General features: G+C 54.1%; 3 protein-coding genes and 1 pseudogene across 8 annotated transcripts; 2 read left to right on the forward strand and 2 right to left on the reverse strand.

Moving 5' to 3' along the window:
- Positions 1–32,927: 32,927 nt before the first annotated feature.
- Positions 32,928–43,619, reverse strand: CLRN3 (clarin 3). The gene is made up of 3 exons (XM_004579741.2): positions 43,123–43,619; positions 38,165–38,344; positions 32,928–33,238 (listed from the first exon to the last, which is right to left on the reverse strand). Exons 1-3 carry the CDS (start codon positions 43,349–43,351, stop codon positions 32,967–32,969), a joined length of 681 nt encoding a protein of 226 aa, XP_004579798.2. The 5' UTR covers positions 43,352–43,619; the 3' UTR covers positions 32,928–32,966.
- Positions 43,620–53,200: 9,581 nt separating this feature from the next.
- Positions 53,201–177,255, forward strand: PTPRE (protein tyrosine phosphatase receptor type E). Of its 6 annotated transcripts, XM_058671024.1 has the most exons (21): positions 53,201–53,335; positions 104,647–104,669; positions 147,854–147,972; positions 151,813–151,912; positions 152,164–152,237; positions 153,625–153,761; positions 158,370–158,460; positions 161,344–161,420; positions 162,450–162,486; positions 163,647–163,744; positions 165,558–165,677; positions 166,842–167,005; positions 167,842–167,977; positions 168,327–168,476; positions 168,744–168,837; positions 169,330–169,406; positions 170,354–170,488; positions 171,323–171,448; positions 172,025–172,191; positions 173,844–173,997; positions 176,908–177,255. In XM_058671024.1, exons 3-21 carry the CDS (start codon positions 147,861–147,863, stop codon positions 176,980–176,982), a joined length of 2,124 nt encoding a protein of 707 aa, XP_058527007.1. In that variant the 5' UTR covers positions 53,201–53,335; positions 104,647–104,669; positions 147,854–147,860; the 3' UTR covers positions 176,983–177,255. The 6 variants fall into 6 exon arrangements, with proteins under 6 accessions (XP_058527007.1, XP_058527004.1, XP_058527003.1 ...); XM_058671021.1 differs by lacking the exons at positions 53,201–53,335; positions 173,844–173,997; positions 176,908–177,255 and adding an exon at positions 53,462–53,701 and having other exon boundaries at positions 172,025–172,221; XM_058671020.1 differs by lacking the exons at positions 53,201–53,335; positions 173,844–173,997; positions 176,908–177,255 and adding an exon at positions 64,798–64,908 and having other exon boundaries at positions 172,025–172,221.
- Positions 177,256–185,021: 7,766 nt separating this feature from the next.
- On the reverse strand, positions 185,022–209,514 carry MKI67 (marker of proliferation Ki-67). The gene is made up of 15 exons (XM_058671101.1): positions 209,376–209,514; positions 209,077–209,209; positions 207,330–207,408; positions 207,121–207,236; positions 204,072–204,138; positions 201,920–201,962; positions 200,485–201,489; positions 199,265–199,434; positions 197,307–197,616; positions 197,102–197,220; positions 196,843–197,017; positions 195,157–195,237; positions 188,829–194,047; positions 187,498–187,869; positions 185,022–185,081 (listed from the first exon to the last, which is right to left on the reverse strand). The coding sequence occupies exons 2-15, from the start codon at positions 209,166–209,168 to the stop codon at positions 185,022–185,024; spliced, it is 7,908 nt and encodes a 2,635-aa protein (XP_058527084.1). The 5' UTR covers positions 209,169–209,209; positions 209,376–209,514.
- Positions 203,544–203,911, forward strand: LOC131481722 (small ribosomal subunit protein uS17-like; annotated as a pseudogene).
- Positions 209,515–281,791: the final 72,277 nt, after the last annotated feature.

Genomic DNA, 281,791 nt, shown 5'->3' on the forward strand with positions numbered 1-281,791 from the left:
GGAACATATTCCAGGTCTCCCACGTAGGTGCAGTGTCCCAAGGCTTTGGGCCGTCCTCAACTGATTTCCCAGGCTACAAGCAGGGAGCTAGATAGGAAGCGGGGCGGCCAGGATTAGAACCATTGCCCATATGGGATCCCAGAGCTTCAAGGAGAGGATTTAAGCCGCTAGGCCACGCTGCCGGGTCCAGCACTATTAACTCTTGTGCTGTTCATCTCAAAATAAAATAAGCTCTTAGAATTGGTTAATTTACTTTCTAACTATTTGCAACTTAAATTTTGCATATCAGTCATTTGTCTCTGACACACTCGGGTCCATGGGAACAATTCTCAAGGTGCATCATCCATGGAAATATTCCCTGGAAACAGAGGGTCCTGCAGGGCCGCCTCTCCCCACCATGGGTATTGTGTGAATCCATGTAGCTCAAGCATCGAGGGACACATACGTGGAAAGTCTCACCTCTGGATTATGAAATTCCCGTCTGAACTTCCTCGCCCACTCTCCACCCTCACACCACCTTGGCTCCAGGCTGCCCAGGCCCAGAATTAAAATTTACAGGTGAATTTTGTGTCATTAGTATAATCGCATCCAGCTAATCTAAAAGTGGCAGTGTACATCTTTGGTCATTTTACCAAAACATCTGGCACTCTGGCTGTGAGGTTCTTGATGTAGTGTTCTCACAAAACTATCATCAAGACATCTTTACCAGTTAGGATGACACGGTAAATGGACAGCAGGGAGGGCACAGACCCCAGAGCTAGTCCCTTCTGTGTTCAAGCCCATCAGAGTTCCACAAAGCACTCCAAGGACTGTGTGTTCTCAGACCACCTAGCTCAATTTTACTGAGCCTGAGGACTCTCATCTGCCTTTTGAAAGGTGTGTTTACCTATTTTTATTTGAAAGGTAGAAAAAGAAAAAGAGCGAGAGAGAGAGAGCGAGCAGGGCTGGAGTGGAGCGATCTCCAGGCTGCTGCTTCTTTCTTCCGTGTCTGCGACAGCCAGGACTGAGTCAGGGCCAAGCCAGGAACTTGGAACTTTGGGTCTCCCATGAGGATACAGGGACACCATCCCCTGAGCCACCACCTGCTGCCTTCCAAGGTGACATTAGCAGGAAATTGGATGGGAAGGGGGCATACCCTAATCAGGCACTCCAATATGGCATTCAGGAATCCCAAGGTATACCTTAACCCACTGCTCCACCCTGTGCTAAGAATTTTCCTCTACTCTTTGCACAGACAGTGCAGTGCCTGGTACAAAGGACACACTTGACCCGTAAATCAGAACTGCTCATGAGAATGCAGAACACAAAATGGTAGGGGCTGGTGTGTCATAAAACTGCCTGCAATGCCAGCATTCCATATGGACGCCTGTTCCTGTCCCAGCTACTTCCTGTCCGATCCAGCTCCCTGCTAATGGCCTTGGAAAAGCAGCAGAGGATGGCCCAAGTGTTAGGGCCCCTGCACCCGAGAGGGAGAGCCAGATGAAGCTCCTGGCATCTCCCTATCCCAGTGTGGACCACTGCTGCCATCTGGGGAGCAAACCAGTGAACAGAAGATCTCTCTGTCTCCCTCTCACTCTCTGCCTTTCAAATAAATAAGTAATATTTTCTAAAGAGAAAAAAATAGCTTTCCTCAAATTATTAAAAATGTCACATGACCCAGCAACCCCATACTAGAAATATACTCAAAGAAACAAAACATGCCTACATTAAAACGTACTCATTAATGCTTGCATAAGGTCTTTCCCAAAGTTTCTGGAAAACAAAATTTAAAATAACTTAATTTTTGGTGCAAAATGCTTTAAAATGTATAGCTTTTGTCATAATATGCATTCCCAGTGAATTTTTGAAAACTCTCATTAATCAAAACAGCCAATAAGTATAAATCATTCTAACATTCACCAAGTGACTGATTGACAAACACAATGTGCTTGTCCACACACTGGGTTACTACTGGACCCTTGAAGATGCTGCACCATGGATGAAGCTGCCGAACGCTGTGCCATGTGAGAGGAGTCAGTCCCGAAAGACGACATGGTGCCAGCTCCCTTCAGACAAGATGCCCACAACCAGAGGGTCTGCAGAGAGAGAGAGTAGATCGGGGGCAGCCCACGGTTGGGAAGGATGGAGAAGGGGGTGCGCGGGGGGTGGGGAGGAAGGGGGAGGGGTGCGCGGGGGTGGGGAGGAAGGGGGAGGGGTGCACGGGGGTGGGGAGGAAAGGAAGGGGGAGGGGTGCACGGGGGTGGGGAGGAAGGGGGAGGGGTGCACGGGGGTGGGGAGGAAGGGGGAGGGGTGCGCGGGGGTGGGGAGGAAGGGGGAGGGGTGCGCGGGGGTGGGGAGGAAGGGGGAGGGGTGCACGGGGGTGGGGAGGAAGGGGGAGGGGAGCACGGGGGTGGGGAGGAAGGGGGAGGGGTGCGCTGGGGTCATACTGAGCTGATGGGAAGCTGAAACTGCCCAGCTCTCAAGTGTGCTGCTCGCTATAGAATCATACACATTAGATGGGTGACGTGTGCATTATGTGAATTACACTTCAATGAAACTGTGTTTTTAAACAATAAGCAAGAGTTCTGTGTTGAACGTTTAAGAAGAGCTGAACTCCTTTTAAACCCCTTCGGCTCCCACACACCCTGGCCAGGGAGCTGTCCGGGAGCCACCAGTGCTGAAGGGTGTTGTGCAACAACAGGGGATTCCATGGCGTGTGGAAGTGAGTGCCTTCCCCAGTCACGCGAAGCTTTGTCTGGCACTAGGAATCCTCACTCTTGCCTTGGTGCCGCTCTAACCAGGAATGCCCATGCAGCTGCGTCTCCACCTGCTAAATCCTGGAGCTGCTTATAAGGCACAGTGGAGCCAACTGCTCCAGAGCCTAGCCCAGCTCTTCCTGCAGAGTGAGCCACCTTCCACACTTGTCTGCTCTCAAGGTGGTCTCAGGTCACATCACAGAACACCTGCTCCTGCCCACGAGACTTTCATGTTCTCAGAAACAGGAATTCAGACCTGCTCGTCTGCGTGCCCACCCCACCCACCAGCGACGAGGAAGGCAGAGGATGCCACTGAGCTCGTAGTGTATCGCACACAGTAGGTGGGTGCTCACAGATAGTCTTTTTGATCTTCACACAAAACCACAAGAGTTAAAATTATGGACCGTGTTGTTGCAATAAGGAAAGTGAGCTCAAGCCTCAGAATGAGCACTTAGAAGCAGCCCTACGTGGCCCCGAGACAGCTTGGAAAAAGCAGTCACTTACCAGAATTAAACCACCTTTCAAGACAGCTGCTCCGCTATTTGAGTAAACCTCCCCGCTTTCCCCCTGAGCTGGCTTCTTCCCCGCTTTCCCTGCAGTTTCCGGTCCTCTGGCAGAGGCCTGGGCTCTATGTCAGGTCCTGCTGTTCTGTGAAGATTGACCACAGCTAGGACGCACAACTCCTTGTTTTTCCCACGAGGATGTCCTGGCGCTGTGATCCTGCGAGACTGCCAACCCAGCCTTTGCCTGCACACGGACCGTTCCCCCACTGACAATGTCAGTCCGAATATTCCTGAGCGTACGAGGCATGCTTTGCATGCGGTTCCTGGGCTGATCGTCAGGTCTCAATGTCCACAGGGAACTAATTCTCCAGAGACTTGGAGAGTGCGTTGCAGGGAGGTGCTGAGTATCCTGTTGCCATGGTAACAGCGGCTGAGCCGACTGACACAACCTGCAGCCCTGGAAAATGCTGCTATCTCCTCCCTCTTTCAATAACAAAAAACCGAGCTCCCCAATCTGTCAACTCGCGTTCATTTCTTTATCAGAGAGCTCCTCTGATGCCCTGAGCCGTAAGCTGTGCAACAGCTGGTCTCCCCTTAAAGGATATTGGAACTGAGGTTTCCAGCAAGGGGCAATGCTTGTGATGCTAAGAGCTCCTGGGCAGACATGAGCTTGGCCCTCCCGTTGCCTCTCTGAAGTACAATTCTTGCAATCAGGCAGAGAGCCCAATTTCCTCTTTGGACGTGGATGGAAGGGTTTACAGTAAATGTTATTTTTACACAGGTAAGAACACTGAGACACCTGCCTCCTCTGACATTCTGCACAGCTGCGACAACGCTCATCCCTGTTGACTGTCAACAGAGTGAGACAAGCAGGACGCCACCCAAGGTGACCTCAGCTGGCAGAGCTCGCACCAAGAGCCCTGGGCCAGTCAGGAGAACATCAGAGAGAAACCACCCACCACTCTTTCTGAGATGTGGTGGACTGAAGTGGTAGAAGCGGGAGGGGCTAAGGGGTGTGGGGCTGCCCCAGGATGCATTGTGCCGCTGTGACCTGAGACAGGTGGGTTCACGTCTGGTAAGAACTTTAATGCTGCATTAGCCATGGCAGGAGGTGGAAGGCCAAGAAGGGGTGCAGGGGGAGGGCTGAGGTGCTCTTCTTAAAAGGAACCCACTCTCGAGGTCACAGTGCACCCCAGGCATCAGCACATTTCGCCTCCTAGGCGTGCCACCCCACAGCACAGTTGTGCTGGCTCATAGTTTCCCACACAGCAAGCCTGGAAGGACACAGTCACAGCACAGTCAAGTCGGGTGATGAGCAGAGCTAACGCAAGGTTAACGGAGATCGCTGCCTGTGACTGAATGCTCACGGCCTTCCTGAGAAAGGGAGCGCTGGGGAATCCGACTTTTCCAGATGCAAGCCACGAGCCAACCATCCAGAGTGAGGCTGGCAGAGACCCGGGTGGGCTCCCTGTGCCCGCTTGTGCTCAGACACTGGCTAGTTAGCTTCCAGATTTCACCTTCCCATCCACAAACTCCTGGGCAGAGCATCAGTATTTGCCGTTTAGGCCCCATGCCATCTCTGCCTGTGCCCTCCTAGTGTAGACACTGAGCAGCCACAGCTGCCCCGGGAGGGGACACGCTCAGAGTCACCCGGATACCCCTTCCTCTGTCGCCCCACACCACACAGCGTTGATGTGAAGCAGTTTTTTTGTGAAACTTCTGGAAACTGCCTCCCTTTCAAAGCTTATTCTCCTACCAGGCAGAGATGCCATCTTCCCTTTTCATTTTAATCCTGACCAATGACTCCGTGTTCCACCCACGATGCGTTCTCTGGAATTGACTGACCGACTGAGGTCATTTCTGGCAGCGCCACCTTTTGGTTCTTTGTGTGCAGCCGTCCCTTGTCGAGCCAGTGTGATTGGCTTTGCTCATGCTGAGCATGCGTCTTCAGTCAAACCCTGACTTTAATACAACCTTTATTTTTCATTTGCAGCCTTAAAATCAATGCTGCAGAAACAATGAACACAGGCACTTTAAAAATCCAGGTTTGAAGGGCGGGTGTTGTGGCGCAGTGAGTTAAGCTGCTGCTGAGAAGGCCGGCAGCCCAGTTCAGTGTCTGCATTTGATGCCTGGCTGCTCCCCTTCCAGTGCAGCTTCCTGCTAATGTTCCTGTCAAGGCAGTAGGTAGGGCCCAGGTGCTTGGTTGCCTGGGAGACCTGGAAGGAATTCCTGGTTCCTGGCTTTTGGCCTGACCCAGCTCTGACTGTTGAGGTCATGTGGAGAGTGAGCCAGCAGATGGAAGTCTGTCTCTCCCTCTCTTGGTTGCTCTGCCTAACAAATAAATAAATGTTCAAAAAAATAACAACAGAGCGTGGTGCTTGCAGTAGGTCAACAAGAAGAGATCTTGGTGTTTGAGCTTTTGATGCTTTTCACAAGGGACTGGATGTGAGAGCTCCACCACAGCCAAACTGCTCTGCACATTATACAAAAAGGTGCAACTCCAAAGGCAGGTGGCGGGAGAGAGAAGGGGATGTTGCTCTTGGATTGCTGACTGTTGCCTGGCCCCTTGAAGGGTCCAAGCCAGGATTCCAGCTGTGACTGGTGACTGGGACCCGCCACAAACATCCTGTTCCTACCTTTGGACAACCTCAAACAGCTTTGTTGTTTCTCAGAAATGAAAACCACCAAACAGCCCTCTTGCACCCACGGGAACCTGCTCTAGCCACCCGGGACAGTCTCAGGTCAGCCAAATGCGGCGGCTGCCAGCTCCCACTCAGCTTTGTCTGCCAACCACACATCTGACAGGGACACGGTGCCCCGGCACTTAGCAGAGCAGGCTTCTTCAGCCACGTAACTGCGTTGCCTGTTCACATGGGGCCCATCCCCATTATTATAATATAGCAACTGGAGCAATTAACAATTAGCAAAATAGACTTCAACTCAACACACTCCAGAACAGCTGGGAGAATCTGACTCAGATGAGGGGTTCTGTCTGCATCCGGCCTCTACTCGGCCAGAAGGCTATGTCCTTATGCTTGACTTCCACACTGCCTGGGATGCTTTCCTGCTTTCTGTACTGATGCGTTCTCAGCCATCCCTCAGGACCCAGCACCGTGTCCACCCAGCAGCCTTACCTAACCCCAAGCCCAAGGCAGGCTTGAATTTCCTTCCCTGAAGCCCAACAGGAGTTTATGTCACCTGACACACTCACCACACAAGGAAGGGGGTCTTATTTGGTCTTGGACCCCTGAGATCTCTGATGCAGAGAGAGACCACGTAACTGTTTCAGAGCCAGCCCAGGCCCACAGGATTGCTTCTGTAACACTGATGACTCTTCACTCGCTGGAACATAAGGTTTGCAACAGAAGGGTGCAACAGTTACTTACACACGTCTTATTCAACACCTGCTCTTTTCAAAGCAGGTGGGAAGAAGGCAGGAAGATTTGATATGCCTCATATAACACAGAAAAGCCAGCCCACTTAATGTCGCAACATGTGTTGGTTGCTGACACTTCTGCTGGCTGGTTGAGACAGCAGAAGTGTGCACCTCCTGTTTTTGCCCCACAGCTCTAAGGGTTCATGAACAGATGGGAGATGACATGGTGTCCTCATGCAGGATTCCAGACACGGCCGAGGCTGGTGCAGTGGGCGCAGTTTTGCCAGCTCGCTTGCCATTCAGCGACTAACAGTTACTAGAGATTTCTCCAGAAGCAACCTGCTTAGTTACAACTCTTTGGGTTCCTAGGTAGCTATCGTAAGATACAGCTGCTCACGGGAGAGGCATGATGTCCTGGTCCTGTGGCCAAGCTGAGGTTCAACTTCTATGCAAGTAAAACAGGCAGGGTTGGACTACAGTGGGTCATTTGCAAGGTTGTTTTCAGTCCTGAGCTTTTACTGGCTTTGCAACCACTAAAATATGTATGTCCCAGGTGCTACCTATAGGAAGTTTGGCCTGTGGATGGAGACACCCGTCACCATAGCCTCATGGCACCTTCTAAGGGAAGCGCCCAGCTTCCCCGATGCTAGTCTTGGGCCAACAGTGCAAGGATTTATTCTGTTTCTGGGTGAATTTCTGGCACCTGGCAGATGACTAGGTTTTTATTGGATGAATGTTCCTCGGCGTTGAACTAACTACCTGTGTGTGATCACAGGAGTAAATGTTGAGGAAAAAACTGCTTAAGCTTGCGTGGTGCCTGCTGCTGAAAGCCAGGCTCTGAAGTTCAGTTACAGACTGAATGGTGCTGCGTGACGTCTATTCACGAGCCAGCCTGGAAAAGTTCATGCAGACGAGAGAGCAAATCAAGATGGAGGAAGTTGGTGCGCGATGGGACTATCAGCAACGTTAGCAAGGTGAATCCTCTGCTCTGACCCATTTCTGGAAGAGTCCACAGCAGGTGGATTCAGGCCCTTCGCAGCTCCTGACTCCGGTTTCCATTCTGCTGGACCTCACCTGGCCTGCACAGTGACCTCAGATTTGACCAGTGAGAGCAGGTAAGACAGCAGACTCACAGTATGCCCGCAGTTCTCCAGAGAGCCACAGGGTGGTTTTGTAAGTCTGTTACATTAGTGTCTTTTAGCCTGATAGGCACCCTGCTGTGGGACCTCCTGCTAACATCAACATCAGAGGGTTTAAACCCAGCTGTTGCCTTCCAGGGCCTGTCTCAAATGTCAAATGGGGAGCAGGAACCCCAGAGCCTTGGGATCTGAGCCTCGGGATCTGAGCCCTCAGAGCAATGCTCATTCAACAGGTGACGGGTTTCTGCTTTTAAAGCAATAGTCCCAGGCCCAGTGCAAAAGCTGCAGCTCCTGAACATTCTGCCTTCTTTATTCCCACGGACCTCAGGACAATGGGCTCGTACATGACCCCAGCAGTGACCCTGGCTTTGAGAACAGCCACAGCACAGCCACTCTGTCTCTCTCACCCTGGGCCTTCCGTTTTCACGCATGTAATAGCAAGTCTTTATTAGCTAAGTATCCAAGAACTGAACAATAGGAAAGTTGTGTCAACCTCACTTTATTTCATTCTTAAAAAATATTTATTTATTGGAAAATCTGAGTGATAGAGAATCTTCCATCTGCTGGTTTACTCCCCAGATGGCTGCAGCGGCAAGGCTTGGATCAGAAGGGTGCCAGGATCCTGGAACTCCATCCAGATATCTCACATGGGTGAAGACCCAAGCACTTGGGCCACCTTGCACTGCTTTTCCAAGGACATTAGCAGGGAGGTGGATCAGAACGGCAGCAGTAGGCGCATGAACCGGCATCCATATGAGACTCTGGCACTGCAGGCAGTCACTTAACGCACTATGCCACAACTCCAGCCCCTGTTCCTCAATTCCAATTATAACCCTCAGTCATTGTTCTGGGGTTATGTTGGGGAGCACAGGGTTGACAGTTTAAAGGAGTTGGAAGAAATTGGTTAGTAATGGGCAGTTGGTCATGTCCTGAGATTGTTGCGATTTAAACATTTGAGACAGCAGCGCAAGGGAAGGACGCGGCTAGGCTGTGCTGAGGTTTGCCACGGGAGGCAGCTGAGAGCGGCGAGCGCTTCGGCTGGCTGCTCCAGGCTCAGCAGCTGCCCTGTCCTCAGGCAGACCACTCACCACTGGCTTCCCACAGTAGATCCCAGGGAGCCAGCACATGGCAGACACTTAGAGAGGCGGATTTAGGAGATGCTCAGGAAATCTCAGCCCTTCCCGACATATTTGAAGCCAAAAGCACTTCCTCGGAGCGAGGCCACACAGCTGCAAGCGGCTCAGGAAGGTGTTGGATTGGGATGTCTTCTCACCCCACTGCCAGTGGAGCTTCACACAGCTCCTAGAGCCTCCCTCAGTTCCCACACCTTCTCCAGGAAGCCCTCACTAGCCTATGTCAAGCCAGCTGTAACTCTGAGCAGCTGTGGAAAACTCCAGGCCTCCTCAGAATCCCAGCCCCAGGAAGCAACATTGCTGCATTTCTAAGCAAACCTTGCGGGACTGGTGTTGTGACGGCTGCGGGCTAAGTCTCCCCCTGTGACGCCAGCATCCCATGTGTGCCAGTTTGAGTCCAAGCGGAGATCTGGGTTCCTGCTGATATGCCTGCAAGTGCTCAAGAGCTTCAGCCCCCCCCCCCCCATGTGGGAGACCCAGATGGGGCTGTGGCATTTGGCTTTGGCCTGGCCCAGTCCGGCCACTGTGGCCATTCGGGGAGTGAACCAGCGAGTGGAGGATTCAAGCTCTCTCGTGCACACACACACTTGCACTCACTCTTGCTCTCTTTCTTTCTGCCTTTCAACTAAAAAATCAGTACAGCATCCTTGTAGTCTGTTGGTAGGTGAGTTTTGTTAAAGAAGACAGGACGTGTAAACCCCTAAGGGAGAAGTTACTGTTCAAAGTGCCCCATCCTTGCTTAAGCAACCTTTTGCGGAACACACTCTACAATGCGGCAGCCTGGGCCTGTGGATGCCAGGGCAGTGTGGCTGTTATCTCCACTGTGGCACGGGAGACACAGCTGACTGCCAGCGTCACAGCCCAGAGAGCCCCCACCACCTGCCCCGTGGTCTCCTGTGGGTGTGAGTTCACGCCAAAGCGGTGCTCTCTCAGATACAACAGGCCTGGCATCATCTCCAAGGAAACTGTGACCTCTGCTGGAGGATTCCGGGGACTGAGGAACAGCAGGAAGGCTGGAAGGAAGCACGCTGGATAGAAAAGGTGGCAGAGCTGCTGGGATTGGCATCCTGGCCTGTAGCCTGTGTGGCTCCTTTCCTAGTACCCCGGGATGCATCACAAGAAGAAAGCTGACCTGCGCATCCTGAAGAGGCAGAGCTTCTAGAAGCCACCATAGCCACCCCAGTTTGCCATTGTAAAATCTTTTCATGTCAGTGGGTCACCCCAGGAGAGGTTTCTTGAGGGCTTCCCCAACTGGACCACTGGACTCTAAACTCCGGCCACAGGAAGAATCACAGGATTGTAGTCTGACCTTGGAATACGTGTATCAGGACCGAGCCTCAACTGCTGATACCTGTGTAATCCTCGGTGCGTAAGTGGGACATGATGGCTAGCTCATCTAGGCCTGCAGAGGATGGCGAGTGCCATGTCAGAAGATGGAGAGCGGGACAGAGTGGACAACTCTCCTGGCCAAGCTTTGGCAGCGAGTGTCTGGGTGAGTGGATGCACTGGGGTAGACTCTACCAGCCAATGGACTTTGGAATGATTTTCTCAGTCTTGGAGCAGTGAAACAACAGCATCTCAGAACTGTCCAAGCCACTCAAGCAATACCCTTGGGGCATTCTTCTCCAAGATGGCATCATGTGGACACACTCACCCCGAGTACTGACAGAGCTTGGCAGCTGGGAGCTGCCCCCTCTCCTCTCGCTGTCTCCCCACGCCCGTTACAGGAGAAAAAGGAAGAAAAGGAAAATTGGAAGCATTTGTCCCACCCACCTTTCCCCACACCTTGACTCTCCCCCACCCTATTCAGTGATCTTCATGGGCCTACATTCTTCTCAACTATGTAAACAGCACAAAAAATAAAATAAACAGATTTGAAAGAAATTGTTCTAATATGCATTTTGAAAGATGGGCATGCAGTAGGAAGACAGGCTAACTTCATGCCACTCCTCGTCCCCCCTCCCCATCTCCCAGGCCAATGGCAGGAGGCTGCTGCTTGGAGAAATACCATCCACTAACACCCACACCCCATTTCCCTTGTGTTCCCGTGAGAGGAATCACTGGCTGGCATAAAGGCTGGAGTGTTACAGAAACCAAAAGTTCTTAAACACCTTTGGGAAATGCATGCCCACACCTGGAGGAGGGAGAGGCCGGAGTTGTGGGGGTGTGCGTTTGTCAGGGCCTTGAGTACAAACAGAATGGCACCCACAAGCATCTTCTCTTTTCTACATGTTTTATTTATTTGTTTGAGAAGGAGGGCAAGATTGAGAGATAAGCAGAAGGGGACCCCACCCTCTGGCTCACTCCCCAGTTGTCTGTAATGGCCAGGATTGGACCCAGAGCAAAGGTGGGGCTGGGAGCTCAAGCCACATCTCCCACATGGTGGCAAAAACCCAGTTCTTTGAGCTGTAACCATTTCCCTCAGGCTCTGCATTAGCAAAGCGCAAGAGTCAAGCACTAGAGCCAGATACCAAACCCAGGCACTCCAACATGGAGCCCAGGGGTCTCAGCCCACCAGGGCCAGATACCAAACCCGGGCACTCCAACATGGAGCCCAGGGGTCTCAGCCCACCAGGGCCAGATACCAAACCCGGGCACTCCAACATGGAGCCCAGGGGTCTCAGCCCACCAGGGCCAGATACCAAACCCGGGCACTCCAACATGGAGCCCAGAGGTCTCAGCCCACAAGGCTCAGTGCCAACTCACCCAAGTATCATTTAAGAAGAAAACTCTCAGTGTGAAGACCTGCAGATCTCAGCTACCTCTTGGGTCTCTGATGCCTGCACAATTGTCTGCTATGTTTCCTAAACCACAAATACCAGCTTTGGGCTTTTTTTTTTTTTACCCCAATTTTGACAGACAGTGAGCAAAAAAGAAAGAAGAAAATTGTGCCTGGGGACTATTAAAACATCACAATTCAAATAGAGACAGGCATTTAATTTTGGATGCTATTTTATCTTAAATATGTGTACAAGTGAGACTGTACTGGAAATTATGTGCTATTCGCAGATTTTTAATTACCAAGTTGAAGAAAGGAAGGGAGGAGAGAGAGGGAGAAAAAGAAGAAAAGAACAGCCAGAAGATTCCATGCTTCCCACAAGTTCAGAGCATAAACTAGGAAGTTGTAAACTTGAGCTCTGCCCACAGAAGGACTTCCTGGCCTGGGGAGAGGTTGGACAGTGAGAAGCTGGGGCCCTGCAAACTGGTCCCTGGGCCTCCTCACGCCAGAGCCTCATGTTTGCTCATCATGTCTCTGATACTCAGCTGCCAGAAGTGGTGGCCATGTCCTCCTCTGTCCTGCACTGGTCCCCCTGTCCTAGAGGAAAAAAACTTCCCCTACTGTCCTGGGGCTCAGTTGGCATTAATGACCAGACCTCTTATCCCCATAAGCCACGCTGACTCCCAACAAATGCAGTTTGGACGGAGCCAGCCTGCTCTGTTGGCCCTGGAAACCTTGAAGGCACCCATTCTCAGTCCTCGCAAAGCCCTTAACTAGGAGGTCTCATTTTTCACCACTTGAGATGAAAGAATGAACCCCCAGCAAGAGGCAGAGACGGGAGACCACGTGCCTCCAGAGAAAACAACCCCATGTGCTGACTTCCCGAGTCCCAGGCCAAGTGCCTTAACAAACTTGACCTCCTCTGTCTGCCACCACCACCTCCATCAACAGTGTCTCCATTTCCCCCATCTCTTTCACCATCACAACCAGTATCATCTTCACCACTACCACCATCAATAGCACCACCACTATCGCCATGGTTAACACAACCTCAACCACCAACCTCCTTATCATCTCCAACAACAACCACTCCCCCATCACCACCGTCAATATCGCCACCAAAGCCATAACCATGACACAATAATCAAGTTCATAACATCATTCCCTTCAGCAACACCATCTTCAGTTCCACTGGCAAAGTCATCAACACAACCACCAGACATCACAGTCATGATCCCCATTCCATTCAACCACTCCACATCAACCACTTTCATCCCCGCCACCAGTCATTCCCAACACCATCCACGCCTTCCCTTGCCCTGAGTTTCCATGCCATGGAACCAGCACCTCCCCAACTAAAGCCATAAACAGAGAAGGACTCATAGCCAGATTTCTATGACATTAAACTACGGAAACTACTCAATCTAATCCCAAAATCACATGACAAATAAATCATACAAGGACATTGGTTCCGTGGATATTTATAAGCAATTTTGTTATAGCAGAGGCATCACAAACAGAAACAAAGACATTTTTAAAATTTTTACGCACTTTGATGTGCTATGAGGTAGTAAAAACTTTACCTGGAACAAGGTCACTAGAGTTACATAGCTCTGAGTAAGTTTCCTAGCCTACTGTAGCTCAATGTTCCCTTCTGTGAAATGGGGACAAACCTAATATCTGTGAGGTTGTGGAGTTAATGAGACATCACTAATTGTCCACTATTCACACCAATTACTATTATCTACTATCAAATACTTTTCATGTGGCTAGTCCAGTAGACAGCACTAAATAAACAGAAAGCATTTGAATTTTTATTTTGAATACTCCAATAGATAATTGTTCATTTGATATTAAAGACACTAATTAATTGGCACTTGAGGTTGGCCAAGGATAAAATTTGAGAGAGAATGAGAAGTTGATCTTGCACTACGATACTGGTCATACACTATCCCCCATGTAGAGAGGGGAGCCAAACCCAGCACTGTAACATACGTTTGTTAACTTTTTCAAAAGTGCCTTGTAACTTTGTCAGGTGTGTTGTTCCAGGCTTTAGGGGAAATTCCTCTTAAAAGTATACATAGGATTCCTAATTTTCTAGATGATTCTGAATTGCCAAACTTCTGATATACCTGTAAAAATACAGTATAATTCTCTCACATAACAAATACCAAATGTATTATTAATGAAAAAATTTTTAAAAAATATATTTATCTTTATTGGAAAGTCAGATATACAGAGAGGAGGAGAGACAGAGAGGAAGATCTTCCATCCACTGATTCACTCCCCAAATGGCCTCAATGGCCAGAGTTGAGCCAATCTGAAACCAGGAGCCCAGAGCTTCTTCCGGGTCTCCCATGCAATTGCAGTGTCCCAAGACTTTGGGCCATCCTCAACCGCTTTCCCAGGCCACAGAAAGCTGGATGGGAAGCGGGGCTGCCAGGATTAGAACTGGCAGCCATATAGGATCCTGGCACATGCAAGGCAAGGACTTTAGTCACTAGGCTACTGCACCAGGTCCTATTAATGAACAATTTAAGACCATTAGTTTTCTTAAGATGCACAGATCAGAAGGGCAGAGTTGTGGCATAGTGGATAAAGTTGCTAGCCACAATGCCAGCATCCCATAAGGGTGCCAATTCATGTCCCAGCTGCTCCACTTCCAATCCAGCTCCCAGCTAACGGCCCAGGAAAGCAGCATATGGCAAGCCCTGCCACCCATGTGGGAGACCCAGTGGCTTCAGCCTGGCTGGCCCTGCTTGTTGCCACGGTGTAGTGAACCAGCAGATGGAAGATCTCCATCTCCCCTTCTGTAACTCTTTCAGAATAAATAAGCCATTTTAAGATTAAACAAGGAAAACACAAGTTGTTTCTCCATTACTGTATCCATTGACAAAATTATTCCAGGCAAGTTTAGCCTCATGGTAAAAGTAGTTGTCAGGACAAAGGCAGGAAGCACAAGCGTGAGCCCCTTGCTAACAGTGAGACAAGCTCTGAACTCTGATTGGTCTCATTGTCTCAGGACTTCTGAGACAACAGCAATGGGAGAAAGCGAGACCCAGGGTAAGCTGATAAGCTGGGAGCTGCTTCCTGTTCTCAGGACCCAGGGCTGCAGGGTCTTCGCCTCACTCCGAGCACTCTCATAGCCTCATGAAACAGAACGCTGATCCCAGAGGAAACGGTGGGCAGCTCTGGGACCCGGCTGTGGCTGACCTGGCCCCTTGGGCCTCCATGGAGGAATCCGCAGGCCAAGCTGACATGCATTTGAAGTGACCACACTATGCCAGGTTCGTTATATTGGTCTTGTTCTTGTCACTCAGAAGGGACAGATTCTGGAAGCATCATGTTACCAGAAATGCCCGTGGGTTCTTTCCTCAGCTTAGTATAGAAGTAAAAAGCCGGGAATCTGTTGCAAACAGAAGTTTATTTGCGAAGGGACCAGGTGAGCAGGAAAGGCAGAGGAAGGGGAAAGCACCTCCGAAAAGCTGGAAGGTGGGGTGCCTCTCGAAAGGGGAGGGAGAGACACCAAGGGTTTGGGGAAGGGTCTTGGGATTTTAAGCCTTCCTTGACCCCTCCTTGTTGGGCGGGGAACCTAGAGGTAAGATGTTCCCCATTGGTGGTCTCTTAATTAATTAGAAAATGGATGGGCAATGCTGGTACCACCCACCTGAAGGTGTGGCCAAGACCTCAGCAGGCCTGGATGGGCTCAATTGGGTGATCCAGCTAAGAAATGGCCCCTCCGTCATTAACTGTCCAAGCCACAGTGATGCCTCGCATGGTGTGTGTTGGTGTCACTGCAGAGTTCGCTCAGACTGGGAATGCATGAAGGAAGGTCCTGGCCCACAACCCAGGAGAGGGGTCAACAGGAGCTGGAAAGCCGAGTAAGAAGCCCTGTGATGCATGGACCCTGTGCCTGAAGGCCGTGTTGTCCAATCCTCCTGTTCACCAGTCCCCATAGGCCAGCCACAAGACCAGACAGAGTCACCAAATACAGCCACGTAACCAAGTGCTGACCCATGCTCCTGGATGGGACCCCAGCCATTTCTGCATTTTGCAGGCTCTCATTCCTGCTGCCTGGAACGCCTGTGCGACCTTCAGAACTTTGACAGCCATCTTGGATCACAAAACAACTTTGGGAGTGGACAGCCCATGAGAAGTGCAGTGGCGCCCAGCAGCAGAGGCCCTCTGAGACCTTAGCTCTGTCTTAGCAGACGCGTTCAGCTAGCTCAGCTGATGCATTGGAACAAGAAGCCTGAAGCGTTGATGCTCCTGTGGTGCCGTTGCTAAACCCAGGCTGAACTCTCTCCTGCCCTTTGGTGTAAGCTGCCTAGAGCTGAGCCCATCTTGCTCTGGTGGTCGCAGGTGGCTGAGTGCAGTCACACCGTGAAGATGCAGTGGGGGTCCTCAGCTGCTCCCAGCTCACACTCCTCTGCATGAGGGCTCACCCCTTCTGGCTTTCTGTGTCCACCCCCGGGCTCGACTTGCTGCTGGCCGGCGCTGCGCAGACCCACATCTGTGAGACCCTTGATGGTCTCATTGGCTAGATTTGCTGCCCAGTGCCCTGGGGAGTCAGACACAGTCCCCAGTGAACCCACCACAGGACAGGCACGGAGGAGAAGGCAGAACTCAAGGAGGTTTGCCCACAGCTAGTTTGAGACTGTTCTGGGTCTCTTTGACACACTTTGGAAACAAATAAAATGATCTTACACGCAAACAAGTGGAATTGGGCAATTGATTCTGAAAAGGCAATGGCAGATGGAGACGCCGACAGAGAGAGCAGCCAGCCCACAGGTTGGCTCTCACGCACACAGGCCCAGGAAGTCAGGCAGGTCATGAAATTCTGCTCTCTGGGAATGCAAAACTCACCACCAAAATAGCTTCTCCCTTCCTGGCGTGCAGCAAGAGGTTTGTTTACAGATAAGCCCCAGGCTCTTAATTACCCCCTGCCCCCTGCAGTGACACTCGTTCATTTCCCACCCTGGCCCTGACAGCCATGGAGTGTGTACCTGTCACCCCCGCTGGGCGGGTGGCAATTTCCCTGGGTGGGAGCCACCACTCCCACTCCTCTCTGAGTGACAGGGAGCCTGACCCTGGCCAGGGATAATCCGGTTTGCAGTAATCCCTTCAGCTAACAAAGACTGGGTTATAGGTTCCCAATGATGGCAGTGTGATTGGGTATCAGAGCTCCTGGTAGTTCATCATGGTGGCAGAAACCCGTGGAGCTGAGCGAGTCCCATGCCAGGCAGCTCAGAATTGTTTTAATTGGCATAATGAGGGCTGCTGGTCTGCACCCTCTAGTTTTCCGCTCAGCCCATCGGGAGGGAATCTTACCCCTATTAGTGTCCTGCAGCCCCACCCACCGTGCCCTAAGCAGGGGTTGCCTGCTGGGGTCAAGGACTCCACTGTCACTCACATTGTGCTGTGTGTCACAGAACCGGAGCTGCACCAGCACTTGGAGGATTTTAAAGTCCTGGTGTCCTCTTAGGTCACTTCTTCTGCCAAGGTGCATTCGTTCATGTAGCTGACACACACTGAATGCCCAGCACGGGGCAGACCCATCTCAGTCCTGGGGCTGCAACAGCAGTAAGGTCCTACCCTCGGGGGGCTCACAGGCTGGGCCTGAAGGCAGCCAGCAGTCAGGTGGACCCTGCAAAGTTAGGAGGAGACCCCCACCAGGGGGAAGGAGCAGTTGCTTGGAGGATCCACTCAGAAGGGGCACTGTTAGAACCAGGGGCTGGAAGAGCAGGCAGACACACCTCACGGAACATCACTGCACCAAAGCACGGACGCCTGTGGGCGTGTGAACAGTGTCAAGGACCCCAGAGGATGCCAGGGTCTCCAGCAATCTGCCCCAGAGAAAAGCCACTCATTTGTGCCCAGGGACAGCGTGGAATGGACAGGGCCAGAGGGGACCCCACTCAGCAGAAGAGACACGGAGGCCGAGGACAGGATACAGATGAATGCCACAGCCCCAAGGCTGCGCGTTCTCCCACAGTGAGCCAAGCTGGCAAACCGCTGCAAGGAATGTGCTCTGTCCTTCTACCTCAGACACGTGTCTTTAAGATTTTTTAAAATAATTTTTTGTAAATTGGAAGAGAGAGAATGGAGACAGACACAGAGAGATCCTCCATCTTGGTCACTACCCAAATGGCTCCAGGAGCCAGAGCTGAGCAAGGACAAAGCTGGGAGCCCAGAGCGTCTTCCAGGTCGCCCACATGGGTGTGAGGGCCCCAGGACTCGGGCCATGCTCTGCTGCTTTCCAGGCACATTAGCAGGGCCGCATGGGAAACGGAGCAGCCAGATCTTGAATCGGTGCCCGTATGGGATTCTGACACCAAAGGCAGAGGCTTAACTTGCTATACCACGGTGCCAACTCAGAGAAGCACATCTTCATGATAACAATATCAGCATTCACACAAAGTTACACCTGTATACATCTGGTGAAAGTTGTGAGAACCAAACTAGAGTCACGTTTGCCAAACTCTAATCAAAAAGCTAATCAACGAGCCCAGTGGAAGCAACTGAGCCATCATCATCCCACATCAGGATTGTTGGTATGGTTCACGGCTGACACACACAGAGCTTCTGCAAGGACCACAGTCCCTCTGGGGCCTCCTGGGTCACACGGAGCTCGTCACTCATGCCTCCGACCAAGATTTGCTGCCTCAGAGTAACTTACGCAATCGGCCTCATTTTGCCATTTTGCTTCTAAAACACCCCGACCCAACCTGTGAATGCACAATGGTTCCAGAGCAGGGGTCTCCCCATTGCAGTGCTCCCCAAAACTCGTTCATCTTCGCAGAACCTCTGCCTGAAACGTAGAGCACAGTGAAGGCCTAGGATTGCTCTCGGAATCATGTCAACAGGCCAGCAGTGTCTGCATCAGTAACGGAGACACCCGCACAACCCGTGGATTTAACCCACAAAATACATTTTAGCTTAAATTTTAGCAAAAGCACAAATTATTTTCTAAATCCAGCCTTTTCACATAATTTGTATTCTATTGGTGTTGATGTCAAATTACATGTTTCTGGAGTTACTTATTTCTTCAGTTCCTAAGTTAAATTATGGTTCTTAGATTCTTCCATTAAATTCAATTCTGAGTAATTTTACCCTGCTGAAGGAGTAAATAAAATAGATGAAGCAATACTTTAATCCACAAATGAGTCATAAATTTGATATATCATGGTCAAAAAGTAAAATGGATTCACTCATGATAACTTACTGTCCTTTAAGTATTCACAGTATTTTAGTTTTAGTTTTAGCATATAAATTGTTCATACTTGTAAACAGCTCTACCCTCTTAAAGCAATATCTTTATATTTATACTATTAGGGCGGCTTTTTTTTTCCCTCTTTCAATTTTTTTCCAAGGAAGCCGGAAGGAATAGATGGTGTCTGATTCTGTCTCGAACTAGTTTCAGGATTGCTTTAAGGAATCTTCTCTGTGGTCATGAAAAGTTTTAAATTTTTGTTCCACCAGGGTAGATGTGGGACTGACTAGGTTGGGTCTCACTCCCCTACTGAACCATGTGTGAGCTGTATGCGGGTATGGACGAGCCATGGCCGGGCTGAAACATCCAACAACAAGAACCAGAATGGGGTGAAAGCCAGCCAGGAAAAGCCACTGTCCCTGCTAGGACAGGACGTGAACTGAGTTGGGTTGGCTCAAGGACCCCCTGGCATGCGCAAAATCTGGCATTGGGAGGGGTTCTGATGGAGGAGCCTGGGCAACTCCTCTGGCAGGACACAGTCCCTTCAGGTAAGCGCAAGAAGCATGATAGGAAACAGTCCAGAATAGACCATGGAAAGTTTCCCACTGGCACACATTCAGCATGGGTCAGGGGCAGACCAGGCTGAATCAGTTCATGTCATCCTCTGGCAAATCCGATCACCAAAACAGAGTGTGGGATGAGCCGGGTTTGGTCGCGACAAAACAAGTACACATTATGGAATGCCAGGGCGTGGTTGCCTGTACTGGATATGAATGCAGCACCCAACCAGCACACGTGAGATCCAGGAAGGGAGGGGCAGAACCGGCAGGGGGATTAAGGGGCTGGTCCCCTCGCCAGACAGCTACTCCCACTGGAGAGCATGGGCTGGGATAAAGACAGACCAGACTAAGCAAGGCTACAACACCTGTGCGCTGCATGTGGACTAGATCAGGCAAAAGCCAGGCTGGGCTGATTATTCCTGCGGGTGCAAGCATAAATTAGAGTGGGTGAGGGATGTTTGGGCATAGCCGCAGCATCAGCTGGCAGAAGCTGGCACTGGGGACTAATTCTGTCAAGTCAAATCACAGAACCACCTAAAGAGTGCATAAACCGGGACAGAGAGACCTGGGAGGGAAAAAGTGGGTTCCCCCTTCTTGGGTCACTATTCCCGTGGGAGGGCATGAAAACTAGGACGGGGGCTGGGGTGGCTAGATAGAGAGGCACTCAACAAGACCTGTGAGGGCTGGATGGTTGAGTTGGTTAGATAGAACTAAGCTTTAATACCCATTGACAAGTACAAGAGCCAAATGGGATGGGGGACAGACTGGTCTTCTGCTACACATACTGGCAAACCAGGGTAGGGGGCGGGCCTGGTGGGGGTTATTGTGGGTCGCCCCGACTAGGCTGCAGCTCCCATTGGTTGATGTAAGGGCCGAACCAGACTGGACTGCAACACCCATTGGTTCCAGTGCAACTCGGGACCAAAAACAGAACCAAACCAGCAATTGAAACCACCAGCTGATCGGGGTGATGGACTATGCCGGGCCCTGTGCTTGCTAGAACATACAAGAAACTAGTCTGGGAATACCTCAAAGTTTCTTTGAAGATCTCCCCAATCAAACTGCTGGACTCAGAACTCTAATCAAGAAAAGACAGAAGACAGAACAGATCAATCATTCATCTCAGCTATATGTTGGCAGCGAAATATGGGGCAAACGGAGACTTTATGATGGACCGTATCAATCAGTGGACGACCTCATCGAGTGAAACTGGCAGCGATTCATAACTGGAGAACTATTAACACCACTTGAGCACATATCTCAGAGCATGCCCCACATCCGGGACTTGGGGTGGGCGGGAAACCGAGTGGGGCTTCTCCCTCAATATCCCCCTTTACCTCAGATACATGATGGAAACAATATGGACATAATAGTATTACCTACTTCCCTCACCCCCTGAACCTTTTTTTTCTTTAACTGTAATTAACTGTGCAAAGATTCTCAACAACAATACAATAAAATAGATTAAAAAAATTTTGTTCCAGTTTTCTGACACGATTCCTGGGGTGCAGCTTTCGTTATATATTTTATTTACAGTTCATTTCAAAGTAGACCTTTTTTTTTCCTCTAGAAAATGTGGAAATAGTCTTACCCCCTTTAAAAACAAAAAACAGCCAAGCTGTGATGTTCTTAAAAGTTTTGGCTGGATTTGTGTTTACATTACTTGTTAACAACAAGTGACAATTTATAACAATTAGGAGTGGGTCTCCCACATTCAACATTGATTGGAGTTCCCACAAAAGGCCAAGACTGATTATTTGTGCCTAGACCTCCTGTTGCCATGCTTAAACTCTTGCTGCGTCTTATTTTGTCCCCCTGAAGTCTATTTTTCCCGTGAGCCTAGAGAAGCTGCAAAGCTAAGTCTGCTCGGGGTTTCCTCGGAATGTTTCACGCTCTGGCGACGTGATTCTGAGGTTCCTGTGAATGACACGTCCACATCCAATTGGCAACCCCAGGAACCCTCAGGGGGAGCCCCAGGATTCGGGTACACGGATGACTGGGTCCCATTCTGTGAGCATGCTGCTGGGAAGGCTCTGGTCAGAGAGCAAACAGCCTTTCACCTCCCAAAGGCCTTGGCCACTCCGCCTACACGTGCAGCTCCGCCTTCGAAGCCCAGACAGCGCTGGCTGTAGAAACACAAGGGAGAGATTGGAGCTGTGTGCCCAGGGGCTTGCACTGGGCCTGTGTGCTCAGGTGAGGATGCTGAATGTCCCACAGCACCTGCGCATTGCACGCTTGGTCCTCAGGATGGTGCCACTGGTGGTCATGGAACCCTGGGAGCTGGGACCTGGAGGGTCGTCTCACTGAAGATCCTCGGGAGGACAGTTTTCATGAGCAATTGTCAGTCCAACTGTTACGAGATCCTTCCTCCCCGGGAACTCTGCCACCGGAGTGTTTACCATGCGTGTTTACCGCAAGTGTTAGACATTCCTACAACACTGCGAGCTATGCTAACAGCTCCTTTCTCTGTAAGCAGCTTGTCTCAGGCAGCTCGTTGGAACAGAAGATGCCTAATGCAGCCCGCAAGGGCAGAGAATGAAAATTCTCCTTCCCTCTACGCTACTAGGTTCAGTGGCTGGGACCTGAAAATCAAGGTGACAAAAGCCAGAGGAACAAGAGAGAACAACTTCAAGTTACGGATCTGCTACCTGTGGGCGTTCACAATGAAAGCAAATGAGTGAAGTCTGTCCGCAGCTTAGGCCCAACCAAGGCACAGGCCCTCGGCATAGGGCGCTCCTGGGGCAGGAGAGGCAAGTTCTGGGCAGGTGGCCGGGGCCCAAGCACTGCTGCCTTCCCAGGCTCATCAGCAGGGAAGTGGGGCAGCCGGGACTCACACTGGCACTCATATGGGATGCCAGTCTCGTAGGAAGAGGCTTCACATGCTGTGCCACAGGAAGGGATCTTAGCCAGCAGAAATGACCCTTATACACACAAATCTCCTCTACAAGACAAGGTGGATTTACACCCAATTTTCAGGCAGTGGGAGGAACGTAACGGCCTTGTCCCCTATTTGCTGACTTTTACTTGCCTTGAGCTCAAAATACTCGCTATGTCAGAGACCTTGGGGTGGCGAATTCCAGGACCCTGTGTGACCGAAGTGCCACGTGCTCCTTACACATTTCATTTGCAAGTGTTGGCGACACACGGGGTCTTGCCCAGGCAGGGGTCTGGCAGGGTCTGTGCTGACCAAGGGGCCGTTTCCAAGGAATGGTGCTCACAGAGGGGAGCAGGCAGCCCCACGCAGCCCGGGCCTGGGAAGGGGCTTCTCCTCCCTGCAGGGCCTAGAAGGCAGGGGAGGCGCAGACAGGGAGAGCAGGTGGAGGCAGAGGTGGGGTGCGGCCGTCGGAAGCTGGGTCACACTGCATCCAGCCCTGATCCTTGCAGAATGCCAGCCCGTGCTCTCTGGGGTTTGGAGCCTGAATTCAGGAGAATGGATTCTTATTCAGAGCAGACTGACGACTGAAAATTAAAATCTGTCTACCATCTTGGGCTAAATTTCCCCCATACTTGAGTTTGACTTCAGCTGGGAAAAGCAAGGACCTTACTCTTAAGGACACCTGGGCGGGTCCTGAACCGTAGGAGTCGGTGACCTGGAAGTTTGTTTCTGGGTGATCCCGCGGGCAGCCTGGGGGAAGCAGCTCAGCGTTCCAGCAAGTCCCACCGCAAATGTGGGAGCAGCAGGCTTTAAATTTTCTCCCAGAAGGTACCTTGATAGGAGAGACAGAGAGGTTTTCTATTTTTGTGTGATGTTTCAAATTAGGCACACTTTGCCAATTTAGCTCATTATTGATCTTCTACCCACTCTGATTCCTAATTCATTTGGAAATAACGGCCCTTGACAAGACACTCGGGATTTCCCAGATGGCTTAGGAAGCAGGTGTGGCCCCACGGGCGGAATCTCACTTGCTGCAGATTCTGGCAGCGTGCACTCCGTGGGCCCTGCTCACGAGCTGGTGGAAAGAAGCAGCCCAGCCTCACGGCCCGCGGGGCTTTCCAATGCACTTGCTTTGGACAGGGAACCTCTCCACTCTGCTCCGTCATTCCTGGTGTCCAGGTGAGCTTGCTCAGACAGGCCCACAGTCAGAGGGCAGTGGGTCCCCGTGGCAGGCCATGTGGTGGAGAGGGGACTCCACATGCTACCCCCGTGGCTGCTGACACCCCTCGTGTGCAGCTCTGCCCTTGGCGGCAGGTGTCAGCACACCTCATGCTCACAGGCTCCCAGGAGACCCCAAGGGAGCCACTTCCTCTTACTGCGTCTGGGCTCTTGTGGAGGCAATGTCCTCAGGAGGCTGACCTTGCCCCCGGGGTCAGGCTTGGGGTCTGCTCAGCAGGCAGGTAGCCGTAACTGCGGTAGTGTTCATGGCCCGAAGACTGAAGGATTGCTGGCTGGTTCTCTGCTCAGCTGTGAGGTCGAGTGCACCCCTGCAGAAACGCAGCAGTGCAAACGGTGGAAGCCTGTTTTTTGGGGCTTGTCTCGGGGAGGAACAAGGGTGGCAGGCCCTCGCTTTGGGCTGTTGTGTTCCTAGCCCCTGGACACAAGGGCGCAGGATGCCCTACACAGTAGCAGGCTCCAGTCCACTGTGACTGGCTGCATCACAGATGAAGAACCTGAACCGGCCGGAGAAAGACTGTGTGAGCACACGGGTCGAGTTCCCAGCTACTCCCACTAGCCAAGAAGACAGGCTTCAGAGGAAACCAAACCTGCCGACTTTGTGAGCTGGACTCCCTGCCTCTGGACCACAGAGAAAGATCAGCTCATGCTTTGCCATGGGAGTCCTGCCACATGAATGTGCCCAGTGGCTAAGGCAGGGATGAGCACCCTGGCCAAGGGTCAGCTTGTGCCAAGGCCCTGTGGCAGAGGAGGTTGGAGGCTGCAGAGAGGAGGGAGGAAGAGTGGGCAGAACTCCCAGGAAGAAGGCGGAAGGAAGGTATCAGGCACTCAGTGTTGGGGGAAGAGCCTGGCTCGGTCCCTGTGGCTGTTGTGCACAGAGCAGGGGGCTTGGGAGCCTGTTCTGATTCCATCTCCAGTCCAGCTCCCTGCTGGAAAGCAGTGGCAGATGCTCATCTGTGCTCTGGCTGTGTGGTGGGTGGGTCGTGGACAGAGCCTGGGTTGCTGCGCCTGCCAGCCGGCTGCCACTCCCACTCCACTCACCAGCTGTGCATGTGTGACTTCTCTGAGACCCTGCACAGCTCCACATCCCAGGCAGGCACAGGCCAAGTGCAGCCGCTGGTACGGCCTGTCTTTACCTGTAGATGGCGCCAGTGTCCGGCATTCCAGCAGCCAAGGGTCCAGCGGGAGGCTGCCAGTTGCTGGCTATGGCTATGAGCCCTGGGTCCCCACATCCCCAAGGGGAGTCCAGGCAGGTGGGCGTCCCAGGAACATTCTGCAGCTCTGTGATTCACGTTAACCACCCGGAGACAGACCTTCACATATCCTCCATCCTGTGCAATGGCCACGAGAAGCCACCCACCTTGGGTCTCCATAGGACCACCTCCCACTTCCCTGGGGAATGGAAGGGAACCCCGTCAGCCCTTCCAACAATGTGAAGACTGAAGCCCACGTCCCCAGGAGACCCTCACTCAAGGCTCAGGGCCAGTGGCCATCAAGGGAGCTGCTGCTCGCCCACCGCAGGGCTCCCAGGGGCCAGGCACCTGGTTACTGAAAGCTGCAGAGCCTGCCCACTGTGGGGCACAAGGTGTTTGGGGTTCAGGGTCAGGTGACACCCATTGTTTGGCTGGATTTGGGCTCAGTGTCCTGGGAATGGAGAGAAAAAGGATGAAATTTGCTTGTGTGTGGAGGAGAGAGGAGGCGAGGGGAGGAAGCACAAAGGGAAGAGAAGTAAATAAAAAGGGGGTACACCAGGGGGAGCTGAGCCACCACCTGCAGCTCCCATTCAAGCCTGGCTGCTCCACTTGGGGTCCAGCTCCCTGGGTGTCTGAGAAAGCAGCAGAAGTCAGCCCGAGTGCCTGACACCTGCTGCTCGCTTTGGAGACCCAGACGGAGCTCCTGGCTCCTGGCTCTGGCCTGGCTCAGCCCCCGTCTCTGAAACCCCTGGTGCTGTGGCTTGGCTTGGCTGACCCTAGAGGCGGGGTGTCCCCCAGAGCACCCTAATGCTGGACCTGGGGAGGGCACTGTGGGGCTTGCTTGTGGAAGCCACTGTCTGGGTGGCCCAATGCTACTCACCCCCAGCCAGGCCCACGGGCACCTTCACTCAGCTTGTGTGAATTCAAGCTCCCAGCACAGCTTCTGGGCCTGTCCTCTTCTCTCAGGGCTTGTGGCATAAAACCACCTGTCACGGAGATCTACAATGTTCTGTCCCAGGGGAATGGCATCCATGCAGGCTGAAGTCACCTCAGCCAGTTGTGGACACACTAGTGGACCGTCCTAAGCTTGGGGATAAAGCCACAGTCACGGGGGTCGGGTGTGCGCCCTCCACACCTGAGGCAAAACACCCACCCCCTCTGACCGCTGCGGACAGGTGCAAAGGCCTCTCTGGAAAAGAAGTGAAGTGGAACCCGCGAGAAATCATCGCGGAAGAAAGGGGAACTTTGTCCCCAGGAACTGCAGAGGCCATGGGTCAGCATCAGCTGGGTGACGTGGAGCCAACCCCAATGCTGGCTTCAGGGGGCAGCGGTGGGGCAGAGCAGAGCACCGACCAGAAAGGAAGTTTTTGCTGTGAAGGTGCAGGGCTGCACAGGCGTGTCCCTGTTCTCCGCCTGCGTGTCCTTTGTGTGCGTGGTGATTGGCAGTACAAGCATTTCTCCCTGTCGCTGGTGGGCATCTGTGTGTAGGTGCCTGAGCTCAAGACCCGGCAGCACAGCAGGCTCTGCTTGGGCAGGTGTGGGGGTCAAGCCGCGCATGTGTAGGCCTATGCTCCCCTCTAGCGGCTGTTGTTGGAAACAGCCACAGAGCTGTGCTGCAGAGCCCCTGAGTCAGGGCCCTCAGCTGGGTCAGAATCCAGGCCCCGCTGCTGCGATACATACTCTCAAATGCCCCCAGATGGAAGCCCATAGCCACATTCCTTATCTGCATTCCAAATGGCACAAAGCAGAGGCACAGGGCAGATAGAAAGGCTCGCACAACAACCAGCTTCCCAAAGTGCCCACCATGAGGCAACACAGCCCCTGCTGGGGTCCCAGCCAGAGACTGCCTGTGTGTGGCTCCCTGATGATGGGGTCTGTCCCCACCCTTGTAAAGGGAAAGCAGGCAGGGGTGTGAACGAGTGAGTGGGTGCTGCTGGGTTCCTGCAGGCTGTGGAGAGCAGGCATGGGCCTCTGCACGCATTCAGCTTTGCCCTCCCCACCCCCTGGGGCAGCCCAGCCAAGAACGCTGCGTCTACCACACCGTCCTCAGCCACGGCTGGGGAGGGGCCGGGCCAAGCTCTCCCCCAGGTCCACAGGGCTTGGCTTCTGGCGTCAGGTGGCCTGAAACCAGTTGCTGTGTGGCCTAGGGTGGATCCCACAGCCTCTTTCAGCCTCTCGGGCAATGTGTGAGTGCTTGGTGTGCGAGCCCACTGAGGCGAAAAGCAGGTGCATGGGCCACACTGCCTGCAGATGGCCCTGTTTTAACGGCAGGGGCTGGAGCCCCAGGGTCCCGGCGCAGAGCCCAGTGGGGGCAGCCCTCATAGTCACAACACCAGCGTCCCCAGAACTCTGTGCCTGGATGCCACACCAGCCTCTCTCAGGTGCTCTGTGGCCAGAGGCCAATGGGGTTCCATTTCCAGTTTTGGGGTGCAGGAGCAGGGGCTGCAGGGCCCCTGGCCCAGGAAGTCCCTGATGATACATCACACAGCAAGGAATGAGGAGGCAGATGGAGGCGGGTTCACGTCCCATTTCCCACTCGCTTTCATGTGACTCAGAGTTCCTGTTTAGAAGGAAAGACTCGCACACTCTCTTCTCCGCGGCGTTTACTGCCCAGGGCCAGCTGTCGGCATGGGAGACATGGCAGCTCGCCGCTGGAACACAGCCCGGCACCAGCTTCCCTCGGCCTGACTCCCAGGAGGCGCGGCACAAGCAGTGCCTGCCGTGAGCGCTGCAGACCTGGTGGGTGGCTACATGGTTCCTGGTTGCAAGGAGCCACTCCTTTGTCCTTGCAGCTACATCAGGCCCCGAGTTACCAACCTGTTCAACAAAAAGGGAAAGTTCCCCAGCCAGCAGGGCCCCCAGCCAGCAGGGTCAACCTGCTCACTGCCTTGGCAGGCACCCACTTGGTGCAGTGGGCAGCAATGAGCACCCAGCAGGGGGCATCAGCATCCTCCCTGCAGAGGGGGCCTCCGGGCATGGAGACGGTCGGTCAAGGTGCTTTGTTGGCCAGCTCCTTGAAGCTTCGGCAGATCCTCTTGGTCTCCCCACCACCTCGGCCTTCACAGATGTCAAACCCTGGGCTGGCCAGCAGAGGCACTGCAGAGCACGGTGGGGGCTCCTGAAGGAGTTACCTGTTTTCATTCTTTTTTTTTTTTTTTTTAGTGATTTGTACCTGGGCCAGTGCGATGGGCCTCAGTAAGCCACTCCTTTAGGGCAGCCTTTCCTCGCGTCCCAACGGAGCCACGAGAGGCCTGGGCCAGCCCCAACCTGAGCCCGGCTCTCTTGCTGTGGTGTCCCCTGAGCGGGATATCCGCCCAGTGAGGAGTGAGGACAGCTGAGGCCAGGCACAGGCACGCCAGCTTCAGGCTCTGGGAAGCAGAGGCAGGTGCCCCTGTTGCATGCAAGTGGACACGCTCATTTCCCGGTAGATTGTGCGTTAGTAGCATCTGGATGGGAAAGTGTCTTCACACAAGAAAGGTACCTGGGGTCTGCCCTCCAGGCACCCTCCTGCAGGTGGGTGGGCCAGACACCGGGCTGCCATAGTGCTCGACTGCAGTGCCAAATCCTGCCCCCACCCCATCTGAATGCCCACTCCCCATCTGCGTCAGCTGAAGGGCATCAAGGCGGCATTGTGTGGGTGAACCCACACTGAACATGGCTCTGTGGCAGGGCTGGCTGCTTTCCACCTAATGCAAGGCCCTGGTGAGAAGGCAGGCTTGTTCCTGGGAGCAGGTGTCCCGGGCCATGAGCAGCGTGTTTATCCCTCTCTGGCCAGTGCACCCCCAAAGATCTGCAGGAGCCACATGAATGCTCACATTGAACCCCAGGGGGCCTGAACAGCTCTCCCTCTGCACGGTCACACTTGGCACTGTGGGCCCTTCCAAACCCACAGCTGCCTCCCTGGGCCCATGCAGTCAGAGGCAGCCACTGGAGCTCCCATGGGTGCAGAGTTCTGGCTGGGAATAAGGTTTGCGTTTGCAAAGCCGATCACACTAACAAATGGCTGGGCTGCAGTGAAGTGACACCTTCTGAGCCCAGCACAGCAGGCCATGCTCTCTTGGGGCTCGGTGGCCTGTGAGGCTCACAGAGCCAAGGGCACAGGTGTGGCCGCCCATCTGCAGGGGTCGGTCCTCCTCCTGCACAACCAGAGACTGGCCTCATGAACGGTATGCCCCACCCCCAATGCCGTCCATTGGCTTTCAGCCTGAACAAGTGAACCGCAACAGGAGCCACTCTCCAGGAGCCACTCTCCAGGAGCGCCGCCTCCCCCTTGCACCGCAGCCCAGGGGGAGCCTCCTGCTAACTTTTCACCCTTGCTTTGCCATGGGGCCCTCGCCCCCTCTGATCCAGTTCTGCAAGTTCTGCACTCCTTCTGCAGGTTGCCCTCCACCCAGCCCTCCCAAAGAAACACATTCTACATCCTGGGTCACCTGGAGGATGGACTTGACTCTGCAGGGTACAATAACTCTATAGGGAAGACCCAGCCATTCTCGCAGCGGTAGCAACCCGTGTCTGCCTGACCATCATTGCTTTGATGTCACCCTCTGATGTCACCCTCTGAGGCCCCGTGTCACAGGAGCCGGGCTGCGTCTCATGATCTTCTCAGTTCTGCTGCAGGCATCAGGCTCAGCTGTTGCCCTCTATCTGTGATGCCAGCTGCCACCCCAAGACCCTGCAGCAAGTGGACTAAGTCTCCCCGGTTTATGTTCTCTTCCTTCTTAATGTTGTCGCTAAGTATGTAAAAACCATGCATGTGAAATGCAGGAAACAGTGGCATAATACAAAATAAGCTTTCATTTTCTGCCCTGGGTGCTTTAGAAATCTGGCACGTAGCAAGTCGGGAGCATTGGCGGTGGGAACCCACTGCTTGCCATCGGGCCCTGCAATGGGGCAGTCTCAAAGCGTGTGCAGTCAGCTGCAGGCAGGAAGTGCCAGTACCGAGTTCACCGGCAGGACTCCCAGCACGTCCACACAGAACCAGAGAGCTGTGTGATGTGGAAATCCCACTGTCCCGTGGCTCAGCTATTGTGTCAGGACAGCAGATCTTTTATTTTTTTTTTCTTGGTGGTTGTTGTTTTTGGTTTTTAACTAGAAGCATTGAGAGCTTATAAGAGACAAATAAAATTGCGGGCTGGCTCCCATCCTGGGGACTGCTGGGTTCACGCTCCAACCCTGCCTTCTCTACACAGTGCCATCTTACTATTATCATTATTGAGTAATTAATTAATTACTTTTTATTTTTGGAAAGGCAGATTTACAGAGAGGAGGAGAGACGGAGAGAAAGATCTTCCATCTGCGGGATGGAAGTGGCCACAATGGTTGGTGCTGAGCCAATCTAAAGCCAGGAGCCAGGGGCTTGTTCTAAGCCTCTCACACAGGTGCAGGGTCCCAAGGCTTTGGGCTGTCCTCGACTGCTTTCCCAGGCCACAAGCAGGGAACTAGATGGGAAGTGGGACATCTGGGACATGAATCATCAGACATTCAGCCTCGTCTTAGGACAGGCTGGCTGCCCGATCGCGATCTGCCAGTGTGGTGGACGGTGGACAAGCGTAGCTACTTTGCCCCTCTGCTGCTCTGTGGCTGCCAATCTCCATAGAAACCAACTCAGACGTGGTAGTCCGTGCCAGGCGCTTTCTTAAGACCCAGATAATCAGGTGCAAACTGGAGATTGCCACAGGACCCCAGGTTTCCACTGATGTCGTTGGTCAAATAGGGCTGCATGTCTTGGCATGAGCAAATGAATTTTGAAACCTACCTACAGTTGGAGACAGCCCGGAAACCCTGAGATCTTCCGGCCTACAACTGCGCAGAATCACAGATGGAATCGAGCTCTCTCAGACCCTCTGAGGAAACGGCAACTCAGCCCACAGTGGCCCGCAGCTGGAGCGGGGAGGTGTGAGTGCAGCTTCACCAGCCGCCACAGGTACGCATTCTGGCAGAGGGCTTCTGGGCAGGGCCTCCTGGACTGTGTCACGTCACGGAAGTCGCCATCCCAGAGCTGAACACCCTTGAGAGTAAGAGGTCACGTGTGCCACAGCAGGAAGCTGCAGAGCAAGGAGGACCTGGCCAGCTGCCCAATAGCCACGTGCCTGGGCAGCTCCCGCACCAGCCACCCTAACGCTTTCTGAGAGCAGCACCTGACCTACCCACTCCTACCCTAGCGCCCCGTCCCCCACAAAGCACTGCATGTTGAAGATCACCGCACTGGAGACGGGATGCTTCGGGAGACGAACCCTAGCACTTGCTGTCAGAATGTTCCACAAGTGCTGATTGCCACGAGTGAGTTCCCAGCTGAAGAGTTTTCATACAGGCCTGAAGTCACACGGTCACACCAGGGACCCGAGGTGGGCATTCATCTCACAGCTTGGCGTGAGCGACTGGGAGCTGAAACTTTTCGAAAGGCACCATGTGTGTGGGCTGATCCACCAGTGTGGGGACCTGAGACTCAGAGCTGCGGAGCCCCCGCACTGCCTGGAGTCGCCGCCTGGTGCCCTCGGGCCCTCTGCACCTGGATGCCTGTATGTTGGTCTACTAGGACAAAGTTTCTTGGCTCCCAGTGCATAGCCTGCTACATGCAAATCAAATCCCCGGTATAGCTGAATGAATGCTGACCTAAAACCACTGCAGTCCTGCTTGGCCACTGCCAGCGTTGGGTGCCTGGGACGCTCTCGGGTAAAGTTTTGTGCTGGCTGCTTATCTGTTACAGGGCAAATAGCAGCTAGGTGTGGTAGCATCTCATGGGCACAGTGCCTGGCACAGCATCGAGACCAACAGCTCTCTGAAGAGCAGAGTGGCCACCAGCCGGCCAGGGCACAAGCCTCATACTTACCATGGCTGGAGGGCTAAGTCTGTCATTGCTGTCCCATTTCACAGATGGTTCGAATGGGGCTGGTCAAGGGTATGGAGCTTCATGGCAGCAAAGCCCAGCACTTCCTGCCAAATCCCACACCAACAGTCCCTGCTATTGTTAATGCTTTACTTCACTGTGAGGAGAGAAGCCCGGCATGGGCAACAGCCCCCTAAAAGACACAGGATTAGGCAACTTGCACCTGGCTTCAGGTCACAGGAAGCAGGTGCCTGGGCAGACAAAGCTAGAACATTCCTTTGTGTCTGCTTGCCCTTGCAGAACTGGCACGTGTCTGAGGCCTCCGAGTGGCAGAGCAGGCAGGAGGCTGCTGCACCTGTGGGGCCTAGGGAGGCTCCAGGGCGCTCGGCTCTCGGGTCGTCAAGATGTGTCCCGGTGATCACTCACTCCTGCCAGGCTCGGCATGCGAACCCGCAGGGCAGCCAGGTTAGAAGATTCTCAGAGTGAGTTCCTGCACACACGCCGCTGGCCAGGGAGGTCAGACCTCCCTTGGGGCTTGGCCTCCAGTGTTTGCCCTGAGCCTGCACTGGGGAGAAGAACCCATCTCAACCTCAGCCTCCGGCCTGGGGGACAGGGCCAGGTGTCTGCTGTTGGGAAAACTACTTCCCCCTGGCAAAGTACACCCACAGCCACAGCACAGCAGGGTTTGCTGGAAGTGGCTGTGATGTTTCATTTTCCTTTTGACTGAGTTCTATTTTGACACAGTTCTATTAAACCAAACACAAAGTAGTCAGCCTCTTTAGTGCTTGGCCCCAGAGGCTACCGCTTCTATCCTTTTCTGATCTTTCCACTTCTCATCTCTTCCCTCGGAAAAACACACCCAGGAACCTCAGAAATGGGTTTGAGACTCCCGTGTTAACTTTGCTCTAAGATCAAAGCTTACCCCACACACACTGGACTTGAATTAGGTGAGCAACTCAGGGCACAATACAAGGTCATGTCCTGCTGGGTCTCTCCCTTTGCCTCCAACTGTGGCACCTGCAAAGCCAAGCTCTGAGTCGCTCTGCAGCTGGAGGTCGCCTGTCACAGAGCGGCTCACAGTGCCCAGGCTCTGCAGCTGGAGGTCGCCTGTCACAGAGCGGCTCACAGTGCCCAGACCTGCCTGCAGAGTGAGAAGTCACAGGTGCAGAGGTGCTGGGAGTCACACGGCAGAGGCGTGCACAACACAAACCTTTATTATTTCCCATGGTGCAGCACCCCCGGCTCAGGATTCAGCTGCTGGCCCTGCAGTGTCCGCTGCTCTTACCCACCTTTGCGGGAAGGTCCTTTGCCACAGACAGCACCTCTGAAGACGCCTGTGCCACGGAACACAAAGTGTTCAGGAAGGGCAGTCGCTTTCCGCGCTGAAGGCCCAGGAAAGTGTCCCGTCACTGTCCCCAAGGGGAGAGCTAGAGATGCCAAGAGGACATGAGGCAGTCTTCAGAATAAAATCCCATCTCGAGGCGCATATTCCATCGGCTTTTTCTGTTCCTGCTTCTGCTGGTATCTGGCCCTCTGGTAGAAAACAATGATGACCACGGTGACGGCATTGAGAAGAATGACCAGTAGTATGAGCCAGAACGAGTAGCCGTAGCTGTGCGTGGCTCCTGTCGAGGGGAAGGCTGGGTAAAGTACCCGCGACAGCTCTTGCGAGAGATGGTGGGACTGCGTGTTCCCCACAAACAGCATCATGGCCACGAAAATGAAGCATGCTGAAAAAGAGGTTCCATCTCATGAATGACAAGGCCAAAAAGGCCTTCATTGTCACTCACCTTCCTTTTAGAAATAAGTCTCTTTCTCGGACATTTACTGACCATCTACACTGAGGTTTAAGCATTAGGGAGAGCATAAGATGCAGCAAACCCACTCAATCCCAGACATAACATGCTGAAGACCGAGCAGGGCAATGTAACACAAGAGCCAATGTCCAAACCTTTCAGAAGGAGCCACGGGTGATCCATAGCCGTTCTAGAGCTGATCTAGAGCTAGCCTACACTTGAGCCATAGCTGGCCTGCAGCAGGCCCACAGTTGGCCCGCAGCTGGCCCACAGCTGGCATATAGCTGGCCTGCAGCTGGCATACAGCTGGGCTGTAGCTAGCCTGCAGCTGGTTCACAGCTGGTCCACAGCTGGCCCACAGCTGGCCTGCAGCTGGTCCATTTTCCAGGGCGTGCGATAGGTGTATGACAGGAGTGTTGATCAACAAGTGGGTTTGTGATTTGGAGTCAGGACAGAAGACAGGACATGGGAAGTGGAGAAGCAGCAGCCATGTGGCAGACGGGAATGGCTGACCCATCAAAGACCCAGTGGGCACAGAAGGCAGCGCACCAGGGACAGTGAGGAATGGGGGCACAGTGCCTGATGAGAACCAAGACAGCCCCGGAGAACTGTGGTGCTCACTCAATGAGCTTGCACGTCCCACTCCATGGCCCATGGCCATCCTCGTGGGATGGCGCTCCCCACCTGCCTTGTTAGTAGAAAATAGGGGTGTTTGGTGTCCCTGTTCTGCTCTTCCCCAAAGGACATTTCTCAGACTTGAGAACGTCAGCTGGACCCTTCCAGGGAGTTTTGCAGTTGGAGGGAGCAAGGCTGAGGGCCCCCGATCACACAGCCTTGTGTGGGCAGAGTCCTTCACTCAGCCTCCTTCAGCTGTCCACAGGGCTCAGGCAGACAATCAGGTCGTGGGTTCTTAGTGCTGGGGTCAGACAGGGACCGAGGAAAGCACAGGCCTGGGGCTGCTGTCTGAGAGGACAGGAGTATTCCAAAACTGACTCTTAAGGGCCAGCCTTGTGGCAAAGCCAGCAAAGACACCGCCTTCAACACAGGCATCCCAAAGGAGTGCGGGTTCAAGTCCCAGCTGCTCTAGTCCCCATGCTGCTGATGCACCTGGGAAAGCAGCGGGAGATGGCCCAAGTGCTTGAGACCGCTCACCCATGTGGGAGCGCCACGTGGAGTTTCAGGATCCTGGCTTTGGCCAGGCCCAGCCCTGGCCACTGTGGCCATTTGGAGAGTAAACCAGCAGATTAAAAAAAAATATATACACACACACACACACACACACACACATATTTCAAATAAATAAATAAATTTTTTCATTAAGTGAAACTGATTATGGTGACACCTGCTGGTCTCAGGGACCACGGCGCCACGCTCTTGTTATAAGAGAAGCATATGACACATGGCTCACATTTCAGGGAAGCTGCTCCAACAGTGAGGGGCTACCTCAGGACTCCTGCTGGCCCTGTGACCATGGCCCCCCTAGGATCCCAAGGGCAGAAGTCCCTCTCTGCCCTGCCATGAGCCCTTCCGTTTGCAGACAGATAGAAGGATGTGCAGAACCGTCAGTGTAGGGCAGACGTGCCAGGCTAACCCCATCTCGTGAGCAAGAGGTTTCCTCTCAGCCCCCACAGCCTTGATCAGTGGGGAGACTCATTAATACTCCCTGACGCCAGCCCTTGGTCCACGGCCTCCTGGCTTTGCGTCTGTAATATGTCCCCTGACGCTCTCCGGGCGCCTTGCACCTGTTAATTATGCCTCTTTTTCCTCTTGGGACGCTCTGTGAAGAGCTGACTCATCGAACAGCAGGATGAGCGCAGGGAGAGATGCTTGCTGTATGATGGGCACCAGCTTGACTTCGGATTGCAAGAGACCTTCACACAGGTTGAAGGGCGCCCCATACTCTCTAAGTGTCTGGGGTCCTGAACTCCATGCTGTCCCCAGCAGCCTGGCTCCTACAGCTGGCTTGGGGTAGAGGCTTGACCCAGGCTTGAACAGTAGGGTGCTCAGTGCACCTGCTGGCACCTGGGATGGTCCCCGTGTGACCCAGCACTAAGAACCTGGGATGCTCCCTGGGTTCCTCAGCTCAGGGACGAAGGCATCAACAGCAGAAATTCTAGGGTGTTTTCTCTGGCTCCTGCCTTCCCTCAGCTCTGGGACATGCCCTATGCCCATGTGCAGCCCAGGGCCAGGGTTGGGGCTGCGGGAGGGCTGCGGGAGGGCAGGGCTCAGGCAGGGACGGAGGGCCCGTGGCCTGCTTTGTCCTTCCAGCCAGGCCATCTCTCAGGAAGAGGCGAGGAACTTGCTCCACGCCCTGGCCTGCTGCCTGCTCCTGCCTCTGCCAGGAAACTTTGCCCAAATCAGCATCCAGGCAGTCTACGGGGCTCACCCCGGCCCTCCTGCTGCCAGACCCTGCTGGGAAATTCTTAGCCCTCCCTCACTGTGGTGGGCAGTGAGGAAAGGGGGTGGCAGAGGATAAAGGGAGGACAGAGATCAGCAGGGAGTGAGTAGGGTCTGTGAGGCCACCTGGCTGCCCTAGGGCTCCCTCTGGGCACTACTGGCAGGTCTGCCCCTGCCGTGGCAGCCTCCCTGGCTTCCCACACACCTCACTGCCTCTCCCAGGTGAGGACTGGCCCTGAGCAGCGAAGAGAGGACAGAACGCTCCCTGTCCATCTCACAGCTCCAACCACAGCAGGATGGACTCGTGAGAACCACAGCCCACGGGACACGACATCCTTCACACGAGCTCCACGGCTCTTAGGCTGCACAGGCCACACTGCCAGCTCCACCCTGGCCTCACGCCACGTTAACATCTATGTGGCCTCCAGGGAACAGCTTGTCCTTCCTCTGTGCCCCTCCCAGCCATCCTCCCTCCCCTGCCTCTTGCAGCCAAGGAGAGGCAGACCCCAGTTCTGGCTCTAGGTTGGGCTGGTGTGGTTGCGCACTGATGTTGAACTCAAAGAGCCTGACAGGCGAAGGGGGCCATTTCAGGATCAGGCCCCAGCACTTTCTCTCGCCTGCTCGGAAATAAGGAGCGTTCTCTCCAAGGCCACTGCCGTGGGTCGAGCCTGGGGACTGCCTCTAGACCTTCAAGAGCAGGAAGCAGCTGATTTGGGGCTCTGAAAGTCAAAAGAAGGAGTGAGGGACAGAGGGAGGTAGCACTGACGACCTGGGCTGAGATCCTCAATCCAGCCATGCCTGAAGCGGTGACTTCCCTCAATTACACTAAAAAACAAATAAGAAAGGAATGATTCCTTTATCCCGGCAAGGCATGCCAGCTGATTTGTCTTGGTTTTATGAACTTGAGGCAGGCTATGCTCAGGGCAGGGGATCTGGTATCTGCTGAGAAGTTCTGAGTGCGGGCTGGGAAGAGGGGCCCTCACTCCAAGGGCCTCACACGATGGGGGCTCCTAAGCCGGGGGCTTGTTGACTTGTGCTACCAGCACACAACAGCACAGAAGGGCAGGAGCCAGTCAGCCAAGGGGATCTCAGAAAGTGTAAGATGAAATCAAGAGATTGACACCCATGTAAAGTGTTTCCATAACAACACATCTTACATGAAGCTTTGGGAGACCCCTCCAACACACACACGAATGTGGCTAAGGTCACACCCTTGCAGTCAAAGTGCGTCACCTGTGTGACCACAGGACCAGGCTTGCTGGACACAGTCCCTACTTCTACCTGCAGGCCTGGCTCATGGCTCACACTCCTTCCTTGACTTCTGAGGCCTCTCCCTCCAGCAAGTGCTAGGCTAGGGCTGCTCGCACATGCCTGCTGCACACTCAGGACCCTCGTCCTGGAAACTGGACCGTGGCTGCATGGGGTGTGTCTGCATGTAGCTCAGCTGAGAGCTGCTTGTTCACCCACTCCAGCACACTGTGGCCGATTGCCGTGGCATGGAAGCACAGGCCTCCTCCTGTCACCTGCACCAGGCTGGTGGGTGGACAGCATCCCACATGAGACAGCAGGAGGCTGCCCTGCCTTCCTCCCTGGAGGCCTCCCATGCCCTTGCTAGCTGGAGCATCTTTCTTGAGCTGGACCATTTGGTCCTGCATCAAAATGGGTGGTGGCCACCTACAGGAAGCTGCCTCTGGAATCCTCCATGTAACAGATGAGGCAGGCTTCCTTCCCAAGGACAAGGTTCAGTGGTGACAAGCGGGGAGTGAGCAGAAGACAGCTGGTTGCCTGGAAGGTACAAGGGTCACACACAGCCCAGAGGGCAGGAGGGACGGGGCTGAGATGCTGTGACCCTGCCTCTGGGTGCAGGAGCTGCTGCACACATGGACAGCATGAGTAACACAGGAATTCCCGGCGCCCCACCCCATAGAACAGACAGAGCAGCCTACTACCAAACAAGCTCACAGGGACCCCACAAGTAGGGTGCAGAACCCAGAGCCTCCTGAACAGCACTGCATGTAGCGCGTGGCACAGCCATCATGGTCTGTCCTATTGGGAGCCCAAGATGACCGCTGCTACAGGTGCATGTATGTGCCCGTGTGCACTGCAGTTCGTCCTAGCGAGCCACATGCACAGCTCGGCAGGAGGCCTGAGACCCTTCTGGTGGTGTACAAGCATTTGGCTCCTTATCCTGCGCTTTGGGGAAGAGACGTTATCTGATGTCATCTGGGCTAATGTTTCTACATCCCCCATCCTGTGCCTTTGAAATAGTGCCGAATTTCCAAAGATACTTAGGAAATGCTGTAGGCAGAATAAACCCCCTTCCCCAGCCTGAGACCAGCGTACCACAAACCCCGTAACTTGCCCACAGGAACGTGCCAGTGCAGGCTCAAGCCGGGGACAGCACCCGAGGTGGAGTTTGGAGGCTATGTGTCTTAGGAGCTGGAGCCCCGCTGGGACACTCACCGCTAAGTCCATTCCAAGTGTATACCCCCACAGGCCCCAGGAAGGTTTGGTAGGGGTTGCTGACGCTGTTGTAGAAGGTGAAGCCACAGCTCAGCAACGAGGCGCACAAGCTGAACACCAGGAGCAGGATGGTCACCACCTGCAGGCTTTTCTGAGAAGAGGCGTTCAAGGTCCCTAAAACTGAAACAGCACTGAGTGAGTGCAGACCCTCAGCCCGAGTCCCAGCCTCAGTCCGGTGGTTTTCCTCATCCACTTTGCATGGGCGCTGAGTTCAGCAAGGTTAAATCTTTAAACCGAGGTGTGACCAGGGGCAGGGAGAAGCCGGCAGCTCTGAATGGCCCAAGAACGTGACCTGCACAGCCACCTGTGGGTCAGTGGGTGAGACCAGCCCAAACTGAACACTCCCGAGAGGGCAAGGCCCTCTCACCACCTGCACCATGTTCCCCGTGCCAACCACCCACCACCACCACCCCAGCCCCACCCCGTCTTCTGCTACATAACCAGTGTCTCTTTCATCCTGGGCACAAACTCAGCTTCCTGTCAGATACCCTTATGGGGTGGGCCACCTCAAGAACCTGTTTACAGGGAGGCGGTCACAGCCCCACTGCTTCCAGCTTGCAGGCTAACCAGGGAGCTAGGAACAGCGGTCAGCACAACAAGGCAGGAGGGAGAGGGCTGCGATGGGCCCAGGGAGGAGAGAGAGAATGGCTCCTGGTGATACAGCCCCTGCTGCCAGCATGTTCCAGGACATTCTATTACCCTGGACAAGCGTGCCCAGCCACTATTGGTAAAGTATCTCCAAGGGTTGCCAGTGTACAGGAAGTGGCCCTGATTAGAGATTTCAGGTGGATAGTGAGTTACCACTACCAGCATCGGGCATTGTAAGGCCGAACCAGCTCAGCTCTGCAGGCTGGTTGGACATACACAGAGAGAGGCTGTTGCTCTCTCTGCTTCTCAGATCTCCAGGGAGAGCGCCATGGAGCCTCACTCACCCTCACCCAGAGCAGCTCTTGAGAACAGAATGAGATAAGCCAGGGGAGGCAGGCCAGGGGAGGTTGCTCACTGGGGGCAGGTCAGGGAGTGCCCTGTTTCAGGGCAAGGCATGGTGGTCCTAGGAAGATGTTCTGGGGCCCAGGCTTTTCCTGGGGACCATGGGGTTCTCACCGCACAGAGCAGGCAGCTCCGAGGCCCTGGGTGGGCGGGCAGCAGCAGTGAGTGGTGGGAGGCCGGACACCACCCTCCTCCTAACCCAGTTCCCAGCAAGCAGATCCCCCCCCCAGGACCCAGTGCAGCTTCCTCCCCACTCCTCCTGTGCTGGGGAGGCATGGTTCAGCCTGCCCCGGGACCCTGGACCTCCCTTTGGAGCCACCCCAGAGCCAACTGCCCTCTCCTGCTGGACACATCCCAGCCACACATCTGACCTGAAGGCCCACAGGCCCCGACGGGACCTGACCACCCCAAGCCTCAGCATGGTCACGCTGTCCACCTCTGCTCTCATGTCAGCAGTCCCCTGGGGAGAGGCCCAGGGACAGGGTCCAGGCACCAGCTTAGAGGGGGTGTGATGGTGAGCACAGACAGGGAGAGAGAGCAGGAAGGGAAGAAGAAGGAAATGTCGTTCCATGGTCATGGACCCTGGACCTTCCAAGGAGACTGGAGGGCCGCGGGGGTTCGGCATCTGTTCTGTGACGTGCAGGCATTGACCTCAGCAGCCCGGGCTGGAGAACACTTAGGTCCTCAGGCAAGGCCAGGAGCAAAGTCCAGCTCCAGGGATGCCCTCCCTGAGCCTGCAGGTGACTGGGCTGCTGTGCAACCCGGTGAGCAACTCACTGAGCCAGGCTGAGGCCCTGCTGTCTCCTCTGTGATGCCTGTAACCCGTCGTCTCATGGGCTGTGCATGACAAGGGTAGTTATCAGCCCGTGCTGCCATCAGGGGAGCACGGGGTCAGGTGAGCCTGGCCCTCTGCAGTGGGCTGGAGGTCCATGCCTGGTTCTGCTCCTGCCTTGACCCCCGGCCAGACCTCCCCTCTTCCTCCTGATCTGAGTTCGTGCACCTATTTGGCGAAAGCCTAGACGAGTAGCAGAAAGCCACAGCAACCTGGGGACACACCTGGTCAGAGGTAAGGCCAGCACCATGCAGTGTTCCTTGCTGAATCACCTGAGGTGGGGTCGCACCCTGGCCCACGTCCTCAGCCTCTCCTGAGCACAGAGCTGGCCGCTAAACAAACTGCTTGGTAGGTGTGGACAGCTGGATACCTAACTAAAGCACAGACCTCCTGGCCCGGGTGGACGGCTGCCAGGACAGTGCCTGAGGTGAGTTCCAGCTCTCCTCAGTGACCCATCAAGGGGGTTGGGTCCCCACCACATAAGGGCAAAGACCCCTGTCGAGTTGCTGACTCCTGGCTTCAGGCAGCCCAGGTTATTACAGGTATTGGGGGAAGTAAGCCAGTGGACAGATCTCCCTCTCCCCCCCGCCTTCCTCCCTTTCAAATAAATCAAATAAGCTAATAGACATTTTTAAATGGTCAACACTCTGACTTGCTCACAATAAACTAGAAAGTGTCCGTGGAGTTCTCTTTGTTCTTAATCTTTGTAAGCCTCTAGCAGACGTCAGGATTTTGCTAGGGAGTTTGTTGCAGCCTGTCTGCTCCTCCTTGGCTATGTCCCACGATTTCTCTGAACTTCACCTGCGGCCTTGTAAGACCACAGTTCCCAGCAATCTTAATTCCCTGCCTCTAGGTGTGACAGCTGAGGCAGACCGTGAGAGCTGAGCATTCGGGGAAAGTCAGTGGGAGTGAAAGACAATAGACCCTCCGGCATCTGACAGCTGCTTCAGCCTACAAAATCAGCACCCACACACAACGCTTGTTCTCTCTGGGGTGCCAGCGTCTGCACCGGGAAGCACTTCCAATGGGGGCTGATTGCCCTGATTCTGCAACCCGCCCCAGCAAGAGGACCAGCAGTGCGGCCACAGAGGTGTGCACGGGGGCCAGCTGACCTGCGGCTGCAGGGCAGAGCTGGGCTGCCAGGTGGTGCAGGATGGCTACAGAGGAGCCCCAAGCAGCCAGGCTCCCCCCACAGGAAAACTCAACCTTACCCACGGCCCTTTCCATTGCCTTTCAGCTTCAGGGTTCCAGCGGATATCCCAGGGCTCTCTGTAAGGGCCCTTACTCCCTCATCAGCACCTGGTCACCAGATAACCTGCCCAGGTGCAGCTCTGGGGTTGCAGGCCACAGTGGAGGAGGGCAGACTCTCAGGGCCTGGCACCTCTCTCGGGCAGGCCCCCAGTGCAGTCACATCTCTGGGTGAAACCTGGGGATCTTTCCAGGCAAAGCATCTCCTCGTGTGTGAGGGGGTGGGGGTACGCATCGAAGTGTGTGGTGGGGGTTCTTAGCACATTTGGAGAAATTAACTTCATTTGTGCTTTACAATCAATTCAGGTTTAGCAGCAAGTGGATCCTCCTAGTTATCAGTTTGGACCTGTGGTGCTACGTCACGTGCTCTGGGAACAAGTGGGATGGATGGAAAGAAGGCAGACAGGGCAAAGGGGAGAAGCCAGACAGGCTGGGTCCCCTACCTGCTGTAGTTGGTCATTGGCCTCCCCTGGCCCTTCCTGGGCTCCCCTGGCCTCCCCTGGCCTTTCCTGGGCTCCCCTGGCCTCCCCTGGCCTTTCCTGGGCTCCCCTGGCCTCCCCTGGCCTTTCCTGGCCTTTCTTGGCCTCCCCTGGCCTTTCCTGGGCTCCCCTGGCCTCCCCTGGCCTTCCGTGGCCTCCCCTGGCCATAGATCTTCAGGGTCTCCATGGAAGCCATTCATCTCAAAGTCAACGGTTTCCAAAGAGAAATATGAAAATCTAAACATTTGTAGGTTTTGTTTCTTACACTTAAGTTTTAAAGCATGCCTGGGGATTCAGGAACTAACACACTTTTTGGTTGTAAAATTCAATGCACATAATCGAAAATGGGACTGACTCTCAGCACCCAGCCCCGCCGGCCATGGGAAGCTGAGACTAGGCCAGAGGAAGTGCGTCAGGCCGCTGGTCCCAGGAGAGGGGCCGATTGGCTAATAATTAAATGGCCAATTTTTAAGCTGGAAACCGAATCATGTAGCTTTTGATGTAAGGAAATCATTTTAGAAGCAAACTAGAGCTGATGCCTCAAGCTTGAAGTCTTACCATTAGGCCTTATCCAAGTATCAAATGCTACATTTTGATGGGTAAGAAGGAAGTCCCATCTGTCAGGGATGCTGACTACATAGAGCCCGAGAAGGCATAAGCATTCAAAGTTTCTTTAAATTCCAAAACTGTAATTGTGGAAGTTCCAAAAGTCAAATAAATAGCTTGATGAGCTGTTTGTTCTTAGTAGATTTTCTTACTTTCCACTCAGCTGAGGACATTTTTATATGGAAAATCTGAAAAATACTTAGGAATTCTTGTAAGGTAGACATTAATAGAGTTGCTGGAAATCTGATTTCTAAAATGGCCTCCTTAAATCCAAATCAACATGGTTATGTTTTCAAAACTTCGAGATGCTTGGATGAGGATACATGGTCTCACAATGAACACAGAGCAGGAGAAGAAAGTGTTCATGGTTTTTTGTTGGTTTTTTTTTTGTTTTGTTTTGTTTTGTTTTTGGTATTTTTCCTGGGTGAAGGTTCCTTAGCAAACTGTAAACAAGGATTGTTGTTACAACTCAAAGGCCACAGTCAGTGAGCAGTACGGTCTTCGGTCTTCATTATTTCCTTGTCAATAACCTTATCAGTTGCCATTTCTACTTAGTCACTGCCAGATGATTTAGAACTAAGGAAGCTAAAACAGCAACGTGGTGAATTTAACTTACATCAGCATTATGGCTTTATCGACTCTAAGACTAGGAAGAAACTGCTTCTGAATGGCTGCTTGCCCCAGGGAATAGAGCGTTTCATCTTGAGCCAAGCTTATTTCCCTCATTTAAATTTGTCACTTACCTTCAAAATACTTCATGGGCTCCTCAAGGCCGTGACTCAGCTGTGGAAAACTCTGGCCACGCAGCAGCCCGTAGGTGATGATAACCGTGCCTTGGGAGATGGTGTCCTGGATGCTGATGGTGCTGGTGATCCACTCTGATGTCCCCAGAATGGAGCATATGACGACGGAAGCCCCGAGGCTGGTGAGGAAACCAGCAAAGAACATCCAGGTTTTGGTCCGTGTGGGCATTTTTAGGAAAACAAGTTCCCTGAAGGAGGGAAACAAAGATGGTCTGGCTGTTCTCGGACCTTGTCACCTGCAGAGTCGAGCTGAGAAGTGGAGTCAAACACCTGCTGGAAGGGTTAGACTAACGAACGCTGAACCAGGGTCATAAAGATTTTTCAGTGCTGAACTTTGTCCTGGAATAGGGGTTGCTATGGTTACAGCCAACCAGCCTGAGCAAGGGGCGGACATGGTCTTCCTCAGGACTTCCTCAATCCCACAATTAATGTGTAATTCTTCGTCAGGTGCTGTGGGAGCAGGTTCAGTCTACCATGTCGGGAAGGGGCTAGAATCCTTCAAGGAAGACAGGGCGAGTGGCTGCGCTTGCACAGCCTTGTGGATTCCAGCAGCCAGCAGTTAAGAGTAGAGGCCTTGGCCTTCTCCTGACTGGCAATTTGCCTTGACCATTCTTCCAAAGAGAAACCCTCAGGATGTGTTGCCGAGGGGACTATGGCTGGGAAGAGAAAGGTTCCCAGCCCCTGTGTTCCAGCCCCTCTGTCTCTTCTGTCCTGGAGAGATGTGCCCTTTCAATTTCCTCTTTCACACCAGAGGACATTTACACATGGTTTGCATCGAGACTGCTGGGGAAGCCCCACTTGGCCCTTCCACTGTCTGACAGCCAAGGTGCTTAACTTGACCAGAAGGCCTCATGTCTTCTCTGTAAAGTGGTAAATAGCTTATAAATGATTATTTCTTTTTTGACAAAAGGATTTATTTTTATTTCTTTGAAAGGCAGCATGACACACAGAGAGAGGTCCTCCATAGGCTGGCTCACTCCCCGGATGACCGCCATGGCCACAGCTTTCTAAGCCATGGTTAGGAGCCTGGTGCTCCATCTCTCGCATGGGTAGCAGGGGCTCAGGCACTTGGGCTGCCTTCCTCTGCCTCCCAGGTGCATTAGCAGGGAGCTGGGCTGGAAGGGGAGCTGCCAGGTCTGCAACTGGCACTCCGATATTGCTGCCAGTGATACAGGCGGCAATGCAACAGGATGTGTTGCAACACCGACCTCAGATGGTCATTTCTAACTCTCAGAAAAACTGCCCCCGCCTAACAGGTCACTGTCAAGGTGATAGTAGACTTTCACAACAGGCCTTGTGGTGTTCCTTTCCCACACCCTGTGACTCTAGGGTGACGCTGAATGCACACTGATATCCACCACTGTGGTTTGACATGTTAGTCCCAGTAGACTAACTGAAGGGTGGACCCCAGGAGGCGGCTGGTGTTTGCAGAGCCTGTGTCTGTCCCAGGAGTTGCCAGAGGTAAGTGCACGCCTTTCTTGATCACCGGTGTTGGTGAGGTCTCTGTCTTTATGTTATGATCGAAAAAGAACCAGCTTATGATGGAAGCTTTACCCACATCTCTGTTCCTCTGCTTAGATTTTCAGAGACACATCAACGTCTGTATGTGAACTTTGACACAGCTTCTCCGCCTTGCTCAGTTGCTCATCAAGAGAAGCCCTGAGGGCCCAGTGGCATGGCCTAGCGGCTAAAGTCCTCGCCTTGAAAGCCCCGGGATCCCATATGGGCGCCGGTTCTAATCCCGGCAGCTCCACTTCCCATCCAGCTCCCTGCTTGTGGCCTGGGAAAGCAGTTGAGGACGGCCCAATGCATTGGGACATTGCACCCGCGTGGGAGACCCGGAAGAGGTTCCTGGTTCCCGGCTTCGGATTGGCGCAGCATCGGCCCGTTGCGGCTCACTTGGGGAGTGAATCATCGGACGAAGATCTTCCTCTCTGTCTCTCCTCCTCTGTGTATATCTGGCTGTAATAAAATGAATTAATCTTTAAAAAAAAAAAAAAAAAAAAAGAGAAGCCCTGAGATGCCCAGCCCGCCCTGACACTGGGCGTGTGTTGGCCTTGCCCACGAATGGGAAAGCTAGCTGATTTCTTTTCCATTGAAGCTTGGTTTTGAAGGCATGGGACAACAATTCAGAATTTATCTTCCTTTAAGCCCCTTTCCAGTGTGAAGACAAGTTTGTATGGGAGGAGGCAGATGTTCAGCCTCGCCGTTCTGAAGGGTGCAGCCTGCCGTGTCTGACAGCAGAGAGCCCGGCTCTAGCCCGACCTCGAGCTCCTGCTAACCCAGAGCCTGGAGGGTGTGGGTGACAGTTCAGGCGGCTGGGCTCTGCTGCTCACACAGCAGACCTGGGCCCACTTCCACGCTCTCGGCACCAGCCATGGTGGCCTACCCCGTGGGCATCTGGGGAGTGCACTGCCTGTGAGAGTACTCCTTCTCTCTCCCTCTCCCTGCATCTGGCTGGCAGATGTTGCACAGCTGAGTGCCGGGTTTGCCTCCACACTTGGGCTTTTCCAAGCTCGCTTCCTGCTAATGCATCTGAGAGGCAGTGTGTAAAGGCTCAGGGACCTGGGTTCCTCTCACCCACATGGGAGATGCAGCTGAGACTGCTGGCTCCTGGCGTATGCCCCACCCAGCTCTGGCTGTTGCAGGTACGTGGAGATGAACCAGTGGGTGAAAGATCTCTAAATAGCTCTTCCTCTGCATGTCACTCTACCTGTCCAACAAATCATCTGAAAAAATTCTATCATGACACAAACACTATTTAATGCTCATTATAAAAAGTATTCCAATGGAACTGACAAGAAGAAAGTAAACATAAATAATTTGCCAAAGAAGTAATTCTGTCGAAACATATATATATGTACTATCGACATTATTATATTAAAATCCAATCTTATTTTATGTATTTTTAAAAAGATGTACTTATTTTATTTGAAAATTAGAACTACAGAGACAAAAAAGTAGAGACCTTCCACCTGCTGGCTCACTCCCCAAATGGCTGCAATGGCTGGAGCTAGGCCAGTTTCAAATTGGGAGCTTCTTCCGAGCATCCCATGTGAGTGCAGGACTCAGTGCCTGGGCCATTCTGCTGCCGGGTCAGCAGTGCAGCAGTGCAGGATGTGATCCAGTGCCCGTAGGGGACATCAGTGCCACAGGTGGAGAACTAGCACGCCACGCCACCGTGGTGCCCGTACCACACCACACACTCTGTGTTCTAACGTATGATTCTTTTTAAAAATCTCAACAATTCGCAGTGGCGTCTTTTCCTCTGTACAATGCGCCCAGTTTGTTTTAGAGGACAATGATGCCTTCGCGTGTTTTCCCTGTCACACCGTGGTAGGGAGATGCTCTTGCAGTGTTTAGCTTGCTTACCTTTGCGTTCATCTTCTTTGTTTATTTTATTTTTGATGATGCTTACATAGTTGATCAGGGTGGGAAGGATCAATGAGGGTCAGGGAAAGTGGGTGAGACCTTTGTTTCCAAATTTTCTTTTTCTTCTTCCTGTGTCTGGGGGTAGGGGAGAGAAGCCACACACAGCCTCCCAACTGCCCCAGAACCCAGGGTTGGGGAATGGTCGCCTGATATCAACCCAGGGACCCTGGGGATTTAAACTCTGGGAGGACAAACATTCTTTTTAGGTATTTTCTCAGGATAAAGCTTCCTTCTCCAAAGGACAACTTCTGAGTCAGAAATACTTGCCCACGAGTGGGACATTTGTCCCAGCAGATCCCCGCCAATGGCACTTTGTGTCTGGCCCTGGTTCTCTGAAGGTGCAACACCACATGGCTTTATTAGCATCTTCGGTCTCGCACAGGACCAGAGGTGACGGCCAGCAGGGTAGCCTGACTTTTTCCTTGGAGGGGAAAACATTTCCATATGACTGCCCACCCCTAGATGGTCATTACTTCCAGTGCTGGCTCGTTTGTGACGTGGAGGTAGTTCTTATCATGCTGTAAGGTTATCACATCTTAGGCAGCTCTGAACATCGCACACATACACACCCCTGTGTATGTGTTGGTACTTTATGACATACTCCTGAGATTTTTATTTTAGATACTTTAAGACATGTTTTAGAGGCATGGCTAGAGTGAGCAGATGTACATATATCCACTGTTCTGCTCGCTGGAAGCCCCCTGTGGCTGATGTTGGTCCAGGCGGAAGTCAGATGTCAGCCCATGTGGACGGCAGAGACCCAACGACTTGAGCCCAATCTACCGCCTCCTAGGGTCTGTGCCAACAAGAAGTTTGTTTTTAATTATAACATTTTAGAAAATGAAACATTTGAAAAGTAAGTTCCTATCATGCTTCAAAACTAGTAAGAGTTTCCTCGGCCTCCAGGTGAAGTATTATATATCTCATTGTTAACTTCGCCTCAATGCCTACAGGAAGCTGGAACTTCATACAGGGTGAAAACTGGATAAGCCCTAAAAGCGGTTCTGTGATCACTTGGTGATCATTGGAGGCGACTCTGCTTTTGCCAAAATGTCCATCTTTTTGATGGACTCTGTCATTTCTGAGTGAGCAAGAGGAGGTCACCCAGAGAAGCTCACGGACCTTGCCAGATGGTTTCATTTTCATGGCGCTTCCAAGATACGAACTCTAATGTCTAAGAAGGAAAGTCATGAATGACATTTGCCATTGAGACTGGGATGGTGACTTGCCTTCCTGCTTCCACTGTGATGACATGATAATGTCTCCTGAGGAACTGTATGCACACATACACACACAGGTGCACATATACGCATGCACTGTACACATACCTCACACATGTACCTGCACAGATGTGCACACACACGGGCACATAGAAACACATCCACATACATAAGCACACACACTTACATACAACACACACGCACATGCACCCCTATGTGCGTACATACACGCAGTGCAGACATACACATGATGCACTATGGACCTGAATCCAATGATTAAGAATTCTATATTTAACCCCATGGTGTGACACTGTGCAAGAACAATGCTATACCTCATAGCATCTCATATTAGAAAGTAGGTGGGAATGTTCTATGTGGACACCAACCGCAACACAGCAAATAAGTTTTGGTGCATTCATAGAGACTTCAGTGGCTAACAAATACAGTACTGTCATAAATATCAGTATAAAAAATTATCCATATGTTGCATTTTACGCAACAGGAAATTCATGTGCACCTATGTTTGTAAATGCCTAAGAATCTTCTGGAAAGATGGAGCGGAAAGGGATACTAACTTTGTCTCAGGAGAGATCAAATTAGTTGTTTGCAGAAAAAGGAAGAAATCTTTACCTGAATTGAACTGCTTTATTTTTTTTTTTTTTTTTTTTTTTTTTTTTAAAGATTTTATTATTAATGGAAGGCCGGATATACAGAGAGAAGGAGAGACAGAGCAAGATCTTCCATCTGATGTTTCACTCCCCAAGTGAGCCACAACGGGCCGGTGCTGCGCCAATCCGATGCTGGGAACCAGAAACCTCTTCCAGGTCTCCCACGCGGGTGCAGGGTCTCAATGCATTGGGCCGTCCTCGACTGCTTTCCCAGGCCACAAGCAGGGAGCTGGATGGAAAGTGGAGCTGCCGGGATTAGAACCGGCGCCCATATGGGATCCCGGGGCGTTCAAGGCGAGGACTTTAGCTGCTAGGCCATGCCGCCGGGCCCAAACTGCTTTATTTTTTGACACTTTGGTATTTTGAATTGTATGTGTGTCCTACTTAAGGGAAAAAAAAGTATAAGCTGACTGGCATTAAATAGCACAGCCACATGACTTTATAACACACACCAGTTAACATATAACCTGAACTGCTACTTACATATGTAATGTATGCTATTAATTAATTCATTCACAAACCAATCTACCAAGCCCCTGTTTAGTGCTTGCTTGGTGCTAAAGAGGCAAAAAATGAGCACTTTCCTGGGGAAAGGGCTGACTGCAGGCAGTCACAAAACAATGAAAATTAATCTTCTGAGCAAGTAGGCCATCCATTACTGCCTTAACCAGTCTCTGGTCACAAAACAATACAGAGAAGTGGAAGTGACATCATAGGAAGTGACGGTTTCATTTCCATTTTTGCTTATCAGTTTTTACCAGTTGTTTATTTGTTCATTGGTTTTGTTTTTCCCTTTGTCAGCAGAAAGCTGTGATCTAGGACAGAAAGGAAATGCCGAAGGTGACGAGGACACCAAGACCCCTTTCTGCCTGTGGAAGCTTCCGGAAGCACAGAGCAGTAAGGCCCAGACAAGGCAGCTTTGTGTCCAAGAGGAGGAGATGTCCAGGCTTGCAGCTGCGGGGGGTGGGGACAGCATGGGTCAGGCAGACATCACAGCAGAATAAGGCTGGAGTGTGGAAATCTGGCCCAGTCCCAGCCACTACCAACCATGCATTCAAGGCTCTCAGAGGCACTGTCCGTGCTGGGACCAGCCATGAGGGACCTTGGCGAAGTCCTTGGGCATTCACTGAGTCCTGACCTTAGATGAACCAAAGCTCTGGTGTGAGGCTTCCGGTGACACCTAGCACAGCTTGCACTGGTCTAGAGGCCCAAGGATATTCATAGTAAGAACAGATGACAAGCGGCTTCTAAGAACCCAGGGAAATAATCAGACCGAAAATCACACAAGATGTACAAGTCGGAGCAGAGTTAGCCTTGTGGCTAAAGTACCCAAGTTCAAGTCCCAGCCCGGTGCCAGACTTGCCCTGGCGCAGCCCCTGGGAGGCGGCGGTGACGGCTCAAGCAGAGGGCTTGTGCTACTTGTGTGGGAGACCCGGAAGCAGGGGCCAGCTCCCGGCTTCCGCCCTGGCTCAACCCAAGCCATTGAATACATCTAGAAAGTGAAGCAGCTGATGGAAGGGCGCACTTTCTCCCTGCCCCCTCTGCTTAGTGGGCAAAGAACCTGAGCGTGCTATTATAGATACCTCCAAGCATTTAAGGGCAAAGACTAGTACAATGAATAAACATGTGAGAAATTTAAATTGCTTTTAAAATAATAATCAAGTGAAACTTCTGTGGCACATAAAATAGTATCTAACATGAAAAATTCATTACAAACTTAACATACGATCAAGCCTTGCAGAAAAAAAAAAAAGATTAGTAAATTTAAATGCAGAGAAGTAGAAACTAGCCAAATTGAAACACAGACAAGAAAAAAGATTTTTAAAATTGGAAAGCCAAAGTGAACTGTGGAACAATATTAGAAGATATATTATACATATGGTTGGAGTCCCACAAGTAAAGCGGAGGTAAGTAGTTTCGAAGCAATTATGGCCATTTCCCAGGTGGAAATTTAAAGTTTAAACCAAGAAGCTACAATAATCATATGTAGAAAAGACAGAAAATCAGATCTAGACACACTTTAATCAAATTTATTTTAAAAAATGATAGGGGGAATATTTTAAAGCGACAAGAGGAGAAAACATCCAAATTACTGAAGGAGGCTATAAAGGCTGCGTCTCAAATCGACCTTATTGTAAAGGAACCAGCAGTAGCACACTGCACGGCTCCGCAACGTAATAACGGCTAATATTCAGGCATAATTTAAAGAGGGCGAGAGTGAGCCAAAGTTGGCTAACATAAATATAGAAAGTTCTAGATCTCTCAGAGCTGCTCTTTGTCCTGCTGTGTCACAGTCACCGCCATGACTTATTTCTCTAACACTAGGAGGAACCCTGGTGCTGCTCTTGGGTAGACCCCAACGCCTTGATCAATCGCCAAGACCTCTGTTTGTCTCCCAAAGCCAAGTGGTTTTATATCACGGGGTCTCTTTTTAAAGCAAGTTTCCATGTGCTTATCACACACTGGCTCTGCCTTTCTTGCCCCTGCTGGAGAGTGTTTCCGGCCTCAGCATTTGGATTTTAGCGGACATCTCTCTTGGGCTCCTCAGACGTCATGTGCAATGACTGAGTTACCTCAAAGGCAATGGAAGACAAGACTCTAGCACCACTCTCACGGCAACCACAGGACACAGCATCAAGAGTGTGTTAAAGAAAGGCGCTGTGCTCAGTGGCCTGCTGCAAGGCAGGAGTCACGAGCAGCAGGCCAGCCAGCCCTTAGGCAAGATCCCAGTGAGCTCAGACGGGCACGGAGGAAGCTGAGAGACTCACACAGGCTTTGTTCTGGGTGTCTGGGAGTCGGGAGTGGCAACAGGTGAGACGCCTAGGATGACGGCAGCAGGACTGGGCTGGTGTAAAGGACGCCAGCCCGGCCCTGGCACACTTCAGCATGACGACGACGTGTGCCTGTGGGTTTGGATAGAAGGTGAGGGATGTTGCTGCAAAGCTGAGTCGCAGGGTCCCACAGAGGGGCCATTCGTGGGAGAGGAACCATCCGCCTCTATCTGCTGCCCCCAGGCTGCTCGCTTTCCAGGAGCAGGTGTCTGACACGGCTTGCTCTTCTCCACGCCCACGGTGCCCACATCTTGCTCACAAGCAGCAGACTGAACGCTGCTGCCCAATTCTGGCTCTGCAGAAAAAAATAAATAATCCAAAGCTAGGGCACAGCCCCGGGCCACCTGACCTCACCCCAGCCCCGGCACGCTCAGGAGGGAGGCACTGCTCTGCTGCCCTGGGCAGTGCCCTGGGAATGGCAGAAGAGGGGACGTCAGAGTAAATAAATAAGAAGTAAATAAACCCACCTGGGCTGGGGCAGAGGCAGGGGCTTCAGGGTATGGGGGCCCATCTTCCGGTGGCAAACAGACAAAGCCTGGCAGAGCCCAGGGCAGAGGGGTGTTCTGCTACAGCACTGAGAGGGGCGGGGCCTGAAGCAGGTGTCTGTGGGACCGGGGGACAGTTGGACGGGTCAGCCCAGCCTCCCAGCAGGTACAGCTTATTCTGAATGAAGACCTAAAAGGGGGGCTGAAGTGACCCAGCTTTCAGCAGGCCCTCTCAGCGTGCCTGGATCCCTCATATGATGTGTGGAGAGTGGCAGCATGCAGTCATCAGAGAGGGAGGAGGCATGCTCTGAACACACGCTGAGAGCCAGCTGGGGGCCAGACCTGGAAGACCCAGGACCAGGCAGGGACCACACTGGAGCAGAGCAGGAGCCCAAGCCCGGTCCAAGGTTGTGGCGGGACCTGGAGGCCTGCAGAGAGGCAGCCATACCGAGCTGAGCCTGGAGAAGCTCAAAGAGTTGTTTATCCCTGAAGCCAGGCCCCATCCTGGAAGGGGTGGCAGGGGATAGGTGTGAGTGGGACAGAGAAGGCAGTATGGCTGGGGGCCCATTGCTCCGTCTCTGGGATCTACAGGACAGGCACCTCGTGCCCAAGGCTTGTTGGATTGGGTAGCCGCCCTGCCTGTGTGCCACTTTCCTTTTAGCCACTCGGTCACAGCCCCTACAAGTGTCTCCTGCAGAGGGTCAAGGCTCCACTCAGCCCAGGGGAAGGACTGATCTGAGCCCCGAGGTCCCCGCAACTTGCCTGTAGTCCCTCCCAAGTTGTCTCCGTAGTCTCCTGGGCCTGGGTCTGCAGGAGCAGCAGACCCGGCCTTTTCCCCTGGCTCCCTGTGAGTTTAACTTCGCCAGATTTGCTTTCATGGTGATGAACGAAGCGTCTCGCACAGCCACCGGCCCGCAGCCTCATTCCTCCTTTGGAGGGCGCCGTGGCCGGAGTATGGTCCTCTGCCAACTTCTCCAACCCTAGGTGGAGCTGGGAGCGCTGCGTGGACCTGGGCTCCGCGAGACCCTCAAGACAGTTCCAGGAGGTCGCTCTCTCCTGATGTCCAGGGCTGGCCACGCACCTGACACGCTCCAAACACACCTGGGCGCAGGTGGAGGGGCCGGACCGGGGTCTCCCCGGAAGGGGCGCACCCAGGCCTCACGGCCCCGCCCCGCCCCGCTCTGCAGGGTGGCAGCCCGGGAGGGGCGGGCACCCGAGTGTGCTCCCCGCTCCGGGCACCAGGCGTCGCCCGGGCTCCTCGCAGCGCCGGGGCCCCCGCCCCCGCCGTGCAGCCCGAGCCCCGCGCGAGCCCCGGAGGCGCAGGACCCGGCCCGACAAATTTCCTGCTCGGCTGCGGGCGGCGGGCGAGCGGCGCCGGGCCCCGGCTGCCTCCGCGCGTCCGCACGGCCCTCGTCCGCGCCAGGAGGGGACAGTCAGGCCCCGGCGGGCGGCCGGCCGGGGGGCGCCCGGGAGATGTGGAACCGCCGCGCCGGCGCGACAGGACCCGCGCCCCCTAGGTGAGCGGCGCGCGCGCGCGGGGACGGGCGCGGGGCCGTGCGCCTCCGCGGGTGGCCCTGGGCCCCGGGCGGCCACGACAGGCCCCGGCAGGCTCCTGGGCCGCCCCGGCAGGAGGGAGGAGCCGCCAGGGCGCTGGGTCCCGAGCCGGGTCTCTCCGCCCCCGCGGAGCGCCGGGTGCCAGCCGCGGGGGACCGCGCGACCTTTCCTCCCGAGGTCCCTGGCCCAACTTGGTGACTGTAGGAACCTTAGGGCTCCTTCTCGGTAAACGGGAGCAGCGCGTGAGTGTCTGCGGGCGGCGACCGTGCGAGGAGGACGGTGACCAGGCGACGGATGTGGACGCCACTGTGCGAGAGGGGCTGCGGAGGGTGCGTTGCGGGCTGCGCGCTCGCGGGGTCGGGAAAGTGACTCGAGTTGCGCCAACCCTGCCTTCCCAGAAGAGGGTGCCCCAGGGGCCCCTGGGTGAGCTGGGGGCCCCAGCAGGTTGCTGGGGGGCGGGGGTGGGAGGCGTTCTTGATCTGCAGCATTGATAGTCCGGTCACCGGACCCAGTTCTTGGAGCTGAGCCCAGCGCTTTGCTGAGTCTCTGCTCCTTGAAGCCTTGTGCGGAATGCCGGTGAGCCCCCATGATGGGGAGGAAGAGCCAAGCCTGGCAGAGAAGGTGCTAGAACTGGCCTAACTTCCTTCCAGGCATGGCAGACCTTTCTGGAAAGATTAGACAATGCCACTTGCAGAATGGTGACATTGATGAGTTTCGAGTGATTCTATCTGAGCCTTGTCCAGGTCACAGGTCCGGGCCCTGTGGCCAAGTTGAAGGACAGCCAAGAAGGATGGGACTGCATTCTAGAAATCGCTGTCCAGGCAGCTCTGCTGATGACCCCATGTGCCCCTTGACGCAGAGTGCCTGGAGGGGATGGCACAGGAAGGACCTGCAGCCGTTTACACTGTGTGCGTGTGTGGGTGTATGTGGGGTGTGTGGGGGCACTAAGCGAAAGGAGGGTGTGAAATGGAGGTGCAGGAGGCTGAGGTGACCTTACGGTGTGGGGTGTGGCCAGAGCTGTGAGTGGTTAGGGTTGGGGTGGGTTGGAGTTTCCCAGCACAGGCTTTTAGCCCTCGCGGAGTGCAAAGCCAAATTGTGTGTTGAAGACGCCCAAGAGGCCAAGGCTTTGAGTCAGTCAGCAGGATCTGAAGCAGCTCTCAGCCCTGCCCCTGAACCTGACCTCTGTACCACTGGCTGCTCCCACTCAACAGGCTGTCTGGTGTCAAGCTGAGCCAAGGGCTTGATTTGTCACTGGAGAGAGCCAGTTGGTGCCAGGTTTAATAACATCTTCCCTTGCCACCCTCAGCCTGATGGGTTGAGGGAAGTTAGCGGGGGAGACCTTGCTTGTGTGTGATGCTTCCTGGACCCCGTGGAGGTACAGAGTGAGCTCAAAGGCAAGCAGTCAAGTGCATGGACGAGCCCTAAGTGAAGGACATCTCCTTGGGTCAGCAGCTCCATTTCCCTCACCCCCACTGGAGCCTGAAGGCTCCTGACGGCCCCCACCCCTGCTCCAGAGAAGCACCCCTGCAGGTGGCTGCAGCTGCTGACACAAAGGTGGGGGTGGTACAACCCTTTCATCTTCTGTTCCCCTGGGCACGCTGCAGCCTCCACCTGCCTGTCCCACTGCCATTCCCCAGCCTAGAGCGTCAGCATTTGTCCCTGTGCAGGGCAGAGGTGTGGCCTCTGTGGTCATCCAGGCCACTCTGCTGCAGTTCTCACACCCAGCTGGCTGCTTCCCTTGGACCTTCAAAGGATCTCATTCCTCATGTCCAAAATCAAACTCGTGCCCCCCTTCCCTCCCCTGCACTTCCTCCCACGTTCCTGATCACTTGGTTAGACCCGGCTCTGCCCTCGGTAATTCCCAATAGGGCAGTGCAGGGTCTGCAGCGTCTAGCCAGGCCCCTGCCAGCCAGTCTTGCTCCTGTTGATGGATGGATGGACAGTGATGCAGTGAAATCTTGCAGGGGCGAATGTGTGCTGCTCCTGGTGCCTTGGTGTGTTTGGTGTGGCTCTCAGTGTGGGTGGGAGACAACCACGCCTTAATGTTCATGTAGAGTGCTTGATGCAGGGAGAGAAGACAGCGGTCGGTGCGTCTGTGGATGTTGCACAGGCTTGCTGTGCACGCATCAGCTGAATGTACCTGATAACGTATCTGTCCAGCTGGCCCCGGGAGGCCCTGGGGGACGTGCCAGGAAGGCAGGTGTGGAGGTGGAGCAGCCAGGGTACATGTTCTTGCCACTTGTGGGGCTTGAGCCACCCTTTCAGAAGTTCCACTGCAGCAGCAGGGATGAATGTATCCACTTAGATACAGAGCAACCTGCTTATCACCAGAAAGGAAACTCCATGTTCTAACTCCAGCCCTTGGCCTGTGGGCTCCTGGGGAACGTGGTACTTGGACGGGCCTCCCTGAAGGACACCTGTGCTCAGATCTTAGGATGCGGAGCCTGCTCCTTCTCCACTGCCAGCGTCCTTGCCTTAATCACCATCTTCAGCAGCCCTGCCCAGAGCTCCAGCCCTCCTTACACGCCCAAGTGCAATGCCTCTTCCACTGGACTCACAGAGCTTGTTTGTGCCGTCCTAGGGTGCTCAGGGGGCTGCATTTGGATATCCAGCAGGTGGTCAGGGCTTGTCTCCTCCACTGAGTGATTTTAGGTTGCATCTCCAAGAGCTTGAACTTTGCATCCAAGAATGGATTCAAATCCTGGATCTGATGTGACCTTGGCTAAATGATTCCACTTTTCTCTAGAGTGGGAGCAGTCATCAGGGCTGCGGGGAGGGATGCAGTAACACACAGGAATGATAGGGCGCTTAGCAACAAGCTCCTCGTGCTGTGCACGTGGTGTTAGGAACCAGTGAAATTTGGACCAATAAGTGAATCAAGTCCAGACGTATAATGAGTGGACAGGTGGACATCTCCCATGCACCCTCCAGATGGCGGTCAGGGCCTAGGGGTGTGACCTTGACCTTCTAAGCAGTCTTATGAATGATCATGGGACTTGTGTGTTTAAATAGTTTAATCTCAGTGGTATCTCTTATCTGTGCCCCATGGACAAGTACTTAAACTCGCACTGTCGAATCCCGTATCAGTGGCCGATGATGAGGTATGCAACACCGCACCAGTGAGCCCAGGTCAGCTCCAACCAAGAAGTAGCGAGGTCTGGAATAATGTGTGTGGAGCAGCATCTAGAACAGAAGATACGGCCAGGAAGCTGCAGGCTGCCCCCAGATCTCTCTGAACTTCACACTGCTTTTGCCTTCAAAGAGAGAGACCACAAACACCCTCATCACTTTCCCCAGTCCACCTCGGACCAGCTCGCACCCTCCTCTGGCTGTGTTCATGGCGACGTCTGGGGTCACTTGTTGCTTTTCCTTGTTGCTTGGCTGTGTGTCTGCCCTGAGTTGTGGTTCTAGATTAGTCAAGATGCTGACCCCTGACATATCAGAAGTTGATTTTGGAGTGTTAATTTCCTGTTGCTTTTTGCACCTCCCATCACAGACGGCTGGATCCTATTCTTGATGTTTGGGATTTAATCTGCTTCCCCTGAAGCAAAGGGAGTTTCATTATTTGTTGCTCAGCCCCTAGCTGGTGTGGGAGGTAGGGGAAGTTGTCCCCTAGTTTGGGGATTACCGGGCCAGCCACCTGTCTTCTCTCACTTCTGGCTGCTGTTCCCCAATCTCTCCCGCCAAGGTCTGCTGGGCCAGGTGTTCCCCTGGGGAGTTCTGATGTGGTTTGCAGCCACTGAGCTGTCGCAGGGCCCGGCTCACCGCCAGACACCAAGTCCACCTCTTTCTTTCAACTCCGCAGATTCTTCAAAGGAGTTGGCGACGCTTATGAAATCAAAATTCTTCACAGTGCATCTCAGGAAAGCAAATAAACGCAGCCTTTGGTATGGCTTCCCCATGAAATAGGCATCTACTCTTAAATATTTCAAATACATTCAAGAATGTTTAATCCAATTGGATTCTGTGTATAGTGTTCAGAAGGCTTCTTTCTCCCAGAATATAAATGCCACTCTGAGCATGACAACCTTTGAATTAAAAAAAAAAAAAAAAAAAAAAAAAAAACTCCCTAAAAACCTTAAGTGTTCTAGGCATGTGGTTTGAACGTGGGTGTCTGTTGAGTGAAACATGAGTGGCAGGCTTTGTGGACACCACCCCTTGTTCCCACCAGGCTGTGTGTGGGCAGTGTTGAACTCCAGCCTGTGGAAGGGCCAGCACAGGAGTGACTGCTGTGCTGAGCTCCCCAGCAGGTGTGAGTCTGCTGTGGGGTGCCCAGGGTAGAAGCCAGGATGCCCGGGGCGCAGAGGTTCAGTGCTTTTGGGTGAGGTGGAGGAGCGAGGGCTTGTTGGAGCTGCAGACCGCTGGATCAGCCGCCAGACCAGGTTGTGGAGCTCTGATTCCCACAGCAGGCACCGTGCCTGGGGGCTATGCACGTTTTTGCACGGAGGGTCCTGGATTAGGTGGGGGCTGGGACCCTGGAGCTCCGGTCCGGGCAGGAGCCTGGCTTCTCTTTATAATGGGGGCTGACTTGGTTGTGAAGCAAGTAGAGTGGTGGGCTCTTGATGGTGGTGCAGGTGCCTCCTCTGGGGGTCCAGCGACCCCAGAACTTGAACCCTAGTCTTGGGATGATTGAGGCTCTGGCGTCTTTCCCTGCTAGGGTGACCTTGGCCTCAAGGCAAGCTGCTTCATTTCCACTCTGTCAACCCAGGCCTAAGTTTTGGCTGTGAATGTCTCCAAGTCTATTTAGACGTTTCCAGCTGGACATTACTCACCAGCTTTTGCACCAGGGAGAAAATTAGTCCCGTTTCTCTTCTCAGCTGAGATTTCTGAAACGCCTGTCGCACAGTCGCTGGATGCCAGTGTCATATTTTAAGTGACCTTTGTTTTCTCTCTCATGCCAAAGGGACATGGTATCTTCAGGTTGTGTCCCACGTTGGGCTGCTCAACAGAGCTCCTTGCTGTCAGCAGCGGTGGCTCTCGCTCCCCAGCCAGCAGGTACCCGTGTGCACCCAGCAGCAAGGGCGCCAGGCCCCTGGCAGGTGCCGTTCAGTCCCTGCAGGTTGCTTGTTAAATGCTGGGAGTGCTGCCCTTCCTTCTCTAATTCAAAGAGGCGGGCCTCAAAGGTGGACGCCTACTTATAGGATTTGATGTCCAGCCCTTGGGCCTCCCTCCGCTTCCCGCTGCCACCCCATGCAGCTGCAGTTTGTCTGAACTGGTCAGGAACAGAGCTCTTGATTCTGCTGTTGGAAATGAGCCTGTTGACCCTCCTCCTGGTGTGCCAAGTGCAGGGAAGGGCAAGGGACGGGACTCTGAGGCCACTGCTGTCAGCTTTCCCCGCACAGGGCTGCTCTCGACCTTCCTTGTGCTGGTCACCAATCCCAAGGTCAGGACTGAGGACAGGGTTGGAGCAGTGGGGGGCTGGAGATGCGGAGGCCCCCAAGCTACCCTCGTGAGGATGCATTTACGGAACCCTGCGGCCTCTTCCCCAGATTCCAGGGAGCCCTGCAAGTGAATTTCAGGAAGAGCTGCTTTTGGCACAGACTTCCGGCAGATGCTGTGTTTGTTTTCTGGTCGCTCCTTTCCCCAGTGCATTTTCTCACTGTTCCACAAACAGGAGGGCAGAGTGAGAGAGGGAGAAGAGAGAGAGGGGTGCTTGTAGCTGCTGAGTTTTGCTGGATGATTCCATTAGCACAGGTGCTCCTGCTCACGTGAGCGTGTGGGATTCAGACAGCGGGCTCACAGCGCAGCAGCAGAAGCTGCCAGCCTCAGGGATGGGGGTCGGCGGGAACAACTGAAAAGCCAGAGGTCCTTTCATCACATTCAGGAATTCGCAGAAACTCAGTCCAGCCAGCCAAGTGTGGTCTCCAGCAGTTACTTTGGAGTAGAAAGTACGCACATGTTCTTCCAAGGAGGCTGGGTATTTTAGTTTGTGAAAATGAAACTTACTCGCCTGATGACTCTTGCTACTCAAAAGGAAACTTGTGTTTCCAGCCACATTGTTTCAAGTCATGTCAAAACCTGCTTTCTTGGCGGCAGAATTCCTCAGTCAAGGGACGCTTTTTTGCTTTTTCTGCATCCGGCTTTCCTGGCTCTGACCCTGGCGCTTGCCTCACGGGCAGCTGAACGGTGAGGACCCGGAGCTGGAACAGGAACCCACCGGCCCTGGGCGGCTCGGGCTGTGGTGACTCAGCCTTCTCCCCCTGGAAGCAGCACTTTATTAAGCGCATCAGTAATTCAATAAATTACTTTTTGCCAACTCTGCAAGCCTCAGCTGAAGCTCGGTCACCCATCGGAGATGTTATCTGTCTGTCCACTTGAATGTGCCTTTAAGCAAAGTCTTGATTTTAGCCCAGTAGAATATAAAAATGCCGAGAGCCAGAAGTTTAATAATTGTGCCCCATGTTGTGCCAAGCTTGGCCTAGTCCTTGCTTGCCAACAATTTGCTTTCCAAGGATCTTTTCTGGTGCTCCAGGGTGAGATGTATTTGAGTCCATAAGACTGCCCAGAAGGAAGAAAGCATTCGGGCTCTGTTGAGTGCCTACAGTATACACACACCGTGCTCAACATCAGAACAGCAAAGCCATGATTCCTGCCGTGTGGACACCCTCTGTCTGGGGACACACAGAGCTGTCGCTTCCAGGGAGAGGGCCTCTTAAGAAGCAGCAGGTCCTGCCTGGGGTCAGCAGGGACCTTAAAGCCCAGGGTGGAGCAGAGTTAGATGGGAAAGCTTTGGGGTTTGTGGAGGAGTCTGAACTGGGTCCAGGGCGCCATGACCCTTGGCTGGTTTACAGGCAGGCCCTCCCCTGCTCTGAACTCCTGAGAAAGACCCGCACTCACTCTACAGAAAAATGCATGTGTGCACGCGGTTCTGGGGCCCCAGTCACGCAGCCAGTGGACTGGTCTGTGACACCGACAACCGGGGAGTTGCTGTCCCTCCCTGATAGCCGCCAAAACCTCAGGTCAGCTTAGCGCATCGCGTGATAAATGTGTTTAAAAAGGAGAAGATCTGGGTGAAGCAATGAGACCTATTGAAGAGGTAGACATGGCACTGTGGGGAGGGCCTGCACGCGTGAGCCGTGCCAGCAGCCTGGAACCAGCCCCTTCACCATTCTGGCTGTGGCCACTGGGCAGAGTCCAGGGAAGGTGGAGGAGACACAGTGAGTAACAGCCGGGAGGGCCCCTGGGGAGGGGCCTTGGACTGCGCAGAGCCCGGGCAGGACTCTGTCCAGGTGGGAGGAACGGCATACTGGCCTCTCCGGCATCCTCCAAAGCAGGAAGTCAGAGGCCATGGCAACCACCCGCTGCATTCCAAGTTCATTTCCTAGGCTTCCCCAGTGCCTGGGACCTAGCACACGGTTCGGCCTCTGCCTGCTGAGACTTGATGGTGTTATGGTCAGACTAAAAACCCAGACAGGAGAGCCATCCTTTGTATCTGTTTCAGGTCACTTCCGGGGCAGGCCTGTTATGAAAAGGTCCTGTGAAACTTTGGACACTAAAATCAACTTATCTTTTGACTTCCTCACCAACTTCCTCAAGCGCCCCCGTGTTTTCATCAGGGCCTGCCGTTTCCCCCGAGGTGCTCTGGGCCTGGTGGACAGCGCCTCCCTTCTTCCCAGGTGTCCTCTCCATGGACTGTGGACAGGAAAGCCGGGACTGCGCTCTCAGCTTCCCCTGATCCCCCACTGCTCCGGCTGCAGTCGGCCCTCCAGCCCTCTGCCCTCCCTCCCAGCCTCAGGAAACAGAGCCCCTCCCCCAGCCTGCTTGCTGAAGATGGAAGCTCCCCTGCTGTTTCTTTAGGCGGAAATGCATTCCGGCCCCACCCGGTCTGTAGGTGCGAAGCTGCTGGGCCACCGCTGCTTCCCGCTGTGGTGTGCTGGGCCCAGCCGGTCCCACAGACTGCTTGTAGGAGGCCTTGGAGAAGGCTGCAGCAAGGGTGCCTGTCTTGGGCCCTGCGTGCTTCTGTTTACCAGGTGACTTATTGTGTGTTGGGTTCAAATGCACAACCCAAATGGATGGACAGAAGTTGGTGATGTCAGTCCTTCATAAAAACGCTCAGCCGTAGAGTTCTGTTTGTTCCAGTTTACTTGTGAGCGGCAGGGTAGATGCTGCAGCCACTGGCTGTGCTTCCGCTGATGGCACTTGAGAAACCAAAGTGTGCCAGTCTGCCAGGTGGAGAGTGTGGTGTGTTCCCCAGGTCCCTGCCCCAGGTGCGGCTGGAGGGAGAGGGGTGGCAGTGAGGTGCCGTTTTTGAGCGGGCTTAGTTGATGATGAGAAAGTGTGCTGGGCCAGGGCAGGGTGGGGGGTGCTGCCTGGTTCCCCTGGGCTCAGGACCCTCACTAAAGGACCCAAGACGTTTTGAGGCCGGAGCTGGGGAGCCTCGGGCAGCCTGGGAAGGGGCCCGCCTCCCAGCTCTGGCTCCCTGTTCCTTGGGGCCAGTGGGACCCTCACCTTGCTCCCCACGCCAAGCCAGGGTGCGGCTTCCCAGAGAGCTGTGGGTGTGACTGGCTGTTAGTGGCTGTCCCTGTGTCGGCTCCTCCGGCCCTGGCTGCTGCTGCTGGGGCTGGTGAGGCAGAGGAAGGCTGCCAGCCCAGGACTTAGCTGTAGTCCTCCAAAGTCCCAATTGCAGGAAGGCTGGCACCCACACCAAGAGCTAACCTTCTCTCTCCAGGGCACCTCACCTCGGGTGTGTGTGGTCTCCTCAAGCGTGGGGCTCCTGGGCCTCGTTGTTACTCAGGGATCTGAGGGATGTAGGAGACGAAGCCATGACTCAGGTTCACTCAAGTGCATCAGAAGCCTTGCCAGCTTGTGGGCGTGAAGGTGCAGGAGTAGCTGGAACCAGAGGCCAGATGTTGCTCCCAAGGCTCTGCCCTCCTGTCACCATTGCTGGCGTACTCTGTCGCACGATGCCCCCAGTAGCTTCATGTCCGGTCCGCCCTACATAGTCACCCGTAGGTGGATCCAGGCTGACCCAGCAGTGAGTCTGCGTAGCTCTGATGGCCAGGCTTGGGCCACCCCCCATGCACACAGATCGCTGGCCGGTGGCCCAGGCCGTTGCCCTGTCCTTGCCCCTTGAAGCCCTGGAAGCCATTTACAGAGCTGCCCTGAGCTTGCCGAGGGCATGTGCCCTGGTGCCCTGCTCCCGGCTCCCACCGCTCTGAGGGAGCTGGGGCTTCTGGCCCAGGTGGGCAGTGGCCTGCTAGGCTTGTGGCGTGTCTCCCGGCTGCTCTCTCCACCCCTGCTGCCCTCACCGTCAACTCGAACACCAGGCCCAACTGAGCTCCCTCTCCTGCAAGCCGGACCCAGAGGGTGACGAGGTGGCACTGTGGCCACCCAGGGGCAGCAGTGACTGTCGGCCTTGCGCCTCTGACAGCTTTCCCAGGCTCTATACTCTTCTTGCCCTGGGCAGAGGCTCCAGAGCTGGCACTTGACTTGGCTCCAAGGCTGGCGTGCCATGCTTTGGCAATGAGTAACAGGTGGGCTCGACCGAAGAATGCAGCCGGTCTCAGAGACTCTCTGGTGGTTCCATGACGCGAGGAGGACTGGGCACAGCCTCCTCGGAACAGGGTACTGCCCCTCTGGGCAGAGCACCCGGGCGTGGTCTGGGACTCCTTGAATCGGGCCCCAGGGATTGGGGCCGAGCGCTGAGACGCTAGACACGCAGGAGCAGTTGAGTGAGGGGCCTGCCGGTTTGGAAATTGTGGGGACCTGGTGCTGGGAGTCCCCCAGAAGCTTTGCTTTCAGAAGCACTGTGTCAGTGTACCCCAGTGTTGAAGACACAGTCTTTCTCCCTTGCCAGGCCTGAATCTTATACATTGGACTCCTGGGGGTCTCTTTGCAAGGGTCTCAGAAGGCTCTGGAAGCTGGGGCTAGCATCGCCCTTACCCTTCCCTTCACCAGTCCATCTCTGCTGGCGGAGCTGAGCCCCTGCGCAGTCTGAGTGGATGTGTGAGGTTGAGCTTGGTATCAGGGTCTGGACTGGCTCCAGGGGCCGTGTCCTCGCCCTGGGCTTCAGCCGCCAGATATCCGTGACAAGTGCATGGCGAATGCCGTGTGGAGAGGCCTGTAAATGAAATTAACCACGGTGGGAGGTGTCTGTGGGAAACCCAGGGTCTGAGCAAATTAAAGGGGCAGCCATGGGATCACGGACTCCCAGGCGTTCCTTTTTTTTTTTTTTTAATTGGAAAGTCAGATTTACAGAGAGAAGGAAAGACCGGGAGAAAGATCTGCTGTCCACTGGTACACTCCCAAATGGCCACAGTGGCCAGAGCTGAGCTGATCCGAAGGAAACGGATCCCCTTCCCAAGTTGGCTTGCTGAAGACTTTAGCCACTAGGCTATCACACCAGGCTCCCAGGTGTTCTTGTAAAGAGAGAGTTGGTGCTGCAAATGGGCACAGGTGATGGGCTCATGGCTTGTTGCGTTCATCCAGGGGCACGGGTGGAGGTGGGCCAGGTGTTTCTAAGACCCCTAGCCAGGCAGATGGGATTTTTTGGTAGCTGTGTTTCCCTACACCCACCATTCCTAGCTATACTTATGGGGGTTTTGGTGTGCTAGGTAATAGAGGTCTCCATGGTTGAGCAGCACAGCGTGTTTGAGAAAGTTCCACTGGGATACAGAACGTGGGAAAATGGACACAGGCCACATGACTTGGCACTCTGGTGTATCCTTCTGAGCGCTCCTGTCCAGCCGCAGAAGGGACAGGCAGGGCAAGCTGGGCCAGGGCAGCTCCAGAATGAGGCTGGCCCTTCCCACCCTCCTCACCTGTTTGAAGGCAGCACACTGGGAGAATTGGGGCTGATGGCTCTGCTCCAAGGTGCTGTGGCCAAGAGGACTCACACATGGCACTTTCAAATGTCCTGAGGACCTCACAGAGCGCTCCCCCCTCCCCGAGAGTGATCTCCGAGAAAGCGGGGTCCTGGCCGTAGAGGTCCCTCTTGTGATCTAATTACACAAGTTGGCCCTGTTCCTGCAGGGAGATGCAGCCGACCTTTTCCTAGGAGCGCCTATCAGGAGGGATCTCCATTCCTGGATTATCGCAGGCGTATCAGCTATAGCTCCACCCACCACCAACAACAACCTGCCCCATGAACCTACCTCCGGTGGTTAATCTAGCTAGGAAAGGAGCTTGGCAGGTACGGGGCTGTCGGGTAGTCCGCAGATCCAGCCTGCGGCTGCACAGCAGGCTCAGAATATAGGGAGTAGAAGTCGAAGCAGCCTGAGCCCACAGTTAGGGCTGGGCCGTGGGGGCTTTCACTGAGGATGTGGTCTGTCTCCCTTGGCTATGGAGCTGCTGGGCCCTGCTGCCCATGAACCTCTGCCGCTGTGCCTTTGCAGATGGTCCCAGTGTGTCCCTGGATCCATGTGGCACTGTAAAGGGGGTGCTGCCTGGCTGCTGGCGGACCTCCTCCATGGCGCCTCTGCAATGGATCCGGGTGGCACTCTCACGGGTCCAAGTCTCGGGTAGGACTGAGGCCAAACCTGAGAGCAGGGCACAGGTGTGTCCTGCGTGGGGAGATGGTGCTCCTCCCACGGCACAGGTGAGGGGTGTGCAGAGGTGGCTGCAGGGAGTGTGCGAGTATTACTCCTGTGACACGCTCGTCTCGACAATACATTCCTGAAAAGTTATGTTCCTCTGAATGAAGCTGTGGAAGCATGGGCTAAGCTTTATATCTTAGAAATCCCTAGCTAATCCTTTCCACCAGTTGCTAAAGATTCTGCTTATTGCAGAATGGCGAACACCCAGGTTTCCTCTTTCTCTCCTAGGGAGAAAGTGTGATCACTTTGCAGATAACATTGCCTCCTGCCGGTGAAGAAAACAGTGAATTGCTCTCCCTTTCCTGTCTCGGCTGGAGCTGGCTGTCTTCAGCAAGGAAGCCCGCGGTGTGAGAGTTTTTGAAAAGCTCCTGTCTACGTTTTCTCACCTTGCCAGGCTGTCTTTGTGCAAGTGTATTTAGGAGCTAAAAACTTGAACCTGTGAAGGAGCAGGGAGGCATTGCAGGTTGGCACCTGTGGCAAGTCGCAGCTGGAGAATGTGGGGGTTTTCTTCTGTAAGGTGCCTCACCTGCTGTTTCCTAACATTGCTTTCACTTTTCCTGGAGCGCAGGGACAAGAGATGGGACTGGGCCTGGTAAGCTAAGCTTGGAGAGGGACCGACTGCTTTGCTGCATCTAGCGACTGGTTCTGTGTGTCCCAGAGAGTCCTGGGGTCCCCGGAGACAGGAGGGCCAGCAGGTGAAAAGGCCGACTGGGAGCCGGTGCCAAGCTGGAAGGCCGCTGAGAGCAAACAGAGGGAGGAGGGGAAGTGCTCTGTTCTTCAGTGGAGAGACCAGGAGGACAGCAGGTGCACTGCCAACTCCGCCCTGGGCTCAGCCTTTCACACACCTTCCTGGAGACAGACAGACCTGTAGGGTAGTTCTCGCTTTAATAGTGAGTCTATTCCAACTGCTTCTTCCTCCAGCACCTGCACACACAGGTGCCGTGCTGCTGGCTCACCCCGGAAGAGGGAGTGACTTGTATTTTCAGAGATTCTCTGTATTTTCAGAGAAACAAAGTTGTTAAATCCTGGAGTCTGAGGCCAGAGGCACTGCAGAAGGTCCCCCCTGCCAAGAGTACAGGAGGGCAAAACGGGTTTCCTGAGTGTGGCCGAGCTTTCTGAATTTTGATGTGCGTAAAATGCCAGCCCATGGGGAGAAATAAAATTAGCTGTCCCTGGCAGCGTGGGAAGAGGGCGACAGAGCTGGGGGAGTAAGGCTGGGCTCCCTGCTCACCCGCTGGGGCACCTTGCACATGCCGGTGCAGGGGAGCAGCTGCAGGGAGCCCGTCTGGGGTCTTGGCTGCTCTCTGTGTACCGCCCTCCGTGAGGTCAGGCTCTGACTTCCAGTCCTTGACATCACAACACTCAGGACCCGGGTTTCAGGGAGGGTGGGGCGTGAAGTGCATTGTTTTACCGAGTGGATTGCACTTGTTATTTATGTATTTATTTGAAAGGCATACAGGGAGGGAGGGAGATCTGGGCTGGTCCAGCTGTAACCAGGAACCCATAACTCCAGTTGGATTTCCCATACGGGTAACAGGGGCCCAAGGACTTGGGCCATCTTCTGTTGCTTTTCCCAGGTCATTAGCAGAGAACTGGATCAGCACCAGGGTGGCCAGGACCGAAGTGGCACAAATATGGAATGCCACACTGCAGGCAGCAGCTTAACTTGCTGAATGGGTTGCATTTTTATTTACATGGTGCCTCTTGAAGGATTGTTCATTGTTATGCGTTATCACAATGTTATGGATTTATTCCTCTTCAGTGTCTCTCTTCATGTTTTATGCTGTGTTTAGATGTAAAGCCCAGAAAGCGCCCCCTTTTTTTGAGAAAACTGATGCATACTTTGAAACTGTCAGAGAAAATACGGATTTCCTTGGTATGATGGCTCACTTTGCTTAGGATTCGTCCACGGCGTCGTGGATGTATTTAGATTTCTAATCAGCAAAACTTCCAGGACGCTCGACTGGGGGCAGTTTGCAAGCTTCCAGCGTCCTTGCCCACTGCTTCTCACATGCTTGTCCAGCCCGTCCCGCGCCGCACCTGAACGCACCTTCTCCACGACTCCCTCACTTCAGCGACAACAGCCGCCTCCCAGGGGTTGCCGCCTTGTATATGCTGTCATCTCGGTACCCTGCTCCTCGCCTGGCCCAGCTCCCAGTAAATCGACTGGCATGTGTCTGTTTCCTTTGAGCTTGGAATTCCTGAACAGGAAGGGACTAGAACACTCCCCAGACACAGCAGTTCTTGAGCAGCCTCTAACCGTCTGCGTGGTCCTTGCTCAGTGTTGACCCCTGCCCCGGGTTTTCCAGTCTTCTGGCGCTCACCTTCTGGCGGTGAAATGACAGATCTGGTGTTCTGCATGGACCACACACCTGTCTATGACCCTGAACCCCTCTCCGCTGGGGCCGGAGTTCCGAACAGACCCCCGCCAGGGTCCACAGGCAGATGGGCGCACTTGGAGTGCCCACCTGCCTTCAAAGTGCTGCATGCTGTTTGGTTGATGATGGCTGTCTTGATGATTTACATTTTGGGGGAAAAAATCTTGTGTTCTGTTTCATGTCTTCTTTCTCTCATCCTAAATTTTATAGCTGAACAAAGTGCTGAAGCTGTGTCAGAAGTTAATGCTGGAGCAAGTCAGCTTGCTTGGTGGGAGATCAGCTCTGCTGAATGGCAGGTCTGCTCAGGGTGGAGCTTGCCGGGAGAGACTTGTGTGTCTGGGTCGCTTTGCGTCACTCCTGCTTTGTGACTCCTACTCCCTGGAGCCATTCCTCTTCAGAGCACAATTAAACCCTGGGCCGGTCTACATTTCAAGAACAGTGGGAAGACATTGTGCGCGGGAAAGGGAGTTTAACATGCATTATGAAATAAAATTAGGAGGCATTCATGGTTGCGTGTATAATTAGATTCTGTCAACTGTAATTTTTCAGGCTAATTTCTTCCGTGATATGTGTGTGTAAATAATAAGCATATAAATCCTTTTACACATCAAAATATCACATGCATCCTTAATTTTAGTGCAATAAGGAATTTTAAGTAAATTACCTAGAAGTGGGAGTTGCACGACAAGTAGGTTAACTAGATTAGTATCATTATTTTTAAGATTAGTGAAGATAGATACATCCCTTAAAATAAAAAATTCGTGACCAGATGCTGGGGACGCAAAGATCTGACCATGACTTCAAGATTAATGGAGTATGCCTTTTCCAGAAGATTCTGTGGAACATATGTCCCAATGCACTCCAGGCAAGCAAATGAGCTAGGAGCTGTGGGCTGTGGCAGGCTCGCCTTGAGCAGGTGCAGGGAACCACAGAACACAGGAAGTCTCTCTAGCGCGCGCTCGTACCCTGGGGTCTTGCGAGAGGCTGCGGGCAGCGTCCAGAGTGCCCATAACGCAGACGCAGGGAAGCGGGCGGCACACCGTCCCTAGGACTGCCCTCTGCAGCTCTGCAGCTCCCTCAGTGCCTTCAGTGTGTGTTAACCTCTACCTTTCCATCTGTAAGTCTCTCCTTTGGTCTAAGTCTGTGACATCCCCTCCACGGTGGCTTTACCCGCCTCCCCCCAGCCCAGGCAGCCAGCCTCCTACGGCACCCTCGCAATCTGAGCCTCTATCCGCAGTCTCGCTTCTGTCCCTGAGCTCATGGCTTAGCCTGTTTCCTGTGGATCAGTCATTTGTTCCGTTTCATTGCTGAGTACCGTGGATGGCTGTGCCATCATGTGCTTATCCACTCCTCAGATTGGAGACATTTGTGTTTGAAAGTTGGGGTGTTCAGTGAACAGGATGGCCGTGACATCAATGGTTATGTCAATGTAGGCTTTCATTTGCTCTGAGTAAGTACGTCGGATGGCATTGCTATAGCACACATTAAGCCAGGTGAACTGTGAGAAACTTCTAGGGAATGGTGTTGTGGCTTGCGGAGTAAGCCTCCACCTGCAGTGCTGGCATCCCATACGGTTGCCAGTGCAAGTCCCAGCCATTTCACTTCTTATTTGGCTCCCTGCTAATGCACCTGGGAAAGCAGGGGAAGACGGCCCAAGTGCTCGGGACCCTGTACCCACATGGGAGACCTGGAGAAGCTCTGGGCTCCAGCCTTTGGCCTGGTCCAGCCCCATTGGAGGAATGAACCAGAGGATGGAGGATTCTATCTCTTCTTCTCTCTTTGAACTCTGCCTTTCAAGTAAATTTAAAAAAATAAACAGGGCCTGGCGTGGTGGCCTAACGGCTAAAGTCCTCGCCTTAAATGCACCGGGATCCCATATGGGCGCCGGTTCTAATCCCGGCAGTTCCACTTCGCATCCTGCTCCCTGCTTGTGGCCTGGGAAAGTAGTTGGAGATGGCCCAGGGCCTTGGGACCCTGCACCCATGTGGGAGACCTGGAGGAGGTTCCTGGCTCCTGGCTTCGGATCAGCTCGGCACCAGCTGTTGCGGTCACTTGGGGAGTGATTCATTGCATGTAAGATCTTCCTCTCTGTCTCTCTTCCGCTCTATATATCTGACTTTGCAATAAAAGTAAATAAATCTTTAAAATAAATAAATAAAAAGTAAATCCTTTATAAAAAAGAAGCTTCTGGACTCTTGTACAGCAGACAGCTGTCTGCTTTCTGCTTGTTGCTGTCTCTGCACACTTAGCACCTGCTGTCTCGTTTCCCTTTCTTCACTCCGGCCATTCCTGCAGGTGACCAGAAGTGCCCTTTGCAGTTTGCATTTGCAATTTCCTAGTGTGCTTATTTGCTGGTGGCTTGTCCCCAGCGGCAAGTCGGCTTCGATCTCTTGCGTTTTCAAAACCACTGGGTTTTTCATTCTGCATAACAGTACTCTGACAGCAGCCTCCCCGGGTGGCCAGGGGGACCCATGTCCCCGGAAGGATTACAACGCTGGACAATCATGCCTGCTGTAACTTTTCTGTGCCCCTCGTGCTACTGCGTCTTCCTGAACCGAGTCTGCCTTAAGCTGCCGCACAGTAGCCTGCGCGTGGTCAGGGACACCAGCCTGGGTCGTGCTTCCGTTCTGCTGGGTGTGTACAGAAGGGGCTGTTGGAGTGCCCCTCAGGTGCGGCACCCCTCAGGTGCGGCACCCCTCAGGTGCGGCACCCCTCTGCTTCCTGTGCCGTGTGTGAGAAGGCGTCTCATCTGAACCCATTTGGGGAACTGCAGCTTCTTTACCTAAGGGCACGGGATCCCAGCATTATGGTGGGAAAAATGCAAACTCACGTGTCGCAGAGAAGCGGCCATGGGCACCTCGTAGCGAGGCGCTCGTCCTCCCTGCAGAGAGCAGAGCAGTTGTCATCGCTGGTGCTGGCTCACCGGGCTGTGGAGTTGGCGTGTTTTGGCTTTGATCTCTTGCTTCTCGTCGCAGCCTCCGAGTGTGCACTCACCTGCTGGCAATGATGCTTTTGATCAGTCTGCTGTGGTTTCTTTTGTTCAGCCTTTCAAGCGGGCAGCTAAGTTATAACCGAGTCTTTGAGTCAAATTTCAGTGTCATCTTCAGTGGAGGCAAGGTGATGATCTGTAATGGACATGCTGATTCTGTACACAGCTCTCTGAGGGGGTAGAAAGCACACAGGTTGGCTATCTTATTTTACCGTAACCAAAATCCTATTTGTCCTCTTCAAAAACAAATGAAGCTGAAAATGAAATGCCATATATAAATCATAGATGAGTGGCCCCTGGGGAAGCACAGTGCCATTAGAGTGGGCGTTAGAGAAGTACTTCCCTCAGTATTGTGCCTGGTAGATTGTGCCCAAACATGTACAGATGTGTGTCAGGTGGGAAGTCAGAGGTGAAGAGAGAGACTGTTACTCTGGAGCTGTGTGTGGCCTCCCAGTAAGTGAAGACGCATCAGGCAAAATGGGTGACGGGAGAGACCATGAGGAAGTGCTGGCTGGCTCATTTCATATCTTGGAAAAGCCTTGTGGAAAATGGAATTAAGAGACGTGAACTTTTCAAAATGCGAAGATGAGAGATGTTTGGAAAGTTCCTGCAAAATGAATATTACAGAGACAGAAATTCTCCATGGGTTTCAAAATATATTTTGCACCAAAATAAAAGTTTTAGAAACTTATTTGAGAGGCAGAGACACAGAGAAAGCTCCCTTCTGTAGCGCCACTCCCCAGACACCTGCAGTGGCCGGCACGGAGCTGAGGCAGAGCCGGGAGCCTCAGGGGTGTCAGGAGCCCAGTCCCTCTGGCTGTCACTGCTGCCTGCCAGGTCTGTCTGCAGGAAAGTTGGGATTCCACCCAAGCACTGTGATGCGCGATGTGGCCCTCTTGGCCGCTGGGCGTGCCCCTCTAGGCTTCCTTGAGTTCCATCCGTCTCCTGTAGGCCTATGGTCCCAGCTTCGGTGTTAGGGCATCTGCTTATCTGTTCTCCCATGGGAAAATGGGAGAACAGGGCTGGGATGGGGGTGCTGGCTCATCTGTGCATGTGTGTGCTCACCCTGCTCTGATTCCAGCAGCTGCTGTGGCAAATGTCCACCATGGTGGCTGGGGACAGTGCTGTGTCCCACCGAATGCATGGATCAGAGCCCAGGTAGGTGTGGCTCGCCTGGCTGGCTGCTGTGCGGTCCACAGCTCCCATGACTGCATGTCCCTTCAGAGGCTCTGGGATGCATCCCCTCCGACAGTTCCACAGGGTCGGAGGACTGAAGCCGCCCTCCCTGCTGCTGTCCCTGGAGGGCAGTCCCCACGGTTTGCTGGTGGCCTACACCTCCATCATCTCCATGTGAGCAGAGCCCCTGTCCTGCGACCCTCTTTCTCTCTGACCTGCTTCTGTCTCTTCTCCCAGGCCCAGCTGGCTCTCATCTGCTCCTGGGCCCTCCTGACTAATTAGTCTTGCATCCATTTGCCTCAGCAGCAAACCTCAGACCCTCTGCAGAGTCCCAACCCAGCACTACCTGGGGTGCTGGACAGTGCAGTCAGAGGTTGCAAACCTTGAGGGTCCCTGTGAGCCTGCGGCCGACTCTCCCCCACCGTGCATGTAAATAGGAAAGGGCGGACTGCGAGGGTCTCCCGAGGGACTGCCTGCAGAAGTGGAGTTTGTTTCTGTCTTGGAGACAATATGTGCCATGATCGTTCCGTGGTGTTGACATGCTTGCACTTATCGTTAGGAATACTCATTTGCTAAAGTAAGATGATTTTCCGCTCCCTGAAACATTGCATTTCTGGACTTGTAGATGGGAATGCTGTGCCCAGGTAGCTTCAGGAAGGATCATGATGTTCAACAGATGCATGCCCTGGCGATGGCTTTTTTAAAGATTCATTAATTTTTATTGGAAAGGCATATTTACAAGGAGAAAGAGATACAGAGAGAAAGATCTTCCAGCTGCTGGTTCTTGCCCCCAGATGGTTACGATGGCCGAGGCTGGTCCAGGTGAAGCCAGGAGCCAGGGCTTCTCTCAGGTCTCCCACGTGGGTGCAGGGGCCCAAGGTTTTGGGTCATCCTCTGCTGCTCTGCCAAGCCACAAGCAGGAAGTTGGATGGGAAGTGGAGCAGCCGGACATGAACTGGTTCCCATATGGGATGCTGGCACTTTCAGGCTGAGCTTCAGCCGATTTAACTGCTGTGCTGTTTCCAGTAATGGCTTTACCTTGCGTCGCCTAGGAATCCCCTTGTGGCTAGAATCACAAGATGGCATTCAAAAACATGCTTCATGGTGGGCTTAGGGGGTCTGCACTCCATCTTCCACCCACCCCTGCCGACTGAGGCATTATCAGGGCTCCCATGAAGGGAACAATCGTCTTGGTTGTAGCATTTAATGAAGTAACAGCTGAGAAATTGCCTTCACGTGCTTGTCACTCACACATGCGCATGCATGCACACGCTTGCACACAGCCTCACATACATGCACAGGCGCAGGTACACATCCAGCTTTAGTGCTCTGGGAACCTCTAGAGCCGCTGGATGAGGTTCTGGACTGCAGAATTTTTCAGAGAACAATTTGGAAAATGAAAGCGGAGCCAAATTCAACCGTCCATTGTTCTTAACCTGTGACCAAGGTCCCCCAGAGTGTAAGCACTGTCATGCCCACAGTGGCTTCCCACCTCCTGGGTGCGTGCTGTGGCTTCGTGTGGCTGGCGTGAGTGTGAGCGTTGTTACACGGAGAGGAGGCTGAATGTATAAAGACAGCATGTTCTTAGGAAGAGTCACGTCCTTGCTTCTGAGACGGGCTTTGCAGTCCGTCCTTCTCCGAGGAGGGTGCTGCGCCCCTCCCCAGCGTAGGTCCATTCCTGGGGACCACGGGCTCTGCCAGTGCTGGCCTTCGGGCTCTGCTGCTCATGCCAGCTGGAGAGGGAGCCCAGAGCTGCCGGAAGTCAGAAAGTCAGACCTCAGTCTGGCACCCATGCTCCTGTTTGTGTGGAAGGAGGAGTCAGCCATTCCCCTAGCCGCTGTGCTGTTCAGACGCTGGGCATGGAGAGTGAGGCACCTTCTCTTCCTGCACCAAACCGCGGGCCCGATGCTAACTGCTGTGCTAGGTGCTTGGCACAGGTGAAAAGACAGGGCGACTTCTTGCAGGGGCGGGAGTCGAGTGCCTGGAGCAGTACTGCCAAGGGCCTCCCTCCCTCCTTAGCTGGATGTTTGGAATCACAGTCCCCTCCCCATGCCTCAGCGGCCTGCCTCTGTATGCACCTGCAGCACCCACAAGCCCTCTCGTCAGCATGTTCCCATCTGTGTCTGTGTTTCCCACGGGAGCATGGCTGGGGGTGCAGGACGAATGGTGCCACCCTCTGGGTGGTGGGGCTAGGCCTTGTCCCTTAAACTGCCTCCTCCCAGCCCCTCTGCCTGGGCTTCTAAGGAGTCTTATAAACTATTTATTTAAGTGTCGACGACACCTGGACTGGGTCTCGCGCTGGGTGGCAGGAGCTCAGGTGCTTGGGCTGTGGTCCACCGCTTTCCCAGGTGCCTCAGCTGGGGGCCAGGATGGCAGCTGGCACTCCAGTGTGGAATGTGGCATGGCAGGTGGCAGCTTCATCTCTTGGGAGCCCTGTCCCCAAGGCCCGGAGACGTCCCTGTCTTCACCTGCAGGACGCAGCTGGGCCTGAGGAAGGCCTGGCTTCTGTGGCTGGGCCAGCCATGAGGACATCTCGGGCTCTGGGCCTGGTGCGCCTGGCATGCTGTTTCAGGCCAACGCACGTCCCAGGCCGTCCTAAAGGAAGCTGTTGGTAACATAGACCCCTCTGGCCCGAGCTGGCATCTGGATGCTGGGCCCTGCTTCCTGTTCTGTTCCTTGGCAACCCCCGCCCGCTTTTTTGTTTTTTCCAACACAGGGCCTGCTAGGAGCCACTGCAGTGGTCCAAGGAGCGCCCTCAGGGAAGTAGAAGATTCTGGAAGGACTGAGACAACACCTAGGAACCTCAGGGTTTTCGTGCCTGCGAGAGGCTGATTGCTGTGGGTCTGACATGGCCTCATCTGCTGCCAGCCTTTCTCCTCGATGGGCAGGTGGCTGTGGCCTCTGGCACGCACTCAGGGTTTAAACATACTTTGTGGAGAAAAGCTCTCCTGGCTCCGCCAGCTGCAGCTCAGCCCTGCACTTAGCTGTGCACCAGAAGTAGTTTTTATGTCTCACTTGCATTGGAAAGTGACCCATTATTTGTGAGACTCCCCAAGGACTGACGCCCTCTTTTGAATGATGACAGCACAGTTCCCTGACCAAGTTCGTCTCCCGGCTGTCTCTCAGTTGGGCCTGCGTTGGGGGAAGGGGTGCCTTTTTAACAAAACCAGTTTGCGGCAGCGTGTGCAACTGTTTTTCAGAAGCCTGCCGCTCGCAGTTGGCAGTGGGCTTGTCTAGACCCCGAGCCCTCACCTTTCTCTCCAGCCCTGAACCTCAGTGCCCTAGTACAGAAGAGAGAACCCACCCCCAGCTTCCCCTGCCCCCACCTTTGCAGTGTCTCACCAGGCAGTCTGCCCTGTGTTTCTGTGGGGCATGGGGCTGGGCTGTGCCGTGAAAGATCTGAGGTCTGGAGTGGATTCTGACACTGCGTGGGGTACAAGCCCCAGAAGGGCCTGTGCTCGCTCACCCAGTGCTGCGGGCCACCCCTTGTTGGATGCTCTAGTTAGTGGTTAGCTGGGAGTTTCTGACTTCAACGTGGTTTCAGAATGATGAGGCCTGGGTTGCTATTGGAAAGGCATGATTGATGGTTGTTGGTAGCGCGAAGACAGCCTGCCCTAAGCACCGGGGTGGAGGATGGGTGTTGAGGTCTGGGATTGACCGTGAGCATCCCCCGCTTTCTCACACTGTCGGTAGCTCTGTTCTCCTGCAGGCTGCGTTTCTGTAGATGCTTGGACAAAGAGAAGACTTGGCAACTGGGAGGCACTGCTGCCTGTGACCTGGCTACATGATTTTTGTGAATGAGATTAGAGTTGTAATCCTCGCTGTGACAGTGCACCCTTCACAGTGTGCTCCACCACCAAGGGAGGCAGCCCTCCCCTGCGTCGCTGGATTAAGACTCCTGTGCAGCACCCGGAGCAGTTCCCTGGGACTGAAACTGATGAGAGTTGACTCTCTGTTCCATGCCTGCCCAAACAAAACCACGAGTGGAATTGATCCTCAGGGCCCTGGATTCTCCAGTTGCAAGGAGGGTCTGTGGTTGCCCTGGCAGGACACAGCGCTTACATGTGGGGACACATGGGCCCAGGGGTCTTTGTGATCCAGGTAGGCTCAGCATCTCAGCAAGACAGAAGTGGGAGCCCCGCACACGTGTCGTGAGGCTGTGTGTTCTCCGACACAGAAATACTAGGGAAATGGAAGAGCACTACTCACAGGACGTTCTTTCCTTAGATTGTCAATGAACCCAGAAGGACCAGTCTCGGTTTCCATGTATTTTAGAGCAGTCTGCTCAGGTGTAACACTGTTGAAATGGCAGCTGGGTTGAGGCGGGCGTTTGGCACACAGCGAAGACCCCAGTCAGGACACTCACGTGCCGGGTCAGAGGGCATGGGTCGGGTCCCACCTGTCTGTGACGCCCCTTGCACCTGCACGCCTGGCGGCAGCAGGTAAGGCCCTGCCACCCCGTGGGAAAGGCGGCGCTGAGTGCTGGGGTTGGACTCCCAGCTGTTTCAGGCATTGGGGACTTGGGGAGGGTGGGGATGAACCAGACCTTGAAGGAGGATGCTCACTCTTTCTTTACTTGGCAATAAAATATAAAATATTAGAATTAAAAGTGAACAACCCCCAAAAAGGGTCAGGTGAATTTGCTGCCCCGTCAGTCCTGCCACGACTGGGTACGTGGAAAATTCCTCTTGTGTTGCAGACCCAATTTCTTCACCGCAAAGGGAATTGACAAAAATAAAGATGAAAAAATGAGACCATAGGCGTGACTGGGCCGGCGTGGAGTGTGGGTCACTGAAATGTTCAGTGTCCAGTCATGGGCCTTACCAGGCCTGACTCTAATTGAGGTTTAAATCAGTTCATATTTTATTTAGTTCAAACAATTTAAGTATTTTCATTGTATTTGAAGTATAGAGATACAGAAAAAAGAGAGAGCTGTATCTTCCACCTGCTGGTTCATTCCCCAAATGCCCAACACAGCTTGTAGTAAGACTGACTGAAGCCAGAATCCTGGAACGCGGTCTGGGTCTTTAACATGGGGTGCCCAGAACCCGGCGAATGGAGCCATCTCCCCAGTTCTCCAGGGAGCTCTGAGCAGGCAGCTGGAATCCCAGGCAGGGCTGGGCCTCAGATCTAGGCCCTATACCAGGGCAGGGCTGGGCCTCAGGTCTAGGCCCTATACCAGGGCAGGGCTGGGCCTCAGGTCTAGGCCCTGTACCAGGGCTGGGCCTCAGATCTAGGCCCTATACCAGGGCAGGGCTGGACCTCAGATTTAGGCCCTGTACCAGGGCAGGGCTGGGCCTCAGGTCTAGGCCCTATACCAGGGCGCAGGCTGCCTTGAGGGCTGCCTGCACTGCTACCAGCTCAGATGGTTTTTAGATTTGGTCTTTGTTTGAAAGGCAGAGTGCATAGAGTGAGGGATGGTAAGAGAGATTTTCCACTCCCTGGATCACTCTTCAGATGCCCTCAGTGGTTGTGGCTTTGTCAAGTGGAAGCCAAGAGCAAAGTTCCATTCAAGTCTTCCACAGGGGTAGGATGGGCCCAATTACTTGGGCCGTCATCCTTGGCCTTGCAGGCCTATCAGCAGGGAGCTGGGCTGGAAGAGAAGCAAGCCAGGACAGGAGCCAGCACCCTTGTATGGGATGCCAGGATTGCAAGCAATGGCTTAACCCACTGCACATAGCCCCTCAATGTTGAGATTTAAAATTCTCTTTGTGTTACAGGCGAGGAGAGTGTAGACCGTAGCATTAGGGCAGTTGTGATTATTTGGGATTGGTGACTCAGATCACAAGCCAGCATTTCCAGGGTATGATTCCTTGTCCCTCAGGCCTCACGTGTCTCCTGTCTGACTCTGGCACCCTGAAGCCACCAGGCGCTCTGCCTTGGAGTGAAGCAGGCTGCTGTGGTTTCAGATCTTCCTGAAGAACTCCAGAATCCCCCTCCTACTCTCCCCCTCCCCCAGAAAACGTACCCCCTTGGACTGACTCTTGGCCGCTGCGTTTCCAAGCAAAGGCAGTGCACAGATGCCCGGTGTCCTTTCTGTTTGAGTAGCCAGCGCTGCAGCAGGTGCTGTGCCGTGTGCCTCGGCCAGTGGCGCCCCTCGGGCTTGTCTGAGAGCTCTTGCTGTGCTGTATGACTTGAGAATGCTTTCCCATAGTAATGAAAGAGAATCATTCCTTCTACAGAAGAATTCGTCTTGGAATTCTTCATTTGTTTTCAGTCTTTGCTGTAACAAATTCCCATTCTAGAATCAGTATCCAGTACAGGTTGGGTTTCAGAAAATGAGTCCTGTGTGTGTCTTTTTACACAGGGATCTCAAGTTTAATTTCTAGTTATTCCAGAAACAATTAGCCAGATACCCTAATATGTGGCCTTGGCTGACCTTACCCAATGGTGAACAGTTGGGTGCAGGCCACCAGATTGCCATGTTAAGGGGACACATGGAGATAAGTATTCTGTTCCCAGTGCTTGCTGGACTTTGGGGAGGCATCTCTGATACACCAGTGTCCCCAGGAGAATGTTCCATGGGGAACGGCTTTCAGGCTAGTGAGCCCCAAGCTGAGCCGAGCAGGAGCAGTGCCCAGGGGAACAGAGGAGAGCAATGGGTTCTGAAAGGAGAGGCAGGTGGCCCAAGCCCAAGCAGCAATGTCCACCCTGACCAGAGGGTGTCCTCTAGGGTTCTGCCCACATGGTTGCACCCGAATGACCCCCTCCTTCCCCTATCTGAGTTTTCAGGAGAAGCTGGGCATATGAACACTGACATGGCATGCTCTGATTTAGAAATGCAAGCAAGTTAGTTGAGGTACTTTCCTTTAAGATGGTCTACACCAGATCCTGTTCTGGCTCCATTTGGCTTTTTCCCTGTCAAGTGCTAACCCACTGATGCATTCTTGATTATCACTTGGTCTCCAGGTCATCACTTGTGCCCCTGCACTTTGCTCAGGCTATAGCAGTGCAGGCGCCCGTCGAGGCTCGTACTGGCTGGATCTCCAGGCCCAGCCTCCTAGGGCTGGTGGGCACAGGCCCTGGAGCCCATGAGAGCTGGATCACACAGTTCTCTTGGTGGCCCAAGAGCAGGACCACAGCCAGGAATAAAGACACACATTGGTCTCACTGTGTGGGCTAGACTGGCCAAAGGCAGCCACACCAGGCAGAACGTTGGTGCTCACTTACAAAGCTAAAAGTCTTTTAATAACATGCCAAAGGAGAAAATAGGTTAGCATCCCCGGAAATGCAGGTCATTCCAGAGCATGGGGCCGTGGCCAGAAGCCTGACATCAGCTGTCGGAAGTAATGAAAAGGCGGAGAAAGAAAAAGAGCCATGAAGAGCAGGAAGATATTTTAAGCAAAGGAAACTGAAGAAGCTTGCTCCATCTGCTAGCAGTCAGAAGCTGCAGCCCTGCGGCGGCAAGCAGCAGTGAGCAAAAGAGGAAGGAGGTCAGGCTGGGGTGCTGGGCACCAACTTGTCCACGCTGATGGGTTTTTAAAATAAGGTGTCGTTTAAATTGCATAACATCTTTGTTTTAAAAATCGAGACTGTAAGCAAGTCTGTTCTTTGGCCACTCCTAGTTTGAGCCGTGATCTTTGGAGTTGAGGCCACGTCGTACAAAGTGCCTGGCGTGTGCGCCTGATAGAACAGACCCAGGTCAGCAAGCACAAGGCCCTGCCGTCAGGTGTTGCAGCATGGGTGAACACGAGAGACTTGCAAAGGGCCAGACGCTGAGCACACAAAGACACACACTGTGGACTGTGTGTAGCTGAGGTTCCTAGGCAGAGGCCCTTGCCAGGGGCTGGGGAGAGTGGGCCAGTTAGTGTTGTGTGGGCGGCGAGGTGCAGTTTGGGAAAATGAGGAAGTGCCAGGGACGGATGGTGGGCTGGCTGCTCCCGGCCATGCTCAGGGCTGCTCACTCCACAGACTGGGATGGAAGTCTCCATTGTGGGTGCTGACATAGTTCAAATGCTCAGGCTGGGGTGGGTGCTGTGGGGTGCTGTGCAGGCTTGGGAGTGCCTGCACTTGGTGTCAGAGTGCTACTCCATACTCCATACATCCCACCCAGCTCCCTGCCAATGTGCTGTGGAGGCAGTGGGTGGCAGCCCAGGTACTTGGGTCCCCAGTGTCCACAGCAGGAGACCCGGATGGCATTCCTGAGTTTGATCTGGCTTAGCCTCATGTGTGGGCATTTGGGGAGTGGACAAGTCTGTCTCTCTCTCTCTCCCTCTCCCCCCTCAGCGTGTCACTCTGCTCTTCAAATTAATAAATCAATCTTTTCTTAAAAATATAAATAGCTATCGCTCAGAAGCAGTTGGAACATCTCAAAGATGGGCCGCATCTGCTTCATCTTTGCATAAATTTGTTTTCTGAATTTTCGGGAGTGTGTGTTCATCTCTGAAAATTTGGAAAACCTCCTGGTGGCTTCAGCTTCTTCCCTTGGCTGGAACCTGAGACGTGTGTGACTGCCTGCCACCTGCTCGTGGTGACCTCTGTGTTGAGGTGTGAGCTGTCAGTACTTTCTCTCAGCCTGCCCTCCCACTGTCCTGCGGCCATGGGAGGCTTTGAGGGTCCTGGGTTCCTGGGGTCCCTGTGTCTGCCTGCTGGGACTTGCCTACTGTCCCGACAAGGCGGGGAGTAGGCTGCTCAGCTCTCCTGGTGGGCCCCAAGGTCCTCGTTCGAGGAAGCTCAATGAGTTCCCTCCCACAGTGAGACAATGGCACAGTCGCAGTGAGGTCCCACCCACGAAGGCCCCAGGGAGTCCTACCCTGATGCTCGGAGTGGGCCCAGGCTTCCCCGGCTGCTGCTAGGCCTGGCCTCTGCTCTCATCCTGTGTCACAGACGGTGTTGGGGGGCAGGGGGGACTCAGAACAGCAGCGAGACACACTTGGCTCTGCATTTTAGCTCTGGATTCTGGCCCTCTCAGCTTTCCCCTGCTCTGGTGACACATGGGGACAGCCGGGAGTCCTGTCCCTTAGGAGCCACCTGGGCAGGCAGCGCTTTTTCCCCAGCCTCAGCTGAAGTGAGGGACGTGGGCTGGGCTGACATGTCTGTGTTTGGGGAAGGGGTAAAAGGGGAAGTGCGATGAGGTGAAACAAGGCTGGGGATGTGGGCAGCAGAAGCTCTAAGCAGATGGAGCTGCACCTGTCAGCCAGGAGCGGTGCTGGGGTGGACAAGTCACTGCTGCTGGAAGGATCAAAGTGGAGGGGTTTCCTGCTCACAGGGCCCCATGAGGATGTAAGGGCTCAAAGAGCAGAGTTAACTTCAGATGGAGACCGTGCTGCAGTCTGAGCCAGACGTAATGGCAAGCAGTGATTGGTTGGGTGTGTTGGGCCATGCGCAGGTGTGGGATCTACTTAAGGGGTGGGATACAGGTGCGTTTAGCAGGCGAAGACCAGGAAAGGAAGCACTCTAAGGAGGCTGGCTGCGGTGCAGGAAGCCAAGGCAGTGACAGCAGCAAAGGCGCAAGTGAGTGTTTGAAAGCTTGTCTGGTTCCATGTGGCCGACAGGTTGGTGGAGAAACAAGGCTGAGAGCAGGACTGGGGGCAGTGGACTAGTGAGGGGGTGTCACAGGGAGGGGGCAGTGAGCAAGCTGAGATCAGGTGAATCCCAGTGGGGTGAAGAGAGTGAGCAGGTGCCACGGATTGGTGGCAAGCACCATTCTCAGATCTCAGTTGTTCTCCTGGATGTGTGGGGTCAGAGATGTGCCAGAGTACAGGGGAGCACACAGCACTGTCCATCAGAGCAGAGGGAAGGAAGGGCAGGGCAGGATCACCGCACCTCTCCCCTGCATCCCTGAAATGGACCCAGTTTCAGGCATGCGGCTATTGAAGCTTTTGGATGAAGGAGTGATTGAGCCATGGGGATTGGGTGGTCTCTGGTCCCTTTCCCCTTCACTGGGCTGCTTTGAGGGCAGTACCCATAGGAGCGCAGGGGGGTGCCTGGAGGACCTGGCCAGGCTTAGGCTTCCAAGGCTCGCTTATGGAGGGAAGAGGCCTCTGCAGCCAGCCTGGGCTTTAAGTCCCAGGCACTGTCCTGGCAGGCATTGGGGGCCCTGGACCATGGGCACCCATGCTCAGGGAGGTTGAGGCCATACAGCAGGAAGGATGGGAGTGGCGCTTCAAACAAGCTGATGTGGCCACACCAGGTCCTGCCTTTCTTCCCGGGAGCAGAATGGGGCAGTCAGCCGAAGACTCACTGTTCTGGCAGGTCCTGGAGGAAGGGTACTCCTGAGTCCCTTGGGGCAGCCAGAAGCCCACAGGACTCAGACATTTGGGCAGAGCAGGACTCAAGGGGTGGGACCAGAAGCCCTTTGGTTTGGCTGTGAATGATGCGGCTCCTTCCCCAGAAGCCATCACTTGCCTAACCTTGTCTGTAGTATATGACATCACCGTGCCCTCCCTGCTGTCTCTCTCCTCATCCCTGACCCATGAGGAGGGCTGGCAGTCCCTGCTGTTTCTCTCCTGGTCCCAGGTTATAGTCAGAAAGGGGGTCACCAGTCCTTCTTTCAGAATGTTCTGCCATTGACCTAATGTGACACTGTGGGTGTCCTTTGCACACCTAGTGTGACACTGTGGTTTCCCATGCAGACGTGTGTGACACTGTACACTGTGGGTGTCCTGCACTCATCTGTGTGACACTGTAGGTGTCCCCTACACACCTGTGTGATACTGAGGGTGTCCCCTGTAGAACTGGTGTGCTGTGGTGTCTGTTGCAAACCGAATGTGACGCTGCAGGTGTCCCCTACACACCTGTGTCACACTGAGGATTTCCCCTATAGACCTTGTGTGACACTGTACACTGTGGGTGTTCCGTACACATCCCCTGTCTCTCAAGTGAATGCATCCTTTGTCTTTGAATGTTTCAGCAAGATTAAAACCTCTGTGGAAGTTCTTCGAGGCATGTGCTCTCCTGGTGGACTGTTCTGCCCTGGTCCTCAAGCTCTTCCCAGGAAGCCTCCCTTGAATCCTCATCTCCAGCTGTGAGCAGGCAGGCTGAGACGTTGCTCTCCTTCAGGCCCTGCCTCCCCAGGGCTGTGGGGTGGAAGGCTGCCCCGCTTCTGAAGAGCTCAGGCAATCCTTTGCATTTGTGTGCTACCAGTCTGCACTCTTTGCCTGGCCTTGGGAGGAACTTCTGCAGAGCTTGGCGTACACACCTCTGAGTGTTCCCGAACCCTGGGCCCTCTGTGACCACCCCCGGCTGCCAGAGCAGCACTCAGAAGCCATGGTCTTTTGAGGGAAGGACCTGGACTGGCACAACAAGGTATTGGAAAGATCCCTGACTTGTGACATACAGTGGACCAGCGAGAGTGGCATCACCCTAGACCTGTGTGGGGCAATGCTGCGGGTCTGTTGAGTAAACAGAAGGAGCAGGTGCAGGGAGCGAGAGAGCATGGTGGGTGGGGTATGGAGGCTCAGCAGAGCTGGAGGGCCACGTCATGGTAGCTGAAGGAGGTCACATGCCATGCCTATGGGTTGGACTTCATCCTGGAAGGCGGTAGGGCGGGGAGGGGGTCTGAGGATTTTGAGCCCTCTGTAGACCCCTGGGGAGGTGGGACGGGGAGAGATGAGCCTCTATGCACAAGACCAGTGCCGTCTGCTGATCCTGAAGGTTGGTACCACCACAGCCCTTTCTTGCCTTTTCTAACCTGAGCTTTGTGGGGCCAGTACCATGGCATGAAGTGCTGCCTGAAGAGCTGGCATCCATACCGGCACCACAGTTCCAGCTGCTCTTCTACCGATCCAGCTTCCTGGGCATGGCCTGGAAAGAGCAGTGGAGGAAGGTTCACGTCCTGGGACCCCTCTCCCTGTGTGGGAGACCCGGTGGGGGCTCCTGACTTGTACCTGGCCCATCCTTGGCTGTCGCAGCCATCTGGAGAGTGAACCAGCAGATGGAAAATCTCTCTGTGTGTGTTAGCTCCGATCTTCAAAGTAAATAACTAAATCTCTAAAAATAAGTAAGCCTAGCTTTCTTGTCAGGGAAGTTTTATGTTCACAGCAAAGTTGAGCAGGATGCAGGGACTTCCTCTGTACGTCCTTTCCTGATCTGTCCCCACGCCACAGGGTTCCCAGAGACGGGTGAACCTGCTCTGACCTGCTCTTGTCCCCCAGCATCCATCACGTGTCTCAGGGCTCTCGCAGGTTGCACACTCTACGGGTTTCAGCAAGTCCAGGGGCTACACCCACCACTGTAGGCACATGCAGAGCACTTCTGCTGGCCTAAACATCCGCTGAGCTCCTCCCACTACTCCCCTGCAGCCCCAACGTCTGATGCCTTCACTGTTTCCAAAGGCTGCCTTTTCCTGAATGCCGTGGAGTTGGAATCATATGGCACGTGGCCTTACACACACTTGGCTTTCCTCCTTGTCTTTTCATGATCTGTTAGTGCATCCATTCTTAGCACTGTGAAACAGTCCAGTGTCTGGGTGTCCAAGCGTGCTTGCCCTTTTATCTGCTGGAGGGCATCTTGGCTGCTTCCAGGTTCTGAAAGTGCTGAGTGCCGTGCTGGTTACGGCCACCTGCAGAATTTTGCATACACACAAGTTGTTACTTCATTCGGGTGAACACTGAGGAATGTGAATTCCTACTCAGATGGGAACGGCGTGTTTGGTTTCTGTAAGAAGCTGGCACGTTGTCCTCCAGTGTGGCTCTGCCTTTGCATTCGCAGCAGCGGACCTGAGGTTCTGTGGCTGCACATCCTCACTGGCAGTTGGTGATGTCAGTGTTTTGCAGGAGGTGTGCAGTCGTGCCTGCCCATGGTCTTGGATGTCAGATCATGCTGCCCAGCCGTCCTGGGCTCCCTGACCACCTGTTGGGCTCCCTGACCACCTGTGGGTCCTCTTTGTGAGGTATCTCTTCAGAGCTCTGCTGCTGGTTCACCTTCTTGCTGCTGAGTGTTCAGAGTTCCTTGCTAAGGGCAGTTCTTTCTTGGCTCTGTCCTGTCCCAGTCTGGCAAGCTCTGTCTTCCTGTGGTCTTACCGGTGTCATTTACAGAGCAGAGGTTCCTAATGTCAGCGAAGCTCACCTTGTCTGTCTGCAGGGCCCAGTGCAGTGCTTCAGTGGCTAAATCCTCACTTTCCATGTTCTGGGATCCCATATGGACACTGGTCTGGGTCCTGGCTACTCCACTTCCCTTCCAACTCCCTGCTTGTGGCCTGGGAAAGCAGTGGAGGATGGTCCAAAGACTTGGGACCCTGGACCCACATAGAAGACCTGGAAAAAGCTCCTGGCTTCTGCCTTCGGGTTGGCTCAGCTTTGGCTGTTGCGGTCGCTTGGGGAGTGAGCCAGTGGATGGAAGATCTTTTTGTATCTTCTTCTCTTTGTAAGTCCCACATGGGTACGGATTCCCAAGGCTTTGGATCATCCTCCGCTGCGTTCCCAGATCGTAAGCAGGGAGCTGGATGGGAAGCGGAGCAGCCGGGATATGAACATGCAACCATTTGGGATCTCTGTGCTTGCAAGGGGAGAATTAGGCAGTTGAGACATCACATGGGTCCAGGAACCGACGACATCTTGACAATATGAAATCTGTCGAAGTGCGTGGATAGTCTCTGCATTTACCAAGTTCCTGTTTGATTGTCAGAATCTGGTAGTTTCTACAGATATTGTACATATCTTATTCAAATTATACAGATATTTCCTCTGGAAAGCAGAGTTACAGAGGAAAGGAGACAAGGAGAGGGAGAATCTTTTATTTTTCTGGTCCACTTTCTTAAATGGCCACAGTGGCTGGTCGGGGTCAGGCCAGAGCCAGGAGCCCTGTGCTTCTTGCAGGTCTCCCGCGTTGGGTGCAGGGGCCCGACCCCTTGGCCAGCCTCAGCGGCTTGCTCAGGCACGTCAGCAGGGAGCTGGATCGTATTGAACTGGTACTCATATGGGGTGCTGCCATTTCACTCAGGGGCTTAATGAGCTACTCCACAGGGCTGACCCCTGAGTTTTATTTTATTTTTATGATCTATTGATTTATCTTAGGGACAGATCGATGGAGGGATAAGGAGGCAGATAACCACAAACTGCTTGTTCGCTCCTCAACTAGCCAAAACAGCCAGGGCGGATCCAGGCCAGGACAGGAAAGCAGGAATTCTGTCGGGGTTTCCCACGTGAATTACAGGGGCTCCAGCAGTTGGGCCATACTCTGCCACCTTTCCAAACACATCAGTAGGGAGCTGGATACGAAACAGAGCAGCTGGGACTCGAACCTGTACTTTCCAATGGGCTGCTGGTATTGCAAATGACGGCTTAATGTGCTGTGTGCCGATGCCAGCTCCTAGTGTATACATGCCGATTTCTGGTGTATATAGAAAATAATGGGCTTTTGATGTTAGCCTCCTCTGAAGCGTGCATTGGTCTCAGCAGTGTTTTGCCGATTTGGACATCACAATCACGGCACTTGTGAACAAACGCGGCTTTATGTCTTACCTCCTGCTCTGTGTACCTTCTGTTTGTTTTTCTCTTTGAGACTTCCGCAGCCTGATGTTGGAGGGGTGACGAGAGGGGGCTTTCTTGCCCTGTGCCTGATGGGAGTGGAAGAGAATCCCACTTGCTCCCTGCTAGATACAATGTTAGCTGGAGGGTTTCCTGCAGCCCTGATGTATCTGCTTTTTCACCAGAAAATGCTGTGTTTTTTTTTTTTTTCCTTTAGCCTATTGATGTGGTGGGTTGATTCATTGATTTGTGAGTGTTGAGGAGCCTTGCAAATCTGGGATCGAATCCAAGGGTGGATGTGTGTAGTTCTTCTAGACTTGCTCAGTCAGTGGGCTTGCATATTGCTGTAGATGTTACGTCTGTGTTCGAGAGGGGCACTGGTCTGAAGCTGCTTTTTCCAGTGAGCTCTGGTGTCTGGAGGAAGCTGGTTTCATAGAATGCTTGAGGAAGTATGCCCGCTGCTCTGCCCCACGGTACCTTGCAGCTTTGGTTTTAGATTTTGCGCACACATCCCCGAGAACTCAGTCTCCTTTGCTTGTATCTTGTGAAACTATTGAAATAAAATTGACAGTGATCTCCCTGAGTTGTCAAAGGAGACAGTTGCCAAGCACATTGGAAGCATGGGTATGTTGCTGGAAGAAGCCACGTTTAATGTGACACACATTTCAGTCTTTAACACTCTGCATACCTGTTTAGGATACAACTGTGGAGGCAGGGTGGTCTCTTTGGGGTCCTGGGTAGGCTGGTTGCTAGCGGGGCGACCTGGGATGGTCTTCCTGTCCCCTTACTTGTCATTCTGTCCCTCGTTTGTGAAATGCAAACAGCAGACCAACTTATAGGCTGCTTGGAGAATTCTGGAGATACATTGTGAAACTTCTAGCACAGGGCTTGGCAAGCCACCAGCAGAAGCCCTTATGTTTGCTATGAAGTCGTTCAAGGGGAGTTGTTGAGATTCCCAAGGGGTGGAGGTCATGAAAGCTAGCACCTGCCTTCTCACAGAGCAGGAGCCCTGTGGGACGCCAGGAGGACTGCAGGTGACCGCCGTGGGAGGTGGAAGTGGCAGACAATCAGGGAAGTGGAGTGGCAGCAGCCGGTCAGAGGGCAGCCGCATCCCTCTGGTGGGGCTGGGAGGCCAGTCCCTGGGGTACTCAGGGTCCCGGCTCAGCACTCTGAGGGTGGCTCCTGACGTGGACACTGGAGGAGGAGGTGACAGACAGCAGAGTGGCTGGCATCCTCCCTGCTCTCTGCAGTGGCCACACTGCACTCGTACGCTGCAGACACCCAGTGGGTGCTGTACCCACAGCCTAGGACAGCGCCTCGCCCTGGGAAGGCCTCATGCACTTGCTTGTGACTAGCGCTGCCTGTTTGCTCAGGGGAAGGCCCTTACCCAGCTCCTCCTGCTCGGGCCCGCTGCAGTGACCATGCTGCCCTGGGCACCTGGGCCTCATTGGTTTTCTACTTCGCTGGTTGCCTGTAGCCCTGAACCCTGGACAACACCTCCCCATCTTTGGCATCTCTCAGATCCAGTCCACATCACTTCTGGATCCCCATGCCCGTTAACTGTCAGCCTGGGCCACCATGAGGATCCTGCTGCTGTCTGTGGGCACCGCTCATCTGAAACACACAAAGCTTTTCCTTGGACAGAAACGAGCAACCTCCCGCTGGCTCTGCTCCCTGCGGTCAGTGTGTTCAGACGTCCAGGCAGAACAGCGGGCCCCCGAATGGCCTGGCTCACCCCACACGTGGCCAGCATGTGTGTGTGGGGGGCTTGTCTCAGCTGACATGAGGGAAGACCCTTAGACACTCAGCCGAGCGCCCCAGCTGCAACCTGGTGCTTCCCGGCAGTACCCGTGACAGCGTCTCCTTTTGGGAGTGGGGCTGGCAGGAGGTGTACGAACAGCACCGGGCTTGTGGCAAGCTGCCCCTGATCTCCCGGTGAGTTGATTCGGAGTGGAGCCTTCTCTCTGGCACGGCTGAAGATCGGTGGGCATGGCAGGATCGCAGAAGGCCACCACTGGGTTTGCCTCCCGGAAGATGATGCCCCTTCTACTGGGTAGTAACAACTACTGATGACAACTATCAAGGGAGGGTCCCCCAGGAGGCCACAGGCAAACCTGAGCTTGACTGTGAACCAATGCTGCAGGGGTAGAGCTGCCCCCACTGACTCCCCAGTCTGCCTGTGTCTGCTGGCTCCGGGCACCGTGGCCCCTGGCGGTGGCATCCCTGTGACTGCCCCCCAGGCCTGTGTCCATCCCTTTCCGACTGTCACTGTATTTGCTGAACATAGTTATTTACACCTGTGTGTATTTCTTTGTCACAAGGCAGCAAGTAGCACTGAGGAGGACCTAGGCTGCTTATTCTCTGCTCCTCAACCTAGCAGGGCCAGGTCTCTGTGGGATGAATGAATGGGAGAAGGAAAATAGGAAGTGTGCTTTGCAGGGTGCCTGGCATCTGAGGGCAATTAAGGAAGGCCTGTGTGCTGGCACCTTGGTGTAGTAGGTTAAGCCTCCATTTGCAGTAGGTGCCGGTGTCCCTTATGGACACCAGTTGGAGTCTCAGCTGCTCTATTTCCCATCCAGCTGCCTGCTAACATGCTGGAAAGGTGTCTGAAGATGGCCCAAAGCCTTGAGACCCTGTACTCACATGGGAAACCAGAAGCAGCTCCAGGCTCCTAGCTTGACCCAGCCCAGCTCTGGCCTTTTTATCTATTTGGGGAGTAAACCAGCACGTAAAAGATCTCTCTCTCTCTCTCTGTAAATCTTTAAAAAAAAGAAAATTGGTGAAAAGTTGAATTTAGAAATACAAATTTTCTTTGTTGCAGAACATACTGAAACCTGTGTGTACTGTTTGCACAGCTGGAATTCCCAGGACCTCCTCAGGGCGCCTCTTTGCCTGCCTTGCAATTCTTTTCACCGGAGTAAGATTGTCTTTTAACAGCATTTCGCATGAGCATTCCCAAGCTCCTGGCCCCTGTGTGGAGGTCAGCTCTGGGCCTGGGGAGAGACTGTTTTTCTTCACTTATCGCAAGGTTGTTTTGGCTTCCTTCAGCAGTGGCCATTGATCACCTGCTTCTTATGCTCTGTAAAACAACAGGGACACACAATAAATCCCCAGGTCTTCCTGGTCTCCAGGGCTTGGGGGAGGAGAAAAGGACAAGCCCTTGCTGCTGGCTGCCCCGCAGGAGCCTGGGGGCCAGCTGCGCAGGCATGGCCGGGGAGTGCTTGGGCCTGGGCCCTCGATGCCAGCCAGCCCTGGGGGAGGCTGACACAGGTGGAGTGGGCAGCAGGTGGCCTGTATGCTTTGTCACTGGTGGGGTGATGTCATGTGTTTCCAGCAGCTCAGGGCCATGACCGTGACTCCTGAGGCCAGTGCTCCATCCACTCAGCTGGGCACAAATGCATCTCCTGGTGAGATAGTAGCTGCCTTCCTCTGGCCAAGGCAGGAGTTGAGGACCTGGGACCTGCAGAGCTGGGCGTGGCATCCTCCCAGTTCTGTCCTTGCACTTCTGCCTCACAGCCTGTGTGTGGACCCAGGAGGCCTTGTGCCAGTGAGGGCAGCCAGTGGTTCTAGACTAGGTCACAGTGGTTGTGTCTGGGAAGCATTTATTTGTCCTGCCTGCTAGGTAAGGCTGGGGATGCAGCTGTGGGTCCCTCAGAGCCCAGCCCAACACTGCTGTCCCCAGCTCAGATTCTCTGGTGCTGACCTGGGGCGGGGAGGGTCCCACGCAGCCCCATCCCTGGCCCCAGGGTGCACTCTCAGTGATGACGTCACTGTTGCTCCCTAAGTAGCATCCTCACTCTGAACTTGTAGCACGATAACTTTACAGCCATCTAATGGCAGGAAGTAGATGCTGGCTGCCTTACTTTTCTCATTATAAAGGCTGCGGGAATGGCCAGGATCTCAGTAAGACAAAAGCAGTGCTGCCGTTAGTAATCCCACGGTAACAGAGCGCAGTGCTCCTTCCTGTGGCTATTTAAGACTCGCATCCATGTTTGCCCCTGTGCAGATGGAAGGAGAGTGTGGCCCGCATACTGGTCTGCTCCGGCCAGAAGCCTTTCTGCTTCCGATTGCTTCCTGGGCATCTGCAGAAAGGAAGCGCCAGCTCCTGCTCGAGGGTTTGACTTTCCTTGAACCGGGAGGCAGTAACAATTCCCTTCCTTGAGGAGTTAACACCAGTGTGTAGATGCTATCCTTCTGTATTCCTCCTGCAGTTCCTATTGCGAAATAGACGTGAGCATATTTCAGGGGCCAGTGGGAGAGGAAGCTAAGGAAGGTGTCGAGGGGTGCTTGGAGCTCTCTAGGTGCAGGCTGGGTCTGAGGGGCACTACTCCTGCCCAGGCCCGGGGTCCTGCCTGCCTCTCACCTGTGCTGGAGCCTCCCACAGCTGGGTGGCCTCACCTCTGGCTGGCTGCCTCACAGCACCCTTTGCCTGACCTTCTCTTGGTCTTGCTGTGGAGCTGCAGGGTGTCCCTGGGCAAGCACACTGAGGGCTCCCGTGCTTACGGTCTAGGGAGTGAGCAGTCTGAACGGCATTAGCAGGCCCACGGTGGCATCAGGAGGCATCACAACAACCCTGAAAGCATGATGGCATTATCAGCTTCATTCACCCCCACAAGACTCAGAGCTCAAGGTCAGGCCTGTCTTGGGCCAGCAGGTTTTCTATCTGTAGGAAGTGCTGTCCCCGAGGCCGAGTCCATGGCCTTGGGCAGCTGTGTGAGGCCCTGGACACAGGTTGTTTTAGGAGTTGCAGGGGAGCTTCGCGCTGTCATCTTTCCAAGTGTGTCAGGCTGAAGGCTTCCCAGCGTGAGAGAGTGGTCAGTGATGCACGGTGGCTGGAGGGTTTTGGGAGAGGGCTCTGCTCATGATGGGAGTCAGTGATGTCTGGGCCACCTGTGCTGTGCCCAGACCCTGTGGACCTGACCGTACAGGTCTCACCCAGCCCTGGGGGCCAGCTCCAACAGAGAGACAAGGGACAGCAGGACAAGAGTGACTTTCTTCCTGTTTCGAGGGACAGCCAGGCAGTGCGCTCATCCACCGGCTCCTGTAAGGGCTGGGCTGGGCTGAGATGAAGTCCGGAGCCAGAGGCATGGACCAGGCCTCCTGTGTGGCTGTTCGGCCTCCCAGGTGCAGAGCAGGGAGCCAGGACTCAACCCGGATACTGTGATGGGTGATGTGGACGTTACAAGTGGCGTTTCCACAGCCAGGTTGAACACCTGCTGGGCACAAGACCTTTACTGCTAAACCCAGACCTTCCTGGGCAAGGCGGAGCTCACTGCCCAGGGTCCTCTGCTGCCAAGAGGTAGAGGCGCCAAGATCGGGACTGATTCATGTGCAACCTCAAGACCATGCACTTGGGCCACGGCCCCCACCCCACCCCCAGTCATGGCTGTGTGAGGCAACCCTCCCCACTGTCCTCTGGGTGACCAGCAGCCTAAGAAGTCACCTGGAACCTGGAGATTCTTATTCTCTTGGAGAACACACGCATGGTTCCAAATCAGAAAATTATTTTCAGATGGAGTTCGTGCCTTAAACAAAAAGCCCTGCTCGCTGTACCAGAAGTCAGGCCCTGGGTGGCAAATGCCTGCACTTCCAGGGCCAAGCCAGATGCAGCACTGGATACTCCACAGAGACAAGTCTCCTGCCCCTTTGGGTCTCTCAGTGCCAGTGGTCAGACTGGCCCAGCGTGAGGACTGGCTACCCCAGATGATCAGAGGAGTGCTCCTCATCCTGTTTGACAGGTGAGATTTTAGGCAAGTTAGATTACAAGGCTGCACAAAAGTGATCACTTCCTGTCTTAGGGCAGGGAGCAGCAACTTACCTTGGTGCTTCTGCAGTGCTCACATGCGCCCACTGTTACCATTCTGACTTCAGAGGAGAGTTAAGTTTCTCTTGTGTGTGTGCGTGTGAGCCCGGATGGCTCAGGGAGTTGTAGCAGTAGTCAGTGCCCTGTGGATGGCATCTCCATGCAGCATTGCTCATGAGACCATAGCTGTTGGGCACATCAGTGCTTTGCAGCTGGCACGTGTGGGCATTACATGTGGATGTGCGATGTCCTGTGGTCCCCTGCACCCTGGGTTTGAGTCATCACATTACAGCATTGCAGACAGGAAGTGGCTACTAGGTTTGAGGGAAGGGCCATAGCAGCTGCCTTCCAGCCCCAGGGGCTGCTCTGCAAAACACACCCCCTCCCCGCATCATGATCATGTGGTAAGGCCTGCCTGGGAAGTTCTGGGAGTCCTGGGCCAGAGCCCCAGGCAGGAAGCTGCAGCCACTTCCGTCCCCATGCCCCTACATCCTGCAGGCTGTAATTTAGTGGCCAGCAGAGTTGAGGCCACCCACCGTGAGAACACGTGGTGCTCCTGGCGGGTCCCAACACCAGTGGGTTTGGCTTTGGCAGCTGTGTCTTCACAGTCCAGTGACTGAGCTTCTATCCTCTGTGAATGCCAGCTTCTAGCTGGAGATTCGGGCTGATAGTAACAGGGGTGTGATCAGGATACCCTTCTGAAGTGTGATGTGGGAGCCCCTGCAGCACGCAGCTGTTGATGAGTGAGTGAGTGAGTGAGTGAGGCCTGCAGCCCTCTGCAGGGCAAACAGCCATTGTGCTGCTGCCCGAGCCCACTGTGAGTGTCCTGGCTGACGCAGCAAACCTACGACACAATGGCCCGTATTGATCTGTCTGCTGCAGAGGATGCTTAGGGGGCATCAGCACTTGCCTGTGCTGCAGCCTCCAGGGCAGCGTAATTGTGTGAGCCCAAGTGATGTGGCTGACAGCGTCTGGAACAATGACCCCTCCACCTCTCTGGAGTCAGGAGAAAGGGCTGTGGCCAGTACTGACTGCTGGTGCACCAGCTACCAACCTGAGCACCAAGAGATGGAGGCACGGGCTCTTCCACAGGGTTTCGGCTCTGTTTTTCCATCTCTTTCAGGTTCTGTCTGAAAGCCCATAGAAGGCATAGTGGCTCCACCATTCAGGATTCTGCATCCCCTCCAGGAATGCCATTGGAAGACCTGGCTCCTCTGCCTCTGAATCAGCTTTCTACTAATACTGCTAGCAGCATAGCAACTGATGCCCCAGATACTTAGGTCCCCTGCCACCCATGTGGAAGTTCTAGACTCCTGGCTTCAGCCTGGTGCAGACCCAGCTGCTGTGGCCATTTGGGGTGTGAACCGACAGAATGGAAAGTCACTCTCTCTCTCTGTCACTCTGCCTTCCACATAAAATAAATAACTAAATATATCTTTAAGAAGTTCACGGAAAACGAAAATACAGAATAAGTTTGTTTCAGGGCAGCAAAGTTTGAAAACCGTGCATGTTGGTGTATTCAGATGCACGTGGGAAACTGCAGCGTGAATGGGGTCTTCTGCCCCCTGTGCCCAGCTGCTGCTGCGTGAGGGGGTCGGACAGGGCAGTGGCCACAGAGATGAGAGAGGTCACACGCGTGTGCTGTGGCCTTTGGCGTCGGCATCATGCAGGTCACGTGTGCTGTGGCGCAGTGGCCGTGGGTGTCATGGACATCACATTTGTGTGCTCTGCTTTTCCGTCCTCAGCATCAACAAAGGAGAGACTCGGCAAGGCTTGTCTGCTCTAAGCGTCCCCATCTGTACGGCCCCAGGGAGTGTGAGCCCAGCTGGGTCGGGAGCCAGCGTTGCTTGGTGACGCTGTGAGCGTGGCTGACTTGGCCTCCAGAGCTGTGGCTGTGGGGTCCTGAGCCAGGAGCCTCGCAGGAGGGCCAGCGTTAGGGAGATGGCACAGTCCCCTTCCCTCCCTCTGCCAGGAACTGCTACGGTTTGAATTCACTTGCAACCTCACCCAGATGTTCAAAATGTCGAAGTTGTAGTCTGCTTTTTTGTTGAAGGGGTTGGCCTAGCAGTTCAGGTATCTCTATGTGCCATTACAGTGCTTGGGTCCAGTTCTTAGCTCTTCCTCCTAATTCCATCGGAACAGCAATGATGTCCCAGGCAGCAGGGTCCCTGCCACCCTGTGGGAGACCGCGGTTGAGTTCTCAGTTCCCGGCTTTGGCCTTGGTTCAGTCCTGACCATTGGGAGCACATGGGAGTGACCCAGCAGAAGGAAACCCTCTGTCATGAAACTTGAAACTCTGTCTTGCTTTTTTTTCCTTCCTAAATTATTGTTAAGTAATCAAAAATTAAGAGGAATATGGAATCAGATGTTTTCTGCAGCCTCAAGGGTTGAATGTTCTTTTCTTCTTAAGATTTATTTATTTTTTACTAAAAAGACATATTTACAGAGAAAAGGAGACAGAAAGATCTTCTATCCACTGGTTCACTCCCCAAATGGCTGCAATGGCTGGAGCTGAGCCAGTGCAGAGCCAGGAGCCAGGAGCCTCTTCTGGGTCTCCCACGCGGGTTCAGGGTCCCAAGTCTTTGGACCATCCTCCGCTGCTTTCCCAGGCCATAAGTAGGGAACTGGATGGGAAGTGGAACAGTGGGACATGAACTGGTGCCTATATGGGATCCTGGTGCTTGCAGAGGAAGGGTTAGCCAGGCTCCTTGAGTATTCTTTAGTCTGTGCTAGTCACGTCTGTCAGAGTGAAGGAGTGGGCTCTGGGAGAGACCACCTCACAATAGCAGGGTCTTTATGGAGCCGAGAGGGCTCTCAGTGGCAGGGACTTCAGGGAGTGGGAGGGACCTGTGGTTAATGCTGTCCTCTGAAGGCTTTCTGCGTGTGAGCTGACAGGTGGCATCCAAGAGCAACCTGGATGCAGAGAGCAGCCAGAGCCACGCGGGAGTAGAAGGGGCTCTCGCTGTGTCACTGTAGCTTTGTAGATCGACAGGTGGATGGTCTGCATTTGCAAAACCTGTTGAAATCAGAGATCCAAGCCTAGAACCTCTGCTTTCCACCTGTCCCAGCCTGTCTCCTGTCCCCAGGGCTGGGCCTTCCCCTGGCCACCATTGATGCCATTTCTTGCACTTTGATGTGGAGTCTGAAGTAGCTAATCCATGTCCCAATCGTCCGCACTGAGTAAATGACTGCCGGCCTCTGATCACATGTTCTGGGCACAGATGCCACGATGCCCATTCTTGCCCACACAAGTCTGTTACTCCCGCTGTTGGAACTGTGCACACACCGGAGCTTCTTTTGTTAATCCTGTGGAGAGCTATGTTTACTAGTGGACAGTGACGCTTGTATTAGGCCTCAAAACACTGGCCCACTACCCTTTCCTGGTTGTTGAAGGTGTTAAGTGGGTTATGTTCCTATTCATGTCACAGGAATTGTTTGTGCGGGAAGAAACATCCCACTTGGATCACGAATGTCTTGAATGATTAGTCATTCCCTAAAATAAACCAAAGGTGAAATGTCTGTAGGGCTAGTGTGAGCTTGTGTCTGCACCATGAGACTCATTTGCTGTAGCAAAATCCACTGGAATTATTGACCTGCCCCACGTCTGTGGCAGGACCTAGAGGCGATCATTGTCCCTGTGTCGGGGCGCGGGTCCCTGTGCCAGGGGCGAGGATCTACCTCTAAGCCCTATGGACTGCACTGTTAGGAGAGTGGCTCAGTGGGGTGTGAGTGTGCACACACAATGGTAACGAGGCCTCACAGATGGGCAGGCACAACGGCACAGATGGCTCACTCTAGGCACCGACCCCACACAAGCACCCCAGGAGCCCCAAGGGAGCCCAGCTCAAGAGGAGGGGTCCAGGTGCTGGTGGGAATAGGGGCTAATGTTGGGAAGAAGGGTGGGATGCCAGTGGGCACACACCCTGGGAATGTCACCCATGTTCTCAGGTCTTGTTTCCTGAGCTGGGGAGCAGCCTCTGTGCTCCCTGGCGTGTAGTTAAGCACCAGTGAGACGGTGCCTTCCCGGTGCTGGACACACCATGTGCCACGAGGACCGGGAGTCCAGTGTGTGGACTTGCTGCTGTTGTGGCTGCTCCTGCATTTCTGTTCCTCAGTAGAAGGAGCTCTCAGGTAAGGACGGTCTGGGTGGACCCGTCTGTCTCATGGCGATGCTTGTACAGGCATCCCTACTCATGGTCGGGACCCCCAGGGGATTACTGAAACCAGGCATACTGCAAAACCCTAGAGGCACTCGGCTTTTTCCTGTGCACTCATGCTCATGCTCAACTTTAGTGCCTAAGTCACGCACAGAAAGAGGTGAGCCACAGTCAGTAATAGAGCAACTGGCTGTATGCCATACTAAGGGGTCACATGTCTGATTAAGTAAAATCAGGGTCACTTGAACACAGGTGCCATGTTACCATGACAGTTGACCTGCTCCCAAGGCAGCTACCGAGTGACTCATGGATGCTGGTGTGCAGTGTGGAGACGTCAGGCCAACTTCCTGGATGCTTGTGTCTGAGAAAGAACGTAGCTGGGCTGTTAGAGGCTCATCGCACTGCCCAGACACTCGTGCAATGTGAATCTTAAGAACTGTGTGCTAAGATTTTTGTTTATTTATTTATTTGAAAGGAAGCATTACAGAGGGAGAGTCTTGCATCCACTGGTTCACTCCCCAAATGGCCATGATGGCCTGGGCTTGGCTTGGCCAGAGTTGGAATCCAGGGACTCCATCCCAGGACTGTATCCTTGTTTCCCATGTGTATGGCAGGTGTCCAGGCACTCAGGACATCTTCTACTGCTTTAACAGGCACAGTGACAGGTTGCTGGATCAGAAGTGAAGCAAACAGGACTCAGGCTGGTGCTCAAGTGGTATGCTGGTGTCCCAGGCTGTGGCTTAACGTGCTGTGTCACAACACTGGTTTCCCTGAATTATTTCTACAATGTCCTATTTAATATTTTGAGCACAGTAACTGTAATCATGGAAAAGTCAATCATAGACAAGCTGGGAGTGGGTTGGGGAGGGGATATGATGCGGCATGACTGGCACCCTTCCTCTGGCCAGATGGGACATGTCTCATCCCTTGGCCATGGCCTGCTCCCAGAAACATCTAGAAAGATCTGGGGTTTCCTTAACGTGAGTCTCGGGGCCTCACGGCACAGAGCCAGGGTCTGGTTCAGGCTGAGCCGTCTTTAGTTTCTGGCTAAGCCTCTATGGACCACGTGGCCTCCTGCGTGTCACTTCAGGGTCACCGGCAGGGATGAAATGAGACCCTGTGTGGAGAGGGACTGGCGCGATGCCCAGAGGATCACTTGTCCTGAGTGAAGTGATTAATGTATGGCAAAGGGGTGCCACTCAACCCTGGGCACCTGCTTGCAACTCCCCCCTCGCCCTGGGGCTCACCCTCGCAGCGTGCAGGCTCATTGGGACATCATGACAGAGCTACAGGGGAGCATCAGCGTCAGTGACCTCAAGTGTAGAGAGACCAGAGGCCCTGCCCACAGTTGCCCAGCCTTGCACTGTGTCAGGGACAGGGCTGTGACTCGGAGCTCATGCTGCTTCCTCCCTGGCCGTGTGGGAGGCTGGGAGGTCCCTGCTACAATGTGTGAGAGCCCCACTTGGCCTCCATCCTGCAGTATCTCTGCATTTATGCCAAAGTCTAGGAACCCCAGACTCCCAGGCATGGCAGCTTTGACTCAGCCATTTGAGGTGTTGGGAAAGAGAGTAATTGTCCTTGACATTTGTGGACGCACCGCCTTGCCCAGCAGGACAAGAGGCGCACTGGCCTTCATAGGTAGACAAAACTGAGCCCGCCAAACATTGCACTTTTGTTGCAGAAGACTGTTCCAGAATGCAACTTGGCATATTTTGGTGATAAGGCTGCTTTTGTTTCCAAGTGAATGGTGCAGTGTTCTGTGTGGAGGAGGGACCCATCTGAAGGTCCCCGGCCTTTGCAGGGAGTAGGGGGTGGGGAGGAGGTACTTTTCCTCATATGGGCGTCCCCAGGCTGCATTTGGCCCTGCTGCTTGCCCCAGGCTCCCTGAGTGCCCAAGCCCACATTTTCTGTGGACTAGTGCTGAACAGAAACACCCACCCGGCCGTTCCCCTGCGAGAGCAGCCAGGGAACGCTCCAGATCCCCGGGTATTCCATCAACCAAAGTCTTTGGGGGTGCTTTGGCAGGGCAGCCTGTTGTTTGGCATATCTTCAGCTCCCTGATGGTTTCCTGATCCTCAGTGTGTTGCTGTGTTCTGAGTACCATGTTTCCGCCCAGCAAGGAGGCTTTCGCTTTCAGGATGCGCTGTGTCTTTCCTTATGGTGCTGGTTCATTGTCTCTCAGAAGCAACTTTCACGTGTCCATGAGGCATGCTGACCACTCACTTCCTGCTGCCTCTGGGATTGGCACCTGCCCTCACGAATGGCAAACCCTCTGCCACAAGCCAGGCTCGAGGTCACCCAGGAGTTCTTTTCCCCTTGTGCTTCTTTTCACAAACGTCTCCAGGGCTGGTGGCTCCTCTTCCTCCATCTTACCTCCCAGCCCCCAACTCTGTCCCTACTGCAAGTGGGAGCAGCTGTCTCACTCACCTGAGCTCTGCCCCTGCCCTGCCTGCCCCTGTCCTCTGCAGCTTCCATGGTGACCTCGTTGCAAGCAGAAGCTGTCAGACTTCAGCAGCCCCTCCTGGCTTCACTTCAATCCTAGAGACTTGTACAAAGCTCTGGCCCGTTCCACCTGCTGTGTCCAGTGCCGACTGCTGACTGAGTACTGAGCTCAAGCTGGGCCATTATCACTTTTATTAACCCAATAGGGGGAGTAGCATTCCTAGTTCCCAGGTGAAGAAGCAGACTCAGAAGTGTAGGCGATGACTCCAAGTCAAAGCTGGGATTCATGTTGCCCCTGTCCCCTGATCCTTGTTCTGTGCCCCAGTGCGTGCCTGAAGCTGCAGGTGGTAATGCCCCCTCTATCTGTGCATTCTCTCATCTCCTGTCTGAACACATCGCTCTCATGACCATGTTTAGCTTCTAAATCAAGCAAAGTGAGAAAGGCACAGCCGCACTAATGAAAACAGAACGAGTGCAGTCATACTCTGTAATAGAGATGATTGAAAACTTATGAATTGCCTATTGACAGCATTTTCCATTGGATGTTTTTAGACTGTGGCTGACAGTGAGCAGCTGAAGCCATGCCAGCTCAGCTGCAGATAAAGGGCAGCGGCGTGTGCCTGTCCCTCCACACGCTGTCCTGTGGGCTTGCTGGTTCCCTCCCCTGTGGCTGGGAAGCCTGTGGGGAAAGCCAGATTCCGTTGGCTCCTGGGTTTGCCGAGACCAGGGCTAGTCCAGTGCTCCATTTATGGGCCTCCATTTTGGAAGCGTCTCGGGATGAAGACTCTGGGGTTCTGCCAGGTGTTTTTGTACATCTCAGCCCTTACACATAGTAAGATGCTCGATGGATGTTCAAGGCTGGGTCCACCTACTTACTCCTCCCTCCATCCAGTCTTCGCCGAGTTGCTGGGCTGCACACAGAACCACCCAGTGGATGAAGATGCTCAAAGGGAGATGGTGACTTCTGCCCAGGCCGTGCAGAGCTGGCCATGGAGCACATGTCTTTGGGAGGCTGTTTACCAACCAAGTGTGAGTTCAGCCTGCCAGGGGCAGGAGGCAACTGGAGTCTGCCTTCACATGTCCTCCTTAAACCTGGTGTGGCTGTGAAAGAGGCATTGGAGCAAGAGGACACAGACATGCAGAGGAAGTGACTGAGCAGCAAGGGTCAGGAGCCCGGGGTTGGCACGAGTGCAGGCTGGCAGCTGTGGATGATGGGGCAGCATCATGGGACATCGGGGGCAGTGGGGCACAGGGGGAGGCCAGTGTATGAGTGAGGCCAGCCGTGGTGGTCTCTGCATCTCTCACAGCCCTTCCCTGGCGCCATCCAACTCCACTGGGAAACTTCATGCTCTCCTGGTCTAATCCCAACCTGGTCTGATCATTAGAAATACAATTTCCTTTATTCCTTATTGATATTATTATGTCATAGTAAAGCTGCATTTACTTTTTAAAAGAATTATGTTATTTATTTGAAAGCCAGGGATCCATCCTCAGTTCACTCCTGAAATGGCTGCAGCATCAGGAGCTGACTGGGCTGAAGTCAGGAGCCGGAAGACGCTTCTGGGTCTCTCACGTGGGTTCAGGAGCTTAGGAACTTGGGTCGTCCTCTACTGCTTTCCCAGGAGTATTGGCAGAGATCTGGGTAGGAGTGAAGCAGCCAGGACATGAACAGATGCCCATATGGAATGCCGGCATTGAAGGTGGCTGCTTACCCCAGTCCACCACAATGCCAGTCCTGAAGCAGCATGTTTCTGTGTGCCTCTGCTGTTCTCACAGAATTGGTGGTAACCAAGCATATTAATTTATAGCAATAATAACCATTTAGCAAATGAGCATCGCGTGTGTTCCCTTCCAGTCCGGGTCCATGGGAATAAGAAGCCTAATAATTACTCAGGGCCAGAGTTCATCCTGGAGCAGCAGCACCTTGCTCTGGGCCTCTGACCACTTGCTGCTGTGTAGCTGAGGGTTGAGACAATCACCCATCAGTCCCCTGGCACACATGGGTGGTAGCCTACTGAGAGACACGGAGTCACTCGGTGAAATGCACGTGCATTTCAGCTTGGCATTCTGCAGAGAGAGCCTGCAGACATGGCTTAACGGATCTGAGCATTCGAGAGCATTAGTACCCCCCCCCCAAAAGTTTTGAAACAAACTTAAGAATATTCAGTTGCCATTAACACCACACAGCCATCCAGCCTGTCCTGAGCTCCTGTTACCACCCCAGGGGGAGATGGAGAGAAAGGAGCCCCCCACGCACGGTCCTCACCGATCCTCTCTGCTAACTCCATCTGGTTGGGATGGACACAATGTCAGGTGCAGCGAGATCCAGGCTCTGATGCCACAGTCAAGGCATTTGGGGGCTGGGTCTTCACTGTTTTCATGATGTGACTTATTCTGACTCTCCCCAGTGGTGAGACATCCAGGTTATGCTGGGGTGGCTTGGGACCCCTTCCAACTCTACTGTTGCCATGGTAAACCTGGCCTTTCATGCCAGCCTGAGGGACTTGTCATTTATAAGGTGAGGATGGTTTGGGCGGCAGTCAGGTTGGAGTCACGATCTGATCTGCCTCTTCAGGGGCACTGTGAAATTCACCCATTCAGCGGAGGGTCACAGGTGCCCTACGTGGTCCAAACACTGCAGGGAGAAGCGTTGTGCCCAGTGTGAGCAGGTGGGCAGCACAGTTACACCCCTCTCCGGGACTGAGTGAGAGCCTCGTGCCTCGAGTGAGGCCTGTGCTGAGGTTGTGAATGGACGTGTGGGCAAGTGGCACACTTGCAGTCTGGAAGCCAGCAGATGGCTGGATGTGCGGAAGAGGGCCCTCAGCTTGCAGCCAGGCCATCGGCAGAGGTGCCGTCATGTGTGCCCAGGCAGCACCAGTGCGCATGGTGCTTGCCTGAGCCGTGAGTAATACCCAGGGCCACCAGTGTTCAGGAGCCCTGCTTGTCACGGCTGACAGGGTGGGTGACGAGAAGACGGGATATCTTTCCCAACTTTTGCAGTATTGGAGATTTCTCCCTTTTTCCAAGGCGGCCTGATGCTGTGGGTAATTGAAGTTAAGAATCTCCCAGATGCCTTCGCTTCAAGGAGTGGGTGCTCCTGTCTGCTCCTACTGGAGTTGAGAAGCTTCTTCTTGTCTTCCATGAGTTACAAGACCCAGATATTAATGTCTTTGCTGATGCCTGGGAAGTAAGCAAAGAAGCTAAGGGACTTGGCAGAAAGGACAGCTAGAGACTGGAGCTCACACCCCAGCCCAAGGGCTTGTCCATGCCCACTGCATGGACTCCACAGTGCAGCTCTCTGGCCAGTCCAAGTCATGGTCGTGGCCATGATGCTGAATGACTGTTCTGGCAGCCCTGGGTCTAATGGAGGGATCGAAGCCACTCGGCACCTGCAGGGGAAACAGGAGCCCAGCAGCGTGCACCCAGCACCCAGGAGCCAGGCTGCTAGGCATGCTCACTCATGGTGCTTTGTGGCATCCAGTGAGCTGCTATCTATGGGCCCCTTCTTTCAATGCATACAACTTGACATTTTAGGTACATCATACATGTAGAAATGTGTATGCAAACAATTTTAAACTGAAATGTCAGTGTGCAGCCAAACATTTTTTTTAAGTTGCTGCTTGTTCAATGAGAAGCCACACAGATGCAAAGACTGCTTGGACCGAGAAATGGCTTTGTGCAGATGCCTGCAATGCTTAAGGTCAGGGGTATGAATAAAAGATACTTGGTCAGTTCTGTCCATCTCAGGAATATTTTTAATTTTTCCCTTCCATAGGAAGTCTGAGTGGACTGATGCTAAACGCTGCAGTTTTATTTTCTTTTCCACAAACTTTGGATGCCCAGTAGCTTCCCTTGGACTTTCCATATCTTCTGAGCAGTCAGGAGCAGCCCAACAAACAGGCCACTTCCTGCAGGAGCGCCTGTGGCTGACCTCGCCTGCCCTCCCCCTCCTAGCTGGGTTTCCCCTGTTCCGATGTTGTCACCGGCCTTGTTCCTAGGGCCCTGCTGGGCTTCCTCCCTGGAAGCAAAGTGACCAGGGTTGTGTACTTCAGGGACACATGTGCCCGCCCAAGTGCCAGCTCCCAGGCCCGTGCTGGTCAGTCCACTTTATGCCCGTGAGAGTATATGGCCAGCCTGGGTCTTTCCAGACTTCCCTGGAGCAGAAAATATAGTGGCAATTTAACAAGGCCTGGAGGTCTTTAAAGCTTTGTCGGGTACATGGATATACCAACAGTGTGTCTGTCGCAGGCAGAACCCCAGAGCCAGGGACCAGAAAGAGAAGGGAGCCTGGGCCTACCTTGACATGCTTACAGCTTAACGGGCAGCAATGGCACCACCGATACAAAGAGGCAGACTACCCAGCTGCAGGGTGGCTTTCCCTGTGGCACTGGGCTGGCACAGGTGAGAGCCCATGCTTGAGAGCCCTCACCTGTGGCTTGGCCTCACTTTGCATCCCAGAAGAGTCATGAGCTGTGGGCAAGCCCTCACCACAACTGTCAGGGCACTGGGCAGGCATGGGGAGCCAAGGGCGTTTCTGCTTCCCCGTGTGGAAGGAAATGGCCCTTTGAGCTAACCCAGGAGGACACTGTGCAAGGGCCCCCTGAGTGCTGCTTGGACTTGCTGACCCAAGCCAACCCCAGCCCAATAGCACCGTGACCACCTGCACAGGGCCTTGGGTCAAAGGGAGTGTTCTCTCGGCAGAGCTCTATTTTGGGGCATATTTTGGTTTTACTCTAATTCTGTGAAGCTGTAGTTTTGTGCTGTCATGTGAACCACAAACGACACGAGGCAGGATCTATTTTGGGGGAGGAGGGGCCGGGAGGAAGGTTACTGTTGAGAGTAACCTGGCTTGGTTTGAAAAGGTTGCCTGGGTCTCAAGTTTAATGCCAAGGTATTCTTTGTACTTGATGGAGCTTTAGCCAGCCAAGGACCACATGCCTGCCTGGCCCCACCCCACACTGCCTTGTTGGGGTTGGCTCGAGCCTGCGCCGTCCTCCCGTAGTCCTCCCCCGAAGCCTGTGCACCTGCTAAGGTGAGCAGCTCTGCCTGGAAGATGGTTCTCAGCCTGTCAGTCACTTCTGCTCCCTGTGTTCCCTGCGCTTGATCCTAGGCGAACACAAGTCTTTCTAGACTCTTCCCTGCTTCTTCCTGGGATGTGGGAATAAGTTATTCCTAAAAAGAGACATGAGATCCACAGGGTCCCTGGTCACCCCCTCCTCCCCAGCCCTTAGTGCCTCCCGCCAACCCCACTCACGCTGCCTGATGCTGCACGGGGCTCTGCCGTGCATGGAGACCCTCCCTGACTTGTTGGGGCTCACCAGGTTGCCTTCCACCTGCGTTCTGTAGCTGCCCAGATAGAAGCAATGGCATTGTGTAGAGTAGCTCTCACATGGCATTTCCAGTTGTGCAGAGACTTCATTGTGTTTGCTGGAAAGCGTCTAGGCTGTTTGGAAAGACACACATCATGTTGTGAACTTGCTGTTCCACAGTAATGCCAACGGGAATGCAGCTGTGCAGGTGTCTGGAGGTCCCCACCCACAGGTGCACGGTGGAGGAGGCTGCCATGTTGACCTCCCACGCAGGAGCATGGGAGCTGCATCTGGATGAAGGAGGTGAATGGCACGCAGTATGGGGTCTACGCGTGCTATAGAGTGTTTCTCAGCAGTAAGACAGAATGGAGTACTAGCACATGTCATGACACGCACGGGCCTCCAAAGCACTGTGCTGAGCAGACGCCGGTCGCGAAAGGCCACAGAGCCCAGGAGCCCATTTGTGTGTAATGTCCACAAGAGCCAGCTGTGCTGAGCCAGAAAGCAGCTGAGTGGCTCCCGGGGCGCCGGAGGAGCTGCCAGCCGAGGGCACGGTGTTCTCTTTGGATGAGGACAGTGTTCTCAGATTATGGAGCAGACTTGGTTACTAAGCTCAGGAAGATTGAACTTGATGGTATGTAAATGAACTCTGCAGAAGAAGAACGTAAGAGCTAAATGATTGGGAGTGAGCGAGCGGGGGTAACTGGGCTGAGGTGCTCCCCAAGCAAAGCAGGTTTTTAAAGGCTGTCTCTGGCGGTGACGTAGGCACTGTTTGAGGGAGCAGGACGTTGTAGCCTGTGACAGATGGAAACTCTGGGCCTGGACGTGGGCACTGGGGGTCTCGGGAGGGGCAGCAATCCCCGCCACTGATTGGAATGACCACGGAGAGCTGGAAGGGACCCTGTTGAAGGCTGGTTGTGAATGAAGGGAGCTTTTCATCGTGATAAAAGGGTGTTGAGACAACCCTGAGCAATACGACGAAGGGGGGTATTTTGTCTGGGGCTGTAGTAAGAATTAGCAGCTGCCTCCTGTTAACTAGAAAACTAACTCGTCTCCCCCTCTCTCCTTTGTCTTTCAGATTATAGCCTTTGCGTTCCCTTGGTGAGTACACACTTTTTAAAATTTTCTCTGGTGGGTAATTAACAGTCAAAACAATGTGCGGGATGTACCTGTTTTCTGAGCGTTGTTTTCTTGAGAGAGAGAAGGCCCCAAGGTTCGTGTGTTGCGGCTGAGTTGTATGTGTGCTCCAGTGGATGCGCGGTTCTGGGCTGACTGCCTGGCTCCGTTGCTCGTGTCCTGGAACACAGTGCTGAGGTTACAGTTGCCATCTGCGCCCCGTTTGCCGCCTGCTTATCTCCTTCATGCACACATTGCACCCTGCTCAGGGAGCACCTGACATGTTGATGGTAATTGCTTTTGAAGTTGACCTGCTGTGGGGAAAATGCTGGAAGGGAACTTGTCTGGGTTGTACTCTGGGTAAAAGGAGCGTGCATGTCACGTAATTTTATGCAAGTTGGGGGGCCAGGTAACTGCAAACTTCTAAGGACTTTGATGTCCTTAGAAAATGAAAACTTCAAACAGCATAGGTTTTTGTGATCTACTTAGCTAGTTTAATACTGTTGATTTTTCTAAAAAGAGCGAGGGAGGAAAATCGCAGATGCTACCAGTGTGTGCCTTGTCGCAGCCCAGGGGCGCTGGCCATCGGCAGTTTGTGTTTCTAGAATTGCAGCCTCATCTGTGACTCTGTCCTGGAGTTCACTTGAGGTCAGTGGGCCTGGTCTTGCCCCTTCGCCATAACCCCTTGCTGGTCCCTCTTCTAGGCTGAGCTCCCTTCTAGGCATCAACACATGTGGCTCCCCTGCTGTGGGCAGGTGCTTCTTGCTGCCAAGACACTTCACCTGTTTGGGTAAGGCCCGCTGGAAGCAACTAGTCATCACTTGTGCTGAGGAGGGCAGACTCCGTACCACCTGTGAGCTAGCCTTGCTGTCCTTGTCCTCCATGGAGCGGCTTGGCCATTGTTGATTCTAAAAGGCCTCCTCCAGGTGGGGCACCTACGAGACAGATCAGGTGCTGGCACCGTGGCACAGCAGGATAACTTTGAGCTATGATGCCAGCATCCAATACTGGGCACCGGTTGGAGCTCCAGCCACTCTGCTTCTGACCCAGCTGCCTGTTAATGCACCTTGGGCAGTGGCAGAAGGTGGTTCCAGTATTTGGACTCTGCAACCCACATGGGAGACCAGGATGGAGTTCCGGGCTCTTGTCACACACTGTGCCTGCTGGCTCTGCCCTGCAGGTCTGTGTCCTGCCGAGAGACAGGGTGAAGATCGTGGGTGCTTACCAGCATGATTTTTGCTCCCCTTGGCTCTATCCCTACACATCAGCCTTGCCTTCCATCTGGTCTAGGATTTCCTTGCTTCTTGGCAGGTCTGCCCACTGCTTGCCAGGTCAGCAGCTCTGCACAGAGGGCTGTGTGTTCTCTACAGCATGGCAAGCAAGCCAGGAAGAGGGTGGCTAAGTCCCCCTTGGGGGATGCCTGCAGTCTGTAGCAGAGTCAGAGCACCAGCTGGGGTGCCAGCACCTCCGCTTGCTTCCAGCTTCCTGCTAAAGCGTTCTGGAAGGCAGCAAATGATGGCCCAAATGCTTGGGTTCCTGGTCACCCATGGGGGAGATTCAGCTGGAGTGCCCATCTCCCGGCTTCAAGCTGGCCCAGCCCTGGCTGTTGCAAGCGTTAGAAGAATGAGCTAGCAAATGAGGGAATCTCAGTTTCTCTTTGACCTTGATAGACAGATTAGCTTATTTTTATTTAAACAAAGAGTTACCAAAGGAGAAGGAGAGACAGAGAAAGGTATTCCATCTGCTAGTTCCTTCCCCTAAAAGGCTGCAGTGGCTGGAGTGGGGCAGGTCTGAAGCCAGGAACTTCACTTGGGTCTCCCACGTTGGGTGCAGAGGCCTGAGAACCTGAGTCATCTTCTACTGCTTTCCCAGACCGTTAGCAGGGAGCGGGATCAGAAGTGGAACAGCCAGGGCTCGAACCAGTATCCATAGGGTATGGTGTGCCAGCACTGTAGTCAAAGGCTTAACCTAATGTGCCAGCCCCTCTGTTTGACTTTAAAGTGGATGAAAATAAATCGCCAAGTTTTTTGTTTTTGAAAGCCGTGAGAGATTCAGAAGTTTCTGTCCTGCCCCTACGTGATGAGCACTGGTCAGTAGTTGGCGTCTTGAACCTCGCTGTTTCTACCGTGGGTGCTTGGTGGGCACGGCAGCTTTGGACAGCACCCCTCCCCTAGCTGCAGAGTCCTCCTCTCAGGAGGAAGATAACATTCTGCTTTAGGGATTGCTGGGTTCCTGCAATAAAAGTGCCTGTGATTTTAGGCATCTTTCTCGTGGATGTGAGCACAGTATCCCTAACTCCCACTGCCCGTCCCACTGCCCTAACTCCCACTGCCTTCGCTTGGAATCTTCCTGCTGGGCCCTCAGGGTGGTGTAGCCAGCTGGTCTTGGGGCCTGCTGCGGAGTCATTGCCAAGTGTTTATCCTTGGCCCAGAGCGTCAGCATTGCAGTCCCGAGAATGGAGCTTACCTCGAACTTGTAGGTTTAGCTGGAGTGGGGAAGCTCACTGAGGCTGGAGGCTGCATCGCAGGCCGCCATCCTGGGCAGGTGGGCAGCCCGCTGAGGAGCCAGGAGGTGCCAGGCCGTGTGAACTGCCCCCGCTCTGGTTTCTCCGTGGTTGCCTGGGCCTGTGCTGAGTGCTGCTCCTACCATTAGCATCACCACTGGATGGTGGTGACTGCCTCTGACCTCTGAAGTCCACGTGTAACTGGGTTGGAATTTTATATCAATGGGGAATGGACACCAAGAGGAGGTCCTTTTACTAGAAATAAACCCTGAGCTTTCATATAATAGAAAAAATTCTGCATTAATATTTTATTTTCAAAAAATAAAAATAAAAAATCAACTCTTACTCCCCTGCTGAGTGGAGTTAGGAAGAGTCTTTGCAGCAAAGCCAGTAAAGGTCACGTTTCCCTTATTGTTTTGTGAGCCTTTGCACTGGACACTAGGGTTGTGGGGCTAACTCTGAAGGTCATATTAATAATCACATGGAGCCCCAGTTCCATGGAGAAGGCATGCAACTGTGGGCGCTCTGTTACATGACATTTAATCTGATGGGATTTAAGTAATAAACATTTATAAAAGACATAAAATTAAGATTTAAAGATTTTCTCCAGATTTTGTGAGGTCTTACATTGTTATACTGTGTCTGTTGGTCAGTGAAATGAAAGTGCTCTAACTTGGGTGTCTGACTTTAATCACTGGAAACATCAGCAGAGCAAAGAAAGTGCCGTGGGATTGCTCCCGGCACGTGGCTGTGAATTTTCTCTTTAGCCTCACCTGGGATGGTCGTCCATAGCCAGGTCGTCTTTATTCGTGTTCGCTTCTTCCTCTTTCATCTTGAACAAACGTGATTTCTTTTTTCAAACATTTTTCTTTCTTTGTGTTGGTCCACACAGTTACCATGACAAAGAAAAGAAAAAGTAAGAAAACAGTGTTGAGATGAGGCGTGGGAGCTTGGTGTACGTTCAGGTGGGGCAGGTGGAGTGGCCCTTCCGGCCACAGTGGCCGGGGGTGCCGGTGGAGCAGGGGGCCGGGGCTGCCTTCTCAGAAGGAAAGGAGAAAGCTGACGTGCACAGCACAGAAAAACAATAGAACATCCCCAGGTCTTTGATTATCCCTGGGGCCACCTTCGGTTTCCTCGCTGGCCCCTGCCTGTGGCCCCTGCCTGTGGCTGAAGCGGGCGGCCAGGAGCAATGGGAGGAAGAAGACCTCTGGGTCTGGGAGTGACAGAGGAACCGTGCCTCTATTTCCCTTCCCATTTTCCTGCCCGGGAATGTTTCTGCCTTCCTCCAGGAAGTCCCTCTTGAGCCTACGAGGGGCGCGTGGGTCATAGGGCCAAGGCAGGGCTGGTTAATCAGAGTTTCCACTGAGAGAAAACGGAACTCTGACTCCCATATAAACCCTCGTTACTGCTCTGCGCGCGTCCAGCGCCGCCTCTGGATCTGGCTTCTGGACTCTGCGTCCCAGTTCGTAGGAAACATGGCTCCTCCCAGGCCGGAGTTCTTCCCCAGAGTCACCCCCCGGGGACAAGAGGTAAAGCGGGATCTCAGTGGGACTCTTCCTGTCACTCCGGATTTATGTCATGGCCGCTTGCACCATGAGCTCTAAAGTGTTCAACTCTGGTATCCTGGGGCTTCTGCATGTAATTTGCTGCTAGATAATTATATTTTGGAACAATTTCACAATCGCTTGAGTTGATTTTGGCCCGGGTTCCCAACTGTTTCCCTGTATTATCTGACAACCACTTTAAATTTTTAAAGTTGGTTAAAGAGTATGGCTTGAAATGCTGTCTATGGCAACAGTTCTACCTTGGTCAACTGTGCCCCGAGCAGGAGACCCGGGGCGTCTGTTTCAGGAAACCACGGCTAAGCCAGCACAGCTCAGCCTGTAGCTCCCTGGGTGACAAAGGGGCTGGTGGGTTGCCAGCCGGCCAGCCATCAAAGCTGAGTTTCGTGCTTGTAGACTAGTTCCCAACTATTGCTGGGCACTGGGCTGGGTGGGTGGGACCTGAAAATTCCACCTATTGTAAGGGGACGTTTCCTCTTTTTATCATCCAAACCTCCCTCTCAATTTTCCTTAATATGACATGGTATTGTGGCTTACAGTAGCACCCTGACAGAGAGAAAGCCGTGCCTGGCAGCTGGGCAGTGGGCTGGCCTGCAAGGAGCTTGCCTTCGGCTAGTGGGACTGGACGCCCCTTCTGCCTCAGGCTTTCGGGCTGTGCCATCCATGCTGGGGACGTGAGTGCCGTCGTCAGCTCAGATTCTTGCCAATTGCTGCAGGCGTGGCGTTACTCACATCGATGGGTCTTCGGAGGGTCCAGTGGGAGCCAGAGTGATTTCTCAGATCCGCTGGCTGCTGTGTTAGCCATGAGTTCGGTCCCAGTGGTCCCGGGGTCTCAGCCTGTCCTGCAGCTTGTCCCACGGGCACTGCACGCAGCAGCAGATGAAGGGGCAGTCTGCTCCCAGTTGGCCAATTGGAAGGGCATTGTGACAGCTGCTTGTGTGTCATGCACAGCCTGGTGTAAAGTATTTAGCATGTTAGAAAAAGAAAGCGCCCTGGGGAATCCCTGAGCAAAAATGCCGCTCATCACGGATTCTCTGAGTAGATTTTCTTCTCGCTTTGCATAGAAATGAACATAAGCAAAGCAGCAAAAATAGGATTGCGTTGTGTGGGGTGAGGACTGATTGAATTCTAACACGTTGTAAAAATGTGTTGACGATATTTAACTAATTCTGAACAACTAGCATAACTGATCCGCCCCCAGAAATGGTGTAGATTCCACGTTCAAATGCAGTGTGTACGTGTGTCGCGTTGCCATGTTGCCGAGAAGTGAATGCTTTTTAAATATCTTCTTGGTGCAAGAAGCAGGACTTGATCCAGTTCCTGTTTTGCCAAATAAATGCCTTATACTTAAAAAACATAAATCGCATTTGTGATAAGACACAGGCACATGGAGCTTTTGTAATTTATCTCACTGGGGAGTCATAGGCATCTGGGGTGGTCTGGGTGTGCACCTTCACCCCCAGGGGAGGCAGAGAGCAGAGACCCTGCAGGCTGCGGACCTGAGGGCACAGGACGGGCCTGTGCCCCCAGTTCTTCCAGCAGCAGGCAGAGTGCAGTGCCACCAGCCAAGGTGAGGGCTGGTCCTGCCCCCAGGGACAGTCTCTGGAAAGCATTGTTTTCCAGCCACGCCAGTGACAGAGATGTTCACAAATCACAGCATCGCCTGGGGCTTCTGCAAGTAGATGGCTGCTAGATCATTATGTTTTGGAATAATTTTACGATCCTTGGAGTTGATCTTGGCTCTGGTTCCCCAGCTATTTCCCGGGCTATCTGCTGACCACATCTCCTTTTCTAATCTCTCTGTGCGCACTCGCCAGACTTCCTTCCAGCAAGGCCAGGAGTTGGTCTGTCTGCTCACTGAACCTTCAGGTTTGTGCTGCAGGCTCCTAAGAGCACAAGGTCTTGCAAAATGAAGGGGTTGGTGTGAGCTGTAACTTCAGGAAGTCGCGCATGTTGGGCTGATGACTGAGGGCTTTCTCTGGTTGGTTAGAAGTATGTGTCCGCACGGGAGCCCAGGGAGGAACAGACTGGACAGGGCTGAGTGGAGTGGTGCAGACATGAAGGTCTGTGATCCCGGGCGGTGTTCTTCTGGCTTTACAGTTCAGAGCGGGAATTTCCGGGAAGCCATTACAGCTGCAACATCCATCCCCACCTGCCGGGTGATGTTTGTGTTCTGGGATGTTGAAGCCTCCGTGGTCTTGGCCTTGGGAAGCCAGCTGCTGATGTCGGCTCTTGCTTGTCTCTCGCTGGCTTCTGCTGCCTTCCTGCCTCCCAAAGAAGCAGGAACACAGAAGGGAAGGTTTTGTGAATGGAAAAAATCTATGTGAAAAAGCAGGCAGGTTCTTTCCATGGCGTTCGTGTTGCTTATGGGTGGGAAGTAGAAGTTGGGAACCCGTGGGCTTTAATGGCAAGACTCGGTTGATAAATAAAGCGTCTTTCCCTGCCCTTCTAAGCCCTGTTCCACGGGTTGTGGGATGACTGATCTGATGAGTGTATGGGGCCTCATTGGAAACCATGGAAACCCAGGCGGCCGCTCCCCTCTGTGGGGGCGTGCCCTTGGAAGGCAGGGCACGTGCCGCCTAGCTGCTGCTAGGAGCCGGACCCCCTCCGCAGGCATCACCACTTGCCAGCCTCACGTTGGCTTCCATCCAGTCCAAAGCCAACACCGACGTTCTGCTAGGCGGTTTTCCATGGTGGGCGGACTGATCTAATTCTTAATGAGTGATTCACTACCCTCTGCTCTGTGTTTTCCTCCTGCGAGCTGAGAATTAAGTCATGTTTCCTTAAAAAAAAAAAAAAAAAAGTTATTTTGGATGTAGCCTGAGGGTGGTGTGGGGACAAAAGGCCTTGGTCACAGTGCTTAAGAGACTGCGTGGAGCCTCACTGGGCACAAAGGATGTGGCAGAGCTGTTTCCTGCCGTGACATCTTCCAGGAGGAGCTGATGTCATCAACAAGTCAAGAATATTTCTTGCTATAGAAATGTTTATAAAATGGTATGAGTTTTTTCGGGGAGTTTTTGTTGGAGGCTTTGTGCACACCCACCCGGGTGGGGAGCCGTGTTGGGAGGGAAGGCTGCCAGTGTCATCCATATCACGTCCTGTGGGCATGCTGTGGACTCCAGCAGCCTCCGTTGCCCAGCTGGGCTCGGTGCGCACCTGGGGGGCTTGGCGCCTCCTGAGCCATCCAGCTCCTCTCCCTGGCCACAGTCCTCTTCAGTGGTCCTCCGCCCGAAGGTGTGAGCCACTCAGCCGTGGAAAGAGACCCTCCCACCTGGCCTGAGCACAAACAAGGGAACAGCCCTGGCACTTCAGGCGCTTGAGACTAGATTCGACCAGACAGTACCCAGAACCACAGAGATGCGAACCTGCCCCTGTGTTGTCAGAGGTGGCAGGAGGGGCTGCAGACAGTGTGAGAGATGGGAGGGCAGGTGGACCATGCAGTGGCCTGGTCAGGATGAAATGAGAGTCACGGAGGAGCAGAGGCTGGGCTTGGAGAGCAGCAGGAGGCTGTGCGTCTCTGCTAACCTGCTATGGGCTGCCATGGCATCACCTTGAATAGGCATTGGTCTCCTTAACGCCCCGGGGTGTGGGGTAGGAGCGACCAGTGCAAGGCTTACTGTGGGTGGCGCAGGAAGTCTGCTGCAAGTGGGGATGCTAAGCCTCACAGGGCAGCAGCCAGGGGAGGATCTGGGCTAGCCCAGTAGGCGGCCTCTCCGATTGACAGTCTTCAGGGAGGTGAGGGAGGCTGGACAGCTGCACCCACAGAGCTCCTGGGGACCTTCCCAGGACCAGGCCAGATGTGGCATAGTACCCTGGACTGCTGCTGGAGCTGCTATCTCAGACCCACAAATACCAAGTCAGAAATCTATTGAAGACAGCCTCAGACATCCTGAACCCCAAGGATTCACTCTAGTGGTTAAAAACACCTGCATCCCGTGGTGGATGGCCTGGGTGTAAGTCCCTCCTCCCCTGCGCTTGCAGTACTCGCTTCCTGTACCCTGAGGTGGGGGATGTGCAGGAAGTGATGGCTCAAGCAGCTGTGCCCTTGCCACTCCCATGGGAAACCTGGATTGAGTTCCCGACTCCTGGCCTGGCCAAGCCCTGGCTGTTCCAGGCATTTAGGGAGTGAATCAGTGAATAGAACATCTTCCTCCTTTTTTCTCTCTTCCTCCATGCTTCTCCACCTTTCAAGTAAATAAATACAAATTCCTTTTGAAAAGAAAATAAAAATACTTCCCATGGAGCCTAAGAACAAGGCTGACACTCAAGCCCAGGTGTCTGGTCAGAAAACCTGGTGCCATGGAACCAGTGTGGTCCCTGGCCAGGAAGCTGAGGGCCACTGCTGGGCGTTGGCGAGGCCGTTGGAAACCGAAGCATTCACTGCTCACTGGAGCACGTGGTCCCCTGGCTGAGATACATCTCAGAGATAAAGATACTAAGTTGTTGTGTGTCAGGTGATTCTGACACACTGCACAGAGCACTTCCACGGAGGGCATTGCTGTGTCTCCAGGATATTGGGAGACGCTGGAAGTTGCCATGAGTCTCAAGATTCTGCAGAGGATTGAAAAAAACAGTCCCCGAAATTCTAAGTGAGATTCCAAGCAAGACAGAGCACCCAGCAGCAGTCGTGTTGCTGGCCTGTGGCTCAGACCCATAGCTAGGGGCTGGTTTGAAGTCACGGCTGAAGATAACCCAGTACTAACCTTGAGTGATGAACAGTCAGCCTCAATGGCCAGAGAGGCAGGGCCAGCAGGTCAGTTGTAGAAAATGCACATTTCCCTCCTCCTGTTTTCTGCTTTCCCCTTGAATTCTATAACACGGGACAGCTCAGGCTGGGCTGGCTTACCAAGGGCTAGAAAACAACGGGTCTGGCTCCAAGGCCTCCCTGGGATGTGGGGTGCAGGTGCAGGGTCTAGCTCCTGGAGGACAAGCGATGAGTCCCCAGGGCTTGTCCAGCACCAAGCAGATGTCAGACCTCTCAGAAGGAGTGAATGAAGGAACGGACAAGAGGCAGGGTAGGGAGCAGGCCAGTCTGTCACAGCATCTCCTCAGCACCCGGAGCAGCACTTAATGGCAAGAGGGTCAGCTGCAAAGAATGCAGGGTCACTTGTTCATGAAGCAACGGATGGCTTTTCCTTTGTTCTGTGTGCTCTCTGGAACTGCGCATGCTTGTTTTTGCCTTTGGTTTAATGGCTTCCCCCAGGGCACCAGGATACTTGGAGGCCTTGGACTTGGCAGGTGCAGGGTGCACACCCTGCTCTGGCCCTCTCTGTGCCCATCCTGCAGAGGTGGTAGCAGCTGCTGCTGCTCCTTGGAGGCTAGGAAGTGACATGGAAGAGCATATCCGGCGGGTCAGGCAGAGGTGGACCGGGTGGATTAGGTGGACCCTGGCATTGGTGCCACTGCCAGCCAAGGTTTACCTGTAAACTTCAGAGATGAAATTATCCTGCCACTTGCTAAGGCAGCAGGGGCCTTCTGAGTGTGGGGCCTGAGCAGCCACTGTATTCTCACACCCGGGGGCAGCCTGGGGCCAGAAGGTGGTGGTTTGGGGTGGGATGCTCACCCTACAGTGGGGGGTACTGGGTAGCTGCGTTCGCACTGGGGCTGGAGCTCTGCCTGACCCCATTGGAATGTCTGGAAGGGCCTGCTGACCCTTGCGGAGCCTGACCCTGGGGTCAGTCCCAGCTCACTTTCTGCCACCCACTTTGGTCATGAAAACACCACTCTTTGGAGCTGTGCATTTGTTCATCCTGTCCCTTGCTTGGGGGGTCTTGTCCCTCTCCCCTCACCCACTAGAGTTCAGATGACACAGGTGGCCATGATGTCTAGAAGAGCGAATGAATGAACATGACTCAATGCTTTCTACACAGCCTTATATCCTCTTTGCAGCCAGCTGAATGCAAAAATATCCTTGCAGTCAGCTCTCACCCCGTGTGACTCAGCAAAGCCTTGAGGCTTGCTCTGTCCAGCCCCAGGCTGGCTGCAGCAACTGCTCTCAGCAATGTGACCACTCTGTTTGTTTTGCTGCGTGGTTTAGCAGGCAGATGCTGAGTGCCCACCTTGGCCTTTCTGGGTCCCTCTCTGTCTGGAAGAGAGCCTGACCCATTCCAGATCTGCACACTGGGCCGGGACTGCGCATCCCAGTTCTGGTGCTTGGTGACAGCACCTTCCCAGGGTTCCTGGGAGCTGGGGATCCACACATCCAGCAGAGCCACCCAGCCATGACCGTCTGTCTCAAGAAGGGATCATGCAAGGATGGATCCCGAGGTGAGCCCCTGTGCCAGCTGGAGCCTGCTTCCCCAGTGCTGCCATGCTGCCGCTTACCAAGGCGAAGGAACAGCACCTGGCAAGAGCGGAATGTCCAGGATGGGCTGGACATGGGGCCTCAGGCCCTGAGAGGAGAACCAAGTGTGTCTCCTAGTGTGTGGGTTCTGAATTCTGAGAGGTCCAGGGTCCCTGTGAAATGAGCTACTCTTTCTGGGAAAGATAGTGGGAGACGGTGCGAGCATGGAGCAGGCTGTGCTGTGGGCTGTACTGTCCGGTTTTCTTGCTGCCCCTCCCTGCCTTGCCCTGGACACCCATGGGGTTCTGTGCCTCCTGCTGAACTCAGCAGAAGCCCAGGTCAGCAGGAGGAGGGTGGAGGTGCCTGGTGGAGAAGCAGCCTGCAATCAGCAGATGTGGAACTGTGGCAGAGTCCAGAAATGCCAGTTGCCAGGCCCATGTACGTCTTGGGGAATGCTGGAGATGAGGTACATCCAAGCCCACAGGGAAAGGAGCAAAGAGGCAGCACTTGATTCTGAATTTAATTCTGTGGCCGTAGCCTGCAAAATTGTCATTGTCAATCTTCACTTGTACAGGGCGGGACAGGGGGTGCTCCCATTCACAGATGACAAATAATGCTGAGTTCCTGTGCCACACACTGGGTCCGTTTGAGCTGGCTTCATTCCATTGGCACACTTCAGTCTTGTTCACATGACTTTCTAATGTTTTCATCAGTCACCCAAATCACCCACCTTCTTCAGGACTTGGAGGAGAGCAGCAGGGCTGCAGCTTCTTCCAGGAGGGACATAGCAGTTCCTGGAAGCTACCTGGGTCCAGGTGCACCTGCTCACCTTCCCTTCTGAGTTGAGAACTGGGACTGGTTCAGTCCTGTCCAGTTACATGTGGATGCACTGGACTTGAATGTGTCCCATCTGACCCTGGGTTTCTGCTGCTGACATCCAAATCCTATATGATTCCAACTCCCCTGGCCGCCTTGAAAATCGAGGAGGTGACTGCGTGTCGGCCCACCTCCAGGGAAGGAAGGTGTCTGCCAGGTCTTGAGTACCTCTGACGTCAGCTCTGCCTGGACCAGCCCGCCTCACTCCAGGGGCCTGCACACAGAGGCACTGACTCAGAGGCCCAGCACTTTCTGTTCCTGTGGGTCAGACTCATAGCACGAGAGCTTGGCTCGTGCTCCACACCCACACCGCTTGTTTACAAGTGCAGGGTGTCCACAGCTGTGATTTCATCAGCAGCGTTTTGCAGGAGATGGCTAGAAAGACCTCTGAGGAAGTGGGCATCCCAAGCCGCCGTGGTTTATGATTGATTCTTCCGGGTGGGGTGACAGGATGGCTGGAAAGAACACTGCTGGGAGCTGCGGTAAATTTGCTGGGTGTCAAAGGAAAATTGTCAGGGCACAAACCTAATCATTCCTGCACGCCTCATCTAGCATTCTGCCTGTGCTCACCCTGACCGTGCTCGGCCTGGAAGAACATCCCAGACCACCTTGAACGGAATGGAGTTGACCTTTGTTTCTAGGATCTGTGTTAGCATGAGAGAGGGAGCCAGCTGCCTCCGCCTCCTGAGCCGCCAGCTTTGGTGTCGGAGCTGAGGTCTCTGGGTAAATTCGTGTCAAGGACATCTTGCTGCTAGCCATCAGTGTGATTCGCTTTTTGTTTGAGGATGATGTCAAGTCCCCTGGGTTATTCCCGGAGTGGACGCTGAGCAATGAGTGATGTCTAATTATTTGGGAGGGAGAGGGCTCCTCTAAGGACATGCAGTGTCAGCAGCTTTTGTTGCTTGGCAACCTGTAACTTCACCTGTTCCATGAAGGCGGGTTAAAGGGCCACAGATGCGCTTCAGACCGCAGCACACTAAGGGGAAACCCTTCCAAGCTGGCCTGTGAAATCCTGCCTTCTGCAGCAGAGGGCAGACGCCTGGGGGAGCGCCTGGGCACGCAGCACACACAGGGCTCCCTTTTTCCTGCATCGTAGTAGCTGCTGAGTGGAAGTATTCGCCTGGAACCCCTTCCGGATCCCCCACACGGGTGACAGGAGCCCCTTTACTTGAGGCTACATCTGCTGCCTGTCTCTCAGGGTATGCCTTAACAGAAAGTCACAGTGCTGGGACCTCAGCAGGCACCACAAGGCCCATCCCTCAAGTTGCCATCTCCAAGTGAAGAACTCACTTGGACTTTCTCGGCGGTTACAGCTCTGGCACTTCCATGAGCCCCATGGCAGAACTTCCTGACCATCTGCCAGGCCTGCCAGCTGGGCTTCTGCCCTCTGCCGCTCTTCACGTCAGCTACTCACTCTGAGCAAACTCTTCCTCTGTGCAAAGAGGAATCAGTGTGGAGCTCAAGCCACAAATTTTTGGACTCGGTGCTCAAACATGAGCTGGAGTGTCCACACTGTGGCCAGTCGCCGCCATTGCCGCATGTCTCATTGATCTTTCAAGTGGGGGTGGACAGGCGTGCACCTGTTGGTGGCAGCCTCGGCTGCATTCCTCCCCATGCAGTTTTCTTTCTAAAGCACCAGGACTCTCAGCCTCAAGTCCGTGGGTCTTCAGCGTGCCATGGCAGCTTTCCACCACCTTTCTTTCTGGTCAAGGGTGGGCTTCTCACACTCCCACTTAGAGGTCCTGGTTTGGGGGACTTTGTCACTGAGTGGTGTACCGTGGCAGGTGCACATAGGCCAGCAGGTCATTCAGACCGTGGTCCCCAGGCAACATACCCACAGTGTCTCCGCCCTGGACATGGCTCGGGGCTCTGTCTCCTCAGGACTCCTGGGAATCACCGATTGCTCACGGGGTGACCTTCATGATTCTCTGAAGTCACTTTTCCGTGGAACTTTTCAGAGGTGCTGTGAGTGTGCCACGACTGGCCTGCTGTGGCTGCAGCACCTGCAACCCCGATGCTGTACTGGGAGGATGCTTAGCAGCGATGGAGCTGTGATGCTCTCTCCCAGAAGACCCACAGGGCTGCAGGAAGGGCCCATGTCTACAGCTTTCCCAACCGAGCCCGAGGGCCCTCTCCTCCCCTGGCAGCCTCCAGCCCTCCTTTCTACTCCCTTAGGCTTTGTGCAGGTGGCTTTGAATGGCCAGGCAGCTGTCAGGTGCCCTGGGGACCCTGACGCCTTTGCAGAGCATCCAGGGTGTCCTCTGCTGAGGATGTGTCCTCTGCTGAGGATCACAGACTGGGCGTGCCAGGCACCTGGCAGCAGGGACTTTCTGCCCAACTCCTTCCGGCAGCTGGTTGAGGGCAGGCTTTTCCATCCTGCCCATCATGATAGCAGAGTTCATGGTCCTTGCTGGTGGGAGGGAGAGTGGTCAGGTCATGTCCACTGACAATGTGGGAGACATTGCGACATGGACACCCTTGGTTCTGCCAAGCCTAGAGCTAGGACCTCCCTCTGTGCCTGTTGCAGAACCCGCCCTCCTGGGTGTGTGAAGCTATGAACACTCCCCTTCCCCCTCCTGACCCTGCCCCCCTCTAGGAGTCCTCATGCCTCGTCTCTGCACTCACACAGATAGGTTGCACAGAAGTTGTCTTTGTGTGGTTCTACGCTCCGGTCAGCTCAGTCAAGCCTTGCCAGCGTGCGCACACGGCACCCTGTGTACACTGCCAATTGTGAGATTTTATCCACAAGCTCCAGGAAATGAAATCTTGCAGGCAGCTGTGCCCTGCCTCTCTGCCCGCCTGCTCACCAGCTCCATCACTGGGAGCATGAACCAGTCTGTACCGTGTGTACTGGATGTGGATGTGTACTGGAACTGGATGATGGTTCTTCCACGCCGTGGCTGCTCCTGACGGCCACTTCCTGCATCAGCCAGAGCTGAGTTTTGTAGAACCACCTTCACAGCCACACACCATGCTCCAGCTCCATGATTTTGCCATTTCAAAGCGTCAGGCAAATTTCACCAGGCCCTGGCCAGTGATGTCCGAAAGTGGAGGCCGTCAAGGGTGGGATAGAAGGCTGGCGTTCACCTCTCTGCTCTCCCTACCTGACTCTCAGGGGTGTCAACAGGTGCTTCCCAGCCCATGGCGCTGACTACAACATAAATAGATACCCAGGGGATACCTGCTATGTGACTAACACAACACCAGCTGTAACAGCCATGCTAATGATGCCTCCGGCAGCCAGACTAAATGCTATCTAAATCAAACAGAAACCAGAAAAACTGTAAAAAGCAAATACTGTAACTACACTGGTGATAATATTAAGAAACCTGACAGTGCTGTCTAACTATAGTGGGGAAGCAAAAAATTTAAAAATGCAAAAAAGGGTAAAAAATATATATAGATGCTGGAGGAAGACAACTTGGGGAAATAATCAGCAAAATGGATTAAGAAGCAAGCAAACACTAACAGCAGACACCAGGTGAGATGGGCCAATGTCACATGGGGTGCCAGGATTAGCTCGCTGGGTAAGGTGGATAGAGTTCTAGACCTGCTCAGTGCCTCTTGATGTCCCTTTGGAATTATTTCACAGTAGTGGCACCTTATGAAGGCAGAGCAGGGAACTGACCCATCACGGCCCGGCCAGGGACTTTTATACAGCACTGACCAATCACGGCCCGGCCAGGGACTTTTACACAGAACTAACCCATCACGGCCCGGCCAGGGACTGTTACACATTTGTAACACCTAGCAAGACTTGGACCAAACGCAGCTACGGGTAGTTCACGGGCGGTTTCTCAAGAAATCTTACCCCTGGAATTAAAACAAGGGCCCCCAAGAGCTGGTTGATTTTTTTTTTTTTGAGAGATTACAATCTGTAAGATGTTTCAGTGGCTGTTTCATTTCTAGTATTTAACACTGATCCTGTTGTCTTTGAAGACTTCCCAAATTCTACGCTTGAAGTGTCCACACCTTCTCCTTTAGCCTGTAGTGACAGATCTCAAAATGATGGTCCCACTTCTCTGGCGCCATTGGGCATGTCTGTATCTGCAGAGGCGAGCAGAGCAATTTCCCGGCTGCTGTAACAAAGCACCTGCACCCTGGTCACTGAGAAAGAACACACGTGTATCCCTCATATCCCTCGGCGTCTCTGGGACGGCTGAGGTCCAGGCACAGCCGACTTGATGTCTGCAAGCAGCTCGCTCTGTTTCTCAGATGACACCTTCTTCACAGAGAAAAATCAGGACATGCGATCATTAGAAAGCTGCATTGTGGCCCTTAACAATGTGCAAGTACTACATCTGAGTCCAGATTTCAAAAGCAGAATTGAACAAAAAGATAGCAACTCCTTGGGGGTGTTCTCAAGAAGTGGCAGGAAAAAGCTTGCCTCCCAAGCCCTTTTGGGCAGCCACCCACCCTGGGGCTGGCACTGATGTCCAGTTGGAAACACCAGCATCCCATACGGGCATTGGTGGAACCCCGGCTGGTCCACTTCCAACCCAGCTCCTTGCTACCGAACATTGGAAAACAGCAGAAGATGGCCCAAACACTTGGGCCCCCTCCACGCATGTGAGAGGTCCAGATGGACTCCCAGCGTCCTGGTTAAGGCCTGACCCAACCCTAATCAAAGGAAGTATTTGGGGAGTGAAGCCATGGAAGAGCATTCCCTGTCTCTCCCTCTTTCTTTGTCTCTGCAAGTCTGTTTTCAAATCAATAGGAAGGCAGTCACTCACCCTCCCCTGAAGAGCGGCGTCCTCATGGCCTCATGGCCTCCTGCCCTCCTGCGTGCTTCGCCTGTTAATCCTGCCGCCTTGAGTTTGAAGTGTGAACGTGATGTTAGAGGGGGCATGGGCATTTGTGACCACCAGTCCTGCCCTGCGTGAATGGTGTCATTGAGGCTGACCTACAGGACATGAGATGGAAATCCAAAGCAGAGAGAGAATCTGTGGGAGGGCCGTTGTAGGAGCAGCGCAGGCTGCGTGTATGCAGTGAACACTGTACTGTTGCCCGTAACACTGCAAGCATCCCTGCTGATTCCAGGCTTTGAAGGTGATGCCTTTTACCAGTGATGGCGAGTTTCCATCGTAGCTCTCTTAGACATCTTGGGTGTAATTCACGCCTGTATTTGCTGTCTTTGTTGTGGCTGTTGGACACAGGCTCACTGTCCTGACTGCTTTTCCAGGTGACTCCCTGATGGCTATAAAGACACTACTGGCTTTTGTGAGCTGACTGTGTAGCCTCCAACGTCGCTGCATTTGTTCATTAGCTCTGTCCACTGCCAGGTGGATTCCTTGAGGGTTTGTACACGAAGACGAAGCCATCTGCGAGTAGGAGCGGCGTGGCTTTCTTCTTTGTGGCCGGCCTTGCCTCCTTTCTCTTGTCCAGTTGCCCTAGCTACAACCTAGTACTGTGGATAAAATAAAGTTTGAATAATTGGCAAATAGATAATCAGTAGAAAGAGTGACGTGACAAACACACGGAGGAAGAAAGGAAGGACACACACACACAAAGTATGTGTGAACAAAGACACACAAGGACAAACCCAGAGAGGCAAACAGGAAAACCAGATGAGGGCTACAGTCAGCCGGAACCCGGTTGATAATGAGTTGGCACCGAGCTTGGGCTTTCCTGAGCTTCTCCAGCTGGCAGCCGCATGTCTAGGCCACGTCTTGTCATTTCCCTCGTGGTCCACTCCTCCAGCCAGCTCCCAGGAGCGTTCACTGTGAGAGCTGCCTTCAGCTGAGCCAACTGCTGCTCCAGCACCCAGCTTCACAAGGAGGACACGGGAGGCGACTGCTCCCAGCACTGTCAGGGCTGTCCCCACGCCCGTCAGCTGCTGCTGCTGGGTGGTGGGGCTTTGGCGTCCTCCTGCAGCTCAGAGCCGAGTCCAGTGCCCCACAGACCAGGGCACTTAGGACTGAAAGTCAGCACCTGTAGTATCCTTATGGGGAAGCCAGAGTTTACAGAGACACACCAGCAATGGAGACAATGTGTGCTGGCCACAGGCTGGATGTGGCCAGTGTGCACTCGGGAACTCCCAACGAGAGCAAGCCGGAGCTTCTCCTCCCAGCTATGGGCTCTTTGAGTTTTGTGTGTTTTCAAGTTGCTGGCAGTAGCAAGAACCCTTTACAGCTTGCTCAGTGAAGGGGGATAAGTAAGCTCACTCGAGGATGTCTGCTCTTTATAAATCTTGCCACTCTGACACTCCTGCCTGCCCCTATCACCGCCGTGAGAGGAACCTAAGGGTCCCATTAGCTACGCTTTATAGAGGTAGGTGTGTGTTTTCCAAAAACCCCGCACCTCCTGAATGGTTGAATGGGAGCACGCAGCAATACTGCAGCATCGCCATGGCAACCCACGGACGTAATGGCCCCCTTCGGGCAGGAATGAGCTGGCTCCTGCATTGCCTGGGCTGTCTGTTCGAGATGGTTCTCCGTGATTGTTTCAGCAAGACCTTATCCAGCAGAGGCTGAATGGCTGGAGAAGTTTCCATAAAACAAATACACTTGCAGACACACAGGCAAGAGAGGCCACGACTTGGGAAGCAGCTGCGAAAGTGGGGAGGTCACTGCTGTCACTCCAGGAGCGGGGGGCCCCGTGTCCCTGACCCTCCACGCAGCACGCGTCCTCGGCCTGCAGAGCAGCCCCTCCGGCTGTCATGTTTGAGAGCCTTGTCCTTTCAGACCAGGTTTCCCGTTCTGTATCAGGGGTGTGAATCAGGACAGATGAGACGCAGTGGAACCTGTAAGCGTCTGCCCGGTCACGGGCACTTGGAGGGCACTTGGAGGGCACTCAGCGGCACACCCAAGCAGGTTCTGGAGAGATCCGAAGCCATCGCCCGAGGCTGTTCGCAGGAGCCCACTGTGTTTTTGTTGCTGTTGTTTAATTTGGTTTTGTTTTTCTTGTTGCCTGGGATAGTTAAGGCGATACACCTTTCTCAGGGTGTTTTGTTTTTTGTCCCTGTCCTCTGCAAGAAGAACTTTGCTAGGAGCCTCACTTAACAGACTACGAGCAGAACTCAAGAGTTGTGTTTCTCCCTCATCTTAGGAACTGCTGCAGGAGAAACAAAAAGAGACTTTCTGGTAGAAGTTGCCTCTCCCTCCCTGATGTCTGTGGAGAGGATCATGGGGAACTGCCTGCCAGTGTCGATCATGCCAGCTGAGCCAGGTTGGGGGAGGGCTGTGGGAGGTCTTGAAGAAGAGAAAGTGGACTCAAGAGGACAGGCCCTGGGTGCCATCGGGGCGTCCCCAGCCTCTCTCCTGAGGACGGACCCTGGCCTTCGGGGCGTCCCCAGCCTCTCTCCTGAGGACGGACCCTGGCCGTCGGGGCATCCCCAGCCTCTCTCCTGAGGACGGACCCTGGCCATCGGGGCGTCCCCAGCCTCTCTCCTGAGGACGGACCCTGGCCGTCGGGGTGTCCCCAGCCTCTCTCCTGAGGACGGACCCTGGCACCCTGGCCGTCGGGGTGTCCCCAGCCTCTTTCCTGAGGACAGACCCTGGCCGTCGGGGTGTCCCCAGCCTCTCTCCTGAGGACGGACCCTGGCACCCTGGCCATCGGGGTGTCCCCAGCCTCTCTCCTGAGGACGGACCCTGGCCGTCGGGGCGTCCCCAGCCTCTCTCCTGAGGACGGACCCTGGCCGTCGGGGCGTCCCCAGCCTCTCTCCTGAGGACGGACCCTGGCCGTCGGGGCGTCCCCAGCCTCTCTGCTGAGGACGGACCCTGGCCGTCGGGGCGTCCCCAGCCTCTCTGCTGAGGACGGACCCTGGCCGTCGGGGCGTCCCCAGCCTCTCTCCTGAGGACGGACCCTGGTACCCTGGCCGTTGGGGCGTCCCCAGCCTCTCTGCTGAGGACGGACCCTGGCACCCTGGCCATCGGGGCGTCCCCAGCTTCTTTCCTGAGGACGGACCCTGGCACCCTGGCCGTCGGGGCGTCCCCAGCCTCTCTCCTGCGCAGTTTCTTCCCTTTGCTCTCCAAGGATCTTGACATGCACTTGCAAACTCACCTGAAAGCGAAGGAAACTGTTCCCGGGAGCTACACCTGTACCTTCGTTCTCTCTGTGTGCTGGACACCCCCCATGGCCTGGGAGCACAGCGCGTACTCACACACACACACACACACACACACACACACACCCTGAGAACTCAGAAGCATTTGGTGTCCAGAGGGGACTGTGGCTGCAATGGTGAGCAGCCCGCCCGCCTTGCTCCAGCAGCCAGCCCAGACCGCCTGCTGTCTTTTTCGCTGATTTATTCCCAGCTAAAAAAAATATGAATAAATCGCTGTGCTGCCACAAATGATCAATTTATGTGTAAGCGTAGTGTTTTTTTGTTTCAATAGGAGATAAGCGATCTCTCCTGTACATTTTTCCTTCCTGGATTTTTGTCCTGGCTTAAGAGGACCAGCGTGCACACTGCCATTCGCCTCCGGAAAGGAATGCCCACCTAGGTAACACATCTCCCCGTGCACCAGGAGCCTGCCTGGAAATGTTGGCAGGCAACAGACTCTGGTGCTGCCAGCGTGGGCTGGGACAGTTGGTCCCCCAGGGGCTGTTTGGAAAGCACTGCTTCATGTATTCATGGATGCAGAAGACACATGTGAATAAGGATTTCTGGAAGGTTCCTCGTGTTGCTGAGTTAGATTATCAAAGTAAGACTTTCCAACAGTTTTTCACTTCATGTCCGTGTGATTTAAGGAAGGAGTAGCAGTTGTGTCTCTTGTCAAGTTTGTGTGCGAGCCTACTCTGACAGTGCGCGGCCCGGGCCAGCGTGGAGGTGGAGCTGGTGGTTCGGACCCCTGTTTTCTTGATTGCATTTCTGTTTCATGTGTAAGTGATTTTCTCTCAAAGTGTACAAACTCAATGTTCTTTAAGCCAAGAGATCATAACCTAAAACATAGGTTGTGTATGTTTCAACTCACTGAAGGTTAAAGGGGTTTTAGGCCATCATGACGGAAGGCTGATTAAGCCACTTCTTCCCAAGATTGGAGAAAAAGCTTTTCTCTTGCTACCTCCCTCCCTCCCTCCCTCTCTCTCTCTCCCTCTCTCTCTTTCCTTTCTTCTCTCTCTCTCTCCCTCTCTCTCCCTCCCTCCATCTCTCCCTCTCCCCCTCTGTCCCTCCCTCTCTCCCTCTCTCCTCTCAGGGTTCTCATGCTTCTCATGTTGGACGGCCAGCATGTACTCTCACAGACTGTGTGCCACAAGTGCTCCGATTGGGTGTTGATGGCTAAAGCTGCTATCGGGCAAGCTCTGCTTGCTCACCGGGGGGGCTATTTGGAAACAAACAGGCTTCCAGCTGAGAAGGAAAGTCAGGTTTCCTTCTTGGTGGTTCTTGTTAATTGGTTTATCCTAAAACCTCAGGCTTTCTGCTGCCAACGACCAAGGGCTCTTCCGGCACTCACTCGATTCGAAGCCCTGAAGTGCTAAGATGCTGCCCATCTCTGTCGGAGGCACAGCAGTGTGGGTGGAAGCTGCCGGGCTGGGGCCCAGAGGTTCCCGCAGGGATGTGGGCGCATCAGGACTGGCACCCACAGTTCACTACAGAAGTACTCGTGTGCTGCCTGGTTTTGTGCATGCCAAGGGGAGTGCTTGGCTCGTGGTGGAGAGGTGAGGGCCAAGCAGCCCACTCTGTGTCGCCTGCGGGGGTGGGGAAGGACTCCTGTTGCCCCGCCCCGTCAGCTTCCATGATCCCAGCTGTCTGTTCAAGGGAAGTCTGTGTGCGTGTGTGTGCCTGTGTATATGTGTGTGTAACTGTGAGTGTGTGTGTGAGTTTGTGGCTGTGTCGTCTGTATGTTGCGTCTGTGTGTGTGCCTGTGCATCAGGGTCTGTCTCTGCATATACACGTGTGTCTCTGTGTGTGTTGGCGTGACTGCCGTCCTGAGCTCCTCTGAGGAGGCTGAGCTGTGGCTGCGTTTTCACACTGAGCAGTTCACAGGGCAGTGCTGTATCCCAGTCCTGTACCAGCTCCTTTTGGTCCTTTTGTCAGATTCCGACTTTACTCCTTCTGACGGCTACCCAAGGCCTCCCCTCCCAGAACCACTGCTGGGGGCTTCTCGGCGGTGTCCTGGGGTTTAGTCAGCCCCACAGGAGTCTTGGGGTGCCTCCTACTTCTGCATCCTAGGCACAGGCACGTCTGAATCTGGTGCCCCAGGGCAGGGGCTGGCAGCTGCTCAGGCCCTGGTACCTGGTACCTGGGGAAGCACCTTGCTGCAGAGGGGAATAAGGCGCTTTGCCTCGGGGCTCGTGGGGGGTGCTGAGAAGGGGAGAGGCTGTCAGGGCATGGTTGACATGTCAGGTGAGCAGGGCCTGAGGCCGGCAGCGTTTGGGGTCTCACCCTGGGTTGTTTCCCATCAGCAGCAGAGACGGCAGCGCCCCCTTCATCTGGTCTTGGCAGGCAGGAGGCCAAGTCCATGGACCGCTCTTCCTGGTGACACCCGGCTGCTGCCCCCAGCTGCTTTCCAGGCTGTGCTCAGGGAAACTGAGGGGCCCCCGGTCACAGCAGCCTCAGCTTCCCCCCGACCCTGTGCAGAGGCACGTGCCTGTCACAACGAGACAGGGATCTCGTCTTAGAACAAAATGTGACCATGTGGACAGTGAGAGCAGGCGAGCACAGCCAAGTTCCTCTGGGAGATTAATTTTGTGAAGAGTTCAACAGAAAATCTCTGGCCAGGAGGGGTGCCCAGGGAGGGTCCGTCATGGCCTGGGGGAGTGGGGTTTGTACAGGGAGTGTGTATCAATTGATGGATTCTCCTATGCAGGGCTAGGAGCTGCATCAGAAGTGGAGTAGCTGGGACAAAAACAGCACCCATGTAGGATGCTGATTTTGCAAATGGCAGCTTCACCCACTGTGCCACAACATTGGCTCCAATCTTGTTCTTTTGTCTAATCGTTGAACATCAGGTTTCATGCTAACATCTGGTTCCTCATTCCCTCTGGGGCCTTTCCTAACTGCCTGTTGACCCTTATAGCTCTTCCAACATGTGTGGGACTGTCCCCCTAACACTGGCTGCCCCCACCTGCTGTGGGGACCTAGGGGGAGAGAGCCCACCAGGAGGAAGGGGCAGCACGTTTTCTGGAACAAAGGGCAGCGCCTGCAGGAGCACAGTTGAGCTCTTCAGCACAGAGCTGGGGCATGTGGGGAGTGCACAGGGCTCGGGCCGCAGTGCCAGGAGGGAGAGGTAGCAGTGCAAGGGAGCCAGCACACAGTCCCCAGCGTGCAGAGAGGGCCATGTCTGCACCACACAGGGCTGCCCAGCCCCTGGCGCCCCACATGGTGAAACTGTGTGATGACACTCAGCGCCTACTATCACACAGAAATGGGGAGGAGTGACTGCTGTGTGCTGGGCCTGGTCTGTGCACACGTGTTTAGCTGTGTCGTGTGAGGAAACAGCGGGCTTGGGGCTGGCGCTGAGTGGCTCTCATAAGCTGCTCGGCACCCCACGCCTGTCAGTGGACTGTGCGTAGGGGCCATGCCTGCTGCCGCACCTTTCCTTGGGGCAACCAAGCAGCATTCACCTTTTAATTCCTTAGTTAGGAAAAAAGTATTTTCGGTGGCCTAGCAGCTGAAGTCTTCACCTTGAATGTGCCAGGATTCCTTATGGGCGCAGGTTCTAATCCTGGCAGCCCCGCTTCCCATCCAACTCCCTACTTGTGGCCTAGAAAAGCAGTCGAGGATGGCCCGGGGCCTTGGGATCCTGTGCCTGTGTGGGAAACCTGGAAGAAGTTCCTGGCTCCTGGCTTTGGATTGACTCAGCTCCGGCCATTGCGGTCACCTGGGGAGTGAATCAGTGGACTGGAGATCTTCCTCTTTGTCTCTCCTCCTCTCTGTATATCTGCCTTTCCAATAAAAATAAATAAATCTTTTTTAAAAAAACTATTTTCAAGCCAGCTATGCTTTAGGAAAACAACCAGAAAAAATCTTTTTCTTATACGTTACAGAATGCTCGGACTGTTGATTCTGAAGGAACGGTGCGTTCTCTGGATCCTCATAGTTGTGTAAAAAAGGAAAAAATAGACACAGCTGAGGATGTCAGCAGGCATGTTTCAGGGGACACAGCCTGGAGGGGCCGGAGAACGGGAAGCCCAGGTTGCCCTGCATTGGCTCTGGCGCTGTGCCAGAGCTGATGCTGCAGCGAACAGAGCGAGCCCAAGCCAATTAGGATAAACGTCGCCCTATAACTTCTCGCTGCGAGTGTAACTTGCTGCGCACACTCACCGTGCAGCAGAGCGTTATGGGACTGACGGAACCCAGCATTGGTCTTTGCACATCAGAAGTGATGAACCCAGGAGGGAGGAGCTGCAGGAGCTGCAGGAGCTGCAGGAGATGCCATGCCCCCTGCCCTCATCATTTCCAGCCACCCACCAGCTCCCACGCACAGGGCCTCCCTGGTGCTGGGCAGCCGCTGTGCTGCCCACTCAGCTGTCGACTGCATAGGGCTGTTGTGATTTGTGCCTCGGTTTCCCTGTCTGAGGGGAGCATCACTGTTGCCACCTGTGACTGTGGCGATGGACTGAGCTGATGACGTGGAGCTCTCGGGCCATGGCAGCGGGCACAGCACCTGGCAGAGATGGCTCAGGAACATTTTCTAAATCTGAGCCTGCGTGCCAAGCTGAGGCGGGGACCTCAGTCCAGAGCAGAGCATGCGGCGGTCTTGGAAGAATCCCCGTCTTGACAGATGCGTCTTGAGGGTGCAGCCCATGACGTGTGGTCCATCCTGCAGTGCTGTGAAGCCATCCCCTGCCCCATTCCCTGGCTTCATTACTGCAGAGGGAAGCCAAACACACTGGCTGGTCTCCACCTGGCCCCTGTGATGCCCACGGCCACCTGCTGGCTCCCCTGATGTACCCATTCCACTTATGCAGATAAATGCAATCCCACCACATGGGGCCTTTGTGTCTGCCTTGTTCCTCTCAGCGTGATTTTGAAACTTTTTTATGATTTGTATGTATTTTAAAGATGAACAGAAATCTCCCCATAGGCTGGCACACTCCCCAAATACCCACCAGAGTTGAGGCTGGGCCAGGTCAAAGCCAGGAAAGTGAGACTCAATCAAGATGGCCCACGTGGATGACAGACACCCACCTGTAGCCGTCACCTGCTGCACCTGTTTTATGGGAAGCTGGGATCAGAACCTTGGACCTGGCACTGCCTGGTGGGAAGCAGGTAGCCCAGTACTGAGTGCCCGGCCTAGCGGTAGGCTCTGGAGTTTCTCTGTGCTCTGGGATCCTCTCCTGACACGTTGTTTTCCCACAGTTTCCTGAACCGTGGGTCAGCAGGTGGACATGTGACTCTGACTGCCTTTTGCTGACTGTGATAATGCTGCCAGAACCCACCAGCACAGGCGTGAGCTAGAGCATGTGTGTTCAGTCCTGAATGTTGACCTGGAGTGGAATGAAGCATGAATGGATGTTTCACCTCCTCCGTGGTGACTGCCCCGTTTTCGCTCCTGGCACCATCAACAGGGTACCAGTTTGGCATCCTTGCTTTCCCCTCGGCCACACTCTCATAGCGGATGTGAAGTGTTCCTAAGTGAATGTCTTTGGGGAGAAATGTCCACTCAAGTCATTTGTCCGTTTTTTTTTAATTGGGTCATGTGTCCTTTTGTCATTGAGTTTTAAATGTTCATGAACATGCACATAAACCCACACATATGTGTGTGTACCCACAAGTACACACATTCACATATACACATACACACATGCCTAGACCCCTATAACCACACACACATGCATAGATATGCTGGAATCCACGTCCTTACTAAATATGAGGGATTCCCATAAAGTTGATGGAAAATGCATCCCATGAAAAACCGTGCTTGACTTTCCGAAATTTTTGCACCAAATTAGTAGTTTAAGTGGGTGGTTTTCACCAGACTTTTCCAAGTACCTCCGTGCGTGATTTTCACGTGTTTTCCTTTATTCTGGGGTCTTTTTGCTTTCTGGAGAGCATGCTTTCCTGCATGTAAGTCTTTGGAGTCCTGGAGTGCACTTGGCTGCACGGAAGTCCAGGGAGACAACACGGCAGTGACAGCCCTGAACCCTCAGGAAGGGCGTCCTGCCAGGCCCAGACCCTGCCTGCCACACACTCAGGGGGCAGCTGCCTTTACTGTGGGTGTGTTCTGGGCACCTGCCTGGCCCAGACCCTGCCAGTTTCACACTCAGAGAGCGGCTGTCTTTGCTGCAGGTGTGTCCCGGGCACCTGCCAGGCCCTGGCTGACATTGCTGCCGGAGAAGGCTGTGTTCAGCAGGCTCACCAAGGCCACCGGCATGGAGTAGATGGCTGAGTTGTGTGCCACATGTACCTTTCCTATTGACATCAAACTCACAACATTAAAAATGAGTGAGGTGAGCTTGGTCTTGTGCTTTAGCTGCTGCTTGGTACCGCCTCAGCCTGCATCACAGCACCTGGCGCAGGCCCTGGGAGGCAGCAGGTGCTGGCTGGAGCAGTTTCCTGCTGGACATGTTGGAGGCCTGGATTGGGTTTCAAGATGCCAGTTTCTACCTGGTCCTGGCTGTTGGGGTGAACTCTTTCAAATCAATAAAACAGTTTCCGCAAATGAGTGCCTGACATGACCGGTTCAGGAGAGAGGTGAGGAAGCAGCACAAGGTGAGAGCTGCCAGGCACCTGGGCTGTCCCTGGGGGCGCGGGCGACAGGGGAAGCGTGCCTGAGGCCCACGTGCAGCAGCGGGGCCAGCGGAGGGCACAGCGTGAGCCAGGAGTGGTCCTGGATAGTACTGTCATTCCTCACTTAGCCCGCCTCTCCGGGGAAGTGAAGAGAGCCAGAGCTTCAAGGGACAGGCGTGAGGTCGTGGAGGGAAGAATGCAGCCGCGCATGCTGGGGGAGCAGGAGGAAAGGGCTGAAAGGGCCTCTGGCCAGTGAAGAGGATCGTGGGCAGGGACTGGGGTGTCTCAGGAGCTACCTTGCAGTGGCTTGCTCAGCGTCTGGCTCGTTCCCCAGCACTGCCAGTGGACGCTCCGGCGGGGCCTCCCCCTGGCCTCTCGCAGCTCCTCTGGTCTTGGGCGATGCTTGGCATTCCTGTCTCCGTTCTCACGCAGCTCCTCCTCCTCGTCCTGGATAGACGTCAGGCCCTGCCAACCTGGCTCATGGCAGCAGCACCTACACCAGCTACAGCTGCACGTTGTGCACACAGGCTCACATAGCAGGTTCTAGGTGGAGCTCGGTGTGAACATGCTGCTTCCCCCTTAACCCCTCTGCACCCCCTCCCCACCCCACCCCACCCCGGGCCCAGAGCAGCCACCTGTCCTCGTGCCCCAAGGCTTGGTGGCATTCCTGGCTCCACTGTGACTGGAGGTCCATCCCCGATGCTGGGGCCTTGACCTGGAGTGGAGTTGGCATTGCCAGAGGCCAAGCGGGAGGCAGACGTCCCCAGGAAAGCTTGCTTCAGCTCAGCAGTTTGACAGCACTCGGCTTCTGGGTGCCCGTTAGGTGCTTCGCCGACTTTGACTGGAAAATAATGGCTTAGTGTGCGTCCGCTGAGCGAATTCCGATGAGAATTCAGGCTCACGGTGTCCTGTACTTGCTAGTCATCTTACCCCACTTCTAACCAAAAACAGAGACCAAGTGAGATCTTAGTGCATCTTAAGGTGGGGAGGAAGGGGGCACAGTGACAGAGACCTGGGAAAGCTCTTGTTCCTGCTGACTCACTCCCCAGGTGCCCACCTCAGCCGGGGCTGGGCCTCGGGGCTGGGCCGGTCCGGAGGGCAGATCTCTGTCTGCCAGTGGGGCAGCAGGGACCCAGCGCTCGAGCTGTCTCCTGCTCGACTCTCCAGGATGCACATTAGCAGAAAGCTGAGACTCAGACCAGGCCTCCTGCTAGGAAGCAGGTGCCCCCGAGCAGCACGCCAGCCCCTGCGCCAGATGCCCACCCCACAAAGGACATGACACTGCACACTGGACGATGCAAGGACGATGGCAGAGGCCCTGCCGAGCCCCGCCACAGAGCCAAGTCCCCTGGAGGTCTTCCTCAGGCCCAGCTCTGTCGCTCAGCATCCGTTGCTTCCTGCCTCCTTGTCTGTGCTGCATCTCCAGGAAGGAGGCTCTGCTGGCCCGGAGCTGCCCCCATGCCCAGTCCTGCTTCTGCAGTCGGCCTGTGATGGCTCTGAATGTTCTGAAACTCACATGAAGCCTCCCATCTTCCCTTGACCTGACATCTGGCAGACCGTGAGGTCTGTTTCCTCGGAGGGTTCTCCCCTCTCTGGTTTGTTTTGTTTGTTTGTTTTTTGGTAATCCAACAAAACATCCCTCTCTCAGAGGGACCTGAGACTTTGTGACTGAGCGTTGATAAATATTTGAGCACTTAGAGCTGACTGTTTTTAGAGACATCGATAGGCTTTTGTTTCATAATCCTTTTAGCCATGTCATTCGCACGAGCAGCAAATATTTATGAAGCACCCATTTTAATGATCCAAGGGCTTTTTCCAGGTAGATTGGAATCAGAATGGAATTTTGAGCGGAGATGTTTAGAATCCAAAAGCCACAAAATGCTAACATGTCTTAGGGCTGGAAGAACTTAGGGGAGTTTTTTAGGATGGGAAGAGGAAGAGTTAAAGTAAATATTTTTGGTGAGTGTCTGGAATCTCCAAGATGTGTGTCCACCAGTGCTGAGAGGAAACGTGTGTGCTGCTCAGCAGCTAGGCAAGGTCCTGCACTCCCCGCAGCAGCGCTGGTGAACTGTCACCTGGCCGCCCAGCCATGCCAGGCTAAGCAGCCGCCACAGGGGAGACCTGGCTGCCCAGACTCCAAGTGCTTCCCGGCTGCCTGGGTTTGAATTCTACTCTGGACATTTGCCTGCTGAGAGCCCTAGCAGGCTACTTAACCCTCGGATCTCCAGGGTCCTGGACAGCAGAGCGGAGAGCTGCTCCAGGGTGGCATGTATCTTCCCGCGTCCAGAGCCAGGGCCATGTTGGCATCACCACTGGCTCAGCCTCCTGCCTTTACTTCTGTTCCGTGGCACCACACCCTGCACCTCCTCCACCGGCCTCTCTGAAACCCGGCCACCTAATCCTGTTCTGAGCACTCCAGGCCCTAGAAAGGACCATTCCCAATGCTCCTGCTGACCTAGGCAGCGTCCAGGGGACAGGATCCCCGCAGGGCTTCGCTGTGCAGCCTGCTGCTGCTGGTTCCCCAAAGCTTCCCTGGCCTTGCTTCTCTGGGCTGGGGATGCCAGCGCCTAATGGGAGAGGGAAAGTGATCCCTTGCTTCTGGTCTGAGCACATTGCAAAGTGCTCGTTTGCATTCCAGGAGCTCCAGGGGCCTGAGGGGGTGGCGTCAGGTCATTGCCTGGGGCCTCAGGCTCATTGTCAGGAGGCCCCACGTGAGCACACTGCTGGGGCCTTCAGTAAGCTGGCAGGCTGTCCCCAGAGGTCCAGAGCCTGCTTTCTACCCTGAACTTGAGGCCAGGATCCTTCCTGGGTCTGTCCTGCAGAGCAGCTGCTAGGACTGGACGGACGCGGAAAGCTCAGCCCAGCTGCCCAGATCCCCTACCTGTGACTGGGATGGATTTACTCACCATGTCCTCGCCTGGACAGGTTCCACCCTAGGAGGAGGCCATGGCCTCGCCTCCCTCTGGGCTCTTTGTGGGAGGACGAGGGCTCCATTGGGCAAGCCTGGTTGCACCAGGCCAGCTAGCCGCCAGCTCCTGCTGCCTGCCAAGCTGGTCGACGGGCAGCACTTCTGCAGGTCCGGCCTTGCTGGCTCCTGGCCTCGTGCAGCCAAGCCCATAAAGGGACTCCCCGTGTTGCAGGTGCTCAACCTGTGCACACTGAGCCTGGCGGAAACAAGGGATGCTGCACTCGGCTTCCCACGCATGCTCAGCTCTGCCAAGGAGCACCGAGAATGACTTGGCCAGAGCCACTCTTCCCTGGGTGGGAACAAAACAGCTGCTTCCCTCCCTGGACAGGGGAGCCGTTTGCCTACTTAGAGAAGAGATCCTGCTGTCCCCAGCTCAGACACTGGCCCGCTGGCTCTCCATCCTCCCTGTCTCTCTCTGCCTGTGTCTTCCCCCAGACACAGGGCTGGTTTGCTAAGCAACAAAGCTGGCCTTGAGGCCCCAGACAGGTTCAGGCAGGTGTTCCAGCGACGATGTCTGTCCTCAATGCCTGCCTTAGCTTGCCATCCTGGCGTGACTGTCTTTGGGAGAATCATTGTGCTGTGTGTGGAAGAATCAATGTTGTGAGAAGAGAGCCAGCCTCCTGAGGCGCAGGCAGGTCCCGGCTCTCACAGGTGTTGTCCACCAAGGCAGGGATGCGGGAACAGCCTGGGCCCGAGGGTTGCCTCTCCGAGAGACTCTAGACGCCTCTTGTGCCGCTAATTAACCATTCAACACGGCAAGTGAGTGGAGAGAAAACATGGTTGGGAAACAAATGTTCTGGCATCCGTGACGTCCTTGTTTGGGGGAATGGGAGTGCAGATACCACAAGCCACGTGCCTGCAGTGACCCTGGAAAGATGTCCCTGGGGATTGTGTGACCTTGAGGTGCCGAGTTAGGAATGTTCCAGGCCCAAGGCTGGGAGCACCAGTCACAGCCCTGGATGTTTCTATGGCTTCCCGTTGGTGCCACCTGCTGGTCCTCTCCAGCATGGCAGCTGGGGTTCAAGCATGGCACATGCGTGAAATCACCCTGCCCCACCTGCCTCCCTGGTGCCTCCACATTTGGGTGCCCATGGAAGGTGACATTACAGTGCCTTCATCCGACCATTCTGCAGGCCGTTGTAAATGTTGTAGTGCTAGTTGCTAAGTCAACCTACCCGCATCTCCCCAGCCAGTACCAGGGTTGGTACTCAGCCCCAGCAGGTGCTCAGCGATGGTAGATGCTCAGATGTACAGGTGCAGAAGTGGCCTTCTGAGCTCGCAGACCGTGACATTGCTGTTCCTCTTCTACCCACTCAGAATAGGTGTGGACCGGCTCCTCAGCAGCCCAAATGGTAGGCATGATGCCACTGGCCACGGGAGGAGGACAGGTGCTTGCCCAGTGTGATGAGGCAGGGCACCCAGGTGACAGGGTTCCATCCAGGCTCCTAGCTATTTCTGGAACCTTCCAGTCAGTTTTGGGGGTGGTTTCCTGGCCCTCCAGGCCTGTGAGGTCAAACCCACCCTCCTCCTAAGCCAAGACAGTAGAGCGCTCCTGGCATTGTTGAAGAGCCCCGGGAGGATGAGGCTCAGGAGAGAGGCCTCAGGCTTCTCCAGACACGGCTGTTGACCGGCTAGGTGCCTGCCCTGCCAAGGCGTTGGCAGCTGCACCTGCTGATTCTGACCCAGGAAGAGGCGCCACCTCCCCGGTGCAAGCCTGCAGCTCAGCCCCTGGGGCACCCCTGGCTCCGGGTCTCCCTGCTTCAGCTGCCACTCCCTGCGGCTTTCAGGGGGTGTGGCCCTCCAGGAAGGCTCAGCATCCGCAGGAGCCGCCAGATGGTCTTGTCTCATCACCTGAGCGAGCTCTGTGTTCTGTGTCCGGAAGATTCTCTGTGAATGTTTGTTCAATGAAAAGAGCGAACAAATGAATCTCTGTGACTGGCTCTTGGTCTTGCTAAAATCAGTGTTTCTTTAAAAATTCATGAGAATCATCATGTTTCTCAGTGTGAGAGCAAACTATTTTATGAAATTGACGTGAATTTTCTGTTAAAGAGTATCTATTTATTAATATTCCCAATGGATAGCTTTTTTGTTTACTGCTGAGCCACCATTAATAATTCTCCATAATTATATGGTGCCAATCGATAGTTTACCTACAGATATAAGGCACTCCTGGCCATTACTTACAGTGGGTAGCCTTGCTGAACAGAAACCAGCATCCAGGAGACCTGGAGTTACCCTGCACATCTCCATTTGCACAGCCTAAACAAAAGCAGGGCAGAGTTCCCCGTTAGGAAACCTGTGGGGAGCATCTGCTTTGGGATGCCGCCAGGGACAGGAAGGGGAGATTCAAGGCAGTGTGACGGAGTCCTGTGGCAGGCAGAGGAGGTGTGCCTCTGCGCACAGCTCCTGGAGTCCTTGGCGCTTTTAAAGAGATGGGCGTCTTTTTGTTGCTGATGGCTGGCGACAAAAAGGGGTGGGGAAGACCAACCCCTGGGAGAGCAGAGGAACTAAGGTTTCCAGTGACCAGTGACGCAGATCACACTGTAACGGCACCTCCATAAAAGCCCAAAGGACAGAGTGTGCAAGTGTCCAGGTTCGCACAGAGCGGTGGGCCTGGAGCCGGCAGACACGTGGTGCCCCTCCTCTGTGTGTCTCCTCCTCCGTGCCCTTCGTGACAGCCTGTCTAATAAATCTGTGAAATCCTCCTTCCCTTGAGTTCTGTGAGCTGCTCTAGCAAATTAAACTGAACCCGAGGAGGAGGTTGTGGGACTGTGCCTGGCGTTGCAGAAGTGCCATGAGGGCACAGGAGGAAAACCAGAGCTCATTTGTTTTCCACCAAATGTTGTAGCCAGTGTACCTGTGACCCCCGAGGAGGTGGGGCCGTTGGTGTGATTCGGAGACAGAGCCCTCAAGGGTGAGACTGGTGTTTCACAAAGCCCCAGAGAGCTCCCCAGCCCATCCCATCCCTGGAAGCACAATAGACAGGTGCAGCAGGAGCCAGACCTGTCACTGAGGCTCAAGCCTCTGGGCTCAGGTGTGCTGCTACAGCAACTAGAATGGAGGCAGCGTTGAAGAGGGGGTGCCTGAGGCTGAGGCAGGGTTTGTCTTAACACTTTTAAGCATAGTGGATGCAGTAAAGGCTGGCTGGATGGATGGATGGATGGAATGAGGCTGCCATGGGCTATTCAGCCCCAAGCGTGTGTTGGCCAACTCTGCCCTGGTCTAGGTGCCTCTGGACCCAACAGCCTTTGCTTTCTGGGTGCTATCATCTCATGCTGAACGCTCCTCCCTTGCTGGCCATGTGTGAGACGAGGGCAGTGATTCGGCTCAGTGATTGGCGTCCCGCCAGGCCTTGCTACCCGTGTGTGTCATCAGCCAGGTGTTCATGCTGGGTGCTGAGGGGGGACGTCCATGGTGCTTGCAGGTCGGTAGCAAAGTAGGTGGTTGGCCTTGTACAAGTGCAGCAGGAAGTGGGCCACAGCCCGGTGGGGTCCCCAGCTGTACGGGTCTCCACGCACGCCCCAGGAGGGAGGCGCCACAGGAGCTGGGGCACTGGTGGAGAATCAGGGACAGCTTCTCTGAACCCCACAATGTGGAAAACTGCATTCTCCTTTCCAGCTTGGGGACCAACTTCCCGAGCTAAACAGAGAGCAGCTATGAATAATTCACTCGCATTGTTTGGCCCAATTAGCATCCTTTGAAGCCCTTGATTTGTTGAGGGACATCACTCACTCCTGCGGGGTGAGGCCTGGCTGCTGCCCTAATCAGATGCTTGCACAGGAGATCTGGGCGGGGGGCAAGGATTTACTTTTTCTAAGAGAAGATTAGAGTCTGTGCATCTGCTACATACTGAGGAGGACCGAGGCAAATCAGATTCTTCCCACCGCTTGGAATATTGGGGGTGTGGACTGGAAGCATTTCGTATGGAATGGCTGGAACTTGCAGTCTGGAGCTGGAAGAGATGAAAGCAGGCTTCCCCGGTCCCCACTCCACTTTCAAGTTGGTTTGCTGGAGTTCTACTGGGAGGCTGGCAAGGGTGGCAAAGGTGGATTTGGCACCTGGACTCTGGGCCACGTGTGCAGTTGTGGATGGTACAGGCTGTGTGAGGAAGGAGGCAGATGGTGACTGTAGAACCAAAGACTCAGGCAGGTGAGAGGCACCTGGCCAGCTGGCCCACCCTGAGAGTGGCCCAAGGGATCCCTCCGGACACACGTGGACTTCCCTGGCGCAACCAGGTCTCCAGACTTCACAGAGACCCCTCCCACATGTAAGTGTTTCCAAAGAATGTAAAACCTTTAAAAACCCAATTAGGTACCCATCCTCGAGCCAAGTCACACCTCTTCGAGTATTAATACAGGGAAAACATCATTCACCAAAGACCTCTAATCTAGGATTCGTGGCAGCCTCAGTCCTAAGAATGGCAGAACCGGGACAACCCAAATGTGTGCCAGGCAGAGAGCCCACGTGCCAAGTGCAGTGCAGTCATGAAAGGGGTTGAGGAGTGGATGGCAGTGGCCACAGCATGGGATCACAGCCTGCCGAGCTAAAGAGCTGTGCCATGTGGCCGCACGCACAGGAGGCTCAGGGACAGCGTGGGCTGCGCGGACACGGTCAGCAGGGGCCCCTGGATGCGGAGGGCCAGTGGACACTCTCAGGGTAATGGGCTGGCCAGGAGTGACTCCTCTGTCAGTAGTCATCAACCAGCACCGCACCCCTGATGTCTGTGCCTGCACATCAGCCCTGGGGCCCCTCCTTGGCAACAGGCAGCCAACTGTGCTACAGCAAATTCTTCGTCTTCTGCATCCTAGATAAAGTCAAAAGCAAGTCACAGAGCAGTCTCTCCGGGTCACCACAGCTCAGGTGACTTTCCCCAAAAACTTGAAAACAGCCACACTGCGTGCACCGGCCCCGCCCCCTGTGTTGGCAGCGCTGGGTCCCAGGAGCAGCTGGCACACCTGCTACCTGAGGTGCGCCTCTTGGGCTGCATGCCTGCTGATGCCCAGGGAGGACATAGGGCAGGGGCAGGGCTGCCTTGCGGCTCTGTAGAAGTAGATGTGGCTCACCATGGGGAACCACCACCCCTGTCCTCCTGTCATTTAGCTTTCAGTGCCATGAAGTTCCAGGAAAGGGGCCCTGCAGCGTGAGGGCCAGTAGCAAGAGGAGCTCAGGGGCCTGTCTGCCTTCCCCTTAGAGGTGTGTGTTCCTCCCCCACCTCCTGGCAGCAACCCTGCAAGCTTACTGGGGCAGAGGGCAGGCCTTGAGTGGCCCTAACTCTGGGACTTCATGTTGAAGCTGACAGGGACAGACCAGGAACCCCACAAGGCCAGGACAAGATCTCTGGACCCCAGGCTGGAGTGGCCACAACAGGGCTTCCGGGTCAGTGGTAGTTGGTAAAGGCCTTGGAAGGCCAGTGAGGCTCAGAAGGGAACTGGGCCAGGACGCCTGCCCCTGGAGAGCTGTAGAGACCAGAGCCCAGTGCTGGGAGAACGGCGGAGTGGGAGAGAACACACTGCTGTCCCAGAGCAGGCTTCGGCTGTGGTCATTTTGATGGACAGTGATACCAGACACACCCATTACAGCACGGTTACAGCAGTGACTGGCGTGGAAACAGTGTGAGGAATTGGGGCTCACCGCTGCCCTTTGCTCTTAGTAAATCATCGTGCCCTGCGTCAGGCCCCTGGGACATGGCAGAAGGCGGCAGGTCAGCTCCCGCGGGCAGGACAGCTCCCGCTGGCTGCTGGCTGCTGGCTAGCTCTGCAGAGGTGGGCCTTGCCACCCTTCACGGGCACCCCACTCAGCAGTCCTCACTGACTCTGGCACTGCTTGGGTAGTCATGTTTTTATGACAAAAAGACTTACTGACTAGAGATGACAGTCAGCAACCGCAAGGCTGTGAAAGGTCGTTGTGGGTCGTTTTTGGAGTTCCTTAAAAACCGTGGGACAGGGTGTTAGTGATTGAGACACGTGACTGCTTCCTCACAGCTGTGTTCCGTGGGCCTCCGTGTCAGGGACAAAGATGTGTCACTGGGAAGATCTCAAGCACACATTGCTTCTCCGTTCGGGGTGGGAAGGATGCTCTTACACAGGGAAAGCCGTGTGCCGAGGGAGTCCAGCTCTGCCCGCTGCTCCAGCTGCTTGTTCTAGAAGGGGCTGCTGAGGCCGCAGTGCCACCGGTGCAGTCCAGTGCGGCTCCCGGCCCTCGGAAGGGCACTGTGTCTTTCCCTGCGTGGGGTTCTGTGATCATTACTGGAACGAAGATTTAATTTTTAGAAAATGCACTCTACTGCTGATTCATCTTGAAGAGTTCAGGATGTGCAGATGGAATTATGTAAATTAACGTGGGTACTTAGGAAACGGAAATTACCCCTGCACAGAGGCACGGAAGCAGTGGGGGGGCGGGCTGTGTCCTTCCCGTGGCCGGGGCTGTGGGCTGTGTCCTCGGGGAGCCCCAGCCCACACTGACCACAGCTCTGAGCCTTGGACGCCACTCAAGCAGCACTGCTGGCACAGGCCTGCACTCGGCTTTGCGGAGCACACGTGAGTTTTAGGAATTCTTTGATGAAATCCAGCTCAGTGTTATCCACCCCAAGCGTTCCTGTGCACCCTTGGCCATGTTTCTGTAAGAAAACCCTGAAGCGCCTCCCAAGTTCCTAGGACCCATAGTCATGGGTTTCCTGAATCCTGTGATGGCGAGCTGCCTGGGGACCCCATGTTTTTCTGAATGCTCCCAACTCTGTCTGTCATGTCCCACCCACTGCCCTCCCTTCCTCCCTCACTCCCCCTCTGACCAGCCCCTAGCCCCAACCTGGCTTCTTTTTCAATAAGAGCGAACACAAGACACTGTCCATTTCAGTGGCTGGCACAGGCAGTCCTTTGCCAGGACCCTGGAGGACATCGGGGGTCAGCTCAGGACCCTGCCAGGGGGACAGCCAGCCGGACCTGGGACACCCCAGGCTCTTGCCCCACCTCCTGTTGGCGGCTGCGTTTCCTGAGTGCAGTTCTTGTTTGGCAGCAGGAATGAGATGTATACCCTTGCGTCTTTTCCTCTTTGCAAGCGAAGCCCTCTCAAGAGAGGTGCAACCACCGAGGCTCCATATGGAACATGTTGCATCTACAAGCTTTTCTGTTAAGGATTTAGTCTTAAACATCCGTGTAAGTTGTTGATGCCTGAAGCTTGGACAACACCTCAGTTTCTCCCTTACCCTGAAACACGTCTGTTTTTGGATTTTCTCCAGTGCACCGAGTGCAAGCACCTTGTTCTGCGTCATCCTGAGCTTATAGCAGACAGGTGCAGCTCGGGCATCTGGAGCGCCAAGGCCTTGGAGCTCCTGCCTGCTAGAGAGCAGAGGCTGGCAGGGGGCAGAGCAAGGCTGGCACAGAAGCAGCTCAGCAGGGGAGCTTGCTTCCACAGTGATTATCACAGAAATTGGCGCAGCCTTCCAGCCAGGCTTCCCAAGATGAGAGGCCCCAAGAGTCACTCTTCGCCCGGCACTGTCCACTCCCAGCCACCTGCGCAGTGGAGGGACACCCAGGGCCTCAGGGTTCAGCTCCCGCTGGCCAGTAGGGGAACTGGAAGCACCTGTCCCGTGCCTGCTACCCTGCTGTCCGTCCTGACCCATATGGGGATAGCGTGTGTGAGACCCAGGAATGGGGAGCTGGGTGCCTGCCCAGTGAAGTAAGCCCTGGGGAGGGACACCGGGTCTTGGTGGAGGGGACCGTGTCCATGTCTGTGTCCATTTTATGGGATTTCTCAGTGCAGGCTGAGACTGCCTGGACAGAGGTGGGCAAAGCCTTCCTCTTTCTGCCTGTGAAAAGACCCTGGCCTGGGAGAGGGCAAAGCACAGAGGGGCCTCTGGGTGCCATGCCTCAGGCAGAAGGCGGGCCAGACGGGCCCTGCGGGTGGTCCCTGCCTCCCTGGGAGGCTGTTGGAGGCTAGCCGGCCAGGGGGGTTGGCGGATCTAGCACACAGCAGACCTCTCCTCTTCCTGCTTCCTCCCCTCCTCCCATGGACACCCAGTCCTCACCCTGTCCGACTTCAGAGAGGATATGCACAGGGCAGTCTCTGGCCGCACACTGATCATTTGGACCTGCAGGGGACACTGTGCTGGACCCCTGTGTTCCCCAGACAGGATTCTCATAGCAAGGGGGGCTGCGTTTTTCCAACTTGGGAGAAGAGGTATCCCCTGACTCCCACTTCTGTTAAAGAGGGGCTCTAGGGGCATGGACGTTTAGCCCAATGGTGAAGACAGGTGCCCTGCTGGAGTGCCTGGGCTCATGCCCAGCTCTGGCTTCTGGCTCCAGCCCCCTGTGATGCAGACCTGGGCAGCAAAGGTGATGGCTCGACTCAGCAGGTTCCTGCCACCCACTTGGAAGACCATTGCGGGCTTCTGGAGAACGAACTAGCCAATCCGAGCTCTCTCTGGCTGGCTGACTCTATGCCTCTCACATAACAAACCTGAGAAAGTAATTTCATAAGGAGGAAGTATCCAGGACTTCCCTGCTGTTCTGCCTTGGCTTGGTCCCCTCTGTAATGTCAGGCAGAAGGGACTCTTGGGTCACATGCAGCCACATTCGAGGGGTGGCACTCAAAGGCTGGCCACTTCCTGGCCACAAGGCTTCTCTGGCTGCCTTTAAACATGCATATCTTTCCCCAGGAAAGGCGTGGAGGGACACGGCTCCCTTGGTCCTGGCTCTGCAGTCCCTCTCCAATGGGTGAGGATGGTACATAGGTCCCGGGGGCAGTGTCTCTTTCTAGCTGAGGGTGACTAGAAACAGTGCCCTCCTCCCTGTTGCTCCTGCCCTCTCCTAACACAGGGTGGGCACTGCTCTTGTCCAGGGATGACAGATCGCTGCGAAGCAGGGGGCCTTGTCTGGGAGGGATGGGACGCTAGCTCCTGTTAGCCCCACAGTGTTAGGGGCTGCTGGAGGCCCTTCCAGCCTGGGCACTTGCTATTTGCTTGTCACACAGGCCAGTTGGGGGTTTGTGAAATATTTACAGGAAATAGCAGACATGGAGTTTGGCCATAGAGCTTGTAGGGAGCGCTGTGCAACTTACAGTACTTTGTGTGCAGTGAGAGTCTACGCTTTTCTCTAAATCACATTCCAAGAACATCTTTTGAATTTACATTAAACTGGAGGCCACGAATGAACTTTTAAAAGTTGCATAAGCTAAGCACTGGATAGTAGTTTGCAAGCTAGTAATATTTTGTCATTTGCAAAATGTATGTGTCAATCAACCCTTACCCTGCATTTCAGGGACTGGCATGGTACCACTGACCACGCAGAGGCAGCAAGAGAAAAACCCTGTGGCTAAGAGCCAGTCCGAGTGCCCGATTGGAGAGCCCTGTGCCTGCGGGGTGAGAGCCCATGATCACGGGATGGACCATTTTCCCCATGTCCAATGCCAAGCTTCCTATGCCATCCTAGGTGAGGCCACCACCATCAGGGCACCAAGTTCAAGAGCTCCACAAGCTCCCGGAGCATGCTGGCTCGCCCTGGGTCACTTCAAACTGAAAATGGGGCCTCCCGGGGATGGCTTATCTTTTTTTCCCTTGATCTGGTTCATGGGTTTAGAAGCTGCTTCTGCCCAGGGGAACCTCTGCTCTCATGGCCAAGGCCATGGGAAATGCAAGAGTTCAAGGCCAATGACACAGTGGCTACAGGTCGAGTATGCTACGAGTAAGAGCAGAACTGTGGGTGCAGTGGAGCCTGACAAGTGCACACCCCTGCTTGCTGTGTGGGTGTCATCTCCAGCTGTGGCCCCTTGGTAGATGAGAGCTGGGGGTGTCCACCTTTGCAAGCAGACACGCTGCGCTGATGAGGGAGCCGACGTCGGATGTCCCCCCAGCTTCAGCCCGTCATGCCCTTTGTTCCTGTGGCCCCTCGTCATCGGTCAGACTCTGACAACGTCTGAGCTGGTGAGGGGCCCGTTGGAGGTGAGCCACCCTGCAGTGGCAGGAGCAGGCTGCACACCAGGCCCTCTGCTGGCTGCAGGTTCCACAGGGAACCTCGCAGCATTGGAAACATTCATAGAAACAGTGATCAAACACAAAGTTATAAACAGGAAGATATTAAAACTTATTTCTACAGAAGTCAGGAAGAAGTAAAGCGCACGTAAAATGAAAAAATGCAAGTGGCTTTACAGACAATGAAAACGTGACGGGCATTGGGAAACCCTATCAGAAACGAGACACATTAGTTAGAGCAAGGCATTCTGCCCCTGGCCTCATTTTCAGACAGTCAGTACAAAATTATTTTAAATAATGTTGATGTTTATTATTTACTTATGAGAAAAGAAAGCTATTGCATCCTTGGTTCGTTCCCAGCTGCCAGCGACAGCTAGGGCTGAGCCAAGTCCAGCGAAACCAGGAGCTTGGTGCCCACGTGGGTGGCAGGATCCGGTCCTTGAGTGCACGAGTGGGAAGCGGGATTGGAAGGAGAGGAGCCAGGACTCAAAGCAGGCCCTCTCCTATGGGATACGAATGGCCCAGCAATGACTTAAATGCTGTGCCTGCTCCAAGAATGTTTTCTGAAAGATTGCTATCATGAGCACTCTAGATATGTTACTTCTGCTTTTCAGAAAGGGATTTAGCAGTGGTTTTTATTAAAATAGCTAATACATTCCTGGTTTAATACAGTAAGTTGTCACTGAATAGAAATTTCATAGAAGCGTGAAATCCCAGGGTTTTCACTCCGTCTTTCACCCTCTTAAAGTGCAGCAGGTGGATTCTGGTTTCGATGAGACCGTGGCACCTGGTGCCGGGCTCTCAGCGGTTTAACTCCTGATCATGGTGCCAGTTGCTGCACCCGCTTCCTTGGGGGAGAACTCTGTCCATGGAGCAGCTGAGGGCCCGGGAGCCCTTGCCTTGACCCGAGGGGGGCTTGGGCTGCAGAGAAGACACTGCCTTCTTGGAGCCACAGGGGCAGTGTGCTGCCAACACCAGGGTCAGCTGGGAAGGCCACAGCAGGCATGGAGGGCCCCTCGGGGCAGGATGGGCCCCCAGTGGCTCCTGCTCAGAGGTACTAGCTCAGAGATGGTTCCTTGGCAACCCCCAAAACCCCAGGAAGCTGTCATCTGGGGCGACCAGGTGAGGAGAAGTGAAGGGTTGGGCTGGATGACTCAGGCGGCTCAAGGGACATGGCTGCAGGTAGCAGGCTCCCCAGGATGGCCTCTGGCACGCTGGGCTTTGGGACCCACTGCAGGGAGAGGGGAGGAAGTCTTGCCAAGGATGGGGGTGGGACATACCTGTGGTGCCCCTCAGGCCTCCTTTATCGCCATGCTGACTGTCTCTTCCTCCTGCAGTGTCAGTGGCCACACGGCATCAGGAGCTGGCTGCCAGCTCAGGGCTCACTTCTCACTCCTCCTCTGCACATGCAGCCGGTCACAGCACAGACCTGCTGCCCACAGTTGTGCACGGGTTGGTGGGTAGTGCATCTTTCCACTGCCCCTGGGGTACTTACTGTAAGTGGGGGCTCCGTGGAAATGCTCCCTCAGGGTCATGCTGGGGGGCCTCTAGGCAGCTGCTCACTGGAGCGTCCCAGCCACCCACAGTGGGACCCGCCTGGACAAGACTTCCTGCTAGCTGCGTCCAGCCCAGATCACCCGTCCCCTGGCCTCTGCTCAGGGTGACCCCTCGCTCGGCACTCCTTTGTTCAGAAGGGGGAGTGAATCTCTCATGGTTCCTGGGCACTGCAGCTGGCGACCAGCAGGGGAGCAGGGCTGTCCAGGCTTCTGCCTGCGCCTCACCTGCCCCGGGGTAGAGCCGGGGCGGACTTCATCATTGCATCCTGACCTGCAGGCTGCCTATCCCCTAGTTAAGTATGTAGAAGGCATCAGACGGAGTAGGGAGATGGGTTTCTCATTAAATGAGAACCGGCTGGCTCATGAGGGGTATACACATGGGCGGGGCGGGGGCAGCATATAGCCGAGTGGACTTGCTCTCCTGCTGTGGGTAGGCAGGTGGGTCCCCTGGACAGCTGCTCTCCTGCTGATGGGTAGGCAGGTGGGTCCCCTGGACAGCTGGCCCAGGGATGGTCACTGTGTTGGTATGTGGAAAGAGCACCAACAGACAGGAGCTTTCTTTTTCTCTAAGCCAATTACATTTTTAAAAATACTAAAAATGAAGTTTGCTTTTCTTCTAAGAGTCAGCTGTTTTGATTATCTCATCTGGGGATCCTGTGTGGTTTTTACCCCTCAAGCTTAACATTTGGTAGGCACCCAAGAAAACATGGATTAAACATAAACTTGGAATGGATTTCTTGCTGTTTCAAGCAGGGTTTTTGCAAGGCCCGTGTCCGTGTCCTCCAGGTTGTCTTGCCAGCCTTGAGAGTGGCTGGTGGTCCCTGGGAGTGCCCGTGGCACTGCGCCTAAGGAGCTGTGCAGGTGTGCTGTCCTCTGCTGGTCATTCCAGGAAAATCACCTGCTGCCCACAGCTGACAAACAGAGGCCATTGACCTTCTTGGAGAGCTTTGAGCGCGTTCAGAGGAAAGTGATCCAGTGATGGCGGAACTAAAGAAAGCTTCCACCCCGCATTCCAGGGATGAATCCTACTTGATCTGGATGAATGACATGTTTTACGAGAAACCAACATGCACTCCTATGTTCATAGGCGCACAATCAGTAATTGCAAAAACATGGAAGCAGCCAAAATGCCCATCAGCAGAGGATTGGATAAGAAAGCTATGGTTCATCTACTCCATGGAATACTACTCAGCTATTAAAAAAAAACAAAATGCAGTTCTTTGTGGCCAAATGGGCCAAACTGGAAACCATAATGCTAAGGGAAATGAGCCAATCCCAAAAGGTTAAATACTACATGTTCGCCTTAATTTGAGATGATATGATGTTATGTATAACATGCTATGTTATGGATGTTATGTCATATGTAGTATACAAACTAAAATGGAAATGTGAATGGGGTGGTCACAGAATGGGGTTAAGAAATCGCATTTATTTTTAACATGTTGGCTGCTCAATACTATGTCAATTAATTCCATACCGATGTTAATTGTTGCTGATAATATGTTAGTGCTTTTATTTGATCGGGATGATACTCTGCTGGCTCTGCCCTCAGACCAGAGAGGGTCTCCCCAATAAGTTGTTGGACTGGACTATAAGATGCTGGACTCTATGCTTGGCATATACTTGCTAAGAGGGAATCTCAACTGAACTTGAACTATGGTTACGCAACAGGGTGGTGGAACCCACCAGGGGGGAGGGCGTGGGGAAGTGGGGGGACAATCCCAGTTCCTATGAAATTACAACACAATGTAATTAATGAATAAATTTAATATATATAAAAAAGAAAGCTTCCCACTGGGAACTCAGCTCCCTAGGAGCTGAATTAGCAATTAACCCTGTGATTCAGTCAAGCCTGGCAGAAGTGTGGCAGCAGGTGCCGTAGCTGACCTATTAAACATCAGTGTGTGGCCATGTAAGCAGAGCTGTGTGTCTTGGCAGGGCCAAGGCAACGGGTGGCGGGTTGGGGGTGAGGACTGTGGCCTCCAGCAGTCCTGGGTTCAAATACTGACTCCGCTACAACCTAAAGCATGTGCTCCTGAAGTAAGAAAGTGAAGAGGAAGACATCCTGATGTCAGTTGTTCTCATAGCTGTTCTAGGTTAGCCTGGTGCTGGGTGATTCTGCTAATAGAGTCAGGACCTCCATGCCTCCTCCAGTGCCTGGTGCCTTGGGGCCTCAGCCCTAAAACTGGATCCATTTGCATCCCAGATTGTGCAGGAAGCCACTGAAGGGGGGCGGTGTGCCCCTGGCCAGCTGCAGACGGGGCTTAGTGCAAGTGAAATAGAAGAGGGCAGCTCCTAGACCAGCCGCCCGCAGCCCTGTCCGCTCCGACCAGCCTCACTGGACAGGGATCCCTGACCCTGCCACCTGTCAGTGAAGCCATACTCCATGTTTCCACACCGGTGAACTGTCACCTTACTGATGACCTAAGGAAGGCATTTGGCAAAGTGGAACCCCTTGGGGGAGTTTCTAAGGAGACCACATGCCTGTGCCCAGTGTAAGCCTTGAAAGGGGATATGAGTGAGGTCCTGAGGAATGTGCTGGAAGCCCCTGCCATGCTGCTGGTGAAAGGGACTGGGTCTAGGGGGAGATAGATGGCCCTGAGGGGTCTGGGTTGCTAGGCTGTGATTTCTGCTGGGAGTAGCCTGGGACGGACAGCAGCTCCCTGGGCGTGAGGCACCCCCTGCAAAGCTGTCCTCCTCAGAAGGCCTTCCTCCTGTGCGGGACTCAAAGGGCTGACAATGGCCAAGCCGACTCTGAGGGCACAGGCCCAGCGTGTGGTCAGCTGTGCTGCCCCAGCCTCTCCCTGCTCTGCCCTGAGCCTGTCCCTGCTTCTCCACAGGCCTGCCATGGAGCCCTGCTGGCCCCTGCTGCTGGCAGGTATTAACCTGCCACTCGCCAGGGCACTTCAGGGCAACGAGAACACCACAGCAGACGGCAACTGGACCACCACCACCTCAGGTAACAGCCTGGGTCCCCTGTGCTGGCCATCCCCACCCCCGGGCTCTGAATGCAAGGAAGAGAAGGCTGTGTGATGGGCACAGAACTGGTCCGGAAGGCTGGAGCAGGGCTTCCGGTTTGCACCAGCATCACCTGCCAGCTGAGAGCTGCAGCCTCGATGGGGGCAGGCGGAAGGCAGGGGCAGACGTCTCATCTTAGTGATCAGGCAGGCGTTTGGTACCATACATGGTTAAGATGCTGGTGAGGGAGTGTGCTGGTGACCTAGCGAGTTAACCTACTGCCTGGGATACTGGCATGCCATCCGGCTCCCTGCTTCTTGTCCCAAAAGCCCTGTTTCTCATCTGGCTCCCTGCTACTGTGTCTGGAAGCACAGTCAGGGCTGTGTGGTGATTTCTGGAGGAAGTGGGAGGGGCAAAGTCAGTCCTGCCCTTGGGAAAGCAGTAGGTGGCAGGTAGGTGGGGCCTTGGTTCCGTTCTCTCTTCTTGGTAAAAGAAAATAAAGGAGACCCATGACGCACGTGGTCCCATGACACTGGAGTGTGGTGAGGGCTGCACACTGCGCAAATTCACTAACAATCAATGAAGTAAATGCTGGAAATGGTTGTGTTTTATGGCCTGTGAATGTTGCCACAAGAGTGTAAGTGAACACAATGCAAGTAGAAAAGAGGAAGGAAGGAGAGGAACAAACCAAGGGATGTTCTTCACACGCGATCAAGTTCACTTTCCAAGTGAGCCCTCCCGCACCCGGCAGTGCCCATCTGCGATGGGGGGTACCAGGGTGCCCTGTGCTGTGCATGGGAGCCACACATGCGCCTGTCTGCAGGGACAAGCAGACCTACGGGGCTCCTGAGGAGGGCGCTCTGAGCACATCGCTGGTGGCAGGTAGAGGCAGAGTGTCAGGAACTGAGCCCCAGAGTGAGGCTCCCGGCGGGCAGGCGGCCTCGTCGGGGCCCTGCGCCAGAGCAGGCAAAGCAGGAGGCGCAGGAGGCAGGACACACGCCTGCCACACACACGGGAGACTGGACGGAGTACCAGGGTACTGGCTGTGGCATGATCCATCCCGAGCCATTGCAGGCACTTGGTGTGAACTGCCAGTGAGAAATCTACGTTTCTCTCTGTGTGAGTAAAGGTGGCAGATACCCAGGGCAGTTGGCCCCCAGGACCATTGTGGGTGGGCACAGACACTGGAGACCTCAGCAGAGGAGCCCTGACGCTGCCCGTGAAACACGCGCTCTGGGAGGCTAGAAGAGGAGCTGCTGTTGCAGCTGCAGCGTCAGAGGCCGTAGCCAGAGTGAAGCATCGCCCGAAACACCTGTCCAGCTGGATCTGTCCAAACCGTGGCAGTGAGTAGCTGCTAGGACGGAGCGGGCCAGGGCTGCCGGTGGCCCCGGAGTGAGGCAGGCTGTAGGACCGCCCCAAGAGTGTGCGTTGGAACCGCCCCAAGAGCGCTCGCGTTGTTAGTTTCAGCTTCTTCTAATTAGCATGTGGTTCGGGAAATGTCTCAAGCTTGATAGCACACGTGGCTGTGATCAGAGCCCTCTTCGTGTGTGTTAAAGAAGGGAGCCTTGGAGGAGGGGAGAGACCCGCGTATTCCTCGATGGGAATTTACAGGACAAAATCTTGGGAGACACACTCTTAAACGTTCAGCCCAGGGAGCAGGAATATGGTGGCACATGGGCTCTTTTACTCTGCATTTTTCTCAGCCAGAACATTCTGCGGTTGGCCCCTGTGTGTCTGGGAAGTGTGGGACAGGCAGGTGTCCCCACCGGGATGGGGGATGGGCAGGAGGTGGACAAGCCGCGACCCGAGCGCCTGAGGGGAGTGTACCACCCACTGCCCTTTCTCTGGGAGGCATCCCAAGAGGGCGCTGAGGCCAGGGCTGGAGGGGACACTGGGACCTGCCTCACCCGGCCCCTGCCTGCCCTCCTGGCCAGGCCTCGGCCACAGCATGTGCCACCCAGAGGACAGGTGTGCAAAGTGAAGGATTTCAGAACCAGAGTCTCTAGGTCATGTGCACATACACACATTTGCAGTGTACAGCTGTGCAATGCCTGTGGGGCGCGAGCACGCTCTCGCTCGCTCTCTCTCTCTCTCTCTCTCTCTCTCACACACACACACACACACACACACACAGCATTGAGTGCCAGCTGAGGGAACTGCCCAGGTTGGCAGGCCGGGGTGCTCACTGCTAGGACAGGCTACCTTCTGCCCCAAGCAGAGAGCCCTGCCCTGCCCTGCCATGAAGTGAACTTGGGGTGCCCCTGGAGGGCCCAGCCAGAGCACAGCACTGCCAGGGGTGCCCAGCTGGCCTGCAGAGGTCTGCGATTTGGGCTTTCATGTTTGGCTTGCCCCAGAACACACTGAATCTGAAAACTTGGCATTCCAGTTGAATGACTTGCCAGTACTTGAAAACCAAGCAGGTTTGCATAAAGCTCATCTTTGTGGTGATGAGACAGGTGCCCCTCTTCCTCTGCTTCCCACTGTGCGGGGCCTGAGGCACAGGCTCCCCGCAGATGCCGCGAACTCCTCAGTCCCCCAGGCTGACTTTGGCGGGGGAGGGAAAGAATCTCCTGGACATGTCCTCTGCTTGTCTGGGAGAGTGAGCCTGAGCCGGGCTGCAGCTGTCAGGGGCTCCCCACTTCCCTCCATCTAGTGATCCACCCGAGGCGCAGCCCAGGAGCCAGCACCTGTGCCAGGAAGAAGTGGGCAGCCTCCCTCGGCAACACCCCAAGAGCCTAAAGGAGAGTAGGTGCTCACCCCGAGGGAGGGGGAAGCTGAGACAGGACCGCCTGTCATGGCCAGAGGGAGCGGGGGCTGGGCTGCTGTCAGGGGCCTCTGGAGCTGCTGCTGTGCAGGCCTGAGGCAGAAGCCTATAGCACTGGGCCAAGCCCCGGTTACCACCTTCAGCTGCTGGGGGCCGGAGCTAGAGCAGGTCTAGGCCACAATGCCCGCCCCAGGGGCCCAGAACATTCCAGAGGAAGTACCTGGAGCCCTCTGGCCTCAACGAGGACGATGATGTTTGGTGCTTCCTGGTGGAGCCCAGCGTAGCCCAGCTAGTGCCTTCGAAAGGTTGGTGGCATGGGGGGAGCTGAGGCAGTCCCCCAAAGGGCCTGCCCCCTGCACTTGGAGGTGTGGAAACTCCTGTGGATCTACAGGAGAGATGGCAGGTGGGCCTGCTGGAAGAGGCCCTCGGGGTCATCCTTGGGCAGTGGGGACGTGTTGGTGACGAAAGAGCCGTGTGGCACGCGGGTGAGGCAGGGACCAAAGCAGGCACTGGTAGAACAGAGACCACCAGATGCCCTGGGAATCTTGGCTCGGGGCCCAAGGCAGTCACAAGGCTGGGCATCTGAGGTCCCCTGGCAAGAGCAAGGCTGACGTCTTTGGACTGGCTTCTCAATTGGCCCTGACACAGCCCGTGGTGGGCACATCTGGCCTGCAAGGGCCAGGCTGCTTCCAGCCCCCGTGGGCGTGCCTGAGAGCTGAGCCAGGGAGCTGGGTTGCAATGTCATACACGCCACCCTCCTCCACCCTGACAGCAGGCACTGGGGGCTCAGTGGGATGAACAGCTGGGCCAATGCCAGCCATGCACACAGCATATGAGTGCTGCCCTATGTCCTCCACCAGGGGCCCTGGGCAAAGCCACATCTCCCATCCCTCAATGTCCATAGCCACAGCAGAGCTGCCCGTTTGTGAGGCCTTGGGATTCGGTGGACACCACAGGCCAGGCTTGTGCTGCAGCTCTGGGGTCCAGGAGGACAGGCTAAAGTGGAAGGGGGGTGCAGCCAGTGACTGGGTCCCTGCCAGCCCCGCAGGTGCCTGACGGGGCCCCTCCCTGCTGCAGGCCCCCCAGACCCGGGCACCTCCCAGCCGCTGCTCACCTGGCTGCTGCTGCCGCTGCTGCTGCTGCTCCTGCTGCTGCTGTTCGCCGCCTACTTCTTCAGGTAGGTGTGTCCTGGGGCTCGACCCGCCCGACTGGCCACAGGCTCAGAGGAGGAAATGCGCTTCCCCAGCTGTGGGGCGTGAGTCGCGTGGTCTGAGAGCCGCGCCCGGCCAGCCCTGAGCCGGGCCCAGTCATGAGCAGCAGGAAGAGCTTCTCCCGGCTCACCTGGTGGGTACCCCTCAGCTGGGCCAGGGCCCCTGGGGGGCTCCTGCCTCTTTGGGCTGCCACCTAATGAGTCTTGTGTCTTGGAAGGTTCAGGCGGCAGCGGAAAGCCGTGGTGAGCAGTGGCGACAAGAAGATGCCCAACGGGATCTTGGAAGAACAAGGTGAGTGCCTTGGGCGGGGGGTCCCAGGGTCCAAGCCGGGGAGGACGTGTTGAAGTCGCTTTTGAAAGGCCTCCCGCTAAGCCGCTTTCCTCTGCTGCTATCCACGCCCCTACTGCTCTTAGTTGTGAAGGACGTTAGAATTTCTGCAAAATTGTGCTGCCAGCGTTTGCCTTCCCTCTGACATGAGGCCCCGTTGAAGGCGCCCCGTGTGGCTTTTATGAAGAGTCCTGTTGCTGGGGTTTCCACACAGCGTGCTGGCTGAGCAGCCTTTCAGGCTGGAAGAGGAGATTGTAGGCTCGCCATCTGAGAAGGCTCCAGCTGGGAGAAGGGAGCTGGCACGGGCTCAGAGTTGCCGAGGGCAGTGCCAACTCTTGGAGACTACATTCGGTTTCTGATCTGCAAACCCCACTTTCAAAGCTCGTGTTCCGCTCCCCGCATGGAGGTGGCCGCAAAAGGCACCGGGAGACGGCAGCTTGGGCCGCTTGGTTCACGCTTGTGGCTACAGCTTCCTGTCATCAGCTTCCTCCCCCTACCCCCCCGGGTCTGGGGGCGCACATGTGCTGAGAGGAAAAGACTGTTGTCCACCGTGGACCCCGAGAGGCAGGACGGTAGTATGGTAGCACAGTGCTCCGGGGGCTGTGTTCCCTGGGAGATACCCACGTGGCCCCCAGAGCCCCCTCTCCGGGTCCTACACCTCTCACCCTGTGGTAGTGGAGTAGAGCAAGGCTCCTCCTGTTGCCTGCTGCAGGGGGAGGCTTGGCCCGGTCCAGCAGCCCAGCAGCTCCTGCAGGTGGGGACAGGCCCTCTGCTCATATAGATTCTGTCAGGCCAGTTCATTCCCTGAAAAAGAGGCACAGGCCAGGGGAGCCCTTCCTGCCTGCGCCTCGGAAGGTGTGCTCTGCCCTTCTTTGCAATACCCTCCTCTACCTCCCCCAGAGGTTTCTCTTGTTTCTGTCAGGGTTTGAGGAGCCAGAATTCTTTGTTGCAAAGAAGACAAGGCTGAGAGAGACCCTCACCCTGCCAGATTTTCGCTCTGCTCCGTGCTTGCTCCCGCACCTGGAAGCCTGCACGGGGCTCTCCTGCATACACAGAGCCAAGCCACAGGGGAGAGGTGCGGGAGAGCTCTATGGGTGACTGAGCTGAGAAGGGGGCTCTGGTGTCCCTGATGGCATGGGCAGGGGTTCTGAGCAAAGGACACCCTGCAACCCCTCACCCCGGGGGCCAGGGCTGGGTCTCAGGAGGCAGCAGTGTGAATAGCGCTGCTCCAGTCCCATGCAGCCAGGGGCTGTGGGCACTGCTGCCAGGTTGGCAGGGGTGCTGGCGGTAGCTTGGCAGCGAGCCGCTGCCCAGGCATGTGGCTGAAGGCCCCGGTGGCTTTGATCCACAGAGCAGCAGCGAGTGATGCTGCTGAGCCGGTCGCCCTCGGGGCCCAAGAAGTATTTCCCCATCCCAGTGGAGCTGCTGGAGGAGGAGATCCGCCTGCGCTCGGCTGACGACTGCAAGTGCTTCCGAGAGGAGTTCAACGTGAGTGAGCTGGGCGGGCCAGTGGGACTGCCCAGGGCAAGGTGTCCCCGTGACCCGGGACCCCTGCGTCCCGAGTGACCTGTCCCCACAGCGTGGCTCCCAGGAGGCAAGTGTCCAGCTCAGAGAATTTGGTGAGTTTGCCAGCTGGAAGGCTGTGTACAGGCCAGGGGGATGGTGACACCAGTGGGGGGCCCAGCACCTGAGCTGAGAGTCCTGATCAGTGTCGGGGACCACCTTAAAGGGCTGGTGGCCATGCCTGAGGCAGCCCCAGGTGTGGTTGTGTGCGAGTGAGAGTCCCGTCTCTGCTGCTCTCTGACTTCCGTGGACCCAGCTACAGGTAGGCCAGGTGTACCCAGTGGGGACCGTCCTGGGCCAGCCTGTCAAGCAGTTCTCTTTGCTCTTACAAATAAATCAGTAAATAAATCAGCACAAGTGGGACTCAGTGGCCCCTTCCCCTGTTGTCCATTGACCTTGGAGTCAGCCTGTCTGTGGCTGAGTGGTAGGACAGACAGAAGCCAGGAAGGGTTGCCTGGAGTCTTCTCGCCCATGCTCATTCCTGATCACCCTTCTGGTCCCCTCGGAGGCCACTGTGGCTTTGTGCCCAGCTGTGCACCGAGCACGGGGCTTCTTGGAGGGCCATTTGCAACAGAAGCAGCACCTCTGGCCCTGGCACCTCGGTGCACCACCTCGAAGCTGGCTTCCAGCAGCAGCCCAGAGGGACAGGGACCAGGCCGTCTGAGAGATCTCACAGCTCCCGGCGGGGTTCGGGCCCAGCAAGTGCTGTGCAGACACACGGCTTTCACACCGCAGGCCCCTGCGGGCACGGGAGGGTGGCGACGCGGCTGGACTGCGCTCCGCAGGCCTCATCCACCTTTATCCGCTTTCCTTCTCGCTATTTCCAGATGTGGCCTCTATCGCTGTCTTGGAGGAATTAGGTCAGATTGAAAGCTCCTAGCTCTGTTGTTTTGCAATCTCTCAGCTTGATTAAAAAAAAAAAAGCCAATTCTCCACTTCTGAAATAACTGAAAATCTGCAGCCGGAAGGCCTTTCCGCTCTCGCTATGCCACTTCTTCCAGCGCTGTTCTCTCTGGGTGGAGAGAAGCTGGCAGCTGGGCTGCTGGTGCCGGGCTCCAGGGCCAGCCAGCAAGTCTGACCTTGGTCTCAGACCTGAGGGCAGCCCACAGAGGGTCGGGTGAGACACCTGCCCTGGACTCAGGATCTAAGAGAGAACCAGAAAGCTCCATGGTCAGGACAAACCATATTTTTTTTTTAAGATTTATTTTTTTTTACTAGAAAGGCGGATATACAGAGAGGAGGAGAGACAGAGAGGAAGGTCTAACGTCCACTGATTCACTCCCCAAGTGACCACAGCGGCCGGAGCTGAACCAATCCAAAGCCAGGAGCCAGGAATTTCCTCCAGGTCTCCCATGCAGGTGCAGGGTCCCAAGGCTATGGGCTGTCCTCAGTACTTTCCCAGGCCACAAACAGGGAACTGGATGGGAAGCAGGGCTGCCGAGATTAGAACCGGCGCCCATATGGGATCCCGGCATTTGCAAAGCGAGGACTTTAGCTGCTAGGCTACTGTGCCAGGCTCTACTTTTTTTTTTTTTTTAAGATAAAGGGAGGTAGGAAGCGATCCCGTCTGCTGGTCCACTCTGCGAAAGCTCACAAGAGCCTGGAGCTGGGGCATGAGTGGAAGTCAGGACCTCAATCTCCAAGAACTCCGTGAGTGAAGCCAGCCCTGCTGCTTCCAGCGTGCGTGAGCAGGCAGCTGGAGACAGGAGGCCTGACTGGTGGCTTACGTGCCAGGCTTTTGATGCTTGCCCCTGTTTAATGCAACTGTTAAAATGACTAAAAGAAAAGCAAGCTGTCTGGATGCACAGAACAGCGCCATTTTAAGTGAAGATGTTGTCTGTTTCTGCTTGATCTCGCCCGTTTCTGGCTCCACTGGAGCCCGGCCTGCACTCACTGCTTTTGTTGTTTTTGTTGTCACTGCGTTTGAGTCGCGATGGATTTGAGACATTCATTTGGAATGTTTGCAAATTAGGACATGACAAGTTGTCCCTCCCACATCCTGAAGGTTTGCGTGCCCCGAGTGCCTCATGCTCATCCAGCCCTGCCCTACACAGCCCCGCTGAGTCCCTCTGCTGGGCGACACATGGGGCAGAGGTCTGCTGTAGGAGAGCCAGTGGGACTCGGAGCCAGCTGTGCGGCCCCCGCCCTCGCAGCGTGGAGCTGGGCCACAGCCCGGGAGCCTGCCATGGCCGGGCTAAGGGGCAAAGCCGGTTTGGCTCTGCAGTCTTCTGCCTTGCCTTTTCCTGCCTGCTGGCCTGAGCTCCTCTCCCAGAGCCGAGGGTGACACGGACGGGCCTCCAGGTGCTCTGTGCTGTGAGAGCCGAGGGTGACACGGACGGGCTCTCCCAGAGCCGAGGGTGACACGGACGGGCCTCCAGGTGCTCTGTGCTGTGGGATTGGCCTCTAGCTGCTGCTTCCCAGTCCTGGCACCCTTGGGAGCCCAGAGGGCCGGCCTCATCTGTGAACTGGACTCACCTCGTCCCAAGGGCTCCACTGGCATGTGAATGACAGAGGTGATGGGTCCTGATCAGGAGGACGCCATGTCCACCAGCCAGTGTGTTTACAGGCCCCGATGGACTCCTGACTCCGCCTGGGGGAAGGGGCAGGGTGGGGAGGGAGCTCCACCTCTGACCTCTTCCGTCCTAACAAGTCCTCGCACGCATGCTCCTGGGACAGAGCGTGGTGCCTGCCAGGATAGTTGGGCCTCTTGTCACATGGCTGGGATCCTTGCTCACTGGCCAGGCCCCTGCGGCCATGCCTGCACCACAGACAGTACATCCCTTGCCTGCCCGGATGAAGGAAGCTGCTTTTCTCAGGTTTTATTCTTAGAGTGGCCCTAAGAATGAGAGTCCCGGGTCCCCATTCCTGCCCCAGGGGCTTCTCCCACCGCTGACATCTGCCCAGCACAAGTGCTGTGGTGATGGCTGAGGACCCAGTGCCAGCACAGTGTTGCTGACGGGCCCTTGGCCTGCGCGGTCTCCGGGTATGACCAACACCGACCAGCATGTGTTTCTCACTGTAGGAGAACACCTCCTTGTTAGGTTCAGTGCTGGAATCAGCAGCAAGTGTTGGAGGGCAGGCCGATAGAAGGCCCTAGCATGTCAGCACAGCTTCAGTGTCTGGGTCAGGTCAAGGTTGCGTGTGACGAGAGGTCAGGTGCTCCAGGGACAACAGGTGTTGGCGGCCAGGGCTGGAGCCGAGAGCTGCGCTGGACCTCAGGCAGGTGCCCACCAGGCCCGTCCCGTCACACGGGCCCTTGTTGGGACCTCGGGAGTCTGTGGCTGTGGGGTTGGGTGCCCCCAAGGCAATGAGAGAGGGTGATCTCTGGGCCCCCACTGGTAACTCCTGCCAGCCAGAAGTGAGGTTGCAGTGAGAGATCACAGTACCCAGTGGCCACTGTGTGAACAGGCTCAGGATGGCACAGCTGTGACCCCAGGCCATGCTGTGAGTGCATCCGCAATTAACACACACGCACTCCCAGGGACTCCCGTCACCCCTGCCCAGGCCTCAGCACCAGCTCAGTGTGGTGCAGGCGTGAGTTCTCTGGGCCAGACTTCCAGGCTCCCGCCCAGTGGCTGCCCCTTGCAAGTCAGCCGGCCCTGTCCACCACCACTTGGCCCTGAGTTTTGGAGTCCTCTGCAGGGACAACCCTGTCACCCACACTCGGCAGGCACACCGTGGGAGCTGAGGGCAGGTGGCTGGCTCATCACCTCTTATTTAAATCCCCACGGATCCTGTGTCAGGCCGGAGGTGTTGTTAGAGGCCGTGATACATAAAGACAGTGTACGCCGGAGCTCACCCAAGCATAGAACAATTGTTGGCACCGAGCAACAACAAGCAAAGCTGGCACCAGACAGGAATCCCAGGTGGGCTCCTTCAGGCGGTAGAAAGTTTGAGAAGAAAAGCCACCTTGGTCACACCAGTTCTGCGGCTCACTGGTTGCGGCTCATACTGAGTGTTCGTTTCACACCTCCTGTTCTGAGCTGCAGCGTCCCTGGAGTGGTTCCTCCCCGCACTGGTGACATGGCTTGGCTGGGGACGGGCCTTAGCGGTGCAGGTGCTGGTTCAGTCCTCTAGTGGGCTGTGCAGAGTTCCCACTCCTGCCTGCAGAGCTCCGAGCCAAAGCCACTGGCCCACGGGCGTCCCTGGAGTCCTGAGCAAGAGCTGGGTTGTGTCTGAAGTCACTCCCTCCATTTCTAACTCTCCATCCTCCACCCTTCTCGTGACTACTTGCCCCTGAGTCTCTGGGCTTGCAGATCGGTTCTGGTTGGGCCGTCTGTCCTTCCTGGTCCTGTGGGTGGAGCTGCATGGGCGTGCTAACGGGTCCGTGATCAGGTCACTTAGTCCAGGCGACCGGAGGGCAGCCAGGGTCCAAGCCTCATTCATCCTCCCTGCTCCAAGCCTGGTGCAAAATCAGAGATCAAGACACATGGTGGCTAGAGGTGCCCTAAGTCCCTGGGCTGGGCAGTGGAGCCGCCATGAGCCCGGCTCTGGCTCTGTGAGGTTTGCAACTACCTTTACTTTGTCTTCCAGTCGCTGCCATCTGGACACGTGCAAGCAACGTTTGAAGTGGCAAATAAAGAAGAAAACAGAGAGAAAAACAGATACCCCAACATCCTGCCCAGTAAGAGTTCCCTCAGTTTGCCTTTGCATGATGGCTGAGGTTTGCACTAAGCTCTGCGTGGTCTTGGTGCCCACCCCGTGACCAGGTCTGCCCAGCCCACGTGGCCTCCCTCTCGGTGGGGGCAGCTTACTGCTGTGAGCCTCTTCTCCCAAGCCCGTCTCCTTGCACAGAGTGTGGCACGGTGTGCGAGCCTGGGGCTCAGCACCCCAGCTGGGCCCAGCCTCATGGCTGGCCCTGGGCTGCTGTCACACCATGGACTCCACTCCATCAGCCACAGCAGGAAATCCCCAGTTTCCTGTGGGGCCCCAGGGGCTGAGGACAGAAGTGACAGAGTGATAAACCTTAGGGGGTTGACAAATTTGTGGGGAAGCTTCAGTCAGCTCACAAAAGCAGCCCTAGCTGGGGCGGCGGGCATGAGTTGGTGGCACCCCCTGGGTCGGGGTGGGGTGGCAGACAGGTATCGCGGGGCACCTTGTGAGCTGCCCTGGCTGGGGGATGGTCTTCACAGCCTGTCTCCGTGCCAGGTTCCCAGCAGTGAGGGACAGAGCTGGCCTGGGAGTGCTGGGCACCACGAACCTTTCCCCCAGCAGGCCTTGTCTGTGCACATAATGTTACTACAGCTCCCAGCAAGGCACAGAGGGCCCCTCTTGGGCCGCATCCTGGGGCTTGGGCCGCTGGCCTGCAGTAGCTTCCACCAGTCTTCCCCCAGCTACATGGGTAGCACCAAGTCCCTCTGCTTTGTGGCCCAGAATTTGCTAGAGATGGTTCTCCCCGATTTGAAACACGGAAGATTTACGTGTCACTTTGACAAAGCACCCTAAGTTCAGCTGACAAGTTGCTCAAGTTCCCTTCATTGAATGTGGGCGTGCTGGGGGGGCCACGGGGAGCTCACGGGGGGGCCACGCAGCTGAGCCGTGGGGTGCCTGGCAGGATGTGGATGACGGCGGTGGGAGGAGCTGCAGTCGGAGGTCAGAGCCAGTTGGGAACCCACACCCTCCAGCAGCCCCACGGAGGGGAAGGCCAGGACACGAGGGGGTCGAAAGCCCCTGCAGTGGTTTGTGTCAGGACAGGGATTGGGGCAGCTAGCATCAATTCTGATTGATCAGCTTGATCGATTAGCTGGAGTTCATCGCTCCATGTTCCCAGGCTCTTTGCTGTGCCTCTCTCCCACGCTAAAGGTCACATTGTTAGGAGTGGGACCCAAGTGGGACCATCCTCCTCACCTGTAGGGCCCTAGCTGGATGCCCCTCCATCCTGCAGATCCCCCCCCCCCGCCACCATGCAGCCTCCTGGCTGTGCTGGGTGTCAGTGGGCCTCTAGGGTCCCAGTCTGTCCCAGTTCACCCCTCCCAGGAGCACCACCTGCAAACTCCAGGTGCTGGCAAGCACTGGGGTTACATGGGGGGACACTGGCTCCTGGAGCCATGTGTGAGGATGTGGTGACCTGGTAAAAAACAGCAGAGTGGCACCGGATGGGAGGAAAGCCATGCCAGGGCCTTGAGGAACTGGTCAGAGACGTGGCAGGACCAAGGGCCTGGAGCGCAGTGTGGAGGTTGGGGCCAGAAAGAGAAAGGCCCCTGCCCCTCAGCCCCCAACTGACCGGTCAGATCTCTGAGACACCCCTTGGGCCTGGAACTAAGTGGCCACTGGGGACCTGGGAGCCCCAACCACATTGCTGTCTCCGAGGCTGGACCATGAGCCGTGAGTGAAGCTGCCTGCTGGGAGCAGGCCAGGCCTGTCTCTCCTGAACATGCGCCAGCAGCTGCTGAGGGGGAGATGCTTGGACGGTGAAGTGTAGAGTCTTACAATCAGAAGACAGGGTGCTCGCAGAAGCTGTGAGCTTGTAAATCTGACCCAGGGCTATTTTGCACCGCCTGCATTTCCAGCAACCTCCTCAAAGCAGAAAGTGCCCCAAATTGTTTCGTGAGCACGACACATGTCCAGCACAGCTGTCTCTCTCAGAGACGCCAGCCCCAGAGCAAGGGTTTTGGGGTGGAGCTGGGTGGCCATGAGGTAGGGGGGCTGGCACCCTGACTGCCTGTGCGAGCCCCTCGCTCCACCGGGGGGCCAACAGTGCTGGCTGCCCGGCACCCATCCGGGAGAGCAGAGGCAGAGGGAGTGTGCCCGGGGGCTCTTGGCTGGTTTCGGTCCTGAGGGAGGGTGGGGACAAGGTATGCACAAGGCCAGTCCCTGCCCCTGCCCGAGCTCTGGGCCCACTCAGGGCGGCACCTGCAGCTCTGCCGGAACCTGCCCTGGGCCTGTGCCTCCCCTGCAGCCCAGTGTGCACACACAATCCATGTGCACGCACACACATGTATACACAAGTGCAGTGCACAGCAATGTACATGCACATGTCTATGTACACAGCACACACTATATACATACATGTAAGGACGCACACAGATGCATACAACATACACATTTACACTCTGATGCACACACACACTCACCTAACACATGCAGTGATCACACACACACACACACACACACACACACCCCATGCCCACCACTCGCAGGCTGTGCACCCTGGGCACCTGCCCGTGTCCGACTGCCTGGTACAGGATGGTGGAGAGGGATGGGGGTTCCTGCTCCTCCCTGCCCCCTGAAAAGCCTCAGAGAGAGGACTCCATAGTTTGTGTGCCTGATTGGAACCCAGCATGGGGCATAGAAGCCATTGTCCCTGTGCGGAGGTCCCATCCGCTTTGCTGTCCCCAACTCTGGCCATGCCAGCACCTGCACCGTCGCTCCAGGACTGAGACCCCAGAGTGCTGGGCAGCCCTGTCCCATCCCCGAGGGGTTGAGGAGGGCGTGAGCCCCCAGGGTGGAGCTGCAGCACCTGTGGCTGCCAGGTGCCTGACACCGTGGACGTGTTGGGGTCTTGCAGATGATGACTCACGGGTGATCCTGAGCCAGGTGGACGGCCTCCCCTGTTCAGACTACATCAACGCCTCCTACATTGACGTGAGTGGGCGGAGCGGGAAGCTTTGTCCCTGCTGCGGGCGGGCGTGGATGGCCGTGGCCAGCTCCAGCTGGCATCTGGTCTGGGGCCAACCAGCTGGCATCTGCACTGGGGCCAACCAGCTGGCATCTGGTCTGGGGCCAGCCAGCTGGCATCTGCACTGGGGCCAACCAGCTGGCATCTGCACTGGGGCCAACCAGCTGGCATCTGCACTGGGGCCAACCAGCTGGCATCAGCTTGCAACTGCACCGGGGCCAGCCAGCTTGCAACTGCACTGGGGCCAGCCAGCTGGCATCTGCACTGGGGCCAACAAGCTGGCATATGATCTGGGGCCAACCAGCTGGCATCTGCACTGGGGCCAAGCTGAGGGTGTCTGATTCTGCACTGTTTACGCTCCCCAAAGGACATGACAGAGGGCCGAGAGCATAAGCTGCGGTCAAAGTATGTACCCCAGAGGGGTACGATTCTGTTCTAGGGAAAGGAATGTAGCGTAATAGCATAATGGGGGAGAAGCTGCTGGAGACGCTGAGGCCTGCCAGAGTGACGGAGTAACTCCAGCTTCCGGCCAGCGCAGCCCTGCCTACCACTGGTGCAGGAGGCCTGGACGGCCTGCCTGCCTCCTGGCCTCTGTCCCAGCTCAGACCCAGCTGTCCTGCGTGTTGGAGGAGGGGGATGCAGGGGCCAATAGAAGGTCTGCTCTCGGTCTCTCCCCGTGTTTCTCTACTCCTCAAAAATGAATAGTAATATATTTTTAAATAGTCCTTTTTAATTGATCCTTGAAAGATCATTAGACATGTTATCATATTCCCACTAATTCTCACTCCACGTGGGCCTGATTAAAGACACGTAGGTGTCCACGTGCCTGCTGCGCGTGTGCAGATGGGTACTGCGAAGGAGGCGCCCAGGCCATCAGAGATTTCTGGTGGCCCCTTGACCCGTTTTCCTGGCGCTCAAATCCCCCGTGGTGAATGTGTAAGCCTTTCCTCATCAAGGCCCTTCTGAGAACTTGTCCATCCAACGTTGTTTTCCAGGGCTACAAGGAGAAGAACAAATTTATAGCAGCGCAAGGTAAGCAACTGTCGTGCCCCCAGTGCCAGGGGCTCATGTTCTGGAACATGTATCTCACCGTGCCTCCCGTGTGCGTCTCGCAGTGGGTGTGTGCACTCGTGTGTCTCACCGTGCCTCCCGTGTGTGTCTCGCAGTGGGTGTGTGCACTCGTGTGTCTCACCGTGCCTCCCGTGTGCGTCTCGCAGTGGGTGTGTGCACACGTGTGTCTCACTGTGTCTCACTGTGCCTCCCGTGTGCGTCTTGCAGTGGGTGTGTGCAGACACACACGTGTGTTTTCAGGCCTTCATGGTCCCCACAGCTGTCACTTTGACGTGCAGGTTCTGAGGCAGGCCTGCCTTGCTCTCTGCCTCACCCCCCGCCACGCCCCCTGCCTTGCTCCCTGCTGGCCTGGCACTGCATGTTCCCTGGTGTTGGGGCGGGGTGAGGCGTGGTTTATCTAGCCAGGGTTGCTAAGAGGGGCATCAGCCTTGACCTTCATGGGCTTCCCCTGTGGGCTGAGCACTCCCAGTGCCTGACTCCATGGGACCAGGGCTGCCTGACATCAGAAAACCTAACGCTGGCAGGAACAGACACAGATGCATGCGATGTTATAGAATGCACTTTCACTACATAAATGCAGATATTTTGAATGTCTGTACATGTACTTGATGCATTCAGATAACATGGAAGTAGTTAGGAAGGTATCTTGAAGCAGATAGCCACAGTGCAGCCTGCGGCCGGAACATTCTGCCCCGCCCTCCTTAGTAAATTGCCTAAGCCTCAGTGTGACAATTGGCTGCAGCAGCTCTAGGCATTGTGTCTTTGTCCCAGCAGGAAGAGTAGGGCCCTTTCCTCTAGTCATACTTCCTGTTCTATGAATGTCACCACCCCGGGGTTGTGCACACAGGGGTTAGATATGGAGGGTGGGCTGTCAGCCCCCAACCTGCCTCTGCATTCACACACACACACACACACACAGAATCCCTCACGAGCCTCATCACCCAGATGGGTCTCTCCCTTTAACTCCCCAGAGGTGTCCCAGCTGGAGTGGAGCAAGTGTGAGTGATACAGGTGGGAGGACAGAGACCCGTGGGTCCCTCCTGGCCTCGCTGAGTCGCGAGTGAGCCCAGCACCCTGGGGTCACAGCCACCCTCAGGCCGCCCCATGTGCTCTCCACGCAGGCCCGAAGCAGGAGACGGTGGAGGACTTCTGGAGGATGATCTGGGAGCAGAAGTCGGCCACCATCGTCATGCTGACCAACCTGAAGGAAAGGAAGGAGGTGCGTGGGCAGGGCGGGGCAGGCACCACACTGCACCACCCGGGGACCCTGCAGCCCCCACTGCAGCAGCAGTCAAGGGGCCTGGGACTCCAGGCCTAGTGCCCTGGGCATGTCCCGCGCCCAGCCTCAGCCCACAAGTGAATGGCAGCCCAGAGCACTGTGTGGAGAGTGGCCTGCCCTGGGGACCCCGCAAGGAGCGGAAACTGCGCCCTTTTGTGCCTCCTGCGCCGGCCTTGCTCTAGGGACCGCAGTATCCCTGGGCCAGGAGCACGGGCCTGCAAGCGAGGCTGAGGAGGAGGGCATGGGGAGCCCTGGGCGTGCCCACAGTGAGCACAGATCCCAGATTACAAATCCAAACAGGAGGGATGTGCGGCAGTCCTGGCAGCAAGTTCTAGCAGGAAGGGCCTCTTGCCTGCCCTCCTGGGCTGCACAACGGCCCTCTGGGACCTGCCAGGTGCTGGCCTGGCCCCAGAAGCCACCTCTCGGCGCAGGAGTTGCCATCTTGCTGTGCCAGGCGCGCCCACACCCCAGAGCTCGGGGAGAAGCCGCAGCTTATGGTTTCCGGTGGGAGATAAGACTGGTTGTTTTTGCTTTGTTTTCCAAGCAACTCTGTTTCCAGGCAGCTAAGGGCCAGCAGTCCCCGCTGTGCAGTCCCTGCCGTGGGCATCCAGGGAGGGGAACTCCTGGCGGCAGGCCCCATGACCCTGCCGCTCCCCCACGCACAGAACGGGAAGTCAGGTCCTCCGCAGGGCGCTGGGGTCCCGGTGGTGGCCTTCCTCGCCTTGGCCAAGGCGCCCTGTTGCCGGGTTACCGGTCTGCCCCCAGCTCCTCCCCCATCTTTCCATTCCGGTGACTCAGTGCCGCCCTGCTGCTGCGGCTCCGCCCTCTCGGACGAAATCGCTTCTCCTCCCTCCAGTTCCCTTTTCTCCGTGGCCTACGCTTCTCTTGTGGTCTCTTTGACGCCCACATCCTGAGCATTGCAGTATGCAGCTACCCCGGGCCCTGTGGTCAGGCGGAGGGCGTGGGACAGCCAGGGCCCGCGGTCCTGGCGGGGCCTCGGCAGGCTCAGTGCCTGGAGACCCTGCGGAGTATTGGCGGGAAAAAGCTTGCCCCACATACCATACTTGGGTGCAGGTGTGTGGCCAACTCTGCTAAGGAGTATTCCCCACTGGGCCTTGGCACCAGGCGCATCAGTGCCAGAGCCAGCCTGCCCTTGGCAGAGGCCCATGCCACCTCTAGGTGGGCCCCGGTCCTGCGGGTATTGCCCGCAGAGGGAGATCCCAGCACAGGCCATGGGAAGAGTGGCTCCCAGCTGCTGGTTGCTGTAGTTTGGGTTTCCCAGGTTGGGCAGATAAAGGTTAGCCCCTAAAGGCTAGCCCCTCCTGCCCCCACCCTGCTCCATCCTGCACTCTGGCTCCAGCCATTGCTGTCCTAGCAAACACACGGGCTTGGACTCCTTGGCGCGTCCCTGATGGGTTTGACTCGGTGCTGGGTGAGGAACTGCCCTGAGCTCTGGTCTCTGTGGGAGGGGCTGGGGGGTGCTGAGAGCTGACCCCAGCCCCGTTGTCCCTGTGGGTGGGGTCAGCCGTGAGCGCACCCCCAGCCCCGTTGTCCCTGTAGGTGGAGGTGGCCGTGAGCGCACCCCCAGCCCCGTTGTCCCTGTGGGTGGAGGTGGCCGTGAGCGCACCCCCAGCCCCGTTGTCCCTGTGGGTGGAGGTGGCCGTGAGCGCACCCCCAGCCCCGTTGTCCCTGTGGGTGGAGGTGGCCGTGAGCGCACCCCCAGCCCCGTTGTCCCTGGCCTTGCTCTCCGCAGGAGAAGTGCTACCAGTACTGGCCCGACCAGGGCTGCTGGACCTACGGGAACATCCGCGTGTGTGTGGAGGACTGCGTGGCCTTGGTGGACTACACCATCCGCAAGTTCTGCATTCAGCCAGTAAGTCCGGCGGCTGCGTGGCTCAAGGAGGCTCGTGTGGGGGCCCGTGTCATGTTGCACGGGCCTTGGTGTGTGCGGCGTCAATGAACATGTCAGGGTACACACAGACACAGGGCTCCATGTGTGCAGTGTGTGTGCTCATGTGCTTATGTGTTGCAGTGCTCACAGGCCTCTGTGTGTGCCCATATCTGCACATGACGGGGCACAGGTTGCTGTGTATGTGCAAGGCTTTCCCCTGCCCCGCACAGTAGTGACAGGGAAAGGGGCTGTGGCCGCAGGGCTGGACGTGTGGCCAGGCTTGGCTTCCGGTGGGTAGGTCAGTGTGTTGAGACGTGAGCCTGCTGAGGGTTGGGAGCCCCTGGCCCTCAGGCACCCTCTGAAGCTCCCCAGAGCAGACACGGTGTCCCTGGGCCACGTCCCACACTGCAGTGAGACAGAGTCTTAAACCATTGCAGTAACGCCTCAGTGCTCCTTGTTTTTCACAGTTATGTCCACCGGTTTCCCCAGAAGGAATCAAGGCAGATTTCAATAAAATAAAAAACGCCTGTGTACAAGGTTGATGGCATGATGACGTAAGAGATTACTTGACAGTCACTGAAAGCGTGGATTTTGTCAGGGAAATGTGAGCCGCAGGGAAGGGGCAAGAGGGGCTTGTTGCGCCCATGTCCCTGGTTGCCTGACTCCAGGACACATGCAGGCATGGTCACACACACGTAACACATGTGCACACGCACACAGGCTTTCACATGGTCACAGGACACACACACGCAGAGTCCCCCACTGCCTGGAGCAGGGACACCACGCCAGGAGTGTGAGCCCAGTGACGTCCTGATGCGGGGAGGGCTGGGGCTGTGCGGGCTGGCCACGTCCCACCTCCGCACACCGGAGACAGCACTGGGAGCCCAGGCTGTGCAGTGGCTGTCGCTCAGGACACTGGCCTGCCGTGGGGCCATGCAGGTGCGGTCCCTGGACGTGGCCCATAGCCCCTGGGAGTGGCCTGCTGGGGGAAGGCCCTCTCCCCTCCTGGCACGTAGCCCCCAGCTCCACAGCCTGGAGTGCATTGATGGTGGAGGGAGGGGTTTGAGCTCTCCCAAGAGGACACTGTGGGTGGGAGGGTGAGGATGGTCCTGCCTGCGTACATGCTGCATCCCTGTGTCCCCACAGCAGCTGCCCGATGGCTGTAGAGCCCCACGGCTGGTCTCACAGCTGCACTTCACCAGCTGGCCGGACTTCGGGGTGCCCTTCACCCCCATCGGGATGCTCAAATTCCTGAAGAAGGTGAAGGCCGTCAACCCCACGCACGCGGGGCCCATTGTGGTCCACTGCAGGTAGGTCTGAGCCGGCCATGGCAGCAGGTCTGGCCTCTGGTGAACCCGTGTCCAGGCAGGCTGAGGGTGCCCTTGGCAGCCTGGGCACAAGAACCCCAGAGGGCAGCTGAGCCCCGGACATGCTCCGTGAGCAGAGAAGCCCACTTCCGTGGTATCTGTGAGGGAGGCTGTTGGGGGAAACCAGCAGCTCAGCGGCTGATGGTGGAGCCGGCTCAGGACAGTCCCCTTCGGCCCAGGACACCTGGGAAGTAGCACCCTCTAAGGCACACGTGTATGGAAGGACAGAGCAGGCTGTCCTCTGCTGTCTGCCTTGGTTTACATCTCTGGCTCCCTGCTGGCCCCTGCAGAAACCCGCTGGCTCCCACTGGTGCCGTGGCCTCCTCTGGCATCCCTGGGTTCAGAGCCCGCATTTCCAGCTGTCAGCCACTGGTTGGTTCTGAACTATCTCCGCATTGCCTGTCCCAGGTGTGCAGGGAGAGCAGTTCCCAGAGTTGTGGCTGTCACCAAGTCCCTCAAAAACCCAGGTGTCCGTCCTTCTGGGTCATGTAACGGGTCACCTGAAACAGGGCCCACCGCTGACTCAGCTTCATGGATCTGCGAGCAGTGGTAAAGCCTGGGAACGGAGAAAGAAATGACCCTTTCAGCCCCCGCCAAGCTCCCCACCACAGCTCTCCAAGACCCTTGCGAGGGAGTGGAAAACATTCCCTGAGGCTGCAGTGCCCTCTGGTGGCTGCACCGTCAGTCGCCCCCTAGAGAAGCTGGACAGGGTGTCCCGAGGAGGCATTCCCCAGGCCCTGGGGTCTGCTTCAGGGTGACCCCTCTCCCCCCTCCTGAAGTGCCGGTGTGGGCCGGACGGGCACCTTCATCGTCATCGATGCCATGATGGCCATGATGCACGCTGAGCAGAAGGTTGACGTCTTCGAGTTCGTGTCACGCATCCGCAACCAGCGGCCACAGATGGTGCAGACGGACGTGAGTGTCAGACCCCGGGCACCTCGCGTTGTCACAGAAGACCCCGGATCTGTCTGGCAGGTGGCGAGCAGCCCTGAGCACCCCCGCTTAAGACCGTTTCACTTGCTGGCCTGCCTCTGTCTTCCCCCTCTTGTCCTTGTGGCACGTGGGGTGGCCAAGCTGCCCCAGGAAGATGCAGCAGAGGACCCGGCTGGTGCCCTCCCTGAGTGCCAGGCTCAGCCCTTGTCCCCCCTGGAAGCTGGGCGCCGTCATCCTGCAGGGCCACTGGCAGGAAGCTGGGGAGCAGGCGTGGGCCGCTGGGGGTGCAGGGACGTGGCAGGGTCAGGGAGCAGCCTTGTGCTTCCCGCAGATGCAGTACACGTTCATTTACCAAGCCTTGCTGGAGTACTACCTCTACGGGGACACCGAGCTGGACGTGTCCTCCCTGGAAAAGCACCTGCAGACCCTGCACAGCAGCACCACGCACTTCGACAAGATCGGACTGGAGGAGGAGTTCCGGGTGGGTGCTGGTGGGGTGTGGGTCTGTGTCCAGGGTGGGCAGCCAGGGAAACCTCGGGCAACTCAGGCGCCACTTAGCCATCTTTGCAATGGGCCCAAGACACAGCCAGGGAGTGGGGAGCGGCAGGGTTTTCCTCTCCCAGGCCTGGGAAGAGTCCTCGAGGTGGGAGCAGGTGCTTGCACATGCAGACGCCGTGCCGGCCCCAGACGCCCTGCTCGGTGGCCACGTCCGAGTCTGAGCAGCGTCCTTGTGTCTTTCTGACCGCAGAAACTGACGAATGTGCGGATCCTGAAGGAGGACATGAGGACAGGCAGCCTGCCGGCCAACATGAAGAAGGCCAGAGTGATCCAGATTATCCCCTGTAAGCAGCCGCGAGACCCGCCGGCCGCTCCTTCCCGCCGAGTCCAGAGCAGGGGCTCCTGGGGCTGCTGCGGCCCTGGGCCAGGTGTCAGAGCAGAGGTCCACGTGGGAGGCCCCACGGGGCTCAGGCGGGCAGTTTGAGACCTGGACTCAGAGGTGGCAGGGGTGGCGGGCCTGGACCACAGGGATGCTCCTGTGAGCCGGGTAGGCACAGTCCCGGCACTGGGACAAGCAGAGCTGAGCGTACACCGAGGGTGAGGGGACGGGAGGCTGTGTCAGACCTGAAGCAAGCTCCACCGAGGAGTCCACAAGGCCGCAGCCTTGCCGAGAGCCTGTGGGGGCAGCTGCCCAGGCCGCCTCCTTCCCCTGGGAGCTGGCTTTGCCCAGGGCTGGGCAAGGGACCTTACCGCGTGTCGGAGACGTGTGTGGCCGCAGGAGCAGATGTGCCAGGAAGGACTGTTTGTGCGCTAACTCGGGGAGTGCTCTTTTGCAGATGACTTCAACCGAGTGATTCTTTCCATGAAAAGGGGCCAGGAGCACACAGACTACATCAACGCGTCCTTCATAGACGTACGTACGCCAGCCCCCTGGCACCTGGCACGTCCTCCCTCCTTGGCTCAGCGCCCAATTCTGTGTAACTTCTCCAGAAACTCAGCCCTTTTGTTAGGACAGAGAATCACTCTAAGGTGAGCAGATGGAGCAGGTGTTGGGTGCGGCACACTAAGCCGCCCATGGGACGCCCACACTCCGTAGGAGAGTGCTGTGATGGGCCTCCCTGCACCTGCCACCGGGCTGCCTGCTAATCCTTGCGGGAGGCCGCAGGCGAGGACTTGAGGACTGGAGTCTGACACCCATGTAGGATGCCACGTTGAGCTCCTGGCTTCCAGCCTGGCCCAGCTCTGGCTCTGGCAGGCATCTGGGAGTGAACCAGTAGATGGAAGAGCTGCTCTCCCTCTCCCCCATTCAGCCTTTCGAATAAGAATGAATAAATGAACATTTTACACAACGAATGAACAGTGGCCTTTGGAGGTGGCGGCTGTAGACTCGCTGTTAAGTGTTGGCTCGCTTGCCTTCCTGCCTGTCACGGCTGTTTGTCGTTCCCACACAGGTGGCACAGGGGCAGTTTACCCCCAGGGCATCTGTGTGTTCCTGCCACGCGTGGGCAGTGTTGTGGGCAGTGGAAGGAGGGCAGTAGCATCCAAACCCATGCTGGAGTTTCCATCTGCAGATGAGGTCAGAGGGTGGTGGGCCAAGGACCCCCAGCTTCCAGCCCAGAGTCCAGCTCTGCACCATGTGGATGTGACTGTCACGTGCAGGAGCCTACCACAGCCCTCGCCACCAGGAGCTGCTCAAAGGTCGCACCAACAGACCACCTTGGGGCATGTTCCCTGCTGTGTGGGCCCTGTGTGTGCAGAGTGGGGTCCAGCTCAGGCTGGGGCAGGTGGAAAGGTGCCACCACACAGGCTGTGGCCCCAGGCAGGCAGGAAGTTGGCTCCTGACCTCTGCTCCCCCCGCAGGGCTACCGGCACAAGGATTACTTCATAGCCACGCAGGGGCCGCTGGCGCACACGGTCGAGGACTTCTGGAGGATGGTGTGGGAGTGCAAGTGCCACACGATCGTAATGCTGACAGAGGTTCAGGAGAGAGAGCAGGTGAGGCCGCTGCCCAGGCTGCGCCCCTGAGGCCACTGGTGCCCAGTTGGGCTGTCGCACCTGCCTCCTGTGCCCATGTGTGGACGAGCCATGTGTGCTCTGAGGAGCATGCGAGCTGAGAGACGCAAGCTGTTGTGTCCTAAGCTCTGCTTTTCCGGACGCAGGCAGGCTCTCCACTGCCATGCTGGCTTCCACTGAGCCCATCTGAGGTCCTGCTTTTTGCTTTGGTCAAGGTCACAACCTGGTGAGGAGAAAGGCATTTGTTTGCTTTTGCAAACATGAAGCCTCAGGCGTAGGAATTCCGCCTGGCTGGTGCATCTGCCCCCTTTGCGGAAAGCTGTCGGTGGCCTGCTTGTGTTGACTTAATTACAACATAAACACACCTGAGTCCACCACCCATCAGCCGAATCAAACCTTCGTCAGCGACGTTTGTTCTGGAGGTCTCCCGGGACGTGACCACTGCTCCAGATTAAAACGAGAGTGTGTTGGGGTGTGCAAAACGCGATAGCTGTGCCCTCACCTCTCAGCCTCTGCATGCACTTCCCCTGGCTGCGAAGCCGCTTCCCCAGGTCTGTGTCCAGCCAGCTCCCCACGCTGCTGTGGATCAAAGCTGCGTGCGAGCGTGGGTGCGCGTGTGGCTGCGCGCGTGGGTGCAAGCGTGGCTGCGAGTGTGGGTGCCCGCGTGGTGTCTCTGGACTCCCCTTGCTCAGCAGGTGTTCACAGGCATTGCCATCTGTGCCCATTCAGAGGAAATGCGTTAGACGATGTCATGAATGCAGAACTTGCAGCAGCAGATTTTTGAAATGGGACTTAGAGCTTTGTCTCACCCCTAAGGATAAATGCTACCAATACTGGCCGACAGAGGGCTCAGTGGTTCACGGAGAAATAACCATCGAAATCAAGAGCGACTCACTGTCTGAGGGAATCAGCGTGCGGGACTTTCTGGTGACCTGCAGTCAGGTATGGCCAACATAGCTGCAAGTCCCCCCTGTCTTGCCCTTGCCCTTCCCAGTCCCCAGCTGGCTGGGAGCCACCTAAGCCGGGTCCTGCCTCACTCCCTGCCGCCCTGCTGGGATGAGCTGTGGCTGGGCACAGGCTGCCTTCCCAGGGCCCCCGCTGGTCCCTGGCTCTGCTGCTGTGTGCGTGTGCCAGGCATGGAGTGGAGCCTCTGATGGGCCAGGCTGAGGTGGCTCACCGTGGGACCCGTCTGCTCCATGTCCTGGCTGCTGGACCCAGGCCTCCGACGGGGGACACGGGGCCCCAGCTTCTCCAGGGAGGCTCGTTTCTCTCAAGCTGCCTAGGACCCTGGAAGAGGTTGGACAGGGCCTGTCCGGGGCTGTCCTCAGGGTGTCATGCCGTGCGGCCCCTGGCCTCTTTGATGAGCAGGGCCGCACGGCATGGCCTGGGACGCTCAAGGCGCACAGGTGGGGCATGGGAGCCCCAGAGGCCCAGGGAGGGTTCTGAGTCCCACCTACCTCGGAAGAGAAGGTTGACCCTGCGAAGGGCCCGGGTGTGAGACCTCCTTCCTGCCCACAGTCACTGGCCCGCCAGGAGGAGCAGGTCCGCGTGGTACGCCAGTTCCACTTCCACGGCTGGCCCGAGATCGGGATCCCTGCTGAGGGCAAAGGCATGATCGACCTCATCACGGCCGTGCAGAAGCAGCAGCAGCAGACGGGCAACCACCCCATCACCGTGCACTGCAGGTGAGTGGCCGCCCGGGCACCCGGGCATGGGGGAGCCTGGGCCCTGAACAGCCCCGTCACTGCCCGGGTCTGTCTGAGGCGCATTCCTGGCACACGCACACCTCTCCAGCACCATCCATGCATGTGTGGAATGCCCTGGGCACAGGAGTCAGGGATAGACCCAGCACACAGTGCCCTGTGCTTCTGGGTTCCGGCAGACGCACATCTGTCCCCGGTTCCCTGTCTTCTGCTTCTGCTTCTGGCTGTCCCCACCCTCTCCCCTCTGCTTGGCAAGCTGGGTGAGGCCAAATGTGACTAAAGAAGGCTGGGGCCACCCCGGTCCTGAAGTTGGGCCAAGGGCCGAGAGGCACACACAGGCACAGCCCGGGATGGATGAGCAGCCCGGTGAGCACCTGCGTTAGCCACATCTGGGGAGCGGGGTCGGGGCATTTGGCCACATGGAAGGACCCACCCACTCACCTACCTTCCTCTGTGCCTGGCGGGGCTCTAGTCTTGCCCAGCCCCTTGGCCAGTGACCTGAGTTACTGCTACTGAGCTGGTTCAAAAGCAGGAATTGAGCTGCTTTTATTCCTTGAAAGAAAGATTTATTTTTAAAGTCAGCATTAGAGAGAGAGAAAAAAATGTCCCATCTGCTGGTTTGATCCCCAGATGGCCACCACGGCCACAGCTGGGCCAGGCCAAAGCCAGGAGCCAGGGGCTTCTTTTGGGTCTCCTAGATGCGTGGCAGGGCCCCAAGTACGTGGCTTATCTTCAGCTGCTTTTCCAAGGCCACTAGCAGGAAGCTTGGAAGTAGAGCAGCCAGGACTCAAACTGATGCCCCTAGAGATGCCAGCGCTACCGACAGTAGCTTGGTACCCTGCACCACAAAGCTGCAGGTAACAGCCTGGAACCCACCTGGGTGCACTCTTGGCTTGGCCAGCAGGGGAGCCCACACTTCCAAGTTCAGTTTACCGGACTTTTCCAGAATAAGCCTGGTTCTTTCCTGCTCACCCTCTGCAAGCCCAGGCTGTGAGTTTCACTTATGCAGTCCCTTGGGGTGTGAAGTGAACAGGGTCCCGCAGGGGGGTTCTTGGGAAGGCAGCCTCGGGGACAGACTGCAGCAGGACAGGGTCCTAGGCCAAGCTTCCCGGAGAGATTCCAGGGCCCCTGGCACCTGCTCACCCCGCAGGGCCCTGGGCGAGCAGCCAGCCCCTCCTCCTTTCCACCTGCTTTCCTGGGCAGTCTGAGGAGAGCCTGGCGCCTGCTCGTGCAGGGTGTGTACAGAGGCAGGCAGACAAGCTTTTCACGCGGTCATGCATGGAAGAGCTGACCGCTACCTGCTGACCTTCCTAGAAGCAGGTGCTCTCTTGGCATCCTCTACCTGGCAACACCTGTTTCGGACTCGTACCTGGTGCGGGGAGGAGAGTCTGGGACCACCTGCACCTGGTGGATGGGGCACGGTCCCCTGTGCCGCTGCAGGGAGCAGGGAGTTGGTCACAGCAGCGAAGCTGAGGACTCTCGCCACGGGTCCTGATGCGTTGCTCGCGAGTCCTGTGCGCTGGCACCTGGGGGAGGGCCTTGGCAGCTGTCCAGGCCGCACACCTGGTTTCCCTGGTGAGCGGGGGGTCAGTGCTGACCACACGGGCAGGTGTGAGGAGAAGGGCATTCATGAGTCGCTTGCTCCCTGCAGCGCTGGGGGCCGGGCGCACGGGCACGTTCATTGCCCTCAGCAACATTCTGGAGCGAGTCAAGGCCGAGGGGCTCTTAGACGTCTTCCAAGCTGTGAAGAGCTTACGGCTTCAGAGGCCACACATGGTGCAAACTCTGGTAAGAACCTCAGAAGGGGTGTTTCTGGAAGAGTCAGGAATGGTGGCCTGTGTTTAGTGTCTGGCTCATGAGCGTAGTCGAGTGTATGGAGCAGGTGGGAAGGTCAGATTTTCAAGGAGGGCCAAGTTCAGCTTTGCACAGGAAAGATTCCCGGGCTCCCTCTCCCTCTGAGGTCACTGACTCCACAAAGGAATTCTCAGGTCACAAACTGGATCAGGAATCGAAACAGAACGAGCAGCCTTGGAAGGGAATCCAGTTGGTAGCTGGGGGCCGGCTTTCTCTTTCCGGCTGTTTCCCTGTACTTAGTTTGACCCCCCCCCCCCCCCCCCCGGCTTCCCCAGGACCACACGCTGAGAATACAACTCCTTATCGGTGGCTGATTAGGAATCTGGTTTCAAGGAAGCTGTGTTTAGTCGGCTGAGCCCTGTCTGTCTTGAGCTAGGCTCCAGGAGGTCCTCCCAGACTCCCAGCTGGCCTGTCTGGGGCTCCAGGAACCTGGCCTTGCTGCTTCTCATCTCCAGTTCCTTTCCATGGAAGGTGGGGGTGGTGCTCCTGCCTGTAGGTGACTGAGCAAAGCTTGCTGTAGATGCATCAGGGACAACGGGAGTGGCTGGCACCCAGGAGGTGCCCGTGCCCAGCCACCAGTGGCTCAGGACCTCACTGCCGCTCATGTGTGAGATCTGGATTGGGCTGCAGCCCCCTGGCTGCTTGGGGCACTGGGGGAAGTGAACCACAAGATGGAAGATTTCTCTCTGTCTCTTTTTTTTAATACATTTTTTAAACAATAGAAATTTAAGCAATAAATATGTTAGCTTATCATCTAGTTCCATCCCCAGCACACAGGCTGTGCTCCAAGCAAGCAGGTGGTGAAGGGTGAAGACCAGCCCGGTGTGGGGCACCTGCCCTTGGATCCTGGCACCACACAGGGACTGAGTATTCTGCTGCCCTCCCATCCGGGACGGTTCTCTGGCAGCCCAGGCCCTCAGGCGCTGTCACAGTGAGAAGTAACTCCACCTGACCCCAGACTGAAGGGCTTCATCACTGCCGTGTGCCAGAGCTGCCCGCTGGCAGAGCTGTTGGCCAGAAACACAGCAAATGAGTGCTTGTTGCAATGCAGGCTGCCCTCATGGCAGCCGCGTGCCAGTTCCCAGTGGCTGGCTGCCTTGGGCAGACCTGCTGTCTTCACAGCCCTACTTGACCTTCAATCCAGACCTGGTTTTCCAAAGGCCACTCAGGTGTTTGCTGGCCTTGGTTTAAATGTCCATCTGCATGTCTGGCAGTGTGACCAAGGTATACCACCCTGAGCCATGGCCTCCAATCCTGGCTTCCCAGACGCCAGGCAGGGCAGTCAGCAGTGGGCACATGAGTTTGGGTGGAAGCCAAGTGACAAGTTAGCGCCTCTACTTCCAGAGCAGAGCCAGCTGTGCTCGCCAGCTCGCGGAGCTTCCTGGAGGGCAGGCCAAAAGCCAGTGAGTGAGGGTCACACTGAGGCTTGCCCCTCCCCAGGGGGCTGGTGACCAGGAACCCCCTTGTCCTTCAGGAGCCTGTGGTCACGTGGGAATCTTGGCAGCTGGCAGAGGATACCTCTGTCTGTTCTTGGCTCTCCAGAACCCTGCTCTGCTCCCGGCAGGGTTGGGAAAGTTTTTTTCCGTCATCGTTATAACATCATTCATGGGCCCTGCGTAATGGCCAAGTTGAAAGTTAACCTATGATGGATTCACCGTGTTTCTAGTCCTGCGTGTGGTTGCCTTGGCAAAGCCCGGACACATGATTCTGTAGATGTTTTACAGCCATTTCAGATTCAAGTTCTTCCTTTTTTTTTTTCCAAGATGTATTTATTTGTTTATTTGAAAGGCAGCGTTACAGAGAGAAAGAGAGAGATCTTCCATCTGTTGATTCACTTTGCATATGGTCCCAGTTGGCAGGTCTGGGCCAGACCAAAGGCAGGAGCCTAGAGCTTCCTCACATCTGCGTGGGTGAAGGGGCCCGAGCACTTACCCCATCTTCTGCTGCTTTCCTGGGCCGTTAGCAGGGAGCTGGACTGGAAGTGGAATAGCCAGGATTTGAACCAGTGAACATCTGGGATGCCTGTCTCACAGGCAGCAGCTTTGCCCCAAGACCAAAGTTCATGACCAGCTTTTCTTTCTCTGGAACACTGAACTCCCTTCCATCCTGGCCACACTGAGACTGGGGCAGGACTGGGCGGGAGACATTTCTGATGGTTCACGGCCTGAAAACCAGGAACCGTGTGGCCCGTGTGAGAAGAGGTGACCTCAGCGTGTTGAACGGGCTGCTGAGGACAGCTCTGGGTGCCTCTGGCTTCTGCAGCCCTCCTCCCGGGATCTGGCAGCCATGCCCCTCCAGGGTGCCAGGACCCAGACTCTGCCGGGACAGGCAGCTTAGCAGGTCCTGGCCAAAGCTTGCAATCCCTGCGCTGCCAGTGACTCGGGATGCCAGTGTGGATTACAAATAAGACCTTCTGTCAAGGCTAGGCATGGTTCCCTTGACTTTGCAGCAACTGAACAGAGAAACGTATCTCTTTTGTAGAATTAATCTCCAGAACAATCCAGGCTTCCGACTGGCCCTTTCCTCACTCCTTCTCGCTACATTGTGACATTTCCGTGTTTGTACCCTCCTCCTCAACTTCAGAAGTAGTTCTTTTCCTTTGTAAATAAGAAAACAAAGACATTTTATTCAGGCTATTCTAAAATACACTAGTTGGAAACCCAATATTGGCATTTTCTACATAAGAAAATAGCTTGCTTTCGAAGTGCGAGCTGAGTTATGTGACAGAAGCTGGCGTGTGTAGGGAGTGCCACATTTCTGTAAATAGGTGGTCATCTTGTTGTCCTACATTACTGGGGTGCTTTTGGGGAAATATTTTAATAACTCCCTGTTTTTCTTTTTTAGGAACAGTATGAATTCTGCTACAAAGTGGTACAAGATTTTATCGATATATTTTCTGATTATGCTAATTTCAAATGAAGATTCCTGCCTTAAACTATTTTTTAATTTAATGGTCAGTATATTTTGTAAAAACACATTAATTTATTTCGTAGTTCACAGTACGAGCCTCCCTTGTCTCTGTGTATATTTTGTTATGCTTTAAAAGACTTGCTGTGATAAAGTCATTCAATCCTAAAGCCCCTTTTCTGAACTTGGAATAACATTAAGCTCAGAGAATATGCCACCAAATATATATTTCTGCTAATATCAGCAAATATCTTGCCATTTCCTTAGAGTCATGTCACTTCAACACCGTGTGTTGTCAGTTTTAATGTGCTTGGGCGAGATGCTGACCACGAGGTCCCTCGAGGACCCTCCACACTGGCTGTCCTGGCACCGTCCTGGCAGCCCCGAGCAGCCGCCTTCTGCAAAGCCAGCTCTGCGGATGCGTTCTCAGTAGGGACTCTGGGCAAGGCCCAGGCTCGGCCCCAGGACATCCCTGCACATCTTCTGGATCTGGCAGACTTCTCATCCTGCACGTGCAGTGGAGTAGCCAGGGGCTGTACAGTCCTCTTGGCACGTGCTCTCGCCCACGATGAGTCTGTGCCACCTTGCCTCGGTGGATGTGAGGCTGGGCGCAGCACAGCTGGCGCTGCAGCCACCTCCCAGGCGCCGCTTGCGCTGTCTCCTCCCGGACCACGCCGGCCGCCTGTGCAGGCTCACCGAGGGGCGCTGCCTGTCCCGACGTCGGGGGATCCTGGGCACACACGGGGCTAGGAACAGTCGGCCTTGACATTTTCTGAGAAGCATTTTGGTATTAAACAATTTCTTGTAAAAAGCTAAGACTTTATATAAGAAGAGAAATCTTAAAATCTAGATTTATACTTTTTTTTTTTTAAAGTCCCCCTTCTATGTATTTAACAAAAGCAAAAGGCGACGTGCTTGCCCTAAAGGCTAGCTTATTTTGTGGCAAAAAAAAAAAAAACTACTAAGATCTTTGACCTTTGCCACTGGATATTGTAAAGCTTCCACTGACAGTGAGGATTGGCTGAGGGGTGTATGTGAATATGGGAACAGCTAATTTAATTGTACTGATCTTTCTATGGTCATTACATACCCAGAAAATGAGCACAATATTAAAATGAAGACAACTGGTCTGACTTACAGAAAGCACTTAATATGTGTGTTTTTGGTATCTCGTTTGCTGCTCCAACAAGTTATAAAGGCCTTATGTGACATTTTCATTGGTAACTGACTGACCTCCTGTGGCATGCTCATCTGCTCCTGCGCGGTGTGTGCAGCTCACGTGCAGCTGAGCTGCCAACCATGCCACTGGCCGAGCCCCGTCCCAGCTGGAAGGACAGAGCCCCTCTGTCCAGCTGGAAGGACAGAGGGCAGCCCCGTGGTCACCAGCAGCTGCAGCCCTGGCTCACGTGACTCTGTCCGATCGCCCCCTCGACAAAGCAAGGAAGAGGATGTGGGAAGGGTCTTGCCAGATGTGCCAGTTGGCGGCATGTGTTGGGGCTGTGAAAGCCCCAAGCCACCATTGCCTTTGTTTACTGAGGATGGGGGTCCACGTGGCCCTGAGTCCTGGAACAGCCTGCTTGTTGGTGGAGGTCGCTTACGCCTGAGCTGCTGGCACAGTCGGAGGGCATGGCCCCAGGCCCCAGGTTAGCAGCCCTTGGCAGGGTTCTTTGCGGCCCTCTGCTGGTCTAAGCGGTGTCTCTTGTAGCAAAAAGTCCCTTAAGGGCGCTCTCTCAGGAGTCCTGCTTTGCAAGTCTTCCCATCCCCTTGGACGAGCCCCAGGGGTCTGCCTTTTCCCAATTCTCCCTCACCCCGACGATTCCAGAAAAGAAGGTTTAGCCAGGGCTATGGACCACGGCCACCCTGCCCTTCACACAGGCCAGGCCCTGCCACCTTCCTTGGAGCAGCTGCCTGGGGAGAGAAGAGGCCACCGAGAGCTTCTGCAACTCCTCTGTTCAGGACCGCCCTCCTTCAGCCACAGAAGGTCCAGGTGGACAAGGGGCGCCTGGGCGGCCAGGCTCTCTCTGCTGCATGCGGTTGCATCGCAAAGCCAAGGAGCGGTCGGCAGACTGGCTCTGATCCGCACCCGTCGGTCACTGTGTGACTCCCCCTGCTGGACGCGTGAAGAACGTCACCGGCGTCCTCAAAGGTACTTTTTTGTTTCTAGCGACTTTATTTCAAACGAACCCGAATCGTGTTTCTTCTTGGGAGACACGCCTGTGCCATTCTTTGAGAAATGTCTGATTACTGATTTGTTTGTTTGTTTGTTTATTTAACTAAGTTGTGTTTATGTGCGATCTTGCGTGCATGTATTACAGTTCCAACTCGTTTCCTTTTATTCCCTGTATAATTTGATCTTGCCCTTCCTGCAATGCCAGTGAATGTTGCTGCATTCTTTGTATATGCAAACTGCAAGATCTAAAAGCATTCTGACGCAAGGATAAACTTCGGCTTTGACTACCAGCCTGCGACTCCTGCTTGCAGTTCCTTCTTTCCAGTCGCGTGCCTGATGCCGTCGGAGACACGGCGCATTTATGATTTAGCAAAAGCTGCCAAGTGAGGAGTGAGTGAGCAGGCCACCTGGCCACCGGGCAGTGTGAGCGCACAGACGGCACAGTTGCAGGGAGCAGTCCCAGAGCGCACCCCAGGGAGCCCTGGCACCCCAGGGAACAGTCCCAGAGCGCACCCCAGGGAGCCCTGGCACCCCAGGGAGCAGTCCCAGAGCACACCCCAGGGAGCCCTGGCACCCCAGGGAGCTGCACACAGGCCCTGCATTGGGGCAGTGGCCTGTCAGCTTGCCAGAGAAACTGACAACTGCTTGAAACTCCACAGCTAAAGTCCTTCTGCTTAAGGTTTTCTCCTAGACCCCACAACCTCCCAGGCGCTCTCCCCCCACCCTGCCCTCAGCAGGGCACATCCTTATGGCCCTGCTGAGTCCCTGCCTGCTCTGACCCCCCTGCCCCGTCCTCTGGTTTTTCCTTCAGCTGCTCTGGGCTTCACGGGGCATGTGGTGATATTGTTCTTGCTGTTGGTTGTCTGATGTGCCCTGTTGTTTCGACACCAGAGGACCATGTATCTTGTACGGTGGTTAGGGTACCACTGGAGGGGGCCTGCCCTGTGGCCAGCATCCCGCATGGGTACCAGGCCATGTTTGGCCACTCCACTTCTGATCCAGCTTCCTGATGATGGCCTGGGGAAAGCAGAGGAGGGTGATCCGAGTGTTTGGGCTCCTGTCGCCATGTGGGAGAGCCAGACGAAGCTCCTGGCTCAGCCCTGGATAGAGCCATTCGGGGGTGAACCAATAATCAAAGATTCCCCTATCTCCCTTTCTAAGTTTGAGTAATTCTGACTTTCAAATAAATGAACAAGTCTTTAAGGGGGGTGCTGGCACAATGGCTCAACTGGCTAATCCTCTGCTTGTAACTGCCAGCGTCCCATATGGGCACAGGTAGGCACTGGTCTGCGTTCCTGCTGTGCCTCTTCCCATCCAGCTCTCTGCTTGTGGCCTGGGAAAGCAGTGGAGGATGGCCCAAAGCCTTGGGACCCTGCACCCATGTGGGAGACTCAGAAGAAGCTCGTGGCTCCTGGCTTCATATGGCTTCAGCTCCAGCCACTGTGGCCAACTGGGAGTGAAACAACAGATGGAGGATCTTCCTCTGTCCTTCTCTCTGTAAAATCTGCCTTTGCAATAAAAATAAATAAAGCTCTGAAATAAAGAAGTAGAGAGATACCGCTTGAGAACACCAGCATCGTTGCATTGGAGTCTCTGCCTTGAATTCCAGAGCCGTGTGACTCTCCAGCCTGGGAGGCAGTGGGTGACTCACCCCATGGGACGCGCAGACTGTTGGGGGCTGCTGCCTTTGGCCTAGCCCAGCCCTGGCTGAACCAGTGTATCTATCTTTCAAATAAATGAAAGGTAATAGGCATTTTGAAAAGTAACATAAATGGGTGAATTAAAAACTTGTCTGACTCTTGCTGTGTGAGTTTCTGTTCACACTTTCCCTGTCCCCGCCTCCTGCTGTGACACCCCCCCCCCCCGGCTAGGATCCCATATGGGTGCCGCTTCGTGTTCTGGCTGCCCCACTTCCCATCCAGCTCCCTGCCTGTGGCCTAGGAGAGCAGCAGAGGACGGCCCAAAGCCTTGGGGCCCTGCACCTGCTTGGGAGGCCCAGAAGTTACTGGCTCTTGGCTTTGGGTCGAGCTTAGCTCTGGTTGTTGCAACCACTTCAAGAGTAAATCAACAAAGATCTCTCTCTCTCTCCTTCTTCCTGTAGATCTCCCTTTCCAATAAAAGTAAGTCTTAAAAAGTGATTGATTTTGAGATTATAGATGAGGCCTGTCAATAGTACAAAATCATGAGCCATCTCAGATGACAGGTATGCAAACAGGCAGACAACTAACAAGATTTTCAAAAGTTCTCCTGTTAAAAATTAGGTAATTTTTAAAAAAAAAAAAAGATGCAGTAAAATCATTGGAGGGCTTATACTGCCTCACTAGGATAATAAAAGTTTTTCTAAGCAAGAATGATTTTCACATGTTCATAATGCATATTATATAACATGGGACAAAAACCTAGAGCAAACACAGGAGTCCAACAGTTGATACAATTAAATGGGGGAGGAGCAGTAGAGTGCACAGCCAGCTAATCCTCTGCCCTGTAGCACCAACACCCTATATCAGTGCTGGTTCGAGTCCCAGCTGCCCCACTTCCCATCCAGCTCCCTGCCTGTGGCCTGGGAGAGAAGCAGAGGACGGCCCAAAGCCTTGGGACCCTGCATCTGCCTGGGAGACCCAGAAGAAGCTCCTGGCTCCCACCTTCTCATCAGCTCAGTTCTGGTTGTTGCAGCTATTTGGGGAGGGAAACAGTGATGGGAGATGTCTCGTTAAAGCCTGTCTTTCAAAGAAAACTATAACAAAACGTATGTGCTTAATGTTTTAAAAGGTAGAGCTGTCACTTTGGTTGTTTGAAAATGCAGTTTAACAAGTGAATGTGTATTATATGGTTTTGCTGCCAATGAGTTAGTAACGTGCTTGCAACGACACGTGGTCATTTTGTGGTGTGGGTCAGTTGGTGGACGTGGGTGATGCGCACGGGACTCACGCTCACTGCTCCATGCTGGTACCACTTCATGACACCACTGACCGTGGGCCACATTTCTGCTGCCACATCCCATTCTTTCTTGTTTTCATTTTTCCTGTTGAAACCAGACTGAGTCTGGCAACTTGAAACCTGGCGGCTCTGCTCTTAAATGTTTCTTTGCATCTTTCATGACCTGGGTTGTTTAATTTGTTCAGTAGTGTGTGGGCTCAAGAAAACAGACACATTAGTCAGGGCTTATGTTCCAAGTTCTCTCTCCTCCACAGGAAAATCCCTAACGATACAGAATTTATGAGCCAAGGGAAACGTTCTGGAGCTGTAGGCATTTGATAAACACATTCATCTTCTGCTGATGACGATAATTAGCATGTCTTGATGTTTACCAAGCTGCAGGCAGAATGCTAAATACTCTACACATATTGTCTCATTTAATCCTCTCAACCACCCTGCAAGCTTGGCCCCATGGCACAGATAGACCTGTCTAACAAAGTTAAGACCTGTCCAAGGTCACACAGCTAGAAGAGAGACTGAAAGCTGAACCCCCACCGTCTGACCCCGTGTCTAGGTTCAGGAGGCATTTGTAGCCTGCAAGGGTACAGAGCAAACAAGACGGGGCATGAAGTGTGAGAACGGATAAAGGAGCACCTGTCGTGACCTGCGGCAGCAGGAAGGCAGGCTTTGGAGATGCCACAGATGGGACTGATCAGTCATCAGTCTGGGGTGACCTCAGCCACCAAGATGGGGACAGTCTTGGCACGGCTCGAGTCCAGCTTCCTGCTAATTCACACGATGGTGGGTGGCAGACGGCTCACGTGACTGGGTCCCTGACCCTCAGGCAAGACAACCCAAGTGAGTTCCCAGCTCCCAAGTCTACTGCAGGCATCTGGAGTGAACTAGCAAGCGAAGATTTCCTCCCTCCCTCCTCAGCTTAAATAAGAGCTCCATATGAAGCGTTAGGTCGGGGATGCCCCTCGGATCCCACTAGAGGCATGCCATGTCCAGCATGTGTTTGAGTCCACTGCCTGGGGTGAGGGCTTGAAGTCAGGTTGAGAACTAAAGTTGGGAGCGGGTTGATGAGCAGTTCATGCTATATAGAGTACAAATCAAATGAAACCTTCACTGCTATGACATCATCATGCATACAGAAAGGTCTCAAACACCTACCTCATGGCAAGTTTTGTGCCTTCAGGAATATAACGGCATTCTAGATCGGGGCTCCAAGACATTGCCAAGTCAGCCAGCAGGTGGGCGTGGGACACACAGTTAGTCTAGGTTCATAATACTGCTTCAAGTGTTAGCAGCGCGCACTCATAGCAGTACTCCTGCTCCACTTTTTGTTTTTTGAAAGATTTATTTACTTGAGAGGACAGAATAAGAGATTCCTTCATCTGCTGGTTTGTTTTTCATGTTTCAAATGGCTACAGTGGCTGGGGCTGGGCCAGGCCAAGGCCAGACGGCTGGAAGTGTTCAGGTCTCCTCCGTGGGTGAAAGGGGAGCAAGTCAGGCCATCTTCCGCCACTTTCCCAACTCATTACGGGGACCTGGACTGGAAGCAGCGCTCGAGGGGGGTGCTGGTGTCGTACGCAGGGGCTTATGAAGGTGTTGAACTAGGTCCTAAGTTAAAAGGCCATTTGTGCCTCACTCCTTCCAATGAACTTCTATCTCCTGCTTTGGCAATCTTACCCTGCCCTTTAATACTCTGGGATGCCTACCTTGTCCATACTGCCATCTTGGCTTGGCAAGATCAGGGCCTGCGAGGACTGCAAAGAGCTGCCTGTAAGGGATGGGATGCTATTTTCTGACTTGGAAAGGAACGGGGTGGAGGTTGGGGGGCTGGAGCCATAGCTCAGCAAGTTAGCCCTCTATCTTTAGGCACCAGCATCTCATATGGGCACTGGTTCACGTCCTGGCTGCTCCATTTCTGACCCAGTCCTCCGTTTGTGGCCTGGGAGGGTGGCAGAGGATGGCCCAAGTCTTGGGACCCTGCACACCCCTGTGGGAGACCCAGAAGAGACTTCTGGCTCTGGATCAGCTTAACTCTGGCCCTCTGGGGAGTGGATCAGTAGATGGAACATCTTTCTCTCCTTCTCTCTGTAAATCTACCCTTTTAATAGAAATAGACCAATCAAAAAACAACATCAACTGTGCAGGAGGGGAGTTGGAAATAAAACTTGAGAAGCAGAACTTATAGCTACATGGGTCTGACATTGAAGAAACCCTGGCTCCCAAGTTAAGCTGGGAGTAGGGTGCCCTGTGCCAAGTCTGTTGAGATGGAGATTCATTTTAAAACTTAAAAACTTTGCTGTCTGTCTGCGTGTACACTCTTTGTAGACACTCTTAATGAAAGAAGGCGAGACAGTAGTCATTCCCTAATGCAGTGTCCCTTTGTCCTTAAAGATGGATTTGAAGCCATCCTTCAAATAAATTTCACTCTCTGAAGGGGCGGGATACCAAAAATTCAATTCTTACCTGGACAGCCAATAGCCTTAGGGAGGGGATCACACACACACCCGTCATCGCACACACCATCGATCCCATGACTCCTAGGCCTTCCAAACCCTCTCTGAGCCTGGCCCAAGTTAGGGTTGCCAGGACAGAAGCCGGGCCTTTCACATACCGATGAAGGACGTGAATTAACAAAAATAAGAGCAGTTTGACAATAATAGTTTAGACTCCTGCAGACTGAGAAATGAGGAAATCAGGGCTTTATTTTATAAAAAAGGTCATGCCGTGGCCCCAAACCTACTTCCCACCCTGCAAGTTTTCAATGTTTAAACCTCTAGGAGACCCAGCAAGCCCCTTCATGATCTTTTGAAGACCACTAAGATGGGAAAGCCCACCCTTTCTCAAACAGACACATAACATTACTTACAGAATCCATTTTACATAGAAAGCAAAAATTACACTAAATATTCAGTAAACTAGCTTGATATATTTCCCTGCTTTGGTTTCATTGCTAGACTTCTTCACGATGCCTTCTGGTCCTCATTCTCTTGGCGTACGGGATGTCTTTATCCTGTTTGGGAAGAAAAATACAACTCTTTAGTAAAAGAACAATTTTGTTAACCAACCCTGGTCTCCAACTCCCACACCTTCACTCCTCACTAGATGTGAAACTGGTCTTCATTTGTAAGAAATTGGAGTTAGTGTCTTTTTTTTTTTAATTAAACTGCTTTTCATTCCGCTTTTAAGTTTAAATATTTCATTTTTGCATAAAAGTTTCTAATGTGCTTTTAAAACAAATGCATAATACACTAAGGCAAGACTGCCCTTTGCCTGTAATACCAACGTACCCTCTCTGCGTACCAGGTCAAGTACTGGCTCCCTGCCTGTGACCTGGAGAAGCAGCAGAGGATGGGACAAGGCCTTGGGCCCCTGCGCCCCGTGGGAGACCTGGAGAAAAGCTAAGCTTCTGGCTCCTGGCTTCAGACTGGCTCAGCTCTGGCCATTTGAGTGAACAAGTGGATAGAACTCTCTCCCTGCCTCTCTTAAAATCAGTTTTCCAAATATGAATAAATACTTAAGTTACTTAATGTTTTAGCACCTTAGGCCAAAGGTCCCCAGTGTCATCTAGAATCTCCTGCGAGGGCAAAGGCAGAACGCTCCTCTGCCAACAAGAGCTTGCCTGCTCAGAACGCGCACCCAACCCCAGGTCCTGGGGATCTGCCCTGCCACCAAACAGCATCAGACACAGCTAAGGGGGATGCTGGGCATCCTTTATAAGGTAATTGTTCACCATGAGGGAAAAGATGGAAAATCAGAAAGGCTTAACCTTTGCTTTTACGTAACTGACTAGTGTGCGAGGTTCCTCCCCTCACTTCCATGCATGCTGAAACACCAGAGGGCCCACTAACTGCTCCCACTCTATCCGGCTGCCGAGGAGCGAGAGAGCACGGTGTACTGACAACGGGAGACTAAACGCAGCAGCCACGCAAGGCAGACGCCCCCTGTGTCCCGCACGGGCCCACACAGCCTCCCTGCTGACCTGACGGCGGCCGGGAGCTCCCCACCCCGTCTCGGCCTCCTCAGCATGCTGACGGGAGCAGGAACATGACCGAGACTGACACACACACTTAGGTCAGTGCTTTGGTCATCATCTCAGCGTCCAACAAGCATTTCTAAAGCAGCTGGCTTGCATGTGTAGGTGGCCACAACACGGAGCTCTGCTCGGTGCTTAAGTACCAGATGTGAAATTCCCACCTCTCCGCAGGGCCTGGCCCTGTGTTCCTGTGTCCCCGCGGGGCCCGGCCGTGCGTTCCCGTGTCCCCACGGGCCCGGCCGTGCGTTCCCGTGTCCCCTCAGCCGGAGCCACGTGCACTGCAGCCACCCTTCTTTCTTTTTACCATCACAAGCCCTCGCAGCCACAGGTATCTCCCTGAAGAGCAGAGGAAGTTAAACACACACACATCTACATGCATTTTCCGGGTCCAAGAGCAGCAGGAGCTGCCGTCCGTGGGCGGATGCACCAAGATTAACACTGTTCCAGAACTTCCTGGGTGCTGGGGAGCGACAAGGCACAGGCCTGCGTACCCGCACACTTAGCTGGCTGGTGTGTGAACGTATCATCCAAATCACACAAATATTGTTTTTCATTTCTTAAATTACATTCTGATAAAGCATTATTTTGCAAACTAAGAATTCCGTGACTAAGCCCTGGGTTTTACATTACATTAAACTAGGAACGAGGTGAACACACTGGTTCACACGGGCTGAGTTCCCAGCGCCTGGTCCTTGAGGACTCTCACTGTCCCCTGTCTCCCGCCTGCAGCCCGGCCACTGCTGCAGCCACACGGCCCCGCAGGCTCCCTGCCCACGCCTGTGCCGCTGACAGTCTGCGTGTCCTGGCGGCATGTCAGGTTTCTTCAGCTCCTTCCGGCAGCCCCTGTAGATGTTTCCTAGGCCTGAATGAGTTAACTCCCCGGAGTTCAACAGCTAAGAATTTTGCCGCATTAGCTTCACTGCATGAGCTCAAACAAGGGTGGCTTCAGATTCAACCTTTGTGTGCTATGAATGATTTTGTATTTCTCACAAAAGACTACTATTCACCCTGTGGCCCTTTTAAGTTTCTTAATTCTGTCTTTCCCAAGAAATGTTGACACGGTCAACTTTGTGTTTAAGCAAATATGTTCAACTAAGGAGGCTGCAGGTAACCCACCCGCAATGACTGCGTGAGGCTCAGGCTGCGTCCTGAGTAGTCGGACGATGCTCACCAGAGGGCTGGCTTCTTGCCTGAATGAAATTGTCATAATGCAAATGAATTCCTTGAAGACGAATTTCTAAGATAACGTAAAAGAGAGCTATAGTGACAAATTAGATACCTGAAATAAAACTTTCTGCGTTAATTTCCGTGCGAGCTAGGGGCACGCAGATAGAACACCTTGTTGGTCAAGGCCTCGGCTTTGCAAACACACGCACACAGCCCGAGGACTCACCTTGTCCGGGTCCTGCGCCCGCCGCCCGCCTCCCCGGGTCACCCTCTGCTCCGATGCGCGCCCCACGGAGTGAGTGCCAGGGCGAATGCGGGGCCCCGCGGGTGCAGCTGCCGGCAGCCCGCTCTCGGTCTCCACGGACACTTCCACTCGTGGGCTGCTCTCCTTGGCTGCTCCTGTGTTCTCCTTCCCGAACCTCACGCGCGTTCCCCTGGATCTAAGTCTCTCGGCTCCCTCATCTGGCTTTTGTAGCTCCTGCTTGTCAGAGACCTCATTTTTCTTCATTTTAATGTTTTCTGCTGGTAGAAGGAACCTCAGTCTTTGCCCTTCTTTCACATTCGTCTTCTTCTGGCATCTGCGATGTGCGGGCATCCCCTAAGGACACGGAAAGACATCCACAAAATTTCAGTGACTAGAACGAATCTCAAAGCTCAACTGGGAGAAGAAAAGCACCGGGAGCCAGTGCTGTGGCACAGTGGATGAAGCCACCAGCTGTGCTGCTGCTGTCTCATGGGAGTTCCACTTAGTGCCCCAGCTGCTCCAGTTCCATCCAGCCATGGCCCGAGAAGAGCAGGGAGGTGGCCCAAGAACTTGGAACTCGGCCACACAGACCACAATGTGGAGGAAGCTCCTGGAGCCTGGCTCCATCCTGGCTGTAGCGGACACTTGGAGAGTGAACCAAAAGAACCAACATCTCTCTCTCTCCCTCTCTCTGTGTGACTTCAAATAGTAATTTTAAAACTAATAAAAAAAAAAAAAAACCCTTAAAGGAAAATCACTCAGAGTGTACATTCAGGAATTTGCTAAGACATGAGTCATCTAAGACATTCTAGTTAAAATGCATTTCCACTTATCCACAAAATCACAAATAAGAATCCAGGACACATTTCCATCGAAGCAGCTAAATCAGCATACTTCAAATCGGGTCATTACAGTTCACATGACAGAAGTGTTCCATCGCACAAACAATCCCAGGCCTAACACGCCCTGCAGACCCTGTGCCCTGGGCGGCATTCCAACACGTACACTGCTTGTGTCCACTTTCGGGTTTAGTGGTCGCAGCGTACAACAAGAAGTGAATTTCCTATCTTTTCTCTGATCAACAGAACTCAGCCAGTCCCTGACTCGGCCTGCTTTCTTTTCCAAGTCAGTCTAGCCCAAGAGACTGTCTACCACACCTTGCTGGTACCCACTGCCAAACGGAGACCCACTTGGGAAAAGATATCCATTTATAAAGTTAGATTTATAATTTGTGTAATTTATAGATTAGCTATACAATGTGGATAACATTCATCCAAGTTGGCATTTAATAATCGTGCAGCGGCTCCTTTTACCTTATCTGGAGTGATCGGAGCTTCTTCATCTTCCTGCTTTGTAGCCTTGTCTCGGGTGTTGAGACTTTCTGCGACCTTCTTTGCAGAAGCCCTCGGGCGCTTCGCCGTCTGCTCAGGCTGCGGTGACTGGTCCTTCTCCCTGGAGGCACTTCTCCGTCTCTTGTTGGCCGGCCTCTTTGCCACAAGCTCCTGTGGCGTGGCCACCGAGCTCGATTTCTTAGTTCTTGGAAGGCTTCCGTCTTCTCCACGCCCGCTCTGTGGAGCCAGGGAAGGGCTACTTGTGCTCTGTAATCCTGCAGGGTCTTCCACGGGTTTGAGTCTGGAAGCCCTCAGGACTCTTCTGAGCATTTCAGGAGACTTCCCTCTGCCAGGGCTTGGCTTTGGGATCTCCTTGAAGGCATGAACACCAACTGTCAGTTCCTCCATGTGACCTGGTGTTGGTGACAGTCCCTTGAGGCTCTCCTGCTGCTCCAGGGGTTGAGTCTTTGCCTTACGTGTTCTTGGCTGTCTTCTGCTGCCAATCACACCTGCTGCTGACTCCAGTCTCTGCTCTTCAGATTCCTCCAAGGCCCTGACACCTTCATCCGGTGTTCCAGGTACAGGCGTGGGCTCCCCTGATGGCTGTGGGACCTTCCTGCGTGTCCGTGTGGAGATCTCTGCTTTCACATCTGCTTTCTCGGGCTGTATCTTACGCTGCCTCCTCGTTCTGGACAGGGTGTTCCCCGGTTCCGGAGCACTGCAGGACAGTTGAGCATCTTTTCCGTCACTCACTAACTCCTGGGTATGGAGCTCTTTCAAGCTCTCCTGCTGCTCCAGGGGTTGAGTCTTTGCCTTACGTGTTCTTGGCTGTCTTCTGCTGCCAATTTCATTTTCTGCTAAGTCCAGTTTCTGTTCTTCAGATTCCTCCAAGGCCCTGACACCTTCATCTGGTGTTCCGGGTACAGGCATGGGCTCCCCTGATGGCTGTGGGACCTTCCTGCGTGTCCGTGTGGAGATCTCTGCTTTCACATCTGCTTTCTGGACAGCTGTCCTGAGCTGCCTCCGTGTTCTGGTCTGAGTGTCCACTGAATCTGCTCCTGGAGCACCGCAGGACAGCTCAGTGGTTTTCTCGTCAGTTGCTGAAGCCTGTGTGTGACCTGCTGTGTGGAGCTCTTTCAAGCCACCAGGTTCTGCAGCGGGCTGAGTCTTTGCCTTACGTGTTCTTGGCTGTCTTCTGCTGCCAATCACACCTGCTGCTGACTCCAATCTCTGCTCTTCAGATTCCTCCAAGGCCCTGACACCTTCATCCGGTGTTCCAGGTACAGGCGTGGGCTCCCCTGATGGCTGTGGGACCTTCCTGCTTATCCGTGTTGAGACCTCTGCTTTCACATCTGCTTTCTGGACAGCTGTCCTGAGCTGCCTCCTCGTTCTGGACGGGGTGTTCCCTGGTTCCGGAGCACTGCAGGACAGTTGAGCATCTTTTCCGTCACTCACTAACTCCTGGGTGTGGAGCTCTTTCAAGCTCTCCTGCTGCTCCAGGGGTTGAGTCTTTGCCTTACGTGTTCTTGGCTGTCTTCTGCTGCCAATCACACCTGCTGCTGACTCCAGTCTCTGCTCTTCAGATTCCTCCAAGGCCCTGACACCTTCATCCGGTGTTCCAGGTACAGGCGTGGGCTCCCCTGATGGCTGTGGGACCTTCCTGCGTGTCCATGTGGAGATCTCTGCTTTCACATCTGCTTTCTCGGGCTGTATCTTACGCTGCCTCCTCGTTCTGGACAGGGTGTTCCCCGGTTCCGGAGCACTGCAGGACAGTTGAGCATCTTTTCCGTCACTCACTAACTCCTGGGTGTGGAGCTCTTTCAAGCTCTCCTGCTGCTCCAGGGGTTGAGTCTTTGCCTTACGTGTTCTTGGCTGTCTTCTGCTGCCAATTTCATTTTCTGCTAAGTCCAGTTCCTGTTCTTCAGATTCCTCCAAGGCCCTGACACCTTCATCTGGTGTTCCGGGTACAGGCGTGGGCTCCCCTGATGGCTGTGGGAGCTTCCTGCGTGTCCGTGTGGAGATCTCTGCTTTCACATCTGCTTTCTGGACAGCTGTCCTGAGCTGCCTCCGTGTTCTGGTCTGAGTGTCCACTGAATCTGCTCCTGGAGCACCGCAGGACAGCTCAGTGGTTTCAGTGGCCTTTACATCACCAGTTGGTTTTTCTGTGTGAACTGGTGTTTGGAAGAGTTCTTTGACACCATCTAAGTCTTCCACGGGCTGGAACTTGTCCTTGGGTGTCTCTCGCTGCCTCTTGCCTCCAGCTGCACTTGTCGCCGAGTCAAGTTTCCGCTTTGCAGATCCCTTCAATTTTTCGACCTCTTTTTCACAACCTCCTGGGACTGCTGACACTTTGGGCGTGTGGGCAGCTTCTCTTGACAGTTGCGTACAATCTGTCTGTACTGAGTACTCCTCCAGCACATTCCCGTTGGCAAGGTCTGTCTTGAGATGCCTCCTGCTTGTTGGGGAACTCGCTGGCTCTCGCTGCTCGGATGCGCAGCTTCTTCCAGTGGTCTCCCCGTCTCTCATTGATTCCTCAGTAGGAGTGGGTGTTTGGAAGAGCTCTCTGAGGCCAGCCAAGTCTTCTTCAGGCTGGCCCTTCTCCTTGGGTGTTCTTGGCCATCTCCTGCTGGTAGCTACACTTCCTGCTAGATCCAGCCTCTGCTTAGAAGACCTCATTGAGGTTTTTACGTACGTATCACCTTCTGATGTTTTCAATGTGTCCGTTGGCATGAGTTGTTCTAAACCCACTTTCCTCCCAGGTGTCTTGGACCATGCTTTCACGCTGACCGGGGTGTTCTCCAATGCAGGAAACTTGCGGGACATCCTAGTGCTTTTCCCATCACTCACTGAATCAGTGTGATCCGGTGTTTGGAAGAGCTCCTTCAACCCTGTCAGGTCTTCCAGGTGTTGGGTCTTTTCTCTGGGGGCTTTTGACCGTCTCCTACTGCCAGTCACACGTGTTGATGGCTCTGCCTTCTGCTTTGCAGATTTCTTCAGAGCTTTGATGGTTTTGTCATCATCTTCTGCCTCTTCTGGCGTGAGAGCTGTTTCCCGGGCTGCGTGGCTGAGCATGAGTGCCGAGAGCTCCTCTGAACCTGCAGTGGTTGCAGGTGGCTTGGGGGTTGTTCTCACGCTCACCCACATGTTCTCCAGTTCTGCTTGTGGAGACTGGCGAGGTATTTGCATGTTTTTCCCACCACTCTTTGGTTCATCGGTGTGCCCTGGCGTTCGGAAGAGCTCTCTGAAGCCAGCCAGGTCTTCCATGGGCTGGAAGTTTTCCTCACGTGCACCTCGCTGGCTTTTGCTGTTAGTTACCCTGCTTGCTGGATCAACTTTCTGTTCAGCATGAATTTTAGAAATTTCAAAACTTCTATCATCACCGACTGGTGCTCTGGGTAAGGGTGTGGCTTCCCCTGACATTCGCGTGAGCTTTTTCTGTCCTGACATCGCCTTCTCGTTTCTCGGAGATGTCTTGCGTCGTTTCTTTGTGCTTGTTGGGGTGTTCGCTGGTCCCAATTGCTGAAATTTGCAGGTGATCTCAGTGGCCTCTCCACCACTCTTTGGCTCTTCAGTGTGACCCGGTGTTAGGAAGAGCTCTCTGACACCAGTCAGGTCTTCCAGAACTTGGTCCTTTGCCTTAGGTGTTTGTGGCCGCCTCCGACGTCCACTTAAATTTTCTATCAGGTCCAGTTTGTGCTTGGGAGTGTCCACAGGCTGTTTGATGCCCATCATGTTCCCTGCAGGTGTTTGTGGTGTGTGCCTGGCTTTGTCTGCGGATCGCGAGCTTCCGCTGCGAGTTAGGGGCTCTTCCGGCACATCCTCTTTCCCCAAGCTCATCTTGCGCCGAGCCTTCATACCCGCTGGGGTTTGCACAGGTCCAGGTTGTGCAGACACTAGGTCTGTGGCATGACCCGGTGTTTGGAAGAGCTCTTTGAAGCCACTCAGATCTTCCAGAGCTTGGCCCTTCTGCTTAGGTGTCTGTGGCCGCCTCCTACGTCCACTTATCTTTTCTGTTGAGTACGCTTTTTGCTTCGGAGTTTCAGTAAATGCTTTAACGCCCTTTTCAGCATGTACTGCTTCTTGAGGTAAGAACACAGCTTCCTCTGATGGTTCCGTCAGTTTCCTCAGTTCTAGGAGTTCTTCTTGTATATTCACTTTCCCAAGACTTGTCCTAAGTCGGCTTTTCAAACGTGTAGGGGTTTGCATGAGCTCTGGTTGTGGTAAATTCTCCAGAATTTCTGTGATTTTTTCAACAGTCAATGGGTTGCTGGCATGATCTGGAGTTTTGAAGAGCTCTTTGAGGCCAACGAGGTCTTCTAAGACTGGGGCCTTTTCTTTGGGCCCTCTCTTACTGCCAGTTACAGCTGTTGCTGTATCCATTTTCTGCTTTGCCAATTCCCTAAAAGTTTCAAAATCTTTGCCATCACCTCGTGGTGCTTTGGGTGTGTGCACAGCTTGCCCGGTTGTCTGCAGTGTTCCTCCCAGGGCGAACAGCTCTTTGTCGACACCTGCTTGCTTCAAGAATGTCTTAGGCTGTGTTCTGGGGCTTGCCAATTCGGGATGAGTAGTCCTACACGGCCCTACAGTCATTTTGCCAACAGTCAAAGACTCATTGGAGAATTCTGGAGTTTGGAACAGTTCTTTGAAGCCAGTAAGGTCTTCTAGGGGTTGGGACTTGTTCCTAGGAGTTCTGGGCAACCTCCTCATTGCCTTCACGAAGGCTGCTGGGTCGAGGCTGTGCCCTGGCACTCCCTTGACCAGCCCGGCGCTGGCGTCGTCCCGTAGCGCTTCCGCACGCTTCGGCCTTTTCTGTGCCGAGCGCTCGTTCTCAGTGCTTTCCTCGGGAGGTGTCTTGAGCGATCGCCTGCTTCCCGGGGTTCTGGCGAGTTCCACCTGTGCAGACTCGCAGGGCACCTCGGTGGCTTTGCTCTCCGCGCTCACTGGTTCCTCACAGGGCACACGGCTGCCCCCTCGATCCTCAGCGGATTCACACTTCTGCCCCCAACTTCTACTCAATCTCCTCAGAGGTGCTGTCCTTTCAGAACTTTCTCTGGACCTGAGACTTTCCTTACAAGTTTTAGAAGGTCCTTCTCCATCCTTCCTCTCGCCTACTGCTTTCTGTTCTTGTGGGGGCGTCTTCCTGGGAGTTCTTCCGACGATGCGCTCAGCGGGGTCGGCCTGCGTTTGCTCGTTCTCACTTTCTGAAGGTGTCACCTGAATACTTCCAAGCTCTGTAGACCTCCTTAACCTCTTTAAACTAGACACAGTCTCTGAATGTGGGGTCTGATTCCTGACAGTCATTTTAGAGCTACTCCCAGGTGTTTTCACATCTTCTTTCCCTCGTGTGCTCGTCCGCCTTAATGTCAGGCTTGGAGAATACTTATCCAGTGACTGTTTTGCTGCATTTGGGGTATGAGAGATCACATTTTCTCCTGCAAGAAATAAAAATATATAAAAAAAATATGCCGTTAATACTATTACCTTTGTTATACCAATTTAGGATTCAATTGCTACGAAACATAAAAATAATTCAGTTTCATATCTCCATGACTGAAAGCATCAGACTACATGTGTTGTTAGATAGCCGTTTTACCCAGAGAGTACCAAACTGCAGAACAGTGATGCGTGCTGCTACCTCGTAGCGGCATAACCGCCTTCCACTGCGATTCTAATCAGGGAAATCCTTCTTTAAGGTTTTCTGAAGGCTGGCATGCCATGGCCAACTGACCTCAACAGAGACGTTTGCGCTGCTCAAACAACTCGTTGTTGAACCACCAAGGGGCGCCTTCCGCAGGGGATCAAGGATTCCCTCTGAGGGGACAGTGCTTAGGACCCACCGAGAAGCTAAGACAGAATGCACATCTCCCCGCTCACCCTGCGGTCTGATTCCTTCTGGAAGGCTGGGGGACGGAGGGAGTGGGATACAGAAAGAGCTAGCTCTTTTGTCATTGGTAATAACTTTAAATTCGGGTGATGTAGAGAGTTATGGTGAGAGATAGTGCACTCTGCTTTATCCCCCTCCTTTCATAACAAGTTCGAAGCACGCACAGATCACGGAGTGTCTGACTCAGAGTCTCGTTGTAGCTGAGCAGGTGGGCGTGTGAAGTGCACAGCTGACAAGAGAATACTCAATCAGGATGCCCTGGAACCAAGTCACAGTATTTGTAAGAAAGAAATAATATCATCTCTAAGTTCCTAGCCAAAAACATTAGAGTTCTAGAGGAAAAAGTGAACCAACCCAAAGTCTCCAATGTGGGCATCACAGACTTTTCTCCCAAAACATTTACTTCCAACTTTTCTCCAAGCACACTCTCTGAATCTGGAAGCGTGACTGGACAGGCGCCCGTCGCCGGCTTTTCCTTCACGGGAGTCTTGAACATTTCAGTCAGCCCTATCAAGTGGACAATTGCAAACACACGTCTTTTACACAACTGTCACACAGGATGAACCAAGCAATTACAAGCAAACAATACAAACCTTCTAGAACTTTTCCTGATCCACAAAGACCTATAAAAAGGGTCATTTTATTTACAGTGAGAGAGAAGACACATCATGCTCTTTATTTTTCTTGGAAAGGAGAGGATGAAGCAAGCACACGCCTGTGCAGAACCGTTCCCGCCTAAGGCTCCGGGAGGCAGGCAGGCAGGCAGAGGTGGCTGGCCGAGGGCTCAGCCCACTGGGCACCCCGAAACCGACAGCTCCCATGTCATCTCCCAGCAGTTCTGGATTTCGGGACTTTATGTTCAAATTAACTGGCTCACGTTTTAGAAAAATGCTTCCCGCTTTTAGTACTGTCAACTAATGAACTATCTTAAAAAAAAAACTAGCATTATCATTCTCTTTAATAGCAGCAGTTAGTCCCATATAACCTTAGGGGAGAAAATGTAGTCCTTCCATGGAACACTTAACTCTGTGAAAAACATAAAACTCCTGTGTTTGTCTCATTTTTCTCACTCTGGCTTTGATGCATGAAGACCCTGCAAGTGAAAGCTGTCTGTAGAATGTGCCGGGAAGCCTTCGGAAAGCAGCCCATCCGCTGATCATCCCCCACTAGTCACTTCACCCCTCAAACCAAACACTACAAACGAGTCCTCAGTCGATATGGACATCTGGAAATACAAGTTATGCCAGGGAATGAGTTTTGTTTGACTGTAGGAAAAGTGTTTAAAGGAATGCTTGAGATTATACATATCTGCAAAATAAAACTATGTATGTCTAATGTATATTCTATATGTATTTACCCACTCGTACAACTGTTATATATTCTATACACATGCATATTATACTGTGAATCATACGTTACTATTCTACAAGCATACATACATTTCTAAGTTTATAAGCGTACACACACATTCATTGGATTTTTGTTTCTTGCTTTAACAGATAAGCGTGTCTCTTACTAGAGGTAACTGGCATACATTACCCCATGGAGTACAGTGCTCCTAACTGCCAAACTGCTGAGACAAAGATGTCCCCAGTGCAGTTCACAGCTCGCCTCCCTCCCGGAGCACATGTGGTGCAAACAGCAGGACTAACTCTGTACCATGAAATCTACACCATGGAATCTTCTTGCCATGGTTCTTATCAACTCAACTCTTCTCTGGAGAGTGAGCACACAATGATTATTCAATTATCACTGGCCTAAAGCTTCCCAGAGTTTTCTTTCAAGGAACAATTAAGCTGACTAGAAAGAAGAGTCAATCTGCTTCAAAACAATCAACCCATTCTTGGGAAAAACCATTGGCATAACTTCAAGGACAGGACAGTCAGAAATAAGAGCCAGTTTGCCTCTGTCACTATGAAAGGCTCCTTCAGGCAGCACACCCCGTCCCAACATTTCAGAACTGTCCTGCTCCAAGTCAGCTTCACCTTCCCTAAGTATTCTGATCCTAGCAAGTCGATCCCACCATTTATCTTACAACCCCATTTACAGCAAACAAAAACAGGTAGCAAGAATCAATATCAGACAGGAGGCCTAGAAGAACTACATTTTTACCTGAAAGATCCTCATTATAGTCCATTACTCTGCTGTTGAGAGCAAGGTTGTTGAGCATCCTGTAGGGCCGAGCAGGCGCACTTACTTTGGCCACATGAGCTCTCCCTATGACGACGGTGCAGGGGGAGTTGGCGTGGCCTGTACTAAACTGACCCGGCAGCTGGTCTGCAGGCTTCTGAGAACATACCAAAGCACACGGTTAGCCTGCACGCAGCCTTCACGCCGGCGTGGGTCAAACAGCGCACACGGGACACCTCACCTGGGGAGTGTCGGGTCTCCTCTGTCTCCTGTTCACCTGCCTTGGAGGACCAGGCCTTACAGCCTTAGTCTGTGCTTGCTTTGCGCCAAGCTTCACTACATCCGCCCACGATTTTGCCACTGTTAAAGAAAAGATGGTAAACCTACGGACACCGGCATGAATGAAAACATTCACCTTATCTAGATGTATCAGTGTTAATACTAACCAATTAAGTTGGCTTCTGAAGCGCCACTCCTTCTTCTGGAACAAATCATCTGTAAAATATCATGTTGACTCCGACTGACAGAAGTTCTCTTGGAAGGTAAGGTGCCACTCTTCCTCCCTGCTCTCTTAGGGAAGCCAGCCTGCTGGGGAGCTGTGCTGCCGCCGGAGGCCGAGGACCGCCTGCCCGACCTGCGCCTCTCTGCACTTGAACCCGGAGGGCTGGGGGCAGGAGGACTCCGCAGCAGGCTTTGTGTGGGCACTTCCACAGAGATGTCCGCAGAAGGCTCCTGTCCTGATGGCTGAGGGTTTTCCTGCCAAGACAGAAAATGCACAAGAAACCTTACCAAGACAGCAACATCTGTCCTAGTGAGAACTTCAGCTCCCAAAACCCTGAAACAGCTAACATCCGAACCACCCAGCATACACCAGCTCCCTGTGCCTCAAGGCCAAGGTTGAGGTGGTGCTATCCTCCTCATTTAAGAAACACAAAGGCTATTCAAGGAGCAAATGGAGGTATTTCAGGCAGAAAGAACGAAGGAACCTTCTGCAAACAGTAACAAGCAAGTGGAAACCTCAGGCCCAGCACACACCAGCCCCCCAGGATCTGCCCTGGAGGGAGGCCCAGCACACACCAGCCCCCGGGATCTGCCCTGGAGGGAGGCCCAGCACACACCAGCCCCCCCCCCATTCTGCCCTGGACCGAGGCCCAGCACACACCAGCTTCCGGGATCTGCCCTGGACCGAGGCCCAGCACACACCAGCCCCCTGGGATCTGCCCTGGAGGGAGGCCCAGCACATACCAGTCCCCCCCCACTCCCAGATCTGCCCTGGAGGGAGGCCCAGCACACACTAGCCCCCCCCCCCCCCATTCTGCCCTGGACCGAGGCCCAGCACACACCAGCTTCCGGGATCTGCCCTGGACCGAGGCCCAGCACACACCAGCCCCCTGGGATCTGCCCTGGAGGGAGGCCCAGCACATACCAGTCCCCCCCCACTCCCGGATCTGCCCTGGAGGGAGGCCCAGCACACACTAGCCCCCTGGGATTTGCCCTGGAGGGAGGCCCAGCACACACCAGCCCCCTGGGATCTGCCCTGGAGGGAGACTCCTTTTGGGAACCAGGATAAATAGGAAGGAGCTAGGCATGCATTTTCACTCTTTGCACTAAGGGAAGATAAAGACCACCCAGACTTATGAAGGTGGGCTCTGAGGTCCCATCTCCCTAGAGATGTAAAAACGAGTGGCCACATGGCAGTGAATTAAGACATCACTTGAAGGCACTGACGTCTGAGCTCAGAGTGCCTGGGACGGAGTCCTGCCTGGACTTAACGTGCCTGGCCAAAGTCCTTGGGTTCCTGTCGCCCACATGAGAGACCCTGGGTTCCTGGTTCCCGGCTTCCACCACCCCAGTCCTAGCTGTTGCAAGGATCTGGGGAGTGAACCAGTGATCAAACACCTCCTTTCCTTCTTCCTCTCCCTCCCCCATCACTCTACCTTTCAAACAGATTCAGATATAGTAATAATAATAATAATACAGAAGTTTAATGGAAAGATATTTCTTAGATGTTTAGAAATACATAAAGCAGCAAAGGACGGCCCAGCAAAGGAACGGCTGACTGGAAGATTTCACCAATCAGACCTTCTCCTAGAAGAAAACAAGACGACGCTTCTGGTATCAGGCTGAGATGCAGCCAGCACCTTTAGCTGGTGTTTTCACAGAAGCCCACAGTGATCATGTGGTTCCTGCAGGTGAGGGATCCAGGGGGCGTCTGCCCTAGAACGAGGAGGGCTGAGGAACCACCCCTGCACCCAGCCTTAGCCACCCGAGAGCAGCCGGCAATCCTGTGTTCATTTCCTACCAGCCAAATCAATGGGCTTGCACTTAGCTTTTTAAAGACACTCAGTTCCGCTTTTGCCAGGACTCCGGAGGCAGCGCCGAGCCGGCGTCAGGACAAGCCTACCTTGACGATCTTTTTCAGGACGGTGGGCGTTGCAAGAGACCGCCTCTTCGCCGGTGTTTCTCCCCGCTTGAGAGGTGTATTTGGAGGCAAGTTCTCATCAAATAATTCAGGCCTCAGACGACCGCCAAAGGACACGCGCCTTCTTTTCAAAGACATCCCCTCATTCTTATCTGAAGTGACACAAACGTGAGAGCGGGGATGTGACAAGAGCAACAGAAAGGCTACCCTGAGACTAAGGGCTCGTTCGGCGTGAGACACTGACAAGCCATGCACCCACTGGAAGGTGAACCCGCAGCACCACGCCATTCTCATCGTGCTGATGAGGGCGAGGCTGCTTCCAGACTTCTTGGAAGATCTCAGGAGACACCACTAAGGCATCAGGTTGTGGGCAGCAGCGGCTTCCCTCGAGCACGAGGGCCCAGGGCACGGGCACTGAGCAGTGGCCTTGGGTTTCCTAGAGCGATGTGGACATGGGCAGGCCCATGTCTAGCTAGAGCACTGAGCAGACAAGCTGCCCTTTCTCCAGGTGAAACTCACCATCATCTCACCCAAACCAGCCCCACCACATCGCTCCCTAACTGCCTCCTGGTCAGCCCGCTCTCCCATGGAAGGGGCCTATCCGCTTCAGGAGGCTCACGAAGCAGGATTGGGGGGGTTCAGGTCAGGCACCCCACCACGCTAGGCCACTTGCAGAAAGAGTCCTAGGATTAAGACAGCAGCAGCACAATGCCAGAGGCACCTCCGTTGAGGCAGCACTAAACCTTGCAGGAAGAGGCCCAGGAACTGCGATGCCGGCTCGACAGGTTCCACCACTGGCAAAATACCGAGAGCAAGAACTCCGGGCAGTCCTCCTGCTTTGGGCCTCAAAGGCTAACGTTTGTGAAGCATTTAGAACTCTGCCCAGGACTGTGGCCTGAGGGCCAGAACCAGCTGCCTGAGAGCGACCACTACGCCTGGCCACGGTTTCCAAGCCATCGCCTGACTCTCACATGACCCAGCTGACCGTAATTCTGAATTCAAGCCCACAGGAAAAGCGATTGCAATTAGCCTGCTTTCTGTGTTGCAATACACGGGAAAGGGGAATGAGTTATGTCTGGGTCACTGCCCGTGGTCAGCAGGGTCCTGCGCTGTGCCCCGCCACGGAGAGCCCCCCCCCCACACTCATATCAACATGTAAGGTAGGCGTGAATCTTTTAGGGAAAAGATTTAAACAAACTTACTAGTGGAATCACCAAAGTTGTTGATAGCAGCTGAACTAAGACCAGGTAACCCAGAGGAAGTCTGCGTAGGACCCGACTTTCCAGGCTTCTGGGGGGAGTCCTCTGGGATCTTCTCCGTGTGAGCAGGCCACTGAGCCAGAGGCCGGTTCTGGATTTCTGTTTCCATTGGCAGAATGTCCACGCGTGGAGGAACGCTGCTTCTGCTCCTGGGAGAGAGGCGTGCGGGCGAGCCGGCCGGGCGGGAGGCACCCTGCGCTGCTGCTGGTGCCCGGCTCCTGCTCGGAAGCCTCCCAGGACTGACTGACTGAGCCGCGGCCTTGCCGCCTCCGCCTGTAACTAACTGCGCAGCATCCAGGTCTTCGTGTTTTCGTTTATGTGAGTATCGCATTGGGGTCTTCACTCTGCTCACTCCGGAGAGAGGAGAACAGCTCTGGGCGGGCGTGAGGCCCACTGCGCCTGGCCTCGCCGGACTGCCCTCTGGCTCAGGCCGAGCAGGCTCCGACCGCCCAAGTGAGCGTCTGCCACACTTGGCCCGGGGCCTCCCTGAGCCTGGCTGCTGCTGCGCTCTCTGGGGAGTGTCGGGCCTTGCCGCTTCCGCCATCATGTCCACCTGTGATCCTGACGGCCTGCGAAGTTGCAGAGTGTTGCCTCTTTGTGACTTGACATCTAACTCCTTCTTCAGGGACTGGTAGAGCTCCTGAAAGGGGGACTCCGCGTTCCTGCCCTCGTGCAGACGTGGTGTGGAGGGGAGAGGCTCCAGCCCTCCATCGAAGCTCGCCACCACTCGCTCGGAACTTTGTTCAGACCCCTGGGAAGCGAGAGCTCCCGCGTGTCTGTGACCACCTCCAGGACGCTCCGACGGCTGCACACCAGGCACTTCCTGGGCACCGCTGTCTTCTGAGCCACGGCTGGCTCTGCTGACACGGTTGGCAGGTGTCATAGGCCTTCCTGAGACATTTCCCTCAGTGATTTCTGAATGGACTTTGGAATCTTGATTTTTCTCATCTTGGCAAGATTATAAAACGAGAAACAGAAGTTCAGCATTTTCTAAGTGATAAACATTGGTGGGATTTAACGTTCACTTCAAACTCCCTTATAAGCTACTTTTTCCACTTATTCTACAATTACTTAATGCCTAAAATTGATAGGTCTTATGATACAAGCATTACAATCCAAATGTCATTAGATTTTAACAACTGGTAGCAGCTATCATTAGCTATCAACCAATCAGGATTAAGCTGACAAATGAAAAGTCAACTTATACATGAACTGTTCCTAGGCACAGCATCCTATCCATTACTAGAGAAAAAGTCAACTCGGGTACCCAGGAACGTCTGCCATGCTAAATGATCCAGCTACTCAACACCTGCAGGTGGCGCTGTCCCTGATGGGCAGGCTACACAGAAGCCCAGAACGACAAGAAAGCATTACAAACCGGGATCAGAAGAAACGCCCGACCTTGAGACTCGACGGGAGGACTCCTGCAAATGGGGAAGACAAGAAGGTTGACTGAAATCCCTTCCTCGGTATTCATGCTCTCCACGCTGGAAGCAGTGCTTTTCACCGAGCTGTTTGAGCAATGAGCCCAAGCCATTAGGGAGCCTGCTGTCATACTGCAATACTTCTCTAGCTGAATTTCAAAAGTGATAAGAAAGCAAACAGGTTGTAAGCTTAGAATTATTTAAACCGAACCTTACCAAGGTTTTTTCACTTCTGGACAATATAAGCAAACAGAATCAAAGCTAAAGTTAAACATCACCTACACAGTTTTCTGTTAGCCCACCACAGGCACAAAACCATGAGTCTATCATTGTCTTTACCAGAAATGGCAAATTGAGGCACGCACCTCCCCTGGCTGCCAGGGACTTGGGGTGTGTGGCAAGCTGGCAGGTCTAGGCACAAGTGAAAAGCGCACGTGCAGCCCAAGCCCCAACACCAGGGCCTGCGCCTCTGGGCTCCCGCCAAGGAGCACTGCTTGTCTTTCTTGCACAGTAAAAGTGGAGTGTAGGTGGAAGAACAGCTCCAGCACAACACAGATCTAAAACACAAAATGCCCGTGTTCCAACTGAGGAAACACAGCCACCTGATGAGAAGAACTTCCTGCCAGTTCAGTTAATAGAGCCTGAGCTCCTGATATCAAATCCATTGCTTCCAAAACTACATGTGAGCAGTGGCTTCTTGTTTCTAGTCTGAAGAGGGCCAGTAATCTCATGAGAAAAGTTAATTACCCTAGAAAGTTTTAAAATGCACAATAAATAATCTCATATTGTTTGTATCACTATATTCAACAGTCATAAAATTTCTAACCACTTAATAATTTTTAAGATTTATTTTTTTTGGAAAGGCAGATTTACAAAGAGAAAGATCTTCCATCTGCTAGTTCACTCCCCAAATGGCTGCAATGGCTGGAACTGAGCCAATCAGGAGCCTGGATCCCAGTGTCTCTTCTGGGTCTCCCACGTGGGTGCAGGAGCCCAAGACCTTGGGCCGTCCTCCAATCCTCTCCCAGGCCTCAGGCAGGGAGCTGGATGTGAAGTGGAGCAGCTGGGACACATGGGATCCTGGTACATGCAGGGTGAGGACTTTAGCCAGGAGGCTACCACACAGGGCCCAGTTTTAATAAATTTTTTAAAAAAGATTTATATTGACTTCCATGGAAATTTCAGAGACAGAAGATTTTCCATCTACTGGTTCACTTCCCAAATGATCTCAACAGCCAGGGCTGCAGCAAATAGGCTAGGAGCTAGCAACTCCATCTGGTCCCCAGGTGGGCAGCAGGAACTGGAGCATAGGGTCATGTTCTGCTGCTCTCCCAGGTGCATTACAAAGAGCTGGCAATCTTAGGGCATTCAGTGTGGCGAGCAAGAGCTTAACCCACCATGCCACAATGCTCGCCCCAACACATAGTTTAATCAGACAAGTTAGAGAATGAAAACTTCACAGGCTGTTGGGTGGCACACATCTAACCAGAGGCAAGAAATCATTCACCAATCAACAAGCCTACAAATGACTTCATAATCATCACAAAATAATTAGCTTCTCTTCTGGCAGCAGGGAAGATGGCAGACATTCAGCCTGGGCGTGCCTTCCAGAAGCAGCCGGCCATCTTCCAGGACAAGACGCGGGTACTCCTAGCAGCGACTGGCCAGGAGAAACTCCCACGCTACTACAAGAACATTGAGCTGGGCTTCCAGGTGCCCAAGGAGGCTATCAAGGGCACCTACATTGACGAGAAATGCCCCTTCACAGGGGAACATGTCCGTCTGGGGCGGGCCCCCGCTGAGTGTGGTGACTGGAGGAAGATGCAGACGGCCACCGTCATCCGTGGGGGGATGACCTGCACCCCATCCGCCAACACCACCACTTTGAGAAGCTCCACAAGAACATGTCAGTGCACCTGCCTCAGGGTCAGGGTCACGGGGGGTGATGCGGGCCCCAGAGCGGGCACTGCACTTCACCGTGCTAAGGTCACCTGGGCCCCGGCACCAGAAGTCCTGAGCCGCCCCTGCCTGCTCCCCAACATGAAATGGTTATTTACCCACCCACCCCCATAATTATTATTACTAGCTAATTAGAACTGCCCTCACCTGTTCATGGGTTTTTCTTGGACATTTAGGTGACTTGCTTCCGTTCTGAGGACTTTCACGTTCATACCTGCAGTGCATAAAATGATACAATTCGAGTTTGATTTGTATACCACAAAACTAATGTTCAAGACATTGCCTACGTCTGTGTGCAGCCCAGAACTCGCGCCCTGAAGCCTCCTCTCAATCTCCTGAGCTCCCCGAGGCTGCCGTTACACCAGCCTGCGACCCAGGGATCTCCCATCGCCAACGCGGCTCAGTGGACTCCACCACGCCAGGCTCTGTCTCTCGGGTTCTGGAAGCCACACGGGGGCTGAGGTCACGCAGCAAGCATGATGCCAGCGAGAACCCCAGTGAGTAAACGGAGCGATGCTGGCACTGCCCCGCGAGGGTTAAAGGCACAAGCATCACTCCAGTCTCCCGTTGACTCAACCTGTGCGCAACCAAGTGTAGTGCAAGGCTGCGTTGGCAAGACACACTGCTGTCCTGGCAGATCTCAGGGTCGAGTCGTTGAGTGATCCTTTATCCTGCATAAGGACAATTTTGGTGTTTCAGTGACATGTGAATCCAGATACCACCGAGAGCTCGGGCCATTCTCAGGGCAGCAGAGTTCTCCACGGGGTCTGTCCTGCTCAGATCCATTTCTGAGTCTCTGTTGGGTGTCTTTAAGGACTGCAATCAATGTCAACTTGAATACCATCTCAATCAGGGGAATCCGATCTGGTATCTTACACATCAGACACTCCCTACCTCCAGGTTCACAGCCTAAAAATGAACCCTAAAAATTAGGACAAGGTCACAAGAAACATAACAAAAGAAATCACCAAAGAATTTAAGCCGAGCATTAGGGAATTCTACTTAACCTAAATGAGGGGAAGCTGGAGTTCAGCAGAGTGGATTTCAGAAATCACCCATTTGTTGTCTACAAAAGGCCTAACTTAGACTCAAGCACAGTTTCAGCGTGTAAAAAAACAGGCAGAGAAAGCCATTTCCTGAAAGCAGTTCACCTGAGAGCAGCAGCAGCCAGACACTGGCTACAACAGCCCACAGCCCACACGGAGCGCTGCAAGGGGCGACTCTTCCAGAACTTCCACTCCAGTTAAAAACAACACCACTTGACAGTAAGTTTCAAGAGATAATCTAAGCCATGAGGCTGATGAAGTTAAAATGAAGGTTGTGGAAATGCTTGTTATGCAAGTGTAAATTAAAAGAACTAACCTGGCTTAATCTACCAACCACGGGAAACATCCAACAAAGCGTATTACTGCAAGCACAGGACATTGCACTCTACTTAGCAGCAAGGCACAATGCCCATTTTCTACAGCTCAGTATAGCTTCAAAATGTATAAAGCAAAAAGTGACAGCAATTACAAAGAAAAACAAGCAAATCCTCAACAGATGACTTAAACACTTAAACATATTTGTTAGAGTAACCAACAAAAACAGGGAAAATTCTTGGAGAATGTACATTACAATCTAAAAGCCGTACGTAGAAAGACCACTGTTGGCAATACCTGCACAATACACACAGCCAAGGTGGGTTCAAGTCCAGCCGGGGTCCCTCCATCCTGTGTGCTGGTTCAAGGCCAGCCCAGCCAGGGTCCCTGTGCCCCGTGTGCTAGTTCAAGGCCAGCCCAGCTGGGGTCCCTCCGTCCTGTGTGCTGGTTCAAGGCCAGCCCAGCCGGGGTCCCTCCATCCTGTGTGCTGGTTCAAGGCCAGCCCAGCCGGGGTCCCTGTGCCCCGTGTGCTGGTTCAAGGCCAGCCCAGACGGAGTCCCTCCGTCCTGTGTGCTGGTTCAAGGCCAGGCCAGCCAGGGTCCCTCCGTCCCGTGTGCTGGTTCAAGGCCAGCTCCACTCCTGACTCTATTTCCTGCTAATGAACACACACTCTCCAGACCCAGATCTCTGCTACCACATGGAAAACTTGAAATGAATTCCTGACCACCTGCCCAACCTGGCTCAGCTGTGGGCATCTGGGGGAGTGCATCAGAGGATGGCAACCTGCTTCTCAAATTACACTCACTCACACACACACACACACATAGGAAAATTTTCAAAACAGGTAAGCACAGCTAATCGTAAAGCAAGCCTGGACATGGCTGAAGAACTGGAAATTATGCAAGTGTCCGTCCACATTTAATAAACTGCCAATGATTATGCACACCCTTTATTTTTTCACTTAAACACACACACACAAGCAAGACAGACTCCAAAGCGATGACGTTCACACGCACAGTGACAGGACTCGGGTACAAGCAGACGACTGTGCCAGTGCTACACAATCTCTTAAAGACAGGAGGCTGCGGAACACAGGAACCCACACAGGTGGCATAACTCCAGATCTCTACGCAATCACAAAAGCCGCAACGGTGAGCCGCTTGGTAAGAGAAAGCTGTGATTAAAGACAGCATGCAAAACCTCCGCATACGAATTTTCTTACTGGGATGCTCAGGTAGTTTGCTAGGCCTACCATCACGAACCACAGTGTATCTCACGGCTGAGCTGGCTGCACCTGACCCAGCCCTGCTGTCTGGGGGCTGCTCTCCTCTGCCCTCCCGCTCGTGTCTGCATGCCAACCGTACGGGAACGACACCGGGCACCGGAGCAGGACGACCTGAAGTTTCACAGGTTTGCTTCTGGCAAGTCTGTCCTCCAAACATGGTCATGCTCTGAGCAACTGGGGGAACTGCAGGAGCGTCACACACTCTGCGACAGGCCGTCACACCACAAGCTGACCTGTGATGGTTTCATTTCTGGACCTGCATTTTTATTTGAAGAAGAAATTCCAGTTTCACAACACACACAAAAACACACTCAGCATCTTGAGGCCCAGAGTATCTTCCGCATAGTTCTGTGCACCCTAACTCAGGGACTCCATCACACGCGAATCCCATTTGTCATTCCTCCTAGATACAAATGCTTTAAGAGTAAAAACTAATGTTGCTAAAATCTTGAAGCACTTTGACATGCATCAAGTATGTTTGTTACCAGGCCACTAGTTAGCACTAGTCAGAAGGCGCCGTCTGCTGTGGAGCCGGTCCGTGCTTACCCACCTGAAAGATCGGTCCACAATGGTTATCAGGTCTCCGTGCCTGAGCTGCACGGGCCCAGCGATAGCCGACCCGTTGACTCTGGTTGGATTTGCAGAGCTGAAGTTATGCAACACTGCCTACAAGCAGAAAGCGGGAATGTGTGTGTGAGTGTGAACAGATAAACAGTGAACCCCAAGGGCTAAAAATCGACTTCCAAGAAGCCAGCTTACCTCCTGCTCACTGATTTCGATTTTGCAATGTTGCTTTGACACGACCGGAAGCTGGATACGAATGTCACATTCGATACCCCTTCAGATGAAAGAATGAAGATTTTTTTTGGGGGGGGGATGGTTATAACTTTAAAAAATTACCTCAATTTTTCAAGACAAAATAGAATTTGACTAGTAAGCTGGGTTGTAAAAATAATGACAAAGAAATAACAACAAAATGTTTAATTCAACTGCTTTGTAAACAGCTTTTATGAGTGATATAAGCAGCCATTCAGCCCTTTAAAACTCATCAGCCAAAGCAATCCGAGACACTGGAGGACGAGCGGAATTATCTGTTGTATCAGCCGATACACTCCTCAGAGGCAGGGCTGTACGTCAGTTCTGGAAAATGACTGTTTGTAGTAAGATGTACTTTACAGCAGTTCCTGTATTTAAAGTGCTGGCACCCCTCTGCACCCCCTTCGTCCACACCCAAGCACCTGGCACCAGCACCCACTTCATGGGTGTCCAGCACAGAACAGGCGCTTACTGTCTGGAGTGAGTGCCAGGATGCTGCTGCCAAACTACACTTAACCAACTGGTGGACTCAAAAGCTTCCCAACATTAAAATACAGGTCTGCGAGGGAAGAAAAACAACACGACAGCACCTGCCTTCCACAGCCCAGTCAACAGGAAGCAGCAGGTGGCACCCTTCCTCCCCGGGGACACACAGCCCCCAGAGGGAATAGGGTGTCAGGTGCACCCCACCACGAACCTTTAGGCTCCAAGACCGCCTCCCTACTCATGACCAGAGCTGAAGAACCGGGCTCCAGATGGTGAAATCTTGCATTGTACTGAGTATGACTGTAATAACCAGGATGGCATGCCACTGACATGGAAAATGGGGCTTGTTCACTCTCAGCAGAGGATTTGACATGTAGGTATCAGAATGTCACAGCGAGACACATCAGAAGCCAGGTCTGAGGGGCGAGAGGGTCACTACAGGCGTGTTTTCCACCCACACCACGCCAGGTCACCCTCAGGGCTGGAGGGAGAGGGGGTCCTGTCGGGTGCAGCGCCCCTGGCCCCGGCTGTGGTAACCACTGCTACCCACGGACTGCAAAGCCAAGGTCCTGTCCCATGATTTGCACCGGACACAGCCGTCACCTCCTCAGCGTCAGGCAGCAGGCCATGAGGCCGCCATTACTGACCGCACAGCCCCTCTTCTTGGGGGCTCAGTCTGGGGGGAAGGTCAACCCCAAAACTCATCATCCACACTGTGTGAGCAGAGACAAACTTTCCTCAAAGGCCCGGATGAGAAATCGCTGGAGAGCAAGTTCCAACCACAAACTGAACCCCAGCTTGCTAGTCCGGAGGCAGGAGATGGCGCAGGAGAGGTTGGGGCTCGGGAGACCCCGTCGCGGACAGCCATGCCATCACAGGCCCGCGTCCACCGCACCGAGTGTCCCCGGGCCCTTCACCCCCAGCAGAGTCAAAGTTCTCACAACACAGACGTAGCAGGTCCCCCTCTCCGGTCCACTTCCCACCGCGAGCCAACAGCCCAGGGCACCGCGGGACACCTGGCCAGCTGGGATTAGAGCTCCCGGCCGGCCATCTGACATGGTTCCCCATCACAAGGCGTTCATCAAATTAGCTTTTAAAACCCTGGCTGCTTTGCAGAAACAAACCGGGCCATTTCCCACTCGGATCAGTGCACCAGCGGCTGGCGGTTCCCCCCAGCTACCGCGTCGGCACGCGCGGGGCTCACCTTCCGAACCAGCAGGAGCGGAGGCTCAGCGGGAAGTGGGCCCCGTCCGCCCCGCTCCTCTTGATGGTCACCAGCCGTGCGCTGGGCCCCATGTCCAGCGCGAGCCACGGGGCGCTCACCGGAACTCCTCCGCCTGCAAGGGACGGGGGGTCACTCTCTCGGCCGCGGCGCCCAGAGGGGTCCGTGGGCACCACACCGGCCACTTCCCGGGCCCAGCTACAGCCCAGGCCGCCCAGCCAGAGCCCACAACGAGGCCATCCTCGTCTCCCGGGACCCAGCGCGCGCCGGCCGCCGCTCACCTCAGGCCAGCCGCCCGCGCCGCCTCGTCGTCCGCCGCGGCCCCAGCAGCAGGGAAGCCCGCGCGTCCCCGGAGCCTCCCGCGCCCGCCCCGCGCCCGCCCGTGACGCCGGGGGCCCGGCCCGCCGCGCTCGCGTCCCGAGTCGCCGGCTCCGCCCGAGGCCGCGCGCCGCTTCTGCCGGATTCAAACCCAAACGGCGGTTCAAATTCTGGCGCTAAGCGCTGCGATTGGACAGGAGGCCTTGGCCGTGTGACCAATGGCGAGGGCGGCCCGGGGCGCGGGGCGGGCCCTGCGGGTGGCGGCGAACCGGCTGCCCGCGCGCACTGCCCCGCGCTCCGTGCCCGCTGTGTGGGCCCCGGCTGCCCGCGCGCCCCGCGCCCGCTGCAGTGTCTGCCCCCGCTGGCCTGAGGGCCCCGGTCGCCCGCGCGCATTGCCCAGCTGCCCGCGCGCATTGCCCCTCCGCCCGCTGCCTTGCCCAGCTGCCCGCGCGCACTGCCCCGCGCCCGCTGCCTTGCCCAGCTGCCCGCGCGCACTGCCCCGCGCCCGCTGCAGTGTCGGCCCCCGCTGCCCTGAGGGCCCAGCTGTCCCCGCCGCCCGCTGCAGTGAGGACCCCGGCTGCCCGCGCGCCCAGCCCCGCGCTCGTTGCAGTGAGGGGCCCGGCTGCCCTCGCGCCCTGCCCGGCCGCCCGCTCGCCCTGCCCCGCGTCCGCTGCCCGAGTGAGCGCACTGAGGAACCCCGCAGGCTTCCGGGAATGAGGAGGCGGCCAGGGTCAGCCCGGGGAACCAGGACAAGGCGCCCCTTTCCCTGTGCCGGTCTGGGAAGATAGAGACCCCCCTTTCACTGCAGAGTAGCGCACTGATGTCGAAGACATAAGTCTGAAGCTTTCATGTCAGCTATGGTAAGCCATCTGGATGCTCTTTAGGAGCGTGAGCCCAGCCCTTGGCTCTGGCTTGCGGGAGGCTGAGGCCACGTTGACCCCTGGGGCTAGCCGAGTCGCCCCCCCACGGTCGTCGGGGTACTGGGCGCGGGTGGCGGGGGTGTGTGCCCTGACGACGGGAGCAGGCGAGGGGCATTGCACGGGCAGCGCTGAGAGCCGTGAGGCCCACCTCAAGGGACATAGCCCGCCTGGCCCCTGGTGACCGTGAGACTTGGCCTGAAGGAAGCGTGGCGCCTCCTGCTTGCCCTGGGCTGTGTTCAGCTTGCTTCCCCTGGCCTCCTTCACTGGAGGCCCCGTTAGAGCTCAGGGCCGCAGGGGGACAGCCCGGCCTTCCGGGGCAGCTGGAGGGCATCTCCAAACCCTGCCATTCTCCAGGCTGTGCTCAGCCTCATTCAGCCGGAGACCCCGTCCCAGTCCGTGGGCGCCATTTCTCTCCTTCCTCTTCCTGCTGGCCACGACTCCACCTGCCTGAAGCTGACGGTGGGCACGTCCAGGCAGCCAATAGGGACGCCTGTCACCCACTCTGGACCCCAGACTGGCCATCTGATTGGAGGGTGTCTTTCCAATAAACTTTGAATTCGTGTTTTTACAGACTTGTATTGCAGTTGTGTGGGCGGCGTGTAAGTATGTGAGACATTGATGGGGCGGGGGAAAGAGGTTGCAAAGAGAAGCGGACTTAGACACGCGAGTCTATGCTACATAATAGAGTGAAAAACCGGTGGGAGAACGGAGTCGAAATACAAATTTTAGTGGAAAAAAAAACCTAAAATTTAGCTGCTAAAAAAAAGTGTGTGTTTTACGTACACGATTCTAAGTGAATCGTCACTTCCCTTTTTGGCCCTGCTCAGTGAGGTGCTGTTTCTGCTTTAACGTTCTAGTATTTGCAATTAAAAGTTCACGGCCTTAGCAGGGATCAGACTTTACCATGGCAACACTGTGTGAACATGTCACATTCCCTGTGGAAGCCTGGAGCAGAAGATGGAATTGTTTGTTTTCCTGGGGATGCTCTCACTCTGCCCCCATTTGCTGGGACTCAGTCCCCTCTGGGTTTTAGGAGAACTGACAGGTGAGCGAAGAAGGAGTGGGAGAGGGACATGGTGGGACATTTCTGGTGTCCAGGGGACCCTTGGACAGGGCTGACCTCCTCCTTCTATGAGCATGGAACCAGTAGAGTCCCGCAGCACCCTTGGGGCAGGGCAGGACAGGTGCTTCTAATCCTTTGGTAGGTCTGGTTCCCTAGCCTAGTCTTGAACCCTCCCTTGGACCTGGAACTCTCCTGTGGCTACAGATGTGTCCACAGGGCCCTCCAGGAAGCCACCCCGTTGCCTCCCAAGCCCCTCTCCCTCTCCTGTAGCCCCCAGACTCCACCCTTCATACAGGCTCCAGTCAATGGAGATACTGACCGGGCAGTCATGGGGACTTCTAAAGGTGTCTTGGTCCAAAGCTTGCTGTCCTCAGTCACTGAGACCCTAGGAATTCCTGCATGTCCCACAGCGACAGCCCTGGTGTCTGAGCACCTGCCTGGCTTGAGTGTCCTGGTCCGAAAGCTGACCCCTGGCTCGGGCCTCTGGCTTGGCTTTGCATCCTGGGCTCCTCACTGAGCCCCACGATGTGTGGATCAGAAGCTGAGCTCTTCCCGTGGTGGGGGTGGCCTGGGTCTGCAGAGCGCCCCCTCCCCAGCACGTCTCCAAGTCCATCCCACCCATCTCCCACTGTTCCATCTGGAAGATGCCCTCCCCCCGGGGCAGATTTACCAGAGCACAGCCAGGACCCCATCTCCCCAGTCCTGCGTCCCAGGTCTGGGGACGAGGTGATGGATCCCTGCTGGGCTCTGGACCTCAAGTGGACCCTCTGTAGGGATCATGACCATGGCTGGTGGCCTGTTGGTGCTTCTAATTACTTTTGAGAATAGAGACCCGCTGCTGCCAGGCCACCTGTGTCCTGGGCTCCCCCTCCAGCCGGGGTCCTGTCCCCAGGCCCAGGGCTCCCTCCCTGCTGCTGAGCCGAGCTCCTTTGGCTCAGGCTGTGGGTGCTCTTGGCTCCTCCTGCAATCCCACCTGCCTGGGAAAGGAGAGCGGGTGGGCAGTCCTGGGGCATGCCTCCTGCACTGGAGGCGTCTTGGACAGGCCACACCTTGAGGAGGTGGCAGGGTGGGTTCACCTGCACAGCACTCACCCACCTGGAGAGACAAGAACTGGAGCACTGAGCTCGTAAGGTAAGAGAAAGTTACACAAAACATAGCTTGCAAACGTGTGTGTGTGTGTGTGTGTGTGAGAGAGAGAGAGAGAGAGAGAGACAATCAGGATGTTAATACTGCATGGTACCCAGAAATGTCCCAAAGGTAAAATGACATCATTTTCTATACAATCTTTATTTCACATTGGATGGCTATGGAAACACAGGTAAGCAGTTTCTAAGTGATGTTTTAGTTGCTTTAGCACTGTGTCATCCATCTTTAGTGATTAAATACATAAATGGATCACTTTGATAGATGTAATTTCTTCTGCTTGAACATTTGTGGTTTTCCCTAGCATTTTAAGAAAGATTTACTTATTTATATTGGAAAGGCAGAGTCACAAAGAGAAAAACAGGAAGAACCTTCATCCGCGGTCCACTCCCCAAGTGACCACAGTGCCGAGCTGAGCCCATCTGAAGCCAGGAGCTTTCTTCCGGGTCTCTCACGCAGGCGCAGGGTCCCAAGGCTTTGGATCATCCTCCACTGCTTTCCCAGGCCACAAGCAGGGAGCTGGATGGGAAGTGGAGCAGCCAGGATACGCACTGGTGTTTATATGGAATCCTGGCGCATGCGAGGTGAGAGCTTAGCCATGGGGCTGTCCTGGGCCCTTTCCTAGCATTTTAACACACAGCCTTTTTGTTTTGATATTGCAGATGTGTGAAGCACAGATCTCCAAAGTCTGAATAGGATTCAAAAGCGGGACAATTTAGCTTTCCAGTTCAAACTTAAGAATGTCTGTCTTACATCAAATTCTTTTTAACATTTAAAAGACTTTGCTAATTGGGTTTCAATTAGAGTGCAGTTTCAATTTGAATTTTAAAATTACTAGTATATTTGAACACTTACTCTTATAGAGTTAGACTTTCACTTTTCATATTTTTTTGGCCAACTGTCTTTTTGTGTGTTTTCCCCAGTTATTCATGTCTTAAAGATTTCATCAATTCAATTAATAATAAGTATGTAAATTTTAGTTCTGCTGAGATGCTGACAACTTCATAAAGTGTCTATGTATTTTCATTTCATTGGAAATCAGAGTGGTAGAGAGATGTTACGTCTGCTAGCTCACTTCGCAGCTGACTGCAACAGTCGGGACTGGGCCCAGAACCAGAAGCTTGAACTTCTATCCCGTGTCCCCTGCCGCTGGCAGGGCCCAAGAGTCTGAGCCACCACCTGCCGCCTCCAGAATTCCTCAGCAGGAAAATGGACCAGAATTAACTCATTGTGCCACAACTCCTATCTCTTTAAATTTTTTAGTAAGTAGGACTGGCACGGTAGCCTAGCGGCTAAAGTCCTTGCCTTGCACGCACCAGGCTCCCAAATCGGTTCTAATCCCGGCAGCCCCGCGTTCCATCCAGCTCCCTGCTTGTGGCCTGGGAAAGCAGTCAATAACAGCCCAGAGCCTTGCGACTCCGCGCCCATGTGGGAGACCTGGAAGAAGCTCTGGGCTCCCAGCTTCAGATCAGCTCAGTTCTGGCTGTTGCAACCACTTGGGGAGTGAATCAATGGAAGGAAGATCTTTCTCTCTCTCTCTCCTCGTCTCTGTATATCTGACTTTCTAATGAAAATAAAGTAAATCTTTAAAAAAAATTTTAAGTGAAAAATAAAATTAGGGGCCAGCATGATGGCTCAATTGGTTAATCCTTCGCTGGCAAGTGCTGGCATCCCATATGGGTGCTGCTTCATGGCCTGGCTACTCCACTTCCCATCCATCTCGCTGCTTAGACCTGGGAAAGCAGTAGAGGATGGCTCAAAGCCTTGGGACTTTGCACCTACATGGGAGACCCAGAAGAAGCTCCTGACCATTAGGGGAGTGAAGCATTGTATGAAGATCTGTCTTTCCTTGTATTTATCTGATGCATTTCCCAGTAAAAATGCATCAATCTTTAAAATTTTAAATTCAGTTGTAAGATCAAAGATTAACAGCTGCTTTATTGGAGTCCTTCAAAAGTATAAGAATTAAAAGTTCTTCAAGTCTTTAAAGTCTGTGTGTGATTCCCACACGGAGGGCAACCAACGCAGGGTCGAGCTGTGACCTGAGTCTCTCGAGCAGCTGCCGGCAACAGGGTCACTTCTGGGGAACACGGGAATCTGTAGGAAAACAGGGCGACAAGCCACCTGCCGGACTGCAGTCGAGGGCAGGGAGCTGGCAGACTGCTCCCCCAGGCACTGGAACAGAACAAGCTGGTGGGGAGCAGGCTGCGGGGTGTGTGTGAGGCGCCCAGCGACTAAGAGTCCACCTGAGCAGCTGGGAGCTTGAAGTTCCCGAGACTGAGATCCCTAGAGCTCAGGAAGGCCCTGGCCCAGCCTCCTCGACCACAGTACGCACTACGTATGTAATATAAAAGTATATAAAAGTAATGCAGGAAATATTAGTGCAATGGTCCATACATTTTTTTCTAACAAAAGAATAGCAAGCAGAACACCTTTTCCCAGAAAACAGCAAAACCACAACAATAACAGTCACCGGCACGGGGAAGGTCAAGTGCAGAGGCTGCAAAGAAAGTGGCTTCCGACTGGAAAGAACTCGGTGGCCGCGGCTCCTCGTGAAATGATGAGGGCATTGAGCAGGCAGCGGTGCTGGGCGCTCAGTGGCTTGGAATCAAGCCACCCTGGGAGGGCAGACGGCGCAGGGACAGGGTACCTGCCACCCCAGATACCACGGTGGTGGTCACAGGGCTCAAGGACAGGAAGGCATGTGAGACAGAGCAAACTCCCTGAGCGCCTTGGAGCTGTGACCTGCCAGGTACACGTGGTGAGGAACTGTTAGCTGACTTCCAGCAAGGATCGCATTCAGGAACTAAGGAACAGTAAATGAAGACATTAGTGAAATGTGGGCCTTAATCCACAAGCATCCTAGCAGTGGAAAGAGGAAACTAGGGTGAGAAAAAGCAGAGCTGGTGTGGGGAACTTCTGCACGGCTATGTCTGTGCGCCTTAAACAGCAGGGTCAGTCCACATTTACCCACTGACCCAACAGATCTAAGTGGCCTTGGTGACTGTGAAGGCAGAAACACTGGAATGTTCTATGAACCTGCTGCTGGGATCCGAGTGAGCAGTCCTTGGGGTTCTTTCTTGCCCTGCAGTGGGGTGGCGTCGCCTTTAAGAGGCGGGACCTGGGTTTACAAGAGAGCTCTGAGTGGCTCCCGGCTGGGAAAGGGTCACCTGTCCTGGTGTGCTGCTGCCAGGCTCTGCACCTCTCAAACTCGCCATTCACGCCTGTTTTCCCTCCCTACAGGTGGCCTCTGAGACGTGCCAGCTCAGCCGCTGGGGGAGGGCTGCCTGCAGATTCCACGCCACCTAGAAGCGGTAGGAAAATCTGCCTCCAGCAAGTTTAGCTACAAGCGTGGGGCTAGGGACACAAGGAGGAGACACCAGTCAGAGGTGGCATGGAGGGTATGGCAGGTGGGCGAGGACCCAGATCGTTCTGAACCACACAAATATTTGTGAAACCAATTAAATCAGGAAAAAAATCCCCTACAAGTTGAAATTAAAACTGTGTCAGGCAACCACAAAGGCAAGCAATAGTCGTTTAAGACGCACTCCTTTGGTGGCATGCCCCTAGGCAGACATTCCCTGTGCCCAGTGTCAGCCGACACGCCCTGAGGCAGCCTGTGGTCGCACTGGTGGCAGTATGGATCGTTATTGGGACCGCACATCATCACCGCCGAAAGACCAGAATGGCTAGGCGAGCAGCGCTGGGAACGGAGGTTTGAAGTCCAAGAAAAAAAGTGATATAAACAGGAACTCGACAAATGGCATGTTCTGAGGCCACCAACGCTCAAGTGGCTGCGCGTGTCCGTGGCAGCCGATGGTGCCCGCTGCCCACAGGCTGTGCCAGGCTCGCTCCCTGCTAGGCGCCCACATGGGCAGCAGGGGCGGTCCCCGCCGGCGGCCCCACCTGGGTTTGAATCTCCCGCCAGCACCCAACAGACCTGTTATCAGCCTGCCCAGTTGCGGAGCAGCGGGCCAGCTGGCCACCACCCCAGGGTGGAGTGTGGCACCAGTGGGAGCGCGTGGTGGGAGGTCGCCTGTCATTATGAGCTTCCATTCGCTGGAGAGCTCTGGGACTCCCGCGCAGGGACAGGGTCCTGGCCTGCTGGAGGTGGCAGATGGGAGACCCGGGACAGAGGGGGCAGGCGACTCAGAGAGCCCCGAATGCCTTGCCAAGAACCGCAGGGTCCCGTGCGGGGGCTGGGAGCCAGGCTGAAGGGGTCCCAGCCTTCAACCTGGGAAACTCCAAGCTTCAGAAGCAGCAATGACCACCTGAAGGAGGTCTGAATGAGGTCTTAAACAGAGAGAGGAAGGCTGGCAGGCAGGGAAGGAAGAGTAGAAGCCATGCGGGGGAGGATGGGAGGGAGAGGAGGCGGGAGGGAGAGGAGGCGGGAGGGAGAGGAGGCGGGAGGGAGAGGAGGCGGGAGGGAGAGGAGGCGGGAGGGAGAGGAGGCGGGAGGGAGAGGAGGCGGGAGGGAGGGAGCCCTCCTGACCTGGCAGAGGCCCACCTGCTCCTGTGTGGGCTGGGAGAGCAGCAGCCTGGACTGGGTCCAGAACCAGGAAACCTGTTCAGCAACATCGCTGCACCACTGGGATGCAGTGAGAACAATGACCATGCTGCTTCTTTTTTATTTATTTATTTGACACTCAGACTTACAGAGAGAGAAGCAGAGAATGAGAGAGAGAGAGCGAGAAGGAGAGAGATCTTCCATCCGCTGGTTCATTTCCCAGATGGCCACAGCTGGAGCTGGACTGACTGGGAGCCAGGAGCTTCTTCCAGGCCTCCCATGTGGGTAGCATGTACTCACGCACCTAGGCCATGCTCTGCTTTCCTAGGCCATTAGCAGGGAGCTGGATGGAAAGTGGCCGGGACTCAGCCCAGCGCCCACACAGGTCGCTTTACGTGCTGCACTACAGCTCCAGGAACAGCTCTGACCCGGGGTAGCTCTACAGGCAAAGAACGTGGTTGCTTCAAAACGCTGCCAGGAAACACGACCAGGGCAGGGGACCGCACACAGAGAGCAGCTCAGAGGATGTGGCCGTCCTGTGACAGAGGAGCTGGCTTTAGGTGGAATCTCTCGCTACGAACAAAATACCCCAGGCAGGACCTGCCAGGTGCTCCAGCCCAGCCAGCTTCTCCAGAGGGGAGAAGCAGAGGATTGGAGCTCACCTCCCAGAGTCCTGTTTGGGGGCAGGCAGATGAGGTCAGACGTAGAGTGTGGGCTCAGGCACTGACGTTGATACAGCCACTGGGATTTGTTTTTCTTCTCTTTTCCCAAAAATGCATTTGTTTATTGGAACAACAGGGCTCTCGTCTGCTGGTTCACTGCTAGGACTGGGCGAGCCAGGATGCCTGAGCCAGGAGCTCCATCCAGGCCTCCCATGCCGGAGCTGGGGAACCAGGCACACCTGAGCCGTCCTCTGCTACCCCCCAGGATGCCTAAGCAGGAAGCTGGATTGAAATGGAGTGCTTGGACGAGAGGAGTTTGTTCCATAGTGCAGTGCTGTGGTTCTGCCTGCAACGCTGCCATCCCCACAGCACGCTGGTTCTAGTCCTGGCCACTCCACTTTCCATCTAGCTCCCCATTTATGGCATGGGGAAGCAGCAGAAGATGGCCCAAGTGCTTGCGTCACTGTGGGAAGCCTGGAGGAAGCTCCTGGCTCCTGGCTTTGAATCAGCTTAGTTCTGGCTGATGGAGCCATTTGGGGAGTGCACCAGAAGATGTAAGATCTCTCTCTCTCTCTCTCTCTGTAAATCTGCCTTTCAAGTAAAAAAGTAAATATTTTTTAAAAGGAACTAGAGTATTAGGGATTTAAGACAGACTCCAGTATGGAATGTGGGTGCCCCAAGCACCGTAACCCCAGCCTGGTCCATGCACATATCTACATCCAAGAAAAAAATCTTGTTAAAATGAAAGTGTCATAAGGACATCTTCATCCTTATCAAAAGGATATGCCAGCAAGTGCCACAACAGCTGGCGACTCATCACATCTAAACCGAGGACAACCCAAAGACCCAGCTGCCTCTACAACAGGACACCCAACCCTAACACCACAGCAGGGCGGGAGAGAGCAGGGCCCTCTGGGGGATGCCTCGCCCTCTGGGAGATGCTGCATTGGGTCAGAGTGCCAGGGTGTGAGTGTGGTGGGTGAATTTCTAGGAGAGTGAATGGCAGTAGGAGTCAGCCCCCGTGTCCTCTGGGAAGACCCCGGAGAACCCCCTGGGGTAGAGAACCCTCTTACCTGTTGAGCCATCTGTGGCTTGGACAAACTGTTTCCATGTTGAAATGATTACAGCTGCACCCTCTAGGTGTGTTCATTTTGCTGTTTGTGAATTTTTGCCCCCTCCTTTTAAAAATATCAACCAAACAAGGACAATGTTAGGACCCCACGTGAACGCGATTTGGAAGAAACAAGCGTGCAGGATGCTTTTTTGTGGGCGGTTTGGAGTAATCCCGACAGTGAGTATTCGGGAAATAATGTTGGTGTGCACAGCACTATCAGTGAGGTAAAGGGCTGCTGCGTGAAAAGGAAACTTTATCTGTTTGTGCCACGCACCGGGCTGTTTGTGGAGGAGACGCGATTCCCCTGTGGGAGTGGGGCAGGGTGAGCGCACACTCCCGCACTGCGTCCCAGGGACGCGGGGTGTGCCCTGTCACCCCGTCTGCTTCTGTATGCGTCCCAACATTTCCACGAGAGCAGGTTCTCAACCACGTGTTTCCAACACTCAGAGCGCAAGCTATGTTAGGGCAGGAGTCCCTGGCCGGGTGGCGCAGACAGGTAAGGGACCGACCGGTGCCTCCAGGAAGCAGGTGCAGGAGTCTGTCTGCCTGTCTTCCCACTAACCCAGGCTCTGGGACGCCGTCCTTCACCATCTGGTGGCCTACAAGCCCCTGGACGGTCCCGTCTGCCCGAGAAATGGAGTATGCAATTAACATAGCAACAAAACCCCAGCGTCCCGGCTTCCCGCAGCCGAGGAGGCCCCGGCGTCCCCAGCTCCCGCCCAGCGCGCAGCGACCCTCCCCTTACGCTGCCCACCGGAGCGCGATGGCCGGGGCCGCAGCGCCATCTGGTGACCACACAGGACCACGGCGCCCTTGGGGCGGAGACGCCGGCGCCTTGGCTACCCGGGCGCAGGTGCGCAGCTGGAGGGACTGGCCTTGGGGTCCTCGCCTGCGATCGCAGAAGGAAGACAGCTCCATTTTTCACCCTGCGGTTGTGTGTGCAGTTCTCGCACTTTACAGGCTGTAATGACTCGGGCAACCAGTGCCCAGGCTGGCAGCCGGCTCAGTGTGCAGGGAGGGCACCTGTGGGTCACTCTGCTCGTATCCTGGAACCAAGAATCTTCCTCAAAGCATGAAAAACACCAAACCGAAACCTCTGAAAGAGCCCCAAACACGTGGGTCAGCGTTATGTTGTTGGGATATTTGGAAGTAGTTACAAACCATTGTTGGTGTTGTCATTGCCTATGGATGCAAATGGCTCAATTTGGGAATTGGCCATTTAAGGTATTTCTTGTGCATTTCATGTCAGTGTGTTAGAAAGATAAGGAGACTGTGTTGTCTACAGGCACACAACCTCCAGGGGGAGCAAGGAGAGTACCAGGAGCCTTGCTACCACAAGTACTACTGCAGTAGCCCAATAGATTGTGTTACTTAGAGCAACAGAGTGTCCCACTGTTCAAAGTAATAAGATTTCTCAGTAACTGCTGTGAGGATAAGATATGGAAAGCTAGGAACCCCGCTTTGTCTAGGTTCCAGTTCTGAACTGTTGGAGATGTTCTGTAGGTCAACCCTGAATGAGGTCTGCACACACTCAGCACGCATGTGCCAGCGCAGTCCCAGAGCGAGAGGGACAGAGAGAGGGAGAGAGAGAAAAAGAGAGAGACAGAGAGAGGGGGAGGGAGACGGAGAGACACAGAGAGGGAGACAGAGAGAGGGAGAGAGAGCGAGAAAACTAGAGAGATTGTTCTTCCCTCTGCTGGCTCACTCCTCAAATGGCTACACTAACCAGGGCTGGGCCAGATCCAAACGAGGAGCCAGGAATTCCATCCTGATCTCCACATGATGGTAGGGGTTGTTGGGGGTGGCAAGCATTTGGGGCATCCTGCACTGTTTCCCTGGGGACGTTAGCAGGGAGCTGGATTGGAAGCGGAGCAGCTGGGACTTGAACCGACGCCCGCAGGGGATGCCAGCACAGCAGGCAGGTTGGCCTGTGGGGCCGTTGCACTGACTCTGTTTTTTAAAAATATGTATTTTGTCTGAACTTATAGAGTCCTGTTTATTGACCTTTTTCTTCATAGTTAACACTTTTTCCTGTGTAAGAACTCCTCTATGGTCACAGACACGTCTTTTAACAGCTGTATTTCAGCTTGTCCTATAACTGATCTCACACTGCTTCCTGGTGTGACGTAATGACACACACATACGTTTTCATCCGGTGTCCAGTTGGCCTACCTCTGCACTGATATGGCTTCTTTGTTCTAGATATGTATAATAGTAATAATAAAATAATATACAATATGCTTCTATCGTATGCAGATATTTATGTCCTGTTTTACCCAGTATCTCTTTATTGTGTTGCATTAGCTCGTTTCCGTTCCTTGGCTAATACCAACTGGTCTCAGCTGCTATTGCTTTACAATGGTCTTGATTTCTGATAACATGCCTTCCAGGATTATTATTATTATTATTATTTTAGGTAGTCTTGGTTATTCTCAATCCTTGATATTTCCATATAGATTTTAGAATCAGTCAGTCAGTTCCCATAAAATGATCCAATTGGGAGTTAAACGGGGCTGCATTGGATTTATAATATGACGGAACTGATGTCTTACAACATTCACTTTTGAATAAGAACTCCTGGCATCGCATCTCTTGACAGTTGAGTTAGTTGGAAAGTTTTTCTTTTTTGAGAGTTTATTTGCTGCTGGCGTCTTCTCTCTAATTCTCATTTTGCCCCGTCTAGTTCCTCTGTCTCTCTGACGAGCGGAAGGCTGGTTCTCAGAGTTGCCTCTTCTGCAGTATGGGATTGAATAGTCTTTCTACAATGGGCTCGTCTAGATCTTGCTTTGCCACTGGCACTGAAGCCCCCTGCGGGTTCTGCCTTCCCTTGCAGTGACCGGTCCTTCCATGAGGACGGACGTGAAGTTTTGCATATTGGTTGTTGTTCAAGTCCAGGCCGCATCTCCACACTTTGAACTGCATTCTTGTTTTCAAGCTATGTTTTTTTTATTCATTAGTAGAGTTTATTTTTATGGATAGTTGTGAGTTTACGGGAAATCTAGGCAGAAGTACTGGGAGTTCACACGTCCGCCCTCCTACCCCGCATGTCCTGGCTGCACCTGTGGGCGGCATCCCGTGTCACTGTGCTGCTTTTGCTAAAGTGACGGGCTAACCCTGGCTTGCTGCCGAGGGATAGAACCGCTCAGTCACAGCTGATGACATTGCAAAATGGGACAGCAGCCTATCCGTCTGCCTGTGAGGACATAGCTTCAGTCTTAAGGAACTAGGGAGAAAAGCATTGTATTTGACATAAAAAGAATTGCACAGGCTTTCTGTGGAGTGAGTGGCCTTTTTCCACGTCCTGGAATGCTCTGTTGGGGTACAGGGACCTGGGGAGAAGCAGAAACACATGGGTAATGGAGGCCTAAGGAGGAGGGGATGTGGGCGGAGGTTGAACCCTGTGCTTGTTTCTAGGTTATGGTAGTAAGGATGGTGACAGAAGCAACACCCACGGATCCGCCCCGTGGCTGACAGAGGGGTGTGCTCCCTGTGCTGTGTGTACGCTCCCTCCAGAAACATCAGTCCTGTTGGATACATTTTCACTTGATCACATCTTCTCTAAGTGTAGTCACATTGTGGGGTTAGGACTTCAACGTGGGACTTTGATGTGGGAAGCGATATGTCCCGTAATAGCCCCACTGTTGAGCCAGGGTTCCACGACAGAGCCTTGACCTCTGGTCTTGACCTTTGCCTTTTGCAGGAAAATGAGGAGTGAGCCAGGAAGCACCCCTGCCCCTGCTGCTTTTCTGGAAGCCCCATCCCTGGCTCCACAGTGGCCTCAGACCCTGGAAATTCCTGCATCGTAGGTAGACATCGCTCACTCACGCCCAGAGCAAACCCAGGGACACCAGGCTCATCATCTGTACGGACACGCCCATCACAGACACAGCGTGGTTGCCTTAGGTTCTGGAGGGCTCTGTGCAGACTTGCTCCTAATTGCCTGGGTATGGGTGTAATAAGGAAGTGAGATAAGGAGGCAGCTGTTTTTGCAGGTTGCCCATCTGCAACCTGAGAGGGGAGTAGAAGGTCCCTTTTGTTTTGTAACAGAAAACCTCCTCTAACCTGCAGGTTGTGCTGGTTCTCCACGGTGCTTCCAGGTAAGAGGAAGCCCAAGTTAAATGACTGCCTGGCACACTCCCTCATCATCACCTCCATCAAGGCCATTTCCTCTGTAAACACAGAAAGTGATTTTATAAATTGCTCTCAGGCAACTGATGGGGGGCTGCTTACTTGTGCGTTTTTATAGCAGCTAACTCTCAGCCAGGGCTTTCCAGAGCTCAGCACACCATCATTATTAAAAACAAAAGTTATTAGTTTCAATGCCAAACAGTAAATCAATGTGGGCACTTTGCTGGCTTCACAAAGCAAGGTTTCAGAGTCCTGGATCCCGGGGAAACATGAACGACCACTGGGCCCGGCCTGGGCGGCTGCGGACGGGGCCTGGCTCGGGTTTGAAGGGTGGCCTCCTGCTGCCCTTGCCCACCGCTTTCCAAAGCCCGAGTCAGGTGGAGCAGGCTTCTTGGAAGACAGCCATGGAGCTTCTGAGCACGGAAAGGGCATATCCTACAGGTTACAGGCTGAGAGGAGAAAGGCAGTGGGCTTAGAACCAAGGACATCGAAGACTCCCCAGGGGCTCCGGCTCGTGTGCCACAACCTTTCTACAACGGCCGGTTTTCACCGATCTGGCCTGTCCCAGGTGTGTGTGGGGTGCCTGCCGAACCTTTCCCTGAGCACGGCTGTGTGCCTGGGAGGTTAACAGTCTGTACCAGCTAAACAAATAAGTTCAGTGGCCCCTGCAGTCCACCTGAAGGCTGGCTTCTCCCACCGTGTGTTCTAGAATCTGAAGCAAGGCAAAAGGATGTGGGAGGAGGGCCCTGGGTCTGTGAGGCCTCTCTGGGCCTTGGTCTCACTGTGAGAGGTTCCCCCCACAGTCTTATCTGTGAAGCCCAGAAATTCAAATGAGTAAAAGCAAGGATGAGTGAGCTGGAGCCAAAAGTCAGCCGCAGTTGGCTTGGTGTTTCCCTCAGTCATGGCTGCTGTTGCGATCTCTGGAAATCTTAGGATGGGTGCAGTCGGTTGTCGGGCTGGCCTCTGAGATGTGGTCCGGTTTTCCACTCACTGGACCACTGGCCTCCCCTGAGACTCTGCTCTGGATGAGTCCCCAAACTCGGGGTTCTGAGACTGAGTGTGGGGACTGATAGGAGCAGTCTGGTTATAAGTGTTTATTTACCCCCATCTGCATCTATACTGTTCCATCAATACATACTTAATATGGGTATAGATAAAAATGGATCTATGGGAGATATGGGTAGTAATATTATCAATAATCTTCATTATATCCTTAATATTACTACACTTTTGTCTGACATTGATGACCCAGAAATAGCTATAATAATAGACCTTTTATGTAAATTATGCTGTGACTTCATAATGGATATAGTATGCATGTTGGAGCTTTCGAACAGAGGTGACTCCATCTTCCTAAACCACTGGTGAAATGGGGCCACCTCTCCATCACTCCTGTCAAGAAACCCCAGTGTACTCAAGCATGTCATAAAAAACAAGTTATGGTAAAAATAATAAAAGAAGAAGAAAATGTGTCTTGATAAATATGTAGAAAAAAACCATGTTTCTCAGAACTGAGAGAAAGCAAGTGTTGCTGGTAGATAACATGTAATAACCAATCAAAACGTTATAACAACTGCTTGCTTGACCCACTGAATTGTATATAAACCCACGCCTTGGTCCCAGTCACTGAAGCCAGCAGGCTCCCACTAGGCCGGAGCCAAACCTCTCGGGCTTCCATCCGAAGGCTCCCACGAGGCCAGAGTCAAAAGCCCAGCAGACTTCCACGAGGCCGAAGTCAAGGGCGCCCTTGGTGGCTTCCCCGTCCTGTTTGGTGTGTGCTCGCTTGAATAAACGCTTGATTGCAAGCATCCATTCTCTTGACTCGTGGCGTTTGTTCGAGTAACCGGGCTCGGTGTTGGCGACCGTGACCTGCCTCGCAGGAAGTGGTGGTGCCAGAAAGCTCAGTGGGAAAAAACAGGATGAGGGCGAATGAGCATCTCACCGTGTTGCTGGGACTGCGCGAAGGCTCGCGGAGGGCACCGTCACCGCCCGCGGCTGAGGGAGCCAGGACACTGGATTTACACAAGGAACAAATGCTCACCTGAGCCACTGTGTCTTTATACAGCAAAACATCATTTCCACCAAAGGAATGACTATCTTTATGAATTGAATAAAAGCTATGATGAGGAATAGGCCAATTACAGAATTATTTTTCAAAACACACAGTGTTGAGCCTGCCTCGGAAGTCTGCCCGAACTTCTGTCTCCAGAAACTGCCAGAATCAAATGAAGGGTTGGAAAACAAGAGATTCCGGAGTGCTCTGTGATTGTACAAACAGCACATACGGCCTTCTGTTAGTAGAAAAAATTCTATTTCAAAGATGGGTATGTGCAATATAATTGCATTTTATGAAAAGAAAAATACAAACCGCAAAGACTAGGTGAGCTGGGAGGAGGCATCTTAGTGCGTTCTCTTCTGAGTGATTTGTGGTGTTTGAATATATTCATGTGGAAAGAAGAAATACGCAAGTTGAAACATTTCTGTAGTCGTTTAAATTTTTATTGGAAAAGTAGCTTTACTGAGAGAAGTCGAGACAGAGAGAAAGCTCTTCCATCTGCTGGTTCACTCCTCAAATGGAGCTGAGCTGATCTGAAGCCAGGAGCCAAGACCTTCTTCTGGGTCTTCCATGTGGGTGCAGGGTCCCAGGACTTTGGCCCGTCCTCCGCTGCTTTCCCAGGCCATAGAGCTAGAGAGGAAGTGCAGCAGAGGGGATGCACTGGCACCCATATGCGATGCCGGTGCTTGGAGGTGGAGGATTAGCCAGTTGAGCCAATGTGTTGGCCCTGGGGGAAAAAATCCTGTTCTTACGTGTCTCCTGGTGAGAAAACACCTTCTGTGTTATCATCTCGTCCTCCAGGATCAAACCTGAGCCTGATAAGCTTGAGCTCTCAGGAAGCACAAGAGAGGAAGGAAGTGTTAACGACCCCATGGGGCAGAGTCAGCAAAACAGATGAAGGGAAATTCTGAACAAGTGACTTGCTTGACGGATGAATGAGCTGAAGAGAGAGAGAGGGAGAGACAGAGATAGAGGTGAGGAGGGGAACTCAGAAATTACAAGGAACATAAACACATCTGTGAGTTGGTGCGAAGTTCATTTGCATCTTGACCTAAGCTGTAAAAAAAACCATGCAGGACATTCCTGGGACGAGTGGAGGTTCAAACCCTCGGTAGCTCTCTAGAGATCTTGGGGAGTCTAATTTTGGGGTCTGATAATATTTAATACTCTCTCAAGGGCTTTTCCAAGATGCACCTGAATTTCTGCAGAGGGAGCGCAGGCTCTTTTGAGTTTGCTGCAAGGTCCCGGGGAGGAGGGGGTAGCACGGCTCATCTCCCTCTCTGCACACGGGCGCTGGCCGGGCCCTTGGCGCTCCTACTCTCCGGGCTTGCTGAACCAAGTTTGGAGGCGGCTGCTTTGGTTCTTGTGCAACGACACAGGCCAGCCCCTCAGACTAGAGGTCTCCACCCACCTTCCCACAGGACAGCCTCCGGCACTCCTCCAAGGCTTGCTGCCTTCTCTTTCCTGGTTATTCTTAATTATCTGCAGACCTCTGGGGGCTTGGCCCCCTGGAGCCCCGCCTCCGTGGCAGGGCATGGTGAGGTCTTTCCGTTTGAAAACACCTCTTCCCAGGGGACAGGGCTTGGGGACAGAGGTCTCTTCCTGTGGCCTGGTCAAGACAGCCACAGTTACTGATCTTGGTCAGCTGGGCAGGGTAGTACTTGGACCATGTAGGTACGTGACCAGTCGGACCCAAATTATTAGCCTGAACACAATTTTAAAACAATTATTGAGCTAACCGGATGCAAATTAAACAAAATGAACCTATAAATATATGTGTTTTTCAAATTAGTAATTGGATTTTTTGATGATCTTTGGCGTGACATTGATAGGCGGCCTCTCATAAGAGTCTAATTAGGCAATATGTAAACTTTGGCATTCGGTTCTGTCCTAGTGGCTTTTTCAAATGATGTTTGTAAAATTTGCAATTTCATATTACAGATTAAAAATTAAAAACTGCAGGAGGCTAACATTAAAATGAGAATTCATTTCAGGGAAAGCCCTGTAGACAAAATTCACCCTAATAGAATTGTGCATAAGGGGCTGCAAATCACGATGTGTAGTTACACAGGGGAAAGCTTGTCAAAACCAGTATTGTTGGTCCGTAGTTCTATTCACAGTATTAAACCCATCAGCAGAGCCACTTTGGGGAAAATGTGAACATTATCAAAGAACAGTAAATTAGCAAGAAATTAAAGCATATACCCTTGCATTTCCAAAACAAAAGATCCCTTCATTAAAAACCTTTCATCAGTGGTTTAATATTCATAGCAGTAATTTGCATAACTAAATCAGTTTTCACTGATGAGAGACGACCAAAGTTTTTTCGCTAATTTCTTTTTTGAATGAGGTCTCTAGTTTTTTGATTAAAATTTCACACCAGTAGTTGAACAGAATTGAATACATGGCTTAGCCGTATTTGCAAGTATCATGTTTTAAAACACTAGATTAAATGTTACTTCTCGGGAAGGAAGGTATTGTTCAAATAGCTTTGTTTAACTGTATGTATTTTTCTCTTCTGGAAATTTAGCACTTGTGTAAGGAAACTTTGTAAGAAGCAGAATCAAGGTGTTGGCAATTTGACTCGTTTCCTGCTGCTTTTCGAGTTTGTCGGTAGGTGTGTGCACCTGTGATTCCAGGCTTGGTGGATGCAGGCGTCTTCCAGGGTGCTTCTTCTTACCTGATGGTTTCTCTGGGGACCCGAGGGCAGTGGGCGAACTGCCTTTGTCCCAGGACGGCAGCCAGAGGAGCCTCGGCTGCTGGCTCCGGGGGTCCTGAGGACACCTCGCTTTCTGATAGCATGAACTGGTCGTCATCAGGGAGATTGGGTGCTTTGCGCACGGCACGCTTACATGTTCCTCTTGCAGTCTGTTCCAGTTGCAGACACGCCTGCGACCTGCACAGAGATGGTGTCTTCTTGCTTCTGACAACAGGGGCTCAGGAGCACATTGGTGGTGGTGGTGGGGAAGCCGCTTTGGGGGGTGGTCACATGAGTTTGACGAGTTGTCATTTTCAGGTTTTAAGGAAAGTGCAATCCTGAGAACGCAAGTGGCCCTCTGTAAGGACGCTGCCGCTGCGCCTGGAAGGTGCGTCAGGTTCTCCGCCCTAGCAGAGCCTCATGCTTTTTGGATAATTAAGTTTTTTTTTTACCATTGTATTTCTTCAGATCCGAACCAAGACACTCAAGTACAGACACAGACATGACGCCTTCAGATGCCTGTGTGTGCATCCCGTGTAGCTATGAGGGACTGTCTTCATTTTGTGTGGATTCTGAAGCAGGTGCTGTTTGACCAGTGGGGTGAACACAAGGTCCTGCAGCACAGTTCGGGATGTGTCTGGTGTGGCTCCTAGGCGGACCACACCAGTCAGATATTTTTTTCCTGATCAAATGGCAAGCGACCTGTTAGCCTGATGTTGCTCTGGCCTCACAGCTCCACGGGAAACCCCTTGAAACCAGGAGGAAAAGACCCCGTTTCCTGGAAAGTGGATTCAGAAAGTGGCCCTGGGACAGCCACTGGGAGCTGAGGGAAGGTGGAGGCCCAGGGAGGAGGTTCCTGGCACCCAGGAAGCGGCTCTGCACGGCTGGCTGAGCTCAGGGCATGCTTTCTGCTCCTCTGGCCATCCCCGTCCATCCTTGGGCCATGTTTCCACCAGAGACCGCTTCGTCCACAGCGGCACACTGACCAGAAAACCTCCGGATCGCAGGGGTGTTTAAATAGATGGGGGGGGGAGGGGCGGTGACAAGAAGGCCGGAAGAGAGAGGAATGCTGAAGCGTAGGGAGGAAGCATCGGCAGGGGGATTGTGCAGGTGCTGGGGGGGTCTGCAGGCTGGGGGGGTCTGCAGGCTGAGGCGGCCGCAGGAGCAGCTTCCCCTCTGGGTGCTACCTCCCAGGCCTGCCTCAGTCACTGGGGACAACCCGGGCTGCCGCCTTCTTCAGAACGTCTCCTTTGCTTTCAGAATCAAAGGTGTGCAGCAAGCTGGCCGCCAGGCACAGCTCTCACATGGCCCCATCTTGAAAGCAGGGCACAGTGCCTAGGAACCCTTGGATCTCAGCACCCTGATGCTGGGCGCCTCACATCCCTGACACCCCGCTGGCTCAGGAAAGATTTCATAATTAAAAATGTAAAATCGTTAATTACCAGAAGACACTTCCTGATGGGTAGCACTGATCAGGAGGGAAATTGATGAAAAACAGGCGGATGACAACATGAGGCAATATTCCTGTGGGCTCTGTGTGGGGTCACGCGTGTTTGAGCTCTGTGTGGGGTCACGTGTTCAGTGTGTTTCTGTGTCGTGTTTCGTAGCTGGAATGGCAGGCACAGGAGGCTGGGGAAACCACTGGCGACGCAGGAGTGTGCAGGCAGGAGGAGGAAGGGACTGTGACCATGTGGCTTCCTTGCCCTTGACCATGGGAGATGTGTCCACTGGTGGTCTTTGGAAAGAGGGTTCTGCCCAGGATCACGTCGAGTGAGCAGAAGTGACGCCTCGGTTAGTGTGGATGCAGCTCTGTGAAGTTACATCGTCTGCCCTGGCAGGTGCAGGCCTAGTTGGCAAACTGCAGAGACCAAGGGGGCACGGACTGCCAACTTGGCAGATACTCAGCTCTGCCTTGCTAGTTCAAAAGTGGCCACACACACCATTCATGCACAAACAGGAATAGCTGTGTTCCAATCTTACTTTGTTTAGGAACACTGAAGTTTTCATACACTTTTTATGTATAATGAAATCTTACTTTCTCAAGCATTTGAAAGTGTAAAATCCACTTTAGCTCTGGGTTACATTTAGCTTGCAAATCATGGATTGCCAACCTCTCCAGTACAGGAATATCTCACAGTCTCATAGTCAATTATCCTACTTGAATAGTTCATTCATCTCAACTTCTAGAATTAGAACTTGGATCAAACTATCGCCTTAATGAGAAGGGAAGAGTCGAGAGATTTTAATCAGTTGTAGGTAATAATTTAAGCTGAATAATCCAGAAGTTCAACTCTCAATCAAGTTGGAGAGCAGCCTTTTCTGAAACCCTGGCACCGTGTCTGATTGGTATTATGCTCTGTTTAGGTACGGGCTTATCAGGGGGGCTCGCCGAGCAAACACCAGCTTCATGTCTCACTTCATATCAGATTCTGTGTCAGGCACTGGGCGTTCAGCTCTGAGAGGCATCCTGGCCTCATGGAGTTCGCAGCATAGCAAGGCAGCCCGACGTTAAATACGTGCATATACAAGCGGCATGCATTAACTGGTGTTTCGTGTTTCTCCCATGTCTCTTGAAGCTTTCAGGGGGCCCAACTTCCAGCTCTGGCACCTGTCCCTCCGAGTCTGAGGACTCTGTCTTCAGTGTGCTCTCTCCCGATGGGAAGTGCTGCCGGCTGTAGCAGGTGCAGCCGACTTCAAGCGCCTGGGAGTGGACATGCCCTCACCACCTTACCCAGGACTGCAGGAGCCAAGGTGCAAACACCCCATTTTCTTGACCCCTTTACACCACTTCCCTGGTGGGGTTCATCTCCCACAACCTGTGGTTAGAAAAGACAGAGAGCCAGGGTGTTACAGGATTGGCGGGTGGACCAGGAGGCAGGACGTAAACAGGAGACTGCAGGCCAGCTGCGGTCAGACTCCTGCAGGAATCATCTTTGTAATATGTCTAGACCTGTCTGCTTTCATTGTCTTGTGTCTCCCTCCCTCCCTCCCTCCCTTCCTCCCTTCCTAGTATTCATTCACTTAAAAGAGTTACAGAGAGAAACAAAGGAAAAGAGAAATAGATTTTTTTCCCCCACAGGTTCACTCCCCAGACACCCACAATGCGAGGGCAGAGCCCTGTTACAGCCGGGAGCTTGGCCCAGGTTTCCCAGGGGGGTGCAGGCCGGAGCATTTGGGCCACCCCAGTGCTGTCCCAGCACATTAACAGGGAGCAGTTTCCTGATGACTGGTAGATGGGGCAGACACCTCCCTTTTTCATTACCCCACTCCTTGCAGGCGCTTTCAGAGGGGACCCCTCACACATGCACGTAGCTGCTGCTGTCGCCTCTGGCTAAACCCCTTAATCCACACATTGCCTCCTGGTCCAACCCGGCAAGAACGTCCCGTCCACGCATGCCACAGTGGGCCCACAGGGGCAGCTCCTCAGGGCCCAGCTTACACTTGCAGAGGTTGCTCTGAAGCTGTGTCTACACTGATTGTGTCTACACAGACTGCGTCCACACTGCCTGAATGTGTCTACACGGACGGACTGTGTCTACGCTGTGTCTGTCTATACTGGCTGCATCTATAGTGATTATGTTGACACTGACTGTGTCTACACTGACTGTGCCTACACTGACACTGTGTCTACACTGACTGTGTCTAAACTGTGTCTGTCTACACTGTCTGCATCTACACTGTGTCCTGCTGGCTCATCCTCTAGTTTATTCTCCGTCAGCCGACTGTTTAAAGCAATATTTACAATATTTGGAAGATGACTTTACAGATGGAAAAGAACAGAGAGAGAATTATCCATCTGCTGGTTTACTCTGCCAATGGTGGAAAGGCCAGAGCCGGCCGGTGGACAGTCAGGGGCCCGGAGGGGCCGGTGGGCAGTCAGGGGCCCGGAGGGGCCGGTGGGCAGTCAGGGGCCCAGAGCTTCCAGGTCCCATGGGGACCGTCTCTACTGCTTTCCAAGGCATGTTAGCAGGGAGCTAGGTTGGAAGTGGGCAGCTGGGACTTGAACCAGCTTTTATTTTTTAGAATTATGACTCTTTGGTTTACTTATTTATTTTTTATGACATTGTAAAGTCAGATATACAGAGAGGAGGAGAGACAGAGAGGAAGATCTTCTACCGCAATGGCTGGAGCTGTGCCAATCCGAAGCCAGGAACCCGGAGCTTCTTCCAGGTCTCACACAGGTGCAGGGTCCCAAGGCTTTGGGCCATCCTCAACTGCTTTCCCAGGCCACGCACAGGGCACTGGATGGGAAGCGAGACTGCCAGGATTAGAACTGGTGCCATATGGGATCCCGGCGCATTCAAGGTGAGGACTTTAGCTGCTAAGCCATGGCGCTGGGCCCCATGACTCTATTATTTAAAATTTTTTTTTTTTTTAATTTTCAGATGGAGGGAAAGACGAAGAGAGAAGGGCAGGGAGACACGGGTTCACCATTCACATGCCTGCAACAGCTGTATTCGGAGGCTGGGAACTCAGAATCTACCACAAGGCCAGGGATTTAATGCCAGGAGTCAACACCTTAGCACAAAGCTGGAGTTAGGTTCTCCCAGCCTGGTATTGAACCGGGCGCTCCGATGTGGGCAGAGTCCCTCCCACCCCTCTGTTAGGCTCAGACTCACTCCTTTCCACACTGGCACCAGACCCAGAAACACACACACAGCTCCTTGGTCAGTGTTACTGGTGGCATCCAGCGCTTTCGGGGGCATGCGTTCTGCACGGACCGGCTCAGTGCTCTGTGACAGGCAGAACGATGCTTCCCAAAGACGGCCCGGTTTCCTGCCCCCAATTGTGGGCAGGAAAAGGAACTTGGCACATGTGATTGCGTAGAGGCCCTTGAGACAGGAAGCCTGCCTGGCGTGTGTGGGCGGCTTAGCTTACCACGTGGGTCTTCAGAGAGCCGGAGGTGGCAAGGTGGGACCCAGACAGGCGAGGAAGCCTCCTGTATGCCTCCCGTTGCCATGTCATCACGCAATTTAGTTCTTCAATTTTCTCTTCTGCGTCTGTTGCTCATTGTTTTCTACACATACCCGTTCCTGTCTGTTTGTAGGAGCTTGTTCTACTTTGCTGATAACACTCATGGTCGTCAGGCATGTTAGCAGTTCACTCTTTTCGGCTTTTAAAAAAAGCATGTTATTTCACCCAAAATATTCTTGTTATTTCTTAATATTTTATAGAAAAAGAATCTCTCCACTTTCCCTTTTTGGTTCTGCCTTGGCATTGTGATTAAAAAAGACCTTCTCCATTCCCAGATTATGAAAATATTTACCCGTGTTTTCTTTTAATAACTTAAGGATTTATTTCTTATATCTCTAACTCCTGTGGAATTTATTTGGGTGTAGAGTAAAAGCTAGGGATCTAAATTAATTTTTGTTCTATTCCTTTTCTAAATTCCCATACGTTCTTGGACCTATGCCTGTATTCTCTTTGTTTTGTCTTGCACAAACACACGCGACTTTAGTCTCTCTCACCTGGCAGCAGCCCCTAACACACAGCAAGCTGGCGTGCTGCGGGGCTGCGCTACGCACCTGCGTTACACCTGCAGTGCGTCAACAGCTTACATCTCCTTGTGTGTGTGCTGCTGGTTGGCTGTCAGATTTATTTATTTTTATTGCAAAGTCAGACACACAGAGAGGAGGAGAGATAGAGAGGAAGATCTTCCGTCCGTTGACTCACTCCCCAAGTGAGCGCAATGGCCGATCCGAAGCCAGGAGCCAGGAACTTCCTCCGGGTCTCCCACACAGGTGTAGAAACCCCAAAGGCTTTGGGCCGTCCTCAACTGCTTTCCCAGGACACACGCAGGGAGCTGGATGGGAAGCAAGGCTGCTAGGATTGGAACTGGGATCCTGACGTGTTCAAGGCGAGGACTTCAGCCGCTAGGCTACGGCGCCGGGCCCTGCTAGTTGACTTTAATGTACAAGGATTTCCTACCAGAGTGTTGGTGCTGGTCCAGCTCTGCTTCTGGTCCAGCTTCCCAGCAGCCTGTCAAATAATTGAATACACTTTTAAAAAAAGATATATTTACCTTTATTGTAAAGGAAGATTTACAGATAAAGGAAAGACAGAGAAAGATCTTCCATCCATTGGTTCATTCTCTGAATGGCTGCAACAGCTGGAGCTGAGCTGATCTGAAGCCAGGAGCCAGGCGCCTGCCCCGGGTCTCCCACATGGATGCAGGGTCCCAAGGCTTTGGGCCGTCCTCTGCTGCCCTCCTAGGCCACAGGCAGGGAGTTGGATCGAGGTCACCTGTACCAGCCGGCCCCATCAATGAGCTCTTAATACAAATAAATAAATAACTTAATACAAATAAGTGCTATTTAAATAATATTTCTCTCTCTCTCTCTCATACACACACACACACACACACACACGGGTATTCCAAAAAGTTCATGGAAAAATTAGATTAAGAAATAAGTTTATGTTAGTGCAAAAATTTTGAAAAAATCCATTGAATTTTATATAGTATTTTATTTCATTCTTTCCATGTTTACCATAGTGATAAACTTCTGTTAATTTTAAAAACTCATGCAGATAATTTGGACGTATGCATTTTTTATGCAGTTGGTGGCTACTTTTTTTTTTTTTTTACAAAGTTAAAATAGTTTTTTGTTGGATTATCTGATGATCATGAACTCAGAATAAGATTATTCAAATTCTCAGATGAACCTGAAAATACAAAGCAGGAAACTCCCCCATCTCACCACCCTGAGACGCTGGAAACAGCTTGCGGTGCAACTCAGCACTGCCTAGATGTTTATTTCCTTGTGGTGTTTAATAGGAATTTTTAGAGTAAATATTCCAATGTGTCTCCATGGAAATAGGAAAGTTTGTTTGTCCTCAGTGATGATATGATATGCTACCACTTTTATCTTTACCCCTGTTGAGTATTAATTTGTTTCCACCTTTCATAAACAATACCAATGCCCACCTCCCCGCGTTTCCAGTTATTTGTTCCAAATCATCGGCACCCAATGCCTGGTGCTGTCGAACAGCCATGCTGTCAAACAGGGCTTACGCTAGTCTGTATGCTCTTTTTCCCTACTTTTAATCAGTATTGGGCTTTACCTGTTTTTTTGATCTTTCATAATTTGCTAGGTGAAAATGAAATCCCTTTTTTAAAAAAATGACTATTATGACTCATTTGTATTTCATTTATTTTTGAGCCCATGCTTCAGTCGGGTAAAGGTGAAGCAGTCAGTTGACGTCCCTCCTGAATTGGATAAGACAATACTGCCCTTTCACAGCCAGTCTCCAGCCATGGCTGAGCACCCGCTCTGCCAAGCCTTCTCACGAACAGTGGCTCGGAGCCGGGCAGTCGGGCGGCTGTGCTCCGGGACCCGCTGGAGAGGCTGATGGGGACTCAGAGCCGGGCAGTCGGGCGGCTGTGCTCCGGGACCCGCTGGAGAGGCTGATGGGGACTCGGAGCCGGGCAGTCGGGCGGCTGTGCTCCGGGACCCGCTGGAGAGGCTGATGGGGACTCGGAGCCGGGCAGTCGGGCGGCTGTGCTCCGGGACTCGCTGGAGATTGTGTGTGTGTGTGCGTGTGGCATTTGCTCATTCCTCCATCTGAGAGTGGTCCTGTGGGACCTGGTTGGCCAAAATCTAGGATATTTTTTCCCCTCAGCTAAGATTATTCAATGTGAAGCCTCAACTTTTGCAAGGAGGTTGGCAAACACAGGAACTAACATATATTTTGGTGCTTTTCTCCCAAGTTCCAGCTTTTGACCTTGGAGTTATCACTTGTCTGCCTTGGTCTTTAGAGGCATTTTTTTTTTTAAGATTTATTTTTATTGGAAAGTTGGATTACAGATTACAGAGAGAAGGAGAGACAGAGAAAGATCTTCCACCTACTGGTTCACTCCCCAAGTGGCTGCAACAGCCGGAGCTGAGCTGATTGAAAGCCAGGAGTTTCTTCTGGGTCTTTCATGTGGGTACAGGGTCCCAAGGGCTTTAGGCCATCCTCCACTTCTTTCCCAGGCCGCAAGCAAGGAGCTGGATGGGAAGTGGAGCAGCTGGGATACGAACTGGTGCCCATAGGGGATCCTGTTGTATGCAAGGCAAGGATGTTAGCCACTGAGCTGTCGCGCTGGGCCCTGGAGTCACTATCCTAGCCCTACTCCCAGCCCAGCTGCCATCATCAAGGGCTCACCTGCCAGCATCCAGTGCTTCCTTCCGGACCACAAGGCAGGTTTCTGAGCACTGGCTTGGACTCTAGCCTCTTCGTGACCTTGCGGAATGTTCCCCTGGATCTCAGTGTCTCCATCTGCAGGAAGGAGTGCATTTCAGAGCACCCAATCTCTCTTAGGGTTCTGTGAATTTAGGAAAAGGTGATACAGATGAGCTGGGTGCAGGACCAAAACTGGCTCTTTTTGTAAAGTAATTCTTTTGCCTTCTCTGGAGGCTCATAATATCTCTGCAGTGCTCGCTTAGGGCCTCTGGCCTGTGTCTGCCTTCTGCTGCAGGCACTGGATTCCTAGGCAGGCTATAAGGCAGGACACCTTCTGACAAGCAGCTGGAACGCGCTCTGGGCGGAGCCACCCTCACGTGCTGGCTCCGTGGACCGGGCTGGAGGTTTACCGGACTCAGCAGACCTGGTTTGGACAAACAGGGACTACACCCGCTCTTCCCTTTCAAGCTTCACACACGAAAGTCATCAGAGGGGCCGAGCAGCTGTGTGTGATGTTTCCAGAAGCTGTCCGAATTCTCTTCCGTTGTTCTCAGGCTCGATTCTTGTGCCTGCGTCCCAGGTGCCCACCCACCTGAAAATCAAAAGATGATCTCCCTGCCATTCTGGGAGACGTGCCCTGATTGAAGACCTGACCTGCAGAAAAGCCAGGGTGTCTGGGGTTTTGAAATAAAATTTCTTCTCCTGCCTGTGATGGATCCGTGTCTAATCAAAAACCTTAATTAAAAAAAAATCTCAGGTACTTAATTTGATTTGCTTATTTGCATAATATCAGAGGACAAAAGAAATCTGCTCACCAGCTCACATTTCTGCTGCAGGCCAAGGCACGGCCCCTTGCGAGCTGGCCCCGGAACCGGGCTGCCCTTGGGGGAAGTGGCAGCTTGATTTTTTCCTTGCAGTTCAGCTGCTCTCCCGCTGCTGTAGGTCAGGGAAGATTCTGGAAGTGCTTTGTAGGGAAAAGCCCTTTGTTTTGTTTCATAGCTGAGCTGCCTGTTAAAAGCTCTGGGGTCTCGGAAGTGGACTTCCTTTGCTCGTGGGAAGCGCACAGTATGAAAAACTAACAGCCTCATGGATTTCAAGGGTTTTTGCACCAAAATAAGCTTATCTTCTAATTCCACATTCCGTTCACTTTCTGAAAGATCCTTGCGTGGTTGGGGCGGAAACACGGATTCTGTGTTAACGTGGCTCAGCACAGCGTGGGTGGGGTGAAGGCCCGGGGCGTGGAGGGAGAAGCCACTGGGACGGAGCTTTCTCCTGGACGTTTGCTTCTTAGTGGGTCCATGTAGCTCCCGGGCCCTCGGGATGCCTGCAAATGTCGCAGTAACTGGAAGAGTGAACAGCTGCCCTTGAACAGAATTGATGGATGGGTGGGGCTTGGGCGAACAGGTCCCGGTCAGCACTCTGGCAGGGGCCAGCAGGGGGAGGCCTCGAGCCTCCCGGAGAGCGGAGACCCCACGGCAGCAGCAAGAGCGCTTAGCAGGAAAAGACATTTACAGTGGGCGCTAAACGCGGCTGCGAAGGCGAGGCGCCGTCGGCCTATCAGAACTCTGAGCAAATGTTTGTGTCCATTTTATTATTAAAAAAAAAATCTCGTCCGATAAGAGTATTCTTCCCCTCGCATGGCCTGAGCGCCGGCTTAGAAGAGCATCGTTTCTCATTCCTGATTTTGAATTATTCTCCTATCTGTAATAAAGCACCAGTCAAGCACAGAATTAGTATTCTGGAAGAAAAACTTAATGAGCTAAAACATTTCTATCTGGGGCAGAAAGAACATCTTATCTTGCTTAAGTGTTTCGGAAGAAATTTGTAGGGAAAGAGGCAGTGTTTGGCACAACTGAATGGGAAAATCTGTTGTTTCCGACTCTTTTCCCGGGTGCCTCGTGCGCCGGCAGCCACCGCGACGGCTCACCGTGTTTAACTTCAGTAGCAGCTCTTGGCGCCCAACTTCTGCCGTTTCAGATGTGCAGGGTTCCTTTATTAACAAAGTTAGGCAAAAACACAGCTTCTTCGCCCGGTGACAGTTTTGGTATCAGTTGCTTCATAATGTATCATTCTCTTGCAGCGGGCGCCTTTGGAAATAGCTGACTATTAGCAACTTAATTGCCCTTGAATATACAAGGCGCACTTGTGTTCTTGAAGAGGGCTGCCAGCAGACAGTGAAATTGGAAGAAATGGCCTCCTGGGCTGTGTGTGCCTTGAAGTTTTAAAGAAGGAGCAAAGGAAGATGCGGCTGAAAGTGCAAGTTTCAGCAGGCGTTTAGCACCTGCCTGTCACCCCACGTAGGATTTTCGCTGTTTGAAGGACAGCTGCCCCAGTGTAACCAAGCATCGATTAGCTCACTGGCTTGCAAAACGGATTTATCTGCTTATTTGCAAGGGAGAGACACCCAGATCTACTCGCCGGTTCACTTGCTCATCGCCTGAAGCAGCTGGGGCTGGGCCTGGATGGAGCCAGCAGCCAGCAGATCCACCAAGGCCTCTCTGTGGTGGCAGGGACCCAGGCTTTTCAGTGAACATTTGCTCCTCCCTGGGATGCACTCGTGGGAAGCAGAAGGGCCAGGGCTTGACCTACACACCAATATGGGATGACAGTAGTGTAGCCCACTCAGCCACAACACATGTCTTTGCTGAACTTCTAATTTTAAGATCTAAGGATGATCCCAAACAGACCTTTGAACATACAGGCTGAGCACTCCTGAACTGAAAATCCGAAATGTTCCAACATCTAAAATGCCGTAAGCACCAATTAAATGCTCCCACATGGAAAATCCTGCCACCGATCTCACCTGATGCACTGCCGTCAATACACAGTTGCCCTAAAAGAGTGTATAAAGTTGCCTTCCAGCTATGCATGTGCAAGGTGTATGCAAATTACCTTCATGCATAGAGGGGCCTGCCTCTGAGAGCTCTCATTTTGATTTGGCAGATAGCCTAAAACCTAAACCAATCCGAACGATTTCTGGTCCCAAGCCTTTTGGGTATGACATCTTCAACTCACAGTGGTTCTGTAGTCAAGTGAATTTAGTATTTGTGTTTGATAAAGTCACAGGGTTATACCTGAATTTAAGTGTCACCATTATGATAAGATCTCAATGGCATGGCTGCTGAATTTTGAGTACTTGTATTCAGCAGCATTCAGAACACAAGTAAAAAAAAACTATCTGAGGTTCTGTTAGTAGCCGTAACTGCCCCAAGCAGGTGTCCTGCAGAGAAGGGTAATAGGATACGGCGGAACAAATGACAACAGTTACTTCTGGACAAACTTATTTGAGTTAGTGTTATTGGTGTAGTGGACCAAGTTTCCACTTGCAAAGCCAGCATGTCATATTAGTGCCAGTTCAGGTCCTGGCTGCCCCACTAGAGGCCCAACTTCATGCTAATGTGCTTGAGAGAGCAGCAGACGCTGGCCCACGTGCCTGGGTCCCTGCTAGCCACATGGCACACTGGAATGGGATTTCTGGCTCTTGGCTTCAGCCTGGTCAACTCTGTTACATTCGTCTGCGGAGTGAACCAATGAATGGAAGATTCTTTCTCTTGCTCTGTCTTTAAATAAATTAATAAGTAAATCTTGAAAAAAAAAAAGACCAGGTTGATTTAGATGGCTGATGTAGTGTGAATACTGATGACTACCACAGCCAGGCTTTGTCATTGCTTGTGGATTGTAATCACTGTCCATGTCCACATTTTAGAAATGTTACAAAGGACATAAAGTGGTAGTAAAAGAGCTTGTGGAGCAAAGGAGGAACTGAGCTGCAGAATTCCAACAGCCGAGGCTGCCCTTCACTTGGAAGGACGAAGTCCTTGGTCCTACTCCCTTAATACTTTGTTGTTGTTGTTGTTTAAGTAACGTGCAGTACACTTAGCTTATTTGCATGCAGAGCTCTCTGAATTGTAACGTATTGTGGAGGTTCATGAGACCACTGCGGTCAGGGTTCAGATTTACTGGGTGGGCAGCAGAGCTGGCTGTGCACAGGGAAGCTTTGATGTCCCCACCCTAACCTGTTGACCATTTGTGCTGTCCCGTAGGAGCTGAAGCAACAGCGGCTGACCTGTTGGCGGTGCCAGAGGCTGGGTGCTCCAGGCACCTGCGGCTGACCCGTTGGCGGTGCCAGAGGCTGGGTGCTCCAGGCACCTGCGGCTGACCCGTTGGCGGTGCCAGAGGCACCTGCAGCTGACCCGTTGGCAGTGCCAGAGGCTGGGTGCTCCAGGCACCTGCGGCTGACCCGTTGGCGGTGCCGGAGGCTGGGTGCTCCAGGCACCTGCGGCTGACCCGTTGGCGGTGCCGGAGGCTGGGTGCTCCAGGCACCTGCGGCTGACCCGTTGGCGGTGCCGGAGGCTGGGTGCTCCAGGCACCTGCGGCTGACCCGTTGGCGGTGCCAGAGGCACCTGCGGCTGACCCGTTGGCAGTGCCAGAGGCTGGGTGCTCCAGGCACCTGCGGCTGACCCGTTGGCGGTGCCGGAGGCTGGGTGCTCCAGGCACCTGTGGGCTTGGGTGCAGTCTCTCCTCCTTGGCTTGCAGACAGCCGTCTTCCTTGGGGTTTCTTCTTCCATGGGCACTGATTGCACTAGACGCCCTCCTTCATGACCTGTGAACCGTGGTTACTTCCCGAGTGACTTCGGCTTCCAGGACAGTCATATTAGGAGTCAACTCTCCAACTCAGAGCCACTCAGTCCACACTGCTGTCTCATTATCACATCAGCCGTCTCCTTCAAGCCAATTACACGGAAATGTTTCCTGTCGTACACCTGCTGTGTTAGGGGCTGAAGGAGGGCCTGGCACCATCCATCTTGGTTCCTATAGTGTAATTGTGACCTGTTGTCTCCAAAAGAAAGAGCAGATTCTTCGGATGCCCTTGGCCATGCCACAGTACAGCTGCAGAAAGCCTTTTAGAAAAGCTTCCATCAAGACCAGCCGGTTTGGCTCACTGGCTTCATGCCGGCAGACGCCCTCAAGGGCATGTGAGTGACTGAGCCTCACGGTGCTCAGGGCAGGAGGCACTCAGACCTGTTGGAGCTCCTAAAGGGACTCCAAGTCAGGAGCATTTGTATGTGAGATTTCTTTTTGGCACTGTTTTATAAAACAGGATTTATTTATTTATTTATTTAAGAATGTTTATTTTATTTGAAAGGGAAAGTTACAGTGAGGCAGAGGCACAAACATGAGAGAGAGAGAGAGAGAGAGAGATCCTCCATCTGCCGGTCCATTCCCTAAATGGCCACAATGGCCAGGGGCCAAGCACTGGGCCAGGCCAAATGCAGGAGTTTCATCCAGGCCTCCCATGTGGTGCAGGGCCCAGGTGTTCGGGCCATCTTCCACTGCATTGACAGGGAGCTGGATCAGAAGTGGAGCCGTCAGGACTTGAACCGGTGCCCAGGTGGGATGCACACACTGCAGTCTGTGGCTTTACCTGCGACGCCACAATGCCGGCCCCTATTTTACTTATTTTAAAGGCAGAGTGAACAGAGAGAAAGGTAGGTAATTTCAATACATTGGTTCACACCAAAAATGGCCACGATGGCTGAGGCTAGGCCAGGCTGAAGCTAGGAGCTTCTCGCAGGTCTCCCATGTCAGTGTGGGCAAGCGCTTGGGCTGTCCTCTGCTGCTTTCCTAGACACACTAGCAAGGAGCTGGAGTGGAGCAGCTAGGACTTGAACCTGTGTCCATTTGGGGTGTCAGCAATGTGGGTGGTGGCTTTATCTGCTGCACCAGTGTCTGCTCTACGCAAGAAGGGTGCAGCAGTAGTCACTGGGTCTCTGAGAGCCTTCCATGTGCTCTGTGTTTTGGAGACCTCCTAGCAAAGCTCCCCTGAGGGCGTCCTCCCTCCTCCTGAGCTGTGTCCACCTTCAGTGCTGCAGGCATCAGGGCCTTGCTTCTCTGGAGATCCAGAGGGGTCACTGCTGCCTCTCCGGCCAGCACTGTGGCACGCAGTGTGCCCGCTGCTGTGAAAAGAATGTGGCATGAAACGGCCGGCCCCACCACCTTCAGGCATGCAGTTCATGGAGCAGAGCACCCTGTTGCCTTGAAGTGGCTGGGCTACCTGGGTCTGACGCAGAGGCGCGCTCAGCACACCTGGGCACCTCTCAAAGATGCTGGGCTACCTGGGTCTGACGCAGAGGCACACTCAGCACACCTGGGCACCTCTCTCTCTGCAGCTGCACTTGGTGGGAATGGCAGGGGCTCTGTGGGCGCCTCCTGGGCCGCTCTCTGCAGCATTGCCGCTGCCTCTCTCATCCAAGCCGTGATACTATGGAAAATGGACAGTCTGAGTGGTGTTGGTGGAATTTTTTTTTTAAAGCAAGTGCTGTGGACTTGGAGATATTTCTGCAATGATTTTTTTTCCACAAGCACTCGGAGTTGTGGTAACAGTGAATTCATCTTGGCTAGGAACAGCCTTGCTTGCTCGTCCTTCACTGTTCCATATTCACTCTCTGAGGGTTCGTTTGTGTTAGCAATACTTCATCGGCAGGGCACAGACAAGCTTTTCTCATGTGGTTGTGTCTGGGTTTTTTTGTGTTCTCAGAACTCAAGTTCTGTGAGTTACTATGAGTGGTTTTGGGTGTCGTACGGGAAAGGGTAGACACCTGTCATTGCAAGGGGAAGGACAGGAGGGCCTTTAAAACAGTATTGGGGGGGGGACAAGGAGTAGGAGGAGAGCGAGAGCGAAAAAGAGAGCTCCCCAGTTCACGCTCCAAATGCCTTCCACCACCAGGGCGCACTCGGCTCAAAGCCAGGAGCCAGACGCACATGGGGCTCCCAGGAGGGCAGACTCCCCACCGCGTGAGCCACTGCCTGCTGCTCCCAGGGTCTGTGTTGGCGGAGCTGGAGCTGGGGCTTGAACCCCAACACTCTGACGTGAGGTGCAAGAATCTTAATTTGCTAGGCTACAACTCTGCTCCTTCACTTCTCACTTGCTTTCGTAGTTCTATGGAATCAGAGAAACAAACAGGAGATTTTTACAGGGAAGACATGTCAGACATTTCAGTCTGAGGGGACACAGCAGGCAGGAAGTTGAGATGTACAAAGTTTGTATGTTACCAGATGGAAGACCAGGAAGAAGAGGAAAGAAAAAATATTCTCTCCTCCTTCCTTTTCAGCTTTTTTTCTGGCTTGAATGTTAACCCCATGCACCTAAACTCAAAGCCCTTCCCAGCTGCACCAAAGCCGGTCCCACACTGTCCCATCCTGGGAAATCATGGACAGCTCACATGGAGTTCACTGCCTTTTCTCTTTGTTTGGAGCTGAACTGGGTTTGTCCCTGAAAAGCTGTGAGGTCTTCAAGGCTCCTGTGCTTGTCTCCCGCACGACCTAGCGCAGGGTGAGCTCGGTTCGAGGTGACGCAGTCCGAGCTGACAGATGCAGACGCCGGGCAGTGCCTGGAGATGCGAGGCATTCCAGATGCTCTTGCAGAGGAACGCCAAGTGCCTGGGTTCAGTTCCCGCCTCTGGCTTCCGACTCCATCCGCTCACCAGTGCGGATCCCGAGCCGAGCAGTGGTGGCTCAGCTCAGTTTGGTTCCAGCTCCTGAGGTCGGTTGCAGGCCAGGCCTAGTCACTGCCAGGGTCTGGGCAGTCAGCCAGTGAACTGAAGCTCTGTCTCTGATAAATAAAAAAAAATGTCAAAAATGCTCTTTCAGATGGTTATTTAAGGAAATAGACCATCTCTAGCAAGCCCTTCAGTCCGTGACCCTGTTTACCTGTGTGTTTGTACAGACACCACGTTGGAGGGCATCTTCACCAAACCGTTAGTAGCTACCATGTCCAAGGGAAGCACCGGACAATCTCTTGAGTCTTCTACACTCTGTGCTTTGCTCAGGCCAGCTACACCAGGCTTTGTTGAGGAGGCAGGAGCTTCGTGCTTGGTGCGCCTGGTGTGGAGCTGGGGCCTGGCCTGGTTGCTCTGTGCTGAGAGGGTAACAATGACTAATCTAGTAAAGCGACTAGTTAGGGGTTACAAATCATAAGGTAACGAGGAAGGGCTCTGCCGCATGTGGAGGGGTGTAGGAACTGGTCTGATCCTGGGGGCCTGCCCCTCGCTTCCTGTCCTCGTGTACCCGGAGGTGGCTGCAGGAGCCCCCTACCACTGCCTTGTAAACGCCCCTTGGGGAAGCCTGGAGCAGGTAACTTGAGCTCCTGCTTAACTCAGATTTATTTTGCTTTAAGTTGTCCCCTTTTAGAGCTAATTTAGCAACACGCATGCCCTTTCGCAAGATTTTTATCAGGTAGTGGTGAACTTTTAACGAATATAATGAAAACCATTTCCCCATCCCTGAACACCGAGGGGATTTGAAATGCAGTTTGACATCATCCATGTCTTTCATCTGGTCTCTGTAATCACTTTTATAAAAAGCACATGGCTTTCCTGCTATATCTTGATAAAGAACAGTTTTTGCGTTCTGCTAAAAAAAATAGTTGGAGCACTGTTTTCGATCTTGGGAGATAATGGGGTGTTGTGGAGGGAGACGGGGAGGAACTGTCTCCTTCTGGGCTGTGTGGGGGCAGGGAGCTGATGGATCCCACCGTTCAGCCCTGTTCCGTCATCCCAGCAGCGGACCAGCAGGGGCTGTCTGGGGAGGGTCTTGGGCCATCCATCGCTCAAATCCAAGTGCGTTTGGGGATGCTGGAGAGGCGGCGGCAGCATCTAATAGAAGTGAGAGACAGGCATTTGTTCTCATCAAGATCCGTCGGGGGAAAGTGAAGCGGGGCACTGAAAGCCCTTTCACTCTCTGCAAATGGGAGAAGTTGGGGTAATAGGTTGTCTTCCCAACCAACTTCTCAAGTCCCAGCTGTGTGGTCCCTCATCCTAGCACGCTGATTCCTTTCTGCCAGCATCGACTGTCCCTCCGCTGGGTGCTGACCTTGTTCTAAGTGCTTCAGAGAGCAAGAAGGGAAGGCAGCTCCTTCTGTGGGGCAGGCACAGGAGGCAGAAGACAAGCCAGGCACACAGGAGAGCTGCAGGGGAGCAAGGGAGGGGAGCTACCGACAGCGGGGAAAGCAGGGCCAGGCATGCAGGTGCCAGGTGCCGGCGAGCCACTCCCAAGTGCAGAACTCCAGGTCTGGCTCCGGCTCCAGGCTGTGGGAGAGCGCTGGGGACTGCACAGCTCGGGGAGTTCCTGCTCCGTCCTTGGGAGGCCTGGCTTGTGTTCCCAGGTTTTGGCCTTGGCCTTGGGCTTGGCCCCAGTCCACTTTCGGTTGATGGGGACATCAGGGAAGGGAACCAGCAGATTGGAGTTCTGTATCTGTCTTTCAAAAAACTTAAAAAATATGTGTGTGAAATATTTCCATCCATATGGTGCCATGAGTCGCGAATCTACAGCTGGACTCATCACGCCTGACTCTCCTCGGGAAGCTGTGCTTAACTGACAGCTCTGTTTCCCTGTCAATGATAACATCAAAAACCCAGGAGTTATTTCAGACCACTTCTCTTTCTTTAAGACCACCAACCGTGGACTAACACTAACCGCAGGTATTTGCTGCATGCTAATTCCACGCCAGGTAGTTTCTCAGAGCTTTGGCATGAGACAACTACAAATGGAGAGACTGAGGCAGGGAGTTTAAGGACCAGATGTTTAAGGTCATTGGTAAGAGATGACGAGGCTCCCAGTGGAGCCAAGGGAATAGGGTAGAGATGAAGGGACAAGGGCGAGAGGTGTGGGGCTGGAGCAGGTGGGTGCAGGGGCACGGGCCAGCTAGGCCCACGAGGGCGAGAGGTGTGGGCTGGAGCAGGTGGGTGCAGGGGCACGGGCCAGCTAGGACCACGAGGGCGAGAGGTGTGGGCTGGAGCAGGTGGGTGCAGGGAGCATGGGCCAGCTAGGCCCACGAGGGTGAGAAGTGTGGGCTGGAGCAGGTGGGTGAGGGGGCACTGGCCAGCTAGGCCCACGAGGGCGAGAGGTGTGGGCTGGAGCAGGTGGGTGCAGGGGCACGGGCCAGCTAGGCCCACTTGCTTTCTGCTCTTTTATTCAACTGGGTGCTAGCACTCCTTGAGGTACCTTTTCCAACTTCTTAGAAAAGCAACTTCGGATTATTAAACTCCTACATGTTTGTTATAGAGTATCAAAAAAAGAAGAAGCCAGCCTTATTCCACGCTTCATTGATAACCATGATTAGTATTTGGTACACACACACACGCACATTAACATTATGTTAGTTTTGGTAGAAAATAAATGGGAATCCACGCACAGTTTTTTTCACAATATGCATTTCCCATGACTATTTGGAAGGCCTCTCACAGACTGCTTACGTAGGATCTAGGTGCTTTTAGAATCTATGTAACATACATGTTTGAAATATATGTGTTCATCTGTTCTCGAGTTTTACAAAAATAACGGTGACAACATACCGATGCACCTTTTAAAAATAATAGTTAACAGCAAATTTAACTTTTTAAACTATTTTTAAAAACTATGTTTTAAAGTAAAACACGGAAGTTTTACTTACCAATCTACCCACACTGTGATTAGTTTACCCAGTTCCCTATTGCTGAGTGACTACGCTGCTTCTACATTTTTGCTTCCGTAAGTAACCCTTGAAATGAATGCCATTGCTCGATATTCAAATCTTTGTGTCTGCTTGGCTTGAATTTGTTTGATAAATAGTATCAATTGAGAGCTGATTTACTGATTTATTGTTTTCATAAATTCTCAGAAGTGGATTTGCTGGATCAAGGGGTGCGGAGTCCTAAGGCCTTGTCACGCGTTTCCAAATTGCTTCTTTGGAGAGGAACATTAAGCTGCATTTCCCGTCAACAAACGACAGTTCTTGGTTATTACAAGTTTCCAGCTCTTTGCCAAGTTTCAGCTCTTGGAACACAAGCAGGGTGGGCACTTCTTGTACTAATTGGCTGGCTGTCTTCTTCTGTGAACTGCTTGTTCACGCCTTTTGTCCATTTCTATTGGGACGTTTTTCTTTTTTGACTGTTTTTGATAGAACTTGTAGCTATGACTTACAGGACGCAAAAGACCAGACATGCGAGTTAAAGCAGGAGCCAACGGGAGTTTGCTGTGAGGAGGCAGAGCATCAGGAGCTGGGAAGCTGGGAGCTGGGATTCCCAGGGGCTGGAGTGGGCAGGAGCCCAGCAGCGCAGTCTGCACTTCATCTGCCTCCTGGAGGCCACGTGGTTTCATTTTCTGTATTCTCTTGCTGTGCTTCCACCTTTTTGGTTTTCTCTGCGTTCTTTTAGTGACTGAACCAATCTGGTGACCAGCCTAATCTGCTCACTCCACAGCCATTCGAGGGCCTGGGTCTCACAGGGTGTGGCCAGTGTGATGCTCCTGGGAGCAGGCCACGGGAGGCCCTGGCCAGGCGATGGCACGCCTGTCCTCAGCTCCATGGGTCCGTCTCCTGTTTGTCAGAAAAGGCACACGCATTTCCCACCTAGCAGTTAGTTTGTTGGCATTGTTTCTGGAATGCGTTCATTCCTCTTCGTTCCCATGGACAGCACAAGCCCCATTCAGTGCTTGCTTGGCTCTCAGTTGGATTACTTCCTCCTAGAGATCTCTCCACCTCTGGTGCTGCCCTTTCCTTGGTGGCACTTCCAGAAGCTTCTGACTGCTGCTCACTGCTCGCGGAAGCAGTCCCGGGAGCAGGGTGTCTGCCCCGTGTTGAGCCACATGGCACGTGCCTTTCTGCAGCGGTTCGGCTTTTGTCTGCCGGAGCCCCGCCTGCTGCGAGCTGACCCCACTGTGCCTTGGATAGTAGCCGCCGGATGTGGCAGTTCCTCTGTGGAACTCCGCCTGGTTGCTGTGGAGAGGCGCCTTCACGCGCCTTGGCTGGATGAAGACGTGTGGAGATGGGAGAGTGGCTTCTTCACAGCTGAGAGGAGGCTGGTCATGGGCGGGAAGACACGTGAGCTTTCTGACTCATGTCGTGAGCACGTGAAACTAGCGGCTTGTCTGTCGTTGTGTGATGGAAATACATGTACTTGCTCTCTATTCCTTGATTTCAACCTCTACTTCATCCTGGACTTGAGCTGGCATCCAAGACTCCTCCCAGGTCTGTTGGGATTGAAATGCTTGTTTCTTTGAGCTGAGTTTGAGCAACTACGGCCCAAGGGCGAAAGGCAGCTCACTGCTGGTTCCCACCCCCCGGGAGCTAAGAAGGTGCTCTACACTGTTGGTGGAAGTCCATAAAGTGAGACTCAGTGACACACGAGGGACATATGCGACAGGCTCATTCATTCCGGTACTGTCGATGGCCAAAGGTATTTGCTGTGGGCCATTGTCTGCAGCTAATTGCTGTCCTGTGCTGGCAGCTAATTAGGGTTCTTTGCAGTGTGTTGCTCATCAGTGGGGCTGGCTAGTTCTTGGTCAGTTATATGAAGGGACTGAAAATGTGGCCCTGCTGGTGTTGGACTGTCCTCCATGGTTATGTTCAGGGGTATGTGGGCTGGGTGTGTCGTGGGCAGTAGAACAGCAAGCTCTTCTCCCACTTGGAGCGATTGCAGAGGACAAGCGAGTCACCAGACTGTAATCCAACCTCTTGGAGAACGACTTCACTCTGCGAGGCGGGCTAAAAGGAACGTCATTAATTTTTAAAAATCCAACAAATGTGAGAGCAGGTGCTTAGAGGCTGGATTTCAGGGCCCAGCGGTTTGCTGATTCTCAGCTGACTCTCCCCACTTCCTGTAGCCTCAGTTTACTTGTGTGCACCTGCTAGACTTGCTCTGAGTTTTGAGGGGTACACGCCACTTACAGAATGGCCCCCAGTCTGGGTTCATCTCGCATTTCCTGATGAGCAAAGGAGATCAGGTGTTTTTGACAGGAATGCTGGAGAGGCAAAGAGACATGGCCCTCTTGGCACGATGCCTTGTGGGAGAATGTGCCCCGTGAGAATGCTCCGTGCTGCCAGACCCCAGTGGGGTCCTCCAGAGCTCTCTGTGGAGGGACTTCTATCTGTGGCTGTTGTTATCTTTGATGTCCCCGATCTTTGCTCATGACGTTTCGTCCACTAGTCATTACCCCTTGGTGCTTCCTGCCTGAAATGATTGTTACTAACTTCGTTACCTAATGGTGGTTTTTAAAAACTTCCCCACATTTTTCCGCCACATTTTCCTGCTGTAAGGAAGAACTTCTCCTTCTTTCTTGTTTTCTGGTTTAGCCGTAGCAGCGAGAATACGCAGGTTCTTTTATTCTAGAGCATAGACCGTGCTGCCGCCACAGTTCTGCTGCTGCTCCAAGCGCCCTGCCCCACGCCCAGCTGGCTCCTGTGTGCTTTTGTCAAGCTCTTCCCTTGGACATTTCCTTAGCTTTTAGCATAACGTGATATTCTAGGTTTATTCTGCTTTCCCCTCTTTAAATGGAAATCAGTAATTTCTCCATGGAAATCTGGTTTCTTTTTTCTTGGAGAATGTTACCTTTAAACCAAGATCTGGGCTCTGGGAACGCTCTTTGCAAACCTTCCCTTCTGGACTCTCATTAGCAGGCAATTAGGAAATGCATCCACCTACTCACCTGTCTGTCCATCCATCCATCCGTCCATCCAGCCAGCCAGCCATTTATCCTCTATCTACATGATACCTCTAATTCCAATCCATCACCATGGGATTCATTCTAACTTCTTCCCCTCTACTCTGGCGATTCTGTTTTTCAGCATTGAAAAACCTGGTTCTCATATGCACAAAGTAGTTTTAGGATTGCTAACCCATACACCGTGACAAACAAATGGACTAATTAGAATTCAATTGTTTTTAACAGCTTTGTGTTTTGATTTTAGCCTGAGGTGCTGAAGTGTGAGCACAATGTCATGTTTAACATCTGCGTGGGGGTAGTTCCTCTTTGTTTTTTTGGTTTCGTTTTGTATGATCATCATTTTTTTACTGCATTTGAGCTCATCTGTCTGTGCTGGTGTTCTACTGTGGCGTCCCCCCATATTTGTGTTTTGTTGCATTTTCTCTGAGTTTGTGAATTAACACTGTTCTGAAACAGCCGGATCAGCCCAAATTCGATGGTCAGGGGCGCGTCCTTCCCTCCTCCCCGCCCCCCGCTCCCACCCCCTCGCCTCTCTGCTCACCCTTTCTGTGCCCTCTTGGTGCAGCCGCGTTAGCTTGAGGCCCGCCCCACTGCAGGCGAGCCGCTGCAGCTGTGTGCTAGCTCCTGTTCTTACACAGATGCCTGAGCAGTTGTTGCAGGTTCACTCCTCCGATCATACTGCCTGAGCCTCACTGGGCAAGGCCCGGGGTCCGCTCCTCTTGTTCTCATCTGTGCAGCTCTCTCCCAGTGGGCACACCGTAGCGCCTCACCCTCTCTCCTGTCTGGGGCCAGTCGGTTATTTAAGACAGTGTGGCCATAGAATGCTGCAATTCAGAATCTTGTGTGAATCTTTTCTTATTGCTGGTAGTGTATGGAGTAGATTCTAGATTGTTGGAGTGAGAGGTGAGCATGAGTGTTGCCCAATTTCCCCTCCAACAGGGCTTTCTCGTGTGCATCCTGCCAGCAATGGACAGGAGTGCGGGTTTCCCATGGTTCCACCTACAAAACAGACGGACATGTGAGAATCTCACTAGGTGCTATGTCAGCAGGACAGCTTGAGAATCTGTCCCTGGAGTTCCTCTCACACTCCCTGCTGTGCCATCGGCTCAGAGCCTACACTGACCCCGAGAGCACAGCAGCCACCCCCACACTACAGAGAGCTTTAGATCTAGAAGTTTCTCTGCCTTCTGTGGATCCTTCTTTTCAACCAACAGCCCTTCTCAGCCCAGGCAGGTAGCCTGGGGGAGGAAGAAGCAGGCCTGTTGCTATGTCTGCAGAGACGGGGGGCAGGAAGGACGCAGTGCAAGGAGATGTTCTTCAAGGTTCCGTGTGGTTCCAGGCTGAAGCAAGCCAGTGCGGGCAGCTCTGTCACAGGGAGCGGAGCACCCACACGTTGCTGGCCAGTGGGGGCCTTGGTGCGCTCAGTCCCTGGCCCCTGCCTTTCAGACTCAAGCTCCAAGACCCTTGGCGCTGCCACCAGGTGCCCCAGAGCTGGAGGGGCTGATGCTGCAAATGGAGCTTAACCCACTGAGCTGTAATGCTGGCATCAGAGGGAAAATTGTCTTTAATTTATTTTCATCTCTTTGAAAGGGAGAGTGGATGAAGGAGAGAGAGATTTTCCATCTGTTGGTTTGCGCCCCAAGGCTGGCAGCAACCAGGGCTGGGCCAGGCCTCAGCCAGCCATCTGGAACTCAGTGTGGGTCTGCCACGTGTGTGGAGGGCTCCAGGCACCTCGCCTGGCACCTGCTGCCTCCCAGGGTGCATTTGCAGGAAGCTGGGTGAGCAATGGAGCAGCCAGGCCTCTGTCCCAGATGCTGGAACTGGGCTGTGGGCATCCCAAGCAGGGTTAGCTGAAGGCACCATCTGCTCCCAGACAGAAGAGATTCTAAATGAATTCAACAAAATCACAGATGTAATTCTACAACTTATTTCTTTGTCTCATCATTCCTTGCCCCTTCACCTTAAAAACGTTTTGTGGGGGCTGATGCTGCGGAGTAGTAGGTAAAGCCGATTGCCTGTGAGATCAGCATCCCTTTAGGGCACCAGTTCATGTCCAGGCAGCTCCGCTTCTGACCCAGCACCCTGCCAGAGCCCCTGGGAAAGCAGCGATGGCCCGCCCGAGGATTTGGGCTCAGATGGAGACCAGCAGGAAGCCTCTGGCTCCTGGCTCTGACCTGGCCCAGCCCTGGCTGTTGTGGCCATCTGGGGAGTGAGCAGGTGAATGGAAGGTCTCTCTTGTTCTCTTTGCGCCTCTCTCTGACTTTCAAATAAATAGATAAACTCATAGTTAAACCTTACAAGACGTTTTGTGTCTAGCGCGCGTGGCTGCCCCCTTCCTGTCGTTGGAGGGTGGCTTTGCCACCGCGGCTTCCTCCCGCAGGAGCACAAGTTGCAGTCATTTCTCTGTGTGTGTGAGTAGGGTTGCAGTGATTGTATTCGATGTTTTCTGCTACGTTCAAGCACTTCAATCAGGAGACTCTCTGGCTCTGTATTGATTAAGGGATATGTGCATCTAAAATATTAATAGTTACTACAAATTCCTCTGCAGACGCAGTAGGGACACCACTTCCCACCAACACTATAAAGTGTACATGAGATTGCCAACAAAAGGCATTAATTTCTTGCCAACTGGTAGCACATCCAGTGCATTTCATACAAGTTGCATTTTCTTGCACAATTCTCACCAACTACATTTCTTCTCTGGGGTCTGTGCTCACCTTGGGCGCATTTACGGCCTGTTATGGATTTTCTAAGAGGCTCTTGGCAGGGCCAAGAGTCTTATTTGAAAGAAAGCTTTATTTATTTAAAAAAAAAGTTTTATTTATTTGAAAGAGTTCGAAACGAGGAGAGAGTGAGAGATAGAGGGAGAGGAAGAACCTTCTGCCTTCTGGTTCACCCCCACAAATGCAGGGCCCAAACCAGGAGCCAGAGCACCATGCAGGTCCCCCTCGGGGCTGCAGGGCCCAAACCAGGAGCCAGAGCACCATGCAGGTCCCCCTCGGGGTTGCAGGGCCCAAACACGCACGCTGGCTTCCTCTGTTTTTCTCCCAGGCTGTCAGGGAGCTGGCTTGGAAGCGGAGACTCTGGACGGGAAGTGGGAGGTGGGCAGCCCCTGGGAAGCATGCCCTCAGGTGGTAGTTGAGCTGCCATGCCACAAGGCGGGCCTCTGCAGAGAGAATATCAAGTTGTGCCTAGCAGTACATGTTGAATACTTGTCATTGTTTAAGATTTTCCGGGTGAGCGGATTTGTCATTTTCTTCTTTACCTACTTTGAGAATTAAACCTTTCACCACTCCAAATAGTATGCAGCTTTGTCTTTCCTTTGTGCAATTATTACTTTTAATCAGATTATTAATCCCCTTAGAACTAATTGACATGTAGGGTACAGAGAAGGAAGCTCAGTTTTATTTTTCCCAAAGTTGACTTTCAGTGCAATGAAGGAACTACAAATTAAAAGGCCCGCAGATGTAGCTGCAAAATTTTAGGAAAAATAAAGTTTAGGTGCTATGCACAAGTGCAGAAAAGTTGTCCCCCCCACACTGGACGGAGCATGTGTGACCTTGACAAGGGCCCGTGTGACAGTGGGGCACCCAGGACGTTGGTCACACTGCCTGCATGTGGCGCTTTGGGCAGTACAGCCACATTCCCACACCCAACTCTGGCTCAGGGCCAGTCCAGGCTCTCAGCTGAAGCTTGGACGAGGAAGGGCCTCACCCGACCCATCCCAGGGTACAGCTGTGACTGCACATGGGACACCCACAGAGCCGTGTGGGGTTCTCCAGGCTGGATCCCATCCTTGCCTCCCTCTAGGTCCCCAGGGACAAAACCCTATGGGGGAGCTTTTTCTAGAATCTCCAACTGGCACTCCTCAGAAGTGCCGAAACTATCGACAGCAAGAAAGTCAGGAGATACAGTGAGCAGGAGCCGAAGGAGACGTGAGCCGGAGCGCAGCTTGGGACAGATGGGGCAGTTGGGCAGGACAAGGAAATCTGAAGAAACGACTTGTGCTAAGGACGCATCACCTACCCTGGTTTGCCAGCTGTGCCAGCCTGTTCTCAGTGGAGATGCCCACGCCAGGGAAACGGCCAGTGCCTCTCCAGTGACGCCAGCTGCAACTCCTCCACCGAGAGCTGGCTCGACCAGCGTCTGTCATCTACTCCTGTCAGCGTTTCCAGTAGTTTCAGGAGCCACGATTTGTCTTCTACCTGGGTGCAGGCGCTCAACACTTTGCAGGGAGCTGGATCAGACATGGAGCCACAGGGGCTATTACTGGTGCCTGTGTGGGAAACTGGTCTCGCAGGTGGCAGCTTCACCAGACAAGGCCACAGCTCAGGCCCCACGAAGACTTCTTCCCGAAGTCCCCAGGAGGGCAGACGCCAAGCCAGGCAGCCTGGAGCCGAGGCCTTCCGTCCAGGGTCACTGTGCAATGACTACATGGACCAGGCTGGGGGGAGAGGGTGTGGAAAGGAGGGCTCCTTTCCTCTGTCCAGCCGATCACACCCAGGGCTGCCTGGCCTCCAGTGTTCCGGAGAAGCCATTTGAAACTGAGATTCCAGGTGTGGAAAGCTGGAGCGGGAAGTGATCTGGAAGCTGTTTCCTTGCCCAAATTAATACGAAGCAGTGTGTAGCCTCATCCTACTTTGGGTCTGACCATTTCTGCAGTTGATGACATAGTAACCCCGAAGTGGCATTTAAGAATATATTCTGTATAACCTGGTCAGAGGCATGAAATCCAGGGCAGGTGAGGGGGCAGCGTCCTTCCCAGGACTGGCCGCCAGAGGGCAGGCAGCACCCTTCTTGAGCACTTGGCCTGGGCTCAGCAGGGGCTCGGTCCAGGCCTTGGGGCTTCCTGCAGCTGTGAGCGCGTGGAGGCCACGATCTGCAGGGGTGTCTCTCTTGCTTGTTTCACGGCAGTTTCTCTCCCAGCAGTTCCAGGTCCCAGGCTCACAGTGAGCATACCCACTCTCCTCCCAACCTTTGGGGCCTGCACCTCCTCCGGCTGGGCCTGGACTTGTCAGGGCTGCCGGGAGCAGCTGTGTTGCTACTGGGGACCTCCATAGTCCTTTGGTCCTTGCCCTGGCTGCCCCTGGGGCCGTAGCTTTGCTACAAAGGGCAGGCCTATGTCCCAAGCTCGGTTCCCTGGGGCTGGGCAGGGCTGAGCTGACAGGCACAGGTGGGCAGAGCCCGCTGTGGAGGCACCCTGGGGGAGCGTCAGCCCTGCCCTGCCTCCCGCCCTTGCCAGCCCTGCATCTCAGCTTCCTCTCCTGCCCTGGGGAGCTACGCTGTATTCTGCTTGTACCTGGAGCGATGGGCTCCCGGGGTCCCTGTGGAGGTGTTCCTGTGGGAGATGAGCACTTGCCAGGAGCACCTGTGCAGGGGTGGGCTCCGTGTGCCTGCTGCAGGGCACTGCCCAGCTGCTCCCTTACGCCGCATCAGGGAGCCAGGGGAATCGTGACTGTGGGAGACGCCGGGGAGACCAGCACGTATCCTTTGGAAGCAGCCCTGAGGAGACGGGGGCCAGAGCCCGCTCCCGACTACAAGGTTCTGATATAGTTTACCCAGCATTCTGGCCACCCGGCATCCAGGGACCTGTGGCCTGAGCTGGTGATGGAGAGCTTGGAGGCACCCCATCTTTATGGAGGTGTGCCCATGTGCTGTGATTGAAGAACAGGTGTTTCCAGTCAGGTGCGTCTTCCCCAGGTGAGATCCGTGGAGTTTATTGAGGCAGCTCAGGTGTGTGGCTGGTGTGTACACTGTGGCTCCGCCAGGGTCGCCCTCCACCACCCCATGTGTGAGCCCGGGACGCCGTGGATGAGCTGCTGTGTGAGTGGCTTGGCCACTCTCCAGGGGCCACGCTCCAGGGTTCCTGCGGCCTCGGCTCAGGCTGCCAGGGAAGGTGGTGCAGGTCCAGCTCAGGCCACTAGAGGGTGCATGCACAAGGCTGTGGGCGCCCACGGGGCCTCAGGTGGGCCAGACCCGCCTGACCTTGCAGGCTGCTGCCCAAGGCAGCTCAGTTTTGTGTGTGATTTCAGGCCGGTGTGCCTCTGGGGTCTCTGAGGAATGCTGTCTGGGAGGAATGGCCTTGCCTTGCCCCACCCCTGGATGCAGGCCCTGGGCATCCTGGGCCCAAAGGGCGTCTTCTCTCTCAGGGCTGCAGCTTGCAGACCCGGATCAAGCAGAGAAGGGGTGGGGAGTGGGGAAGGCAGGATGGAGTCGGGGTACACTGGGGTACAGCTCCACTGCTCTGCTGTGGGCAGAGTTGCATCCGCTCTGCTGGTGCCAACCCTCTCACTGTAGAGGGCATTTGTGGTTGTGATCGGCTGAGGTTACGGTGTGGTAGGGTGGGCCCGTGGCAGAAGCCTGTGTCAGGGAGACAGAGGCCGAAGCAGTGCAGCACCTGCTACGGGATGCTGAGTCCCCAGGGCTGCAGGATGGGAGAACAGACGTTCTGTTCTAAGCCACCTGGGAAGGACGTGGCAACAATGGACGTTGATCCAAGTGGTAGCCGCTGCCTGCCAGGTGACATTGCTCAGGTGGCCTCCCAGAAGGTGCTGGCTGTGCCAGCCGCAGAGCTAAGGGGACCTGCGGATTCCCGAGTGGAAGTCACAGCTGTGGGATGGTTCTTTGGGCCATGCAGGGGCACTTCCAGAAGGCCACGGCCCAGCTGACATCCACAGCCCCTCCTACCCCGCCCCCAGGCGTCTTACATCTCAGGGCACTAAAGCACTGGTGGAAAGAGGACGGTGCGTCCTGAATGCTGTCCACTGCCTGGGGGGTGGCCGGTCTGCCCAGCCCACGCCTTGTCCGCAACCTGCGGAGCTAGCTGGCTGGAACCTCGCTTTAGGGAGAGTGCTGGGCACACAAGGCAGGGCAGGCCAGGGCCCCTGGCTCCTGCAGGCCAACCTGGGGCTAGCTGGTTGTTGTGGGAAGGGAAGAAGATGGAACCCCCTCCTTCCCTCTGCCCACCTCCTGGTGGACACCCTCACAGGAAGGACAAAGCTGGCCAGTCAGGTGCCACCCTGGCCCTGGGTGAGGGCAGCGGGGCCGTGTCACGTCCCGCAGACGGGGGCACCGAGCGGCACCGAGCGGCCACCTGCCGCCCCCGGCCACTGGCCCTTGTGGGCTCATTGTGGGCTGGCTGCTGTTCACCGTGTTCTAGGCTTCCGGTAAATATTAATGTGTTACTTTTTATTCACCGAGCCTGTGTTTTTGAAAGATGGCCTCAAACAAAAAGATTGTATCTGTATGTTGTACTTTAATTTATTTTCACCTTTTCTTCTCCTTCGGAGACCCTGGTGTATCCTCGCTTGTTTACTGCAAATTAAGCCGAGCCGCCTGTTTACCGGCTGCAGGCCCCTGTGAGCGCTCCCACAGCCCCCCCACTTTTTTTTTTTTAATAATCACAACCTGGGATTCATTTGCAAGAGGCCCTAATCTGCATGAGAATTATACAATTAACTTTTGATTAACCACCTAGTTCTCTCTGACACCACAGTGTATAGGACGCTCTGCATTTAAATAATTTTCCTTAAATTGGGAGCAGGCCTTTCATTAGAAGCCGCTGAGTTGGACTAAACAACAACACTCGGACATAATCAGCCTTGAAACAATAGGCGAGCCTGCAAGGCTAGGATGTCATCTTTAAATATAACAGTCGAGATAAAGGCCCCCAGATCCCGCCTTATCAAAACACACAAAATCAAAGCGCTCTCTTGTCTGTGGCAGAGCGCCAAGGCCCCGGCGATGTCGGCGACCATTGTCTGGGCAGCCAGCGCGGCAGAATTTGCATCCGGGGGCCCGGCTAACACACATTACATCACGTAGGGTGCTTATCTCCGCGTCTGACAATAATTATCAGGAAGAATATACTCAGAATGACTTTTTTTGTGATTTTTATGCTTCCCCAACACAAGGAAGGGGAGATAACAGCATTAGAGGGAAGGGAACCTCCCGGAAGACTCTCCCAGGAGCTGGCTCTTCGATTAAATTTGCTCTGCCACTCCAGTGCCGTGGAACAAGTGGGAAGAAAGCCGGCGAGCCTTTTATATAGGGCAATAATAGTCCTGAACACAGCCCTCGCCGAAGATAAGATCCATTGTGGAGACAAACAAAGCCTGCCATGCCTGGCACCGCAGCACGAATATCTATGAGTCAAGTTTTACAACCTCCCTCCCTCTCTCTTCCTGGCCTGGCCCACACCGTGCACCTGCTCCTGTCCACAGCCCCTCTCGAGGCAGCCCAGCAGGGGCTGGGTCCTTTGGGTGGGGTGCTCAAGGGCCAAGTCAGGGCTTTTGGAGGTGAAGGCCATGCCCTGGAGTGTCAGATTCATTTCTCACACCCAAAGTTCCCCAGAAGAGGCCTTGATCCCAGATGCAAAGACCCGGGAGGCACGGCAGTGAGCACCCTGGAACTGGTTCTCACAGCTGTTGTGCCTCGGATCCTATTGGGTCCTGCCAGGCTTGCTGGGCCTTCAGTGGCCCCAAAGTTTTGTTTCCTTGCAAGAAGCACCTTGTACCCTTCTCCTGGTGGCAGGTGGGACGCACGGTGTTGAGGCTGAGAGCCGCGCAGGCAGGAGCTCAGCCCCACTGGAGCATCCTTGCAGACAGGAGACTCCGTGTGTCATGTGGGCTGAATTCCCAGGCCTTGCCATGCAGAGCAGAAGAGGCTGTGATGAGCACTGGCCATCCGCTACCCAGCTTGCCCATCAGAGTCCTGGTGGCACCCAGCATCTTTCCTGCGGCCTCAGAGGGAGCAGAGCCTTTGCATGCAGAGGGCGCCTCCCGTTGGAATCCAGGCAGGAGGGGCTTGTTTCCTCAGCCAAAGGGAGCTCTGGATGGTGAGGCCTGACCCGTGGGAGTTCTCCTGGGCCAGCCTGGCTCCTCCCTCTGGCTAAGACCACATCCCATCCCTATGGGGGGGGGGTGGCTCAGCGCGGAGGGTTTTTCACAAAAGCACAGCAGTGTTGAGGGGTGGGGATCCTGGGGAACCTTGGCTGACAGCAGAGCCCGGCCACACAGGACAGCAGGCCCCGGGGAGGGTGACTTCTCCAAGAGCTTTGGGTCCAAGGGCACGGTGGGCTGATGAGGAGTGGAGAGGCCTCTGAAGGGAGGAAAGGAGCCAGCTGCTGCAAGGCCTCCCATCGGCCGTTTCCTGTCTGAGCCTTGGGTTCAGCCTTCTCACAGCCAGTTCCTCAGTGCCTCCCTGCTGTGACACCTCCCTGGTTCTTCCCTGGTGATGGGAGCGTCACATGAGAATCCCATGCAGACCTGGTTCATCGTCAAGGCCAAGCCCATGTGGACAGGCCAGGGAGGCCACTCTCCCCACAGACTCGGGGCAGCCTTGCTCTCTGCTCTTACCTGCAGGCCGGGAACTGGCAAAGAGTTCTGGAATGGCCAGGGATGGGAAACCCATCTTTGTACCTGCAGTGGCGCGTGGGAGGAAGCCAAGAGGCCCTATCGAGACTGTCCTTCCCACTGGAACTAGAGAGGGTCATGTCCAGGACCAGTGCTGTCTCCGTCCTAGCCCCACAGCTGTCCTCCCCTGGTCCTTGCGGCCATGAAATGCAGCAGGGGTTGTGTGAGTCCACGCTGGCTTCTGAAGGCCAAGTACCAAGTGGGGAGGCCCAGAGACAGCAGCCATTCTTTATTGCAGTTCTGGAGTGAAGGAGCCCCCGGATCGAGGCCCTTGCAGTTTTGGTGTGCCCTGAAGTTCACGGATAGCACCTGGTTGCTGTGTCCTCACGTGGCAGAGGCGTGAGGCAGCTCTCTGTACCCCCTATGCCACTCCTGAGTTCCACCTGCTCTTGCCAAGGCTGTCACACTAGGAGGGTGGATTTCTTTCTTTGTATTTTTTGACAGTTTGTTTAAAGGTGAGATCACAGGTACACGTGGGGCATGTTTAAAGGATGGAGAGCGTGAGGAAGGGCAGGATGGGGAGGGAGGCATGCTGCCTTCCACCCTGCGACCACAGGAGGAGAGAGATGGTTCCTCTACACTGCCAGTCTTCATATGGTCCTGGGAAGGACAGTGGGTTCCTAGTGTCACCCCAGGTCCCCAGGGAGGGCAATCAGTGATTGATGGGCAGGTGGGATTTACGAAGAGCAGGAGGAAAGGTGCTCCCATCTCGTGACCTCCAGCCAGCTAGCTACCTGCCTGTCCACTTCATCCCCCCCCCGAGATGTCCAACTATTACTCCAAGGGCTGCTGAGAGGACAGGTTCCCCGTATCTTCTGTGGTCACTTCCTCATGCTTAGGGGAGTAGGGCTTGTCAGGTTTGGGCTCAGAGCTCTCTTTTTATCTCTTCTTCGAGTTCTCATTCCACTCAGTGCCAGTGGCCGCGTCCTCGTCACTCTGAGATGTTTTTCGGGTTTCTTTGCACAGGGGTTGGTAATGTGGGTGGTCTAGTCACGCACCTGTGCGTGGAGACTTTGATGAATGAAACTATCATCAGATGAAAGGATGTGCTGCTTGCTGATAGCAAAAGCCGCTGGTGGCCTGGAGGGAGGCTGCAGCACAGGCAATTGGGGAGCACGGATATTCAGCTCACAGTGGGGACCTTCATGCTGCCCACACTGTCCCGCTGGGCCATCCCCAAGGCTGGATGGCGGGGAGGCTGAACGGGGCCCTTCAGAGCTCTGTCCCACCCATGTGCAGGGACAGCGAGTTGCCTCCAGCGGTTAGCATTAGTTGCACTGTGAACGCAGACAGGTGGGGTCGGTGCTGCGGTGCATATAGTGAAGCCACCAGCTACAACCATATTGGAGCATTGATTGGAGACCTGGCTGGCCCGCGTCGGATCCAGCTTTCTGCTAATGTGTCTGGGAAGGCATGGATGAAGTTTTGCCACCCACATGGGAGACCTGGACTGTAGCCTGGCTCAGCCCCACTGTTGCAACAACGAGAGGAGTGAATCAGTAGATAGAAAATCTCTCTTTCTCCATCTCTTTGCCTTTCAAGTAAATAAAATAAATACATTTTATAAACATAATGAATTTTGCAAACAAAAAAGGAAAGAAGTTGAGCAATGGAGTTCATCCACACCTGCTTGTGTGTGTGTCTGTGCGCATGCGTGTGTGTGCTATCCAGTCCAGGCGTCTACACTGTGGACCTTCTGAAAAGAGCTAGCCGTCACTTGGCTGACCAAGTGCCCTGGGAGAATTCCTGCTGGATCACTTTGGCCTTGGCAGTCGGAGTGAGCCGCACTTACCTGGGTGGGCAGCTACACGACAGACAGGCAGGTGATGTGGTTCACACTGCAGCCATAGTCGATCAAGGCCAGTGGTCAGGGATCCCCTTGGCTGGTCTTTGTTTTATATCATAAAAAGTAAAAAAATATAGGAAGGGCAAATGGGAGACAAAGAAGATTGCGGTAACAGCTTCTTGGCTAACTCATTAGTAATTACGGTTGGTAGTATTGTTCATTTTGTTTGTGTTTAGTCTCTGTTTTGGTAATAAAAATTATTATTTTGGGTCATTGTTATCCTGCTATACTAATTGCTAATGTGTGAAACTGAAGTGTATATTTTCACATCCTGTAAGGCCCTCAGCAGGTGCCCTGTGTAAGAGCTTCCTTCTCAGAGCAGGCCAGGGGTCCTTCACGTGACACCTTAGAAGGTCAGTGTGGGGAAGTGAAGAAAGTCATGGTTTCTCTGTTCACCAAGGAGTAAGACTTCCAGAAAAGGAGGTGTGTCTGTGTGAGGATGAAAGGCCCAGGGCAACTGCAGGTGCAGATGCGGGGTGACTGCACGCAAGCAGACTGAACTGAAAGGCTCAGCGCTAACTTTGGAAGGCATGCAGCTGAGGAGTCGGTGACGTAGGCGTGGCTGCACCCCAGAGCTGGATGCTGTTTCACCCTCAAGGAGGCCAGTCTCCCCCCTGAGGTGAGCAGAGAGGTGGAGCACCCACTCCTGTGCTCAGGTCCCCCCGACATCACCCACACTTGTGTCTCCTTTGTCTCCACTGGCTCATTCTGACTGTACTGGAGTGAGCAGGCCCCGAGAGGAGTCCCCCAGAACCTGGCCAGGACCCCCTCCGAGCCCTTGACCTGGGCCCTGCCTGTCCTGTTGTTCTTAGTGACCTGGCATACCTGTTTCTTCTTTCCCTGGCCCTCACATATGAGTGTCTTAAATGCCCCCCTACACTGTACAAACAACCCTGCCCCAAACCAGTTTTTAAACTCTGTGTGTGTAGCAAGTTACGGTGCCCACGTTGTTGCTAAGATTACTCCTGGTCTCTTCTTTGTGGACAGAGATCAAGGGTTGTGGCTCTACCTCCAGCTTTGCAGGTCTCTGGCAGGTGGGAGCTCACAGTTCAAAAGGAGCCACAGATGGTGCTGGCAAAAGGATGCCAGCAAGCGGCAGGATGGGTTTGTGCTGAATTTTTAACTCTGCTGGAGATATCCACAAGCATATGTATATGTGATTAACTTAATGGAATATTTTTTCTTTTGTCAATCACATTTTTTTTGTGTGGAAGGATGCATAGATCCTTTTTAAAAAAAATTTTATTCATATATCTAAGGTAAAGGGAATATTGAGGGAGAAGCCCCACCCAGTCTCCCACCCATCCCAGGTCCCTGATGTGGGGCATGCTCTGAGATCCCTGCTCAAGTGGTTTTGATAGTTCACCATTTATGAATCGCTGCCAATCTCGCCACTCCAGGCACGATGAGGTCTTTGAAGAATCCACTGATTGACATAGTCCATCATGGAGTCTCCATTTGTCCAGTATTTCGCTGCCAACATATAGCTGAGGTGGTGGATTGACCTGTTCTGTCTTCTGTCTTTTCTTGGCTAGGGTTCTGACTCTGCCATTTCGATTGGGGAGATCCTCAAAAGAAACTTTGAGGTGTTCCCAGACCAGATTCTTGTATGTACTAGCAAGTACAGGGCCCGGCACAGTCCATCGCCCTGATCAGCTGGTGGTTGCAATTGCTGGGTTGGTTCTGTTTTCAGCCCTGACTTCCACTGGAACCAATGGGTGTTGCAGTCCAGCCTGGTTCTGCCCAGCACATACTCGGCCCTCACATAAACCAGTGGGAGCTGCAGCCTAGTCAGAGCAACCCACAATAGCCCCCTCCAGGCCCGCCCCGACCCTGGTAGTCCAGTCTGCCCCATATCCTATTTGGCTCTCGTACATGTCAAAGGGTATTGAAGCTTAGTTCCATCTAACCAGCTCAACTATCCAGCCCTCACGGATGTTGTTGAGTGCCTCTCCGTCTAGCCACCGCAGCCCCTGTCCTAGTTTTTTTTTTTCCCTCCCATGGGAGTGGTAACCCAAGAGGGAGGAGCCCACTATTTCCCTCCCAGGTCTCTCTCACTCCCAGATTGAATCACATTTTATTTTAAGGAAATTTATTTCAGAGGCAGAAAGAGAAAGAGAAGGGGGCAGGGAAAGACAGAAGCGGAGGGGGGGAGAAGTGCAGGGAGGGAGAGAGAGGAGAGAGAGATCTCATTTGCTGATTCATTCCCCAGACACTTGCAGTGGCTGGAGCTGGACTGGGTTGGGACAGGGCTGGACTGGGCTGGGCTGAAGCCAGCTTGCAGAAACTCAATCTAGTCTCCTATGTGGGTGGAGAAAGCCAGTCACCAGAGACAAGGGTGCTGCCTGCAAGCGAACGCAGTAGCAGGCTGGAGTCTGGAGCTGGAGCCAAGCATTGAACTCAGGTACCTTGACATCAGACGGGGCTTCGGACGGCCCGGCTGGCATCTTAACTGCTGGGTAGGATGCCTACCCAATGCATTTCCTTTTGAATACGGTGTTAATGACTGTTTGATGTCCTAGTCCAAACCCTCATTTGCTGTTTTATTTTCAGGAAGATTGTGCCAATTTATAATTCTACTAGTGATGCGTGCACGAGAGTGCGGAATTGTGTGAACAGAGGAAGGTTTTGCTAATTAGATCGGAATTCTCGCTGCACTTTGTACTGGTGGGGGTCTGTGGCATCTGCAATATTGATTACATCGCTTTAGAGCTAATCAATGTGCCTGAGAGTGCTTCATGGCGTGGAAGGCGATTCCAGGTCTGCTCCCCTACTAGGTGCCCCTGAGGCTGCAAGCGACTCATCTTCCCGAATCCTGGAGCCAGAAAGCGATGCACTTCGAAGACCCAGAGGCCAAGGCCCGGCAGGATCCAGCTCTTCTGAGCCCAGCCGGCCCGTGTGCCGTGTGGCCATAGGATTCCTGCTGCAGCCCCAATCAAGGTCTTTGCCTCTTAGGGGACGTTGTCTTGCTCTGTACTTCCTCAAGGGGTCGCTCTGCAGGCTGACTTCCTTGCGTGCTACCCCCCTCTGCTCTGGACTGGTGCTGGGACCAGGCTCTGGCTCTGGCCTCTTTTCCACGCCCACATCTTTCCCAGGAGGGCCTGGGAACCTGGCATCCTGATCAGGAGCACAGGCGAAATGTAGTCAGATGGAAACCCTTCAAAATAGGCCAGTAGGCTTGAGTAGCTTTTTCCCTGATTTGAACAAAAGCAACGGGACTTGGAGCAGCTCCCTCTATCCTGCGGTGCATTTGAACACTTCCTCTCTGCCACGAACCGCTTGAATGAAAGCTTCAGTAATGGTACCCAGAGGTGAGCCTGGCACTGACAACCGGGGCAGCGACAGGAAGAAAGCGCATGCCCTGCCCTGAGCCTGTCTCGGACCGCGGAATGACAAGCGAATCATATTCCTAGTGTGTGTACTGCTGTGAATTCTCTGAATGAATTGCGCTGAGAGCAGGAGCTGGCACGTGCGAGCCCTTGGTAAGGACTCTCTCAGCCCTTCTGCAGCCAAGACTGGGCTTGTGCCCTGGAGGAAGGATGCATTCCTGTGCCCTTGGAAGCCCTGCGTGCCCCTTTTGTTTGGGAAATTTGCATTTGTTAGACAGCGCCTGGCTGTGGAATCCAGAGCCCAAGCATGCTTTGGAGACACCCGTGAAGGGCACGGTGTTACAACAGGCTTTGTGCTGCTGGCCCAAGCTCACGGCAGCGGCCTCCCCAAGCACCACGGGCAGGGACTCCCTCCTGCAGGGGAGAATCCTTTGATTTCATTTTCTCAGCACTTGTGCCAGGACGAACTGTATTACAGGCCATCTAATTGAGACTTGGCAGCCGGCAGCTGGGATCAAAGCCCCAGTCCGGCTTGCGGATGGCCGGCCAGTGGGCACCCCGCATGACTCCAAAACAGAGCATCGTGCCCACCCGCTTTCCAGGAGCTCCTGCCAACGCTGCTGCCTCAGCATCCCCACTGGCTGATCCATGGACTGCTCTGCTGCCGGTTCCAGAAGGAGCCACTTGTGAGCTATTAAAGACGGCAATGAAGTGCTGTGTGACAACAGTGATTCAGGGCAAGACGGAGGAGCCATCCGCCAAGGCGTCCTCCTTTCCCGGCACGCTGAGTCTGTGAGCAGAAGCACCCAGCCAGCCGTGGGCAGGGACGGCTCCTGGGGGACCTGGCGTGGCAGGGGGATGGAAGACTCCTTGGAGGGGGATAGCACAAAGAGCACATGTACCAAGTTCACAGGCAGTAGGTTTCTGCTGCCTTCTCCAGTGGCCACAGGCCTGAGCACCCTGCTTCCCAGGAGTACGGGGCAGGCTGTCGGATCCCGTTCGGCAGCAGGAACCTGGCTCTCTGAGAGAAGCATCAATACATTGCATGCTTCTTGGGGTAGCTGTGCAAGGAGCTCATTTGGGTCCATTTCATGCTTTTTCTGAACCTCAAGCTTCTAGTCTGCACTCAGCATTACTAGCTGCACACCTATGCCCTTTGTACACACACTCACACCTACACCCTTTGTACACACACACACCTACGCCCTTTGTACACATCCACACCTATGCCCTTTGTACACACACACACCTACGCCCTTTGTGCGGGCACACACACCCCTATACCCTTTGTACACACACACACGCCCTTTTGTACACACACACCTACAGCCTTTGTACACACCACACATACCCACATACACCTACGCCCTTTGTACACACACACACACACATCCCCTGACACACAGCTGTGGTACAGCTCTCAGACCACGAGCCACAGGAGTTGCATTTGTTGATGATGCTGGTGTATGTGCGGGTGCAGCGGCTCTCTGTGGGGCTCGGTGGGTGTGCTGGGAGTGCTGGGAACACACCGGTGAACACAAGAGCAGGTGTTGGAGCAGAGGAGCTGGAGTAAAGCTGGGAAGAGAGTGTGCCTCCAAGGGCAGGGCTGCAGGTTCCCCCGGTGGCCCAGGGACCAGTCCTCACGGAACACCACAGGATCCCCAGGGCTTCCATGTCTGCTCAGGGCCACCTGGGGACATGAAGGCCGACTCCGCCAGTGGGCTCCACTGAGGACCCCCTCCCTCCTGTCCCCCCAAGCTGACCGCACAGAAGCAGCCCCTCCCAGCTTTTTCCCAGAAAGCCTTCCTCCCATTTTCGCATTTGGAAACTTCCCGGGGCCTCTCCTGGTGTTTGCTCATTTTCTGCCTCCTGCTCAAGTGTTCGCCTCCCACGAGGAGTCAGACAGTGCCAGGTGCTGCTGCCCAATGCCTGCTGGCAGCCAGCGTCCCTGCTTAAGGCTCTCCAAGGCCGCGGAGCCTCCTCACCACACCTTGGCTGAGCCTCACGGTGGTGGCCATCTCAGGAAGGTGCCATGGCCGGGAGGCTGATGGTGCCACTGGAGTGGACACTGGCCGTGGCCTTTGTTGAGGAACGGATGACACAGCATGAGATCCTGGGCTCTCTAGGGGGACCATGGTGACCTTGAGCTTGGGTGGCCAGCACTGTCATTGTTTTCCAAGATTTTGTTATTTATTTGAAAGGCAGAGCTATAGCGAGGGGAGTGAGGGAGAGAGGGGAGTGAGGGAGAGAGAAAGAGAGAGGTCTCCTGGTTCATGTCTGAGATGGCTGCATGTCTGAGGTTGGGCCAGATCAAAGCCGGGAGCTTCATCCGGGTCTTCCATGCAGGTGCAGGGGCCCAGGGACTTGGGTTGTCTTCTGTTGCTTTCTTGGTAGCTAGCTGGATTGCAGGTGGAGCAGCCAGGACTCAAACCAGCACGTATATGATGCCAGCATTGTCAGCTGCTGCTTTACTCGCTGACACTGCCTGCGATACAGCCCTTTCTTGGCATCTGGCTTTTGTCTCGTTTGTTCCAACTGAAGGTTCCACACTGGCACTTGATTGTTAGCTGAAGGCCACAGCTCATAGCCTGTCTCTGTGATGTAAACTCTTGACCCGTAGGAGCTCAGGGTCCACTCTCACAGTGTGCTGCCGAACATCTTCTGCCGCCCACCCACGAGCCCTCCACTTTCCCTCTGTCCCTGGAGACGCCTCATGTTTTTGCTGTCAAAGGTCACGGAGTTGGAGCCCTGTGGTTTGGAGCCTCTTTGGAGTGTCTTCATTCATGCCACAGTGTGGGACTGATGCTCTGTCGTGTCTTTGTGTCTTGAGAGCTCACTGCTTCTTACCGCTGGGTGACAGCTTCTGCATCTGATCCACTAGTTTTGAAGAATAGCTTGGCTGCTTTTGGTTTTTGATTCTTGTGAGTAAAGATGGCAGCATGAGAAGGAAAGAATCTTGATTGAATTTGAACTGTAATACTGCACCAAGGTGGAGGAATCCACCAGGGGGGAGGGGCACGGGGAGGGGTGGGGGGATTCCCAGAGCCTATGAAACTGTCACATAATGCATAATAATTAATAAAAAAAAAGTAAAAAAAAAAAAAAAGATGGCAGCATGAGCTGCCAACTTGGGCAGGATCAAGGAGCCTGCTTGCAGGACATGTGGTCGGTCTCTGTTAGCTCTGCAGGAAACTGCCGGACTGTCTTCCGAAGTGATTGGGCCTTGGCCACGCCCCAGCTGCAGAGCGTGCAAGTGCCTGCTGATCTGCGTGCTCACTGCATTCGATGTCACTGTTTGGGCCCGAGTGATTCCAGTGGCTGCACGTGTTGTTCCTTGTAAGCTTTGCAGTTTCCTAGCGACACAGGCCGGGGAATATCGACGCGGTAATGATACAGTGAATGGCCATCTTCCCGCTGGGTGTCTCTTCAGCGTGTGCTACCCAGGGTGGACTGTTTGCCCGTCCTGTAGCCTTCAGAATCACTCTGTCAGCATCCTAAAGTAACTCACTGGGGTTTGATTGGGCTTGCCTCATGGCTATAAAACAGACTTGGAAGACCTGGTATCTTAGCAATGTGGACTTGTGTATCCATGAACGTGGAATCTCTTATTTCCATCTTTGATTTTTTTTATTAGACTTTTATGTTTTGCTCATAAAGATTTTTAATTTATATGGTTAGATTCATACCTAAAAATTCTACTTTTCAATTTTTGTTTGATGCAGTATTTTGCTTTCACATCACAGTCATTTATAAGAATGTGACAGGGCCGTGCGTGTCAGTCTTGTGCCCTGCCACTGCACACGCCCTCCGGGACAGCGTTTGCTGACTCTGTGGGGCTTTCTGCACTGGATGGCTTGGTGTGGATGTGGTCTGAGTGTGTGGTCCTCAGGGTGGTGGTGTTGGCAGGTGGGTAACTCTGTGAGAGGAGGGGTGTGAAGGAGGACACCCATGGGGTCCTAGTTAGTTCCTGAAAGAGTTGTGAGGAAGCAAGGCCTCCTGCCCTTGGCCTCTTGTGCACACGGCCAGTGCTTCCCGCCTCTGCTGGGGTGCACACGGCCGGTTCCTCTTCTGCCTCTGTCATGGGAAAGACCCGGCCAAGGCAGCCCTCTCCAGTGGCCAGAGGAGATTGCTTGATCTGGAACCTTCTGTCTCTGAAACTGTGAACTAAATGAGCTTTTCAAGTAGAAGAGTGAACTTCAGATTGTTTTATTATAGCAACAGAAAATGGACAGACAAAGCAAGCGTAGTCATGTTTCCTCCCCTGCGATTGGCGCCCCTTCCTTTTTCTTGCCTCACTGCCTTCCTCAGGAGCCAAGGAGGAGACGCCTGGCCTGACGCTGGTGCCACTCTTGTCACCTGGAGATCCGGTCATTTCTGTCTTAGCACTCCCAAGTCACATGATGCAGCACCATGAAGTTTTTTCCACTTTGTTTGCATCTTATTTTCTTTCTTGCAGTGATGGTTTAAGGTGTTCAGTGTATTGGTCTTGCACATTCTTGTTCAATTTATCTCTAGGTATTTTACCCTTTTAGATGCTATCATGAGTAGAATTCTTCTTAATGTTACTTTTGGATTTCTCATTATTGGTATACAAATTGCAATTGATGTTTGTATTAGCTTATTAGTTTTTATGGCTCTTTTCATGGACTCTTTAGGATTTGCTCCTGACAAATTGCACTGTCTGTGAGTACAGACACTTGTCTTCTTCCTTTGCATTCTGGAAGGTTTTCATTTCTCTTCTCGCCTGACTGCATGAATGCGAAGGGGGAAAGCACCCTTTTCCTTGAGTGTGTGAGTGATGCATGCTGTGGGTCTTTGGCAAATGTCCTGGATCAGGTGGAGTGGTTTCGTTGTAGGCTCAGTTGGCTGAGCACTTTGTCTCACGAGTGGGTGTGCTTTCTTTGGATGTTGTATGTGATGTAAAGCATTTTTCCACCCAGGAAGAGGTAAGCTGAGCTGGGAAAATGCAAGGAGAATGTTGGCAGCTCTGATGACACCAGCTCCCAGTCCTTTGTGAGTCCTTTGTGAGCTCTCAATGGCTGTTTAGTTGTGTGAGCCAGCAGGTAACCTTACAACCCAAGGCTTGGATTGATGTTCTGTAATGTTTAATAATAATAATAAACCAAAAAACCTCCCCACTGGTATCTACCTTCTCCAAGCAGTCCTTGATGTGACAACCTGCTTAGCTCTTGGAAGCTCAATGCCTGTGCACCTTGCTGGCTGGGTCTTGCTGCCCGTGTCCAGCACCCCTGTTGGGGCTTGCTGCCCGTGACCAGTGCCCCTGTTGGGGCTTGGTATGTGCTTGCAGAAAGTAGTTATCCAGATATCTTACAAGCGAATGGGAAAATACTTGGTTAACTATGTGCTGCAACTGGATTAAATATCTCAATTCCTTCTTTTAGGAAGACAGAGAAGAAAGGCTTGAGACAACGCTCATTCTCTTCCTTTATCTGGAAAGCTGTTTGCTCAGTGACTCCTTGGAGGCCCAGCTGCCTCTCACCCAGCTCTTTGAGTTCACTCTTACATGCAGCCAAGCCTGGAGGAGCACGTGGCTTTCTCAAAGGTCACAGTCATGGAGAGGTCCTGGGCTTGGTCAGAGGAGCTGATGACCCCTGGAAGGAAGGAGGAGCTGGGGAAAGGCACTTCCTTCCTGTTGGTGTCAGGGGACAGTGGCTCCTCGCTCCTTGGGCGCTGGTGGCAGCCTAGACTGCTTAGTCGGGACGAAGCTGTCTCCAGCCACATCCTGCATGGCCAGCCTGGAGGAGGAGACTGTTTTCCTGAAACCCACATTACACTCACTGGAAAACCTGCCTCGATTTCCCATCAGCGAGTAGAAGCATCTTCCCTTCTGAGTGCCCTCAAGTTCCTGGGGCAGGAGCTCCAGCTGGATGTTCCATGGGAGTGCTGGGGCCCAAGCACTTGGGCCACCCTCTGCTAACATGCAGGGAACTAGATCAAATGTGATGCAGCTAGAACTTGAACCAGTGCCCACATGGGATGCCGGCACTGCACCACTACACCAGCCACCGCAGGCTTGTCTTACCTCCTCAAGGAATGCTACTTTTCTTTTTTAATTCCAGAAACTGAATCAATCTTGACTTTAGATGAAAGGGGTGCGGAGGGGCAGGGAGCGGAGCTGCCCTGAGGACTGGATTCTGATTGTCTCACCCTGTGTCACTGCCTTCCTTCCTGCGCTTGACTTATCTAACTTCTCTAAGCCTTGTTCGCCTCATCTGGACAATGGGGCCAAAATGATCCCATGTGAGCCTGGCACAGCAGGCCCTTCAAGCAATTCCTGGTATTACTGAGCACTCTGTGACCATGAGCCAGTGAGGGCAGAATTACCCAACGTTGCCCAAAATGCCTCGGGCTTTACCATGGTCCTTCAAGGCCTCACTGGAAGTTTCTGATGCTTGGAAAATGCGGGTCAAGTTGTAGCATTAATTGCCACTTGGTCATGGAGAGGCAGGTGGTCTTTCTGACAAGTGCATCTGGACGAGGACAAAGCCAGGGTCGTGGTCCATCCTGGTGGGGCCGGTGAGTAGGACCCGCCTCGTTCCCCACAAAGGCTCCCTCCTGCTACCTCGCCTGACCAGCTCTCCTCTGCATGTCCACTTTGTTTCCTGTTTCTTTCAGCGCAGCCCTCATGTGGATGCCCGCCCTGCCAGAAGCGCCTTCCAAGCCAAGTTTTGTCACTCACAGCAAGGCCTGGGTTGTCTCTCACCACGTTTGACACACATGATGGATTCACCGACAAGAATCAGGGTGGTACCAGAGCACCGTGGACTCCGGCCACTTCCTGCCACTTCCCCAGCCCCCTTCCAAGCAACTCAAGTTAAGGAAGCACTTAGAGCCCTGGCCCCTGACCCCTACAGGTCCTGGCAGCCCCTCCTAGCTCATGAGGCAGGAGAACAAGGCAGGAGGCTCCCTGGGGTATGGGGCCTGGGACCAGAGCTGGCTGCAGCCTCAGCCCTGCAGCTGCGGAGCCGGAAGAAAGGCTCCAAGCTGTCCCCTCCACTGCAGACCCAGGGCTCCCAGCTACTACTGGGCCTCTGGGGTGCCCTGGATCTGCAGTCCTCGAACACCACACAGAGGACAAGCCTGGTCTCCATGGCCCCAGAACACCTACATGGGACACTCCTGTGCAGTTACAGGGTTCTGGTTTAGACCTGGCCCAGTCCCAGCCATTTTGGCCATTTGGGGAGTGAATAAGCAGATGGAAGATATTCTCTCTCTCTCCTTCCAGCCCCTGTATCCTCATCTCTCTATAACTGCCTCTCAAAGAAATGAGATAAATCTTGAAAGGGGAGGAAGTAGGCATGATGGCTCAGTTGCCTAATCTGCCACCTGTAAGTGCTGGCATGTCCCAGCACCGGTTTATGTCCCAGATGCTTGACTTTCTATCCAGCTCCCTGCTTGTGGCCTGGGAAGGCAGTGGATGATGGCCCAAAGCCTTGGGGCCCTGCACCCATGTGGGAGATCCGGAAGAGGTGCCTGGCTTTGGGTTGGCTCAGCTCCAGCCATTGTGGCTATTTGATAGGAGTTAACCAGCAGCCCTTGGTAAATTTGCCTTTCCAATAAAAATAAATGTTTTTAAAAAATCCTTAAAAAGAAAATTAGGAATCAAAAGTTCTTGTGCAGTTTTTGATAGCTCCAAAACTGTCCAAACAACACTTTTAAAAATTATTTGAGGGCCAGAGAGACAGAGTGAGAGGGAGACAGAAAGGGAAGAGGGAGTGGGATGGGGAGAAGGAGGGGGAAGAGGGAGGGAAAGAGAGAGAGAAATGGAGGGAGAGAGGGAGGGAGAGAACACATTTCTGGTTTCTGATTACATCCCAAATAGTCACAATGGCCTGGGCTGGGCATGTTCCGTCAGGAGCCCAGAAGCCAGTCCAGGTTTCCCCCACGGGGCAAGAACTCGGTGACCTGAGCCGTCATGACTTCTGTCCAAAGAGTCAGTCAGCGTTAGCGGGAAGCTGGCTTCAGGGGCTGCACCAGGCGTGTGGCTCAGCGATGCTGGAGTGCACTAGGTGGCTCTTAATCACCCCAGGCCAGATTTTCATTCCCAGGTTGGCCTTTGATGAAACCTAACCTGGTTGTCCTCTAGTTGGTCTGACTTGAGATGTACGCGGAGGAGTCACGGCTGGCTCTCACAAGCAATGGCCACTTCCTGACCGGACAGAGCGGCTCACCATCTTGCAACAGCACCCTGACATTACCAGCGCCTTTCACAGCTGGAAGTCGTCTTTTACCTCCGGGCAGCAGCACGCGTGGACAGACTAGCCTCCTCCCGACACTCCGCTTCCTTGTTTAGATTGGACCCGTTCTGGAGGGCCATCCGTGAGTTGGTGAGGCGGTTCACCTCTGGAATGAGGCAACACTTCCAATGGTGTGTGAGTTAAACACGGAACAGACAAGTCTGGGTTTGGGTTGTTAATGTGATACTACAGTGATTGTCCACACGAAATGCTGTTTGGAAGCTTGTATGTACGCACACCCCTACACACACAGACTCTGCATATACATATGCAAGCATGCACTGTTACCCACACATACACATGTACGCATGAGCATTCACATGCCTGCACCTCCACAGACACACATGTATGTGCACGCCCTCACAGCAGGCCTGATGCACTTCTCTTGCCCTTAAGGCGCAGCCCAATTCGATGGCTCCATCGGGGCCTTTCTGTCCGCCGGCCCCTTGTCTGGAGAGGCTCCCGGCGGTGTCTGCATGCGAGCGCTTGTCATGCTTTACAAAAATCACACGCAGCGAAAAGTCGGAGTTGTCAGTTCAGAAGACACCGTTTGTTCCACTGGGTACGAGCAAGCGAGCAACGCTGGCAAACGATCTTTAGAAAAAAACAGGCTGTGAGTGCGGCAGAATGAAGATGAAAAGGGTTGCAGGCTTTCTTCTCGCTGGAGGCTGGCAACAGTAACTGCGCCAGGGAGGACGGTCATCAGGCGGGTCATTGCTGGGTAATGAAGAAGGGCGGAGTAGCCCTGCAGCAGGAGCAGGTGAGGCTGGTGCCGGGAGGGGCCGGAGGGAAGCCGGACGCAGCCGGCCACACTGTCCACACTTCTCTTCCTCCGGTGGCTTTGCCTCTCAGTGGAGGGCAAGCCCAGTTACATGATGGTAAGGAGTTATTCGAATACCCCACCCTGGACCGTTTCATCGTCCTCACAGCTCAAGAAATTCGCGCCAGTCCAGCCATCCACCAATCAGATGTAACCTGGCATTTCACCTGAGAATCTCACCCCCAATCTCCCAGCCCCTTCCCCAGCTCCGCCCACTTACCAATCATTCTTAGACAATCACCTGTGACGGTCTCAGACACCAATCCCCTGGGGCCTGCCCTCAATCCCGCCCAATCCCCCGACCCCCACACCCTGCGGGCTCACCTGAGTGACAAAAAGGCCCCAGGTGCGGCTCTCTCTTCTCCCTCCGACCTCCCTTCCCGCCTTTCCTTCCCCTTTCCCCGCTAATCTCCACCACCTCCACCCTGTTCCTGCCCCGCTGGAATAAGCCTCCTAAGATACCTCGCTGCGTCTGGTGTTTCCAGCTCACGGTAAAGAACCAGGTTGTGGGAATTAGCTGCGCGTAATAATATCATAGTAATATCGTAATAGCATATGAACTATAACTTTTAGAATAACTAACAATGATTCTACAGAAACCTAAGACTCCGCTCCGTTGTGTCTCTGTGGCCTGTGGTATGGTGGATACATTTCCGGCTTGTTGAAAGGGACGAACGTGTCCATGATTTCCTAGACCCTGATGGTGGTTCTGTGCCATCCTGGTTCTCACACCCTGCGTGGTGGGTGTGTGGTTTCACAAGGAAGGGGCAGGTCATGGTGGTCCCTGGCAGCAGCTCTGAGGACATGGCTCTGTGGTGAGGTTTCTGCCACACAGTGCTCTGTTTGCAGCCTGCCCGCAGGTGGCTGCGGATGGAGCCTTCAGTCTCAGGTGCCGATGGCATCAGACAGAGAGGTTTTCTCATTGCTATGAGAAGGTCTGATTTGGTGTCTTGATCTTGCTGGAAGTGAGCTGCTGGCTTGGGAAACCATTGGCCAGGAGAGCTGGCTGAAACCACACCATCTCATTACGGCAAAGAAAGGTAAGGGGGATCGAAGACGAGTTTGTCTGCGGTGTGAGCAGAGCCTTATCTTTCTAGTCAGTTGCACAACTTACAGGAGCCAGGAGTTGGAAGGGCTGGGGGCTGGGGAAGCGCCGTGCAACTGGCAGCCAAATACACTTTAACAAATGTCCCCAGCCAGGACTTGGCCAATCAGATCTTTCAGAAAACCCTCTGCAGGGGAGGGGGCTGGACCATGACTCCCTCGGGATCCGGCCTCCTCTGGCCAGCCTGCTGGAACCAATCAGCCCTCGGTGCGACACAGCAGGAGTCCTCTTTCTGTATTGATTTTCTGAGGTTTGTGCCTTCCCGGCTCGGCAGCCAGGCCTCTAGCATTTCCACCCCTGTCAGCTGGAGAGCTGCGGGGCTGGCTGGCACTGGCGCCAGGAAGCCGGCGGCGCTGTCACTCAGCAGCTCAGCCCTGGGGAGAGCCTCGCGCACAGGCATGCACAGTCGCTTGTGCACGCCTGGCCTCCCCCGGCTGTCGCAGGCAGCATCCTCTTCCTCTGCGTCTCCGACCTGCACGCCCAACCATGGAACCAGCAGTTACTGTCTGTCCTAAATAGATTGTTGTCAGTGTCAGCAGGGACATTTACGAAAAACTCAGGAATTAAGAGCTTGTGGTGCTGGGTGATAAGAGATGAGTTGATTTTTGTGTGTGACTGAGTGGGTACACTGAAACCGTAGGCACTGCGACCCACATGGTGGCTCGTCTTCAGCCCACTGTGCCGAGATCCCATACAGCTGCGGGTTTGAGTTCCAGCTGGTGCCCTGCTTATGTCCTGGGAAAGCAGTGGAAGATGGCCCATGTCCTTGGAGTCTGCACCCATGTGGGTGATCTGGAAGAAACTTCTGGCTCTTGGCTCCTGGCTGCAGATCGGCTAAGCTCTGGCTGTTACAACCAGATGGAAGATTTCTGTCTCTCTCTTTCAAGTAAAATACATAAACCTTTGAAATAAGTAAACAAATAATCTGGTCACAGCTAAAGTAAAACAGTAATTATGTTTCCAAATAGGTCATCTTTAATGGCCTGGCGATGAGTTCACTGGTTCCTTTGTGCCAATGGTGCATCGTGTGTGTGTGTGCGCGTGCGCGCGCCCCTGTGTCTTGTGCAGAGCTCTGTGTATTGCAAGTGATTTACGTGTAAAAGCGTGAGGTGGCTTCAGAAAGTTCATGGAAAAGTGACATTGAAAGATGAGTTTATTTTGTCACAGAACTTCTGAATTTAGTATTTTTTTCATAATACCCATTTCCCATGAACTTTTTTTTTTAAAAAAGATTTGTTTATTTTTATTGCAAAGTCAGACACACAGAGATGAGGACAGACAGAGAGGAAGATCTTCCATCTGATGATTCACTCCTCAAGTGACCGCAATAGCTGAAGCCAGGAGCCAGGAGCTTCACCCCGGTCTCCCACACAGGTACAGGGTCCCAAGGCTTTGGGCCATCCTGCACTGCTTTCCCAGGCCACAAGCAGAGAGCGGGATGGGAACCGGGGCTGCTGGGATAAGAACCGGCGCCCATATGGGATCCCAACGTGCTCAAGGTGAGGACTTTAGCTGCTAGGCTACCACGCTGGGCCTTCCCATGTTTGAAGATCCCTCAAATGGATGACTTCCTACATGTGTGGGCATTAAAATAAGCCTCTTGAATTCTGTGTCCAGACTTGTTGAGGTAGCAGGTATGCATGCATTACACACTTGCACTCCCGGGAATGGCAGGCCTTTAACCAATGGCTGTAACCGTGTGGGGTGGGGTGGTAGACCGGGTGCCTTCTTGTTGGATTTTTCACAACGGTAGCTTTAGCTCAAACAATTAAACAATCAAGAGGGCAAAGTGTGCATGTCCACATTTTAGGATTTAATATTTTTGGCAATCTAAAAGGTAAAGAGAGTTAACTGGGGTCAAATAGCTTGGTGAGCCCCTCCTGTGTTTTATATGCTGCTGATGGCCTGAAATAAGAAGATTATGGTGTTTAAAATGAGGCTTACAGCTGTATTTGTTACTCTTAAAGCCAGAAAACCCTCTAAATTGTTGGGTCTAAATTCTTTAATCTCCCTGCTTAAGTCAAAAGGTGCACTCAGGAAAAACCAACCAGAAACAACCCCCCAAACCACCATTTCCATCACAAAGAGGGCTTAGTGCTGCTTGAGGGACTCACTGCCCACGTCCACTGTTCACTGTGGACAGAGAGGCTGTGGGTGCAGGTGCCGGACCGGGAGAGCCTGGCCCTCTCCACGCGCCTTCTCCAGGAATGTGGGGTCCTCAGCTGACGCTGAGCCATGGCCTTCCTCGTCGAGCCACAGCTGTGCCCCCTCTCATCCACCGCACATGACACTGTCTCATCGCTCCACACAGCCACAGTGGTCTGGGGGCAGGGAAGCTTCCAGGGTGAGGGGTGGTCCCTGGAGCTTTGCTTTTGCCTGGCCTACCCGAGGGAAACAGGCAGCCCTGGGAGTCTGAGGCTGCTGCTCCTGACAAGGTGCCTTGGGCCTAAGACTGGTGGGTATGAGGGAGGGGAAGGAAGGGGGAGGGAGGGGAAGGAAGGGGGAGGGAGGGCTGGGTCCAGCCCTGGTGTAGCCAGGATCTGTGGCTGGTACCTTGCTAGGAGTCCGGCACGGGGGTGCCTTCCTGAAGCTGCCTTTGGCTTCTTTCCTGTCCTGGCCCAGTCAGTGCAACCTTGAGCTGTCTGCTTGGCCCATTTCTCCTCTCTCTGCCACCCAGGGGCCTTCTGGAATCCCCCAGTTTGGTCCTGTGGGGAGCATGCCAGAACCCCAGCCTTCTGAGTCCTGTTCTGACTCAGCTATGTCTGCCCTTCTTGCCCCGCCCTGGTCCCTGCCTGGCCCCTGTCTGGCCCCCGCAGTGCTGGTCCCCACAGTGCTGGCCCCACAGTGCTGGCCCCACAGTGCTGGCCTGTGGCAGTGCTGGCCTGTGGCAGTGCTGGCTCCTGAGGTGCTTTGGAAGAAGCTTTGGAACCAAAGCTCTTTATTGGAAAAATATGTGGTGACATGTGCCATTTGGTCATGCCCTTCTGTGCTTTTTGGTTCATTTTCTCATGATCAGAAGTCAGACCCCCCAAGGGCACTTGGCGGGAATGGGATCTCCCCGCATCCAGGGCACTCTGGACTCTGAGGTTCTGGGAGACAGGGATGGGACAGTCACACCCCTCCATGGGCCTCAGCTCTCCCCCATAAAAGGAGGGCAGAGGGCAGAGGGCAGAGGGTGCAAGGAGCTCTCTGCTCTCAGTCTCCATACTTGATGCTGTGAAGTAGCAGTGTGTGCCTGGCTGTGGCCCGGGCACTGTTGTGTAAGATCTGCAGTCCTGTGTTCCCACTCCAAAGGCTCGGGCGCCTCCCACACCCTTTGCTTCCTCATCTGCCAAGGAGAACACGCTCAGACAGCTCCACTGAGAAATCCTAGACTGTTCTCCACCCCATGGCTGGAGGTGAGCCCATTTTATAGATGCACCCATGGAGTCACTGGGGACTCCACTGGCGATGGAGACTAGAAGGCAGCTGGGGACCTGTCAGGTTCCCTGTGAGGTTGACACCTGCCGCTTTTTCCCCACATCCCTGCCTCCCTGGGCCTGGCTTCCCCCTACTCTGACCCGCCTTAGGCACTTTCTCCCATTCCAGGGCTGCAGGGAGAACTCCCTCTTCCCTCCTCGAAGCACTACTGGCCACCGGTGGCCACCAGCGTGACCCGGCCCAGCCCTCAAGTGTCTTGGCTGGGTACCTGCGTCTTGGGCCTGCTCCCCTGCACCCCATCGGGCCAGGGTGCACAGATGCACTCAGCATGCTTTTTCTGCAGACCACTGAGTCATTTGTGAGACGAGATGAGGCCCAGATGTCAGAGGAACATGGCAGTGCTTTGCGGGCCGCCGCTGGGACAAATAAACGTGGGGCGTGTGCAGCTCCGGCAGGCAGGAGGGTGGCAGGTTGGAGCCAGCAGGAGTGGAGCGGCTGCTGCTGTTTGGGGGGGGGGAGGGGGGAGGGGCTGCTGGTTGCACGAAGGGGGAGGGGGCGATATCTGTGGTGTGGTAGTGGAAGGTTCAGCCTCATCCTTCTCCTGTGTCCGAAATGCCAGCAGGGCAAGTGCCCCTCTGCCTTGCAGAGTAGGGGAGTGAGGTGGGCTCATTGTCAGGGGGACTGGATCAAACGCTTAAGCTCCAGGCTCCTGGACTCTGGAAGGGAGCTCCGGGTGTGTCCCTGTGCTGAGGGCCCAGAGAATGTAGGGTGCAGATCTGTACCTGTCATGGGCTCAGTCAGACCCGCTGTCCCCTTGCCCGGGGGATCGTCTCTGGCCACCAGCAAGCAGGGAGGCCTGGGAGCAGGACTCTGTGGCGCTGCCCTGCACGCTTTGAGCAAAATTCTGCGATACAACTGCTGGCTTTGAGGGATAGTTTTAATGCTTCCATGTGAATATAGCCTGACATCAGATGTTGTTTTGTGAGTGGTACCAATAAACAGCTTGGAAGAAGGGATGCAGGGATATTCATGGAGCAAACACACTGGAGAAAGGTGGAAACAATTTTACAAACTTAACTGAATGTTTGCTCCCAAACTTTGCTCAAAATAACCACTGCACTGTGGTGAGCTACCCATTGCAAAGTTTCAAAGTTTGAGTCCTGACCTGCACCTGCTTGAGTTGTGTCTGAAGACAAGGATGTGCGTTGAGCAGAGACTGCGTGCAGCAGGCCATGTTGGCCAGTCAACATCAGCTAAGGCAGGATGCTCCTGAGTGTGCTCTGTTTGCATAAATGATAACAAAACACGTTTGAGAGTTTCTGAATTTAATGTGTCGCCAACCTGGCTGTGCAGGTCTCAGATGACACCCGTGCCCACGCCTCGCTGTTCGGATGCCTCCTGGGACTGGGGCCTCCTGGGATAACCACACAGACCTCGTATGGCGGTTTCTCTAAAGCATCTACTCTCTGTTGCTCTAGGGTAGAACAAATAAACAAACCCAAGATTAACCAGCCAACCAGCCAACCAACCAACCAACCAACCAACCAACCAACCAACCAGGGTGTTGGGGGTAGTGGTTGGCTGATTTTTAATGTGTTGAACAGAGAAAGGAAGCTGGCATTATTTAAAAAGAAATCCTCCTTTGCCCCACGTTCAGTCCCATGCACTGGCTTGCTGGGCTTGCTGGCCTCACGGTCAGTGAACAACTAGTGGGCTGTGGCTGGCCTCGGGAGAGAGGAGCCCGTTGCTTTTGTCCATGCAAGAAAGGCCACCCAGCCCATGAGGGCCTGAGACCTGCGGTGACGCAGTCCCTCCCAGGAGCATTCGGGAGCCTGTGCGCTGCCTGAGGGTCAGGGCGGACTAGAGGGCAGATGGGCTGGTGCAGTGAGCGCTCGGGGGCATGGGGCAGGGGTGCTGGCAACAACATGGGTTTCAGAGGCAGCTGTGTGGTGTTGAGAGGCAGAGCAGGATTAGAGCAGCCTTATGCTCAAGACCCACATCTCCTGGAACCCCAAGTCCCACTGCGAACCTTGTGGGTCCTCGCTGACACTCTGTGAGGACCAGCTCCGCCATCCTGGTGTCCGGAATTTGTCTCCAGGCCAGTCCCATGCTGGTTGGGGCCTGAGCACCACCTCTGGCTGCACGGGGAGCCTCCAGGGCCTCCTTTGGGGAGCCGCTTCCCAGGACTTTAAGCTGTATTGGGAGAATGACCGTGGCAGCTCTGGGCTGCGCAGCACATGCAGGTTCCACGCTGGGATACCAATTGCTCTTCTTCTGCCAGAAGGATAGAAGGATAGGTGGGGTTCAAGACAGAGCCTATTTTTTTTAAGGATTTACTTAATTTATTTGAGTGGCAGAATCAGAAAGAGACAGAGAGAGAGAGAGAGAGAGGGAGAGAGAGAGAGAATTTTCCATCAGCTGATTCACTCTTTAAATGGCCATGACAAAGCCAGGAGTCAAGAGCTTCTTCTGGGTCTCCCACATGGGCGCAGGGGCCGAAGCACTTGGCAGTCCTCTGCTGCTTCCTGGCACATCGGCAAGGAGCTGGGTTGAAAGTGAAGCAGCCAGAACACAGACAAGTTCCCACAGGGGATGCCGGCTTTGCAGATGGCGTCTTTGCTCCCTCTTGCACAGTGCTGGCCCCCAAGGCAGAACTTTTTTTATACTTCCATAAACTGTAAAAGTTTTTTCATAGCACAAAATGAAAACAAAGGATACGTTATAAATGCCAGCTCTTAATGGGACACAGCTAAATTGGAGCTGTACGTCTTTGACCAGTATGAGAAAGTACTTTCATAATTGCTTTAATTTTCTCTCTTGGTGTTATGAAGACCTTTATTACACACAGTCCTATATTAGCACCTTTATTTGTAATGAAATAAAGGTTGGAAGAAAATTGAGGTTAAAACATGGCCTCGCTTGAGATGGCAACCACAAGGAAAGAAAAACTCCCAGGTGAACAGATGAAATCCAGGGTGGCGGCCCAGGCAGGGGCAAGGTGCCCCCTCCTTTCATCTGAAGTGCCTCTCTCCTAATGCTGCCTTTTTTATATACACAGAAAGAATTCACTTTGCGTGTTTGAAAACCAGAGAGAGAGATATCTTCAGTCTGCAGGTTCACTCCCCACATGGCTGCAATGCCTGGGGCTAGGCCAGTCTGAAGCCAGGAGCCAAGCATTTTTAAGTATTTGTTCATTTTCACTGGAAAGGCAGATTCACAGAAAGAAGGAGACTCAAAGATCTCCCACTCGTCCCAAACGGCTGCAATGGCAGAGCTGAGCGATCTGAAGCCAGTGGGTGCAGGGTCCCTAGGCCCTAGGCCTCTACTGCTTTTCCAGGCCACAAGCGGAGCAGTCAGGACATGAACTGGCGCCCACATGGGATCCAGGTGCTTGCCAGTGGAGGATTAGCCAGTTGAGCCACTGTGCCAGTCCCAGAGCCAGGCATTCTGTCCGGGTCTCCCGCTTGGGTGGCAGGGTCCAAGCACTCGAGCCATGTTCTGCTGCGCTCCCAGGCACACTGCTGGGCTGGGCTGGAGGCGGAGCAGCACTTGGCTGGTGACATAACTTGTTCTGGCAACCTAATACGGCCTCCCTGTGTAAGGAGGGGTGGCGTTTGAAGTGCCACCAGTTGAGGTTCTGTGTTCAGAGTTTGCACCTGAAAACCTCCCCCTGGATTGTTTTTTCGGTTCAATTGAAAAACCTTGCTCTTTACCATAAGGCAAAAAGAAGTCTTGAGAAATCCAAATTTTCAAAGTTCTTTTTCATTTGTCAATCAAAATCAGATGATGTTTTTCACAGGTTTTTAGGAAGACTTGATTTGCCTCATTTTCAGAAGGTGAATGTTACAATGTCTTCCTTTTCATTGAGGTTCCTTGCGGCTGCGGGAAACATGTCCCCAGTAACAGGTGTTAGGTAGTGGCTGCCACTGTCCCGTTGCAAGGGTAATTCACCAAGTTCCAGGAGGGGCCAGGTGCGTGACACAATGGCCAGGAGCAACTGTGCATTCAGGTCCCAGCTCCACCCCGACTCCAGCTCCTGCGTCGTCACCTGGGGAGGCGGCGGACCACCTGGCCGGGGTCCTGCCGTTCACGGGGGCTGCACTGAGCCCCAGCCCCAGGCTCTGGCCAGGCGCTGTCCCCACTGCCCCTGGGCTATGGGGTGACTCAGAGGGGGACGTGTTTCTCCCCCTCAGTCTCTCTGACTTTAAAATAGTCGACCAGTTTTAAAAAAACGTTTTTCAAAGCTCGTGGACAG

The sequence above is a fragment of the Ochotona princeps genome, chromosome 13, assembly GCF_030435755.1.
Source record: "Ochotona princeps isolate mOchPri1 chromosome 13, mOchPri1.hap1, whole genome shotgun sequence".
Taxonomy (NCBI): Eukaryota; Metazoa; Chordata; class Mammalia; order Lagomorpha; family Ochotonidae; genus Ochotona; species Ochotona princeps.

Bases quoted from the DNA above. Each gene is read 5' to 3' on its own strand.
- PTPRE (XM_058671024.1), top strand. From the start codon at position 147,861: ATGGAGCCCTGCTGGCCCCTGCTGCTGGCAGGTATTAACCTGCCACTC. The intron at 165,678-166,841 runs GTAAGTCCGGCG...GTGTCCCCACAG, and splicing joins GCAAGTTCTGCATTCAGCCA to CAGCTGCCCGATGGCTGTAG. The intron at 168,477-168,743 runs GTGGGTGCTGGT...TTCTGACCGCAG, and splicing joins GACTGGAGGAGGAGTTCCGG to AAACTGACGAATGTGCGGAT.
- MKI67 (XM_058671101.1), bottom strand. From the start codon at position 209,168: ATGGGGCCCAGCGCACGGCTGGTGACCATCAAGAGGAGCGGGGCGGAC. The intron at 207,237-207,329 runs GTAAGCTGGCTT...TTCTGCTTGTAG, and splicing joins TCGAAATCAGTGAGCAGGAG to GCAGTGTTGCATAACTTCAG. The intron at 197,221-197,306 runs GTTAGTATTAAC...TTTCTTTAACAG, and splicing joins TTCAGAAGCCAACTTAATTG to TGGCAAAATCGTGGGCGGAT.
- CLRN3 (XM_004579741.2), bottom strand. From the start codon at position 43,351: ATGCCCACACGGACCAAAACCTGGATGTTCTTTGCTGGTTTCCTCACC. The intron at 38,345-43,122 runs GTAAGTGACAAA...GTGCTGTTTCAG, and splicing joins GCCCATGAAGTATTTTGAAG to TTTTAGGGACCTTGAACGCC. The intron at 33,239-38,164 runs GTGAGTGTCCCA...CCTCTTTTTCAG, and splicing joins CACTTGGAATGGACTTAGCG to CATGCTTCATTTTCGTGGCC.